The sequence below is a fragment of the Emydura macquarii genome, unplaced genomic scaffold (genome assembly GCF_026122565.2).
Source record: "Emydura macquarii macquarii isolate MOO-44397 ecotype Brisbane River unplaced genomic scaffold, CSIRO-AGI_Emac_v2 contig_1253, whole genome shotgun sequence".
Lineage (NCBI taxonomy): Eukaryota > Metazoa > Chordata > Testudines > Chelidae > Emydura > Emydura macquarii.
The window spans coordinates 63,378,357-63,616,102 of record NW_027131390.1 but is presented as its reverse complement, the minus strand read 5'-3'; the positions used below and the strand labels follow the sequence as shown (position 1 = coordinate 63,616,102).

Sequence of the window (237,746 nt, the reverse complement as noted above, 5' to 3'; positions counted from 1 at the left end):
AAGTGTAGACCAAGCCTAAGACTTAATAGACTACAACCCTTATCTAAAGCAGTTTCTCATCCTCAAAGTCTTTCTGCAGCAATTATTGGTTTTCAATCAATTCAAGATCCGTTCTTTCCATGAATCACCCTTCTCCACCATGGGTGTTCCTTAGTGAAGTGGATAATGGATTGTTTTCTTTGCACCCCGTTATAGCCCAGTAGACCTTTGAAATGCATTCCTGTTGTTTGTTCTGCCGTGTGCTGGCACCATGTTGAGTTCCCATTCCCTCCCACATCAACCTATTTTTCCTGTTGATTTTCCATGCAAATGTAGCTCCCATTGTTCTTGGCTCTCATCGCTTAATCAACATGTGACAGAGTCCTTCTGGTCTGGAAGAAACCTGTTTCTCCTTTCGTTTGGTTGCAGACTTTAAAGCCTAATATTAGTAGGTATACGTAATTCCTTATATAGTGTTAATACGTGCACATCACAATGACGATAATAACCAGCGTGCCACCAACTTTCAGTTGATACCATACCTGATGTTCTTTATAGATAAATACTGACAGCAATGTGTTAGGTGTAGCGAGTTTCTCAGGCCTCATAAGAGTTGCTGATGGAACAGTGAACCCTTTTGCTACCTGCCACTGGTGAATTCTTAGGTTCACATTGTGTGCAAAAGTGGCTGAAGGACCATACTCAGAGTAGTTTATCAATGGTTGGCTATCAACTGGGGAGACTTATCTAGTAGTGTCCCATAAGGATCTATCCGGGGTCCAGTACTATTCAATATTTTCATTAATAACTTGGATAATGGAGAGGAGAGTACACTTATAAAATTTGCAGAGGACATATAGGTGGAAGGGATTGCAAGCATTTTGGGGGAGAGGAGTAGAATTCAAAACAAGTTTGACAAATTGGAGAATCAGTCTGATGTAATAAAAAAAGTGAAATTCAATAAAGACAAGTGCAAAGCCTACACTTGAGGAAAAATCAAATGCATAACTACAAAATGGGGAACCACTGGCTAGGCAGCAGTACTGCTGAAAATGATCTGGGGTGACAGTGGATCATAAATTGCATATGTGTCAACAATGTATTGCAGCTGTGAAAGAGGCTAATATAATTCTGGGATGTACTAACAGGCGTGCTGTGTGTAAAACATGGGAGTTAACTGTCCTGCTCTACTCAGCATTTGTGAGGCTTCAGCTGGAGTTCTGTGTTCTGTTCTGAGCATCACACTTTAAGGAGGCTGTGGACAAATTTGGAGAAAGTCAATACATCAGCAACAAAAATGAAAAAGGTTTAGAAAACCTGACCTATGAGGAAAGGCTAAAAAAACTGTGTGTGTGTAGTCTTGAGAAAAGAAGACTGAGGAGGGATCTTACATGTTAAGGGCTATTAAAAAGAGGACTGTGATCAATTATTCTCCATGTCCACTGAAGGTAGGACAAGAAGTAATCTATGGAATCTGCTGCAAGGGAGATTTGGGTTAGATATTAGGAAAAAATTTGAACTGTAAGGATGAATAGGCTTCCAAGGGAGGCTGTATAACCCCACCACCGGCAGTTTTAAATAACAGATTAAACCAACATGTCAGGGATCATCTAGCTATGGTTCTGCCTTAGTGCAGGTGGCTGGACTAGATGACCTTCTGAGGGCCCTTCCAACCCTACATTTCTATGATCATCTTCTGTTGCTATTTCTAAAAAGCCATCTTATATCATGCTTTTCATGACAGTGATCTAGAGTTCTGTGTGTTTGTGGTTTTTATTTAAAATGTTTCGTTCTTAAGATTTTACATGCAAGCCATCATATCCTTGCTGGTGTTCTTGCTATACTTCTGATGGTCCATTGTGAAATATACCTCTTGTAGTATATCCATGACTTTGTGGAAACCCTTTTGCGCTCAGTAATAGAAGAGCAAGTAGTAATGGCCTGAAGAGAAGTATGTAATCTGGGGTAAGGTACTCAGACTGGGAAGGAAGTCACTACTGCTTTGTGCTATGTGAATCTGAAACCTGAAATTTTATTAATTGTATTGTTACTGACTTGTACATTTACACTGTATTTTTACAAACTCAGAGGAACTTGCATTCTCTGCTCTCAAGAGCTTAGGCTCCAAAATAAGACAAACACAGGAAAACACTCAGAGAAAGAAGAGGTCAGGGGGATTTTTAATGCTGAAAGGAAAGGAAGAATGGATTTTTAAAGTGAATTTTAAGAGATTAGATGAGGCAGGAAGACAGTTCCAAGCATAAGGAATAGAGGAAGGGCACAAAGCTGATAGTGGAAGGAGATAAGGGGAGGAGTAAGGTGAGAGGATAGGGAAGAGCATTAGTAGTAGTAGGAAGACTAAGGGGGACATGAAAGCTGAGATGTATGTGGGGGAAAGATTATGTGCAAGACCATATAATGTAAATGAGGTGAGAATACATTTATCTTTGGCATAACTGTATATGGCATGTTTCCTTCCCACGATCTTCAGACTTTAGAATTTGAATAGAAACCAGAGTATTCAGAGGAATGATTAAATGTTTCTGGGAGAACTTATTGTAAACCATTATATGTTGCACCATCTTTCTTTCTTTTTTTAACACATATGTAAAAGAAGTGATGATTTAGCCAACTCTTTCAACCTTGTCTGCTGTGCAGCAGCTGGTTTGCAAAACGGTGCAGCTGCCACAAAGAGACATCACCTTGGCAATAGAAATCAACAGGGAATTTTGTCAGTGTCTATAGGACCATACACACATTTAGTGATCAAATGCACATACTGGAAATGTTACCCATGACTGTGACCTTAAAGTGGGAGAGCCTGTGGATAGAATGCAAAAGGATATAATGCCCCTCTTTCTGAGATCTTGCCTATAGTTAGAATGGTTTAAACAATGGAAACATTTTTGATGCTGCTTTAAGGAGCAGAATAACAGTGGACAGGAGAAGTCTGTAGCAGTTGAAGTGACGGTTGATTTGGGAGAAGATAAAGAGAAGAATGAGGCCATGGTCAGGAGCTTGAGCTGTTGCGGAGGAGTGATAGAGAAGTTTAAGTAAACTTAGAATGTTCAAACTTTTCAGCATAGAAAAGTGTAAAAGAAAAAAGGACAATATCCCAGAAGAAGTGATGGCCTGTGAGCAGGTCCAAGGCTGAAGGTTGGATTCTGGTCTGTTATGACAGAGAAAATCCAGAGCTGCTCCACTGAAGCCATTCACAGCCCTCTGGATTTACACTGATGTAACCAAAATCTGGCTCTGGCTGCCCTGGCCTAATGAAACTGCAACAGCCCTGGATTTTGCCAGATACTGAAGAATTTATCCTTGGGAATGTGGAGAAACTTCAGGATTAGAAAAAGTGAAAATTCAGCTTAAAGAATGTAGTGAATTCCAGGCAAAGTAGCATTAAAACTAATACAATCAATGTTTGGGACACTGAAACTGTTTCTTGCCTATCAAACATCACAGACACTGGGAATCAAGAATTGGTTGGGTAATTTAATTTATAAAAACTTAAAACTGATACTGTTTTGAATTGTTTTACATAAACTAATCTTAGGGCTAGATCATACACCTCAGGTGATATTTTAAGTGTCTCTGTATAGTAATGGGACCATTTTATAGGTGTGGTTTATTAGGCTAAAACAAGTTTAAATTTGCTTCCAAAAAACTGTTATGATGTCCTTTTATTTGCAGAGGAACTGCTGTTGATATCAGTGTAAGCAATGAGCAAATATTCTGTTATTTTGTTTGCTTTGATCATCTAAAATTTGAGGCACATACACAATTTACAAAAATTGCCCTTTTTGTGTGATGTTGTTATATTGGTGCACTTTGCTATAACAAGGCAAGTAAAACTTTCATTTGAAAGGGGAAAAATGAAATCTTATCATTAAGGAATTTCTAAGAAATCTTCCTAAAAAGATCGCCTTAACCAAGAACTAAACCCTTCTCCCACTTTTCAAAGAGATAAAAGGTAGTAAAAATTAAAACCTGAGTAAATAGTGAATGAAAATGTTTAACATTAGTTATAGTAGGCTGGAGCTCCAAAATGATGTGTACCTTGAGCTCAAAACTCTGTGATCCACAGAGAGGCAAAGTCAATAGTGATGTAAATAGTGGTTTCATTGCATGTTGGTGTAAGTGGCAAAGTAAGGTAGTGTGTATCTTATAATGTAGTAAACTATACCCACTGAATGCTATTAATGTAGGATTATATTCTTCAGGGACCAAGTTTAGCATCCAGCATAAGTGAGTGCAACTTCTGTTGAAGTAGTAAATAGTCTACTTCCACCATTCTTGAATTTGGCCGTAGAGTGTTGGGGATTATGTATTATAAACTAAGTGTGTGGAGGTGGGGAAAGAGGGCGTACTTCATGCTTACACACTGTTTATTTAGTACTTTTTTTGCTGCACACCTTCTTTTAGCCCAATTAGTGTTTATCTTATTCTACTTTGCCACTTCCGAAACTATGTAATTTACATCTCCATATATGTCACTTCTGAATTTTGCCCAGAAACTTCCAATGAAGGTTCTGTTGTGTTAATTTTGATAAAATAAATGGGCCCAGAGAGTCAAAGCTGTTAACATGATCATGTCACTGTACAACAGTTTAAGTATGGTTCACGGTTTTGAGTACTGAGATCTCCACTAACCACACTAATAAAAGTCTAAAAAAAGATTTTTACAGATATAGAAAAAGGAAAACAGTGAAGGCATTTAAAATATTAAGTAAGGCTTTTGTTTTAAGAACGTCCCTTACTCCTTCTCCTGCTAGCAGTAAAGAGTTTGATAAGGAAAACTGCCTGGTTGGCAATCATTTATATGGTATTAAGGAGGGTATTAATTGTCTTCTCTTTTCCCTAAAAAAGAAGTTAGGCTTGAGCTGTTATTTGTCCAATCATATTATCTTCAAGACAAACACACACAAAAAGAATAGCAAACATAGCAAAAACGGCAACTGTTTCTGGAGCTGACTACTTGCAGCCTCACTGCAAAAGAGAAACAGGCATAGCACATGGTCTGATCAGCCACTCCAAGACCTGGCAAACTTGTACAAGCATTGGGCTGTTTAGGCCACTGCTTTTAGCTGCCTCTCTGGTCACAGCTCATAGCCCTCTTGGAAAACATGTAGTTGTGGGTAGCTAAACCAGAAGGTGAAAGGAGAAAGATAAAAAGTAAGGTAGGGAAGGGAAAGTACAGACTAGAGACAGAGAGGGGTGACAGTAGGCACACAATTCTTACATTCCAGGTGTTGTGCAGTACTTAGCTGAAGCCTAGTGGAGGTGGTGATGTCATCTGTTCCCTGTTCCTGTCTTGGACTCGTCAGGACATATTTCAGGATCAGGACAATGAAGACCTACTGTTATCATGGTGGATCTCTGTGTCCCAGGAGGTGGTGGCATGGCAGCTATGATGGGTTTATTGGGATTCTTTAAATCCACATCCTCTGATGTTTTGATTCTTTCCCAAAGTCTTTTTGGAAGACCCCAAAAGAGGGTGATAAGTGAAACAGTCCATCCCCTCATTATTTTGCCTAGTGATTAGGCCTAATTTCTGACACATCAATTTTGGTCCATTAATTTCCTATTACATTCTCCTTTTGTTTCATGATATCAACATAGTCCTTGTGATATCAGTTGCCCTTTTTGTTAGCTCTAATTCACTACCATCTCCCTTTTGCACCATTTTCTAAACAATTCTACATAATAGTCTGAGCTGGACTTTTCATACCATGGACAACTGAAGAGTATACGTCTCTGCACTCACTAATTCCACATTGCTTTGGCCTGAATTTGGTTTGAAATCTCCAAAATCAGCAAACAGACACTAGGAAATTTTATTCTTTTTTAAAAGTCAGTGGTTTCTGAAAAGAATACATGTACACTAGTAGCTGAATACAATGCTGTTCATAAAGGCATCTGTGTTTAAAAAAAAAACCCTGAAAATGGCTGACAATTAAAAAAAATTGGATGGTAAAATAGCAAATCCTAGCGATGATTGAACATGGTTCTGTTTGGAACATACCCTCTACCATGCTTGTAGTTGTTTCCATCGCTTCATGTTGACTCTACAGATGTAAAAGGCTTTAAAGTGCCATCGCAAGTGTAATCCTTCTGCCAGACCGCGTCGGCAGCAGCAAGGGCCGGGTTCTATATCTAGGGGTCCCTCTCAATGATACAACACCAAACTGGCTCGAGCCCCTACCTAGTCACCTGGGAAATTACACACTATTCCCTGGGCGCCCCCAAAAGGCAATACTTCCCCTCTCGCAAGAACAGAGTCTGAGTGTAGAAAGAAACCTTTTAATAGCAAAAGAGAAGTAACACAGCACTGGTTTGGGGAACAGTGCAAACAGAGTTCATGAACTCAATGAACCAAACCCCTCCCAGAGTACAGGGCGTGTCCTTTGCCTCTCCCTTCCTTCTTCCCCCTGTACTGACCGGTGTGGTTGCAATGTCCACCTCTTGGGGGTGGCTCCACCCCCTATGCCGCTCCTGTCCGACACGGGCTTGACCAGGCCCCCTCTGCTGCTGTCTCCTACCGCCTTCGGGCCTCGCTGAGTCCCCGACCGCTGGCAGCGACCACGCCTGTTTCCCACCGACCGCTGGCTCTGACCGCACCTGGCTCCCGCTGACTGCACCGGGCTGGCACCGACTGTGCCGACCCCTCTGCCAATCGCTGACCCGGCTGGCACCAACTGTGCCAGCCTCTCCGCCGACCCTGACCACCCCAGGCTGGCACCAACTATGCCAGCCTCTTCACGACCGCACCGGCATCAGGCTGGCACTGGCAACTGTGCCAGCCTCTCACCAGAGTTGCCTGGTGCTCACTCAGCTCTGTTAGTTGTCAGGCAAGGTTTCCCAGATCCTCTACTGGTTCAGCTCTTAGTGATCTCAGCTCATCATGGGTAAACCTTCTACTGACATACAGGCAATGTCCCTGCTTTCAAGAAACAAAAGACTCCAAGATGAGTCATTAGTTCTATCTTTTAACATTGGGGAGAGAGAATCACTCCATGCCTGGGGGCAGCCCTTTACCAGGGCCAGTGTGATCCCAATAGGAAACTGCTCCACCTCTTCCCCCCCATGTTTCCAGGCTGAAACATCTGTCTGCCACCCTTGTGGAGCTCTGTTTAGTTTGGGGTGCAGATTCTATCATAACAGACTAAGCACAGTTTTGCTGACATCTGTTCAGACAATTGAAGGACACATTTCATTACCCCAGCAGTTAACACAAAAGTGGTTTGTAGCCCAAAACCAGCCCTGCTAACCATTTCCCATTATGCTCAGCACCTAGGTAAGTTATGCTAAATACTTAATTGTACTCATGCAGATACAAAACCCATGCAGATAAAGTGCCCCCCTTTCAGCTGCTGAGCAGGGAGAGTGTCACTGAGACACTCAGACCTGGCTCACACAAGTAACAATCCTAGACTTATTTCATAGATTCTGTTTTTCAATATAGGCAAAACAGTTAAGTACAGAATCTACATGTTATTTTTGTATTGTGATTTACTAACATTTCCACCATGCACAGCCTGGTATCTTTAGATGTGGATTTATAAACACACTAGGTGACTTCTGTGTAATTCCAACTGCTTGTACCAGGTCTGAATTTGGATTTTTATGTCCATAAACTTAGAAAAAGTATAACTCCTATTATAACCCATTTACTATTATAAATGAATTATGAATTGGTTTTGCAGAGTAAAAGCTTTTCTTCCACTAGAATAGTTTTTTTTTTTTTTTTTTTTTTTTTTTTAGGATGACAGAACATAGTTCTCTAGAGAAACAAACTCCTCTAACACTGACTCTCTAGCTGATTTAACTGGATTACTAATCACTGCTGGTACTTACTACTGTTTTCATTTTAATCACTTAATATTTTCATAGAAATTCCTTTATGTAAATGACTGATCCCAGTAACTATCTAGGAAAAGGGTTACTGAAAAGCATGGAAACCTAACTGAATAATTAAATTAGGCAATTAATAAAAAGTTGCTCCACAGGTAATCAATATGGTCTTTTGGTACCAAGGCAAGTCTCTAATGGCATTTTGCCAACTATTTTGGTTTCTCTCCCACACTAGGGGACAGTATAGTTGATACTTTCTGGATATCACTAGTAAGTAAAGTATCTTGGTAACTTCCATGTGACATTATGCAAGTCCCTCCATTCTAGTTCTAGCACGGAAGCTTCTCAGTCTTGACTAAGATCCATTTAAAAGAAACAGGAATAGAAATTGCTGCCCTCCAATGTTGCTATAAAGTCAGTAACCCTTTTTATTTCTTCTTTGGTTGAAAATGGAAACTTTCCAAGGGCCAGATCAGCGTGAGAGAGACAGGAGCATGGGAGAAAGCTCTTTTAATTCCTAGTTTTCACTGAAAAAAGCTTTCATCATGCTGCTACTCTCGTTCAGCTGCCTGGAGGCCAGCTCTGACCCTTCAGGAACAGTTTCCAGGGCAGCTCTGGCACCGGATTTTTAAAAGTTAATATAATGGGGATAAAGGCGGGGAGGCCCGGCCCGGCCACGTGCCACTTCTAACCTTCAGCTGTTTTGGAAGTAAGTGGATGCCCAGGCCCCAGAACCGTCTCTCGCCAGCCCTCAGGCCTACCCCGCTCGCTCGCTCGGAGTGGGCAGGGGCGCTGACTGGACTGAGGAGTGATCTGTGGCAGGGGCCTGAGACCCTAAAGAACAGAAGCGGCTGGACTCAGCGTGACCACCGTGCTCCTTGCCACGTGGCACTACTTGTCCCGGGCACGGGGCCGAGACCCTCGCCGCAGATCCCCTCTTCCAGCGCCGCTAGTCGCCCCTTCGCTGCTGGTGCTGCCCTGGCCCTGGCCCTGACCCTGACCCCTGCCCGGCAGCCCCGCCCCGGGCTGGCTCCCCCCGCGCTAAGTGGTCACTGGTGACACTCCACCGCCTACCCCAGTAGTGCCGCGTGCCGCCGCCTCATCCCTTCCCCCGCCCTGGGGCTGGCCGGGCCGTTGAGTGCAACGAAGCAGCCTTAGACGCCAAGTGCGCCACAGCTTCGGGTTTGGTCTCTGCGGCGGGGCGGGTCAACTTGTGAGTGGCGTCTCCTGCGGCCAATGGGCTGGCAAAGTGCCTGACAGCTAGTCGGCGGTAGCCAATCGGGTAGAGCCGGGCGGGGCGAGGCGGGGCCGCCCGAGCTGGCTCGCCGGCTGCTGTGGTGGCTGGGACTGACTGACTCACGCGTTCCCTCACACAGCAGCAGCACTCGGCGGAGGGAAGCGGCGCGGCAGGATGCGGCTGTGCGGCTCCTCGCTGCTCAGGGAGCTGCTGCGGCTCAGCCAGCCCGGTGGGGCCGCGCTCAGGCGGCTCCCGGCCCCGCTCGCTGCGGCCGCCTTGGCCGCCGGTTCGCTCTCAGGCCCCCGCCCGGGGCCGCTGCCGCTTGCCACCCGCCGCCTCTGCACTCGCTCGGAGGGGGCCCTGCAGGAGCCGGGCAAGGGGCCGCCGTCCGCCAGGGCGCCGCCCGCCGACAACAACAACAACCACAACGGTGGCCAGGAGCTGGCCGGAGGCGGGGGGGACAAGTGAGTCTCCGGGGGCCGGGGCAGCGGGAGGCTGAGGCTGGCGGCCCCGGGCGGGGCGCTCACCGGGCGGGGAGATGCCGCCGGCGGCGGGGCCTGCCCGCGCCGTGTGCGCGGCTCCTCCCTGCTCGCGGAGTTGAGCGGAGCCGGGTCCCCCCCTCGCGGGCCCTCCCCGCAGCGGGAAGGCGAGGGCTCGTGTGTGTGGGCGCTCTGGGGCTGGGGATCTGCCTGCAGGGGTGAGGCGAGGCGAGGCGAGGCCCGCCGGAGAGGGCTGGGCTGGGCGAGGCCGCTGTGCGCTGTTGCTGAGGCAGGTCGGGCACGCTTGGGGGATGTACCTACCTCTCCTGCATGAGACTCTAGAGCCGGAAGAGCGGCTCCCAGTCCGGCCTTATCAGGACCGCTGCGGGGGGCGGGAGTCGGTGATGATCGCCGGGCAGACCTGGCGTGTCGCTGTCCGGAGGGACAGGGTGAGCTCCTCGGAGGCAGGGAAATCTCCGACTCAGACTCTGCCTCGTCTTTCCTTCCCCACCTTCGGTGCCCGCTCTTCCGCAAAGTAAAAAGTACACGTCGCAGAGAGTAGAAGTATTTAAATACATTTTGTTTTATGATCTCCTTTGTGTATTGCGTATCTCTCTCGCTGCGTCAGGGTGGCAGCAGATAAATGCTGCAGATCTATTGCGGTGTATAGCAACGTCAAGTCAAAAATCTCCAAATTGTTCCCGTGCAGGCTTTATATTCTGAATGATGCAAATTTCTTTAATTCTAAATATTAAAAATAAGGGTCTAATGGGTCTTTCTATATTGAAGTGCAGTACATTGCATCTGCAAATTTCAGCAGGATTCAGTAGATTATGAACATGCAATTTTTTTATGGCCTGTAAACTATGCTGCAATCCAAATAGGGAGTAGGAGGGACGTCACTATATCAATACACAGCCTGGGGAAATAGTTGCTGCTATATACTGGAGACCGTTGTACAGTGATAGTCTTGACTGTACTGACTGCTTGACTTGGAGATACTTGCATATCTGTCTGTAAAAAGAACTATAGTGCTGTTGAGCTGAAAATACAAATTTCAGTTCAGATCAGACGATATGTATTAGTGTTTTTTTTCCATTAGAATGGTATTTTGTGTGAATAGATGTGTTAGATGTAAAGTTATATACTTCTTGTACTAATTATTAAAGGTAACCTCTGTAGTCTAGTCCTGTATTGGCAGTCCTACAGTGGTGTCCTAAATTACACTGCTACATCTGGTGGGTTAACCATTAGATTTTCTGGTGTCCAACCTGTAATTAGTGAAGGTAGAATTAATGAGAATGTGCCTTACACATATTTACAGTGACTTCCATGGCGTGTGCCCATGGGACTAGGGAGGTGGATGGATCCTGATTTATTTCTTGATCTCATGGTTGTATGAGGATGGAGAAGTGATAACGACAGACAGCAGCCAAAAGCAGATTTCATTAAGCTCCTTTTAATGTTTGACGGCTTAAAATTTATCACTCTCTGGGCTAAACTTTCTAGGTAGAAAAGGATGCAAAACACACAGGAGTGGGATTTCTAATATTAAGGTCTAGGGAACAACACATTCATTAAAAAACTTGTGCACATCATAACTGCCCGGGTTGCTGGGAAGGGAGAAGATACATGTCTCTCTGAAGGGCTCCATCTTTCATATCAGACTTTAGCTAGTATTGGTCTTGCAAATGTGAAGTTCCACCCCTTCAACCTGCTGAAAGAGATTTTTCTCTGCTTTCCCCTTCTGCTCTTCAGAGCTTTCTGTGTGTTACCTCTCTTTCTCTCTGGTCTTTGGCTTGTGTGAGGGCAAGTCATCCCCAAAGCTGGGCACATGACATTTCTTTATAATTCATATATGCACAGTGTGTATGCATGGTACATTTTGTGCATATAGTTTAATGAATGATTAAATATAAATTAATGTAACATTTATTTCCATTAAGGTTCTTAATAAATGTAGTTCATAGAATTGTTGAACTTTAATGTCAATATATTTCATATTTCAATTAGAAACCCATGCTTTATGGTTACAAATGCAGAAGGGGCAGCATCCAACTCTCTAACTTGAATTCTTCATTTTTGTCTGTAGATTATTTCCAGAGTAGTTATATTATTTTACAACTTCACTTTGTAACCTGTACCAATGCACTGCGATTTACTAGCAAAAATTGTAAATAATAAAATTTCTAATTACTAATTGATGACACATAGAGCAAAAAAATCACAAGCCCTATTTTAAAAATCATTCATTTGTTTTTTTCAAAGCATGAATGTACCTAATACTTGGTCAGTAAATACTTGATCTTCAAGCTTTAGTGCTTAATATGCAGAGAGTAGTTTCTTAGAATGACCAAAACTCAGACATTATGCACTGGGTTATAAATAAATAACCAGTTGGCAAATACCTTTTTTCCAGTTGAGCAGGCAGTGTTGGAATTCACACAACTTTTCGGCCGAACTGCTCAGTGCTGGATGCTTCCAGTTGGGAATTCCTTAATGTATGATTTCAAAAGATTGATCTTTTCAACAAGCATCCCAAGCATACTGAACTTGGCTTGAAATATTTCTATATAATTCAATAAGCAAAGAACATTGACGCTTCATGCTCCTTTGGGCAGGAGTGGAATCTTTAGCATTCATTATCACTCAGCTGCTCTTCTTTTGCAAAGTTATGAGCAGCAGCTGTGTCACCGGACTTGTCCGGAGACTCAAGAAAACCACTGCATTATTTTACACTCTTCACATTCAAAGGGTCATTTCATTCATTGCAACTGAAAGTATAGAAAGTTAATTTCTTTTAAGTGGAAGCTTAAATTATGCAAAAAATCATACATTGTTGGCTTCTTACTATATTTCAGTGTTAGTGCATTTTCAAGCTCTGAATAGCATGCTGTAATTAAGGATATAACTTTTACAGTCCCTGTGTTGACCTCCTGCCCCTCACCCACACATACCACCCTGTCTGTGTTCCACCTGAAATTTGTCATGTATGTTTTATTAGAGGAGAATTTTTTTGTTTATTTCTCTAGTTAACCTCAATCTTGAGTGGTTAATTTTAGAGTTAGCAGTTTTCAAAGTTTGTAAGGGCTCAGTGAAATTTACAAACTTTAATTAAACTTGTATGTGTCAGTGTTTAATCAAAACTTTTTCTATAAAAGTAAGCCTTGGAAATAGAAATCCATTGGTGCTATTGAATGTCAGTGGGTTCTCCGTGCTTACCACCAGTTTGTTTATGGTGCTTCTCTCCTTTCCTTTTGGGTTAAAAAATCAACAAAGCTTCTATCTCAAATTTATGTTCTGGTCCACAGTTTTTATCCTTACCTTGCCCTTCCTAGGAGGGACAGGCAATAGTGGAACCTTACTCATTTTGTTTATATTATTTGGATTCTGCCCTTGACGATTACTATTAGTGCCTGAGACACAGCTGCCTCCTTCCCAGTCCTCGTTGGGGTAGGTAGAAGTGCCATTAGTCTTACTCTCCATTTCCTCTTCACGTTCAGGGATGGCATCATGTGGATCCAGAGCTCTTCCAACTCCTGGGTGGTGGGGAGAGCTGCAATTCTTTACATCCATCCCTGAATCTATTTGTGCATTCCCTCTTTAGCTGACAAGAGCAGAAGACTGTTATTCTGAAGTTTTTATTCATTATGTAGCTCAAGTGGGAGCAGTTGGTTGTGCAGGGCTGAAGGTTTAGAATGAGTGTGTGTGAAGACTGCTTAGGAAATTACATATTAAAACAATTCCGTTAAAAGAAAGTTATTTAGGCCAAGCACTTGAAATTTAGAAAATGCCAAATTTATGGTGCCTGTTCAACCTTAATTTGCCCCTTTTATGCATATATACACTATATGATACTCTGATTACTTAATCACATTATTTTTTTTCCACAAGATCGTTGCCTCATTCATTCACAGGACAGATGCACAAGGGGCCAAAATTAAGGTTGACCAACTGTAAATTTGGCATTTTGTAACTGGAGTATTGACTTTGTAATCTTAACTTTCTGAAATATAGTTTTTTGTATATCATATATAATTTTCAATCTTTGTACTCTAGAAACAGAGAACTTCTTTCAGAAATAGATGGATAAGTTCTTTCATGTTAGAAACATACATAGTTTCTCTGCTTGTTAATTTGTAATCTTTTCCTGTGGTAGACTGGGCAATACTTTCTTTTAGGTTTTTGTATAAGTTCCTATTTGTAAAACTAGGAAAAAAACATTTTATTTGTGGCAGAAGTGTACATTTGAGACAACTGGGCTGTATGTGAAGCAGCTGTAAAAAATTTTTGATGTACTGATATTTTTATGGTACAAGAATCTGCAGAAATTGCAGTGACTGTTTTAGTCATTCAGACTACAGCCAAAAACAGTATTTCCAAGACTTGTGCGCTTCAGCCTGAATGTTCTGAGGTACCGTTTTCTTGAATTCTGTTTTCAGCATAATAGTACATGATTCTTCCTACCTCTTGTATTGTAGAAAGAAAGTGGAAAGAAAATGAAATATTGACATAATTTATGCATAAAGTGGTCTTTCCTACGTTTATTTTAAAAATACCAAAACACCCGAAGCAGAGCTGACTTAAAGATGTAGGTAGTTCACAATAGCCCGACCCAGGACACTGGTTTATGATTCTGAAATGCAATAAAATAGTTTCTTAGGCTCTGTACTAAAGTGCTTTTATAATTTTCAAGGCTGGTGTACTGGTGATGATGGTTTTAAAGGTGGGATTAGACTCTGAGACTGTAGTGTATCCTTAATTAATTGATTTATTTTTCAAGTCCAGTCCAGGTTACATAGAAAGTGCCATACAGGTACAGACCAGTGGTTCATTTGATCCGGTATCTGAGAGTGGTCAGTACTGAAGGTGCAAAAAACAGTTATGGTTGGTAGGTGTAAAGGGAACCCCCATCAGTTAGAAACTGGCTCATGCCCTCAAATAGCAAGTTTTGAACCCTTCCAAAACTCTTGATTTTTGGTGTGGGGTTTGTTTAAAATGTCTTTACTACTACATCTCTCTGAATGCATAAACATATTTAGTCCTCTTTTGAATCCTGCTAAATTCTAACAATATATAATATCATGAGGCTTACAAGTTTCATATGCTGCTAACTATACTTTTCGTGGAAGAGGTATTTTATCAAATTAAAATTTACAACCTTTCAATTGCTGTGACCTCCTTGTTCTTGAATTATGCACAGGTGACTGGAAGAGACCAATTCATACCAGTTCATTTACATTATTCATTATTTTATAAACCTTTATCATGCCCCTCTCTTATCCACTTCCTCTTCAAAGTAAACAGTACCAATCTTTTCATAAGGAAGTTCCCTCATGGCTATGGTCATTGTTTGTCTGATTGCTAGTGGTAATGACAAGAAAGTTAAACACCATTTGATGGTGAGTGGAGCATCCAATGTGAAATGAATCGATAGTCTCAGTCAGTTTCCTAGTAGGTAGGTGTCTATGGCTATGTCTTCACTACACTTAAAAACCCTGCGCTTGGGCTGTGCCTGCTGACTCAAGCTTGGGCTATGGGGCTGTTTAATTTTAATGTAAATTCTCGGCGTGGAGCCTGGGCTGTAGGACTCTGTGAGGTGGGAGAGTCCCAGAGCTCAGGCTGCAGCCCAATCCTAAATATCAGCATCACAGTTAAACAGCTCCTTAGCCCCAGCCCCTTAGCCCGAGTGCGCTGGCATAGGCCAGCCACAGTTGTGTAATTGCAGTGTAGGCATACCTTCTAGGACAAAAATCATTTACATTTGATACCTTAGTTTTCTACTTAAAAACATAATCTATTAATTTAGTGTGAAATTTACTCTTGTGAACAGCTTTGTGGGTTTGTAGGTGAGCTGTGTACTGGAGCAGAGGGGAACATAAGGGGAAGCTTGAGGTATGGGTGGCTAAATCCTTGCTCACATGGTTCTTGTGTCCTAGAACCTTTACATTAAGTGGCAATGTGCGGCAACCTCCATTATTCCAGCCCATAGAACAGTATTTGTGAAATCTTGTTTACTCTTTCTTGCCTCAAATTAATTTACTCCTACACTTTTCCTTGTTTTTCAGAATACGGTATAAACCATAAAGCAGAGAATAAATTGGCATTTCCACTTTAAGCTAACTATGGCAATAGCACGTTCCCTTCACTTCAGTATCTTAGCTTTATGCAACATATGCTGAATAACACTTTTTTGCTAAGTGTGTTACAGTGTTAAAACATTGCTTTTAGGTTAAGCAAATGTTATGTACTAACGATATTGACCTGATAAATAGGGCAAAAGCTTATCCTGCAGTTTTAACTGATAAACTTTATTGAAAGGTAGTCCATTTGACAAAGCATTTTCTGTAAATGTAGAATAGGCAGCCTCATTTGCTTTGGCAGCTGGTGCAAATATATTGTTAAATATTGAGTCAGTAAGCTTGATTTAACAGCAACAGATGTGAAAGATATGATGGGAAATTTTTTAAACCTTCTTTTGTGAAATGCATACATTGATTTAAGAAAATACAAGTATAAATGATATGAATGAGGGGTGAGAATTTATGTCAAGTATTTTCAACATTTAAGGGCATAAATCTGCACTGATATAAATAGAACAGGTGCAGTTTCCTGGGGCATAATTATAAAGCTTGTGATAGAGCAGATTCATAGGTTTCAGCTCTTTTCTAACACTTTAACATTTTTGTGAGTGTATACATTAACCAAGTGATAGCAAACATTCAAATCTGAATTTCAAATTTCCAGAAATCAACATTTTTTTGTGCCAACAGAAACATTGTATATAATTCAGAAAGTTCATGGGGAAGTTCACTGAAACTTTGTAAGAGGGGCAAAAGTTGATGGTGACTGTAGACATTCGAATATGCATAGCATTGTAACTTCTAAAATATATGAAATAGAAATTGAGTTCTTTGGGTTATTGAAATGCAGAATTATATAATTTTAACAGTGTATAATATTTTGAAGTCTGGAAATAGTCTTTTCAGAAGCTAAGTGAATGGGATTTATGAAGATGCAAAGTGTGCCAGGGAAGACATCGAAGAACATTCTGTAACTTTCCTGGTATAGTTGCAAGTATTGGTTTTCATTGAGTTGCCAGCCTGTCTGGACACTAGCTAGCATTGCATCATTTTAAAATAATGTTCATTTTCTGAAGTGAAAAGAAACAGTAATAGCTCTGTTAGTTTACAAGTCATCGTCTGTTCTTAGTGTATGAGTAAGTACAGTGTTTTAAATAAATCAGAGAGATAGGAAATCTTATTTGTACTGCTGATTAGGGTAGTGGGGAGGAAAATGTAATATGAAGCCCATCATTAAAATTAAGGGTAGGATTAAATATATTTAGGTTATTGATTCTCTATTAATTTTTAATGAGTAAGCTGACCTTCCATTGAAATAGTTTCTGCTGATATTGAATTTCTTTAAGTTTGGATCTGTATAGTTTTACTTGTTTACGTGACTATTTGCAACACTTATTATTGCAGTCTTAGGGCTGGATCCTGCAAGTCATCTTTCCATATAACTCAGAGAATTCTTGATAGTCTTGTGAAAGAGCTTTCATGACTAGGCAATAATTTATCAGTTTTGCTTGTTTATATGAAGGTTTTCATTTTCAGGAAAGAATTTGACTTGCATAGATGACAATATAGTAACTAATTTAAAGACTGTTTTCAAATTACAAATTTATGCACTTGTTGTTTTTAATGAGTAAGTTAAAACAGTAAGACAACTGCCACTTGCAGAATGGTAAGTAATCTTTATTAGAAGCTGTCAGTAGTAATGCTCTGTTATTTTGTACTAAATTTGTCAAACACAGAAAGCACTGATTTTAAGTTAAAAATAAGTCTAAAAGAAAACTAAAGCATATACGAGACGATCTAATGGGGAAAAAGAAAAATGATCTGAAGCCCATTGTAACTTTGTTCCTAACATTACTGAGATGTAGGTTTGTCAGGTAGAGCATCAGCAATCTATTACAGTGCCAGTCCAGAGAGCAGAATATGAAAAGCTGACTCTAAACCTGAAATTCCTGGCATACTATTGGAGGTGACATTGTGAAGCTTCAAGAAAGACTTACTGTTCTGGTATTTAACCTTCATCATAGAATTTGGGGAGTTGCTGGGAGGGAAACAAACTTCATTGTGCTACTTACTTCCTCTTTCAGAACTGATCCTGTAGCATTGCATTGAGGGTGAAACAACAGAGAAATATCAGTTTAGAAAGGCAAGGAGACAGGGTAAGAGGTGTGCAAAATGAGTAGTTTAGCGAAGGTAAATCTGGCTCTCCTATTTATCCCCTCTCATAATACAAGAATAAGAGAAAATTGAATAAAGTTTAAAACCCACAGATATAAAACTGATAAAGCATTGTGTTTTTAAAAAAAATTTCTTCTCTTTAATTAACTTGTCATAACATGTAATTGATGGCAAGAGCTGATTAGGATTCAAAAACCATTTAGACGTGTAGGAATAATGAAAGCATTCATAGCAGCATTAGGATATTATACCTAGGAGGTAGAATTAAAAAATAAAATAAAAGGGATATAAATTTGTGCTTACAGGCATGAGCCAACTGCTATTTGATGGGGTAGGGAACGAACTTCCACAGAGACCAGTTACTTCATAATTCTCCTACCATGGGATTTTTGCGCCTTCCTCTGAAACATCTGGCACTGGCCACTGTTGAAGACAGGTTACTGGGTTAGATCATTGGTCTGATCCAGTATGGTAATTTCTGTGGTTGTAAGAATTTTCTAGCAGTTACTTTTTGTTATGTTAATTTCTCTTGGAGTTTAAATATTTGAAAGATTTTTAAGATTCATCCTGATGTATGTGTTCAGGGACAGTGTGAGATGAGAAAAAGAATGAAGGCTATGAAACTGTGCACATATTTGTTCTTACAGTGAAAACCAATATCTTATTTACATTTAGGTAAGCAGGTCTTTATGATCTTGAGGCAAATTCTGCCCTTCTGCATGTGTAATTCCCCCTGAAGATAGTGAGCAGCCTGCTTGTGATTTCAAGGGTGGAAGTAAGCCTTGTGAACAAAACAAAATTTGTGCCTCTTGTTTCCCTTTGTCCCCCTAATATTAGGCTTTAACTTGATCTTCTTGTAAATACAAGTGATGCAAGATTTTTGTCCATGTGCATTCTCATGCTACAGAACCTCATGAACAGGAAGATGTAATGTAGCAGTTTCACAAAGTGACATTGAATGAATATTTGTATCTCTTTCTTCATTTCTGAATTTATTGCCATATACAAAACTGATTATAATACCATTAATGCAAACTGTTGAACATCTTAACTACAGTAAAAAGAAAACCAAATATGCTGCTACTTTAACATATCAATTATTTTTGGTGAAAGCTGAATTAAATTTTGAAATGACTGTTCTGTAAATGTTCCCAAGTTCTCTAGTAGCAGAATTGGTCTACACTGCTTTTTTAAGGGTGAATAAATTGTAAATAATGCATGTGCACTAACTTTTCTGTGACTTTCTTTTTATTCTTAGTAAGATGAAGCAAGGTCTCTTGCCTAGCTTGGAAGATTTGCTGTTCTATACTATTGCAGAAGGGCAAGAAAAAATTCCAGTTCATAAGTTCATTACTGTAAGTTTCAGAGTGGATAAAAATCTAACACACACAAACCCCAGATTTTTCAAATTGGAATTAATTTTTCTTTTAAAAATTAAACCTATGTAATTAGATTTGTAATTATGACAGCCTGTGTTAAGGCCAAAACTTATTTATAGTGAAATAATTTAAATTAAAAAAAAATCAAGTAGTACAAGTATGCTGACGTTCTAAAGACAGTGAAACCATTGAACTGGTGGAAGTCACTGGCTAAGCACCTGAAGCCAGAGGACGTGGAAGTCCTTTTGACAACAGGTAGCCTTTTCTGCAGGTGTAAAGAATATCTTTTTGTTTCTGTTTATTCATTTTCATTTTATTCAACTATTAATTCAAAGTTGAGAAACAGATTGGGACTTGAAAAATAGTAAAGTTTGTTTTCCTGTTCCAATCTATAAATAAAAATGAGGTGTGACACAATGAGATCTACTAGTTCTAAAATCCTGAAAGGACATGATGAACAGAAACAGTCCAATTCACTAACTGCAGTTAATATTTCATTTTTTCAGTAAATCAGTTTTCAGTGTAAAAACATGTTTTGATAAACTTTTTTCTAATGCATCCAGCACATTTAAGGTAGTGTTATTTAATGAACAAAAACAATTTTACAGTGCTATCTTTGTGCATTTTTTCAGTGAATTCCAAATTTGAATGCAACTTCATACAAATAAGTTTTAAAAAAACATTTATGAAAATGGTGACTGATGCATTTAGTAACATAATAAAAATGTGAAAATTAAGAATCTGAATAAATCTTAAACTATATAATTATTTACATAAATGTGTATAGATTTGCTGTATCCTTTTGGTTAATAAGTACCAAATGATACCAACCAAGGAGAGGCAACCTTTCTTTAGGAAAATTACTTAAAATTCTGAATGCGCAAAACAAGATTAAAATTGATTAAATCAAGATTTTCTACATGCTGATTTAAAACATGAGTGGTGAGTTTTCTACTTCCCAAGTTCTGTATAAAAGCTAGTTGGTATTATAATAATAAATGTTATGCTTTAGCAAGCACCAGTCAGGAATATGAAATTAACTTCTGTTATATGTTGGGCTATAACTTTTAGTGTGACATTCCTTGCTTTTCCAGACTTATCACAGTGATCTACTGAAGGGACTACGAACAGGGTGAGGCTTTTCATAGTCATTAGACTGCACGCAACTTGAAAGGGTTCAGTTGGAGGGTTTTTTGTGTCTATCATTTAAGGATAAACACTATATTCTTGGGAGTAGTCCTTTTGTACACCCACATAAATTCCCCAACAATGTGGTATCTCCTCTTCAAGTTATGGCCCATCTGATCCATTCACTGATGTTAAAACTGTGGAAGTCTTTTGATGCCAGTTGTAAGGATAACATGGCAAGAGACTGCGGTTTTGAGCCCATCTATAATTTGATGAAATTTTGGTAGGCTGATTTGTGTTTCTGTTGGAAGAGGAGAACAAATAGGGCTAAGCACTAGAGATTTTTATATTTGAATTTTCAGTAAAGGCATTTTTCATATTTGTAGTAATTCTGACTTCTTTTTATTGTAATAGGCACTTAAATCTACAGGATTGCGTACGTCTGATCCACGGTTGAAAGAATGCATGGATATGTTAAGACTAACTCTTCAAACGACCTCAGATGGCGTCATGCTGGACAAAGATCTTTTTAAAAAGTAAAATATTTATATACTTGTGATGTGGCTGTTACATTATACAGATCATATGCGTTATTTAAGTTACATGCTGTCATGGAATATTTCTACTGTGCATAAATCTAATATGTACTTAAGATGGAAAATGAGTGAGACCCCCATATTTAATTTATATTTAAACTAGTATTTGAGAATGTTTCACTATCCCATGAAATATAGCAGGCTAGGCTCATGTTGATACTCAAGGAATAAAATCATTCATCTCTGTCTTAAGTAATTGCTTACAAAACGAAAAAGGCCATTCTTCTTAAAATCATCAGCTACTTTCTGTGCACTAATTAGTGATGCAGAAACTAAATTTCTTTTTGAGAAAAGGAACACATGAAACAATCTTGCTGCACATTTAACATTACTATAATGTAAGATGCAGCAGAGAATTAAGTTTGAATCTATATTTATAAATGAAATTTGGGTGCCTGTTTCTGAACAACGTGGTAAAAACTAACCTCTGTCATTCATTGGATAGGTTTTTTATATCATTTTTATAGTATAGGGCCTGCTAAATGATTTGGTTCAGTCAAGTGTACATGCATATTTTCTAGATTTAGTTATGGAAAAGCTTGATACAGGACTACGCAGTGTAAGAGTTGTAAAATGTCTGCAGCAAATTAGCTAAACAATGTACTATTTATGAATTCAGTTCATGCCAACCTCTCTCCTTTTCCCTATTTTCAGTTTATTCTGGATGTTAAAAAGGAATGTAAACTTGTTGCTATTTAGTTTTTCAGTCTTGGGAATTCTTAAATCTTGAAATGAGATTCTAGGCTTGTGTTAACAGTAGAGTGTAACTTCTTTTCATTTTTTTTTCTGTACTATTTTGACTCTGCAGGCAAAACTAGATTTGATCTAGAAGTTTTAAAAATATTTACCAAAAAACTTTAAATTCAACTATTCTGTTGGTGTTACATACTTCCTGCTTCTCTTTGTGCTGGGTCGATCACTCTTTGCATTTGTGAAATGTCATTGGGGTCTATTACAGAGCAGGTTGGGGAACAATAATGTTATTAGCAGCAGTAATTCCTCCTCCTCCCTTTCCTCCCAACTTTGCTCAGTTAAAATAAGTGAAATGTTAACATAGATGGGTTTTTCTGGAGCATGGGAAGAATTGGGGAAATAAGTGATTTGGTTAGGCAGAATAACAAAGCATTTCACTTCTGGATCACTTTCTTGAATGTGGCATGAATCATTAGGCAGTTAAAACCTACTATGTGGACTGATCAGAAAAATCAGTAGCTTGGTCTAGTTACTAATGAGTGGATGTTCAAAACCAGGTGTCCACTTGAAACTTTGCAGGTATAGAAATATCCTATATTAGGTAAGGGTATGAGATTTTTTTATTTAATTTCTCTACTGGCAGAAGCCATCGTGTAGGGCAGTTATACTTGATAAAAATGCTTTTGCTGATGTAGCTTATTTCTGGGAACTGGTATAAGATGAAACTGACAAAAAACAAAAAAAACAAAAAAAAACCTCTTGCCAAGATAAGATGCTTCTACATGAGAAGGGTTTGTCTACATAGCTAGCCCTCCCCCACTGCAACTTGAGACCATTGCTCCTTGTTCTGTCATCTACCACCACTGAGAACAGCCTAGCTCCATCCTCCCTGGCCCCCTTTCAGGTAGTTAAAGGCTGCTATCAAATCCCCCCTCATTCTTCTCTTCTGCAGACTAAACAAGCCTAATTCCCTCAGCCTCTCCTCATAAGTCTTGTGCTCCAGCCCCATAATCATTTTTGTTGCCCTCTGCTGGACTCTCTCCAACTTCTCCACATCCTTTTTGTAGTGGTGGGCCCAAAATTGGACACAGTACTCCAAATGCGGCCTCACCAATGCCGAATAGAGGGGAATAATCACTTCGCACGATCTGCTGGCAATGCTCCTACTGATGCAGCCCAATATGCTATTAGCCTTCTTGGCAACCAGGGCACACTGCTGACTCATATCCAGCTTCTTATCCACTGTTACCACCAGGTCCTTTTCTGCAGAACTGCTGCCTAGCTCGTTGGTCCCCAGTCTGTAGCTGTGCATGGGATTCTTCCTTCCTAAGTGCAGGACTCTGCACTTGTCCTTGTTGAACCTCATCAGATTTCTTTTGGCCCAATCCTCCAGTTTGTTTAGGTCCTTCTGAATCCTATCCCTACCTTCCAGGGTATCTACCACTCCCCCCAGCTTAGTGTCTTCTGTAAACTTGCTGAGGGTGCAATCTACCCCATCCTCCAGATCATTAATGAAGATGTTGAACAAAATGGGTGAACACACAACCTGTTGTATAAACCAATGGTGCTCAACCTTATTACACAGAAGGGTCCCATAAACTTAAGCACAACCTTGTGTGGGCCAAACAGATTCTACATACCTTAAGAAGATTTCAGCTGACAGCAGGAGTCTTGCCACTCAGGGCTTATGAAACACTCTGGTGGGTCATGTACAGCCTGTGGGCCATAGTTTGGGCACCCTGGTATAAATCACACTTACAAACTTTCCTATGCCAAAGACAGAAACACCATGTGGAATACAGAGCTCCATGTTATCTGCATGCTGCCTTGTGATTGTTTGTTCAGACGCACCTTGAATCCTTGGGAGGCTTCTCACCATCGTGATAGTGCAAACCAGCCACAGCGCATCTGAGGATTGAAACCATTGAGGGTGTATATCTTTTTTCTGAGTGCCCAGATGCTTTAACTGCTCTTACTTAATTGCTTCCAAAGGTCGGGGACCCCCTTCGAATAGGTAACAGCCTCTGATGGTTACTGGTCATAGACCTGGCCTACACTGGCAATAGAGGTTGACGTAACGCCGCTTACGTCGACCCCCTAAAGTATGCATCTACTGGCACGTAAGTTCTGCCAATCTAAATTGCGATAAAAGTCAACCTAATAAAACCACCTCTGCAAGTGGTGTAGCGCTGAAGTCGAATTCCATGGGTCGCATTTGTGTCAGTGTAGGCAGAGCGCAACGTAAATCAACGCCATTGGCCTCCAGGAGGTATCCCATAATACTCTGTTGTGACCGCGCTGGACATTTGCACTCTACTGCAACGTGGCCACGTAAACAGGAAATTTTGGATGACCATTTCCGGTTTGGACAGCATGGAGAGAGCTCTGTAGCTCAACTGCTCATGGTGACTGTATGGCCCGAACATGCTCCAGCATGGAGTCAACCAGAGGTTTTGTATCTCATCAGTCTGTGGGGCAAAGATCAGCACAGGAGCTGGTATGCAACAGGAGATGTTGCATATTATGAGGGATCAGTCCGACATGCTGAGGCATCTGACAGAGCTCCAGGAAGGACAGCAGCAGGACAGACTCCCTCTGCAGCACCTCCAAAACCCTCCACACCAACTTTATCAGTCCCCACCCCCAAATGCTCTAGGAGGAGGCAGAGCAGGGTGCAGTATGTGCTGTAGTCCACACTGGTAGAGACAAGCAAGAAAAACATGACAGCCCCTTTAAGAACTGCATGCAACCACAGTTGCTTGCACAGTGACACTTTACAATGTTAACCTATCCTCCTTTCTCCCTATTGAAATGGGTCATAAATAAAACTTTGCAGCTTTAAAAAAAATCTGTCTTTATTCATTCATAGCTTGGGTAGGGAAAGAAAGGGAGGGGGATGCTGGTGCAAAGGTAGGGGATGGGAAAGAGAGAGGCACAGACATACATTACTGCGGTTCATTGCAAAACCGATTTTTCAATGCTTCCTGTAGGCGAAACGCTCCATGGTTGGCTCTGAGCGTAGCGCTGGAATCTGGCTACTAAAAATTTGCAACCAGCCTATCAGCCTCCACAGCCCAACCCTGGGAAAACTTGTTACGCTTTGTTTCACACAAATTATGGAGCACACAGTATGCAGATATAAGTGATAGGATGTTCTTTTCACTGATGTCAAGCCTAGTGAGTAGACATCTCCATCTGGCCTTTAAATGCCCAACTGCACATTCCACCACCATTCTGCACTTCCAGAGCCTGTTATTGAAATGCTGCTCCTCACTGTCCAGGTGCCCGGTGTAGGGGTTCATTAGCCAAGGGAGCAAGGGGTAGGCAGGATCCCCTAGGATCACTACTGGCATTTCAACATCCCCAATATTTATTTTTTTCGGTTAGGGAAGGAAGTGGCCTCCTGCATCTTACTGAACAGGTCAGAGTTCCTAAAGATGCACGCGTCATGCACCTTTCCTGACCACCCCACACTGATGTCAGTGAAACGTCCTTTGTGATCCCCAAGGGCCTGCAACACCATTGAAAAGTATCCCTTCTGGTTTATGTACTCTGTGGCAAGGTGGTCAGGTGTTAGGATAGAGATATGCATGCCATCTATTGCCCCCCACGGTTTGGGAACCCCATAGTGGAAAACCCATCCATTATATCCTGCACGTTTCCCAAAGTCACTATCCTTTGTAGCAGAAGTCTGTTGATGGCCCTGCACACTTGCATCACAGCGAGAGTCCTGTGGCACCTTAAAGCCTAACAAATTTATGTAGGCATAAACTTTCGTGGGCAGAAACCCACTTCGTTGGATGCATCATAGCAGTTGGTGGATTTACCAACTCCGAATTGATTCCCAACTAACTGGTAGCAGTCTGGGGTTGCCAGCTTCCGCAGAGCAATGGCCACTCGCTTCTTCACTGTCAGAGCTGGTCTCAAGCAAGTATTCATGCTCTTCAGGGCTGGGAACAGCTCCGTGCAAAATTTAAAGAAAGTGGCCTTTCGCATACGAAAGTTCTGCAGCCACTGCTCATCATCCATATCTTCATAACAGTGTGATCCCACCAGTCTGTGCTTCTTTCCTGGGACCAGAACCAGCACTCCGCAGACTGAAGATGATGCATGACAGCCTGCAGCAAACGGGAATTGTTTTGCTCTATGGCTTGTAGCAGGGCAGCCTCCATAACATCGCTATTTTCCATGCTGCGGCTCCTGTCTCGCCTTTGAAAATACTGCAGGATAAGCCGTGAGGTATTTGTGATGCTCACAATGATAGGGCAGAACTGAGCAGGCTCCATGCCTCTCCGGCAATGGCATTCGCGTGGCATAGAAAAATGGCACGAAAAAGCATTTGCAGTTTGGGACAAAAAGGGAGATGGAGAAAACATGTTGCATCATGGGAGGATGACAAGCTTCCCAAAGGCCTCTACAGCTAATTGCACTGTGGGATAGCTACCCATGGTGCACTGCTTTGAATGTTGACCCACGCGTGGTGAGTAGAGATGCAAAAGCCCGACACAAGGAGCGTGGTCTGATCACGCGACTTCTACAATTTGGTGGGTGAAAAAGTCGATTTAAAGTAAATTGACTACACTTAGTAGTGTAGACATACCCATAGAGATGAAATAGATCTCTGAAAACTACATGAGTATCTACCAAAAAGGGATAGATAGTCTGACATAGTTTGTAATGAAGTATATGCAAATTGATTATTAACATAGGCTAACAAAGTAGGTCTCTTATACAAATTTGGCAGGTTGACAACCAGTAAAAACCACTCTTTTTGGAGTCCTTCAGAGAGACTCTCTAGTCTTTCTCCTTCACTGTTGGAGAGAGGTACCCTCTACTATTTGAAGCAATCTTGTCAGTTGAATTTAGGGTGAATTTCACGAAGTGTGAAGATTCAACAAACTGGGACTTCACAGAAAGAGAACGTGCCCCGGATGTAAGGGGACAATAGATTTATTCAGTAACTTTGTTGCGTACAACTTTATTTTGAACTGTTAGTGATGCTGTAGTACAGAATATTTTGGAAGTAGATTTTATTTATTTTTTCAGTGTTTGGATTTAAATGACCTGTTTCTGGAAGTATTACCACTTAACATGTTAGAATTTTGAACCATTATTTAGTCTTAATTTTTCTGAAGAAATCCCCCTAGGTGATATCAACTGTAGGAAGAATGCAATCTCTTTTTGAGCAGAAGTCTTGCAACTCTTAACCTCATTTTTAGTGTGTGCACTCCAGTTTTAGAAGCTTAAACAGACTCATAGAAAGTGTGTTGATTCTATGAAAATGTCACAATAGTTTGCAACCTTTTTTGTGTTGGACCCACTCCCCTCATTGGACTAGAGCTGTTCTTGCCCCATTCCTCCATATGTCTTCTCAGGCTAGGTCTGACATAGTTACTATGTTTCACTTGTCTGTTCTCTTTCTTTTTTCTTGTCTATCTATTTACATGCTGTTGCATGTTTTTTCTTCCCTGCAGCATTTCTCAAAGTTCTTTTTTTCTCTAGTCAGTGTTTTTTCCCTTTCTCCCACCTCTTCTCATCCTTCCTCCCAGTTTTGCTCTCTTGCTCACTTTACTCTTCTTGCCCCTAGTCACCACAACTTCCCTTGCCCCACTCCTTCCTGGCCCTCAGATTTACCACAGGGAGTGTTGCTGGGGGATGAGTGGGGAAGGACCCATTGGTGCCTGTGAGAACAAGGGAGTAGAGAGGTGTACTTTGGACTGGGTTGGTGGCAGCTTGAAGGAAGATGTGTAGGTGGCTTTAAAAGAGCATTTACACAGTGTGGGCTAGAGTATGGCCACTTCCTCACTCTAACTGCTTCTCTCATCCTCCTTCCTGACACTTTTTGCTGCTCCATCAACAAACTTGTAATGAGGATCCATTAGAACTGGGGCTGAGGGAAGGAGCCAGCCCTACGGAGCACGGTGACTCCTAGTGTGCGGCAGGCTGAATACAACTGGTGGACACATACAAGTAAAGGAAATACATTGCATTCTGGTAGCTGAAACTTTAAATAAGAGCCTAAAATAATTAAAGAATAAAATGGACTAGAATTCAACTGCTGTAAATAATTAATTAAAAATTTCCCTATACCTTTGTGGAATGGAAGCTGCTTTCTAATAAAGAATATTTTATGCCTGTAAGAAGAATTAAGGGCCCAATCATCCAGCCCTTACTCATGCACATAATGCCGTTTACTTCAGTGGGATTACTCATAAGCAAGGGCTGCAGGTTTGGCCCTTTGATAGTCCTCTGAGAGAAATAAGTCAGTGGAAATATTTACTTAACATGACAATTTTCTTACATTCCACAGGTGTGTACAAAGCAATATTGTGTTGCTTACTCAGGCCTTCAGGCGAAAGTTCGTCATTCCAGATTTTATGTCATTTACTTCACACATTGATGAGCTGTATGAAAGCGCTAAAAAACAGTCTGGAGGACAGGTAATTTCTTTGTAAGGGTGGTGTTTCATTTTTCTGTTTTCCCTTCAAACACCTGCCCAGCCTAAAAGAGAGAGCCACGGTTTGTTGAAGTGGAGCCAATTATTTATTTTATATATTTATATTATATGGTATATTTATATATAAAGAAGATTGTTTTAGGGCTGGGAGGAGACTAGAATCCATTGCAGAGGTTTTTTGAGCTCTTGCAACCTAGTATTTTTTTTTTTTTTTGGTTTAAATTAACCCAATCGGCATTATATGTAGTATAGTCTCATGGTTTGATGTGCTTTCAACATCTGAAAGCATCACCAAGCTTTTAATGATTTTTTGGAAATTAACCAAACTCTGGGTTTTCTTCTAATTAGAGAGATTTCTTAATAAAGTCATGTAAATACTGGTTTGCTGCTCAAGGGTTCTGAGCTAACTCATGTCTGTGAACATATAAACATAATTATATAATATATATTTAAAAGATTTTAATTTGGTGAGGTAGTAGGTGTGGGTTAGTACGCTGGCCTTTTTATGTCTTGTGAACTGAGTTTAAATTCTGACTTGGACCAGCAAGTGAAAAATTAGTGGTGGTGTTTCCTCATTCTTTGTATAAATTACAAAACTGCCACATGATTTGGCACATTAGACTTACCTGCAAGAGACCTCTAGGTCTTGGATAATAAATCATTTAGGGACACCTTGTGAGAGACCCTGGCATAGCTGTGGGGAGGAAATTGTATATTTATCAATACCTACTGCAGTTAATCCATTGCTTTCACTCATTTTGTTTACATGATTTTTTGAAAACAACTGTTTGTTTCAAATTAATTATGCTTATAATTCGAAGACTCTGAGTGCATGTAAGTTTGGATGTGAATTCCTACTAGACCAAGCTTGAAGGTTGTTGTAGGTCACTGGAAAATACTTTTCTGTAAATTTCCAGTAAGGTTTTGGATTTGATCTGTGACTGCGGGCACAGTAATTTAGTCACTCAGCATATCTCACATGCAGTATGCTCCTGTTTATTGGAAACCCTATTATCCAAACTTCTGCATTATTTGAATCCCTTCCCTGTCCCCTCCTAAAACAAAGCATGCTTGCAATCTTCGGTGCAACCCTCTGTCCAGCTGCTGGTAATGCATAACCCATTCCACTGCCCCCTTGACTCCTCCTGATACCTCCCCTGTGGAGTTGCTCTTCACCTGGCTGTTGTCATAGCTCTGGCCCTGGATGATGCAGCACCAAGGTGCCCCTCTCCTTCTTCAGTGCAGCCTCCATTCTGCTTCTCAGGTGACCTGCAGGAGCTAGTGCTGGGTCTTGCGTGCACTGAGCAGCCACAGCAGAATCCTAGGTACTAGGGAGTCTGCTGCCTTGTTGTCACTACATGTGTGCAATAAGAACAGTAAAGTTTATTCCCTGTACAGCGATTTCTGACTGTAAGGGAGACTGCTGGTGGGATTGGCATGTGAGGCTGCCTTCTTGTTTATCTGAACTCCCGATTATCTGAATAAAATCTGTACCTTACAAGCAATTCAGAGAAATGAAATATGCTATATTCCACAGCATAATATCCACAGACATTTATGCCTGTTATGGTATATTTCTTAATAATGAAAATAAACATTTTAACAATATATTGAACTGTATAATTTCATTTCATATTTTCGTTAGGTTGCTGATTATATTCCACAACTGGCCAAGTTCAGCCCTGATTTGTGGGGAGTGTCACTTTGCACAGTGGATGGACAGAGGTATATTTTTTAGCATGTTTAAGATTTTCACTATTGGTATAACTTAAACTACGGCAACAGGAACAGAGCTCTCTAATTGTGATGTTTTATGGCTCAGTGAAGTTTTATTGGTATTGGCCATATAGTAGAAACCACTTCATTTTACTTGGTGGCAATAGCCAACAGAGCTTGTCTTTCGATGTTTGACAATACATCATCCCTGACAGTAGCATTCGGGTATGGTCATATGAATGAATTTCAGTAATAGCTAAATGAGTTTTCAGCTGCGATAGTTGGACATAGATGACTGCTGCTCTTAATAGCTAGCAATGAAGATTGCATCCCAAATATGTCCGCTTTACAGCCAATCTTTGATAGTAGCTATCTTTTGAGAAACCCCCTCCACTTCTGAAATTGGACTATATTAATTATGACAAAGGACTAACCTTCCCATGGGTTAGCATGACAGTTTTGGTAAGGTTCAACACCATATTACACCATAAGTTAGTAATCTACTGAAAATAGTTCCAGAAAGTCCTTCGTTTCCTCTCTCACCCATGCCAATCAAGTAGTTGGAAATTCACAATTGATCCTTACTGGAGGATATGAGGATGGGGGTTGACACCACTTAACCAGTGTTAAGCTGAAAAACACGTGAGGCTTATTTTAAGGGTACTCTGGCTTCAAAACTGTTGAAACTCCTTCTATAACTAGTGTTTGTTGTATACTCTAAGGCTCTTGTTAGGCTTCACTTGCATTTAAAACTTATACTAGCGTAGCTATATCCATTAGGGGTGTGAAGAAAACTCATTTCCGAGAGACATAGCTATGCTGACAAAACTAGTGTAGAAGAGTGGTTCTGCTGGCATAACTAACATCATTCAGGGAGGTGATGTACCTATATCGGGAGAAAAACTTTTTTGTCAGTGTACTCTGTAGTCTACACTAATGGGCTATGCCAGAATTGGCTCTGTAGTGCTGGTATAATGTTAGTCTTTTTTAGGCATTCCCCTCACCTTTCCCCCCATATTGTATAGCTTTAAGTTTGTGCTGATGGAAGCCATGGAGATCTTTCATATCTGTCTTTTAAAAGGAAATGAATATGCAGATACTGACATAAATTAACGAGATCTATGTTTCATATTTATGAAATGAAAATTTCTCTCATAGGAGTATACGCTGGTCTGGATATAACTGTTGTCTGCATGATCGCCAGTGATTTGAACTGTCCTTTTCTCTAATAACAAAAAGGGTTCAATACCACTATTTAGGGATGCTTGAATGTCCCAAGGGAACAGGATAGTTGACTGTAGCATCATTAGAGATATGCCTCATGGCAGCTTGCCAAGAGCATTGGTTTAGGGTCATTTCACTATCACCTTAGATATTTTTATAATTTTAAAATACTTTACATATACTATGAAGGGGAAAAAAAATAAAGCTGGAAAGCTCTTGAGCCCTTTAAGTCTAGTTCTTCTTCTTCAAGTGCTTGCTCATGTCAGTTCCATTTAGGTGTGCCCACGCCTCATGCATGGTTGCCAGAAGGTTCCCCCCCCCCCGTAGTACCTTTAGGGTTGCCTCCATAGCACTCCATATAAAGCCCTGCTGATCCTCCGCCTCCTCAGTTCTTTCTTACCTCCTATGATGGTTGGCTGGAATCCATCACCTCTTGCTTAGCAAGAGTTTCTTTTCTCCTAGTGCTTCAACTTCGTACCTGTAAATAGTTCAATTAGCGTTAATAGTAGGCAGTTAAGAACTGTTAGTAGTTAGGTAGGTAGTTTAGGCAGATCCCCTTAAGGGATCAGTCTGTTTATCCAGGGACTGAGGCATGCCTTGGTCCCCTGGATTCAAACCCTGTGAGGAGTGAAAGAACCCCATGCCAAGGAGTGACCCGCACTCCACATGCCTTAAGTTATATTGGGGAAAGACCAGTGCAAAATTTGCAGGGGATTTCATCCTTGTACCCAGAAGGAGAGGAGCCAGAGGTTAAAGTTCCTCCTGATGGAGGCAACTCTTCGACCATTTCCAAGCCTGCTGAAGCAGGCACCCAGTGCTTTGGCATCAGTTAGAAGCGCCCCAGCCTCTGTCCATGACCTGGTGCCGAGGAAGGACTCAAGTACTCGAGACCCTCGGCACTGTAAGGAGTCGCTGGCACCGAGAATGGAGAGTACTCGGCACTGCTCCCATTCCCCAGTCCCGAGGAAGAGGCACAAGAAGTTGGACAGGAGTCGCTCGCCCACTGTGAAATCATCGGGGCATAAGGGAGATAGTGTAGTGAGCCCCGCGTCGGGTAACTTGAGCATTACTCCTAGAACTGTGGCACCGTTGATTCCAGCCCTGGAGAGGGGTACGTCGAGTCCAGTGCCAACTATTCCCCCCTCCAGGGAGCTGGATGAGGAGGTGGAGGACATTCGGTTACTCTCCACCCGGAGACATTTGAAGCAGCCAGGGAGCTCATCGAGAACACTGTGCTGCAGCAACCGCAGTCCTGGGGAAGACCACCAGAGGCGGTCGTACTGGTGCCTCATAAGTCGGTACCTTCCAAGGGGAAGCCCGCTCTGATGTCCCGACAACCATTGCCCCGGCACTGGTCACTGGCACCAAAGGGCACCACGCCACCATGGTCTCCGGGAAGTGGCTCTGGATCAGAGTCCGAGGCGGAATCCCTCACCTCGCAAAGGAGTTGTCGCCGGAACAGGAGTCAGCATTGAGGCCAAGAGATGTCTCAGCTTTTTGCAGTGCCGTGGCTCCATCAGTGGCAAAGCCCATCCCAATGGCCCTTCTGGGCCCCGTGGGCTTTCCACCAGGCACAGGGACCCCAATCCGGTTGGTCCTTGTCCTTAGCATCAGGGAGCAGGCTCTACCAGATTAGATCGGAGACCATCTCCCGACCCGATGCTGACACCAGTACCGAGCAAGACCTTGATCCTGGACACGGCACCAATTATGGAGGCACCTATGCCGGTAGTGCATCTGACGCCCCCAGCACTGTGGAAGAGACGGATTGCTCGGTACCTCAGGACCCTCTGGGTGCCGAGGGTCAAGAGACTGGCCCATTAAAGGAGTCATCCTCCTCCTTACAGGAAGAGGCAGTGGTGGGTGCCACTCCGGCACTGGCAATTGTGGACAATAGGGCGCACCAAGACCACCTTTGCCGTGTTGCACAGAACCTAGGAATTCAGGTCAAGGAGGTTGCTGAGTGGGAAATGGACTGTGTGGACTGAATGGACCAGTGACTGAAACATTGTCCCCATCGGGACTGTCGAGGGTGGCCTTGCCATTAATAAAAACTATTGACAAAAATATAAAGTCAATTTGTCAAAACCCATCCTCAATCCCCCCAGCTGCAAAAAGGGTCGAGCGCAACTACTTCATCTCATCTAAGTGTTGCAAGTATCTATATACCCATCCCTATACTACCCCATCCCCCAAGCTCCCTGGTCATTGCGGCTGCAAATGAGAGGGAAATGCAGAGGAGCCAAGGCCCTGCCTCTAAAGCCAAGGAGGCCAAGAAAATGGACCTATTCTGCAGGAAGGTGTATTCCACTGGGGGCTTACAGCTCTGGGGGATAAATCAACAGGCGGTTCTGCACAGAAACTCCTATGACACCTGTGGGTCTATCCAAAAGTTTGTGGAGTCTATCCCTGCTGACTCCAGGAAAGAGTTTGTGGCCCTCGTGGAGGAGGGAAAGATGACAGTAAAAGCTTAATTACAAGGGGCTTTAGATGCAGCGGATGCCTGGACTATGGCCTCGGAGGTATCTGTGCATTGCAGCTCTTGGTTGCAAGCATCAGGCCTCCCCCAAAAAAACTGTGCAGCAACAAACTGTTTGAGGTCCAACAAACTGTGCAAGACCTACCCTTTGAGGGCCAGTCGCTGTTCTCCGACCAGACTGATGCAACATTGCACAGTTTAAAGGACTCTAGGGCAACCCTTAAGTCTTTGGAGCAGCGCACACTGGCACTGCAGGGGAGACAGTTCAGACCGTAGCCTCTTCCCCAGTTTTTCCAGCCCCATCAGAGGCAGGATTCTAATCGTAGGAGGGGCAGAAACAATAGAACAAAAGAAGAAAGCTCTATCAGTTCTCATCTGGTTGAAATGAGGGCCCCGCGAATCAGCCTCCAGGCCCAAAACAAAATTGTTGAGGGTGCGCTCGAGGATGGCCTAGCAGCACAGCACTCTGATCCTCCACCCCTATTTTTAAACCGTTTATCCCATTTCTACCGTGCATGGACCCAGATTACTTCAGACAAGGGGGTCCTACGCACAGTGGAACTGGGATATGCTATCCAGTTCCACTCCCTCCCACCTTTATGCCGTGCCCTCCTCCCCCATTCCCTGTCCTCCTTCAGAGACCCATCTCATGAGCAACTTCTAATTCAAGAAGTTCAGTGGCTCTTGGAGGTGGGAGCAGTGGAAGAGGTTCCTATGTAGTTAAGGGGAAAGGGTTTTTATTCATGGTATTTCTTAATTCCGAAAGCCAAGGATGGCCTCAGGCCAATCCTGGACCTAAGGAACCTCAACAAGTTCATAAAGAAGCTGAGGTTTCATGTGGTCTCCCTGGTGTCAGTCATCCTGTCCCTGGATCCAGGAGATTGGTATGTCACTCTCAACCTCAAGGCTGCGTATTTCCATGTGTCGATTGTCCCAAGACACAGGCAATTCCTCAGATTCGTGGTCACCAGTCACCACTACTAATTTACCGTGCTTCAGTTTGGCCTCTGGACCACTCCCAGAGTCTTCACAAAATGCATGGTGGTGGTGTCGCCTTCCTCAGGAAGCAGGCACTACAGGTCTTCCTGTGTCTAGATGACTGGCTGATCAAAGAGAAGTCCAGACAACAGGTAGAATTCATAAAGCTAACATTCACCTGTCTGGACCTCTTGGTCAATACACAGAAGTCTGTCCTCAACCCCCACGCAAAGGATAGAATTCATAGGGGCGGTTTTGGATTCAAACAAGTCCAGGGCCTTCCTGCCAGACTCTCATTTTCACAACATTCTCTCTATCATAGAGGACTGGAACTGCCACCCTATGGTCACAGTCAGAAGCTGTCTGAGACTGCTGGGACACCTGGCAGCCTGCACTCGATCCCAACACCAGTGTTAATTTCGCTCAGATGGTGGCCAGATCAGGGAGTGGTCTGTGCAAGAGTCCCCTTCTCAAGCCCACAGCCCACCATGACACTGGTAACCGATTCCTCGGATTCAGGTTGGGGGGGCCCATCTAGGTCAGATGAGAACTCAAGGTCAGTGGTCAATGTGAGAGAGTTGAGAGTGGTACGGTTAGCATGTCAAGCCTTCATCTGGTGGGAAAATGCATTGCAGTAAAAATAGACAACACTACAGTGATGTTTTATATAAACAAATGGGGGTTCTCGCTCCTCTCCCCTGTGTCAGGAAGCTCTCAACTTCTGGCACTTCTGTATAACTCACAAAATCCATATAGAAGCATCTTATCTCCTGGGATCCCAGAATGTGCTAGAGGACTTCCTCAGCAGGCCAGTAGCTGCCCATGAGTAGTCTCTATGCCCAGATTGGTGAACAACATCTTCCAGAGGTGGGGAATTCCCAAGTAGACCTGTTCATGACGAGGTTCAACAGAAAATGCAGGAGGTTTTGTTCTTTCCAAGGACACAGTCAGGGCTCGATAGCAGATGCTTTTCTCATTCCCTGGTCACCTGTTTTATGCTTTTCCACCAACCATGTTGATACACAAAGTCCTTCTGAAAGTGAAAAGAGACAAGTTGGTGATAATCCTGATTGCCCCAGCATGGCTGTGCCAGCATTGGTTCACCATGCTGCTCGAGCTCACTGTAGAGACTCCTTTCAGTCTTCCATTGCTCCCAGACCGGATTACATAGGATCGGAGTCGCCTTTGTCACCCGAACCTGCAGTCTCTTCATCTCACGAGTTGGAAGCTCCATGGGTGAACCCACAGGAGTTGCAATGCTCAGAGCAGGTTAGAGAGATCCTAATGGGTAGTAGAAAGCCTTCCACAAGGCTACCTATGGGGCAAAGTGGAAGAGATTCTCCCCCTGGTCTCAGCAAAAGAGTTTCCATCTATACCACTTATCCTGGACTATCTCTTGCACCATAAGCATCAAGGGCTATCAGTATCATCACTGAAGATCCAAATGGCATCAATCTCGGTGTTCCATCCGTGGGTGGAGGAGCGTTCAATCTTCTCGAAGCACATAGTGAGCCATTTTCCCAATGGCCTCGATGGAATGTTCCCTCAAACTCGTCAGCCAGTTCCTCAATGGGACCTTAATTTGGTGCTGTCTACACTGATGAGACCACCATTTGAACCATTGGCAACATGTTCTCTCTTGTACTTGTCATGGAAGATGGCCTTCCTAGTAGCCATTATGTTTGCTAGGAGGGTGTTGGAACTGAAAGCTTTGACATCGGAACTGGTGTTTTTCAAGGACAAGGTTTGTCTGTGAACACACCCGGCATTCCTCCCAAAGGTGGTCTCTCAGTTTCACTTTAATCAGGACATTTTTCTCCCGGTCTTCTACTCCAAGCCGCACGCTAGTGACTGTGAGTGGAGTCTTCATTTGCTAGATGTTTAGGAGGGCTTTGGCCTTCTACATCGAGAGAACAAAGCCTTTTAGGAAGACCCTTCCCCAGCTCTTTGTGGCGATGGCAGAAGAATGAAAGGCCTTCCTGTCTCCTTTCAGACAATATCATCATGGATTATGTTGTGTATTAGGGCCTGTTACGAACTAGCAAAAGTGTCGGCCCCTGTTTTGGCAGCCCAGTCAACAAGAGCCCAGGCAACTCACTGGCCTTCATAGCCCAGGTCCCAATCCAGGACACTTGCAGGGCAGCAACATGGTCTTCAGTTCATACTTTTACAGCACACTGCGCCATCACCCAACAGGCCAGAGAGGATGCAGCAGTGGGCAGAGCGGACCTGCAGTCAGCTCTACATTTAACCTGTCCTGGTGCATCCCCGGTTGGCCACTCTGTCCCTCCCAGGCTTCGGGCAGGTTCTCGGCTCTTTCACTCTGTGAGGGCCTGTTTGCTGTAGCCCTGGTGTCTGCAGCTCCAGACACACACACTGTGTCACTCTCTCTTTCTCTGCTCTGTCCCCCACCTTCAAAAACAGCACTTCATCTTCCTGGATCAATCAGCATTCCCCCCCTCAGGACAAATATTTAAAGAGGTCATGCGCACTAAACCCTGAAGGGTTTACATATATATTTCCTAAAGGGGCCAAAATGTGTTATGACTTAATTGCAGCAAATGAGAAAAATGTAATGCATGTCTAAGTTCCCCATCCAGCCAACTGTTCCTTGCATCCCCTGGAGAGTGGACCCTCTAGAAGTGTGTTGAGCCACACCACAGAGCAGCTGCACTGGCGTGCTTTTGTGGCTAGAGAATTTCAGGATCCACTTCAGTCAAACTGGCAAGCATTGAAATGAAAATACTACACACTTTTTGGGTAGAAGTGATATATACTGATATTCCAGTTTGGAACCTTGCTAAACTGGTACTTGAATCATATTTTGTTTGCTCTTTGCAATTGTAGACTTGAGATCTATTCCTGTTCCTCTGGCTACTTAGGTTAGGATTTTGCTTTGTTAGGAATGTTACAAAATATGTTAATGAAAGGCAATATATTATCAATGCCATCAAAGGGGTTCTGTGAGCTCCATTAAAGGCCTCTTAAAATAATCCTTTTTGGAAATATAACAAAAAATTGTACTCTTAAAACTCAGCTGATAGACAAGGACTCAGCAGGTTGGAGACCCACATTCTAGGCAGATTAAGACCACTAGCGCTAATCCATCCTTGCTTTTACAAACATTCTGAATTAGTTGTTAAAAGATACTGAACAATCGGTTTTATCAAATTTTGTCTTCTCATTACAGGGCAGATATTTGCTCTGAGACCTTTTTGAAATGTAAATCCACATGCTTGAACCTAGGCCTGGAAGCTCAAATCCAAATTGTATTGCTTTAATTATCTAGACACAAACAGATGTATCCTGTCTGGGTGCCTGTTGTAGCTTAGTGATCTGAGCACAGGACTGGGAATCAGGAGTTCCTGAATTAGAGTTTTAGCTCCGATACAGACTCCTCTCTGTAGACTTTAGCAGCTCACTTACTTCCATTTCCTTAATTATATGGTGATTCGCAGTGCTTGACTCACTGTTGCCTTTACGCATATTGAAAAACAAAACATGTAGAATTGATCAGAGACTTCTGTTCTTTTAAAATCTAATTTAACAATATTGGTAGTACAAAAAGCAATCAATAATAGTCTGAAGAACTGCTGCAGCATTTAATCTTGGCACAGTGGTCAGAAAGGGGGGAAAAGGCAGCCTTTTAAATATTTTTATATGTTTCTTTGCTAGGCATTCTGTTGGAGATACCAAAGTTCCGTTTTGTCTTCAGTCCTGTGTAAAGCCTTTGAAATATGCTGTTGCTGTTAATGACCTTGGCACAGAGTATGTGCACAGATATGTTGGTAAAGAGCCTAGTGGATTAAGATTCAACAAACTCTTCCTGAATGAAGATGGTAAGAATTATATTATATTTAATAATGAGAATCTTCTGCTTCCTGTCATAAAGGAAGATATGTTTTTGTTCATACTTTTTTTATTCAGTACATCAGATATATATCCTCTTGCCAATTATTAGGGTCAGTGCCCCAAAATGTTTTGCCCATGGAATTTTCACCCTTTGCTTATTATAGGTACCAGTTTTATCTCACTTCCAGACTTGGCATAACATACTTTGCTGGGTTTTTAATTGCCTATATCCAATTTTGTAAATAGTAGTTATGGAGATTATTGTAAAGTAATTTTCATACTGTACTTCTTTGAAAAATACCATGGAATTGAACTCTTTATTTCTTTGAGTGAGTGAAGCTGGGTGGCTAGTCTTGCCTTCTGCAAAAAGGTTACAGAATGAGATGTTAAATTGATTGAAGGAAATGTGATTGAGTCACCCTCTCCATTCTCACTGAGAAGCTGGTGCTAGTGCCCAGATTCAAATACTAGTTGGCTTTCAGATAGTAGAAGTGGAAGCTGGGAATGTCTCCCCACAGATTATCTAACATTGAAAAAATGTTCTGCTTCTGATTCAAAACAAATGTTGTTTGAAAATGTTGTTTTTTTTGTTTCACAAGTGTGTTTCATCTGTACAATATTTTATCTAGGTTGCTTCTACTGTATGTTGTAGTAATCCATGATCATAAAAGTTCTGTTTTTAAAAACAGAGTGCTAAAATGTTAGAAGGATGACTCGTTTAGCTTTGGCGGAAACCCTGGATTTTTGTCTCTAAAACAAATATTTCTAGTGGATCTTGCTCAGTAAGAGATCAGACAACATTTCTGTTGCCATGATACTGCAATTAATACTTAATTAATAGAATTTGATTGTGAAAGATGTAACACTTTAAGAACATTGTCTTTATTGAGGAATATATTTCATGCTCACATTTGTCATACCAAAATATGAACATGAGTTTTCTGTTACTGAGACATGGAAACTAGCATTTTGTTCCATTGTGTACAGTCTTTTTGTTTTGTTTTTGTTGTTTGATAGTGTCCAGAAATACTGAGGTGCTGTACAAACACTGAGGAGGAAGAGCAGTCTTTGCCTTGAAAACCTCCCAATCTAAAAAGATGGGATGTTACTGAAAATCAGCCAGTTTTACATTGTATCCATCAATTTAGCACAGTTCCTTTCAATATAATGAGGAGAGGCATAAAAGTTATTTTTTCTCATTTTAATACAGGGTTTAGAGCAAAAAAATTCCAGTTAAATAATAAAGTAAATTACTAGTCAATTCTTTTTTTTTATATTGACATAAATAGTTTAAGCAAAGAAGAGCAAAAGAATTACCATACAATAAGAGAATCTGGTTTGTTTAGAAATACTCTACTGTATTGCATCAAATTAACTGAAAACGTGTCATGTATATTACAATGTTGTTTTTCTGCTGGCTGACATAAAGCTAAGGACAAAGCAAAATAACAGTAAATTATAGAAGTCTGCCTGGCATAATTGAAATGCAAATCCATAAAACAGAAGTGGAAAATCAGGAGCTAGGCGGACAGTGTAGTTGCATAGAGAGAGGGAATATTATTTTTCATATATAATGTTGAGGTATAAATTAATCCATATGTATTGTCTGGATGCCACAGAGCACCTGGCACACATTTGATCTTTCATGAACACATTTACCCATCCTAAATGAGCAGGTTTGTAAACAGAAATTACACATTGTGTCCTTTAGGACTGGGGTTTTTTGTATTTCTCCATCTGTAATGCTAGTATTGAGAGTCCAGCTGGAAAGAGGGAGAGGGAAAATTGTAAGTAAAACTGTAAAACACCCCCTGAAAATGACCTCAACTAATTTTTCTAGGCATAACAATGTCGTCATTAAAAGTTAAGTATCTTAGAAATTTCTGAGGGGTGGCCGTGTTAGTCTGTATACAACAAAAACAATGAGAGTCCTGTAGCACTTTAAAGACTAACCAATTTAATTTCTGCAGGCATAAGCTTTGGGTTACAGCCTACAAAAGCTTATGCCTGCAGAAATTAAATTTGTTAGTCTTTAAAGTGCTACAGGACTTTTCTTTAAAAAAAAAAAAAAAAAAAAAAAAAAAAAAATGTCAAGGGCTATAGGTTGGCGTACATCTCTTTTGGAAAACTGGCAATCAGCTTTTTCCAGAAATATAAAACTTGTTTTTAGCTAAGTAGCATTGTGAAATATCCCACAAGCCTTCTCCTACACCATAGGAGCCAGTCCAGAACTGACTGTCCATCTTGGACCAGCATAGGTTTTTTCGGGGAAAACATTTCCATCACACACAAGGGTGTGTGTGTGTGTGTGTGTGTGTGTGTATTTTTAAACAAACAATCTGCTTGCTTGAAGCAGGTCAGGAATTTCAAATATTAGAATAAGTTTCTGGACTATGTATTAGCGGGCTGACTGGAGGTGAGATGTTTTTAAGGGAGTATTGAACAACTCTGCAATTTTCTCATAGTTGTCACCAAGCATATGGGTTTCTGTGATATGTACCTGGATAGGGAAAACTCCCAGCAAATTTCAGTCTTTATATATATATCCTTTGCCAATATAAAAGTGACTAATTCTTGGTAGACTTTTGTGTGATTTGCACATACATAATAATGTGCCTTAACTGTGCAAGAGAATGGCAAGAACTGATTATTTTTACACTGGCAAAAGGGATACCCTTAGCTTAATGTTGAATTGTGTTGGATACCTTGACATCCTGTATTAATCATTATAGCGTTACTCATATACTATAAGGTCAGAAGAGACCATCATAATCATCTAGTCTAACTTACTACACATTGCAGTCCACAGAACTTCACCTACCCACTGCTGTAATAGACCCCCAACTTCTGATTGAGTTATTAAAGTCCTCAAATCATGATTTAAAAACTTAAAGTTAGAGATAATTCACCATTTACGCTAGGGGCTGGTCTATACTAGAGAGTTTTGTCGACACAAGTCAGCTTTTGTCGACAAAATAGTGGAGGTATATGCAGTGAAAGGCACCTCCCACTGATGTAACTCCCCTGCTATGCCGACTTAATAAAACCACCTCAATGAGAGGTGTAGGACTTATGTCAGTATAGATAGGGTGACACAGTGTCAATGTAGACGCTGCATCCCCTTTACATGGGTAGGGAGGGGAGAAGCTGAGGATGGCTGGACTCTGGCTCCCAGCTGGGAAGGGAGCAGCTGAACTCTGGGTCCCGTCAGGAAGGGGAGAAGCCCTGGGTGGATTCTCCACCACTAGCTGCTGGGAGCCTGGCAGCCTTGTCAATTTCATGGCTGAGCTGTGAAATTGAAAAGTCTGACCAACTGGCTCCTGGTGGGGAGCAGGCAGGTGGTGGGGTGAGAAGCGGGGGCAGCTGGAGCACACTCCTTCTGGGAATTGGGTGAGGGGAAGCCCCTGGCAGCTTTCTCCAGCTCCTGGTAGGGAATGGGGATGGGTGAAGCCTAGAGATGGCTCCGGTTAGGGAATGGAGGGGGGTAGACCACTGGGAGCCAGCCTGTGGGGCTCCCGGCAGGGAACTGAGAGACCTGTCTCTGAGCTCCCCTCACTGCCCCTCTTAGATCAATGTAAGTTCATAGACTCAGACTATAAAGTCAGAAGGGACCAATATGATCGTCTAGTCTGACCTGCACAACACAGGCCACAGAACTTCACCCATCCACTCCTGTAATAGACCCCTGACCTAAAACTGAGTTATTGAAGTCCTCAAATAATGATTTAAAGATTTCAAGGTACAGAAAATCCACCAGCAAGTGACCTATACACCACACTACAGAGGAAAGCAAACACCCCCCCCCCCACACACACACCCCCGCCCCCAAGTTTTCCTGGTGAGGATGCACTCCACCAACCCAAGGGAGGTAGCGTGGATGTCAGGCACTGCAGTAATTACTGTGGTGGCTGTAAGTCGACATATGTTATGTCGACTTATATTTTGTGTGTAGACAAGGTCTAGTTTAAATCTGCAAGTGATGCATGTACTGTGCTGCAGAAGAAGGCAAAAAAACCCCAGGGTCTCTGCCAGTTTGACTCTGGAGAAAATTCCTTCCCAACCCCCCAAATATGGTGATCAGTTAGATCCTGAGCATGTGGGCAAGACTCACCAGCCAAACAGCTGGGAAAGAATTATCTATAGCAACTTAGAGCCTTCCCATCTAGTGTCCCGTCACCTGCCATTGGAAATTTTTGTTGCTAGCAGTTGTAGATCAGCTATATGCCATTGTGGGCGTGTACATCATCATAACATCCTCTCCATAAAGTTATCAAGCTCGGTCTTGAAGCCAATTAGGTTTTTTGCCCCCACTGCCCCACTTGGAAGGCTGTTCCAGAACTTCACTTCTCTGATGGTTAGAAATCTTTGCGTCATTTCAAACCTAAAGTTGTTGATGGCCAGTTTATATCCATTTGTTCTTTTGTCCATATTGGCGCTTAACTTAAATGACTCTCCTCCCTCCCTAGTATTTCTTTCTTTGATGTATTTATAGAGAGCGATTATATCTCCACTCAGTATTTGTTTGGTTCAGCTAAACAAGCCAAGCTCTTTGGGTCTCCTCTCATAAAGTAGGTTTTCCATTCCTCTTACCATCCTAGTAGCTCTTCTCTGCATCTGTCCTAGTTTAAATTCATCTTAAACATGGGAGACCAGGATTGCCCACAGCATTCCAGATGAGGTCTCCCTAGTGCCTTGTATAATGGTACTAACCCTTGCCTGTCTGTACTGGAAATACCTGATCCATCCTAGGACTGCATTAGCCTTTTTCTCAGCCTCATCACATCAATGACTCATAAACATCCTGAGATCAACCAATATACACAGGTCTTTCTCCTCCTCTGTCACTTCCAACTGCTATGCCCCCAATTTATAGCAAAAATTCTTATTGTTAGTCCTGAAGTGCATGACTTTGCACTGTTACATTTCATCGCATTTCTATTACTCCAGTTTACAAGGTTGTCCAGATCATCTTGTAAGATATTCCAGTCCTCCTCTGTATTGGCAATACCTCCCAACTTTGTGTCATCCACAGATTTTATTAGCACACTCTCATTTTTTGTGCCAAGGTCAGTAATAATGTTAAATAAGATTGGTCCCAACAGTGATCCCTGAGGAACTCCGCTAGCAACCCCTCTCCAGCCTGTCAGTTCACCTTTCAGTCTGACGTGTTGTTGTCTCTCCTTTAAGGAGTTCCTTACCCATCTTTCAGTTCTCATATTAATCCCCATCTTCTCCAATTTAATTAATAATTTCCCATGTGGAACTGTATCAAATGTCTTACTGAAATCCAGGTAGATTAGAACTACAGCATTTCCTTTGTGTAAAAAAATCAGTTGTCTTCTCAAAGATGGAGATCTGGTTGGTCTGGCACTGTATACTTTTTGTAAAACCATGTTGCATTTTATCCCAGTTACCATTCACCTCTGTGTCCTTACCTACTTTCTCTTTCAAAATGTGTTCAAAAAAGACCTTGCATACAATTGAGCTCAAACAAACAGGGCCTGTAGATTCCTGGATCACTTTTTTCCCCCTTCCTTGAAAATAGGAATTACTGTATATTAGCAATTTTCCAGTAATAGGGTACAACTACTGAGTTTACAGATGTGTTAAAAATCCTTGTTATTGGGGTTGCAATTTCATGTGCCATTTTCTTTAATGTTCTTGGATGGAGGGTAGAGGGTCACCCCAACTTATTCCCTTTAAGATGTTTGAGTTTGACTTCCACCTCAGATGTGATAATTTCTACATCCATATCTTGTTCCCATTGCCACCCTGCAACTACTTCTAAGATCTTCATTACCCTTACTAAAAACTGAGACAAAGTATTTGTTTAGGTGTTGGGCCACGCCTAGATTATCTTTAATCTCTACCCCAGCCTCAGTGTTTAGCAGTCCCAATTCTCTTTCTTTGTTTTCTTTTTATTTATATGGCTGTAGAATCTTTTACTGTTGGTTTTAATTCCCTTTGCAAGGTCCAGCTCTGCTTGACTTTTGGCAGTTCTGACTTTATTCCTACATGTTCTGACCTTCAAGAAGTAGCTTTCTGTGCTGATCCATCCCATCCTCCATTCCTTGGAGGCGTTTTGTTTTCTCTTAATAACCTGTTTGGGATGCTTGCTCATCCTGGTTAGTCTGCAACCCTTCCCTGTGAATTTTTTCCCTTTGCTTGGGATGCAGGTTTCAGATAGTTTCTGCAACTTTGATTTAAAGTAATTCCAAGTTTCCTCCACATTCAGATCCTTGCATTCTTCGCTCCAATCCACTTCCCTGACTAATTCCATGAATTTTTTTAAAGTTAACCCTTTTGAATTCAAGGACCCTAGTTGCAAATCTATTTTTGTTTATCCTTCCATTTAGTTTAAACTGAATTAGCTCATGATCACTCAAACCAGGATTGTCCTATACAACCAGTTCTCACTATTCACCAATACCAAATCTAAAATGGTATCACTTCTTGTAGATTCAGCAACTGTTTGAAGAAATGTATCATTTATCACATCCAGGAAAATCTGGGCCCTACTATTATTAGGAGCACTTGTCCTGCAATCTACATCTGTGAAGTTAGTCTCCCATAATCACAGTATTCCCAATAGTATTTATTTAATTAAAAACATTAAGGAGGTCTCTCTTCATATCCAGATCTGATCCTGGGGGTCTATAACATACTCCAAGCATTAGCTCAAGGGAACCTCTAGTAGCTTTCTTCCCCAAATTGATTTTGGCCCAAACAGACTCTGTTTATCCATTCCATCACTTTCTTGTTTCTTTACAGTGTATCTAATCATTAATGTACAATGCTACTTTCCTCTTCGAGTGATGTCCCTGTGGGTGCTCCACTTCAGGTGTCGGTGCGTCCTGGCACCGTTGATTGGAGATTTGTGCAGCAGTGCCTATATGGTCCACGCATGCATGGAGAGTGCCTCACGGCGCTGTTGGTGCCCTCACTGCCACTCACAGGGCCCGATCCCTTCAGTTCCTTCTCAACCATCCCTGGCCTGAGACGGAGTTCTGCAGCACTTCTTTCCCGGTAAGATAAAAGATAAGAATTAGTGAGTTTAGGCATAGTTTAGTCATAGGACGTGTTAGTTGAGATAGATAAGTTACATAGTTTAAAAAATAATTTTTTTTCTTTCGCTTTTGCATGTATCACCTTCCCTAAAATTCTGAAATGCCAGGATCACCAGGATTTAAGAGGTGAGAATCCTGCAGAGAAGCAGTCTCAATTTCGATCATTACACATACTCTCTGTGTAAGATGCTTAGGAGAGGGCCATATCTCGGCCAAACATACTCACTGCTCTAAGCTTAAGGCGTGAAGTCGATGAGATAGAGATCTCCTCCTCAAACTTATTCTCATGGAGGAGTCCCTACAGCCTATCTCTGAGTCGGAGACCGGAGAAAGGAGCAACACTACAGCTCAAACTTCCAATATGAAAAGGAAGAGAGCCACGACGCGCCAAAATTAAAGCTGTCTCCAGCCAAATCCTTACATCCTGTACCATCTACTTCCAGGGAGAGTTCAACTACGGTGCCTACTTCTGCAGGCACTGTAGGGACCAAGGCCCCATCGGCACCGAGCCGAAAAACGGCACTGGCTATGGCACCGTCGACACCAGCCAAATTGGTGCCAAAAGCTGCACAGGCACTCATGCCACTGTCCTCAGCACCATCATCGGCACCGACAAGGGAGAAAATAAAACACATGGTACTGACAATCATGCCGATAGAGCAGTCAGCCTCGGTGCCATCGGTAGCAGCAAAACAATTTCAGCACTCTACACAGAAAGACATGCCTCCTTCTCATTCCCCTCTCTATGGCACCGACAGATGGCCTTATATTCAGGCATCACAATCATCTATATCACCTATTCCCATTCCATTATCTGGCGACGACGAAGAAGGCTCACATGAGGGAGTCTTCTCTCGATATCAGTCTTCCCTGGACAGAAGAGAATCTATGGCCTCACTGAAATCACTGGCTCAGATCAAGAGGAGTATGAAAGAATGGATTGAACACATGAAAATTCTTTCTCAGAGATCTTCCCAGTCACATGGCACATGGATCCGGGCACATCCCATAGCACTCAACAACACATGCCTTCAACATCAACCACAGCCTTAGAAAAGTCTGTTCCACCATCACCTACCCAGGATGAGGTCCTGGAGGAATCAGATGACGGGATGCAGGAGGAGAATTCCCCTGCCCACAACTCATCTTCATTGCCAGACGAAGAGGTAATACCTCTTCCACTGACTACGGCAGATGATTTCAAACAATTTCAAGAACTATTCAAATGTGTAGTAATATCTCAAGACATACATTTACAGGAGGTTGAAGAGACCCAACATAAATTACTCCAAATATTACATACTTCAGCCCATATTAAGATAGCTCTACCAGTCAACGATGCCATAATGCAACCTGCTGATACCATCTGTCAAACACCAGCATCAATCCCTACAATCTGTAAGACTGTAATACTATATTCACCCACTCTCCTCACAACTGCCTGGTGGTGGATGCAGTGATTCACAGAAGCAAACAATCCCAGCTTAAATCCATTCCAGGTGATAAAGACAGTAAATGTTTGGACCTATTGGGACGCAAGGTATACTTCTCAACAAAAAACTCCTTGCAATTTAGAGTGGCCAACTATAATGCCTTACTGGCCAAATATAATCATGATAACTATGGGAAAATTAATGAGCTAAAACAGTATTTACATAAAGAGAAGCAGACAGTTGAAATCCCTAGTAGATGAGAGACAACTGATCACATGAACGGCTCTGCAGGCAGCTCTGGATGTAGCTGATACAGTAGCTCGCACAACAGTCACGGCCATTGCTATGCACCACGCCGCCTGGCTCCAATCATTCGGCATTCTGAGAGGTCTACAAACAAAAGTTGAAGACTTACTCTTTGAAAAAGACAAGTTATTCTCAAAGAAGACAGATGAGATGTTACACTCCATGAAAGACTCCAGAACAGCTCTCGGAACTTTAGGTGTATATACACCATGCTTCAAACACAGAAGGTACCAACCCTACCAATGGAAAGACTTCTCCAGTCGCCAACAAAGGCCTTACGATAATTATAGGCAAAAACAACGGTCACAGAGGAAAAGGCAAATGTCGAACAACTCCGCCTCTTCTCAACCGCCTCAGCACAAGCAATCATTTTGAGGGTTCGGTCGAGGGTCTGAGACACACCTCGCATGCAGCAACACCGACCATTTTTGGACACTGATTGCGCCCCTCTTTCACCAGGTGGGCAGCAATCACCACAGACAGATGGGCCCTAGAAATCATCCACACAGGCTACTCCATCCCCTTCAAATCCACTCTACCCACTCACCCTCCCTGTCCCTCTTCAGGGACCCCTCCCACGAGCACCTGCTGCAGCAGGAAGTGCTACACTTACTACAGCTGGGAGCAATAGAGATGATTCCACTTCAATACAGGGGCCTGGTATTCTATTACCAATATTTCCTTACACAGAAGAAAAATGGGGGGCGGAGACCAATTCTAGATTTCAGCTTGCTCAACAAGTACATATGTGTTCAAAAGTTCAAAATGGTCACTTTAGCAACTATCATCCCTGCATTAGAATGAGGAGATTGGTTCTCAGCCTTCGACCTAAAGGGCGCTTACTTTTGTATTTCCATACACCCATCTCATCGACGATTACTTGGGTTTACAGCCGGTATGGATCATTACCAATATGTGTTTTTTTCCCTTTGGCCTATCCACCGCACCACGAGTCTTTTCCAAAGTACTCTCAGTGGTTGCGGCACATCTACGATGCTTAAACATAATAATTTTTCCTTAACTGGATGACTGCCTTCTCCGAAGTCCAACGTACATGGAGGCAGAATACAATACACAGAGAATGATACATATTTTCCAAGAACTAGGCTTACAGATAAACTTTCAGAAATCAGTCATGGTACCGATGCAAACCCTAGAATTTATAGGAGCACAACTCGACTCATTCACGGCAACAGCGACTCTTAACAGCTCAAAGATTTCAGTCAATATTGAACCTTATCCAGGACATAAAAGCCTGTCCTTATGTTACAGCCCACACATGTCTCCAACTGTTGGGCCATATGGCAGCCACCACCTTTGTGGTACAACACGCCAGACTATACATGAGAGGTCTCCAAAGATGGCTGTGTTCAGTCTTCACTCTGAGCAGGCACAGAATGAACAAACAACTAACAGTACCTTTGATAATCAAGGACTCCCTGGACTGGTGGATGAACACAGACAATGTATACAGAGGCATACCATTCCAAAAGTCGATACCATCAATCATAATTACTACGGATGCCTCATTGATAGGCTGGGTCGTACACATGCAAGACGGCACTGTCCAGGGTCAGTGGACTCGGTAAGAAGCAGTTACACATCAATCTACTTGAACTGAGAGTGTTACGCAAAGCATATGCCCATTTCTTGCCACAGATAAAACACAAATCAGTCCAAATAATGACAGACAATATGGCATGAATGTTTTACATAAACAGGCAAGGCGGCGCCCACTCTTACTCACTCTGCACCGAGACCATAAAACTTTGAAATTGGTGCATAACCACGGTATAGACGTATCCACTTCATACCTCCCAGGATGCACGAACACAACAGCAGACATGCTGAGCAGGAGATTCAGGCTGGAGCATGCATAGGAGATAAGTGACACAACCTATGCAGTATTTTTCAAAGATGGGGCACACTATCAATAGACCTGTTCACGACAAGAAGTAATCACAGGTGCAATCAGTTATGCTCCAGAGCAGGTCATGATTATCAATCTCTAGGAGATGCCCTCCTAATCGAGTGGAAAGGTGCACTACTATATGTATTCCCACCATTCCCTTTGCTAGCATTGGGTAATAAACAAGATAAAACGGGCCCATTCCTCGATCATTCTTATAGCTCTAGCATGGCACAGACAACCGTAATGCCCATACCTAATAAAAATGTCCATCTGCATCCCAATGAGACTTCCGACGGAAAGATACCTCTTATCACAAAATGATGGCAGGACTGCTCACCCCAATCTGAACATGCTCCATCTGACAGCCTGGAGGCTCCTTGGTTTCAACCAATACAGAAAATGTGCTCAAAGCAGGTCTGAAATTGTACTGCTTAACAGACTGTCCACTCGCATGACATATCTGCAAAAATGGAAGAGATTTACAGTATAGTGCCACACCAAAACCACAACAGCGATATCTGCACTCCTACCACTGATTACCTATTAGAATGAAAGACAACAGGATTATCACTGAGCTCCATCAAAATACGCCTGGCGGCCATTAACACATTCCATCAAAGCAGGCAAGTCTCGCCTATTTTCTCACACCCGATCATGAAACCCTTCTTGACAGGACTCCCAAATTTATACCCAGAAATACGCAAGCCTACACCTGCCTGGGATCTAAGTGTGGTATTAAGGAGACTCGCACATGCCCCTTTTGAGCCCCTGGCCTCCTGTTCTTTCCTCCATCTGTTGATGAAAGTGGCGTTCCTAGTTGCCATTTGCTCAGTGAGAAGAGTAGATGAGTTAGGGGCACTTATGGCGCACCCCCCCCAATGCTGTTTTTCACAAGAACAGTCTCACTCTGAGACCACACCCAAAATTCTTACTGATGATATCATCCTCTTTCCATATTAACCAGGCCATATACCTGCCAACATTTTACCCCAAGCCACACAAAAATTAATCAGAGGCTAATTGGCATACATAGGACATCCACAGAGCACTATTATTCTACCTTAGCAGAACTAAACAGTTTAATAAATCAGTGAGACTGTTCACTTTGTTTCCATAACAGAATGCTCAAAAGGTAACACGATATCCACTCAAAGACTATCTAGATGGATATCAGGATGTATTCATCTATGTTACGAACAGTCAGAGTCAAAATCTCCATTCTGTGTTAAAACTCACTCTACTAGAGCAATGATGACCTCTTGCCTTCCTCAGCAACGTCCCTATATTTAAATATGTAGGGCAGCTACATGGGCTTCTGAGCACACATTTATAAACCACTATGCTATTATGAATAACACTAATATGGACACTCAACTTGGATCCATAGTACTATCATTGGTTACCGAGACTGCTCCGAAGTTCCCCTGCCAATAGTGGGACACTGCTGTACAGTCACCTGAAGTGGAGCACCCACAGGGACATCACTCAAAGAAGAAGAGAAAGTTGCTCCCCTCATGCAGTAACCAAGGTTCTTTGAGATATGTCCATATGTGGGTGCTCCATTACCTCCCTCTACTTCGGAGTATTTATATTCTCCATGGTAGAGAAGGAACTGAGGGGGTCAGGCCATGTGAGCTTCGGCTAGGGCACCAACAGCGTCGTGAGACACCCTCCACACATGTGCGGTCTGTACAGGCACTGCTGCACAAATCTCAGATAAATGGCGCCTGGACACACTGACACCTGAAGTGGAGCACCCACAGGGACATACATCTTGAAAAACCTCGGTTACTGCATGAGGTGAGTAACTTTCTTTTATCATCTTTGCCTTTATTTCTGTCTTTCCTGAACAGCATATACCCTTCAATACCTATATTCCAGTCATGACTACTATTCCACCATTCCTGCTCAGCATGTCTGCTGTTGTGTTCGTGCATCCTGGGAGGTATGAAGTGGATATGTCTATACCCTGGTTATGCACCAATAATTACTATTATATCTGGTTTCACTTCCTGCACCAGTAGTTGTAGTTCCTCCATTTTACCCAGGCTCCTTGCATTGGTATACAAACATCTTAGTTGTTTCTGCTTGGCTTTGCCCACACTCCTAGTTCAGTTGAGTACAGTCATTCTACTGCCAGTATTTACCTACCTGACTCTCTTTCCTCTTAATATCCATTCTCCATTGCTATTCCTTTCTTACTTGATTTTCCTCACTCTCAATGTTAAAGTCAGGCATGAAGATTACATGAGCATCTCCCAGCCATCTCCCGAGAGTTCCTAGTTTAAAGCTTTTTTTAATCAGTTGTGCTAGCCTCTATCCTAGAAGTCTATTTTCTTCCCTACTCAGGTGGAATCCATCCCACAAGAACAGTCCTCTGTCCATGAATGTCTTCCTGTGGTCAAACATACCAAAGCCCTTCTTAGAGCACTATTGCCTAAGCCATCTGTTGATGATTGTAATCTTGTCTTGCCTTCGTTCTTCTCCTTAAGGATCAGGTGGAATCCCACTGAAGATCACCTGAGCCTTTTGTTTCCTTAAGTGTCTTTCCCAGCCTGGCATAGTCTCCCTTGATATATTCCAGTGAGAATCTAGCTGTCATTTTTTCCCACACGAAGGACAATCAGCAGATTCCTTCCTGCTCCCATTAGGATCCTTTTCAGCCTCAGGTCCACTTACCATGTCTTAGTTTCCAGCAGACAGCACACCCTTCTGTACTCTGGATCAGCTCTGGTGACCGGCTCGATCTCAATCACATAGACCTGCCTCTTCCTAGTGATGGTGTGATTCTCCAGCCTTCCTCCTGCTCTTTCTGGCTGCAAGTCCTCTTGTCTTTTATTTTCCCTTGCAATCTTCTGCAAGTCATTCTATATCCCTCTGGGGCTCTGAACTCTGGGTTACTCCATTGATGCTTCCTCCATTCTTACAGGACTAGCTACTCTTTTCTTCTTCCTTATCTTCCACTTTCAGTTACTGTCTGCTGTGCGCTTTTTTCATTTTTCACTCAGCAAACCTGTTCCTGACCTGTATTTCTCCTTCATTAGCCAGTCTTTTCTTCTGCCTGGTTCTTATAGTCACATGCTTTCACTGGCCACTTTCCTTACCCAATAATCGCCCCTCCGAGATCTTCAGTCCAGCAGGCATCTTTGAGTCTTGACTTTTCCATTCAGCCTCCTCTTGCCTTCCCTCCATCATCTGCTCAAATCCGCTTCAAAACTCAACCATAGTTTCCATCTCTATATCTCAGATCTTCTCTTCCATCAGCTCTATCAGGTGGCACTTCCTACAAACAAAGCTCTTTTCAGGTACCTGTTCCAGGATCATGTACATCCTGCAGCTTCCACATCCGGTAATTTTCATTTTCTCTTCCATTGCTTGGGTCACTACTACATCTGTCTCTGTCATAGCCTTCCCACCTAAAGTTCACTGGCCCCTAAGCACCAAGGGCTTGCCTCCCTTCTCCAGCAGCCTCCCCTTCTCCCTCTCAAACTCCCCTGTTTACAGCTCTGTTTGCTTACTCCTGTGGATTGCCATATTAGTGTTCTCTAAACTAGGGTTTTTTTTGTCTGTAAGCTCTTCTGCTCTTGTAGCACTTTTTTACATGGTTTTGCTTGAGTGCAGAAATTTCACTGAAATATCATGTGCTAATTTTAGATGTAACAGAGCTCATTTTTCCCTTGGTTGGGAAATATTAAAGTGACCTCTTAAGACAGAGGTTTGCTAGTTAGATGTGATCCATAGTTTTATATATAATAGCCTTATATTTTTCTCTGCTAACTTAGGGTGCAGCCTTGCAGTCTTTAATTTATGCATGTGCATAAGATTACTCGCGTATAGTGTTTGTAGGGTTTTGCCTGAAATTTCAGAATTAAGATTGCTTTATCGTGTTTACTCATCTCATTACTACATAAGAACTAGTATAATGTCATATCCTTGGGATAGTTTCAAGTATGTAAGTGTCTGTAGGCTGAGCCAAAGGCAAAATGATTCAGCTGTTAAGTCTAAAAATTACAGTAGCATACCAGGTCTATATTTATATGGTACAGTATGCATATACTTTTAATAGCCCTATCATAGTGAAAATTCTACACTAATGAAGTACCATGTAAAGTGTTATGGGAGTGGAAATTTGTATAAAACGAGCTGGGATGTTTAATGCTAATTTGACAATCATAAGTAATCTGTGAACATAGTAACATAGTGAAAAATCACTATGCTTTTTCTTTAAATATAATACTTTGTATTGATCTGACAGTGGCAGTGATGAAGTAGACAGAGCTAGTGATCCACACAATTGTGAAGGTAGCTGAATTTTCAGTAGTTCAGTATATATTTCTCTCAGTTTTTTTGTCATTTATATCATGACTGTTGTTAGTGGTATTTTATGTGAAACCACTTTTTAAAAAATCCTATCTATAATAATGTGAAAAGATTCATCTAAGAAATTACATAAGTAGCACTCTAGATTTAAGGTTTTTTTTTTTTTTAATTGTTAAAAAAAAATCTGTGGAAATGGAAATATGTTTTTCATTTCTTCTCCAAACAATGGCAATTAGATGGTTTCCTTGGGCTTCCTATTCACACAGTTTGCTTCTTTAGAAAGATTTTAGTGTGTCCTGCTAATAATTCTTTGCGCTAATAGAGCACCTTTCATCTAGGTATCTTAAGTTGCTTTACAAAAGTGTGTATTATGCCTAATTTACAAATGAGCAAATTATTGTACAGGGAGGATGTGAGCTTTTTCCAAGGTATTATAAATCATTGTGTGAGTTGGGATTAGAGTTTGGGTTTCTTAATGCTCTGGTACTATGTACGTTCATGTTGGAATGTATATTTATAACTTACGTAACAGAAGCTATGCTTATCTGTCAATTACATCTGTTTGTACTTGGATAAACACACATTATGGACACTATAGAAAGCTTCTTTTGGAGGCTGAAAGTAAAGGCCGGGCTTGACCCTTGAGAGTATAGCACTAAATGCTGGTGTGGGTCCTCTTGCTTCCTGAGTGAAAAGACTGTGTGTGTGAACAGTCCTTGTGTAGGGGTTCCTTGCAGTCTTCTGTCTCTTCCCTTCTGCATTTTCCCAAGGGCTTAGCATGCCTTATATGTTTTGAGAAGTGTCACATAATGTATGTGACATGAACCATGATATTTTATGTATGTACGTATGTATGTATGTATGTATGTATGTATGGAGAGGGGGTGTGGGAGGGGGAGAGAGAGCACGCACGCGTAAGTGTTGACCTTTTCTTTTTGTACTTGGAGTTTGCAAGCCAAATAGCTAGGGAGTCAACACAAAAAGGGCATACGGTCAACAGAGAAAAGCAACCAAGAAAACTGGCAGAGAAGAGAGAGTGTAATTTGAGTTTACTAGGAGAAAGGTCTAAATTGCATATGAAATAATTGTCTGGGGTGTAGCCTAGATCAGTTACTGCAGCAATGAGGCAGTAATGAACTATTAGAATAGTAACTTGATTGTTGTACGATGTGGTTCTTACTGAGGCTCCATTGGAAATACATATTCCTCCAATAAATAAATGACCTTTCTCCTATGGGCTACTTATTTTCCCTTTGGGATGGAGAAATTTGATGTGTATGACCATGTTCTTTTTTGAGTAGCGTCCCTATGAGTGCTCTACTGTAGGTGTGCTTGCATCCCTGTGCTGCTGATCTGAGAACTTTGGTAGCGGTGTCTGTTGGGTCCACACATGCGCTGTCTTTCCTCGTGGTGCCCCACAAGGCTAGTCAGCACGCACAGGCCAACTCCCCTCCAGTTCCTTCTCCCTTCACCCTTTAGCTAGAGACCGAGCCATTAGCAGTCCCCTAAGTCACCCCAAAGATAGCTGCAAGCAATCGCCATCTCACTCGGTATCTTTGGCACCACTGGCACCAAGATCATTTCAGTCCAGCACCCATGCCTCTCGACAGCTGAGAGTACTGCTGACAGGCTCACAAACCCTATGGGCACAGACACCAAGTCTTTGGTACCGAGGGCCAAGAGTAAGTACTCTAAAAAGATGTTCCCGGTACGCAAATCAACTGTAGTACCACTAGCGACAGTTAGTCCAGTACCAGAGAGTCCGGTACAGACAAGGTCTCCGTCCTCCCTGGTATCGACACTACCAACAAGGCCCAAGAATATACACTCAGATGGCTCCATCACTGCCACCATCTTGTATGGGCACCTCCTGCAGGCCCTATGCCACCACAGTGGCCTCATTGGGGCCCTTGGGCAGAGCATTGACAGCTTGCTGCTCAAGCTTCTAGCCTCATTCGAGAACTGTCCAGGCACATCCCCTGGCTGCAGTGTCCAGGGCCTCGGAACTGCCTCAGGAGATGGAGGAAAAGGAGACTGGCATCGAGGAGGAAATAATATCAAAGACCATATTCTCCTCTTCTCCAGATAAAGCTGTCATGCCTTTCCTACCATCTATGTCAGACGACTTCTGTCTTTTCCAGGAGCTAGTGAAAGGATGGTGGACACCCTCAGCGTACCACAAGAGTAAATCAGGGATGCCGATCATCAGCTTCTTGATATTCTCCACTTTTTGTCATCCTCAAAGATTGCCCTCCCAATCAATGAAGCCATTTTAGACCCGGCAGAGACTGTGTGGCAAGCCCCAGCATTAGTGACACCAATTTGCAAGCGAGCGGACAAAAAATACTGTGTGTCTCTACTAAGGAATTAGAATTCCTGTTTTCCCACTTGCCACCCAACTCCCTTGTGGGGGACACTATCAATTTCCATGGTTGACAACATCAGTTCAGAGCTACACTGTACGATAGGGACTGGAAGTGTCTTGGTCTTTTTGGTAGAAAGGCATATTCCTTGGCCACCTTACAGTTCCATATCGCCAACTATCAGGTGCTCAAGGCTAAATGTGTTTACATAAATTACAATAAACTTAATGATTTTACTGAAAAGTTGCCAGAAGTACATCAGGACTCCTTCAAGCCCATTATCCAGGGAGGACAATTAGTAGCAAAAACATTGCTGCAATCAGCCTTTGACGCTGCTGACATGGCAGCTAGGTCCATCTCCATGGCGGTAGTAATGCAGTGGATATCATGGCTCCACTTGTCAGGATTCTCGAAAGAGGCGCAGTTCATGGTGGAGGATCGTCCCTTTGAGGGCACAAAGCTCTTCACTGAGAACACTGACTGACTTTGTATCCTGAAGGATTCCACAGCTACCCTCTGGTCACTAGATATCTATACAGTGGTGCAAAAGAGATGATTTAATCCCCAATTCCAGCATAGACTGTGTGCAGCTCATTACCAACCTCGGTGCCTTTACAAACTGCAAAGAATGGAAGGAAAATTTCCAAAATGTACATCTTCTGGCCCACACCTCTCATCCCAACATCTAAGCACCACTTTTGATGGGCAGGTCTAGTTGCCAATAGACCACTCCCCCTGACTGACGCAATCTACCATCATTGCACACTCATTTAGCCACCGATTGGCAACATTCTGCAGTGGCTGGGAATGCATAACATCTGACTGCTGATGGGTCTTAGAGATCGTCCGATCCAGGTGCTACATCCATTTCATCTCCCTACTCCCTCCACAACACCCTTCCTTGTCCTCCTTCAGGCACCCTTCTCATGAGAGATTACTATGACGGGATAGATTTCCTCCAGTTAGGAGCCATAGAACCAATACCTCAGCAAGGGGTGCTACTATCATTATTGCCTAATATGCAAAAGAAAGGGAGATTAGAGACCCCTATGAGACTTCAGAGCTCTCAACAAGTTTGTCAAGGCTCAAAAGTTCAAGATCGTCACTTTACTGACGATCATTCCAGTGTTGGAACAGGGAGTCTGATTTTTGGCCCTTGACCTCCAGGATGCCTACTTTCACAATTTGATCCTACTGGCTCATAGGCGATTTCTCAGGTTTGCTGTGGGATACGACCATTACCAATACAGAGTCTTCCCCTTTGGGCTTTCATTGGCCCCAAGAGTATTTTTAAAAAATTCTCTGTGGTAACCGCTTATTTACACTTTCAGGGGATAATGATTTACTTATACCTGGAAGATGGTCACCTCAGAGCCCGATCTTTCTGGGAGGCTCATCAAGTCATTGGCACTTCAGTACACTTGTTTACACAATGGGTTTACAGATTAGCACCCAGAAGTGAACCTTCACTTCAGTGCAATGCCTGGAATTCATATGGGCTGACCTCAACGTGTTACAGGCCAAAGCCTTCCTACCTCAACACAGGTTCCTGTCCCTGGTTTCACTTATAGACACCCTTCAATGCAGCCCACAAATACTGGCCAGGCTCTGCTTCCAACCCTTGGGGCATATGGCAGCAGGCAAGGCGGTGATACTACATGCCAGGCTTCACATGTGGTGCCTCCAACTATTGGTTCAGTTCGATTTACAGATCAAATGGGGACAGGTTGGACAAGCCCCTGTCACTACCACCAGAATCAAAAGCACTTTAGACTAGTATAAGGACACAGCCAATGTATGTAAAGGGATCTCTTTCTTCCAGACATCACCGTCGTCGCTTCTTACCGCTGACACATCGCTTAGAGGGTGGGGCACACATTTAAACGGTCTCATGACACACGGTAAGGTCACCTGCATAGATAATTCTTTCACATCAATCTCCTGGAGTTGAGAGCAGTCAGGAATTTCTGCCCCCATTTCCTTCTGCTGGTCACAGGATCACACACAAAGACCCTAACAGACAACATAGCCTGTATGTGCTACATCAGCCAACAGGGGCAAGGGGACAGGTTGCCCTCCCTATGCACAGAGGCAATGAGATTATGGAACCGGTGCCTCTCCCACTGTTACTGTATCTGTGGCTTACCTTCCAGGCATGCAGAACTTGGTAGTGGACAGTCTCAGTTGCAAATTCCCACACGATGACAAGTGGGAGATACACCCTTCAGCACTCCCCGACCTATTCACATGATGGAGAACACCATCCACAGACCTGTTTGCCACTTATCAGAACAAGAAATGCCTACTCCAGGGTGGGACAGCACTCTGGGAGATGCTCTTCTTCTTCCATGGGACGAAAACTTTCTTTACACCTTTCCTCCGTTTCCTCTACTGCTGAAGGTCCTGCTAAAAATAAAAAGGGATGGTGCTCACATCATTCTGATTGCTCCCACTTGACTAAGAAAGAGCTGGTACCCTTACCTGGCACAGCTTGCAACATGCCCGCTGATCTCCATCCCAGCTCTTCCGCACCTCCTTTCACAGGACAGAGGGCATGCCCTGCATTCCAGTAGGGGAGTCTCAGCCTCAAAAGATGGTTCCTGATTGATTCCAACATGTAGAAAACTCCCATTCAAGGGAAGTACAAGAGATTCTATTGCACAATAGAAAGTTCTCCATGTGATGTACTTACCTGCAAAAATGTTTCAGGTTTGGTGTACATCCCAACAAATCTCCCCAACATTTGCGACTCTTGCACACATCCTAGACTATGTTCTGACTCTTAAAAAAAATCAGGATTATTCCTAAACTCCCTTAGGATACATCTAGCAGCTATAACAGTCTTTCACCAACCTGTAGAGGGATACTCAGTGCTCTCACACCCAACCACTAAAAGGTTCCCCAAGGGTATAATAAACCTCTTCCTTCAACCTCGACTTCCTACCCCCATGTGGGATCTAAACCTGGTACTGGAAGGGGTGAATAGGCCTTTCTTTGAACCCATGGCCACATGTTTGCTGAAATCCCTATAGATGAAAATGGCCTTCCTGATAGCAATTACCTCAGCCAGGAGAATAGAAGAAATAGCAGTTCTGATGACACATTCTTCCTTCCCACCCAACCAGAAACACACACACACTGTTTTTTTTTTTTTACCAAACAAGGTTACGGTCAGGCCGCATCTGAAGTATTCCTCAAGTAACCTCTTGTTTCACATGAATCAATCGAGTCACCTTCTAATCTTCTACCACAAGCCTCACCAAGACAACAGCTAGGCTATACCCACCATACCCTGGATGTTAGGAGAACTCTGGCTTTTCTACCTTGACAGGACAAGAGCCTTCAGGAAGTCCCGTAGACTTTTCCTCTCCATTGCGGAAAGATCCCAGGGGCTCAGTATCAGCCCAAAGGCTCTCTAAGTGGGTCTCGTATTACATCAGACAGTGTTACCAAATCCACAATATGAACCTGTCAGACTCAATTTGTACACACTCCACAAGGTCATTCTCCTCATCCGTCGCCTTCTTGAAGAATGTCACTAACTCAGAGATCTGTAGAGTGGTGATATGGGCCATCAGTCCACACTTTCACTGAACATTATGCGATCACTGGGGACTCCATCTCCAATGCCATCTTTGATTCCACAGTACTCTCATCTGTAGTTGACCCGACTCTGAAGTCCCAACCCTCCAGAAGGGGTACTGCTCAGGAGTCACCCACACTGGCGCACCCATAGGGACACTACTGCACAAGGTGAATAACTTCTTCTTTAAGTAATGATGGTTCTTCGAGATGTGTGTCCTTATGGATGCTCCACAGCCCACCCTCCTTGTCTGTACTTTGGAATTCTTATCTATGACTCTGCAGTAGATAAAGAACTGAAGGGATTGGCCTGCGCACACTGACTAGCCTCGTGGCACAGCAAAAGGAGAGACAGTGCATGTGTGGGCCCAATGGACACTGCTACTGAAGTTCTCCAATCAGCATTGCAGGAGGACACAAGTGCATCTACAGTGGAGCATCCATAGGGGGACATATCTCGAAGAACCATCATTACTGCACTAGGGGAGTAATTCCTTCTTAGAGAGAAGAGAATCCAGGATGGGATGAGGGAAAGAAACATGCTCCTTATGTGCTGACCAGGCCTATATCAATATTAATATTTCTACCACATTTAAATTTGGCAGCTCTACACTGATTAGTGTATTGGGGACAAGTCTCAATGCTGGGCACAAAGAGGGCAAACCAGCTAATGGGGAAGGGATATCAGGATTTGTACTTTGGAGTATTGTGTTTTTGGGTATGAGGACATCTTTGGTATATCTGGGGATGTAAATGTATCCATAGGTAACTTAAGGCTGCATTAATAACGGAGGAGACTGCAGGGACTTAAGTAGACCAGGTAAGTTTTCTTTCATGCTCAATTAAACTTTAAATAAAAGTGTAGCCAATGACTTTCAATGTTTGACTGTATGGCATATATTTATATGCTTTAGTGGCATTTGGCAATCAAACAGCTCCCTAAACTGAGCAGTATATGGAGGAATAGTAATAATTTTGAGAGACAAAGTGGGTCAGGTAATACCTTTTATTAGACCAACTTCTGTGGTAAGAGAGACAAGCTTTTGAGCCACACACAGCTTTTCTTCAGGTCTGGGAAATGTGTTTTGAGCATCACAGCTCAGTGCAATGTGGAACAGATTGTTTAGCATAAGTAATTAGCACGTATTCTAAGGGACCATTGAAGATATAGTGGCCCATTAACACCTCTTTAGTAATAGGGCAAAAAAGGGGGATTAGTGGGTTACAAATTACTGTATAAGCCATAAATGCAGTGTCTATTCAGTCCGTGAATTTTAGTGTCTAGCAGAGTTTTGAATTGAAACTCCCAGGCTTATCTTTTGAAAGTATAGTGCAGGTTTTCTTTGTGGATGAGGACTGAGAGGTCAGATATAGAGTGATCGCTTTGTGAAAAGTGTTCACTTACAGGTGATAGGGTGTGTTTGTCTTTTATCATTTTCCTTTGTGAGTCATTCAAGAGTGTAGTGATTGTCTGGTTTCGTCCACATAGTTGTTATTGGGGCATGTAGTGCATTGGATGGAGGCATACTACATGTTGTGATAGGTGTGTATAGGATCCATAGATCTTGAAAGTTGTGTTGTGTGTGGTTGGGGGGTGTGGGGCATTGATCATTGTAGCAGTGGAGATACGTCTGCAGGTTTTGCATTTGTTGTTCTGGTAGGGTCTGGTGCAGCTTTGAGTTGGTGTGTCCTGGTCTGTGGGGAGCTTGCTTCTGATGATGATCTTGGAGAGGCTGCGGGGGTTCAGGAAAGATTTCTTTCAAGATGAGGTCTCTATCAAGTATGGGTTATAGTTGTTTGATGATACCCTGTATGGATTCCAATGTGGGATGGGAGCTGACAACTACGGGTGTGCAGTTGGAGTGGGTTTTATTTCTGTATTGAAGGAAGTTCTTTTGGTGTATTTGGGTGGCCCGTTCCATGATGCGATGTACTTCTCTGGTTTAGTGTCCTTGTCCGGTTAAGGCAGTTTTAAGTGTGTTAAAGTGTATGTTCCAGACTTTCTCCCAGGAGCATATTCTGTGATATTTGAGTGCTTGAATGTAGATAACAGATTTCTTGGTGTGTTTGGGGCAGTTCCTGAATCTGTGAAGGTAGGTGTGGTAATCCATGGATTTCTTGTATATGATTGTCTATAGGTTTCATTGTTGAAGCTGATTGTATAATAAGTTAGCTTTTAGTTCTTTTTCCTTCCCTAAGTGCACATATTCCAAAGGAAAGTGTACTTATTCATAGGATTTGAAAAAGTTCTTCGCCCATGGTTAGGAATCTTTGTATAGGGTTATTAGCCTGACATTAATCCCAGGCAGATTGATGGAATGGTTGATGTGTGACACAATCCTTTAGGAATTAAAGGATGATAGCATAATTTAATGCCAATCAACATGTTTTTATGGTAAATAAGTCTTGTCAAACAAACTTTGTTTTTGATGAGATTACACGTTTGGATGATAAATAGCATTGGACCAAGAACAGATCACTGAGGGGACCCCTCTAAAAACATCCCTTTAGGTTGATGATTTCCCATTTACAGTTACTTTTTGAGATATTAATCATCTTTTAATACATTTAATATGGTCTACAGTTGTTTTGTTTAGTGCTAATTTATCACAGTGTCATGGAGGACTGAGTCAAATGTCTATTACAATTCCCAGTAGTATTTATTTAATTAAAAACATTAATATTTATGTAATACAAGTCAGAAGCCTCAGTATGTTATGTCAGCTTAGTCTGCATGACAGTAGGATTTAAAAATAAAAAAATGGGCTTTAGTTCTGTCCTTGGTATTAATATACTCCCTTTTGAAGCTAGTATCAGTAGTACATAACTGCTGTCATGAAATGTGCTAGCTAGAATAAATATATGTGCGCTTCCCTGTATGGTTAGAGAGTATATAAATAATTAGGGAGCTAACAGTATCTGCCTGTTAGCTGTAAAAGAAGTAAAATCATTAACTCAGGGATTCACTAGTAAAATCTGCCATCCATGTACGCCATCTGGGTTTGACACTTTGCTTAGGGTTCATACATCAGTTAATGTGGTGTTCATCCACATGGTGTTTCCTAATATAATAGTTAAAGTATGGGTAATAGATTCATCATTCAATTAATACTATAAATATAAGTCAGGACAAGTTAGGAATAATCTTTTCACATAACTGTTTCAGAGCACTGTATATAGTAGACTAGTAACAAATGAAATGTATATATTCAGAATGTAGAGTCCGTGGTATTGTTGACATACCTCTTAGTAAAGTGAAAAGGCATGTCACACAAGATTTTTGGCTGTGTAAAAGTCAGCTTGTGATGTGTCTCACTTCATGGAGAGAAGTATTTTATAAGTTCTAGAGTGGTGCACTTGTAACTGCAAAAAAGTGCATTACACATTGCTCAGGTGTATAATGTTGGATTACAGTATTGTAATTTATGATTACCATAAAATAAAAGTCATAGCTTCAAGAAAGATGTGTATATAATTGTTTTACTCAAATATGTGTTGGCTGACTTTGATTTTTTTTTTTTTTTTTTTTTTTAAATTTTGTTTAAAACAACTGTGGACTTCAGCCCTAAGTATGTATATATAATTTAATTTTTTTGTTTCACAGACAGGCCACACAATCCTATGGTGAATGCTGGAGCAATTGTCATCACTTCCTTAATCAAGGTAAAACGTTCATACTTAGTTTTATTCTGAGTATTGCATTAGAATGTGGAAAATTAATGTGTGTGTATAGATAAGAAGTCTAATTGGAATTTACTATCTAGCACACAGAAGCATGCAAGCAAGCTGTATGACTTGCAAAGTAAACTCTTCAAAACAAGGGTGTAGCACTAAAACTTTCATTAATGATTTCTGAAAGAGAGAGATCATGAGCTGTGACCCAGAGTAATGTGGATGAAACACTGTTTACCTCCTCTTCTCTTCACAACTTTATTTTTACTATTTTACCCATCCAGTTAGCATCTTGTATGCTGGGCAAAGCAGATAAATGGATAAGATTAGGTACTTTCCCACTGACAGATCATTTAGTGCAATTTTGTTATGAGAAATGTCTTCTACTCATAATTAGAGGCTATGAGTACATCCTCAGAAATGCACTAAATTTTCTCTCGCCTAATGACTGAGTCACAAGTGTGCTTCTGAACTTTGATTCTTCTGTCTTGCATAAAATTACAATAGGATTTTTTTTTTTCCTTCTGTGGTAAAATTAGAGTGTTTTACAGTTTAGCTCTCGTTTGTAGAAGCTGCACAACTAAATTCCGTGCATGTATGTTAAACTTGCCCACAATTAACCACCTGTATAGTTAAATCACCCTTTTAACATCTGTGTTTAGTATTATTTTGGACATAAAATGTCCACTTTCTCAAATAAGTGTATTTGGAAACTAACATCTATGCATGTTTCGATGAGTTAACATTAGATTACATAGCAAATATAGCCCTGTTAGGCCATGTTCCTGCATAAATGCATGTTTACGTTTTGGAAGGGAGGATTTTGCCCTTAGTTATGGGTGTGCAGGTGTATTGTTAGATTTGTAAATGATGTGGATTTTATGGTGATTTGCTCAGTGTAAATCATACCCTTGCTGCAATTCTTGGAATGAAAATCTATTTTTGTAGTGGTGAATCACTGTCTAGAATTTACTGACTTTTAGTGAATATTTCAATCCTCCATAGTTTTGATGTGGAAAATTTAAAACTAGGTTACTTAATATTTCCAAGCATGACTTTTTAGTTTCTATTTACATTGTGTTTATTAAATCTGGAAACTCATTTAGCCTATGGTGTATTTCCTAGCTCCTGCCTGCGAAGTATTAGTTATGAAAGGTTCTTTCTTCTTCTGTCATGATTTTCTGCTATTTTATATTAAATAAGTTGTACAAATTCCTGCTTAAAGACATTTATCTTTAATAGCTATAGGTGAAAGAAAATGACCTTAAATATGACAGGTAAATGTATTCATGATTAGTTTTTGTAAAGGATAGCTGAGCATTGAAATTCACTTTGGTAATAGTGAGTGTTAAAATTTATATTAGTCTCCCATTTGTCTGAGCTATCAAAATGTCACTCCTACTATAGTGTGCCTTACTGGTCATTGCTCTCTGACAAAAGCACAGGGTGTAACTATTGTGGAAGACACCAATGTAGAGTTCTTGATAAATGATGTAGTTAAATGGATACAACAAATATTAGTTGTATTACATGTAACTGATATTTGTTTTAAAAAATTACTGTAATATTTTTATAAACTGAATTGCATTGCATTGACATTTGTCTGTCGTATCTGTACATCTGATAGACACATATCATACTATCACTTCATTATTTGTTTTCAGAGTGACAATATATAGATAATTTCATGTACTGCTTCCGCTAAGATGCTAGTTAACATTTAAATAACTAATAATAAAAATGTTACTTTGGGAATATTATATTCAGGATCAACAGGTACAACAAAACTTTAACTGGTTATATTTTGTGCAGATAACCTATCGTCTGCAATTTAGCTGTCTTGCATGTGAATTGTGAAGAAAATTTGGATAGACCACTGACAAACTTCAGTTTGGATATAATGGTTATATAAAGATTTATCAATATTTTCTTAAACACATTGCTAAATTAAAACCATATGCTGCACTCCTTTCACATGCATTCACTATCATTGGGATCCATGGGAATTGCTCATACTTATTGAGGACCATGCATGGCCCTTGGAATCCACCAATTAAATGTTTATCTTATCTTAAATGTGATCAAATATATGGAACTTACAATGTAATTTTATCTAATGCCAGAATGTCAAGAAGTATGGAGAGACTATTGCTCTACTACTAGCTTTTACCTTTTTGGTGAAACTATTACTTCACTTAAGGGCTCCTTTATTTCATCTGCTAATTTTCTAAAAGTATTCTAAATATAAATAGAATACAATGCTCTGGATGTATCAATTTAAAAAAAAAAAAAGTTGGCTTTGCCTCATCATTCTTGTACATAATTATCGTTAGTACTTATGATATAATGGGTACTCATGGAGTGGAGAATTTATCTCAAGGTTTGTCTCAATTTATCTCAATTTTTCACTATGCATGAGTTGTATTGACATAAGTATCTTAACACTTTAAGGGAAAAATTCTGCCCTTAGGATCACACCCACAACTCTGATTACAGTTGGAGTTATACACATCTTGGAAAAGAATATAGACCTAATATGTAATTGGGTTTTTTGTAATTAATTTAATATCACTTATGTTCTGTTAATTTTCATATTTGTTTGGCTTACTAAGCATAACTACATCATGTGGTTTTAAAAGCTTACATGACAGCCCAGCTGTAGTACAACAGTATAATTACTATTATTCACTATTAATTATTATTTAAAATTTGGTGTCTTAACTCCAGGCTCTGCTAGTTGTACTTAAACTTCACATAACTATTTCAGAATTTAAACCATGTAAAAGTGCTTTTGTTTTGGGGTTCTGAATCTCTCTCTTGCTGCTGACTGAATCTTAATAAAAAGGATTATATTGTCCCACTTTTTTATGATTGGGTAGCCACTTCCACTTACATGCACAATCACATAACGTAGTGGTAATTACAGCAATTGCTCACTTGGAAAGATAATATTAGGAAAGTATTTATCATTTTAGCTGTCTTCAGTGACATAAAACACTTTAAAACATGGAGATGCAGCACCACGTAACCAGCAAGTTTTCTGCAGACTATCAATGTTCCATTGTTTGGAAGATGTATATTTATCTAGTATAGTTGATCCTGTTAATTATTTGATCTGCTGTTGCCATCTGAGGCCTTGACCCTGATTGTCAAAGCTCCTACTATGTGAGCTTTCAGCCCTACCAGTGACTGCATCTCCTTTCATAACCTACCAAGATAGCTGCACTTCTTTTGGAAAATACAACGCATAGAACCCAGGACAAACCTCAAGAGCGCTTGAGAGGAAGTATGAACGAGGGTGGAGGTAAGGGAGGTAGGATGGATGTGGAAGGAATTGCCAGAGGAGAAGATATTGATTCAGAATCTGACCCCACAGGGCATGTTGCAAGACCCCCTCTGTATTAATAAATCCTTTCCATCATAACAGGAAGCACCTAAATGCACAAAATGTAAAAAACAAAAAAACCCACCCTTTTTCAAATAGAACCTTCTACATTTAGGGAGACAAGAAGAATTGGATGCTATGTGCAGATCCAATTAAAATGGGAAACGTTTAGATACTACAGTGATGGGTGCTATCAAAAGTAACTGGAAAAATTTCCAAAGGATTATTAGCATGGGGTAAAATTGGAAGAAGATTGGGATAGAAGTAGTGCATATACATCCTCAGCTAAACTTAAGTAACCTTGCAGAAAAATAAGATGTGCAATTAAGCTGCTACAGACACTTCTTGAAACTAAGCATATAAATTAGTGTCATCCAAGAATATTACATACATCATAGTATTCTGACATTATCTTAGCAATAAAGTGCTGTGAATCACAAAATAGATGAGACTGTGAGTAAAGAGAGACGTGGTGACAGTGTCACGGTCTTGCCGAGTGCCACTACACAACCTTTAGGTTCATAGAAGTTTAAAGATGTTTTCCATACTGCATCTTCATACCACTTGATAAAAGTCCCTTCATTTCATCCAGTATATCTAATAGTATAATTACATAAGCACATGCTATCTTTTTTCTTAATTCATCTATGCTGTCTACTCCAGTTATCTCTTCTGGTTGTCTGATGTTTAAATAGGTGTATGCGTATGGATTTGAAAACATGTACCAACGTGATCATAGACATGCCCAAGACTTTTGTTTCCTCTTCTACTTGGGTGTTGGTTCATGTTGTTGAACAACAGAAGAGAGGTATAAACTTGTAGGTTTTTTCTTGTTTCTCAGTTCTTTATAATATCTGATGCAGTGACTTGTAAATATTCACATTCTTTTGTCTTTGCTTTTTATTATGACACATTAATTGAAATTTACTTTAGTTGTAAATGTTACATTAGTTGGCATAGAATCTGTTCTGTAGTGCACAGTGTCCCAAATTATGTAAATAATTTATAATCACACATAGTATTCAATGCTTATATTAAGGACACAAGAAAAATAGTTTGTGTGTGTATATATACTCATATATAATTTAAGAATGACAATATTGTTTTTGGTGGATCAAATACTGTCTATGACATTGTGCTCCCAAGTATTTCAGAGGTGAAAATGTTACGCTAAGCAGCCAAGACACCAGTTTTCACAGAACATGCACAGATTAAGCAAAAAAAAAAAAAAAAGTGTGTAAGTACAGAAATCTAGAATAAATTCATTAAGAGGTAATTTGAGGTAAAATACTCAAATGTAAATATTTTGCTGCTGTCCTTATAATAGTATCAGTATTTGTGTTTTCTGGGGGGGGGTTTATAACTTAATCCTAGCATTGTGCTATGTTGAAATTTGGCATATAAAGTCATCACTGTAGAGTACATTTTATTAAGATCTAACTAAAATTGCTAGGTATGTTTAAGCATCATGCATTACTGTGTTGGGTTGCTTTCAAATTAACAAATTAAGTGATTGGATTAATAAAAAAGGTAATTTGGCAAAGACATTATGTTACATTATGGTCTAATTAACTAGAACTCCAATGTTAATGAAAAGCGACTTTTCAAATATGTTTTACGTGGGTTTATTATTGCATTCCTTGACAAGTATTTACAACTCCCTATTTTGCCATATCAAATACATAGGCACTTGTATTCATATGCCCTACACATTACAGAAACAAAATGCTACCATCTTATTCAATTAGTATTTATCTAGTAGAATGTTTATCTTAAAATAAGAACAAACTTCCACATTATATATTTTTTTTCTTTCTAAAAGTAATTAAATTAATAAACAAACCTCCCCCCCCCCCCCCCATGAAAAACCCCAACCTGTTTAGAAACTACTAAAGTACTAACCCAAAATGTCAAGCAAAGAAATTCAGAGTTAGGCTTGACAGCTATAACTCTTTCATTATGCTTTAGTGTGTTAAAAAAATGCATGAGTTTTAAGAGCTGTGTGTCACAACTTTGAATTTCCTGCCTATCACCAGATTGTTTCAGTCTTAACATTTTAAACTGTTTTGTATACATTTATAAACATTTATTCATGTGTGTGTGTGTGTGTGTGTGTGTGTGTGTGTGTGTGTGTGTGTGTGTGTATATATAAATATATATATATATACAAATGTATATACAAAAATATACACACAAGCATGTATACAATAAGTGTGTATATGTATATATATTTTAATATATGTAATATTAATGTTCCTGAAGATATTGCATGGATCATTTCCTTTCATTAGCATTTTAGATAGATGGATTACTTCTGAAGCTTTGAAAAATATAAATTAATTAAAATCACAAACTGGAACACCAAACTAAAGTTAAGACAAGTAATACTTTAAAGAGGGCAAAAGCTGCCCGGTCTTTCATTCTTTAAATTGTTATGGAAATATCTTCAGAATTTCCATAGAAAGTCAAATTAAGTTTTAGTATCTATATTTGAACTTCAATCAGAAAACCTGTATTGTGTCTCAGTGTCTGTTCGGTTGATTTAGAAGTCGGTGGAAGGGAAACGGTGGTGGTGATCTCTATGGTTGCCAACACAACGGAAATAAAACTTTTTGTTCTTTTTCTGAATTATATTGAGTACAAGTAAGGCTCCGATCATGCAGTTACCTGTGCATGTGTGTTAAGCATATGAGTAGCCTCATTGACTTCAGTGTGGCTACTTGCGTACTTAAAGTTAAGTACACGTGTGTACAGGATCAGGACCTAAGTGTACATCATCTGGTCAACATGCTCATTAGTGTATAGAAGATGCAGTGTACAAGTATTTTCTTCTCTAAGTGTGGACTCAGATGGTGCTTATAAAAGATAAAGAAAACATTGAATTTTTTAAATGCTGAAATGAAAATAGCACTGATATATTAATCATACATCTGACTTTTGCCCATCATGTTTATATTTTGTTAGTAAAATCAGTTTATTCAAGTGTAAAGGATTTTTTCAATTGAACAAAAAAGAACCAAAATATTATGTATTTGTATTTTTGCTCAAAGCATGATCTTTCTCCTTCTCCCTTTTTTAACAAAAGCATAACTTATTTCAGTTTATTTTAAATGTCTAACCCTATGATTATTGATGCAGCATCCCATAACTAATGCTGACTCAGTTTCCCAAAAAAGATGTTCATTGTGATTTAAAAGGTTGAAAAGGTTTTTGTGGTTTAAATGTTGTTACGTATTTTACAGCATTATGATCTATGGAATATTTTGACAACTGCAACAGTTCAATGAAGTTGGTAATTTCTTCTTTTAATTATTTTTCATTGAACAGATTTGGCATTACATTTTTTAAGGCTTGTATTCTGGTATATTATTCAAGACATTTTGATGAAATGTATTGTGACATTTTTTTAGCATATTATCTAGTTAGAAATTATTAGCTCTAATAGTAAGATTATTGATTCTTTTATTTTATAAGTGTAAGGGACCATTGGCACATAATTTTGACACAGCAGGGTGGTATTCCTTTCGGCTAGCGATCATATGTGTGTGACTGCACATCCTCTTGTAGATGAGCTGTTGTATAGGGCTTCACAGATTATGTGCAACACCTTAATCCTCTTGTAGAGTGGGCAATGAAACTGGCTTTATGCATTTCATTAAGTAAAATGCTGGTACATACAAAGCTGCTTTTTTTTGTCTATCCTAAACATAGTGTGAGTAATGTTTCTTGGATTGCTTGAGGTAATAAATCTTTTTGGCTAGCATATCTAAATAGACTATTTTTAATATTAAAGTGCTTTATAAAACACAAAACCTCATATGTACTGTTTCTATCAGTGTATATGATGCCAATTGATATGATTTCAGATTTTTAATCCATTGTTTTATAAACTTTTTTTAAATTAAAATTAAACAGCTTGGCTGTTTCAAAACAAAGTAAAATGCATGAGGTTTGTTTCTTTGTTTTTGTTTTTTGCCCCTATAGGAATTTATGGCAGGTCAGTTATCAGAAATAGAGATAAAGAAGCAATACATCTTTCATTGGCATTTACTAAATTTAAGAAAACATCCTTAAAAAATCCCCTAAGAACTAATTTTAACAAATATTATATTTCAATAAGATTTGACTTTTTTCTTACGTTACTAGCAAAATGTTGATGTAGTTTTAGTGTCTTGTCATTTAAAGTTTTAAGATTCTAAAATTGTAATTTTTGAATAATACCCATATTTTGCTAACCCAAATAATCAGTTCCTTTATATAGATAGGACATTTACCTTCACTCTTAAATTAAGTACAATTATTTTTATAGTAAAGGTAACACTTTATTTTAAGTCTCATCTGAATTAAATTCTTGTTATGAACACTAACCATAAGAAACACTTTTAGCCTGGAGTCCGAATTTTCTGTGCTCAGCACTAATATAAAATAAGACAAGATCTTTAACCTTTTATACTTGTAATCCAGTGTTACGTTCGTTGTAGGAACATTGCTTACAATGAATTTGTGTGTGTGTCATGTATATTACTATGCACTATTCTTTGTCAGTATGTTGTGTTAAATAGAGAGCACTTAAAATAAAGCATGCCTTTCTTACTGTTTAAATCCATCCCTTTATATACAGGTATTTGATAAAAACATCTTGTAGGATTCTTTGTGTAAATTTTATCTAAACTGTTTACTCTCCTAACTTTTTAATTAGGTTTTTCTTGTATTTATATTAATGAACAAAATGATTGTAGTAATTTAGATTTAAGAAGCTTTATATGTTTACTCCTTTATTTAATATATACAAGTAAAAAAACCCTAATCCATATTAAGTGAACTTCTAAATATTGTTTTTTGTATGTTAACAATTCTTGTAAAAATTTTTCTTTCCTTGCAGCAAGGAGCAAATAATGCAGAAAAATTTGACTATGTAAGTGAATATTATAAAATTCTGGTACTGTTTATCATATTTAGCTTTGGTGATACTGGAATTCACATTGGCCTCAGGGTTTTTTTTGCCTTCGAATGGCAAGTGAAACTTGAGCTATTTAAACAGCTACCTGATTTGTTGGTGCAATTTGGTATTTGGACATCCTAATGGCTTTGACTCTATGCCCCAAACAGTCTCAGTTAAGGCTAGGTTGAAAATTTGGTTTGAGTTATGATGTTATCAGATCTAAAGATTTTGTGATGCTTTTTTTTTTTTTTTGTTTGTTTTAATAGATGATGCAGTTTATGAATAATATGGCTGGTAACGAGTATGTTGGGTTCAGTAATGCCACGTAAGTATTTTTAGCTTGGTGGTAAAGTGTCTATGGTCCACCCAGATCCTCCCTATCCCTGCACCCTGTTCAGACACTCAAACCATCAATCAGTGACCTGCACCACTTGGCAGCTGTCTACCTGTTGACTTGAGCCTCAACCTGATTCCCTGTTTTTAACTCACAAATCCCTCTTGATTGTACTCACATACATCATAAGGAGGTGTATGTTCATTACATTTCACTGTCATATGTCCTTTCTTTTCCTTCTTCTCTTACTGCCTTCCCTCTTTCTCTTAAGAAAAGGGTTTTTTGCTTTTGTCTCAAAAATGACTGGCCTACTTATAGTCAATTTACATATACTATGTATATTTTATTGGTAGCCACTAAAAGTAGATATTGTTCAACTGTTAAAGTTCAGTTCTGCACCTTATTACGTTAGATCTTGAGCTGATAAAAGCTTAATTAATTATTCTTCTACCAGAGAGAAAGTATTGTTGAATTAGATTACATTTTAGAAGGAGTTTAAACTTTAAAATCCATTCACACTATACTGTCAATTTCTGCAGAATTTAATCTTATATTTTAAAAAATGACATTTCAAGTTCTGTGGTTTCTGGGCTAACCTCCATGTGTGAACCAAGTATAAAATAATGCAGCATCTTTCAAAGTCTGCAGAGAGAAGGTGCCTGTGCTGTTGCTTATAGTTTTGTTAAACAGTAGTAGAGTGAAACAAACAATGTTGGTCACTTTTACTGTTGATAATCAAAACTCTGTGGGCAATAGTGAAACAGTCAAGTGTTAGTTTCCTGCTGATGGAGGAAATAATGAGCAGCACAGGAGGCAGGCTCTGGAATTACTCATGCAGATTGAGTATCCAAATGGTGGTAACTGAGAAAGAGTAGAGTTGTGAAGGTCTCTCTGCCTTCTCCTCACAGCTGCCAGAAAGCTGTACAGGGGACAGGAGGAGAAAAGACATACACGTTTCTTGCTTCATTGGCTATCGGTATGGAGTTTCAAGCTTATTAAATGCCCTTTAGTAAAAGGATCTATATGAAAGATGATTCCTCCAAGCATGGTGCAGCATTCTATAGAATTTGTTCCCTTCCCTTTCGAGCGATTGTCCAGATGCACATTGCATTAAGGACATGTTTGTGCTCCATGCACTACAGTTAATTGTGGGTGGGACAGCAGTCTGGTAACTTTTTTATGCCTCAGTGAAGGCATAAAAGGGCAGAGTGCACCAACTGCCATCTGTTCCTCTAACCCCTCTCCAAGCATTGAGACAGTGCTTGCTATCCATACCTGTGTAATCCAGCCTCTGCCTTTGGTAGTCATAATTAGTTATTTTGGTTGGTTAGTATTTGTGATTTGTCTGTGGGCAAATTAAACAACAGTAACAAAAAAAGCTTTCCCAGGATGGCCTCCTTCAGGCCCTAGGGTTAAAGTACTGCCATTTCTGTGAGGGAGCCATGTCTGCCAGTGACACACATGTAAGGTGCCTCCACTGTCTTGAGGAAATGCACGGTATGTAAATCATTTACATCCCAGTCCTGCAAAAAGAGAGGCCAGACTGGAGACCTTTCTGCTTAACCAGTCTATGGGCCTGTCATCGGACTCGGATCAATCAGATCCCTTTCTCTTCCCCATATATAACACCCTGCTCTGAAGAGTGAACTAATTTTTTTTATGGGTTGTGGATTACAGCAACGTGTAAAGTGGCTAAAATAGAGAGAAGGCACTCAGCAGACAAACTTAGAGAGCAGGCAGTGTTAAGAGCAGATGTCTGAGCAAGAGCACCTAAAAAAAGTCCTTCCCTCAGACTGCTTCTCTGAGACTTTGGAGGCTTGTGTCACTTCCACAGAAGCTTGTTTGGTTTGTGGCACTGAGCACTTGGCACTGTCTCAAGGGCCTGATGACTGTCCTAAGTCAGCACCTTTGAAGTCTCCAGCACAGCACCAATGGCTTTTTGCTTGGCACCGTCCAGCTCATGAATGGTACTGATACAGCCGGCACTGCAAGTCTGGGACCACTGACTATAGTGCCATTATTGTAACCAGCACAAGGGCAGCACTGCATCTAGGGGAAACAGCGGCATTGTGCAGGCCAGCCACCTCACAATGCCTAACAGCAGTGAGGTTCAGAGGACCAAGGGACCTGTTAATATTACAGGAACTTGACTCACCACTCCTCTCAACCTCTTCATGGTGCTACCATGACTTTTGGATATGGCACAGAGTATCTCCGTTTTTAGTCTTCTTCAGAAGTTCCTGAGACCGGGAACCTCATCATTCCCAGACTCCTCCCTGGTTTCCTACACTGTGGCCACCTGCATCATATCCCTCAATGCCCATTTGGCCTTTTTGGGGTCCCTGGTCATCTCAAGACAGGCCTATCTGGACAGAGATCCTCTGTTCCCAAGGTGCCCCAGGCCGCTCTAGAGCCTTTACCTGCCTATGTCTGTCCTGTCCTTGAGTAGGAACAAGAGGGGAGAGCAGCTTCTACCCCTCTTGCCCTAGCAGGCTTGCTCAGCTGTCATCCTCCTCCCTTGGTGGTGGTTGTTGTTGTTGTTAATAATAATAGATTGTATTACCACAGGGCCTAGTACACCTCACCACGGACCAGCGCTTCTGAAGGTGAAGGCTGCCCGCCTCCACAGTCCAACTATCCCACCCTTTTATATCTACTTCTGGCTAGTAGCTGTCTGGTGATTTTTTTCAAGTCTTGACTTTATGAAACTTCTCACTTTCCTTTGGACTTGTGTTCATAAAATTATTCATAAAAACTATGGTCTGAAATCAGAAATGTGCTTATCATAGTGCAGTGCAGTGTCGTATTGGCTGCATTTAGCAAGCAGCCTTTTTATTGGATCCTCTTGTATCCAAAAATGCCACCGAAAGGTTTACAGAATTATAATCAAAACTTGGTGTCAGCAAAGATAAACTCATTAATTGCATAAGGGTCGCAAACCAAACAATTGTCTGTCATTACAGAACGTCTGTCCATCAAAAATCAGCATGATTCCCCCTCAGTTGTGTTGTCTGAAAGAAAGTTCTCTTAGGCTGCATTGTGCTTTAATCTGTTTACCATGCTTAGTGACAGGAAGTGACTCCCTACTCAATTACATAAAACATATTGATGGGATTTTATTAAAGTAAATTTGGATAGGTGGAATGTTTTTAGCTTTTCATCAAAGTTGTACAGGTATAGGACAGAAATACTGTGATGGTGGGAAGTAAATGAGGAGACTCCGTTAAAATAATAGATTAACACCAATTTTTTATCAGTATTCTAGACTAATAAATTGTTCGTGTAATTTTGAAAATAACATATGTCTTTGTTATTTCTCAAATGATCATAATCTTTTAAACTAGTACTGCATAATTATAGGTTAGTTCAGCAGTATTATTTAGTGATTAAAAGCAGAAATGCATTCTAAATGGCAAATTCCAAAAAGGTGGAAAAATCGACCATACCCTCTGCCATTTTGATCCAACATGAAAAATTCCATCAAGATTTCAAAACGGGCAATTGTTTAGACTCACAGTATTGTAAAAACACCGCTCCTACACTACAGCTAAGGTGAGGGAGCTAGCAGGAGTAAGACGCTTTTTAAAAACCAGGGAGAGTCTACGTGAGAGGTGCCCCCATTCTCGGCACCTGGCTACATCCCCTATTGAGTCTGTTCAAGGTCTCTCCCCCTGCACGACTGCCTGGCTGAGTGTGAGGAGGGGGGACATTGTTTGTAATAAGTTATTAGTCCCCAGGACTTGTTATCTGAGCTTTCCTGTTCCTAGTCAGGATTGAGGTCCTGTTGTCTAATGTGCTGTATAAACATAAAACACACTTCTTGCCCTGAAGATCATACAGTCTAATTTTAAGAAGAGACTTGACTTAAATGGATTTAATGAATTCTGCATTCTTGAATTCATTAGGAATTTTATCATTGGATTCAGTGGTGGCAAGTTTAGACCCATAGGACAGAGGACAAGGGTAACAATGACTAGATAGTGCACAGTTTGAGTCCAGTATTCCTATACCTATTTTTTTTTTTTGCTTGATTTTTAACAAAGAAAAAATTGATGTCTGCCTTTGTGGCTTTTGCTGCTTTTGCCCATAATTTTTTTTTTTTATATATAAAAGCCTCTTACCATTATAAGAGTTCTTCTCTACATTCTTAAGTATTTGAAAACTATTTTTTTCTTTTAGGTTCCAGTCTGAAAGAGAGAGTGGAGATCGAAATTTTGCAATTGGTTATTACCTGAAAGAAAAGAAGGTTTATCCATCTTTTGTTTGCTGGTTTCATAAGACTTTTAGTGTTGTTCATAATATTGGCCTCTGAAATTTGACATTTTATTGTATAACCTGGTTTTTATTTACATGGTTTAGAATACTGTGTGTGTTTTGTACAGTAGCTTGCAAGTATGTTTCATACGTTTTGGAGAGAATGTAGACACACACTTGGGCTTAACAGAACAGCCAAAATCTCATTTCTGCATATTAGATTATTGATTCTAAAGTCAGGTCCTGTAACTCTTTCATCAAAGATTCAGTACAAGTGACTCTTTAAAAAATGTCATTTGGTGTTTTTAGGTGTTTCCATACATAGTTAAATATTCTGTACTTCAAATCTTACATAAAGGTGTTTTAGCAAATAGAGATTGGTATTCATGTGTTCAAGAATCACATCTTTTTAAACAGAAGGTCATTTAATTTTCCTAAACATTAAAGTTTTCTCTTTAAACATTTGTATAATTGTTAGTTTTAATTTTACAATCTAGCAAACATTTTGAACGCTGGTAGCAATTTATTTGATTAAATCTCTTTATTTTTTAATCTCTTTAATTTTAAAGTTGATTTACTGTCTTGATATAATCAACATGTTTAAAATATTACTTTTACTATTTTCCCCAGTGTTTTCCAGAAGGCACGGACATGGTTGCTGTATTAGACTTCTACTTCCAGGTGATTGACTCTATTTAATCTTGAATGCTTATAATGGAATTGGAATAGTTTTGAAAGTGTAAGCAGCATACACTGTATTTTCCATAGATGTAAAGGGGCCTGTTAATACCTAAATATTTGGAATGAACAAAGAACATTTGATATATTTAACTAATCTGAGTGTCCATTGTTTGTGTGAATTAGCAAGCTTCTGTTGTGAGATAATATATGGGTGCCTGCATTATTCATGTTTGGCTTTGGCAGAATATTTTGGCTTCTCTGTGTTGTTCATTATTTCACAGAAGAAGGCATTAAACTTTATAGTGTAAATAGAATAATGTGTATACATATTTTTAATTTCAAGTTTGAGGGTAGTATTCAGAATGAGGCAATGCTTTTGCACTCCTCGTCTATTGTTTATCAGATTGAGTCTTATGACTAAAACATAAAAACTACATTTTGTAAATAGTTAAAAAGCCCATTTTTTGCTTTGCTTTCACCCAAAATAGTTGCACTAGTTGTGACACAAAAACTTGGCAAGCAGGAGTTTTCCCCAGATATCCACTGATAAGTTACGCATGCTGTTGTAAACAATGTTCACAGGATGACTAGATTTTGCCTTTCTGTCACTTCATCCCATGCAAATTGAAGCACTGACAAGTCAAGAACCTTGTTTTGAAAGCGGCACATTTCTGATTTATGTTACTCCCTCTTCTCTGCTTAACTCCTGAGCAGCATATTTCTAAACACTAGCTTTATCTGAACATTCATGGATGGGGAATAGGCCCCTGTAGACTCTCGACCTATTGACTATTTCATTTATGATAAGCTGTGAGGCTAATTTAGTGTCTGCCTTTATTACCTCAGTTAGACAAGGCCAAACTAATATTCAGATCAAAGAACCTTTTGTTAGTAAAAGTGAGTGCAGAATTGTATTGTGTTCTGGATTGCACTAGCATTTAAGAGCTGTAGTATTTGTAATGCATTTTGATATGGTCTAATAATATGATCACATACAGTTTTTTTTCCTACAGGACCTAAGCCTCATTCAGTGCATATGATGGACTGTCCTCACTTAGTGAACAGCTAATTCCATATTTGGAATTATTATTATTATTTTCTCATTGTTCAGTGTATCGTCCCATGCTGTGTTTACTGCCCTCTATTCAAAACCTGCTCTGAACATAAAATTACTGATTTTCCTCATGGCCTTTTCTGTGGTGCTCATCATAGTATCTGAGTCCTTCACAGACATTAATGAATTTATTTCATAACATCCATATGAGTTGAGGTATTGTCTCATTTTACAAATGGGGAACCAAGGCACAAAGAGATTAAGGTAAAAAATGTCCACTAATTTTAGGTGCCCTATTTGAAAAATCAGGTCCTAGGCATCTAAAAGTGTACATAGCATTCTATAGCAATTTATATATTGAAGTACAGCTCCCATTGTGACTTCTGTTGCAACTTTGAGTGTTCAGCACTCTGCAAATCAGACCTTGTGGTTTCAGTTTAGGCCCCCAGAGAATGAGGAACACACACTTAGTGACCACCTGTGAAAAGTTTGGTGTGACTTGCCCAGCATCATGTAAGAACTCTGTGGCAGACGTAGGGATAGGATCCAGTTTTCTACTACAGCATTCAACTGTATTAGCCAGGAGGACTGTCCTTCCTCTTCTTGCAAACCACATGCCTTATTGACTACACTCTCTTCCAACTTGTGCAGTAAATTTGGCGTCTTGCAGACAACGGTGTCTTTCACTATACAACCCTGCTTCGTCCTCAGGGTAGGTCCATCCTATGCACTGAATAAATCAGGGGTCCTGTGCAGAAAAATAGCAAGCTATCAAGTAATTAAAGACTAATATCATGCATAAAAGAGGGACAAATTAAGTTTACACAGGCAAGCTTCATCTTGTCAGTTCCTGTCTATTTTGAAAGCTTGGGGTTTTTTTAAATCTTAATATTCTTTTAACATGGTTTTCAGTGTAATTTCCTAGCTTTTTTAAGAAAGCAAACTGAAATAACAAATTCCATCATGTGAGCTTACATCCGCACAGTTCATAAGTAAGGTTGAAACCTTTAGATCTACTGTTCTCTCTGTCGTTTGAGCTAACTGAGTAACACAGTAATACTAGTTTATCATCGTCTGTGGACTAGCTGTAGAGCCGGGTATGGGACACTTTTGCAAGTTGGTTTCACAGATACTTGCTGATAGCAAAAGAATGGTGAGACTCAGGAATCTTGCATTACATTCCAAGCTTTAGAGGCAGTGTGTTTTAAAGGACACAGACACTTTTTCCTCATTTCCCCCCAAGTGTGACTCCTTCTGCTCTGTCCCTTTTGACCTGTCCTACTTTCCTTCCTGTTTCTATCTCACTATTGGCTCCTTGTCTCAGTCCTACTGTTGTCAGCTAGCTGATTAGTTTCCACTCCTCATGCTTCTCATCCCAGTCTCTTTGCCTGTCAAGTCCCAGTCCCCTCCATTCCCCTCTGCTCATCTGATCTGTCCCCTCCTTCTAGCCTCCTTTCACACCCCACATTCCCCAACCCCAGTGGTTCCTAATCTCTGTAGTTTCTCATCTAGTCTTAGTATTTATCTATTCCCCACTCCAACTCCTTTTCTTAATCTCTTTGTCCAGCCAGTCTCAGTTCTCCTCCTGCACCCCAACTCCTTGCCACAGGTATCCTCCCTTTCTCCTCACCTCCTTCTTATCATCCCATTGGTTCTGTCTCTTTGCTGAGCCTGTCCTAGTTGTTCTCTCCCCGCACCACCTTCTCATCCAATCTGTCATGTCATTGTGGTGTCGTCTTCTCCCCTCCTTAAGCGCTTATTTCAGTCTGTTCTCCCTCCCCTGCCATCCCAAATACACATAGATTTAAGGTTCTTACCCCCTCTGCATTTGAATCAAGCAGTGTCCTCTTCAGTGCTGCCTGGGCTTGGCGGTTGGTCATTGGGAGCACAGGAGAGACAGGTTCCCTGCTTTCCGCTTAGGTGCCCTGACCCAGATCTGCAGTTTCAGGGGAAGTCAGGTTCAGCCGCCAGCTTCAGGCATAGTTGACACAGATAGAATTTTCTTGGAATTATGCTGCTAAAATCTTAAGAAGTTTCTACTGAGCATGTACAAAGGGCAGTTTTTCAAAGGCTTATAAATTGGCCAAATGTGGACAGATTTTCATGGGGATGGCAAAAGACGCATCCCTGATGACGACAAAAAAAAAAAAAAAAAAAAAAAAAAAAGGCAGGGGGACACCGCCTGCCAAATTTCAAATCCCTACCGCAAAGTTTGAGGATGCTAGAGCTTTACAAAGAAAAATCACCAGAATTTTTTTTAAATGGGCAAAACCAGCATTTCCCCCCAATCTTGTTCTCAGGAAATGGCCCAACTGTTTTGGCTGAGACAAAAAATAATAATTATTATTCAGTGATATAAGTCGCTCATTTAGTGCCACTAGTATGCAGACCTCCGATTGTTAACCTTTTAGCATACTGTATGTACATAGAGATTATACATACAAATAAGAATTGTTTTCCCTTCCACAAGCTGTGTTCTATTGAAGTGACCTGTGAATCGGCTAGTGTGATGGCAGCAACTCTGGCTAATGGTGGCTTTTGCCCAATTACTGGTGAAAGAGTACTGAGCCCTGAAGCAGTTCGGAATACCCTGAGTTTAATGCATTCCTGTGGCATGTATGACTTCTCAGGACAGTTTGCCTTCCATGTGAGTAACTGCTGGATGCTAATTTGTATCTGGCAAGGGAAACTAATCTATACTGGGTTTTAAACAAATGTTATAGAATTGATCTTTTTGTACTTAAGCTGTTATGTGAATTCCTCAGAAGTTGAATACAACATTTTAAAGCATCATGAAATTAATCACTTCAAGGTATTTCAGACAAGTACTGTTTTCTGACATTTTAAACTCAGGCTTCATTTTCGGCCTAAAAACATACGATTAGGTTTCAAAGATATAACTCATCTCCTTTCAAGAGCAATATTTACATTGCTTATTCAGTTTAGTTTTAATTCAAACAGATGTTGTAACTGGTCAAATCCTAAATTAGGTAGTAAAACACTGCATGCATGCAAGCACATTCAAGTCATGTTAAGCTGTCAGGGTTAAACAAAAGGGATCTTTGCATTAAAACAGTTTTGTAGCACCGTTGTTGCAAATTATCAATGATGTGTTAGATATTGATGTGTGTGTTTCACTTCTCTGCTGTAATTACCTGGCCTGGGTTATAGTCCTTGCTGAACCACTGAGATGCTGTCTGACCTTAGGTGAGCAACTTAAATGCTGCTCTGTGTGTCTAGTCGCCTTATCTGTCAAGTGAGGATAATAATGCTTACCCAACTTATAAAATACTGTGAGATCAATCCATTAAAAGTGCTATATATAATACATTTTTATGTGCTAAGTGTTATAAATATCACAACACACTAGAATGTTAACATAGTATATTAAGTCTTTAACTTCTTCTAGGTTGGTCTTCCTGCAAAATCTGGAGTTGCTGGTGGCATTCTTTTGGTTGTTCCTAATGTTATGGGTCTGATGTGCTGGTCACCTCCTTTGGACAAAATGGGCAACAGCGTTAAAGGAATTCACTTCTGTCATGTAAGGAAGGCTTCCTCTAACTTTGAATATTTTTTCTTTTGCAACCAACATTTACCTAATCAGTTAGCATGGCTAACAGAACTTAAGTGGAATCCTTAAATTTGTTCTTGTATGTAATTCCAGTCTGACCTGATCTGAGTTTGAAAAGCAGGCTTATTTTCTGACTTCTGTGGCTATAATTCAAATTAAATGTATTATTGGACTGTGCAAACATTTAGAAAACATGATGAAACCAATCTTGGGAAAAAAAGTTAATGAAAAAATGTTAAGGAATAAAATGTCTTGTGAGATGAGACTGGCATTGATTTTTTTGATGATATATGAATACGAGATCTCTTCCACTTTAAAAAGGCTTTACAGAGTCCAAATATTCCTAACACTGGCATCAAACAGGGCCTTCAGTCTTTCAAAGATCAAGTCTGTCGCAAAAGACAAAGCTAAAGATGGCTTGTCTGACAGTTGTCTTCTGAATTAAGAGACATTTTGTATGTATTATTCACAGAAAGACACTCTTAACAAACTCCACTTAGCTCCGATATGTTAGTACAACAATAATTTCATTGAATTAGCACTGCTTACTGGGGACTTTGGTGGCTAATAATAAAATGGGAACGGTGTTGCTTATCTCTTGGCCAATATCATACGTCTATGTCTGGGAAGAAGATGGGTTGAAAGTCTCCACAGAGACAACTGTCAGACAAGCATCATTAGCTTTGTCTTTTGCTGGAGACATGACCTTTAAAAAATTGAAGGGACTTGTTTGATGCCAGTGTTAAGAATATTTGGACTCTGGCCAAAGATGGTAGAGATCTTGTACAATACTTCATTTGCACAGTAATAATGAATGATGACACATCACTGGCCTTCCAAACATAGAGAGGAACACTGCAGGGATGCCTTCTGCCTCTTTCTCGTCTCCTTACAACCAGTGGCAGTGATAATTAGGCAGTGTTCAAAAAAATCAAAGACCTCAACAAAGAAAGGATGTGTGTGTGTTGGTAGTCCATCTCTGATGATGACGATATTATCAGAATTCTCATCTATGGCTACGCATATGACTCTGAAGTCCGAACCCTGATGCACACAGTCGGCCACACTGAGGGCATGGGAAGTCCATATCTATGATGTTTGATGCAGCTCTGTTGAGTCTTTCACATGCAGCCTGGAGATGATTTCACTGATCCCACTGAAACCTGTTACATGCTGATTTTATCAGAGACTGCCAGAATCCTGTTCTGAGCCACTTGCTTAAGTTCTTTGAGATGAATGCCAGTCCACTGAAGACTACTCCTCAGGTTATCTTTGAAGTGTTTATATGGACAACCCTTCTTTCTTTTGCTCTGCCTCAACTCCCCATACAAGATCTGTTTTGGGAGATGGTGGTCTTCCATTCTGATGACATGTCCAGTCCACCTAAGTTGTGCTCTCAATAACATTTCCTCAGTGCTGGTTATGTTTGCTCTGTCAAGGACCTTAATAATGGTCACTCTGTCCTGCCAGCGAATACTCATTATTGAATGGAGGAAGCACATGTGAAATTGCTCAAACTGTTTAATGTGCTATCTATAAAGAGTCCATGTCTCAGATCCACACAGGAGAGATGTTAGAACCACTGCACTGTAGATCTCCAATTTGGTGGAGAGACAAATGTGTTGGTTATGGAATTTGTTCAGTGTCAGCCAAGGGCCTGGCTAGCTTTACCGATTCTGGAGGCAATTTCCTTATCCAGGGAATCGCCATTCGAGATGGTGCTGCTCAAATAGTTGAACCGATCCACATTTTTCAGCTGTTTGCCTTGGATGAAGATGTCTGGTGCTGGGGCATTGGAATGAGGTGCTGGTTGGAACAAGACCTCTGTTTTACCAAGACTGTTGGTGAGGCCAAAAAGCTGGGATGCGTCAGAAAACCTGTCAACAATGACCTGAAAGTCGTCATGTCTATGTGTCATCAAGGTGCAGCCATCTGCAAAAAGTGCCTCAACTAGAAGTCTCTCCAGCATCTTGGTCTTAGCATTGGGTCTTTGAAGATCAAAGAGGGAGCCATCAATCAGTAGTGGATGTATATCCCCTGAGCCAAGTCCCTTGTGGCATGTCTGAAGACCGCATGGGCAAAGAACAAATTAAACAGTACTGGAGCAGGTATGAAGCCTTGCTTCACTCTCTTTGAGATTTTGAATGTGTCAGAAGAGTCACCACTGGAGAGGACTTGCACTGTCATGTAGTCATGGAACAGACAGATGATTTGTATGAATCCTTTTGGACAGCTCAGTTTATGTAGAATAGCCCATAGACCCTATCTGTTGACCGTATCGGAAGCTTTTGTCAAGTCGATGACTGCATTCTGATCCACGTACTGCTCTAAACAAAAGGATACTCCAATATTGAGAGCATTGTGCAATGTTTAGAGTACTATATTCACCTGACTTCTAGATCGGTTGCATACAACCCATTCAGGGATGTGTGGCAATATATTACGTTTATTTTTATTTTTCAGTCTAGATGTGTTTGCTTTCCAGTTAAAATCAAACTGTTTTTAAAAACAACTGTTATTAATAAAGAAAGACCTAATAACGAATATACTGGCAACCTTCGCATTGCTGCAAAATAAATAGATAAAGATAAAAATTTGTTCTTCACACTGCAACAGCATGGAAAAGCGACATGCTGTAGTACCTCTGAATGTCTTTTCCTGCAGTGATTCTAATTTAATGAAGATCAACTGTCGCATTGAATCTTCATAGTTCAGTTCTCTAGCACAGGTCTTATATGTTACTGTGATACAGCACCCTGCAAGTCTTTGTGAAGCATACATTATAGAATCAAATGCTATAATATATGTGCAGTGAAATATTGGAATGTTAGCTTTCTTTCAAAATACCACCAGTAATTCAGTTATGAAAAAAAACTTAACTGTTATAATCTGATAAAAATATGTCTGTCTTACTAATGTATGGAACAGCAGTTTATGAGAGTAACAAGAGGCTTCTCATATAAGTCAGGAACTTAGCCAAGTAAGTCGTGGTTGTTGTGAAGCATAAATATTTGAAGTGTTGGTATTAATAACCTCAGGTGAGCGAAACCATAAAGTATGCAAACAGTGATGTAGGTTCTTTTTTATTGTTTTCAGGATCTGGTTTCTTTGTGCAATTTCCATAATTATGATAACTTGAGGCACTTTGCAAAGAAGCTTGATCCTCGTAGAGAAGGTGGCGATCAGCGGGTAAGCTAAAGATGTTCTTTTTATGACTAATTTGTATAGTCATCAGCTGAAAAATGTAAGGTTCATCTGTAAACATAAAACTGGTCAATGACATGTATTGCATCAAAACTTAAAGATAAGCTTATCAGTTTAGTTTCACCAGAGCACAATTTATTTCTAACCAAGTCTGTAATATGTGTGATGGGGTTAAACAATTACAAGATTTTGTGTAAGATTCATAGTTGCTAAAGACTTAAGCATTTCCTTTTCCCAGCTAGAGTGGGTGTATGGTATTTCAATAGTATTCAGGATGAATTTTACTATTCTGCTTGCTTTTTAATAAAAATTTGGCCAACGGGTGGCTTAGTCTTTCTGTTCTGTACTGCTGTGCATGAGATCTGGGGTCATTATTTTTCACATTGATGTCACTGAAATCAGAGGACTCAGGGTATGCCTACTCTTGAGTTGGAAGATGTAAAATCCAGCTCGAGAAGACATACCTGCGCTAGCTCTCATTGAGCTAATGTACTAAAAATGGAAGCATAGCCACAGTGGTGAGAAGAGCTAGCTTCCCAATTACGTGCCTGGTGTCTCAGATGGGGTTGTATTCCGGGCAGCTAGTCCCTCCTGCTGCTCATGCTGCCACAGCTGCTCTCCATTTTCAGTGCACTAACTCAGTTAGCTAGTGTGGGTATGTCTGCTGTAGCTGCCATTACATCTCCAGCTCAAAGTGCAGACATACTGCAAAGAGTTATAGTGGCAGTGCACTCAGTACTTATGTGTGGCTGGGAAGATGGCCTCATTTTACTCTAGATTAGTGCCCCTTACTAAGGAGTACTGTTTTAAGGCTCTGAAGAGAGTCACTCCATTTCTTTTGTACTAAAGGATAATAGATGTGTTATGGGTGCTTGAGGGTAGGAGGTGAATAGTGAAAGGTTTTCCTTAAGGATTTTACAGGTATTATGAAAGTCTCCCAAAGGGAAGATAACAGTAGCATGAAAGATTTTTTTTAATGTTTTCATTTGCATGTACATTTCTCTTTGATAACTATCTGATATGGAATTTGAACTCTGTGTATAGCTGGAACATAGATCATAACTATTTGTAATAAAATGTCAAGAAGTGGAGACGGGTGGAAGTTGACGGTTTATTGACATTAATTGCAAAATATCAGTAACACTCAGATTGTTTCTACACGTACACTAATAAATAATGTATGTTGCTTGAACAACTAGCATTCCTTTGGACCATTGGACTATGAAAGTCTCCAGCAAGAACTTGCTTTGAAAAGCACAATCTGGAAAAAAGTGTCACCTGAGTCAAACGAGGACATCTCCAGAACCGTAGTATATAGAATGGAAGGTCGGGGAGAGCAAAACTAAAGGAATGGGTTTCTAGTTTCATAAAGTTCTTCATTTTAGAAGCCCTCAAGCATTTCTAGATTAAACAACTTCAGTTGTTTTGTTTCCTTGATATTTTTGGTTATATATCAACTCTTTTTCTTTTAGTATGTGTAAATACTGTATATGCTATACCAAAAATAGAATATTGACATTTTAAAAAAACCTGTCAATCAGCTTTCATAGTTCCTGTTTTAAAAGATACCTACTTTGATATATTTGAGAATTTATAAATTAATTAAAGGTGGACTTTATAGGGCTGTGGGAAGATTTTGTAATGTCCTCTGAAACGGAGAAATGCAAGTAGTATATCTAGAACATAAAGTAAAACAATACACCGAAATACAGTCAGATGATGAATCCCCAAGTAGGTATACCTGAAACAGAAACAAATTGTGAGTATTGACATTAGCATCTGTATCTTTTCTTTCAGAGTAACTTACAAAATGTATTAGATCCCTTTGGTACCATGTTAGCCAAAGAAAGCAAAGTAAATTACCAAATTGTATTCTTTTTTAGCCAAATCATTTTAAATTTTTGATTACTAGAAGAGCAAGTAGCTTTCTATCTTGCAAAGCTGCTCTAATTGCATAATTAGCTAAGTTAGGAAAAGGAGGATTTCTTACTGAAGTATTTTGAGTGGTCTACTAGGAGCTGTCCTCCCACCTATGACTCATAAGGCTACCTTTCTAATAATACTACACTCCACTTTTATGTTAGTGAATGTAAGCAATCTTAGTTTTAGAGAGAGAGATGAAGAGAAAATATATTCAGAGTAACAGAAATTGGTAAGGATTATTAAAACTGTGTTTACAAAGTAAGTCTTACTGAATGCAAACAGTACTTCAGTGTTGTTCTAGCCTTGTTGGTCCTAGGATATTAGACATCTAAGATGGTGAATTAATATATTTGATTGGACCAACTTCTGTTGGTGGAAGGAAAAAGCTTTGAGCTCCACAGAGCCGTTTCTTCCTCCAGATCTGCAGAAGAGCTCTGTGACGCTTGAAAGTTTGTCCTTTCCACCAACAGATGTTGGTCCAGTAAAAGATATTACCTCATCCACCTTGTCTTGCTCTGAATTAACTATATATACTAAGGCTACGTCTATACTGCACACCACTCTCGGCGACATATAGCACACGTGCCCACATAGGTCCCCTGGAATGGGTATAAATAACTGTCACCGGTGAGGCACGGCGTACACTAGTAGGGGAAAGACCGACCTGAAGGGCAGTAGGTGAGTACATACTCTACTTGGTCTCTACTTGCCCAAGGTGTGCCTTCCTGTCCACACTGATATTTTTAGTAGTGTAGTGTCCTACTTTCTTGTTGCCAAAGCCTTTACCCTCTGCAGAAAAAGACTCCCTCAGTGGGGGGGCTCTGCCAGTGGCTGGCTGCTGGAGCTTTCTCCTGCCACAAGGAAAGACTCTGGTGGAGGAAGAGCTAAGCCTTTTCCAGCTTACCAGAGCATTTCCTCTCCACAGTGAAAGGCTCCAGCTGCGAGGAACTGCTGAAACTTTAGCTGTCTCCCTTCTGTCTGAGCCTGTCACTGAGACGTAGCTACACACCACAGTATGAACACAGCCTATTTTTCACTGTGGTATGTAGCTGCAGATGCCCTACAAACTGCTGAAAGTGGTGTGTAGTGTAGATTTAGTCAGAATCATTACAAAGAAGAAATAGACTGTAAAACTACTTGGGTACTTATAAAACAAGAAAATACATAAAGCAAGATGTATAGCCTATTGTGATGAAGAAGTCTGTCTTGATTAAGGATTTATTATAGCTTAAAAGTACAACTCTCACATAAATGTGAAAGTACAGTTTAAGATGTTAGATAAATAAGTACTTTTGCAAGTGAGTCCAAATTATCTTTTTGTAGAAATACATTACACTTTTTTCCTAGTAAGGTTATTGGGGCTATTTGCCTTTGAAGTCTATGATTATAGAATTGCTTAGGCAAACCTCTTCAGAAGATTAACATACAGTGGTCTTTGAAATCCTAGTAGAATAATGCAGGAGATACTATTAAGTGCACTTCAGAAAAATGGCATAAAATACTGAATGAAAACTCAGCATATAATTTTATCCCAGATGTTTTGCTTACATTTGTCAAGGCTTACAGTGAGGTAAGAGCAAGGGATGGATAATTAAGGATCATTTAAATCTCCTGGAAATCAACAATTTTACAGGAATAAGAAAGTTAAGGTAAAACAGTGGTTACAGAGATACTGCAAGCAAAACTCTGCATAGGCGCACCTCAAATGTGCTGAAATGTGTTAACTTGTATTGAACATTCAGAAGGATTATAGTATGGAGCCTACAGTGTCTGCGCTGTAGTGAAAAGAACTCATGTTGAATGTATTTTAAAATGAAGGTGTACCTGTATAGGGTAGGGTTTACCTACCTCTAAATGCATTCTTTGCTGATTTCACATTATTTGGAACTAATTTTAAAACTAAGCTCAAGCTGGAGCAATTGTTTATGCTGGATTCAGATCTTAAAATAGTAACCCACAAAGCTTTAAGTATTTAGGTATGTAAATTACACATGGAGTTTTGGGAAGAGGAGGCAAGTCATACATAGTAAATGTGACAGGAATCAAAATATACTAGATTCAAAAAGTGATTAGACATTTATATGGATAACAAGAATGTCCAGAGTTGTTTTGGGGTTTTCTAGTGTGTTTTGTTTTTTAAGTTTTGGAAGGGATGTAAATCCTCGTACGTCAGGCCTTAAGCCAACCTTTAACTATTGGGGATAAATTGGAAACTTTCTTTTGGGCCAGTTTATCTCATAACTTGCCCATTCCAGAGTTTCTTGCTTCTCCTCAGATGCTTCTGGTACTGGCTGCTATTGATGACAGGTTACGAAATTAGTTGGACCATGGCCTGATCCAATATGTTGATTCCTGTACACTTGTATGTTTTGTGAGCAGGGTCCTAAAGAATGTGGTGGTAGGGGTTAATCATTAAATGTTTTGATTGAAGATATTTCTGAGCACATAAAGGATTTAGTATTCATATGTGTCATGGCTTTACCAGTTCTTGATATTCAAGCATTTGAGCTGTTTGTTTTTTCTTTTGTCAGATCATTAACATTTCATTGGAAATGTAAAGGCTTTTTTAAACTTCATTTTTGCATTTGTGTTATATCTTTTGGCTCAGTTCTTTAAGTTACTTGTCTTGTTTTCCATTATTCATTTGCATTGTATGTTGTTTATGTATCTTGTTGTCCAGCAGGCTTATTTTTGTATTGTGTAATAAATTTATTTTAATCAGATTTGATTGTATTTTTTTCTATCAGTGAAGGACAACTTCCATTCAAACACATTTTTTGAGACCAAGATAAGATAGTGAACATATTCCAGAAACTTGATCTTGGTTTAAAATAGATATGGTGGATGATATGAGTTAGTTAAAACAGTAATTGAAAACACTTTAAAGAATCTCTCAACTACATTTTATGAAATTGTTCTTATTTTTTCTTTTTGTTAGAAATACCATCTTAGAAGCTTGAAAATAATAAAAAATATTTGTCATGGTTCTCTTCAATTTCCCACATATTTTCTAAAAAGCAGAAGCTAATATGATTGTGTTTTTACTTTGCCTATACAACGGCATCATTGCTTTCATTCTGGAACTACATGGCTCTGAGGATAGAATTTAAGTTCAGTATTTGTGGCCTGGCAAAGTAGTTGGGAAAGCAAGCGTATTGGTTTTGGTCAAACTAATACATTGTAGCTATCAATAATCATTTTTTAAAATTAGCAAAGAATAATTTGTGTTAAACCTTACTTATAATCTAGAAAATATTCCACACTGCATCTTAACATCTTAAAGGTAGGTTGATTTGGGGTTTAAATAGGTTGGTAGTGATACTTGCAGCATTTTGAGGCAATAGTTGACTTTTGAATGAGCACTATGGTTCTTTTGGTATATTCTACACGCTTTGTAACAAAATTATTGTTGATGCCAATGGAATTGCACTCAGAGACTGAGTGCAGGATATTAAATGGAGATCCATAATGTGAATGGTTCTGAGACAGGATTTTGTCCTTTGAAAATAAGCATGAAATATGGAGTGGATGAGTGGATTTGAGAGAGAGAATAATTAATATAGTTTTACTCCAAATTAATTTATAAGCTGTAGTTACTTACAACATGCTTTTTAAAATTATTTTTTTATAACACAGTGAATAGAACTGTGCTGGACTTTTTCCAAATGTAAATAAAACAAATCCATGATCAGAAGATTTTAGTCTTCTTCAATCAACAAGATGAGGAAAGTTAAAGAGGGGTATAGCTCTGGGGCAGGAGGAAGAGGTTACAAATACACTAACTTTAAAGGGTCTATGTGTTCCTTTTATTCTGTTTTTTTTTTTTTTTAATATGTGCCTTTTTATCTACTAAAATAATTTTTGTTGTGGGGGAGGGGTGTTGTGTATTGTGAAGTGGAAGCTGGAAAAAAGGGAATGGTGAAAAAGCCAGTAGAAGAATGAAAAACATTAAATCACCCAAATATTTACTCATCTACACTGTAAAATATTATTGCTCTCATTACTTCAGGTCTTGATACATACATGTCATTGATTAGTAATGCACAGTACTTCAAGTATGATCTTTATCATTTAAATAGTAATGTTCTGTCTGTTTCTAACTAATACCTAGAATGCTATAGTCTTCTTGGTTTTGTTTTGTTTTTTAATTTGGTTTACATTGGGCAAAACAGTGCAAAGTTTTGTCTTTTTTATTTAAAAAGTTGAATCCATGATTTAAAAACGTTAATGTTCATCAGTGAAACCTGAACTGTTTTTTATAATTATATTTGAGTTTATTAGAACCATTTAACATGCATAGTCAATTGTATCTTCAGTGCATGTTTTGTCCTGTTGTTTTGTTTAGGAATCCAGATATCACATAGGACATTCCACATCTGGGCTACTTGTTGGAATGGCAAAAGGCTGTAGAACTCCTTAGGCCTAGCAGTAGTAATTATGAAGTGCCTAAAACTTGCTAGATACTTTACAAAACAAAAAAGACATCTCTGCCCCAAACGTCTTGCAATAAAAGATGAAATAACTTACCTTCAGAAGTGTTGATGAAGCTGAAAATCTGGTGGAAATCTGGTAAATTACAGCCACCTTACAGTAATGGTAGCTCTTTGAAATGTGCTGTCTAGACATATTTTACATTTGGTGCATATGTGCATGAGATTTGGGGCCATGCCTGTGCCCCTCACACCATCTCGGTTCCCATAGCAGAGGAGCAGGGAGGCAGCAGCTCATGCTCGATTCCTTCACCAATAAGAATCCTGAGAGTAGGATTCCAGTTAATGGGAACAGAAGGCTGAATGTAGAATCTTTGTGCACAGCATATCTTGAACTATGATTATTGTAAAGGAACCATAATTTCTTTGAGTGATTGTCCACTCAGATTCCACTGTTGCAAGCTAGGAGGTGGGTGAGCAAAGGTCTACTTGAGTGCTTGTAGGGACCACACTGCTGAAGCTTGCATCTGACCTATAGGCTTGCACCGGGGAATAATGGGATACAATGGTGTGGTCTGAAAGCCATTTTGAAGTTCTGAATATTTCTGAAATGGGGACATTTGCAAGGCAGGCCAAGGAAGCCACCTGGGCATGCATAGAGTTAGCCCTAACCTGTCAAAATGGGTCTTTGTTGAGTTGGTTGTAATATGTTGTGACAGTTCTCAGGGTCCCCAGGACTGAGAGTCATCTTGTTCCCCCCTGCCTTTAGTGAGAAGGAGTCTTACCTGTGGTGGCTGGGTATTAATTTAGCTCCCTAACACTGCGAGCCTTTCAGCCACTCAAGCACTCTTCTGGTTTATGTCAATCCTGTTTTCACCTAACAGGTTAACAAGGGGGTGCATCTCTGTGCCCAAGTCCCTTTGAATTGTTCCCCTGTGATATCCATCCCCTGATACTGGCTACTCACAGAAATCCCAGATCCACTGCTCCCAAAGGAACAGTGTATCCCAGTTTACCAGTTTTACCTTAAATCATTACTCCTGTAAAATGCACAACACTTGAGAGTACTTACAGTAAAACAAAATAAAGTTTATTTAAGAAAGAGTAGAGGTTCCACTGAAAAGGAGAGAGTGATGGAAACAAATGTTTACCATAAAACAAAATAATAAAACATAAACTCAGACCTACACTTGTTAGTTTTTCCTATCTAATGAAATAGGTTCCCCTCAACAGAGTTGTCTGTTGCAGAGCTGGCTGGCTTCTCAGGAACTAGGATTCAATCTTTCATGAAACATCCTAGCTCAACAAGATGTCTCCTCAGTAATGGTGCAGAATGTCTTTCTTCATCTTGTCATATACCGAATCAGTCTTTCATCCTAATTCACAGACAGAGCAATCCCCTGTCTGTTTCAATATTCCCTTTTTACCTCCAAGAGGTTTCAATGATTATACTTTGTCTTTGATGGTTGTCCATTGACTTTTCTGTGGTGTTGCAGCAGTAGACAGTTAAGCAATACATTACATAATTGGCTAGCCAGAGAAAGGTAACCACTCCCTCCTACTTGAATGGGCCATCACTGAGACATGATTTCCTAGTTACCCACTTTCACTCCAAGACCTTAAGGGCATAATTTTCAATATATTTTCTTTTGTCCATAAATATTACACACATCTCACAGTGATTATCAATAAGTTTCAAGCTTTCAGTAGAGACCTCATATGCTAACCTTCATGGATAAATACCATGAAGGTGGTATATTGAGGTAGTGAGTTTGTCATGTCTAAGATGAGTTGCTGGTAAAGGATAGTAAAACCTTTGTCGGCACCAGTGGGCCTCATTTATCAAGCATGCCTTAATCTAGACGAAGATGCAGTCTCAGTAATATCAAGTGTTTCTTAACCCTCTCAGAAAACACCATGAGGAGGCTGGGCATACATCTGAACAGATTAGTTTTGTCTAAATAAAAATACAAATGCTCTAATAGTGTGTGAAGTTTCTCTTCACTTGGGGAGGAGTGAGGTTTCAGGAAAAAAAACCACCAAGAGGCGAATGGATTGATTGATGTGAAAGTTGGACATCACCTTAAGCAGAAACTTCAAGTGAGGCCTGAGGATGACTCTGTCCTTGTGGAAAATTGTATGTGGCAGGCCTTCGGCAGGAGGGCATGAATTTCCCCTATCCTTCTAGGTGATATGATGGTTATGAAGAAAGCAACCTTAATTGATTGGTCCCCTGTCTGAACCTCTTTACCATCTGTCAGTTCCATTAGTACCAAATTGACTTCCCATGATGTGGGTAGTTCCTGTCCGGTGGAAAGACACAAATGTGAGCGTCTTGAGAAATTGAAATTCCATAGGGCATGAGAAAATGGAAAGATGTTGAATTGGGAATGACTAGTGGATATCTCCACTTGTTGTGCCCATATCAAGTTATGGGGATAGTCCAGAGTGTGTCAAACAAAACAGTCGTGTATGACAGATATAAGGAAGAGCTGGCACCATGTTGCCCAGATATAGAGCCAAGTGGAAGAGGTTCTCTGTCAGCCTGGTCGAGGATTTCCTGCTGTGAAGGAGAATGTCTTTTTGTGCACCAAGGAGTAGCTTCTTTCCATAGCAGTCATTCAGGTGGTCAGGTGCAATATCATCAAGTCTGGATGAAGGACCCATCTGTGAGACTAAATCTGACAGGACTGGTGGGGTAATGATCAGTTCAATGAACACCAGATCCAAAACTGTCTATCCCTCATTGATGCTGTCAAGATGATGTGACCTGCATCTTGCCTTAATTTCCTCAGCAGCCTTAGTATCATGGGGATAGAAGGAAAAGCACACAGACTGAGTCCAGGGGAATAAAAAGGCATCAGACTGTGAACCTGGGCTCATGCCTTGTCTGAAACAGAACTGTTTGCACTTGCTGTTCTGGCTCATCATGAACAGATCCACTTGTGGGACCCCTGTTTTTAGAAGACTTCCAGAAGGACCTTGATGCACTAATGGGGTTTGGAATCCTGGGAGATGAAGAGCCATGAGTGTAACACAATGCTCAATACCAGTATCAGAGGCCTGTAGCTTCCTGATAAAGGGGAAGTATCTGGCTTCCCTTTGCCAATTGGCATAATGCATTGCTGTGGTATTGTCCATGAGTACTTGTATTTTCAGAACCCTGATCAGGGTTAGAAAGCTTTGCAAGCCAGTCTGATATCACTGAATTTAAGAACGTGTGTAGAGTGGTCCCAGAAGGACCCTGAATCTTCAGTTGGTCTGTGTGTGCTACCAGCCCTTGGATGGCGTCTCTGGTGACCTGGATGGAGTCACTTTGGTGACACCTGTGAAAAGGGTATTCTGTTACATATTTTAGTGAGATCTGTCCACCAGTCTAAAGGAGAGAGAACTTCCAGGGAACCCAATAAATGTGATACTGTCCAAAGTAACAATCATATTTGGCAAGACACGCTAAGTAAGTGGTTACTTGCCTCTGCAGGCTAGCCAACAAGTAGCCCTTCCTTTCAAAGAGATCTAGTCTCTTAGCATCTCTCTCAGAGGGAGTTGCACTTTGTCCTTTAGTTGCTTGGACTTCCTGTGGGCAACTTGGACCATGAGTGTACCAGGCGTGAGGCATAGGTAAAGTACTCCGATCCCTTGACAGGGTCTTGGTACCTCCTGTCCACCCTTTTTGATGTAACTGGGATGGATGCTGGGGTGTGCAAAATGGTTCTTGAAGGCTCAAGGACTGTGCCATTGATTGACATAGCCATTTGTCCTGATGACATCTGCAGTCTGTGTTGCTTTTCCTGGACCACTTCCAAAAGGATGCGTAATGTTTCCACTAAGCAATTAAGTAGATCTTGGAAGACGGTCAGTTCATCTGCAGATGCAGAAGAGTTTTAGCTGACTGCCTCATCTCGTGAGGAGGGTGATATGGTGTGTTGGTCAGGTCCTGTTTGGGATCTGTTGTCCCATCTAAACTCTTCCTCTCCCTCTTACCAATCGGGATCAATTAGAGAGAGACCTGGCTCTGGATGCTGTGAACAGGGCTGGTTGCCTTCAGTATGGATCTACCTGCCAGGGGGACCAATATGGCCATGGCTGGTATGAATAGTGTGAAGGGCACCTTAGTGGGTATTAGGAGGGCAGTTCTCTGTGTGAGGGAGACCTCCTAAGGGAGTCTTGTCCATTGATCCCTGTCATAATCTTGACCACCCATGGAGGTGAGGAGTGGAGCCCAGGTGAGGAGGCTCTGCTATGGGCCTTTTGGAGGGGGAGTGGAGAGTAATTTTCTTCCAACTCCAAAGCCCCTCTCTCTGGTGTGCTCTACCTTAAATTCAGCACCAAAGAGAACCTTATGATGACTATCCAGAGCCCAGTCATAGGTGTGATCATGTACCAATCTGGCAAGAGTCTGTCAATGTCGTATGGGGGGCCAGTGCCAAAGATCTGACTGGTGCTGAGGGTCATGGTACAGTAGTACACAGGAGCATCCTGGCTGACGCTGAGGTGCTTGGCACTGATGTAGGCAGTACCAGTGTGTCAATGGCAGTGTGCTCCTTGCAGCTGCATGTGATTATTGGTCCCAATTGTGACTTTGTTACTGAAGCTTTGGTATGGGACGCCATTTTAAGACTTCACAAAGTCTTAAGAGATGCTTTCCATCCCCATTCCTTCACCGGTGTGGCTGTGGGGGGGTTATGTGAGGCACTCAGACTGGTGTCGAGGCTAGTCAAAGCACTGGAAGGGCCTGGTACTGGTTTCTCAGAGGGTCTGCCTGGGACAGAAGCTCTCTGCATTGATCTCCCAAAGAGAAATAGAAGAAAGGAGAAAGCTTTGCCTCCCTGCTTTTCGGTCCTTTTACAGAAAGATTTACAAATAGAGCAGCATGCCGGCATATGGTTCTGACCCTGGCATAATAAGCATCAGGTATGTCTGTCACTCACTGGCATGGCTGCATCACAGTATGGGTGGATTAGGAAACCTGGTGACTTAGGCTCTGCCATCTTGGATTGCATACAGGGGGTTGTGTACCTGGGAGGGAGTGTGATCAGGAAAGGATTACAGGAAGAGAAGAAATGCTCTTACTATACTAAAATAAGAAAAAGGGTGTTTCAAATGCACTCCAAGAGTGGAATTTATGGACAGTCTCTTGGAGAACTAAAATTTTAGTATCTGTGACAAAGCTTTTCCTCGGTGGGTCCAGCACTTCCTTCTAGTGGTAGGCCAGGGAACTACTTCACCCTTTAGTGTTCTTCCACTCTCTAGTGGAGGGGGTGGTTAATACAGCCTCTCTAAGATGACCGCTCCCTGCTGGCTCCCGGTCCTGTCTCTGGTTCTCACCAGCCCTTGCCTCTTTGCTGGGGCTCTTGCCCCTTCAGTGAATGGCCGGTGGGGTGCGGGGGGCCAGTCCCATCCTCGACTCCAGACCCCAACCCAGGGACCCTATAAGTAGCAGCCTCGCTCTGTGGCTTCAGGATAGCTGCTAGCTTCCCTGGGTTACTTCCCTGTACCCCTTGACCATCCATACGCTGTCCATGTACCCTGGATGTCCGTACCCTGCCCAGACGGGTCCTTCTTGGCATCCTTGCCAGGGAAGATTCTTGACCCTTGACAGCTCCACTGGGCATGGTAGTGCCCAAACCAAATGTCCAGTTCAATCTTTCCCTTCTGGCAGGGTCTCTTCCGTTAGGCCTCCAGACCTGGGAGAAGTCCTTTGTTCTCTTCGGGCAGGGTTTCCCTCCCCCAGTCTTTGTACCTGCAGGGTTCTCTTCTGCCAGTGTTCTGCTCCTCCTAAACCCTCCTGGCTCTTGACAGCATCTTGCCTGCTTACACACTCTGGTAGGTCACCTCATTCCCACAACTCCAGCCACACCCTTTCTCTGGAGGGGTCCTAGGGTGGGCCTTAATTTGCTCCAGGTGTGTTAATTAACCTGGAGTAACCCCTGCTCAGCTACCATTGGAAAAGGGACTTGCTGAGCCTGGGGCTGATATATTGGCCTTCTGACACTTTCCAGTAGCCATCTAATCTTACCATGTCACATATCGTATTGGGGGAATGGAATGCTATCTAGTCTCATACTAAAGATACTGTCCCTGATTAATAGCTGTTAGCAGTGGAAAGGAGGGGGGAAGAGAAGGAACTTTTTTTTCTTAGTTCTTAAAACTAAGTTCTTTTTTTTTTTTTTTTCCACTTCAAAATTTTCAAAATCTACTTAACATAATTTTTTCTATCTAGAACTAGCAACGAACTGTCATCCCCATCAATCACAATTGTAGGTAATTATGAAGAAGTTGCTTTGTAGGATAGTATAAAAACTATTGGCTAGCTGTATTAGATGTGTCATGGGTTAGCGTTTCTGGTTTGAGCCAACTTTGAGGATTGAGTGAGTGTGCTGCTGGAGATACTAAATTAGAAGTTCAGTTTGGTGGTATCCTGCTGACAGTCCTATCTTATGCTTGCTTTGCAGTTACCTTTATAAAAAAGAAGAGAGGGTCAAGCCATTGACATGAATGTGAGCATTTGGGCCCTCTGTATAATTAACAGCTAGTCTTTTTATTGTTAGCTTTGAAATTATTGCTTTTTATGCAGGCACAGAAAAACAAGTCAGTTCTATGGTGGTAATGTCTGCTTTTTAAATGTCTTTTTCTTTTCTTACCTGTTCTTGAACTAGGTGGCACAAAGTATTCAAGAATATACTGCCTGTATCTTCATTACTTTGAATCTTTGTTCTGTGGTACTACTTGCACATATTCTCTCCAATCTTCTTCTAATCCCTTTCTCTGATCATCTAAGCAGGTCTTCTCAAACTCTAAACAGTGCCACCAGTAAATGATTGGCTGGTTTTTAGCAATACTTCCTGTGAAGACCAGGTTATATTAACTTGATTATCTGATTTTCTCACTCTACGAAGGTAAATTATCCCTAAACGTAAATGTTAAGATACCACCATTCAGTCTCTATTAAGTGAATTGAACTGTATTAAAGTTTACCAGTTTTTGACACACTGCATACTACTGAGATAGTTTCAGACTGAGATCTGAATTTCCTGCATTTTTGTTAGTCTTTTTGGCTCCTAGAGTTCAGTAGAGTCACTCGAAATTGATACAGTCTTACATTTGTTAGTGTTTTCATGGAGTGGTGGAAGTGACCTTGTAAGTCATCTAGGTCTTTCTCTGCATATTTAAATCTCTATATTTACTAGCGTATAAGAATTGACAAGAACTGGCTTTATTTTTCTCTTCTTGGATGTGGATTTATAGTTATAAGTCTTTAACAGTTAACATAGTTTACCTGGGGTACCATTAATAATGTGCACTTCGTTTGCAAGCATCCACCTGGCTTTCCATCTTGATACAATATTCTATCTTAGTTCAGGTAAGTCAATCTGTTAAGCAGCATGTTCCCATACTTTGCCTTGCCAGGCACCACAGCGTCACACCTTATTTGCATTAAATATAGCAGTCTGGAAACATGGCACATGGCCAAGCATATGGAACTCCAGCAGTTTGGCCTTTTGGTTCAAGATGGAGTACTGCATACTGAGGTCTGTTGCCCCTGAATGATGCACTTCTGGGTTGAGGGTTGCCTTTCGCCACCATTGCACTAAAGCACGATCGCTTTCCTGAAAATAATTTGTTGTATTTCCATTTGACCCTAAATCAGATTTCTGAAAATTTTGGGAGAAATGTTACTGCGAATAAAATTACATGATCATTTTTTTAAAGAAGTTACATTCTATTAAAATATATGCATGGTGAATGAAAATAAGTATCACCTGGAAATGTATGTGCCTCTGATCTGGAAATACATTACTTGAAAAGGGAAAGGTTAGATCAAGAACCACTTAGAAGCCCTTGTGATTTGAGTAATTATTAACAAAACTATGTGAACTAAGAACAAGGTGCTAAGCAATTTGAAGAGGTAATCTTCCTTGCTTCCTGTTGATGTGATTCACTAGTCAAAAATTTTTCCTTGACATAGACAGCTTTTGTTTTGTACAAGACTTACTCAGCATCAAAACTATTTTTGGTCTTACAGCACTCATAGACCTTATTTTTCAAAAGACTAGAACTTGCCTAACCAAACTTGTAAGTGTTTTAAAGATGACTTTTAGTATTCTCTGAGTGAGATAAATTATTTAACTTAAAATCAATAGATTTCATATTCCTAAATATGGTAGAGAAGGGCAAAACCAATTTTTGTTACTAGTTTCATGTGTAGTATATATGCTTCGAGACTTAAACAAACAAAAAAACTTAAGCTCTTGTTTGAGTGCTTGTCTGTTTTCCACTCTTTGTGCTCATGTGCCCAAATTCATATTCTTAGCAGTGTTAGTCTCTTTCTCTCTCTCTCTCTCTCTCTCTCTCTCTGTGTGATTAATCCTTTTGTAGTGTGAGAAATTGTTTTTATTCCCCCTTTAAAAAAAAAATAGCAAACCCAAACCCTTATTTTTTTCTTATTTCCCTGGTATGACTTCTGAGGCACTGGGTCCATCCCTTACGGCAGAGCTGAATTCTCTTGGATTTAAGAGCTGCTTACAAGGAACCTGTTGCGCCTTGGTGAGGGGTATATTACTGACAGATATGCCACTTATGGGTCGTTTTCTCAGAGAGTTTTAATTCTTCATTTTTTTGTTAGGGATATCTATTTGCCCCTCTTAAGATCCTGGAGTGTTTGAGGCTGAAAAGGCTGAGTAAATCTCTTCAAAAAGTGTTTCTGTGAATTCGGAATCAACTCACAGCTCTGGCACTTAAGTCTAGAAGAGACCGTCCTCCAAGACCAGTAAAACATTGCAGTCCAGGGAAGGAAGGAGCACTTCTCCAGTAAGGGGCACAGATCTCTGCCTCCTCGCTGGGTCCTAACAGAAAAAAAAAAAAGGGGGGGGGGCAGAACTCCCTGTGGTTGGTTTTTTTTTTTTTTAAGGGTAGCTCAAGGTCAAAGATGTCTCCAACTGGCACCCTGTCAGGCACTGGTCCCTGTGCCTCTGTATGAACTGACTCTGATCTCCAAGTATTGCCTGGCGTACCAGTCTTTCAGCACCGAGGTTCTTGATACCAGCAACACTGGTACCCACCGTGTCAACAACTTCTATCTGCCTGTCTGCCATGCTGCCTTTTTCAGTGATGACAGCTTTTAAGTAGCGATCTTGCTGTCTCAGTGCTACGTGATCGCCACTGCTTTCAACTTACGGTGACGATAACGTCTTCAGTACTTGTTAGAACCCCCATTTTCACCTCGGACTCCAATTAAGACAGCTGCACCTCTGGAAGAGGAATAGTCTTTCTCCTCTTCAGCCTTGGAGCGTAGCAAGGAGGCATCCTCAACACACTTTAAGTCCTGACCATTTTGATTCTTTGTGACTCAGGAAATCTAGGACACACTATGTTACCTTAGATGTAGGAGTTCCAAAAGAGAAAACTCCCCTGGGCCTCTATGGGTTAGAGGCCTACCATCAACCTTGTCCCTGTTGGGCATCATGGGGCTTGCAGCCAGCCAGGGTGCCAGCTTTTGCAGCCCCCACCTAGAGTTATGACTCCTCCCTCAAGACACAGGGAGCAATTACTTCTGATGAACAGTCTGCAGGAACAGACTGTGCAGAAGTGGATCTGTGGGCTCGTGAACAGATCATTCCAGCATCCGCTTCCTCTTCTTCACCTGTTGAGACGGTGGTGGTATCCTTGTCAGCAAGCACAAAGCCTGATTATAAAACATTTCAAGATTTATTATGCCTTGTATTAGACACACTCAAAATTCCTGGGGAAGTTGCCCAGGAGAAATCTCATAAACTCCTGGGCAACTTATATCTTTGCATGGATTGCGATGCCAGTAAACAAGGGCCTTATGGAGCAAGCCAAACTCTTCAAGTAGATGCAGGCTAATCAGTGATATCAGGTCTCCATATTAAGATTTAAACAGTTCTACACGCACCCTGTTCCAGGTTGCTAGTTGGGGCTGTGGTCCATAAAATGACCAGACAACTGGGATCACCAAAATTCATGTTCAGAGAAGCAACCTAAGAGACTTGACCTTATTTGTCTGCAAAAATTATTCTTCAGCTAGTCTACAGGTGAGAAATTCTAAGTTATCAGGCTGCATTGGAAAAATGTTCTAAATTGGGACAGTGTACCTAAATTCATGGACAAACTCCCTCATGACAACAGGGAGGAATATAATGCTCTTGTCTGAGGCACAACTTATGATGCACACTTCTTTCTAGGCTGCTCTCAATACTTCAGATACAGCAGTAAGATACCAGGCCACCTCTATTGCCTTGAGGAGGTCCTCTTGACTTCAACCATCTTGAAAATCAAAGAAGAACAAACAATGAGAGAGGAACTGCCGTTTGAGGGATGCATTTTGTTTAGTAGTAAAACTGATGAAGGCCTGCACTCACTAAAAGTGTCTAGGGGGACACCGAGGCCACTAGGATGTTTATACACCTGCATTGAGAAAAAATCAAGTCAGACCACAAACCTATTCAAAAACAAAGTTATTATGCTTAGTAGAGGCCATCTAAATCTCCTAAAAGGAGAGAGGTACCAGAGGAAGAGACCATCTGCCTCCACTTATTGACTGTTCAATACAGCATTGTAATCAAGGCAGCAAATTTTAGTCCTTGGTTTTCTGAATGATTTTTCCTATTATTTCCCTGTTTGACGTAACCATATGTTTTTTATTTTTGTGGGTCCTGGAACCTCATCACTAGAGACCATTGGGACCTAGAGATCATAGAGATGAAATATTTCATATAATTTTAGATTAGAACTAGGTGAAATTATTTGGATGAATCATTTGTTTGCCCAAACATGTGGCTCTGAAGTGATCAAAACTATTAGTGAATTTCTTTCAAGTTGGCTGATTTATTTAGATGGAACTGAAAAAGTCCAAACATTTTGGTAGTGTTGAAACAAAATTTCATTTTGACATGAAATATTTCATTTCTACTTTCAGGCATTTTAACAGAAGCAAGCAAAGGATTCACAAAACGGGGGATGGGGTGGGATGGGTGGTTGTGGTGCCTCCCTTATAAACGTTAGTCCAGTGGTTAGAGTACTTAACGAGGATGGGAGAGACCCAGTTCAATTCCGCCCTCTGCCTGATGCGGAGAAGGGATTCAATCTTGTCTCCCCCATTGCAGGAGAGTGCACTAGTTCCTGGTCTGTGGGATATTGTGGTATGGGACTTTCTCAGTCTCTCTTGTTGAAGCTTTTCCATCTTTATAAATAATCAGTCATTGGAGCAGGGACTTGAACTTGGGTCTTCTACATCACATCCTAGGTGAGAGCCCTAACTACCAGGCTATAGAGTCTTTCTCAGTCTTTCCCTGGCCTTGTGACTATGAATTGCCGCTATGAATGGACAATGGATAGTCAGTGGGCCAGGGAAGGAAACTGAAAATTACTCTAGAGCCTAGTATGCATTGAATTAGCTAACTTAGACCCACTTTTGAGGGTGACAGTCTGTTCCATCAAGGCTCAAGTATCTACTGCAGCTTCTTTGAGAAGTGTTCCAATCTTAAAAATCTGTAGGGCAACAACATAGGTTTAGATACACTTTTACACAACATTACTCCTTAGTAGAGGCATCAAGATCTGATGGCTACTTTGGCAGAATTGTCCTTTCACTATTCTGATAGACTGAGTAACCACCTTCTGAGTTATAGGTTACTTACTTCTTGTGTGTCACACAGAGTGGAATACTTATGGATAAACACTTGAAGAAGAAATGGTTACTTACAGTAAATGTTTCTTTGAAATGTATCCATACGTATTCCACTATTGGCCCTTCTTACCTTCGGCTACGGATCCCTTTAACACCTGAATTCTGTATTGTGGAAAGAACTGAGGGACAGTTGGAGTTGCCCTACCCTTTATTCAGATGGGTGGGAGGCATGAAGATACATAGAGTGCAGGTGTGGCCTCAATGGACACTGCTGGCCAAAAGAATCCAGATTGAAGCACGTGGGGCGCATGTGTTCCAACAATGGAATACATATTGACAACCCAACTCAAAGAACTACAATTACTGTAAGGTAAGTAACCATTTCTTCTCCTTTAGTCTATGTGGATTAGACTCTTTTAAATATTTTTATTTTTAAAATAACTGTTTTATTAATGCTTGAACATATAGCCCCTATTCTGAAATTGTGTTCCTTTAGAACTGATTTAGATACCTAAATCCAGCATTAACGTCCATCATAAGTCACTACAAATTCACTCCATTACCACCATTCTCTAATAGAACCTCATGTTAGTAATCTCCGCCGTCACAGAATACCACTTCAGTACTAGTTCAGTCATAGCATCAGTATCCTTTCAGCTATCTTTGAAGCACCATGCCAGGACCTAAAAATGAAGTACCAAACAGCAGACTTTTTTTTTTATACTGGCTGTGGGTTCACAGGAGAACTTGGACAAATCAGCTTAATAAACGGCACATAGCCCTTTAATATATAGATCATAAAATGCTTTACATCAGACTGAGAGCCTCAGTCCCCATGTACAGGCTGGAAAGATGTCTTTCAGTCACTTAGCCAAGCAGTGATTCAGTGGCTGAACTGGGACTGGAACCGACCTCTTTTGACTCTGAATCCTGTCCTTGAGCCACAGCTAATTTGTCTACCCTCTGAAGCTGTTTCAGAACATGGCAGAAACTGTAGATGAGGCATTTTGATGTTCAACCACATCACACTGATCACTGTCCCCAGCCTGGAGTGGAAATGCCTGGGGACAAATTTAGAGTTGAAGCTGATCAAAGGTGGGGAAGAACAGAACACAGTAACAGCATGTGCAAGAAAAGCTGCATGATCCCAGGCTGACCTAATTTACCTAACTCAGTCTTGGTAATTGTGAAATCTTCACGTGGAATGTACATCTGTGAATGAATGTGTAACTCCTACTGTCTGAGAGACCATGTTTGGAGGGAAAATGTCCTTGGAATGTTTCCTTTCTGTAGATGCCTGCAACAGCTAGGTGAGGCTTCTTAAAAAGAAAGAAACAACTCCTCACCCTTGCCCAACAATAGTGCCATGAGAGGTGCCAGAAGACTTCAGCCATTTGCTTTCAGTTCTGTTTATTCACAGAACAGGTAAAGTATAGGCTACAAAAGGGCAAACCTTGTGTATGTCACCCTTGCTAGTGTGCCTCAACCCGGACCGGGGAGGGAAGCATCTTTAGGGTTGAAGGGTAGCTCAGTCTCCATGCAGTGCCAATCCTCACCTCTTTGGAGACTAGTTATCAGCCTGTATCAAATGATTTTAAGATATGGGCGTTTGTCTATTCTGAACCAGCCTGAGACAATTGACTGATTTCACATAGCACTTTTGCCAGCCAGGGGAAGGTAATTATCAGCATCCTACTCTGGATTAAAATCAGTAATTTAGTATGCATAAAACTATTGTGCTTGGCACCATTAGAAATGTATATTTTGATGGCATTTACATAATTTAATAGAATATATTACTCCCAGATTAGCAACAAATTCTGTGTACTTCTAGCTAGCTAGGTAGTTACCTAAATCATCCAAATCCCAAGGTCTGCATAAGGATGGAGAGAGGATTGAACTCAGAATCTCATAGTTTGGCAGTTTTACACACACAATTAAAGTATTCTCATGAATGAGCATGATTAAGGAGTAAGATAGTGATTATTGTCATAAAGATTTTCCAAGTTATCAGGTTACCCCATATAGCTCTACATGTGCAAATAAATGGTAGACAAGCAACTGTCCAGTTAATTCCACAACTGGGGCTCCAAAAATAAACTCCATGGTAGTGGGTTTGAAAGTTGATGCTGAAGCCTTCTCTTCAAAAGCAAATGCTGCACAAACAGCTCTTTAAAGTTAATGACTGAGTTGGCATGAAGGTTGGGTGGAATTTTCTGTAGCAAGCTATAAACCTAACCAAGAAGAAAAAATTTTGAACTTGCAGCACTTAGAGGAAAAGACAATATACTTGGTACATTATGAAAATAAAATTAAATAGTAAAGCTAAATACACAGAATCCTGATGACACTACAAGGTGCTTTTTCCTTATCTGTGTATAATAAACTTTATGTTCATACAAATATAAATTAATCCATGCTTCCTTGTAAATATTGTCAAAACCTATTGTAGAGGAGACTTTAAGTAGTGCTAACCCTTTATTATGCTAAATAGTATTCAGTGTTGTCACATTACAATCTGCTGTCTGGAAAAAATAAGATTTGAGAACAAGAAAATATAATAAAATGTCTGATTGAGGCATTAAAATTGATTGCTTTAATTAATGGAGAGCTGCACCTCTTGTTCAGCACACTGTTCATGAAGCTCACTTAGAAATACAACTGCATTTGATTATTGGTATTTAAAAGGAGAATTGTGAAGGATTTCTTGGTTGCCACAAATTGCCCAAAGTGACCTCTTCTATGAGAGGTGGCTTGTTCAAGCACAGGCTAATAAGCTTGGGTTCTGTTTCTGATGGTGCTACTTGGATTGCTATGTGGCTATGGGTAAATTGTGACGATGGGTAAGTCATTTCACTTCTCTGTGGCTCATTTTGCCATATGTAAAGTGGGGTTGCAATTTATTCATCTTGTGAGAGACTTGAATGAAACATGCTGTAGATGTACAAATTATTATGACCGTGTGTGAGCCCATACGGCATATTAAGTTAGTTTCATCCTTCTGTTTTTACCTATACTGTTTTTACAGTGATAACTCTTTTTGCATAATACTGAAACAATTGTCTGTTTTCTTCAAACTCCCATTAACTTCAAGGGGAGCAGAGCCTCTGAAAATCCCATCCTTGGGCTATAATTTGTTTTAAACATACATTATAATACAAACCCAGCTAGAATAAGTTTCTACTTCTAGCTAATGAAAGAGATTTTTATATAGAGTTTTGGTGAAAGCACAGTACGTGCATCCAACAGCCAGTAGACTGATTTTCAGGGAGAAGATTTCTCTCCAAAATTAATTTAATATTAATTTTCAAAGAAAAGTGTGATTAGGCTGTGTATGCATCAGAAACATCCAACATACACAGACAGTGGTTCCCCATGCTAATATATTTAGTGGGCTGGAGAAGGACATTTCAATGTTACATAGAGGATGTAAACCAACATCCATTTCTAAAATAACTTGCTACTATCCTGTGTTGGAGGCTGAATGTTCTGTAGACTTTATTCCTCTTTCTGATGGCATTTCTGATATTTTTGTCCTTTTCTGCCTATTTTATTAATCCGGATTTCTAGATCTAAGTCCAAAAAAAAAAAAATCTGACTACTTGTAAATTCAAAAATGTTTTCTGTACTCTGATGCTGAAACTTTATGCACTGGAAACATTTAACAGATGGATTATATTCTGATTTTTATAATGATCAGAAGCTTAGGCCTAAACTTCAAAATAAGACGCTAACGTTAGGCTCCTAAATCCATATTCAGTTTTGGGCTGAGACTCCAGTTCAATTTTTTCTGCTTCATTGTAGATCACTGCAGCTGTTCTAGATCCCAGCTGCTATGGGATTTAGAATGTGAGTGCTTCTAAAGTAACAGTTTTAAACATGGTTGTTCATTTTTATTTTATTTTATTTTATCTTATTTTGTTTTTCAAAATGGTAACATGATTGTTAACTTGGGTGATTCTTTTTTCTGCATGTTAATTAAATGTAGTCTCTTCATTGGGATACATTTTTATTTTTAAAATAAAAATAGCAAAGCAGTGTGATTTAGATATTGCTACATTTGGAATTTTTGATACTTTGTACCTTTGTATTGAGACAGTCCCCACTTCAGGGCTGAGTTGAACTTTCTTCAGCAGCAGTTTGACCATTCCCATAAACCATCTATTAAACAAATCCCACTGAGAGCCAAGAAGATAGGCAGACCTTGTAGTAGTAAACCTCTCCCCTCAGCGTGAAACATTAATCCAGATTCAGTAGAAACACTCACCTTCGACAGCTCAGGAGTTATTTTTTGAATTTCGGAGTTAATCCAACTGAGAGCTGGATTAATGATGGCATATCCTGTTAACAATAGGTGCAAAAGCTCAGAAAGTCCAACAGCTGTTACAACATTTCTCTTGGAGACTTGACCTTAATACAAAATATTGATGCACGCAGAAGGTCATTTGGCAGCCAGTGCACTTGTCTGTTTGTTTAATATGTCAATCTGATTATGGCACAGTTGCCAACCAAAAATGACTTTCAGCAGGCCAGAGCATGAGTCAAGAGTTGGAGCACAAAAGAGAAATCACCTAATGCTTTCTAAAGCTTGTTAGCAGTTTAGCAACAGTTTCTTATATCAAAACTCTAGATCTTGTGGCATCTGATAGAGGGTCTTTTGTGTGTTAGTTATGTGTATCAGGCTTTTGGCTTGAGTTAGTTTGGCTAAACTATTGTTTTACGGGTGTGAGACCTGTATTACTGCTTTAATCCATACTGTACCTTATTTAACATATGCCCAAGTATCTATAGCAACATAGCTGGCTACAAGTCCATTTCCTCCCCCTCCCCCCCACATGGGGTGATTGCCAATGAATCCCCATTACACAACTATTTAGTCTTACAATATCTCCATATGGAGGTTTAGGAACTTGATATACTGTTACTGTCTGTTGTGGATGAATAGATACATAGGAATGTTCAGGTATTTGGTATATTGCTGCTGGTTGCATGGACACATAATGTGTCCTCAGATTGAGATACTTGAGGTTAATTGGTCACCACCTGAGAGGTAATAAAATTCTGAATGGAGATAACAGGGGGTTGGCTTCCCACAGAAGGTGTTTGTGGAATGTTTGATCTCCTTATCTTAGACCCCTGATTTTACAGTGCATACAACACAACAAAGATTATTTTGATTGCAATACTTTGCACCATTGTACTTCCCTTTAGTCCAGTCTCCATTCAGCCAGCCACCTCATCACCTCTGTCCATTAACCTTTTGAGCATTTGCCTCACCCTTGTTCCTTGTTACTTCATTACTACTTTTTATTAAGTATGAATACTTACTCTCCATTCATTACTTCAGTTTTAAATCTAGTGCGGGTTATGAAAATGGAATGTTGGTGTGCTTTGCTGGACTGGTATTCTGGATTAGCGGTGATAACTTTCATTTTCAAAAACAGATACGGAGGAAATTGCTACCTGCCTAATTAATATATGCACCTTTGGATCAAAACAAAAAAATTTAGCCATGACCTTGCACTCTGATTGACCATGATGATACTTTTGATGGTTGATTACTACACAGTATTGGCCATCTCCACCATAGGTCACCCTTTCTGTGGGAAGTTGCCACTTGGCCATCTTAATACAGTATGGTAATTATGACAATTGGTTCATAGTTGGTACCCTTATTCCTGGGCCACACAACGGTGTGTCTACCTCAAGCACATTATGTCTGCAGATCTACTAATACCCTTTTTCAGAGCAGCAAGCAATATGTGGAACTTACCAGGTTTGGGTGTCTTGGTAATAGACCACCAGAGGAGGGCATTTATTTGTACCTTGTAGATGTTGCCTTCTAAGTGGCCTAGTGAGAGGATAGCTACTAATTGGCTAAAAACAGCCTTACGTGGATTGAACATAGGATTGAACAGTGATTAAGTGAACAAGACATACAAGGATTTTGCCATGATACAATGTTTGTTAAGGAACTCAAATCATGATCAGGGTGCGGTATCCGTAAATCCACTAACAGTAAGCCAGGGCAGAGGGGCTGTCATGTTGGAAAGTATTAAAGCTTAATATTTAATGAAAAATGTGTAAAGAGGCTGTAGTGCTTTCCAAAGAGCATGAGACAAATCAGAACACACAGTAATAGATTATAATCTGAATTCAGTGACCCTGCTCAACCAAGAGTTTCTGATGGAGTTAATCCATCTTTGAGCTAAATTAATTTTTTCCAAGCAGTTTTTTCTTCTTCGAGTGCTTGCTCATGTCCATTCCATTGTAGGTGTATGCGTGCCTTCGTACACAGTTACCAGAACTTTTCTCCCTTTAGCAGTATCCATAGAGCTATCTTTGGTGCCTCATGAAACTCCATGCACATGCCATGGTATATGAGGCTCTGCCGGCCCTACGGCCCCTCAGTTCCTTCTTTCCGCCTGTGACGGTTGCTAGAACTGCTTTAGCTTGCATCACAAATGCTCAGTTCCTTTTGTTCTCCCTTAATTGTTGTTTGTCTTAGTTAGGTAGATTAGTGTTGTTAATAGTGGTAGTTAGTCACTTAGGATAGTCCCAGCTTGGGCTTTGCCGGGAGTGTGGCATGCCCTGGTCACTGGGTTTCAAACTATGTGCCTCCTGTGGGAAAGCCTTTCCGCTCAGCAACCCCCATGATAGTTGCCTAAAGTGCCTGGGGGAAGCTCATGGTAAGGACAAATGCAAAATTTGTAAAGCTTTCAGACCTCGGACCCAAAAGGACAGGGAGATTCACTTGAAAGCCTTACTAATGGAGGCAGCACTCAGACTGGCCTCTGAACCAACCCGTTCTGCTTCAGTACTGAGTCCTGCCTCAGCACCGTACTTCTTCCTCTCTGTCAAGGAAGAAGCAGTGAGAGCAATGCACAGAGCGGGCATTCCCCTGCACCATCTGAGAAAGTGGGGTGGAGCATGAGGCCACATCAAAGCCAGACAGTGGAGACTCGCTTGCCACCATGGGAGCCTGTCTTCAACCAGAGAGCCACCCCCGATTCCTGGGAGTGGGAGAGTGTCTCTGCACCTGCTGGCGCCGTTGACACCGGAGGCATTTCAGGCAGCATGGACCTTGTTGGCCTTGCCCACGCTGTCCCCATCCCGGCCTCTGCCCAGAGAAGGCGCCGCTCCCCCAGAAGTAGCTCCAGGTCACGGTCGTCGTAGCACCCCACATTGGCAGGGCACGGAGTGAGGTCACCCTCCTGGCACCAGTCACAGTCCCCGGCACTGGGCAAAGTTTGCTCCAGGAGGCGGCGCCTGTTTGGGTTGCCTGCAGGAGGCCGCTCCCCAGCGGGAAGTTGGCACTGCTCCTGCTCCCCAGCATCGAGGAGTTCGCCCGCACTAGTGTGGCATAGAACCCGGTCACCGGAGGCTGACTTGGCACTGAGAGGGAAGCGGCACCATAAGTCATCGGTGCCCAGGCACTACTCTGGGCACTCCAGTTCGCAGTTGGAGCATGATTCCCTGTGGCAGCACCTGCATCGGGCCTTGTTGTCATCATGATTGACAATGCCAAGAGGCCATTCTCCAGAGTGCCAGAGCACCCACAGATCAGGTCATCGCTCCCCTGCCACTTGGCACCGTACAGCACGAGCCTCCAAGGCAGCCCCACCGTGGTTGTCTGACAGTGAGTCAGTGTCCTCTTGAGAGGACAGCCACTGGGTGAGTCGTCACCACCAGCAAAATTTGCCGGAGCACCCTTTGGCTCAGGAAGCCCTGACATGGCCTCAAGGGCAGTGACCACCCCAATGGCCGTATTGGGGACTCTGGGGGTTTTTGGTCGGGCCAGGTCTGCGGTTGCTTAAGTCTGTCTGGGATTTAGTTCGCACCACGGGCGTTGGAGAAGGGCCGTCATTCGGCCTCCAATGACAATTCAGCCCCCAGGACGGGACCTCTGTTGGGGCCCCTCATCAGCGGGAAGGGATGCCACCATCCACCACGCCCCTCCAGTCTTTCTCATCTTCCCCAGATGAGGTGGTCACCCAGGAACACTTGGCGCACCTGGGAGATTTCAGGACGCATCGAGACTTCTCAAGAGTGTAGCTTCCAACTTGGGGTTGAAGGTGGAGGAGCTGAAGGAGGCGTCAGACAGTCTCTTTAATGTTCTGGCAGCTGCCACCCCAGCCCGGGTTGCCCTCCCCATGCATGAGGGGGTATTGAAGATAGTGAAGACCTTGTGGCAGACCCCTTCATCAGTGGTCCCAAACTCTAAGGGGGCGGAGAAAAAATATTATGTCCCAGCTAAAGGATTCAATAACTTTTCACCACCTCTCTCCCAGTACCCTGGTGGTATATGTGGCCAACCAGCAGGATAGGCAGGGAGAGCCCAGTTCCACGCCAAAAAACAAAGATAACAAGAAATTGGACCCTTCTCAGCCTGAGGGCCGGACATTAGGGGAAAGAGGTTTTACTCGAGGTACTTCCTCATCTCCAAAGCGAAAGGGGGCCTAACACCTATACTAGACCTGCATCGTCTCAACAAATATCTCAAGAGGCTGAAATTTCACATGGTTTCCCTTGCCTCCATCATCCCCTCCCTGGATCCGTGAAACTGGTATGCCGCCCTTGACCTAAAGGACACTTACTTCCACATTTCTATCTTCCCCAACCACAGGCGTTTCCTCAGTTTCGTGGTAGCTGGCTCCCACTACCAATTTGCAGTGTTTCCCTTTGGCCTTTCCTCGGCCCAGAGGGTGTTTACAAAATGTGTGGTGGGGTGGTGGAGCACCTGAGATGCAAAGGGTTCCAAATTGTCCCCTACCTGGACAAATGGCTGATCAGGAGCAGGTCCAGCACCCAGGTCCAGAGCAGTGTAGATCTGACATGCACCACCTACTGCCAGCTGGGCCTGCTAATAAACTAATAGAAGTCTACATTAACCCCGGTGCGGAGGATAGAGTTCATCAGGGCGGTCCTGAATGCTTCCCAAGCCAGAGCTTTCCTACCCCAGCCATGCTTTGAGGCGATGTCTGCTGTCATTGCTCGCCTGTTCCTCTGCCCGATGACAACAGCCAGGCACAGTCTGCAGTTAGGCCACATGACAGCCTGCATTTATGTGGTGAGGCTCGCTCGCCTAAGACTCAGACCACTTCAATCGTGGCTGGCCTCAGTTTATTCCCCAAGCAGATATTCCCTGGACCGGGTGGTCACAGTCTCTCTTGCCCCTCTCCTCCTGTGTTTTCTCCCTGTGTTTTTTCCCAGACTGCATGGTTCAGAGAAGAAGAAGAGGTGGCACACGCTAGCTGTTAGATGGGTGTTAGTATTCTACATCGAGCGCACAAGACCATTCCAGAGTTCTACACAACTCTTCATCGTGGTGGCTGTTTGGATGAAAGGCTTACCTGTTTCTGCCTAGCGCATCTCATCATGGATAACTTCCTGCATCAAGTTCTGCTATGAGGAGGTGAAGGTGCCACTTCCGGGGATAATTACAGCTCGCTCAAGCTTTATCCACAGCCTTCTTAGCGAGAGTGCCTATGCAAGACATCTGCAGGGCTGCCACCTGGTCGTCAGTGCACACCTTCACATCCCATTATGCCATCATCCAGCAGGTACGGGACAACGCAGGCTTCGGATGAGTGGTGCTGCAGGCAGCTCATCCATAACTCAGGCCCACCTCCAAGGTATTGCTTCTGAGTCACCTACAATGGAATGGATATGAGCAAGCACTCGAAGAAGAAAAGACGGTTACTTACCTTGTAACTGTTGTTCTTAGAGATGTGTTGCTCATGTCCATTCCATGACCTATCCCCACTGTTGGAGTTGGCGGCAAGAAGGAACTGAGGCGGCGTAAAGCTAGCAGCGCCTCATATGCCGCAGCGTGTCCGCGGGGCTCCAGGGGGTGCCGAAGTCAGCCCTACAGGTACTGCTAAAGGGAAAAAAGTTCCGGTAACCGTACACAAAGGTGCACACATCTACAATGGAATGGACATGAACAACACATCTCAAAGAACAACAGTTACAAGATAACTGTTTTGTTCCCCTGTATGCACAGCAGTTAAATTTCTTTCTCCTGTATCAGGTGGAGAGAACTGTTCAGGGGTTGAAGAGAGTCACTTAAATTAAGCAAATACCCTTATTCCCCCGGCCAACACTTCCACAAGCCAGAAATAATTGATTGGGCAACCCAGACAATTTCTTGCTGAATTGAACATGATCCATGACCTGGCAGGACCTATGTCTTTTCTAATGAATAGAGTTCTGCTGCGTGTGACTCGGGAAAGAAGTGATCTTGAATGGTGATCACCACAGGTATGTCTGATCATGTGCAATAGAATTATTTATATAAACATTTGTTTTAACTGATGGCAAATGATTCTTCCCATCATCTCATTTGTATGCAGATACATTTGTTTGGTTTGAGATATCAATCTAATGAAACTCTGAGGTCCTGTTTACACTGTAAAAACAACAAAACCAGCTACCTTGATAATACCAAGAAGTCCCCCTTACTCCAAACATGGTTGCAACACGTTTGTTCTAGCAGTGTACGTAGGATCATACATTGTTAGCTGTTTCCAACCCATGCTAAAGTCTTTGACTTGGGGTTGGAAACCCAGCTAAAACATGGTCTTAGGTTTTTGTTATGCAGTTTAGATGGGATGTTTTAACAGTGCTGAACTAGAAAGGTGAAGGGAGCTCTCCCATAATGGTAGCTTTTCCAGTGTAGACTGTATCTATTTCTAATCTCCTGCCTTTGAGCTACAGGCTATTTTTGCCAGGTTCCTCATTGGAAAAAATCTGTGCATCTTCCTTGCAAAGTTTTACACTATTGAAAAATCTTTATATTGTGGGAGGCTTGAAGTTTTGTTTTTAAATCTAGAAAGGGGATTCTTTAATAACCCTTGCTAAAGTAGCAGTTGTCTTTATTTAAATGCCAGTGACAATGTATCATACAAAGTTTTTGTTGTGCCACATAGTGCAGTGGAGAGAGGAGGAAGTAGAGAAGAAGAGATGCTTTTTATAACTACTAGCTTTGCAGTCTTGTATACATTTACCCGTATGAGCTTAGTGCTTATCAGTAGGGCTAGACTGATAACAGGGGGGAAAAAAAGGGGGGGGGGGGAAACAAACCCACTTAGTGTGTCAGAATACAAAAATAAAAACTAAGTTGATGCAAACCTGAGTAGGCAGCAGCAGCAGCTTAATAAATAGTATTTTATTTATTTCCAGCACTCTAGAAGGAAGTAGACGCAAGCAGTAGGAGCTAGTTTACTTTACATTTCCCATCAGTACTGAGTGCCAGAATTCATGTTAGAATGTTAGGATATGACACTTGGTAGTGTTGTTGTAGGCGGGCTGGTGCCAGGATTTGAGAAAGACAAGGCGGGTGAGATAATGATATCTTTTATTGGACTAACTTTTTTCTGTTTTTCACCAACATTAATTGGTCTACTCTAAGATATAACAGTTCCATTTTGGATTCTGCACTAGAGCTGTGTGCTCCTATATGGTGGTATTTAACCCAGTACACACATTTAAAGATAACTCCCTCGTACCTGTCCTTCAACTGCTTAAATCTCTTTGGATACAGAGTATGTAGTAGGGGCGTGATCAAAAGCCTGCTGCAGTCGGTGAAAAGATTCCCCTAGACATCAGTAGGCTTTGATCAGGCATAAGGTGAATTTTCTTTTCTTGTTTTTGAAAATGAAGAGAAAAATGTTTCTACCAATTTGAGTAGCATGAACAGTCACGTTCTGAGTATCAGACATGCATTCCTAACCATTTGTGTGGCCAGAGGTGTGGTGAATGCTTCTGATCAGACACTAACTGGTGTCACTGACATAAAATGTGTCCCTAAACAGTTGATTGTCAGTTTATGAACCCACTCTACTTATCTCCGGCAACATGCCAGAGTTTTTGCCCTCTTGTTTATTTTGTGCTGCCCTACTTAATCTTATTCCTCATATTCTCTAGCCTACTCCCAAGAACAACATAAAATATTTGGCTACCTTCTATATCAAAGTTTTAACTTTTGCAGTAGATGCCATTGGTTCAGGCCAATGATTTCAGAATTTTGAGAGTGGAAGCTGTTCATTTTTAGTTTTTAAAATTAAATATTGCTTTGATCTCTTCATAGTTAACTTCTGTAAATACAAATCCTCCAGCATCTGGCTCTTTTTAGTTACTTTTCACATGATACATTTTTGCTGAATTTAATGCATTTATCAGTATGATACATGGTGTGTTAACACCAGTTAGATTATTAAAATATTTGGATGTAACCAGAATTCACAAAAACAGTTCCTTTCTGGAAACTTCTAAAAGGGCTATGAAAAGTCTTGTGTGGAGTTCAAGCAATGTCTGGTATTTAGGATTTTCGGTATTCCTTGAGGTTTAGTAGTTGGATCAGTTTATATGCCCATCGGTGTGGTTTTTAATTGCTATTTTTTGAATCATTCCAGTGGAAAAATCCTCTTCCTTACTCTTGTTTTGTGAGTCACTCATTTATGGTGAGAATTAGGACTGAGTGATGCTGACAAGCACTCAGAAAAGGAAGAAGCCTTTCTCTCCTCCAGAGCCCAGAAGTTCCAGACAGAAGGGCAATGAATCTCTTCTGCAAAAGTTTGCAGTAGGAAGCCAACTGTCTACTTCCCACCAACACTGTGTATAGTATAGAGGACTAGCATAGATTTTGTTGAGTGACGTGACTGGTGATTTATTGAAGGCTGAATTCAGTAAAAAGACTTGTGAGCATGAGACCAGTGTCATGTGTCTGAATCTTGGACTTCTCATTGCTTTGTCTTAAGAACAGAACATTTTCTCCTAAACTGAGAGCTAATACTTTTGATCCAAGACTTTTAGAAGACGTAGAGTCAAAATTATCTTTTGCTCACAGAAGTGTGGGGAAATAAATAACTTCTGAATAAGAAGTTTTTAACTGGATTTATAGCCACTAGCAATCCTTGGCCTCATCTCTGCTTAGAAAATGACATTTTGTATTTTCCAGTTTAATAAAAAAAAAATGGGAGGGGAAAAAACTCTTTAAAGATGACTTTTGGAAAAAATGCTTCTGAGAAATGCAAATAAACCTAGCTCAAATCAAGAGTTTAATTTTTGCCACACCTGTATTATGAGGTGCAAAATGCCCTCAACTCATGCTGAATTAATTAGGAATTGAGAGTGCTTAGTAGCTCAAAGTTTTGAGCCCATAGTTCTTAAATTTCATACTGTCAGCAACCTAATGAGTATATGGGGGAGGGGTGTTTCCTTGCAAGCAGTGTAGCAGTTTTCATTGATCTCTGTGGAGAGCCACCTCCTCAACTGGTTTCTGATAAAATGAAAAAGCCATTAAACTAATATCCATTTGGTGCCTGTATTTCTAAACACAGACTGCAGACAGATACTTGGGAAAGGGAGAACTTTAATCAACTGTTCTTAAAGGGGTTGGTAATGGGATTTAGAAGTGTACAATGCCAGCTCCTATCAATAGTGACCAAGTTACCATCTGGTGGCTTTTCAGTAGCTTATTTGAAATGAGTTTGGTGATCTCAGTCTAGTACCCAGAGCATGTGTCCACATCACAAAGCTATAACTACCACACTGATTGGCACTTTCATTGGTAGTCTCAATAAAGAGGTCAGGAACTGAGTGGTCATGGAAATTGAACTACATTTCATTCCTGGGAGCGACCCCTCCGATAACAAGGCCTGGACACAGTAGCAGAGTAGTATGAAGAAGTTGCTGCTGTTCTGATAAATAGATGACTTCAATCTACCTGTCTTAGGTACGCATATCTCCATAGTATTTGGGCACCCCACGATCTTTAAGGTATTTATCCTCAACACCCCTGTGAGGCAGGGCAGTGCTATTATCCCCATTTTACAGCTGGGGAACTGAGGCATAGTGACTTGCCCCATGTCAAACAGGAAGTCTCTAGCAGAGCAAGGAATTGAACCCAGATCTCCCAAATCTTAGGCTAGTACCCTAACTACTGGAGAATCTTTATCTCGGTCTGGCATTGGTCATGAGTGTGCTAAAAGGAAAAAAATCCAACAGTGCATTGACTAGAAAATGGATATGATACATTGCAATGAGGCAGTTGATTAATTACAAAACCTTTTCTGTAAGCTGTATGTAATAAACAGTAGATTTCAAAGCAGGAGTAACTTGACAGCATATACAGCCTTTTCCCTCTATTTGGTTGATCTCTTGGAGAGAAAAGGGGGACTTTAAAACTCCTGGAGTGACAGTGTGACATTTTTTATCATGGTAGACAAGAAAATGTAAATAACAGGCTTGGGCTCTTGTCATGCTTTGCCCTGCCTGCCTGTGTTAATGATACAGGTCTATCTGTGCGTCACAGTTGCAGTCAAGCACACCACGAGAACAATAAGACATAGCAAGTGATTTGGCTTATAGCAGAGAGCATGAAAAGAATGATGACAAGCATTGAAGGGGGAGTTCTCGGGTCCCTGCCCTGCAAAGGGGCAAGTGAAGTCATTGGGGGTCACAGGCTCCCAGCACCTCCCAGGTCTAGCCCTAAATTAATAGAGTTTGGATTTCATCATTTTCTCTGCAGAAGAGCAACAGGTGACTTAATCAATGAGCCTGTGTTTCTAGAGTAACCCAAGGAAACTGGCGGAGTGCTAAAGCCCAGAGAGCTTGCATCAGTGTCAACAGAAGGAGCCAATGCAGGAGTACAATAGGCCAGTGAGTTTGTGTTAATGTTGATTCAAGCTAACCCCAGTAGTAGTCCTACTGCTGGATTAAAGACAGTGACTGTGCCTGCCTTAGTCTTTTTGTTTTGGGTTTTGAGGTCACAGTGTATGCTGTAAAGATGTGATTTGTTTATGTCCTTCTCTTTTTCCATATAGGATATTGTGCTGCTTTATAACAAATACTGTTATCTAAAATATCTTAGTAAGAAAATGAATGTGAAACTATGTGAAATGATTCTGGCTTATGAAAGGCACAGACATGCTCTCAGTGCCCCATGAACATATTTGTGCTGTTCAGGGAAAGATGGAGAGGCCGGGTGTGCGTGCGTGTGTAGAGAATTCCTTCCTTCCTTTCTAGTGCACCAAGAACTGTGATTCTGTATTTGTCTGTTACAATGATAGTCTATAACTGAGGCATAGTTCAAACCAAGTTGAGTAGGCGAGGTTAAGCTTGGGAACCTTGGTGATGGAGGACAGCACTGTGAAATGTTACAAATCTCATTGTAAAGGGTAAGACCTTATATCTTTAGCTGGCCATAAATCCTTATGAAATTAACTGTGTGAAATGGTGTATTCAGTCCTCATTATCTAGAGCAGCCTTTTTGAAATGTACCTTTTCTGCCTTGCTTATGCTTATTAGAATTTTTTATTATTTAATATTGTGAAGTATTCTGGAATGTAATTTGTAGAAAGCTGCTGCACTATATGAGATAAAACAGTGAAAAGTACAAGCAACAACAGTGTCTTGATATAGGTGCTGTATGCAAAATTCCTCAGATACCTTTTTCTTGGCACCCTTGGTGCTAACTTTAACATCCCCTACTCCTCATGTCCTGGGTCTCTGTTCATCATAAGATATCTGTAATGATGAATTATGCAAATGATGCAGTGGATTAGCAATTCAGTAGTATATGGTGTTATGTTTAAAAGAGAAATACAGTGTGGCCAACAAAGAAAAACTTTTCTAATTTTTTGTCCTAGTAAAATACAAATTGGTGGTGTTCTGCTTTCTAGTATTCCTATAAATTCAGACTTGGACCAGTGAGCATTAAATTACCTGTGGTGAGCAGTTTGGAATTTAACAACATTTTAATATTGTACTGCAAATATACCTAGGGAAATTGTTACATAATTGACATGTTTTCCAACAGTGACCCTACTATATCTTAGCTTTCTTTCCCAAAGTCACTTCAAGAAAAGAAAAATAAATGAACTTTTTTCCTTTCCACTTCACAGGTTAAGTCTGTGATAAATCTCCTGTTTGCTGCCTACACTGGGGACGTCTCTGCGCTCAGAAGGTAAAGGCAGTATGGTGTTGCACTTTATTTCTGAACATATGACCATGTTAGGAGACATTGTAGCTACTTTAATACTTTGTGGTAGCTGGGCCATTTAAACACACAAGGCATTAAAAGAATGAGCTCTATTGCATCTAGCACTGCTTTTAACATCTAGTCTTCAGATTCCTGACAGAGCAAGGAGTTATGAGCTCATTACACAATCAGTCCTTTGATCTTCAGAGCCAAACTTCATATGAATAATATGAAAAATAATTTGTACATATAGTTATAGTCAGAAGTGTAACCATATAAAAATGGCACCACTCTGTTTTGACATAAACTGATTTTTCCCTTTGTGTCAAGTCATGTTATGTGATCTTCCTTGCAGATTTTTACAGCAGAGGAAGAGCAAGCTAGATTCTAGTCTGACTTGTGAATCACTGCCAGAACTATGAGCAAAGCTCAAATGGAGGAACGCTTATTGCTAATGATGTAGGAGCCAGATGGAGCCCAGCTTGATTTTGAGATCCCAAGTATAGTTTGGTTGTTTTTTTGTTTTTTAGGGCTGGCAGTATTTAAAAACCCTTTGAATTGAACACTGAGCAGATTTCATGCAGTCATTGAGAGACCAGATAAACATGGAATTCTCCACTGTATCTTTGCAAAGCTGTGGCAAAGCTAGCAATGGAGTTGCTCTAGTAGCTTTATACTGGTTAGAGATTCTTCCTACACAGGGAGAATTCTCCACGAAGTTTCACTGGCTGATGTAAATTCCCTTTGCACTATGCATCTTCTCTGCCTGGAATGATAGTGTTTTGGCGGGAAGTACGTACACACATCAGTATGCTCCATGGTGGCATTTTAAGAGTGATTTTTAAGATTTAAGAATGATTTTTCTGACTGGAACCACAGATGAAGATGCCAGAAAGGAAGCAAATCCCTAGTGTACTGTTAATGCTAGGTCATTTTGGTGCCTCTTTTATTAAAGCTCAAATGAAAATATAATGTACTTTTGATACCACTTAAATCCTGTCATAGAGGACATTTCATTGGTTTTACAGTAGAAGTATTATTACTTCTGTATTATTTTTGTAATTATTTCTGTGATTGTCTTTCTGAATTTGACTTTTCAGATTTGCTTTGTCGGGTATGGATATGGAGCAAAGAGATTACGATTCACGGACAGCATTGCATGTAGCAGCTGCAGAAGGTAATGACTCTTGATAAATAAGACAAACTATTGATTTAGTGTGCTTAGTTTAAAAAGTATATTAAATCCTTCTTTTATTTTATAGGTCATGTGGAAGTAGTTAAATTTTTGCTGGAAGCCTGCAAGGTGAATCCTTTCCCCAAAGACAGGTGAGCAATTGCACTGTTAGCATGAAGGAGAGGAGCTCCAGTAAATAATTAGATTGGTGAATCCAGCAGTCAATCAACCAGTGTCCTTGTTTTCTTTGAAATCGCATGGATTGCTGAAGGTAGTGACAGCTTGGACCATCTGATCTACCCAGCTAATTTGCAGCTGGTGCATTTCTGCCCATTTGATCCAGCAACACTAATTCCCTCCTTAAAGAAGCAGGAATTCCAGACATCAATAGGGAAGATTGAGAAAATAAATCAATGTCTGGAGAATTTTCTCCCAAAAACATATCAAGGCAAGAAAATGAAATGTGTGTGTGTGTGTGTGTGTGTGTGTATATATATATATATATATATATATATATATATATATATATATATATATATATATATATATATATATATATATATATATACACACAGATGTGGAGTGTAATAGGTGTCTGTGTGTTCCTGTCCAGTATAACTAAAACTATTCACAAATTTCAGTGTGAACTTGACTCCATTGGAATATCTGTTTTACTGTTCTGGTGTCCTGAGAGAAGTGCACTCATGCGCTCCACATGGTTTGCTCTATATAATCATTTATTTTATTTTTAATGTCACCTTCACTTTTATTACTGTAATTTAGACAGTATGGCATTGGAAACCAGAAAAAAAATAGGTCAGTCCAAAGTCCCTCACCTATAAAAAAAAAACAAACAAGGTGTGACACCAGTAATGAAACCACCCTGGTCCACTCTGTACCTGATTTCACCAAGTAAACTTGTGTCTTTGTCTCTGCTTCCTTCAGTTTGCTTGTGCCTTTCACTTCTCCTCTCCTACTGTTGCTTATCACAGTGATTTCGGTATTTAGCAGTAAAGCATTTGGAGACAGAGTTAGCTTTAATTTGATCGTTTATTTCATGCCAGGCTGTGCAGACCAATATACATTTGCTGGTATAGTAAATTAATAAATTCTATTTATATTATATGCCCATGATGTCCTTCTTACAGTGCTTCTGGGGGTATCAGAAAGCAGAGCATTTTCAGTCATTTATCATTACCTGTGATTTTTGAAGCTTTTCTGTTAGCTGAATAGAAGTTGATTTTTATTTTGCCCAATAGAAAGGTCAGATTTTTACCTTCGATACTGTTCTTTCCATAAGTGCTACAGAATCCTTATGCCAAGATGAAGATGTAACCAGGATTGGTGGGAAGTCTGCATGGTATCTGTACCTGCTCTAACTATCAGCTTTTCCATTAAAACCCCTTTGGGGAAGAGTTCGTGCTGTGCCGAAAGGATGTCAAAGATCAACCTTAGGAAAAACACTGTAGTAGAAATTATCTGAGGCACGTTTCTAGGGTTGATTTTACTAGGTGTAAGGAAGGCAAAAAATGTACACTTTACACTTGCTTCATTGGTATACTATACTTAGATACCTTACTCTGCTGTTTTAAAGGAGGAAATATACAGTTGTATGCAATAGCCTTTGCATACTGTTGTGTTACATTTGGGAGGGTTTAGTATGGATGATATATAAATAGCATCAGTTGCACGCGTGTGTGTGTTTGTGTGTGTGTGTTTGTGTTTAGATGCTTATTGTGTTTACTGTTTTGTCTAGTCTGATGACATTGTCCATTAAAATACAGTCTGCTCTGAAAAAGTGGCTGAAAAAATCATTCAATTTTTATCATCTTTTAGCAATTTCCATCTCAAATGTGTTCAGTTTTCACATTTTCAGGTAAAAAGGTTTTGTTTCCAGGGACTAACAGTGCAGACTCTCTCAGCTTGTGGGCTGAAGATCAAATTGGGGTTCGTTCGATCTTACATATTACTGATGGTCATGGTGGATTCTACTTCACCGACAATTTTGAAATCAAGATTGGATGTTTTTCTAAAAGCTGTGCTCTAGGAATTATTCCAGGGAAGTTCTATGGCCTGTGTTATACAGGAGGTCAGATAAGATCATCACAGTGGTCCTTTCTGATCTTGGACTCTGAATCCTTGGTAGTAAAAGTTCTTCATGCCAGATTTTGTCCTTGGTGACACCTGTGATACCACATTGAAGACAGTGATGTTGCACAGATGTGTGACTGGTTGGCCTGTAATTCACTAAACAATTATAGTGAAGCACAAGAAGGAATGGAATCCCACTCATTCTCCATTAGTAGTAGTGAAAACATCTGTTGTCAAAAAAGGTTGGGAGCCACTATCCAGTTCACTGAAGGTACCTACATAGTTGCTGAATGTAGTACATACTGTACAGGCAGTAGTCGTCTCACACATCAAAATATACCATAATTCATAGTGTTGGGTTAACAGTTCTTTAAAATCACTGCTTGCTTACTGATTTTGGAAATATCATGCTCACTGTTACAGATGGAATAACACTCCTATGGATGAAGCATTACATTTTGGACACCATGATGTATTTAAAATTCTTCAAGAATTCCAGATCCAATACACACCTCCAGAGGATTCCAGCAATGGAAAGGAAAATCAAACAGTTCATAAAAATCTAGATGGCTTGCTATAACCATCTTCAGCTAGATCCCAAGAAGCAAATCACTTATCTATGTAATTGTGGAAGATGAATATGAAGAGCGTGTGTATTTCTGTCTGATGGTGTATATTTTATAGAATATTTCAGTGTTACAGGAGTTTTCTTCGTGATACGCACTGGACAAACCCAATCGCTCCAAAAAAACCAAACAAAAAACCCCTGAGAATCTCCTTCCATAATGTGAGCAATATTACCTCGTGTTGCGTATAATTGATGTAAAAGAAGTATTAGCTGTTGATGGCTTTATTGTGCACTACTTAATTTATTTTTGTGTTCTATGTGTACCTTCAATCTGTGGTCAGGAATTTTTCTGTTGAATTTGCATTTCTAAACAAATCTCCGTACAGTGTGGCCAAGTGGAACCAGGCTGCTGCCATGTGCAAGTGTCACCATGGTTTTGCTAGATTTCAGGAGTTGAGGATGCTGGTGTAGATTTAGTCGGTGTTGTTGAACAAAGATCTGCACTTAGCTCCCCCCCCCAAAAAAAATTTTTTTTTGTTTATACACCTTGTTTATATAGTGTACATCTCAAAATAATATATTGGTGGCATTTGTACATGGTCTAGACTAATTGTTCTTAGATCAGGGAATCTCTTTTAAGGTTGGTTTGATGACCAAATGGCATAGAGGAATATAACTTGTTTGACATTTTTTTGAGCTGTTTCTTTCAAATCCCCTTTGTCTAGACTCTCTCTTTCTCCATATTCAGCTGTTAAAGTGCTTTTCCTTTAGTTGGAGAAAGCAGGTGCTTCCACAGAACGCAGTTGTTCCTGACAGGCACATGTGCATCAGGGAGGAAGGGAGGTTGGTAGGCTGCAAAATAATTCATCTCAGTCTTATGTTTTGTCCTTAGCTGCAGATGCACCAAAAACCATTTACGGGAATGTAATTATGTGAAAGGCAAAAACACTAAACCAAATGTTACAAATGAGTTAGGCTCACAATAAGAAACACTGATGAAGTAAAATATCTTAAAGGGGCATAAAGCTAATCAAAGCATGAGCAAGACTGGATATGCCAAACTATGTGGTCTAACTCTCTTATGCTAGCGTAAATCCTTGAATAGTTTTGTTGAAGCTTCTGACATCACACTGGTATAAAACAGGTAAGAGATCAGAAACAGGGCCACAAATCAAGCAGTTTATTTGTGTGTGAACTGTTGCATTTACCCTCTTCACACTGTAGTCTGTGCCCTATGTCATGAGAAATATAAATTTGTTCTATTTTTGGGACCATCACATGAGCTTCTCACCCAATGCAACAATACCTCTGATTACAGAAACTACAATCTGAAACTTCAGAGTGAGGTCACTTTTAAAAAATCTGTTTAGGTAGGAGAGGTTTCCCCAGTTCACATTTGTTGGAGGTAGGTGATTGTCTCATTTCCCACACACTGCCTGATCTTTGACAATTTGTGGGAATTGCACACATTTCAAAGATATAGCAGTAATAATAATTCATCCAAAGATCACATTTTTACAGATGGGGAAATGAGGCATGGAGAAGGGAAAGTGACTTGCCCAAGATCACCCCAGCAAGTCAGTGGCAAAGTATGGAACCTGTGTCTCACTCCAGTGTTCTAGCCACTATGCACATTGCCTCCCCCAAGGAGAAATCGAATGGAGGCACTTGATAAGCACAAACAGTGGGCTAGCTCATGATAAAGATGCTGTCTTGTAGAAGTTGGAAAGACTAAACCCCTGAAATCTGATTGGTAAAAATGCTTGCCTGGCATCAGTCACATTTTTTCTGACTCTGGTATTAGTGCTCTCAAGATGCTATTTTGCCTCAAGTCAATTATTCACCTTACCTTAAGAACTCCTGCTTTTGTAACCCTCACCTTTCATGCCTTGTGTTGCAGCCACCTTCCTCCTAACCAAGAACTGGATGGGATTCCCTTTGAACTCTTATTAGCCAGAGGGGTCACTGTTGAGAGATCAAGGCCCTGTCTCTGCTGCACTCCTTCGAGAGGATAAAACCAGGCAAATTAAATCCCCATGTTTTCCTCTATAAAATTCTTAGACCTACCAAATTTATCCTATGGGAGTAAAATTTCTCAGGTGAGGCTCTGGGGGGTATTGATTAGGTCTCAAGCTATGAGACACATTGTTTGTTAACTAATCATTTTTCTGTGCATATCTCTGGTTTGCTAAGGAAACGTAACCTCTGCTGTCTCAGAAAAGATTCAGTGATTTTATTTTGATGTAATTGAAATCAATCAAATTTTCTTTGCTCAAACAATAACATTTCCAAGAGGTAGGAATATGTATTGAGAAGATAAAGACATTTTCATTAAATAGCATAGAGCTTGTCTGTCCCTGAACTTAATGTTTTCCTCCACCATATTAAGAGCTTTTAGCTAGAATTTTAGCACCAATGCATTTTCACCAGGATAGTTTTAGTATTTTCGCATAGTAACATGAGATATTATTTTGCAAAGATTTGTGCCCAGTGGAAGCAGTGCATTTATTTATATATGCAATTATTTATAAATATATGTTGTTCACTGGTTTGGCTGCTCAACATTGCTGGCACTGACGTAGATTTTAATTTAAATGGCTTTTGGTTGTCTTATCAAATGCTGACATTCTTAAGCAAGCTCCAAAGAGTTTTCTGTGTTGTCATGTCATATACGTGCTTCTTATGTATCACAGCAACTAGAAATGGTGAAGCTAACTTAATGCTTTGTACACAAAAATATTGTGTTGGTCTTAATTATCCCATCTTTTTGTGAAAAATGTGATGTACTAGAATGATATCCTTTTATCTGCAGAGCTGGACTGTCAATGTTTTTATTGATGCTGTACTATCAGCAATTGTGACTGCCTGGTGTGATATTTTAGATTCCTTATTGTCGGGAATAGACAGTGATGAATGTATTTGCTTTCAGCAATTTCCCGTAAGTGAATCTAAATTTAAAAATACTTGAGCTGTACTGGTTCTGAAAATGAAAGATATTTATTTTAATGAATAAAATCTAGGTAATGTTGCTTTTTACAGTGCAATTAAACAGGAATACCAAAAAATAGAGATGTTTGAAGGGTTTTTTTTATTGGTTAGCTCCATCATTTACTCACCTCTAATACCATCCCAATGAAGTAGCTAAAGAGAACGGCGTTTGTGGAGCCCTCCATCTTATGCTGCTTCTATACCCTCCAATATTGAAGCTACGTTTGCATTGGGAAGGCCTTGTGACAAGCTTTAATTGTAGCACCAAATCATCAGAAGGCTCCATCACATGGTTCTTAGTCACTAGTGAATACTGCACAATTTTAAATCTAAAAGCCTGATATAGCAAAACAGGAGCTCACTGGCTTTCCCTCACCCCATGCAGATGTCCAGCTAGTGTTGAAGAAATGATGCTGAAAAGGAGTAACTAACCTGCTGTGGACATACTAGGGTCAATATCGTGGTAGTATCTGTATATTTCGAAGAGCTGGAGGAGGTCCCCAGTTGTCTGTCCTTTAAGAATAGAGGCTGTTGCTTTGCTGTGGAAGTAAAGGTCCCTGAATCTGGTGAGTCAGCAATTAGGTGGGGTGGTCTGGCTACTGAAATATCTAACAACAACAAAGAGCAAGATAGGGGTATATATGTATCATTTTGCTCCTGAAGGTTCCTCACAAAGTCCAGCCTCATGCCACAGCAGAAAATTGTGAAAGCAATCAAGGGATTCTACTGAAAAGGAACATCACCTAGCTCTACTAAGTAGGTCTCATATTGCAGCCAGGAGTGGAGACACATCGTGTTGCTGATTTCATGGTTTCAACATAGAGAGAGAGATGGCCTTACGGAGCAAAGCGACCTTTTTGCAATCAAACTATCTGATACAGAATTCTCTGACAAAAGAACAAAGCTTGAGACCTTTGAATTTCATGCAGTGATAGCAGAAGTGCTGCATCCTCAACTGTAAGTTAGAAATTATTAGCGATAATAAAAAGCCTACTTTCAGAGAATGTATCCTGACTACTTAACTGCACTACAAAGTGGGCGCCACTAGGCATCAGACTAGCTATGCCTATGAAGTGCCATTCTAGATGACTATTAAAACCACTGATTTGCAAACCTATGACCTAGTTGCCATACAGTGAAAAATTAATGTGTGCTGAAATGGAGGCCTCCAACATCAGTGGAGAGAAAAATTGTGTTTTCCTGGTTCCAACATGTTGGGGAATTTTTAAAGATTATGTGGGCCCCTCTTTAAGTGATTTCTGAATATTGTGTTAGTGAAACCAGGGAAGTTAACAGGTCAGTGGACACAATGAAGGTTTTATATACTTCCCCTCCTTTGAAGTATCTAGGATGTGGGTCTTGCTCTTTTCACAAGTGTGCATACTGAAAGGAAAGACATTTACAATACTTTAAAGGCTTTTTCTACCTCCTTATACATAGAAGGCCTTGAGTCTGTCTGCAAGGCCAGTATATTTTACCTATTCATGCCCCTCCTGCAAAGCCTAGAACAAATTAGAAGTAAGAATGAATTTATTTTTATTTCAAAATGTATTAAAATACTTGACCATGCACCATGTACAACCATGACACCCTGCTGGGGTATCCACATTCTTAAAGGATTGCCTTGGTCTTTTCCACACCTGCAGTGTTGTCGCCCCCTCCCCCTGCCTCTGTTTTTTTCTTTCCCTGGTTGTATCAAGTCTACAACAAGCTTGTAAGTAACTTGGGCCAAGGACTGTGTTACTTATTCTGTACTGGAAGAAACATAGCACACTATTGGGCACTATAAAATAATCAGTAATAAATAATGACTTGACTAATCAGACCACCACTTCTATGGATTACTTATTTGACCAGAGCCTGGAAGAGCATACGGCAAATTCTGTAGCCATAGAAACAACTGTGACAACTATATAGAGAGGTAACTGAATGTAAGAGACCTTTGTTATGTCAAAGACTCAATTAAATCTCACAAGGCCACTGATACAATAGTCTAGAGAAACATGCATCTCATTTATTAATACCCATAAAATAATTGCTGAGTGATACTCCAGTATTTTGTAACATGGAAAAGAATTTTTTAACATAAAACTTTTCATAATGATCATCCGTACAACAATTATGTGAAGCCATGTACTGTAAATCCTTTGGACTCATGAGAAAATGTGACTATCAGCTATAGTTTGAATTCAGACACGAAGGTATTGTAAACACCACATACAGATCAAACCATCACAATTCTTAGAAACATCCACTTCATTGCACTCGATAGCTATTAAATATATATGTACATTTAGCTACTGTAATACAAGAAAGAACCATAATAAAATTAACCTGGTGCTATATTTTGCACTTACGGTCATTGATTTTTTTGCTAGCAATAAAATACCAAAATAAGGCAAACTGGCACTATTTTGCCATCTAACCAAATGCTACGCCTCCCATATCAGAGCCTTTCAACATCTTTCATGGTATGCATTCCTTGCAGGCAACATGCTAGTCTTTGCAGGTACAATTTCCTAAATGGCTCTACCATTTCCTTTTTAGGAAACAGGCTCAAACAGCTGATGAATGCTCTTTAATCTATTGCAATCGTGGCAATATAGTTCTCCATCCCTTATAAACTAACTAGCAAAATGTTAAAGTCTCGAGCTGCTGGAGTGCAGTAGCAGCCAAAGCACTGCAGCTCTTGGGACTTCGAGGAGAGAAAATTAGTATTTTTCAGTTTCATGAGAGTTCATAAACTTGAAACTCAGTGACATCTGTGCAAGCAGCACCTTAATTAGCCTCCAATGTACTGAACGATTCTGCTCCTCTAGTGAAGACTGCATCCTTCCTTAAAATAGCAAGCAAGCACTTGTACACGCATTAACACACATTCAATTGTAATTCAGCTTTCTTTATTCGACAGCTAGTAATGAAGGGGCAGAGACTAGGCTGTCTTTCAGATAAGCAACATTAATAATGTGTTCTAGTTGATAAAATGGCATGCACATCCAGGCAAAGCAGCCCCCCCGAAAGAGCTTACAGGCACAATTAGACTGTGCGGTCAGTACGAACACGTAAAGCAGCAGGGACCTCAGCTGGTGAAAATCAGCACAGCTCCATTGACCAGCACTGCCCACCTGCCAACTAGCTTTGCAAACTGACTGCAATGATTTTCTCCCTAGCAGCAATTTGCTCTTGCAGCACAGGCACCAGAGACTAGCCCTTGCCGGCAGCTACAGGTGGAGTGAAAGTGCTTTGACAGTCAAGCCCCTTAGGGTATGTCTATGCTACAATTAAAAACGTGCAGCTGGCCTGGGCTAAAGGGCTGTTTAATTGCAGTGTGGATGCTCTGGCTCAGGCTGGAGCCTGGGCTTTTGGACCCTGCAACGTGGGAGGTCCCAGAGTTCAGGCTGCTGCACCCTCCCTGAGCCAGAACATCTAACTGCAAGTATACAGCCCCATAGCCCAGGCCCCCATGAGTCAGTGTCAGCTGGCACAAGACAGCTGCAGGGTTCTACCTGCAGAGTAGATACATCCTTAGAGGTGTAAGACAAGGCTGTTTTATTGTTCCATGAAGGTAACAGTGCTTTACACGCTAGGACTGCTTTTGTTTGCTGTTACAAAGAGGAAGCAAGACATATTTATGCTCTGTACAGGCGGATCCGACATCCAATCAAGTCAACAGGAAAACGCCCATAGACTTCAATGGTGCAAGATCAAGCCCTCAGTGGCCAACGTGCACCTCTTGTTTTCAAGTTTCAGGCTAAACTCTGAATTATAAAAATATCTGCACTCTGACAGGCCTGTTGCTGGCCATCTGTCAGTTTGACAAGTTTGCGTGCTGGAGGATTTTTTAATCCTCAACCTACTTTTCAGGCTTAATCCCCCTGCCAGAAACAGGATTAGAATATTTTCTCTTTGTTAGGATGGCAGGTATGTTAAAATGAAGGAGCCCCACTCTTAATTTATTTTAGTTCTGGTTAATTAAAATTAGACTTCTATGTGCTTTGCCAATACTTAGTGGATACATGTATTTTCGTATCAGACAATGGTTAATAATTCTGAAAATGTCACAGCACTTTCACTCCACATGTAACTAGCCACAGAGGCTACTCTCTGGTGTCTGTGATGCTATGGAGAAAATCACTGCCGTCAGCTTGCAATGATGGTTGGCAAGAGGGCAGTGCTTGTATTAAGGATCTTCTGAGGAACCATTTCTCTGCTGCCTCACAGAGATTTTTATTGAACTGTACTTCAGTAAGGTACTGTGTGTAATTTTACAATGGCTGGCTTTCAAGTCCTTTGTGCTATAGCAGAAGGGAAAACATGTTGTGTGTACTTGAACATGGTTTGGGGGTGATGTAATACCTTTGGGAATTTCCTACATGAAAAAGATTTTGAGTGACATCCTAATCAATGGGCTTTTCTTTTCTTAATGAGCAGCACTGTAACCATTTTGGATTCCACTCTTACCATTTTTTTTTTTACAAGGAAGAATATGCCACTGATTCAGCAGAGTAGAAACACATACTGCAATTTGTGGCTATGCCCCTTGAGGAAGTATCTAAACTTTAATTTAAAAGAAAATATTCCAGCCCTCCTCCTTGCAGAAGAAAGCTTTCCGCATGTGAGCCAAGTGTAAACTGATGCCATATTGTCTGCCTGAGTGTGCAAGCAGGCTGAAGCCAATCTCAGAGGTGTGAGTAACCCTTACTTTAAAACCTAAAGACAACATTGTACTTGTCAACATTACCTATTTCATTTATGATTAAATTTAGTAGAACGTGCTTCTCCCCTAATCTCATGCTGCCTGCCCCTCCTCCAAAAGCCCCACTGTCCCCAACCCTGCTGTTAAGACTTCCAGCTTTTACCCCTCCACCTTCTGTGCTGGAGTTGCACCTTGGCGACAGAAAATTCTCTAGCTCATTGAAAATTACAAGCATAAAATACAATGAATGGAATATCACAATAAGTAACTTAGAGGCTACTCTGGATATTAGTATGACAATGAATTAATTAATTAAGAACCTCAATTACTTAATTAAACTGAAGCTCCCATCTGATACCACACAATCCAGAGCCTTGATGCATACCTCTGCTGGCTATGGAACAGGGCAGCAGATATATGCATGCTACTGAGGAAGGACACGTGCAAACGGTATAGCAGAGACCCCAATAACACTTAAGATGGATAGGCAGAACACATCTGTAAAGAGAGAGCACAGATTGATTAAAACTTTTTAAAAATCTATCCTAAACCAAACGCTAGCAAAAAATTATACTAAAAAATTCCTTTACACTTACAATGCACTGTAAAACATAACAAATGCTGTGTAGTATTATTTTTCATGATGTTACACAGTAAGGGTATTGAGGTTGATATTCTGCTATATATTAATGGGGACCTGAACTCTGACAGCAGAATTAAGTAGTACTCAAAAAGATGGATCAAGATCAGACTTCAAAATAAACAGCCATATTTGCTAAACCAACCAAGAATGTATCTTCGCAGATTGCCATGGGTACATTCAGATCGCTCACAGTTCAACTTACTCTGAGAACAAGAAAATTGTACTTTTCCCACTTCGTTCATCTCTTAAGCCAGATAACATGACAGGCTAGATGAATCACCTTACTGATGTTTGTATGGTAACTCTTATTCTATTTCCCCCATAGTCTTACCTAGCCTTCCACCAGAACATAGCACATAAAGTCACAGTCTGGGAACCCAAAGAGGGGAAAAATGGGTTGAAATTGAGCAAAGTAAATGCATTTGCATTTCCCACTAATTTGAAGTGGGAACTTGTTCTGGAAGGCCAATTTGTGTTCAAATCAGAGTATTTTGAAATATTGTATGGCAGAATAAAAAAAGAGCCTTTTAAAAGCAAATTACCTACCAACTCCCCCACCACATTCCCCCTGCTCCCTGCCAAAAAAAAAAAACACAAAAAACATACCACAGTATCAATTTCTGCCGGGCTCACCATTCGAGACACCTCATCAAAATCTTCAGGAGACATGGGTAAGAGGTTTTCTGTGCTCTGGAGTCTGGAAGGGTGGCTGACGTGGGGAGAAGAGAAAGGGACACCCCTTCAGTGTATTAACATTAATTCTAATGAACAAGCAGCACCCATAAAGTTTCATTTCCCATTTCAAACTCCTTTCATTTTACTTAATTGATTTTTTAATAGCATGTCCCCTCACCATGGCATCTGGGTGCCTCTCATTCCATTTAAAAGGCAACAAGTAGGTAGGTGTCACTGAGATGGGTGACTCAGTAAAGTTACATATAACTTATTTTGCAGTGATGGTAATTACAAAATCTGAATGAATGTGAGCTGTTGGGAAGATACCACCTTTCAGCAAGAGAATCCATTACTGGGGGTTCCTAGTCTCCATGCATAGTACCACTGAAGTTTTGGGATGGGTGCAGACCCTATGCCCATGGGTCCTATTACTACTACACCTACACAGGAATAAAAAACCTGTGGCTGGCCTATGTCAGCTGACTCGGGCTGCGGGACTGAAAAATTGCTGTGTAGACATTCAGGCTTGGGTTGGAGCCAAACTCTGCGACCCTGTGAGGATGCAGGGTCCAAGAGCCCAGGCTCCAGCCCAAGCTCCACTGTCTACACAGCAATGTTTAGCCCTGCAAGCCCAAGTCAGCTGACCTGGGCCAGCCACAGCCATACAATGAGTCCTTTATTCCTGTGTAGCTGTATCCTGCAAGATCATCAGGTCTGACTCTCACAGACCACCACCGGAAAAGGTGCCACAAGCGAGCATGTTCTACTTAGAAAGCCCAGCCAGTTCTTAACTGCACTGCTGTGACACTGTGTTTCACACTCTGCAGTGCAAGTGTGGTTTTAACACAGCTAAAAATCAGATCTGTGTGTGGCTGGGGATACACACTGATCTACCAAAATCAGATCAAGATAGGTCATGTTAGGTCCGTCTCCCCGCTCCCCCCCCCCCCCCAAAAAAAAAAAAAAAACAACTTAGGTAGGCTAATTTTTATGAAAAATCAAGTATGGGAAACAGCTGTAAATTGTCCAAAGATTTCTACATTTTAATATAATAGCTTTCTTCTACTCTATGAAGTGTATCGTGGTGTCCTACCCAATGGGCTTGGCAAAGTAGGGGAGAGATCTAATGGCAAATCATGTACATCTTTAACATTCCTAAAATATACAAAATTATTTGTAGTTTCAAATACTACCCAATTTCTAGAAATCCAACTTATCTGTGCAAACTTACACTTCAGATACGGAGATTAATTCAGTCTTGATGTATCCATTGCCTTTGGGGCCATCTAAATCCATAGGCTCAGAGGCTAAAAAAAACACAAACAAAACAAAATATACATACCCTTAGCAAATTTTCACTTTATGAAAAATCTATTCTATAAATTAAAGAAGCAGTATCAAAAATTAAGTTTTTTTCCTGAAAATATTTTACCAGCTACTGTTACAAGTAAGACTGCCATAATTGAAAAATTAGAGATATTCTTTATATTTCCAGCTGATTTCCATTGTACGTTAAAGAAGACTTTAATTCAGGTCCCCCTGTTTGTGTGAGGTTTTCCCACATACCAAAAGGGAGGAGAAAAAACCAAAGGAAAACAAGCCCTGATCCATGCAGGCAGCAGCTTCTACTCACTGAAGTCAGTACAGCTCCTCACAAGTGCCAGGGTCCATCTACATGGATCTAATTGCTGGTGGAGGCATATGATTGTAAAACCACAAAATATGGCAGGCAGACTCGGGGAGCTGTACGGCCCGAAACTACCATGTACACATTTTTCAGTGTGACTAGATTTCCCATTGACAGTTCCCGTAAAACCACACTTTTTTTCCACCTGTTGAACAATTAAGAAACAACTTCTCACATTTTAGATGGGAAGAATTCAGCAGGTACGGTTTAAAAACACTGGCCATTCTGGTTCAACTACCTCATTTAATGGTACAGCACAGATATTACTTGGTATTCCAACATTTCAGTGACAAACACACACCACAAAACATTTCTGCAAATGAAACACTGATATAACTTACTCTCCTTGGGTCTGGAGTAGTATTTCCCAAAAGCATTGTCTTTGGGAATATTTGGGTACAGATATATCAGTGGATTTTCAGGAATATTTTCAGCCGCCATCACTTTGTAGTTGCGAATGATATCAGGGAAAGTAACAGCTGAGAGCTCCTTCTTGGTATAAGGTTCTACCGAATGGAACTGAGGTTCTAGTGAATAAAGAGAGATGTGAATCCTACAGATGCTGCCAAAAGCATGATTAAAAGTAAACAGAAAAACACAGCTGAGCTTAGGTATTCAGAGAGGGTCAAGTGAAGGGACAGTCTTAGAGAGGGACAGCCAAATCTAATTGCACTGTTACTATTTTTATTTCCAAAGTAAGTACAGCTCCAGGCAGAGGAAAGTATGATAGAATATGTAACGACTGTTTTTTTCACACATTTTACTCAGAGTGACTGGGGTGATGTATGTTGACCTCTGGAAATGGGCTGTAATCATATATTTAAATTAAACTGTGCTGAAATTTACAAGACTGGCCCTTTTCAGCCTTTTCTGATAAAATTCAATTTCCATCACATCACCTGCTACCTGATTTGACCCAAACAACCATGGAGGCAAGCAGGGCATGGACCCCCCCTGCAAGCTGGAAGTTTGGGGAGGGGATAACAAAGGATGACTGGCAAAGGAGGGAGGGGGAAGGTCGCAGAGAAGGAGAAACGATGGATGAGGCAGCTGCTTTCAGCAGCAGAAGTCAGCAGGGTCTCCCAGGCTGGTTAGCAGCTGGGCTTCAGCAGCACAGTGGCAGCCTCCTCCCAGCAGAGGGTGGTCTGTCTCCCACAGCAAAGGCAGGAGGAGGCAGGGAGCCTCTCCCTTTGCAGTCAGGGCAATCCCTGCCACGCCCAGGCCTCTCCCAGCCATCTTGGGTCTGAGTAGAGGACAGCAGGGAAGGAAGGAGCTTAGCCAGGCAAGGAGTGGAGCTGGCTGCAGAGGAGTCCTAGCTGCCCATTCCCCCCGGCATCTTCTTTTCCCCTCTCTGGAGACAGGTGCTGGGGAGCGGGGCTAATGGCAGCCTGGGAAGAGGGGAGGATGGGGGAGGAGGAATCTTGGGCAGATACAGGGGAGATCTGGGAGCCGGCAGGGGGCACCCACCTTGATGTGGGGATGGGAGGGATATGTACAGGGGCATCTCTGGAAGGAGGGAACCTGGGTGGGGGAAATAGTCCAGGGGACATCGGGGATTTGTCCTGCACAACTTCGTGGGCCAAACTGACTCGCCAGAAAAGCTCCGGTACCCACTGAAGCAATGAAAACAGACTGTTCATTGAATACACTAGCGGTGGCACTTATCGGATAGGATTGTTAATTTCACGTACTGCCACAGTCTGGGTAAGGGAGACAGAGGGCTCCAAGGATTTTTAACTGTGGTTTTAAAATGTATGTCAAACCCCAAGTTGGTCTCTAGGGTTACTTACCATTTTGAGATCCCTCTACCCAGGTAAAAGTGATGGCTCCTTCTCGGCTACTTTCACTAAATCTCAGTAAAAATGTTCCTGGCATCTGGTCCTTTAACAAAGCTCGTTCTCTCTCCTTACTGATAAAGCCCATGATACAGCTGTAATGTTGAAAAGAAAAATTGTACATGGTTTACCTGTAAGCACATGCAAAGCATATCGAGCTACCTCATGTAAATAAAAGCAGAATTTTCCAATTGGTTTATAACATCCTATGCAGCTATAATACCACCATCAATGCACAAATTAAAATGCACTCTCACTCCTGTAAAAATTGGAAAAGCTGGTTTGACTGCTGCATGCTGGGTGCACTGTAATCTTTGAGCAGCCGCTAGCCAGAGTAGCAACATTCAGCTCTTTCTCTCTTGCTATGTCTAATGTGCTGTAAAACATTGTTGTCTCAAGACTCTTTAAAATCAGAAATTGTTTTGTTATCCAAAATAACCAGTGTCTGAGTTCAGGCGAGTAATATAAAGTTAGTCAACTTACTCGTGTGTGTTTGCAAGACCAGGGCCTAGCTGGCAGTTTTAACTTAGGGGGACTATTAAGCGGGCATTAAAGAAAACTGTTACTGCTTTCCTTTTCGACATCCTGTGTTTGCTTTAGTATCCAGTGCTCCTGTCTGAACCACAGACAATTGTTTGGGTTTCTCAGTATTCTTTGGTTTTGCGCTCTCTTTCCAGACAGTATGTGCACCTCTGCCAGATCAGATATTAAGTCTAGGTTATTTCAACCCCAGTATTTCATTGGGTGTTAAACCATGTTCTCTTACATGCGGAAACAATCTGGTAGCAGCTCACTTTAACTTTCTCTCCCTCTGTGTGCCATAGCTACCAGACATAGGATACTATGGTGCTTGGTCCATCTGGAAAGGTTTAATCTGTTGTCAGAGGACGCTTCAGAGGGATCTCGGATGACTTTTATGGTCTTGAAGGGAAGCGGCTGTAAGGAGAGCATGTGTTGTCTGTATTTACCTGTGTGGTGCAGCGTAGGCCAGTGTGTAATCAGAGAGTAACCTCTATTATACTATCAAGATGGTGAAGACCTTAAAAGGTGGATGATGTCTGAACAGAAATACTCATCACAACAAAAGGGTCTCAAAGAGGTCACTAAGGAACAGAGTACCCTCAAAACAATGACCTCTATCCATTAGATAGATTTGTGTTTCATGCTTCTGGATGAGGTAGCTCTGATGCATTCAGCCAGCAATATTGTCCAGGTTTTTTCCAGTAGATCAGAGTTTGTGGGAAAGGCAAGACATTTTTAGCTTCAAAATAGTGTTTAAAAAGCCAGTTTTATTTATATAGGAGTCCTAGATAATGGTTCAAAAGTCCTCTGAACCAGTGCTCTTTCCTCATGCAAACAATCATTTATGTAATTAAACCACAATTACTCTAGGTAAATATGTATCTTGGCAAGCCCAGTAAATGAGGAAATACACCATCTACCCAAAAGATAACAGTTGACATCTACAAGGTAAAATATATAGTTAGAGATATTTAAAAGAAGAACATTTCAGATGTTGTAGGTAACAGCTACAAAAGATCCCTTAAAGATTATATATCCCAACCCTTTGTTTGGCATTCTTCAGCTTGATATATGAAAAAGGCAATTTGGGGGCAATTATGATTCCTATTAGATCAATGCTGATGCCATGTATATGCAACAGGTGTTCATATTGCACAAAAACAGTAAAAATGTTTGGCAGTCTTTCTGACTCAGGGGGGTTTACCCCCTCTTAATTTACTTTCAGCTATTTGGCTTTCCTAGAAAAAACAATAAATGTTTTAAAGTCAGTGGCTAACGTAACAAACCTATTTATCTTTGTTTCTAAAGAGCTTTTTATTGTGTTACCTGCCTGCAAATCCTCTATTCAGTTGAGAATAAAGGTTTTTTTGTACCTTGCTTAATTTGAAGCACATGAGAAATTCTCTTACTCACATGTGTAAGTACCTTGTTCAATCAAAGTCTATATCCATAATTTTTCTGGTCTATATTTATTAGCCCTGGATAGGAGTATTATCTTGCCAGCAGAAACACCCTAAAATTGTCATTAAAACTGTAAGAAAGTTGGTCATTGTTATCATTAGTTATTGATTGCCAATCTTGATGCATAGCCATTTTTGCAGTAAGTCACTCAAGGTTCACAGGATCAGAAGCACCTCTCAGCATATGAGCTGTGAACAGGATTGTAAAATAAGGTCAAATCTGAACTGACAACTAAAAAGCAGGATTAAAACCTCATTGTGAGCCTACTTGTGGCAGCAGCTGGAGCCCATTATTAAAGGTACTATGTTGGTGACGTCAGCAACACTGAAACCCAAGGTTTCCAAATCATTATTAAATGAGAAAGGAACTGATTTTCAATCTGGAAAAAAGCTTTACTATGAACATTTTAATCTTTTCACATTTAATCAGTGAAGATGAGTTGCTGTAGCTGGACTCCATCACTGGTATCAAAAGAATCAGTCAATCCAGCTGTTGCCAACAGGAGGCTCACAAATGCCCCTTTTTAAATAAGGGTGAACGTTGTATCCCCCACAGCACCTCAGTCTTCACCTGCTAAACTCCTGCTCTTGCCAGCAAATTCAGTTCTGCTTTGGGATGTGCTGAAAGCTCACTGCAGTGCAGGCTGAGAGCTGGTCATTCATCTCACTTAACCTGAAACTAATCTGAACGCTGACCTTTGGCATTAAAAGGCAGTGCAAAGGGTTTGTTTATTAAACACCTGTCCTTTTACCACTGCTTCAGCTAACATGCAGAGGATCTGTCTGGCTCCTTCCAATGAACACCCAGAACAAACCTCATTTACCCTATTTCGTACTCACATTTTTATTCTGATCACAACTGTCATTTTAACAGCGCTAAAGGCTTGAGCCATCAGCCAGTCATCTTCATTAGCAACATACAAGATTCTTACCCATCATTCCAGAGGCATAAGAGGTGTTTTTTAATGAGTTCAAGGATGCCCTCAATCCACAGCCAAAAGGGAAAATTTTTATCATTTATATTTTCCTGAAATTACAGTACACGGGGAAGAAAACACAAATAATTGTTACAAAAAGAAATCTGAGTACAATGGAATTTACTTATAGCAGTGTCCTGAAACAGCTGTGGTGTCTCCCTTCCTCTCTTCTCCACCCCTATATTTCTTTGCATTTTTCCTCTTTCTTTCTTGTTCCTTTTTGCTGCTCTTTTTATTTGATTTATTTTTGCTGTCTCCTCTCTTCCCTCCTCTCTGATCACTCTAGTTCCTCCACTCGCTATGAGGAAAGATACTGTGTATAGATGAGGTGCATCCATTGGTACCATCCTAAGCTGGTCTGTGTGGCACAGATGCAAGGAAGAGAAGCTTGGGCTGGCAAGGTGATACCTTGGCCTGCAGCACCTTGCATGTGACCTGCTGCCACCGCAGGCATCTATATTGGGGTATGACTTCACTGCAGAGTTAACTTGAGCTCTTCCTTGGGTGTTGCCCCTAACCTAACTCCTGTCCACTGGAGACTACCCTTTTTATTTAAGAGCAATTAAAGCTCCCTCATTTGATGATTAACAGGTGAAATAAGAGTGCTGGAATAAAAGCCAGGAACAGTAGATGGTTGTATCTATGATTTATGAATTTCAATATAACATAATGTAAAATGCTGTAGGTGCCTTCTACAGAAATTTAAGATCCAGCCCCTGAAAAAATGCACACAACTCAGCAGTCTAAACTCACCCCCCATACATGAACCAACCATAACTGAACAAAAGTATTCACCCCCCACTTGCCTTCCCAAAAGCCTAGTGAAAAAAAGTATAAAGAGCTGTATTTAATACAATACCCAGGTAGAAAAACGCCACGCTAGAAAATCCTCAAACAAGAAGAGTCAAAGATTTGTCTTCACTATCTAAATTGCTAAATAGACTCTTCCTACCTTGCAGAATCTTGTCCAGGGAATTAGGCCATCAAGAGATCCTCCACCTGTTAAACCTAAACAACAAACAATAGACTGGTTTCAAACAACATGTTTATTTAAAATATCAGTTAGGTTCAAAATTTAATGAAGGTGAAACCAATCTGTATTTACGTATTAAATTCTAAGTATTTGTTTAGAGGAAGAGAAGCTGTTGCTTTAACTGTTTGAATAGCTGGTACAGAAATTGCAATGCAGTTTTGCAGAGTAGCCCCTCTAGAAAGTGTTCTGGAGAAGCAAATGTATGCGAATGACAAACATATGTTCTGACAGGCACTAGAAGGGCAACTGAGAGCTCTGCTACAGATTTTATATTAACAATAAAATAGAGTAGGAATTGTCTCTTTGTATTTGGATTAATCTAAAAGTGTTATATACTTAGCTATTTTCATCTTCAAAATAATTCTAGAAATTTGGTCCAATCATGCTCCATTTATTGGCAGAAGCCATCACACTGAATTTAAAAGGACTATCCATGTGAGTAAAGAGAGAAAATTGGCCCATTAACTTATTTATCATTGCAACATCCTGTGAGATCAAGTCGTATTCTCATTTCAGTGTTGGTGACTTGCCAAAGGTCACACAGGAAGTTTGCACCATGGCCAAGAATAAATCTCATATCCCCAGTCTTCCAACCCTACCCTTAACCAAAAAATCACTCTCTCTCCTATTAGAATCCAAGAGAGTGGGAGTGTGTGTGTTTGCTGTTTTGATGAAATGGCTGTAGCTTTTCCCTTAAAGGAAATTTGCCCAGTTGCCTGTGCTATGGCCTAAGAACATGCCACTGTTGCTCTCTGGACCTAAGTTCAACTACATCAGTGGCACCAACCTCTCATCATCACTAGGAAAGTAGCGTACATTTGTACTTGCGCTCACAGAAGACGAAGATGCGGTTGTTAATTGCTATCAACTATTAAGTATTCCCACTATCATTCACAACCTGACTTTCAACTATGGGTCATGAGACCCCAGAATCTCAGAGGAAACTGTACATTCTGGCTTTGTCAACTGCAAACCTTTCCAACTATGACTCCATCCAATATCCTTCTCTTCCTCCCAATATTAATCAATCAATCAGACTACAAATTCCAGGCACAGGGGAAATATTTTTTTTTCCCTGTGTCCACCTAGAATGAGAATCTCAGTTCCCAACACCATTCATAGTATCGCAGCACAGACTATGCACACCTTCATATCTGGAAGAACGGGTACGGTCAGCTGGACTCCATATCCTACTGAATTACATACAGCGCAGAAGGGAGTCTTGAATTTATTGCAGTTAAAGGGGTTTCTCCCATCAATCTTTCCAGTACTGAGATATGGTATTATAACTAAAATGTAATGTAATGATAAGATGGAAGATAACCTCCACTTAAGTTTGTAAATAGGTATCACATTTTGGGAATTTCTCAAGTTGTAAAATAGCAAACAGAGACAAATCAATGGTCAATATCTCTTTATCTAACAGCAGGAAACCTTTATTTTTTATGATGAATATATTCTGCCTTTGTTAAATATTACCAAACTTTAAAACACATAGAAAAGTGATCTAAACTAACAATGGTAAATTACATTAATGAAGGCTGACAAACTTTTTAAAGATCGGATATCTTGACACTTGCAAGAGCTAGAAAAAATGCTTTATAAAATACAGGACAACTAGGATTTCCAATTTAGTTTTTAAATGGAAATGTTTCCGGGAATTAACAATAAAAAGTTTTGCTTTTTAAATGAAATCTATCCTTCCAGATTGTTATACAAACACTACAGCATTGTATTAGTCAGTGTGTCTGAGAACTAGGCAGGAAACTGACACATCATTGCGTTGTTCAAATGGGAATACACACAAAGTGAAGGATGAATTAGGGTTTAGTTAAGGACATGGACAGAAGGGCAGGAGATTTTTAACTTGACACATCCCTTTAATGCTATCACAGGTCTCTTTGTCTAGCCGTGCTTTTTATGCACTGAGTCAAGACTGTATATAGCAGATCGTGGTCTATGGCCAAATGTAATATGAAAATTCCTGACAAAAATTACAGTTACCTGGGATAAATGACCCATTTCTTGAAGCAATATTCCAATGCAGTGTGTGTGTGTGTGTGTGTGTGAGAGTGTGTGAGAGAGAGAGAGAGAGAGAGAGAGAGAGAGTTAGTTAGTTAGTTAGTTAGTTACAGGATCTAACCCTTTAATCTATACAAACTACTCAGGTAGAGAAATGGGAAATGTCTTCAATGTCATAACACTGTGTGACCACAATACAACCATTCTCTGCGTTACAGAATTCTGAACACTAATAGTTGAAAATGGTATTGGACTACATAGTACAACTATAAAAAAAAATCCATTATAAAATAGTGTAAAATAAAAATGTCTCTGAATGTAAAGTAACAATGGTAGATAACTGCAACAAAAAAAGAGATCCAACATGGTAGAGAGCACAGCTGGTCAAAAAACATTTCAAATTTCAAAATCTGACTTTAAAAAAAAAAAAGGCAGGAGGGAGACAAGCTTTTCATGTTTTTCTATGGAAAAGTTCATTCCATTTTTGTCTAGCAATAAGTCATTTTTCCATAACAGTCAAACAGGCCATCTGCTTACTTAATATAACCAAGAAGAAGGAACATAAAAGGACTTGTAGATATAGGAAATGTTGCAATAGGATCATACCAAGAAGTTTCTCCCCCAGCATGCTCAACTGATCTGCATGAAGTCCCCTTTTAGTTACAGAAGAGAACTGCCAACTCAGCACTTCAGAAAGCTGTGACCATCTTGCACAAGGTGGATTCAGAAAGAAGGACAAGTTCTAGAGAGAAAACATCATGTCCACAATCTTAAACACATGTGAAACTTAGCATGAGCAAAAGTGAAAAAAAGCTGCAAAGAGTAATTGTGAGTTTGCTTAAGATATGGTGAAGTTTGATGATAAATGAGGACTTGGACCTAGATGGAAGGTCTCGTTAGCCATGGAGAAGCAGTAACAATACTGATGGACTCTCATTCTCCGAGAAAAAAGCAAGCTATGGCACTTCTGGCTGTGTTAAATCTTACCCAACAAACCATTCATGTTACTGAAGAGGAATGGATTTATTTACTGAATATATACAGTACACTGGGAGAAACCAAATAAACATCTGAAAATAGGTGTATAAAACATGATAAAGGAAACTACAAATAGTTAGGTTTGTTTTTAAAAAAGAAGAAACAAAACACCAAACAAACAAAAACAACAAAAAAACCAATCCTAGGTCCAATAAGAACTGAATTTCAGAATAAAGATGGAAGAATTAATTATGTCAAATATTATCAATTAACATGGAAAGACAATCCAAATCTCCCTTGTAAATTACTTAGTAGTTTTAGATACTGACTTAGATAGGACATTAAGAGTCTCTATCTTTTACTTAAACAATACAAAGAAGTAAGTATTTTGCAAATACCTTGGGTTCAGTGGTCAGCATGTTGTACCACAAAATGGAAGCCCATCCACTTGGAAGCTGGCTCACATTTGAGATCACAACAATGGGAAGAGATGTGGTCTATAAAGGAGAGAGATTTTTGGAATTATCTGGGATATAGTTATACTACTATATATACTTTATTACATCGAAATTGATTTAGGTATATGTACTATAATTTTTCATATACAATACATTATCAGTCTGTGCTGAACAGGGGTTATGTCCGTACACAATATCGCTCAGAATTCAATAGTTGAAGTGGTGTTATGAAAAACTGCTGTATTACGAGTGCCTATAGGCCCGTGAATCCACCATTGCTGACAGGGCCTGTAGCAGGTACACCTTAGACAGGGCTAATGTAAAATACTTAAGGTTAACAATGGTATTTAGACCTCAAAAGTCATGCTAAAAAATCAGCTGCATCCTTCGAAATCCTGCCATATATGGGAAACGCACAAAACATGTCAAAAACTCACTAGTGAAGGGCTGTCGTAAGTGCTGGTAGAGACTGCTCTAATTAAGCTTAATAACAGTTTCCATCATCATTCCCTATTTTCACATGATCATAACTTACCAAACCGTTTGTGTTGAAGTTTTCTAGGCTTGCATATGGAGGGGAGGGAGAGTTGGGTTTTTTGGGAGTGGTGGAGTGCTGAAATTGGTAGGCATCCCTTCAATCAAGATACTGGTTTTACATCTCATTCAAAAGTTGGCACCTCAAGCAGCAGCATGGTCTTCTAATGGTAGGCTGGGGCATTGGCTCAGTTCTGACATGAAGGGAAGAGTGCTACCCAAAGAACTGCAGGTACTACTTCTTGCGGCACCAAGCGTTCTCTGTGAGGTTTTAAAACCAGACCCAGCCTTACTTACGTGCTGAGATTTGAAAGAACCAAAATGCAAAGGTGCTGTCACTATTTGCGGTGATGCTGCTAAGTGTCATCAATGTATCTGAAAACAACACTGGAAGTGGAAAAAATGCTGAAAATTCTAATACGGTAGAACCTTAATTTTATGAATATCCCTTTTACAAACTATTTTTCTCTCTTGGGGGGAAAAAAATAAATCACAACAAAAGTGATGTTGATGAAGAAAATGTAGCTGTCTTCAGTGCACTGAAAATTCCTTTGCACTGGTTTGAAGGACAAGAAAAAAGTGATACGCTGGATCATGCTGCATCTTATGCACCATAGCTACTGTAATTCTGAGATGTTCATAAAAATTGAACTCAAAGCACCCCAATTAGTTCATAAAATAGGGGCTCTACTCTCCTTAAATTATTTAGTAGCTCTGTATGACTAAAATTACTCTGAATTAATTCCACTCCTATCTAATCTAAGTAGTAACCTTACCTCTAGATCTACTACCAGCCCTGGCTGGCACAGCTGAGTTTCAAAGCTGAGGGAATGAAGCTCTTCTGTTACAATGAGAGGACCCTTTAAAAAACAATCACAGGAAAGTAAATGATTAAGCTCAAATCCTTAAAACACTGTAAATAAGACATTTTAGGCTGTTAGGCTTGATACTGTACAGGAACCAAGTTAGTAAGGTCCCTTTTATTCCCCCAGCACTGGGTAAGCTATGAAGTTACTGTCGGTCCAAATAACACACCATGTAGCATTCACTGGTTAAGGTAAAAGCAAGCTATTTTTCGAATATTCATATTAAATGCTTCTAGGGATCAGAACAAGTTTCATTAGGCAGGGAAGGGAGCAGTTACTACGTCCATCTTCAATGGTCTCCTGGCTTAGACAGAATGAGCCTCCCCCCATTTTTTCTTTTTGTTTCTAACTTGTTTAGAAATGCAAAGAAAATGGAGCACGAGTGGCAGTTTGGGGTTTATACCACAGGATAACTCTGGGTAATATCATACAGCTTTGGACTCTATGGAAAACCAAAACGCTCACTTGTACCTTGTTATCTGAAACTTCTTTGAATCTGCTCCAATGGTCAACTGCAATTGCCAAACATTGGGTGAAGTGTCTCTGCTGCAGAGGTATATGGAGGGCACTTGCCATGGCAAACTTCACTCTGTGCAGGCAGTGGGAACCTTCACCTCACCTGTACCCTTATAGATGCTCCTTCCCTAAGACTTGGAACGGATAACAGCCAGGGCACTGGCTGTGGTACATAGCATAGTTCCCTAGAGAGCACATGGACACTTCAGCAGGAACTCCATCTGAATCCCCTCCATGGCTGCTACTGAGCAGTCCCAGGGAAATTCTGCCATTGGCAAAAATTCTTGTTAGAGCCATACTTCCCGGGGGGAAGGGAAGCACAAAGGAACAGCGTCAAGCTGGGAACGTCCATATAGGACAGCTCCTGCGTCTGTCATTCTAGGGCTTGCTTTCCATGAGATGATACATTCCTATCCTGCCCTGACCATTTTCCTCTTCAGAATTTTCCATGGGATTGGGCAGTTTGGCCCATTATGAGGCATTTAGTAGTCATATTAATATTAATCAAAAACTGAACCAAAAGGTGGGGGGGGAAGAGAAATTGGTGCTTCTTACCTCGTTAGTTCTGCTTCCTGTATTTTTTTGTTCCTTTAATTGCTGCAAACAAGAAAAACATCCCCAAAATAAATGATGGTCCTGACTGAAAAAGTGATTGCATTACAAGTAAAAGATGTGAGTATTTACATAAAGTAGCATTTGCATGGTCCCTTCTGCATAACTGACCATGAATCCGCTGCATTAGTGTCTGATCCTATTTAGCTCCCAAATGTGGGAACCAGGGGATTTGACTGTAGATACAGTGCATAACTGCTGTCCCTTTATAAAGCAGTCTATTGTGAAAACAGATGTTGCAGCCTGAATTAATACCTTTTTATCATGCTGCAATGATTGTGTATAAGAGGCCTTTCATAAAGGCACAGCAACAGTTATTGAGGAGGGTGGGATAGACTGAATGATGGATTATGATCAATGAGTGTCCACCCTAAATTGGTCCAGGAGAATTATCAGCAGACTGTACCATTGTTAGTGTCCTATATATAGGTCTAGGCACACGGGGGGAAAAGAATCCCAATATTAGAGTGTTGATTTATTCCTCTCCAGTTAGGACGGACACTGGCTACCCTTCCTAATCTAGCATGGCAATGAGATTATTTAGTCTGCTAAATTTGTGGAGCTGTTGTTGTCCAACAGCCCTCTTCCCTAGACAATTCGGTTCTAACCTTTCTTCCCTACTCCATCAGAACCTCCTGACTCATGGTCTGCTGCAGAATCTTTTCCAGTAACTCTCTCCTACTTAGCTCAGAACCTCTACTGCTGCAGGCTTCCTCCTTTCTTCTCTTCCTCACAGAAATTGATACCTTCTCTACAATTCATCAAGAAACGTTTGTTCCAGGCCACTGAACAGTAAAAACTTTCCAGTGTAGTAACAGACTCCGGCTCTCCTAGGACCCAATCTTGCTTTCACTGAAGTCAGTGGCATAACACCGTATGTCGGAGACAATTGGCTACTTGGTATCATTAGGGTAGAAAGCAGTGGCACTTTAAAGTAGCATAGGGTCAGTACTTAAAGAAATTCTTTCTGCAAACCATGATTTAAGATATATGAGAAAGTGATCTAAAAATGTCAGTAGGCGTGGGAAAGCGAGCAAAGTGTACCCACCAGGTGCCTGAACTCTGCTGCTAGACTTCCATTCGTAGATTCCTCCATGTTCATTACTTTTGTATTTGTTCCCAGAATGTTAAATTTTCTGAACCTATGCAAAGAGAGGGGGAGAGTTATAAGACTTTAATTAAAAAAAAAAAAAAAGTGGCAAAATATTGGGGAGAGTGCAGGTGCAACATACCCTTTTACTGTGTTCTTCTCATTCACGTCCCTGAAAAGGAGATTCAGATCTTTGTAAGTTCCAAAAGAAAACCCTCCACACAGAATACTTTGATTTGCAATTGACAGAGCTAGTAGAAAATTGGTAAAAATACTTGTGAAAAAAATTAATATTTGTGCAAAAAATTCAGTGACATTTTCAGAACTTTTTGATCAGCTCTAGTAATCAAAAAAGCAAAGCGTACACTAGATTAAATGTATTTCACATGACACTGGATATTTTTCCCTAAAGTTTAGATTTTTTCCAAAGTGAATTTATAATGAAAGACAGCTCTTCATTTTACTACACTGTTTATAACTTTGCTATTCTATTGCAAAAGCTAAGAGTTGATAAGCTACTTTCATTCTAACCCTCCTATTTTCAAGCACAAAGAGCTACCCTTTAACTTGAACCAGTGTTGCCAGTGTTCATGATTTTATCATGAATCTTGTGATATTTGGTGTTAAGCCCCAGATCCTGGAGTCAACTGATTATACGAGAATCTCAGTTGGTTTTGTTTTTTTAAAGTACGTTTCTAATCCTTGTAGTGTTTGTGGAGAAAAGCCTGACTGCAGATTAAAGAACAGACGGTAAATAAAAAGAACCCATAATTTATTATTTTTAAAATATCATGATTTTTAAGCCAACCATGATTTCTGGAGGCCTGATTTTGGATGCGTGGGGTTGGCAATAGTGTTGAATTATCTCAAGGATATTGTTGGCTGATAGCTCATTTTTGCTTAAAAAGCTTGGTAACGGTCTATTTGGAGTTTTCTGACTGGAGTATGAATTAGCAGAGTTGGGGTTTTTTGTGGTTTTTTTTTTGTTTTTGTTTTTGTTTTTTTTCCAGTTAAGACATTTCTCAGATGCCTGTCTTAGGAGGCTCGTTCTGCATGTGGATAACTCAAAACTGGTTTTGTCTTAAAAGTTAAATCTTGTCACTTGTCTCACAGTCCCCAGCGTGGAATGCCTTCCAGATAATTAAAGCTTTCCGTGAGTGAAAACAGCATAGGGTCAAATTCTGCTCTCAGATGTGACTAATGGGGGATGCGCCCGCACACAGAATGGTGTCCATAATTCACCTGCCCAGTGAGTGACCTTGGGAAATAGGACTCCAGTCCTACAATGAGTTCTGCATGAGTGGGACCTATATGGAACTCACTGCAGGACTGAGTCTACATCCTTCCCTGTGTGCTGCAAGAGGACATCAGGAACGGTTCTCTTGCACCTAGCAAGGAAACAGAATTATAGTTAAGTAGGGGAAATGGCTCCTGTGGTAGCTGGTACAAGACGGCCCAAACCCTACTCTGGCATTACGTGTGTCTATCTCATGCTCCTTTTACTGGGGATGATTATCATAACTTTATAACAGGATATGAAAAAAGATGCAGCATACTTATCAAATAAGACTTTCACTTTTAAATTATAATTCAGTTCCTGCAGCTTCACCAGCAATCTGGAAAGAGAAATAAGTACAGATGACTGCATATGCACTGGCTTTACTGCTCTGAGAAACATGGCTCCTCTTTTATTTTGATATCCCTTTTAAAAATCAATGAGTCAGCATGAAATTTCCACCCTGCTTTCGACTTCCCCACCTGAAATTACTTTCCATTTTTTGGATCCAATAATGTCTGCATTTAAATCAACAAACATTTTGCCATAGACTTCACTGAGAGCATAACTAGTCCCTTTTGACCAACTGAATACTGCCCACTTAGAAGTCATTCTTGACATATTTATATATTCATTTTCTTTTCATTTGGAATAATAAACAGTGCGTGTCCACGGGCTCTGAGTGCCCTACCATTTATTTGCAATTACCAAACCAAATATGCAATGCAGTTAGTTCACCCCATTTTTCTGAAGCTGCAGCTCATAATTAAATGCTAACACCGCATACACTGGTCTACACTTCAATCCACCTAACCCTATTCAAAGGTAAAAGTGAAACAAGTGGTCCCTGTAGCATGCCCTGGAGAGAGAAATCCACACTATTTCAGACCAGGTATGGGGGGACAATCAATAGTCTATGGCACTTATGGAAGACACCCCACCAGCCACCCCAGTCTCTTTTATAATCAAGGGACATCTGGTGTGAGCTCCTGTGCTAATCATAACTGTAGCAGTGTCTTACAGGGAGACCAGTATTACTGAGAACTACAAAACTATGCAGAAGACAGGAATTTTGAAGGCTATGCCTGGAAGTGAACAGACTGTCACCTGTTCGGGATGGTATTTTCCTTACCACTTATATGCAAAGAATTCCAAGAAATATAAGCAAAGAAAGTTAGCTGACACCTGTGCAAAATAAGGGAGCTTCTGAAATGGTGAGGAGATATTGGCAAATCAACTACAGTTCTAGTCAAGGAACTATCATTAAATATGGTATAAAATGGCTATCGCACAAGGGAAAAGGACAGGCTTTTTTTACTTCCCAAGACACTGCATCTGAGCAATCAGAGTGTGAATACAGCCATGGGTAGTCTGCTAATGCTGGTCATCCCTCTTCACATCAAAGTGGCCTGAAGGGTTTACACTGTACTCCTTCAATTCACTTCTGGCTAGGGAGGTAGGACTGTGTCACTCAATATCAAGCCTCTGACCAAAGGAGTAAAGTCAGAGGCTTCCTAACAGAATCCTGGTCAGTTCTCCTCAGCCCGAGAATGTGGAGCCATGAGTGGGAAGAGGGATGTGTTGTGGGAGGAAGAAAAACAGGGCCCAGGTAAACCCCGGCAGAAAGAACACTTTCTCGGTCACAGAGCACTCAGTGTATCTTGTTTCTGGTCACTTAGCCAGATGTAAGGTTTTGCAACCCTTTCAGCTACAGGAAGTCAATGAAGTGGTAGGCTTACCACAAAGAAAAATTACCTCAGTTTTACTGTGAACTGCACTCCAGTCTTCAGGACCAATGGCCTCTGAGGATGAGTTGGCATGCAAGGCTGTCTTTCCACCACAAAAGAACTTCAGGGGGGACAAAATCATGGACATTTTGATCTACATCAGTACAATACTGTTAAAAACTGATGACATTTTCAGCACAAAACAGATTAAAGAGTCTAATTTATTTACTATAGTATTTTTGACAGTTATCCACAATAAATTGGTATTGTGTTCACTTTCACTACCTATTTATTCAGATACTAAATCCTTAGAATCTATTCATACTAAAGTGATTGTAACTTAGAGAGAACTCCAATAATATAAACATTTATTTCATCAGGGTTTTTTTTGTTTTGTTTTTGTTTTTAAAGAGCACAAAAAATAAAATTAACAGTTAGAAGAAAAGAAGGCTACTGCATACAGTTTTCAAAATCAAACAGCATGTAAGGACAGAACTGATACAATCATATGTGAGATGGGTCATTTCGTTACTTTACATTGTATCAGTAGCACTGTGGATTACTAAATTCTTAGTGTTCATACTGTGACAGGATGTCAGGTTTTAGGACAGTGTTCCTCATCCTACTCACACAAGCACGCTGTGCACATGACTAAGGAAAACGGTAAGATTTAGCCATTTATACCTTTATACCTTTTCCATTTGAATTGTTTCTAATGGAGCAGGAGCTGATTTCTGTGCCTTTCACCTGTGGGTTAGCTAGGGCGCTTGAATGGGATTCAGGAACTGGGGGTTCTTTCCCCAGCTCAGACAGTAACCTGCTGTACGACCCTGGACAAATCACTTCTTGGCTTCTTCTCCTTCCACCCTTCATCTGTCTTATCTGTTTAGACTATAACTACTTCAGGGCAGTAACCCTGTGTTATGTGTTTTTACGGTGGGACCCTGATCTTGGATGGGGCCTCTAATTACTACTGGAATACAAATAACTGCATGGAGCTGCAGGGCTATTCTGACTCATCCTGATTAACACACAAGAGGATAAGAGGTGGACAGTTTCCAAGGTCTCCATCTTGCATGTGTCCCTGTGTGGGTAGACCCCAGCCTGCACCCACATGAAGCAGCTTGCAGGACTAGAGCCTAAAACAAGAAATGGAGTAAAGGGCTACGGTCTGATTCTACATGCACTGAAGACAAAGGCAGAGCTCCCATTGACTTAAGGGTGTAGGATCAGGGGAAATCCTACTAGCAGCCAGCTCAGTTTATTTGTTTTGTGTGAAAAGTAAAAGAAAACATCAGGTAGGGCACTAACCCCTGTATGACATGTTGGGTGGGGAGAGTCTGCCATCCATTCACATAGGCAGACAAAAAAAATCTGCATCCTTTACCTCTGAATGAGTTGTTTGAAAAGATTGCATGTCCGGTCCTGCAGGACTTGTTTGTTTTTTGTGATGGGATCTGGGTCATATGTAAATTTCTGCTCCAGTTCCTCAAGCTTTTTAAGCTGCTGACGAACTTGCTGAAGACTCTCGGCAACAACAGTGAACCTGCAATGACACGTCAATTTATTACTACCACCAAATACTGGTATTATAGTAGTGCCTAGACGCTAACCAAGTCTCCCATTAGTGTGTGTCTAAGATTCACAGTCCACAGGAACTTATGAGCTTGTCTCAATGGAAAAAAAGGCATGATGATGATGTAGGTTTGGCAAGGATGTTTTGTTAGTGCAGGTAAATATTTAAATCTCCAGAATCTGCTCTCTTCACCTCTCCTTCCCATGTAAGTACTGTGACGTATTTAAAATAATAAGGCATAGAAGCATTTCTTCAAGTTACTGGCATCTGTTTCTTGGAAGACATGTTTCGTATATTGGAGACAATGCATTCAATAAGGTTGCTTAAATAAATTGCTGTACTGCATTTGGTTCCATAATGGAGATTTCTATCCTCTCTACAGTGCATTAGCTCTGCAGCACAGGAAACAATATTTAAGCAATCTTAATGGTAACATGACATATGAGGCTGTTTATATAATATTTAATAAAGAAAACTATATTTCCCCCAAACTAGAGCCCTCATTCCCTATTCTAGAGAGCATTCTGATGGTGGCAAATTCAATGGAACTTGCATCATCTTACACCAGAAATTACAGTAGAATCCCGTTTATCCGACCCTCCATTATCTGTAGAGCCCTGCGCAAATACAAGAATGTGGATCTGCACCTGATCTGCATCCACCAGAATCAATTGATATCTGACCCACCATCTGCAGTCTGTGTCTTCTAGGTCAGCCACACCCACAGGCACCTACAGCTGATGGGTGGCCCCCACCCCCGGATCTCAAAGGCAAGGAAGCAGCATTAAAGGCTATGAGCTGCAGACAGCTGCTTCCCCGCCTTTGAGATCCACGTAGGATCCACCATCTGCAAACAATGGTCCATGGATATAAAGTGGATTTGCAGGGCTCGAATTATCTGGCTCTCCATATCAACTGAACAACCAGCATGCACAGGTTCAGAAGTGGGCGATCTCTCCTGTGGCCACTAGATAGTGCTGCAGCCTTGCACTTTCCCATTCACTGGATTATCTGAATTTTTGATAATTGTGACCAGGGCCAGATCGGATAAACGGGGTTCTGCAGTAATGTGTTCTTGGTGGGGAAATGAAGTGTCAATTTACTACATTTACTGGAACAAATACTTCCCAGAGGACTTCAACATTAACATCATGACTCAATTCGGCCTATGGGACTTAAAGGCAAACTGTATTTCATGTACAGAAAGCTTTACAAGAAAGGCAGTCAATGTTTTCTTCAGACTTCCTTGGAAAGAATGATTCCAACACAATATTATATAACTTTCAGGAGCACAGTAAAATATGCTTGTTGGTTCTCTTATGGATAAAAAAATTACAATTTTAATAACAGTAAATAGAATATTTTGGCTCATTGTCAATCTCTGTAAGCATGACCATTTTCAAATACATCTGCTTATCAGACTTCCCTTTGTGGCATGTTTCAATTCCCTTGCGGTCAGTTCAGCTGTGATATAGAGACTTACCAGTTTTGTAGTTGGTCAAGGCAGGCATTGGGTGGACCACCAATACAAGCGATTTGTTGTCTATGCTTCCACTCAACAAGCTCTTCGTTAATCAAAGCACTTTGTGTGTGCTCTGATATATTCAACAGATTTATTATTTTGGCCACCACTTCCTAAAGGGAATATCAGATTCCTCTGTTTAATTGTTATATGTTAAGTACATTTAATTATTAGCTTTATCAATTAATGCTGCATCTCACAAAACTTTGCAAGGAACTCTGAATAATAGAAAATCTACACTAACATGAACTAGGAAAGCTGCTCTTTTTTCCTCAACCAGCAGAGTATTTGCTTCAGAAAGAAAAGAGACAAAGCTCTACTAACCCCACTGACTTCTCCCAAGCAACTAACCTTGGGTCTCCAATTCTGCAATGACAGCTATGCAAATGGACTCCGGTGCCCACACAGCACTCCTTGCAGAATTGGGGCTCTCAGTATTACAAGACATATAGGACTATTTAAGAAGGGTTTAAATGAACAAAAACAAAGCAACCATTTCAAGGATGACTAATGAGATATGACACATTTCCTTTCCTGTTATTGCACCAGCTTTAGCTGTTTAAATAAGTGTTCAAAATGAAAAGGCTGTTTTAGTAAGAAAAATCCCAAAATATCAGCAATGCTACTGCTTTAAAAGGTTTGGACTTTTAATAACGATGCAAAGAGCAAAATAATATTTAGACTGGTGTTAACAATCAAGCTGCTTCTTTGTTTAAAACTATGGTTTATTTTATGTCCTATGATAAGCCAAGCCAAAGAGACCAAATGTATATATTTTCAAATTGAAATATTTTGGAGCATCACCTTTCGCTTAAGGTCAAGTGTTAGAAACATCTTCTGAAGGACCAGCTGTTCTTTCTTGTATTCATCCTGTGCCACTCCATTGGGCTCATTTTCTGTAAAATAAAGTCAAACAATAGAAGGAGAAATACTTGGGGGGGGGGGGAATGGTTTTTACTTTCACTTAGACATTCAGAAATCTGCAGAAGCTGATAGCAGCACAGTCCATACAAAGTGCTAGGGAGCCTAGCAGCTGGAGGGAAAAGCCTGGCATTATCTTTTCTCGTTTGGCTTCTTGGGAATTGCTCACAGATTTCAAGAAGGGGAAAACCACATCCTTTCTTCTGCTCAAAAAGATTAATTTAAAAGCACTATTGTTCTTAATTATCTTCACACCCAGGTTTCATGGGGGATTTAAACAAGGGCATCACCAAAATGACTCAGCTGGCCCGTGTCCAGATTACACTGTGCTGTTTAATACTTAGAAATGTTCCCCCTGCTCTACTTTTGAACAAGCCTGGTCCTACATCCCTTACTCATGCCAGTACAACCAGTCAAGTCACATAATGCAATGGTTCTCAACCAGGGGTACATGCAGAGGTCTTCCAGGGGGTACTCATCTAGATATTTGCCTAGTTCTACAACAGGCTACATAAAAAGCATAGCAAAGTCAGTACAAACTAAAATTTCATACAGACAATGACCTGTTTATACTGCTTTATATAGAATACACTAAAATGTAAGTACATTTATATTCCAATTGATTTATTTTATAATTATATGATAAAAATGGGAAAGTAAGCAATTTTTCAGCAATAGTGTGCTTTGACACGTCTGTATTTTTATATCTGATTTTGTAAGCATGTAGTTTTTAAGTGAGATGAAACCTGGGGTACACAGACAAATTAGACTCCTGATAGGGGTACAGTAGTCTGGAAAGGTTGAGCCACTGACATAATGAAGCATTTCACCCTCTTTGATATTGAAAGTTAATTAAAAGAGATAGCAGCATGCAATTCTTTCTGGATGGCTCTCATCTTCAGTTCAACACTCTTTGTATTTGCTAACACTAAATAAGTTACATTGTATCATTTTGCTAAACTGTAACTTTGTTGTTTAGAAGCCAACTGTTTCCAAAACTTGCAAAACGACAGCTCCTCATTAAGGGCTAGTCACTTTCCAAATTTGGTTTTGAAAATGAAGCCTTTTTAGAATGCTTCAAGAACGGAACCAAAAAACTTTAATCACTCTGGTCCCAATCCTACTGACCTGAAGTTAATGGCAAAATTCCTATTAACTTAAGTGGTACAGGATCAGGGCCTTTTGCGTGGGGGAGACAGGGAGAAAAGAAAGTGCTCCTCTAACTCAAAAATGGAAATCCATACTTTCTCCAAAGTTTAAGAAGTTAGGGAGAAACTCCTTAGCAGAAACCAGATAAGTCAAGTTTCAGCCAATAAAGAATTTTTATCTCAAATCTAGTAAGTGTCTGAAAACAGGGATCTATATAATGAATACACAATCTCAATTTAAGTGATTCTATGTATATTAGAGGTGTATCTACATTTCAGATAATAAGGTAATTTTGTAATAAAAATACTTATGTATGTAGCGAATACACAATAGCAGGGAGACCCAAGCTCCAAAGGTTTGTTCTAGAGCTGAACTGTCTCAAAATTCATGGAGCTTTGGAGTCAGTATGTCTAGTAACAATGCAAAAGGCAAAAGAACATTTAGGCTGGTATTAACAAATAGGCTTTCCAACTTTACATAATTGGACACTGTGAAATGAAATATTTTCATGAGTTCGGAATGAATTTTCAAAACATAAGAAGGCAGAACAAGTAAAATTACACAATCATTTGCATCATCTCTGAATTTGGCTCTGTCTCTAAATCCTGATTTCTGGTACAATCTAATGGAATTTTTTTTTCTGTATTGTACTTAAGATTTGCTATGGATGAATCTTACCTCTGTTCTGTAAGGTTTTGCATTTAAAGTCATATTCATCTTGAACATCCTCTAGAATCTTGATGTCTTGTTCTACTTCCTACAAAGCATCAACATTGTCAGACACAGTTACTCAAACAGACAGTCAACTGAGATTTTTACTGATTATCTGGTACAACATGATTGCCACTTAGAGATAGCAAAAAAAAGGTATCAAGGAAAATCCCTAAACTAATCTGTCTTCTCTGACAACGGAAAGTGCACTTGAAACAAAATGGGACTAAATTCTGACCTTGGATAGTCCACACTTCAGTGAGATAAGGAGAACTCATGCACTATCTGAAGGCAGAATTTGGCCAGTGGATGGCATTTAAGGAGAACTCTCAGTGAAGTCAGAGTAAGGGCTACAGGATTTGTCCTACAGAAGATTAACAATCAAGATTAAGAAGTTATTTTTATAAAAAAGGAAAATGCTGGGGGGAAAGTCCCAGAGCCAAGTGTGATTTGTATCAGCCGAAAATCCGGCTTCTACTAGTTTTTATTAGTGAACTATATGATTTCTCGAATACTTCCTTTCTTCTACAGTGTTGGTTAAGATTTTCAGCTATATATATATATTCATCCCATTTTAAAACTTTCTCCTGCTGTGTTTGAAATCTGAAATCTTATCTAGTATAGCCAAGACTAAACTAAAAATCTGATTCCAGCCACTGTGACACGCATACTGGACATCCTGCATCTCAACACTGTTGAATAGTGATTAGATAAAGCTTTTAAAAGCATTTACTGGTGGTAAAAAGCCGAAAAACAAACACTGTTGAATTCATGATTGCCCTCTACAATTTAGACACTGAAAATGTTTTCCAGTTATTAGAAAAAATAAATGTAGATCACTGAGCAAAGCCTAGACTTTGACTTACCACAACATTGTTCTTCACACTCTTGACTTTCATATCAAGCTCCTTCTGTTTGTCCAGCATTACAGTATTCTGTATATTCCCCACCTGCATCTGCAGTAGAGAGAAGAACAAACAGAAAAAAAATGTGGGTTTTATTTATTTTGATAACGTAAGTTACAGTGTATTTGGTGCCACAATGAAGCCTCTAGCAGAGCACACTTTGTTCTGATAGTTCATGACCAATTTTTATATACATTATATCCAAAAAGGAATTAGGTTTAAATAACTGGAAACAGATGAAGGCTGTCAATAAGGAAAGGGATGGGTGTGAAAATATATAAACTTTGCCTTTTGGGTGACATGTTGTACTTGATATCATTTCTTTATAAATTATACATTTTGTGATTTGTTTTTGGCAAGCAATGATTTCATTTTATCATCTTTTGTGTGTTTTTCTGACATAATATAAAGAAAACGTAACATCGGAGAAAGATGGATTTTTTTTTTTTTTTAAAATAAAGAGTTGGTACCTATGAAGGACTTGCAACAGGTGCATATACAGTGAATAGCAAGAATGGGGCAGGCATTTGTACATGCAAACTGGGTAAATTTATGTACAGTTGAGTTTTTGTATATTTAAAATATGACGCTGGATATCTTAGGTGTATGTAATCGTTTTAAACTTAACTCAAAATATCACTTAATTAGTTAATCCTATGACAAAAGCCAGGACACTTAAAGGACAGGTTGCTCCTCCATCCAGTAGTACACTATCACTGTACTAGGTATAGCAAGGCACTTCAGACCCTAGGTGACTTTTCATAACATGTGCTGTAAGAACTACTGTTTTATGCAATTATTAACTCAGTACTTAACAGTTTTTTCCATCAAGTATATGATTCCACAAATTCATTTGTCAAAAAGTCCATTTAAGTCAGCTAATTAAAGTTACCTGCATAATGTTTCTGTGATTTGAGATAGGGTAAGGGAATTTCCTGTGTGCTTGGAATGTTTACAGTTTAGCTTAATGACATGAGAGCTCTTTGTGTGTTACCACAATGACTTCTTATCTCTGTATAACTTACGGTTCAAGACTGGCCCATCCCCAGTACTTTGTAACACCAAAGTACTTACCTGTGATGAATCAGCAATCTATTACTATAGAATACCTGCAGTGCTACATTTTGCAGTATGCACGTTTTCTGCGCTAAATGCATCAGTGTGGGGTTTTTTAATCTTTATTGCCAAAAAAACATGACTGGTCCCAGAAAAAAAGACAGAAAGCAAAGAGATCCAGTGAAGAAGAGAACACACAGGCTCCTTTAATTTTTTTACCTAATAATTTAGTAGGCAGAAAGAGGCTCCATTGAAAATACAAAGTGGTAAGGAAGTATTTAAAGTGCAGATGAAAAAAATAGAGACTGTTGCATCGAGATCAGAGAGAGAGAAGCTAAAGAAAAGTAGGAAGGATCTGGTGGTCACCACAAGGCAGGTAAAGGGGTACACTACAGAAAGGAAGAAGGCTAGAACCCCACCCAAGATGGAAGCACTGTGTAGGGCAAAGAGAAGTCTTACAGCTGAGTCATAATAAAACCTGATATGGTTGTTTTAACATTCTTTTTACCACAGCAGTGGTATAACTGTGTTTTATTCTTATATTTAACCTAATCAAAGCTAAATATAAGATGGCTTGGCCACTTTGAGTCTATTATCAAAAGTAAAACACCACAATAAAATCCAGTTTAGAAATATCAATGTACTGCCTTCTTTTCACTGGTCTCCTCCAGTTCTGGAGTACAAATGTAGCTGAGGCCTTGAATACCCTCACAGGGAGAAAGTTGACTTTCTTTTTCTTTAAATTATGCCTAGACAAGCAAACAGTTTAAAAAACCACATCTTGTGCAGTAGATGTTTGTGATATAGCAGATCAAAGTTCCTCTTTTAAAACAGAAGATGAAGGGCAAGAGGAGAGAGTGCATATGGTTCTGCTTTCAATCTGTCACTCTGTGTGTACTGGTGGCTATAACTGCAGCAGCTAGAGAGAGAGAAGGAATTACCTGATCTGACAACTGGGCGCTGCTCAGTATTTTTCTTTCTTCCTTCAGACAGTTGAATATTGTCATTGCCATTTGTATTGGGTCCTCTTGAAAATGATCCTGGTTGCACAGCATTAAAACAATCCATTATTAGCCTACACCAAACACTCCAGTTCTCACATATTTGACCAAACTGACAGGCAAAAAGCTTAGCATGTGGCAGTTTGTCAGCCAAGACATGGTGTGGAGATGCACTGCCTCAGCAAGAGCTATCATGTCAGGCACAGTGTCCCCTAGAACTACAGGAAGCATGACTGCTGTCACTCTTTTAAGACTGCAGAATCCAACTCTCTCTAGCCCACCCCAAGGGCCACTCCACACCTGCTTTGGAGAAGACTAGTACTGCTATAGGTGCTGGTTTTGCAGGGCTGTTGCACCTACTGTGTCCTGCTCTGCTCAGGGGCACAAGGGGGAAGGCTCTTTGCTACACGTGAACCCAGTCAGTGGTTGGCACAAATCTAACCCTACCATTTTAGATATGTACAAAGTGCTTGTCCAGGGACAATTATGAGATAACAAGACAGAAGAGTAACTGCACTGTCCAAGTTTGGCTGAAGAGAACAGAGGAGGTCAGGCTATCAGTAGGACTCCCTATCCTCTTTGCACTGGGGAGCACTGTTCTGCAGTAGTGGCAGGCTTGTGAAAGAAACTGCTTGGGATGGGAAGGCAGGACAAGGGGCAGGACTGTGCCCAGTGAATCCATCAGATCCACATTCTGCAGTGTCCTACAGTATATTAATCCCCAGTTGCTTTATTCCCTTGTCTCTTTAGTTCAGTATCACGTTTCTCTCCCGACAGTATGTCACTGTCATTAGCACTGTGATTTTCATTCTTTATAACTGTTATTGTCAACCGAATTACTGAAATTGCTCCTGTCTCTGCTGACTTTACTGGAGACTAACATGTTATCTGATCCTTGACATAACATAAATCACTTTAATTTCTTTGGTATAATCCTACAGAGCCTGGGCTGCACAACATGTGCAGGTAACACTTACTCTTTTCACTACTTTCTTCATTAGGCTCTGTTCCTTGGTACAGATTCTTCAATGTTATTTCATAGGCAAACTTTCCTGCCTCTGGAGAGTTTTCAGACTACTTCATTTTTAATAGGTATGAGAAAAGTGTATCCTAGTTTAAAAAGAATCTGGAAAACACCTATTACCACCTTCCCTGTTTTCTTAAAGTACAAGTGGATTTAATTTATTATTGAAATCAAGTCACTTTGGAAGAAATGGGTTAAAAGAAATTTCACCCATCCAAGTCCCTCTGCTCATTTTTGTGGTTCTATGACTTCATAAGAAGAATGTTTCTTTCCCTGGTTGCTGCATGATAACCCCTTCCCCCCACCATATGCCAGGAAAAAGAAACAAAAGAGCTACTAAATAAATATAGTAAACCAACTGGGGCGAGGGGAATATTTCTCTAATCTGTCATAGTACTCAGGAGTTGTTAAGTTTAAAAAAACCAAAAACAACTTAGACAGGGTGTAACCTTTAACTTGATAGTATTTAAGATAGAAGAATATTCTCTTGAATAAAATAAGACCCTAATAAAGTGAGAGGAGTCTGCCTGTGTGAATCCAAACAAGCCACACACTTACCTGAAGATTACGTTTGCTTTTCCTTATGTTGTGTTGCAACAAAAAGTTGTTTTCTATTAAAAAACGACTGAACTGATCATCCAGCTGTCCCAGGAGGTCATGGAACAGTACCGTAGCAAATGAAACGTTGTTGGCAGCATGCTCCCTAGGATATTAAAGACATATTTAATATTAAATGCAACTGTTAAACTGATATTTTACAAAGATAAGTGAATGCATTTTTTTCAGATTCTAGTCTGTTTTTAAAGCATTTAACAGGTACCTGTATACTTTACATAATTCCACTCTCTATAACCCTTGTATTCCTTCATTCTCATCTAAAATGAATAATACTTTCTTTGCTCTTTTCCTAGGATTACTGTGTTTGTACACGTATTTTCCCTTAATCTCCACTCTCCTGAGGAGTTGGAAGTTAGAAGAGAGATTCTCTAGAGATTTTAGTAATACTTCAGTTTGCTAATGGAGATTAAGCTAAACACCTGTACCCTATATGACCATCCATCTCTCCCTGGTGGACAAACCAAACAGGGATACAGCTGTGTATCCCTGAGCAGCCAACCCATGCACTACTCAACAGGCCCAGACCAAATTGATAAATTCTGGAAGAGAACCCCTGGGGAACAGTGATTAGCAGCCATCTAGGAAACTACTAATGTCTGTTCCCACCAGCCAATGGTCACTCTCACAAAGATTTACCGAACAGTTTGCTGCCCTAGTATTTAGCTCCCCTAAGTGGCTGCTTGCTCTCCCTGTACAGCAGAGGTAACCTTGTTCTTAGATTTGCATGCATGGTAGCAATGAGAGCCATATGCACATAAGGCCAGAAACTGGCACCATATCTTTCAAAGGCATCTCTGTCAAGTAATTTAATGGCAAATTCCTATACATATTACAGAACTTTGTGCTCACCAGTCTTGGTTTTCCAGCCATTGTGCCAGATACTGTCTGATTTCCATGGGAAAGCTGTCATCATACAGCTGGTGTACTTGCTCCAAGAATTTGGAATCAAGTTGCTGCAACTGATACCACTGAGTCATCCTGTGGAATCAAGATGCATAGAGTTTAATAAAATTACACACATCTTATTCACACCAACATCCCAATACTAGGTATTTAAGAGTAGAGCTGAAAATTTCCCCTCAACACATTTTTTATGGGAAAATGGCTTTTCAACTAAGCCAAATTTTTTGGGTAAACTCCATTTTCATAGAAAGTTTTTCTGGTTTTTGACAAAAACCTGAGTGTTTGGTTCTGAGGTTTTCTGAAATTACAAAAAAATTCAAAGAAATGTTGACAATTTAATTTGCCATGGAAATAAACATCCTTTCTCAGCCAACTCTGATTAAGAATCTGATGCAAAGAAGAATATGTAAAATTTCACATCACATTATTTAATGGAGAATCAACTTAAAAAAGATGTCACACTTCTCTTTGAAAACTTTTACCTATTTTTGTTAAAAAACAAGGTTACTTACCAGTAACTGATGTTCTTCGCAATGTGTTGCTCATGTCCATTCCAATATAGGTGAGTGCAGGTCACCATGCACGGTTCCCGGAACCTTTTTCTCCTTAGCAGATCCCGTAGGGCTGGCTCTGATACCCCCTGCAGTCCCACGCGCATGCTGCAGTATATGAGGCACTGCCAGCCCTACACCCCCTCAGTCCCTTCTTTCTGCCAATTCCGGCAGCGGGGATGGGGGGTGGGCTGTGGAATGGACATGAGCAACACATCTCAAAGAACATCAGTTACTGGTAAGTAACCTTGTTTTCTTCTTCGAGTGATTGCTCATGTCCATTCCAATATAGGTGATTAAAAAGCAATACCTCGGAGGTGGGTAGGAGTTACCGGTGAGCTGTCCTCAGAACGGCTCTGCCGAATCCCGCGTCCTTTTTCGCCTACTGGACGATGGCGTATTGGGACGTGAAGGTATGCACCGATGACCAGGTGGCAGCTTGCAGATGTCCCGCAGGGGCACTCTCTGCAGGAAGGCTGTAGATGAGGCTTGAGCTCTGGTTGAGTGCACTGTGATGGTTCCCGGAAGCGTCACCCTCGTCTGCTCATAGCAGAACTTGATGCACGATGTAATCCACGAGGAGATGCGCTGGGCGGAGACCAGTGGGCCTTTCATCCGGTCTGCCAGTGCAACGAAGAGCTGCTCGATTTACAGAACGGCCTTGTACGCCCGATGTAGAAGGCCAGGGCTCGTCTCACGGGCAGCAAATGCCATCTCTTCTCCTCCTCCAAACCATGCTATTTGGGAAAAGCACGGGGAGAAAAATATCTTGGTTACCATGAAACTGGGAACCACCTTGGGCAGGAAGGCTGGGTGTGGCCTCAACTGCACCTTATTCCTTATAGAACACTGTATAAGGGGGCTCCGAGGTCGAGGCCCTAATTTCGGAGACCCTCCTAGCTGAGGTAATGGTCCCCAGGAAGGCTACCTTCCATAAAAACATGAGCAGAGGCATGAAGCCATGGGTTCAAAGGGGGCCCTGTGAGTCTTGAGAGGACCAGGTTGAGATCCCAGGGAGGCACTGGGTCACAGACCTGCAGACACAGCCTCTCTACCCTATTGAGGAACCTGACCGACAAGGGATGGGAGAACAGGGATCTCCCCTCTAGCGGCTGATGGAAGGCTGAAATGGTCACCAAGTGACCTTCAATGAGGTCAGCGCCAGACCCTGGAGCTTTAGCTGGAGCAGGTACTCCAGGATCGCCTGCAGAGGCGAGAGGCTGGGCGGAATGCCCCAGGACTCCACCCAAGAGGTAAACAGTCTCCACTTAGCCCAATACACAACCTTTGTAGGTTTCCTGCTGCCCAGCAGGACTTGCTGGACCTGCGCTGAGCAGTCTCACTCTCCCTCCATCAACCACAGAGTTTCCAAGCCATAAGGTGCAGGGAGTCCAGGTCCGGGTGCAACAGGCGACCATGGTCCTGGGAGAGAAGGTTGTGCCACCTAGGGAGCTCCATAGGCAGGGCGATGGAGAAGTCCAGCAGCATGCTGAACCAGTGCTGTCTCGGCTAGGCCGGAGCGATGAGTATGACATCCGCCCTGTCCCTCTCTATTTTCAGCAGGACCTTGGGCAGGAGCGGAATGGGCAGGAACGCGTACATGAGGGTCCCCATCCAGTCAATGAGAAATGTGTCGGAAATTGACCCAGTCTCGTGACCCCAGAGCGAGCAGAACCTTGGGCCCTTCGCGTTCCAGGTCAACACAAATAGGTCCAGTTGGGGAGAACCCCGCTTTTGGATGATCGTAGTTATTACCTCCGGATGCAGCGATCAGTTGTGGCGGGGTAGAAACGACCTGCTGAAGCGATCCACCTCGTCGTTCCTCACTCCTGGGAGGTGAGAGGCAGTCAAGTGGAAGTTGTGTCTCATGGCTAAGTCCCACAGACGGGTAGCTTCCTTGAATAGAGCTGAGGAGCATACCCCTCCCTGACTGTTTATATAAAACATAGCTGCGGTGTTGGCCATCGGCACCTGCACCACTTTGCCTGTCAGGAATCTGAGGAACACCCTGCGTGCTAGGTGAATAGCCCTCAGCTCCTTCGCGTTGATGTGCAGGCTCCTCTCCTCCCCCGACCAGAGCCCCTGATTGCTCAGGTTGGCGCTGATGTGGGCTCCCCCATCCCACATCTGAGGCGTCGGAGATTACGGTGACCAACGGGACCAGTTCCCTGAACGGAACACGCCTCAACACTGCCCTGGGAGACCTCCACCGGTCTAGGGAGACTAGGACCGGTGGGGGGGAACTGTGACCACCCACTTCAGTGGGTGTCTGCTCGGCACGTACACCAAGGTCACCCACGCCTGAAGCAGCCTGAGCCTCAGGCGAGCTAGTCTCACTCTGTACGTGCAGGCCGGCATGTGGCCTAACAGCTCTAGGCCGTGCCTGGCTGTTGTCGTGGGGCATCTCTGTAGCTGGGAGATGATAGAAACCATCGCCTCGAAATATGGCTGAGGCAGGAAGGCTCTGGCCTGGGAAGCATCCAGGGTGGCCCCAATGAATTCCATTGGACTTCTGCTTGTTTATGAGCGGTCTCTGCCTGCTGCACGTGGAGTGAGGGTCACGCTCTCCTGCACTTGGAACCTAGACCTGCCTCTGATCCACCAATTGTCCAGGTAAGGGAAGATTTGCCCACCCTTTCGTCTCAGGTGGACCGTCACTACCGCCATGCATTTGATGAACACCCTTGGAGCCCAAGATAGGCCAAGGACAGGGCTGTAAATTGGTAGTGGGAGCCAGCCACTGTGAAGCGGAAAAAGCGCCTGTGGCTGGGGAGGATGGACACATGAAAGTATGCGTGCTTGAGGTCGAAGGCTGCATACCAGTCTCCTGGATCCCAGGAAGGGATAATGGAGGCTAGGGAGACCATGCGAAACCTGAGTCGTTTGACGTATTTGTTTAGACGATGCAGGTCTAATATGGGTCTCAGACCCCCCTCTGCCCTGGGGATAAGGAAGTACCTCGGATAGAACCCCTTTCCCCTTCTGCCTTGAGGAACCATAACCACCTCCTATGTTGAGGAGGGTGTCCACCTCCTGCAAGAGGAGTTGCTCATGAGAGGGGTCCCTGAAGAGGGTCGAAGAGGGGGGTTGTTGGGGGGGGTAGAGGTAAACTGTATGGCGTAGCCCCCAGAGACTATCCCGAGGACCCAACGGTCCAACGTAATCTTTGCCCTATCCTGTTCAGGAGAGGGCGGGGCGGGTCTAGGAGAGCAGTAGGGGTGCCACCCTCAGGTGCACCATCAAACTGTCTGCTAGGATTGCCCAACCCCCTGGGGGGCCTCAGCTGGGGGGCTGATTCCATCTTCTAATTCCCTATTTCTGTAGGGTTGAAAGGGCCTAGGCGGAAGCCTTGGATGCTGCTGTGCCTGGGGCCGTGACTGCCTCCTGGAAGCCTGGGGCGTGTATAGGCCCAGGGAGCGAAGCATGGCCCTGGAGTCCTTCAGACTGTGTAGCTTCACATCGGTCTGATTGGTGGAGAGGGCCGACCCATCGAAGGGGGAGGTCCTAGATTGATTGCTGCACCTCCTGGGACAGGCCTGAGGATTGCAGCCACGAGCACCTCCTCATGGGAATGGTAGAGGCTATGGCCGTATCCGCCGAGTCAGCAGCGTCACTGGATGTTTGGATGAAGTCTGCGGCTTGGCCCTGGGGCAGGGCCTCAGCAACCACCTGAGGGAGTCTCACAATTTAAAATTCTCTCTCCCCAGGAGGGCCTGATGATTGGCCATCCTAAACTGCAGGGCAGCTGTGGAATAAATTTTCCTCCCAAACAGAACCACAATCTTTTGTTGTCTTTGTTCTTGGGAATGGAACCAGGCTGACCTTGCCTGTCCCACTGATTGGCTGCATCCACCACCAGGGTTTCCGGGGCCGTGTGAGTGAACAGATACTCAAACCCTTCAGCTGGACATAATACCTTTTGTCAGCCACCTCTGACGTAAGGGTGACCGAGGAAGGGGTTCGCCACAGGGCTTTAACAATTTGAGAACCCTATCGTGGACTGGTAAGGCCACTCTCACTGGGGCAGCCGCCATCAGCACATTGAAGAGGGTAACATCGGCTTCCACTAATTCCTTGACCTCCAGCCCCAAGTTAGAGGTCTTGAGCAGCTCCTGGTGCGCCCTGAAATCCTCCAGTGGCGCCATGTGGTCCCTCGAGACTGCCTCGTCCGGGGAGGAGGAAGAGGACTGCTGAGGCACGTCCTGCAGGTGCTCCCCTGCCCGCTGAAGGGATGCACTCATATAGGGTCCCTCCATGGGGTCCGACGCCTCGTCCAAGGAGCGGTGTCTATGGGCCTTCTCCTGCACTGGGGGCACGGACAGCACCCTTGCTGACCGGGTGGATTGGGGCCCTGGTCCCATCTGGATGCCTCATGGGGCCCCCTAAGGCCATTGTTGCAACTATTGTCCCGGGGGCCAAACGGGCTGACTATGCCACCTGCTGTGACACCTTGTGGGGGCGCCGACTGTCCCAATGACTGACCCCCTGTGGGACCCCGAGCCACTAGACCAGCGGTGCCGAGGCCGTCCTTGGTCCCGGGTGCTGTGCCAGGGACCAGCTTCTCGATGCCTCTGACGTGGAGGATGATGAGGACCACCTCCGTCGCCATGAGCGATGGAGGCGAGCTCCGAAGAGTTCTCGGTACTGAGGACTTGCAGCGCCACTTACCTCTTGGTGATCGGGACCGGTGCCACTCCGAACTTCGCGGTGCTGAGCCTGACTCCGGCGACCAGGTTCCACGTCGGGGACTGCGTGGTGCAGGGTCCTCGTAAGGCTACCGGGTTCTGCACAACCTGTGTGTGGGCGAACCCCTCGGTGCCTAGTCCTTCGGTGGTAACCGGGTTCTGCGCTGCCTCGGTGTGGGTGAACTCCTTGGTGCCGGGGCTCTGGAACAGCTGTCCGAGTGTCACCTGGCGCACCTCGACCAGTGCCGCCTCCTGGTCTGTGCTGCCTCCGGTGCCGGGGACCGACATCGGCGCCGAGAGGGAGACTCCACATCCTGAGGCAAAGCAGGCCGGCTCAACGACACTGACCTGGAGCGACTGCTGGGGGAGCGTCCTCGCTCTACCCCCAGTGGCTGTCTGGTAGATCTTCCTCCCCGTACCGGGGATCTCCACCGCCCTTCGGGGGGACCCAACGCAGGCTTGCCCTGGGACACCGACCCTGTCTCCCTCGGCGGGGAGGGCGGCAGAGGTGGTGTAGGCAGGCTAACAAGGCTCTTGCTGCCTGAAGCCTCCGGGGTCGACGGCATCGGGAGGGGCACTCTCCCACTTCCACAAGTCAGGGGAGGCTCCCTGCACGAAGATGTAGGCACCAGAGAAGACTCGATGGGCCATGGCCAGTGCATCTCTGCACTCGACCCTGCCCGTACCAATGGCACAGGGGAGTGTCTGCGCTCTGCGAGCTCTCTCCTTTTTCGGCACCGGGAATGTTACTCAGTGCCGAGTAGAGCCCAGTACCAGCAGTGCACTCTGCACTGAGGTGATGCTCGGCGCCAGGTGGAGCGGGACGGTTCGGATGCTGGGCAGAGCGTTGCCTCCATAAGTAGGGCTTTTAACTGGATCTCTTGATTTAAAAGCCCTGCAGATCCTACATTTATCTTTCCTGCGCTCTTCCCCCAGGCACGTAAGGCACCGATCGTGGGGGTCGCTGAGCGGGAAAGCCTTCTGAAATCCATGAGACCGGGGCGTGGCCTGGCCGCTCTAAGTCCCTCAGGGATTTCTTATCTAACTACACTTAACACTACTTAATAACTACTTATAACTAACTAAACTACTTCGAATAACAAAGAGTTCAAAGAAGGGGAATAGTACTTGCAGAGAGCAAGGCTAGGTCCAGCAACCATCATGGGCGGAAAGAAGGAACTGAGGGGCGTGGGGCCGGCAGTGCCTCATATACTGCGGCACAGGACTCCAGGGGCACTAGAGCCGGCCCTACGGGATCTGCTAAGGGGAAAAAAGTTCCGGGAACTGTGCACGGTGGCATGCACTCACCTATATTGGAATGGACATGAGCAATCACTCAAAGAAGAATTAACATTTGATTGCTATAACACAGTGATCAGTGATCCCTGGCTGTTCAATTTGTTAATTTTGTGCATTTGACAGCACTTTGCAAAGAGACATTTTCACTGTCTTCCCTGGACAATCCTAGACCCTCCAATAGGGCTTTGTGCAGGAGCAGGCTGCCTGCGCGTTGTACATTACAGGACTGAGGTCTCACATTCAACTTCCCCTTCTGCATGTATGAATTTTTAATCCATCAACAGGAGAATGAAGAACATAAGAGACCTAAAAGTGTGATTGCAAATCCATTAAAATGATCAGGAAACTCAAAGGCAGGTGTAGTACCTGAAACTACTTTTATCTAAATAAAAACTGGATAGGATCTCTTTAAATGGAGAAACACAAAGAAACACTCTGCCCTGTTCCACCCCCTTCATCATGACTACTAAGGCTATATCATCACTGCAGTTAATCTGAGTTACCTAGATTTGAGCTAACTTCTCAGTTTAGCCTACCTTGACTGAGAGTGGTCACAGTACGAAATAACATGTGAGCCACAGAGCAATTGCTTTACTATACAGTGACTTGGTTAGCAGTAGAGCTGGTCAGGAATTTTTTGATAAATTTTTTTTTTTGTCAGAAAATGCCATCTGGTCGTAGCCAAGCTTTTTGCAGTAAAGTGTTAGTTTTGACAAGAAAGCTTCTTGAGTCCAGAATGGTATTGGTGGCAAAAGAGAGGAAAAAAGACAGATCTACCACAGAACAGCCAGTAGCCCAATGGTTAGGGCTTAAAGTCCTTGCGCTGCCTGGTCTAGAGCAAGGACTGGACCCTGGGTCTCGCACATCCCAGGTAAGTGCTCTAACCAGCAGGTCACAGAGCCAGTCTTTTTCGGACTCAATGAACATTTAATTAATTTATACCAAGTGGAACAGCTCCAGTAAGAGAGACAGTGACTAACTCTGTAGCCTAGTTTAGGGCACTCACCTGGAATGTGGCAGACCCAAAGCACCAGGCTATTGGCTGTTCTGAAGTGGGTCAGTCTCCCTCTGTCTCTGGTGGATCTCTCCCACTAGTTTTTCATGGAAAATTTTCAAAAGATCTGTTTCATCCCAATGCAGAAAGGGAAAAGTTTTTAAATTTCAAATTTTTGTGGGATAAGAGAGTTGCCCTCCCAGCTCTAATTAGCAGCACAGAGTTGTGTTAGTAGACCTGATGCGTTGTGCTAACTTGAACAGTAGCCTACTGGTTACAGGATTTCATGTGTAGAAGGGACTAAGAGTTAGGGCAATGCTTGACTTATAACTCAAGTTACCTTTGCAGCAAACACAATCCCTAAAATAGAGAAGCAGAAAGTGAAGACCTATATTGTTGGGGGAATGGGGGCAATGGGGAGATTACATTAGAATACATAAAAATAATGGCTGGATTGTTCAGATGCTGGGTAACTATTTCAAAGGCACCTAAGTCCATTTTTGGAAGAGTCAGAAAAGGACTGAAGGGTCGTGGTGGATAACCAACTGAACTTGAACTTGCAGCCTGAAGCAATGGCTAAAGCAGCAAATGTGATCCTGGGATGCATATGAAGGGGGTTCTTGCGAAGTAATAGGAAAGTGGTATTGCCTCTGTCCAGGAAATTAGTGAGACTATTGGAGTACTATATCAAGTTCTCATGCCCGGAATTTAAAAAGCTGTTGACAAATTGGAAAAGGTTCAGAAAAGTGCTATAAGAATGATCTGATGTCTGAAAAACCTGCCCCAGTGAGAAACTAAAGAAGCTCAATCTGTTTATCTTATCCAAGATCACCTCTGTAAGTACTTACATGGGGAAAAGATTTCTTATATTACAAGGCTTTAATTTATCAGACAAAGGTATAACAAGGTCTGGAAGGTGAAGTGAGATGAATTCAGGCTATGAATAAGGTGCAAATTTTTAACAGTGTGAGTAATTAACCACTGGAAGAAGTTACCTACAGATGTAGTGGATTCCCCATAACTCTTTTAAAGAGATGCTCTAGCTCAGTGAGACTCAGACTTCAGTGGTTCAGGATAGAAATGAACGATCAACATTACCCAAAAGCGCCACAGTAGTGTGAATTCATTGTTTCATTTACTCTAGTATTATATATTCATATTTAAACAGTATGATATGAGAAAATATTTAGTTTATATATATAAAATTATTTTCACAGCAAAATGACTGTCCAAGTATTATTTTATCTACTACAATTGGTTAATAGAATTATAGGACTGGAAAGGACCTCGAGAAGTCTTCTAGTCCAGTTCCCTGCACTCAGGGCAGGGCTAAGTATTCTCTAGACCAGCGTTTCTCAATTAAATTTCCACGCGGAACCCTTTAGGCTCCATGGGGAAATTACACTCATACTCGATACCCTCTGCCGAAAAATCCGGGACATCTTCCCTTTTTCGGCGGCACGGAGAACAGCTGCTCTCGGTGGCGCGATGTCACTTTCTCGCGGAACCCTAACAGTGTTCCCGCGGTTCCGCGGAACACCAATTGAGAAACACTGCTCTAGACCATCCCTGACAGGTGCTTTGTCTAACCTGCTATGTTTAATAACACAGTAAAAGCATCCTGATTAGTTAATAACTTAGATTCATTAATAATTAAATCACACAGTGTTCTAATATGTGCTGCAAAGAGCCGCAGGAGACACATTCAAGAGCCACTTTTGGTTCACAAACCTCAGTGTGACTTATCACTGCTCTCGTTCAACCAGAAATTATGGGCTCATGGCAAGAATCATTTAGCAAAACAGTGGCCTATGTTATGCAGGTCAGATGATCATAATGGTCCCTTCTGACTTTAAAATCTAAGTCACTTAGGCTCCTAAGTCCCATTAAAAGTGATTTCTCGAATTGTGCATGTTATTTCTGAAATGGTATGCAAATATCCAAGATCTTTCCATTTCATTTTTCATACTGTGTCCTTAAGCCAATGCTCCTTCATTATGTCACTGCTAAAATCTTGGGACCAAGTTGTATCTCTCTGTGTGTATTTATAGGGATATAGTCCAAAAAAAACCTCAGAAGGGGTCTCAGAGGAAGCAGCTGATGCAGGTTCCCAACCCTATATATCTGGGGAATCTAAAGAGATGAGAAGGTCCAGTTCTGTAAAGCAGTGGTTCTCAAACTGGGGGGCCAGCCCCCCTAAGGGGGTGCAGAGTGTATTCTGAGGGGGGCATGAGAAGCTTTAGGGGAAAAAACTTACTGTGCACATTTTACCCACCACCATGAACAACTAGCCAAGTTGATCCCTCCAGAGAGATCAGGTCCTCAGCTGGCGCTGTGCACTGGACTCGAGATGGTGCTGTGCATTTGGATGGATTTCTGTTGAGCTTACATAGCATTATACAAAGTCGTTGCCAGCTGTACTTTAACCCATTTGCTATGATGTGGTGTGCACATTTAATTGCAAGCATCAATCACCAGGGTAGTTTTGCTTTTGCTCTTATTACAATGGATTGTGGGCTCTGTTTCAATCAATGCCTTGCTGCTTTTCATAGTTAGTGAGAGTTGCATGTTGTTTTTTCTTTATTGGTATATGTAAGTGTGTGGCAGAGGAGGGGGCGTAAACTATTCTGGACACAAAGAAGCAGGGGTGGAGTGGGGGGGAGATCAAATAAGTTTGAGAAGCTCTGCTGTAAAGGAGTGGCTTTTTTGTGCTATCTTGTGGCCCTCTGTCAAGGCAGCATCATTGCTGCAGGAATCTATGCTGCCATTTACACGTCACCTTGTCCGACATAAGTTTCACCAACAAAAACGCCAGTGTGGACAGCACTATGTCAGTGGGAGAAGCTCACCCGCTGACATAGCTACTGCCGCTCATTGGGGATAATTTAATTATGTTGGTGGCAGTGCTCTCCCATCACCATACAGCGGCTACACGGGAGACCTTGCAGCCATACAGATGTGCTGCTGTAAGGTCTGTGGTTGTAGATATAGCCTTACACTCCCTCTTTTTTACATATGAAAAACAACAAAGCTTTATTGTTCTGGGTCATTGGGGAAGTGAGTTTTGTTGTTTGCCCCATACTGGAGAGAGAATTTTGCTGCTCTTTGCACAGTCATGTTTGTGTGGGATGTGTTTGTTTTGCTGTTTAACTTCAGTCCTTGTGTGGTCAGATCTATGCAGTAGGTAAGACTTTCAAGAGTTTAAAGCCTGTTCATTTCAAAACGGGGAATTAAAAGTAATTTCAGTCACTGAAACGTCCCCTGTTTCTTTTTGGTTCTACTCTCCCTTTTCCTTTTTTGTTATAAATATTTTCCTGTTGCCTCTGGGGCTGTCGCCCCCCACACACTCGGGGGCACTCGTTTTCCATACCTGTGAGCCCGCGCTGACCAAGAGCTAGCGTGGGCCTAACCGGCAGCAGCCCAGGGGAGGGAGGGGAGCATCGTTCATCACCTTTACGGGCTCGGCCACGAGCTCACACAGGAGAGAACCTTGTGGCAAACCCAGGCACAATGACCGGGGCCCCGCGGCTCGCTGCAACCCCACCACCGTCACCACACATGCCTCTTTGCTCCCTGGGCTCGTCTTAGGCCACTTCTGTCCCCGGGCGTCCATGCACCGCTGGCAGTCGGGCTGAGCTTGGAGCCCGCTGGCGCCCTTAGCCAGGTGCGTAGGGCCCCCTCTGGGCGTGCGAACGGCCTGTCGGCGCCTCCGTGCCCGGCAGCCTGTGCAGACCCCCGCACGGGGTGCAGGGCCGGACAGCCGGGCCTGGGCATCGCTCGGAAATCGGCCTGGGGCTGCTGCGCGGGGACACTCACCCGACCGCCGAGACTCCAGCTATGACCGCCGCTGCACGGTGCACACAAAGGGCGCGCTCCGCTCGTCGCCGCTGCGCCTGCAAAACGAAACCAAGCAACCCGAGCAATAGCAACAAAACCACCGGCACGCGGCCACCGCCCGCCCCAATCCTGAGCCGCGGGGCGGGCCTGCCTGGAGCCACAACCAATCCGCGCCGTGGTCCGCTAACGTTCTCCGCCAGGCCAGGCCAGCCCCACCCCCCGCGGCATCCAGTCAGGCTGTTCCTGAAAGTGTTCTACATCCCCGGCCGTGTCCACTGCCGGCCCGGCGTCACACAGGGCTAACCGCCACCCCACACAGCCCCCCTCCCCCGCCCGCTCCACAGGGCTAACCGCCACCCCACACAGCCCCCCTCCCCCGCCCCGCTCCACAGGGCTAACCGCCACCCCACACAGCCCCCTCCCCCGCCCCGCTCCACAGGGCCACCCCCCAATCCCTCCCCACGGCCCCATTCAATAGGGCTAACCCCCACCCCACAGAGCCCCCCGCCCCGCTCCACAGAGCTAACCCCCACCCCACACAGCCCCCCGCCCCGCTCCACAGGGCTAACCGCCTCCCTAGACAGCCCCCGCTCCCCACTGCCCACTCCGCAGGGCTGACCCCCACCCCACACAGCCCCGCTCTCCTGCCCCGCTCCCAGTGGCTAAAACATGGTTTGCGGCGCTGGTGTGGCTTTGCGCAGCGCATTGGAGACACGATCGTGTCACGAGCTCAGATCGTGTCTCGGGCCACCTCGGGTCGGTGACGAGCTCTCCAATCCCCCCGAGCTCTCCCGCGGGCCCTTTTCCCCGCTGACGGGTCTGCTGCAGGACGGCCCCGGAGGCTCCAAAACTCAGCCTTTAACTCAGAGCATGTCACGGGCTGAAGCCTCCGGCAATACCCCCAGCCCCAGCCGGCACCTGCTCGGCTCTGGGAGCCCTGGCCCGGCAGCAGGCTTGGCAAACGGCTGCGGGGCTGCGGCCACGTTACTTGGCGGGCACGGAGTGAGGAAGAAACGAAACCGGTGAGTGGCCGGGTGACCCCGCATCACCGTCACCGGGCAGGGCCCAGCGAGGCAGGAGGGGGAGCGACACCGGGAACAGCAGCCCCGCCACGTGGTTTCCGAGAAAGAAGGCCGGGAACGAGAAGGAGGGTTTTGAGAGGAAAGCGAAAGTTAAAGCAGCTGGAGGAGGGGAAGGCGGGGGGGGACCTGGGCAGCTGCGGCGCGATCCTTTCACAACCGCACTGCCTGAGAGGCCGCTGCGCTGCTCTGCCTTGTGCCGTGTGCGATGCAACGTTAGCCAGTTGGTTGGGCCTCAGACCTTTCCTATCATTTGGGCGCTTGGCTTTTCAGCCGGCTGCTGGTCCTTCAACGTGTGCTGTAACAATCCAGAGGCTTCGCCGGCTGTCCATGCTGCAGGGAAGGTGTCTGGCAGAATATAGCCTCCTCGGGGTGTATACATGCAGCACAGAGCCCTTTCAGCCCAAAGGATTCCAAAGCCCATGGAGTGGCCTCAGTTTTTAAGCAGAACCACCCCAGTGATTCCTTAAACGGGTGGCATGGTACGGCATGCACATTGCACGCATCACCGAATTGCAGCTGCCTCTGGGGTGGAAGATGGGTGCCAGCTAGTTGTCCGCACGTTTCACAATAGTGGTGGGAGAGAAGTAACGTAGTTTTTGTTTGCAGACCATACTTGCCGCCGAGACCCTGTGTGATTAAAAGGGCAGAGAAACAAGGAACACTATTTTGAAAATAGCAAAAGCCCATTTTTGGTCATCATAAAAATATAACCCTAATGATGCAACGTGATTTTGCGATTCTTCTGTTGGTATTAAAACTAGAGGAGTTATATATGTGTTAATAGCAAATTGGAGTGGAAATGAGCTATTGTTAAGTTTATTAAGGACTGACAATATGCTGTACTAGACAATACAGCTAGTCACTCCAAATCTAGACAAGATGGATTCAAAGCCCACAGGATGCACTGGGAACTACAGAGAAGGAAATCACAATAGTGGGCTTGGGGGGGTTGTGTGTGTGATGATTTATTGACTCATTTCTTCTGGAAATTTGTGGAAGAAGCAGAGGTCTCAATTATAGAAACACTGGTTGCCACTCTCTGGTTAAATTTGCAACTATACTTTCTTTCCAAATCTTATAATACCATTATTTCCCCTAATTTTTAGTAGGGAATGAGCTATTGCTCTGAATATTTTGGGGACTTCCTCACACATAGTTTTGGGGTTTTTTAGAATTTAAAAACTCTAGGATAAAAAGCTGTCAAATACCAAGCTCTCAAAAATGACCCACTTCTCACATTTGGAATAAAACATCTCATGATTTTTCACCCACCCTGTTAAAGATCTGCAATGCTGGCATTTGTTGGTATGCACATTGTGGAAGCCAGACATAATTTGATTCTGAACTAGATTGTTTAAAATTCATTAAAGGTTAACTGTATGTGGATGGAGGCAAACTTCACCAGTTTCTATATTATACAGTTGGAAGATATGACACAAAAGGTTAAAAACAGGACATACCAATTCAGTTGACATTATAAATAAGATTTCCATGTGATACAGTAGTTTTTGACTGATGAGCAACTACTGCCAGAAAGCAAAAAAAATGTTCCTTATTATCTTCCCTGACATTTAGTGTTGTTCACCTACTGGATTTTCTGATAATTTCTTTTTGTGTTTCATGTTTTCTTTTCTTGATGATTTTCTTTGAACAATTATATTAACTGATATTCATAGAAATAGAGGCATATCTTGTTCCCCTTGAACAGGCATAAAAACAATGGAAGAATGAAAGTTTGGGCTTTGGACCACGACCCCAGAATGTACACCTCCTTTCCTGTTTTATTTTGGGATCTGCCTATATATGTTGTACAATGAAACAATTTTTAAAATGTCAAAGTGCATATTGTAAACCTTGTGAATTGTAATCCTGCTAAGGTCTGGTTATAGGTATGGTCTTTTTAAATAAAAGAAAGAGCCAGGTGACAACTGAAATTTCCATATTTCTGTTTAATTTGTTGCATTGTGTTGATGTGGCAAAACTCTAAGATCAGCATATTTGTCTTCCTGTGATCTTTTGACTTTATACTTGACTTTGCAGCTGCAAAATGCAATGAAAGTGAAAGCGCAGTTATCAGCTGCGGTGTACTTTTTGAAGCAACTATTCCATGGAAGTAGCATAATATATATCTTTTTAAAGATGCATGTGTTTAGTGAAAAGTGCTATAGTGCACAGCAATTTATTTTTAATTCTTCTGCTTCTTTTTGTGATAGTATGCATTTTGAATGATCTTTTAGCCAACTTAATTTTACAGTTTCATATCTCTGTGACAAAAAAAGGTGAACATTTACATAGTGAGAGAAAAAATGTGTATTGGGCAGAAGTTAATGAATACTAATGAAACAGAAATTATTAAACAAGTCAAGAAAGTGTATTATGCAATATTAAACCAAAACTGTCCCATAGAAGTAACCCATAGGTTTTGTTTAACTAATCAAGCACTGTTTAAAAATATTTCGCATATTTTATTTTAAAAGCGCTTTGCAACCATTCACTAATGAATCTTCACAAACCCCCTGAGAAGTACAGCATGGATTTATTATCTCCATTTTACAGTTGGGGAAATTGAGGCATTGGAGTTGAATGTCTAGCCCAAAGCTACAGACTGAATCAGTGTTAGAACAAGCAAGATCAGAACAAAAGAGTTCCTGCTTCTCAGACCTGTGTATGGTCATAATATATTTACTAAAGCAGAGAAAAAAACTATTAGTAACCTTTCATAACTGTTGTCCTTCGAGATCTGTTGCCCACGTCCATTCCATGTTAGGTATGTGCACGCCACATGCACTAGTGTCAGAGATTTTTCCCTCAGTGGTATCAGTAGGACCGGCTCTAGTGCCACCTGGGGTTGCATGCATATGCGCCAATATAAGGGCCATCACTGGTTCCCTGCCTGCTCAGGTCCTTCTTGCCGGAAATTCTGACAGAGGAGTAGAAGGGTGGATCATGGAATGGACATGAGCAACAAATCTCGAACAGTTACAAAAGGTTAGTAACTGTTTTTTCTTCTTTAAGTGCTTGCACATGTCCATTTGGTGTTAGATGACTCACAAGCAGTGCCCCTGGAGGTAGGTTAGGAGTTCTTGGACATGCTGATTGCAACACAGCTCTCCCAAAACTGATGTCACAGGCCTGTTGAGTGATAGAGTAGTGGGACGCAAAGGTATGGATCGATGACCAAGTCGCGGCCCTGCAGATGTCCTGGATTGGTATCTGCGCTAAGAACGCTGCTGATGATGCCTGTGCTCTTGTTGAATGAGCTGTCACGATAGCCAGAGGTGGGACCTTTGCTTGATTGTATCAAGTTCGGATGCAGGCAGTAATCCAATCCCTCCAACCCCAGGTTTGTGCCGACCCGTGTAAGGAGCTCTTGGTGAACCCTAAAGTCCTCCATTGGCAGCAGTTAGCTGGACCCACATCTGCCTCATCCAGGGAGGATGAGGAGGCTAGCACTGGGGGAGGGGCAAGCTCCCACTGGGGCAACTGCCGGAGTATCGACACCAGGGTCGGAGCTTGAATCAGGGTCTGGTGCCAGCTGGGATGACGCTACGGCCCGCTTCTCTGACACCATCAAAGAATGACCGGTAGGAAGCGCTGGTGGCTGATCCTGCACCAAAGTCTCATGCATAGGCCGGGTATCAATGCCCCCTTGACAGGGGGATGGATTCCCCTTCGGATCCAATGAGGATTCCTCCCTTGTGGACCATAGTGGGGCTGTTCCCATGTCTGCCTTACATCTGTTTTGAGGGGACTGACGCCGGGGATCTGAAGATCAGTCCTGCAAGGCCGGGGACCGGTGGGGGGGTCTCATGGCCAGTTTCTCTCTGGACAGCACCGCACCTGCCAACACTATGGAAGGGGCCAATAGTCCTTGTGCTCCCTTCCCCAGTAACCCTAGTTGTTATGGGGTCTCAGGGCATAGGTGGCGTCGGGTCGTTAGCTGCCTGGAACGCCTCCAGTATCAAGGGAACTCTCAGGTGCCAGGTGTCCCAACCGCTCTCGGGAGTCGGTGGTAGGTCCTAGGCTGGGCTCAGAGTCCTGAGAGGCTATGCTGCCGCCAACTGCAGTTACAGAGAAGTGGCTCACCATAGGTCTCGCCTCATTCCCTCTCCCAGTGTGTTGTTTTTGTGCAGTATAAAGCCCCTGCAGATTTTACACTTGTCTTTGATGTGAGCTTCACCCAAGGCACTTTAGGCAGCTTGAATGGGGGTCACTCATGAGCCTGGGCTTATTGCAGGTCACGCATGGCTTGAAGCCCAGGGATCGGGGTATGTCCCATCCCTGGGACAATATCCCTGGTTGGGACCTCTATCTACAATCACTACTAACTCTAAAACGACAACTACGTATAACTAACAAACTAGATACACTGGAAAATAATGAAAACCGCTGAAGAAGACTTGCAAGTGCAAGAAAGTCGTTCCAGCAACCCTCACTGGCGGTAAGAAGGAACTGAGAGGATAGGGGCTGGCAGCTCCCCTTATACTGGCACACAACCCCAGAAGGCACTAGAGCCAGCCCTATGGGTACCACTGAGGGAAAAATCTCTGGTACCGGTTCACGTGGCACACATACACCTAACATGGAATGGACATGAGCAAGCACTTGAAGAACAAGAAAAAATTATAACATTTTGCCATCTGATTTATCCTGTATAAATATTGGTGAAACTAATTCAAACTTCTCTATCTGACTGCAGGTGCAAAATATTTAAATACAAAGGGTTACAAAAATAAGCCTACTGTACCTACTATGTAATTCTCAAGATATGTAGAATTGAACTGGTAGCTGCTAATTATTTACCACAACAATGCTGTAACAAATACTATAACTACAGTGCAGTTAACTTGCAGTGGCTGAAGGACACTTACATTCAAGTATATGTAAAAAGTCTCAAAGGGCCACTATGATATTAAGTTTGACCTCAAATTTAAAGTGTTGGGGATAGGAGGAAGTATTTTTAAGCCCAACAGACATGTTCCCATTAATATTTTTTTATAAATTCTAATAGAAATTTTAACAAATAAGCATTCACAGTAGTTTTGCAATGCTTGGATTGCAAGCCTTTGTTAATGGATGGGAACCTGATAGTGAAACTGAATAGAAACTGATTAAAAGCAAAAGTAACATGGGAATCTATTCGTGTTCAGGCTGAGAGAAATGCAAATCATAAATAAAATAGCACAAGGAGTAAAAAATAACTTTATTTTCCCATATTTATAAGCTAAAGTGTTTGTAACAGGCAAAGACATTTTAAAAAAATAATTTTTACCATGAGTGCGCCCCTTTAAACAAATTCATTTCACTTCACCCCAATCAAGTCCTGATTCTGCTTCCATAGAAATAAACACAAAATTCTCACTAAGTTAAAGTGGAGGAGATTCAAGACCTAGAAGTACAAAATGAGTTGTGTTCTTTCAAAACAGTATTCAGTATAGCCAGTAAACTAAGCTCTACTTTATTACAGTGAGTGTTTCAATCAAAATCTAAAGCTTGGTCATTTATGGAATTTGTTTAAAGGGAACTGTCAAACTTGACAAATGCCATATATGATTCCTATCCCCACACAAAGAACTGTAAAATATTCACTTTATGTCTCGTTAGTATAAATGACTGAATCAACCTGGGGAGGGGGGAATAATAATCTGTGTTCCAAGAAGGTCTTATTCTTTCAAATCTGTTTTTTCTGACCATTATTAGCCTTTTGTTTCCAATTAGCCAGAGCTGAGTTAAGATATGGGACACCACTGAGGTTAACACAGTCTTCTAGGCAGTTTACATGGTCAAGTATGTCCTGTATGTAGAGGGTTTTTTGTTTGTTTTAGAAGCATTATAATAGATTTAAAAATTGTGTGGTAGCCGATGCTGGATGAATTTGGTGTTTGCCTCTTTAAATGTCTCAGTTCACACTGGTGGTTCAGACTCAGGAACAAAGGAGGAAACTGAGTGTCTCCATTTTAATCCTATCCTTAAAAATCCCACAAGCCTAAGAATCCAACAGCAGAACAAAACCTATTTTTATTTATATCAGCCATGTATAAATTACAGAGATTATGAAACTATGTACACTGTTTAATATCAGATCTGTGCCATTATGTTTCTGAAGAATTACTTATGATAATTGGTTTTTCAATGTTTGACTACATCCCCCTGACTAACTATAAGTCATGCAGATTAGACAGCTAAAAATGAATTCATTTATTTTAAACATACTCTATTTATGCAGCAAGGAGATGCCATGTGAATTAGATCATTGGGACACTCCCTCCACTTGCTTTCATAACAATTTACAATTGAGGGCAATACTAATGGGGAACATCTGGACTCCCTACAACATTGTGCACCACCAGTTTGCCCCACTTATTTTCTTTCTAACCGTCTATTCCTATCTTACATCTCTGTCTCAGTGGTTTCCTATAATGCTAGTTGGAGGTGTTCATAGAGGCTGTGCGCACTGACCTTCACTCCTCTGGAGTCTGTCTTTGTGATATCCTGACTCTCCCAGGGGAGCAGGAATCCTAAGATTTTTCTGGAACACTCCTTTTCAATTTAATGTTATAGCACTATGAGCTATTAGCCAAGCTATTAGGCTAAGTGCTAAAACAGGTCCATCTAAATTAGGACGTTGGTATCATTTTACTTTCAGGTTCCAGCTACATTATCTACTTAAATGTTAGAGTTGCCAGGGATGTCCCACAAAAGGCCTCAGTAAGATACATTAGGCTCCTCCAAACAAACAAACAAAATGTATGGTAAATGTTGAGGGTCATTTGTTTGGGGGGAAGGGAGGGAGTAGGTGTGAAATCCTGGCCCCGCTGAATTCAATAATGAATCTCTCATTGTCTTCAGTGGGGCCATGATTTCATCTCAGGTGCCTAAGGACTTTTCTACACTTAAAATACTCCAGTGGCACAGCTGTGTTGTTGTAACGCTTCACTGTAGATGCTACCTATACAGATGAGATGGGTTCTCCAGTTGGCATAGGTAATAAACCTCCCCAAGAGGCAGTAGTTAGGTTGACAGAAGAATTCTTCCATTGACATAGCACTGTCTACACGAGGACTTAGATCAGCTTAACACCACCACTCACAGTGTGGATTTTTCATACCCATGACCGACATAGTTAAGCTGACCTAATTTTTTAGTATAGGCCAGGCCAAAGTTGTACCAATAAAATAAGTGCCTGCTGTGCAAAAGCACAAGCATGCTTTTTTATTTTTTTTTTTAAATATTCACATATACTAAAAACCACTACCTTGTCCAAACGCATATTTTGCTTGCATACTTAAGTGTGCTGAGGATTGCATACTTCACAGACAGAACTTGGATACCTATTTTTTGTAAATTGTCAGCGTTTAAGTTATTTTAATAAACAATTTGTCATGGGTAATTCTGAGAAAAGACAGACTATCATGACTAATACTAACACTGCTGCTTTAAAAAGGCAAATTACCTTTTATTTTAAGAACCGGTTACTCTGCTTATTTACATCTGTATCTGAGGTCATTTGGCTCTTTGTAACTTTGCAGTGTAACTAGGCATATGTTGGACAGTACTCAGCAAACGAAGCAGTTCTTTGGTCTTCTTTTTATCATTCAGAATGTGTCCCTAAGGCCTCGATTATGGCACACCAACTAACCCTGCATTGAATAAGGGCTGTTTTCTTTCTTTATCGGCTTTTCTGTACTACTCATCATAGTGCCTCACAACCATGAATACATTTACATTCACAACTGTCCTGCAAGCCAGGGAGATTTTATTAACCCTGCTTTACAGACGTGGAATGGAGGCACAGAGATTTAGTGATCTTTGAGGTTTAGTGCCTCTGGAGTTTCTAGAGCAGTGGTTCTCAATCTTTCCAGACTAATGTACCCCTTTCAGGAGGCTGATTTATCTTTTGTAGCTCAAGTTTCACCTCATTTGAACTATCTGCTTACAAAATCAGACATAAAAATACAAAAGTGTCACAGCACACGATAACTGAAAAATTGCTTACTTTCTCATTTACCATATAATTATAAAATAAATCAATTGGTATATCAACATTGTACCAACATTTCAGTGTATAGTATACAGAGCAGTATAAATAATTGTCTGTATGATATTTTAGTTTGTACAGATTTCGCTAGTGCTATTTGTGTACCCTGTTGTGAAACTAGACAAATATCTAGATGAACTGATGTACCTCCTAGAAGGCCTCTAAGAACTTCTAGGGGTACACATGCCCCTGATTGAGAACCACTGTTCTAGAGAACTCTTCTATTCCCATTATCCCCTTCTCTCCCCTCTTCTCTTCCATGGATTTTACGGTAGAGAGATAAAATCTGTCCCTTTGTGCTGAAATCAGTTCATGACAGGAAAAGCTGACTCCTGGCACCTACAGGGTTAATCAGTGTAATGAAAGGATGGATGAGAACCTTTGATTTAAAATAAAAGCCAAAGAAATAGACATTATAAAAACAGAACACGATATGTACAGCATAAATCCTGATTTTCTGAACACATCTTAAATTGCTTTAGTTATTCTAAAGGTTTGCTTTCAAAATGTTTCATGAGCAGAACATCTCCATCCTACAGTAAGTCCTATTTACAGCGACCCTGAAGTCCTTATTCCCATAAGCAGCGTAACTCCACTGAAGTCAATGGCGTTGCAAACCACGGAAGGATTGGGCCCACTGAGTTCAGAGGTAATACTCCCTTGAGGGAGGACTTCAGTGCCAGGCCCCAAGTGATGCCTCTGGTACTTGTGACTCTGTGGACTTCACTGGGGAGACTCCTGATTTACATGCATTTGAAAATACAGTTAGGCCAAGAAGAACATCGTTCTGGCTTCCAGGAAACTTATTTACAAAGCTGCAGAAACAACTTCTTTTTTTAAACTTTCATTTTATAAAGTGTATTTTGGCTTCTTTGTTGTTGTTCATGATGTCTGAATTTCAGTCAGCTGAATATGGAGAACTCAACTGGAAGAGAGCAATGAAAAGATCAGCTTTAAGGCAATTATTGCTGTACATTTAAAAAAAAAAAACCCAAACAAGTCACAGTTTGCTCAAATTATTTCCAGTGCCAAATACATAATCACAGTGCAAACTAAGAAAGTCCTGATTTACACAATGGCTTCCCATCCTAGCCTCTTAAAGAGACCCTGTCTGGTAGCTTAGGTCCAGACCCAGACTATGCACACCCACACCCACTCTGGAGAAACTAGGGGCTTGTCTACATAGTGACTTAGTGTGTGGCAAGCCGAGGTGTCAATCTACAGCACACTAGCTTGCTGTGCACTAACTTGCCACATGGACTCTAGTAGTGCACACTAAAAATTCCATAGTGCACTGTGATGTAAGTAACCTGAGCTTGCCACATGCCGAGCTGTCACAACTGCAGCTGTGCTGCTGTAGCTCTTTAGTGAAGCTGCTACTATGCTGATGGGAGAGCTTCAAATTACACCAGCTCAGGTTCTGTCCCCAAATATTTACACCAGGGTAAGAAATATAAGAACCTGTCCTGCTCTGGGTGCAATTTATGAGATTGAGCTGCCTGCAGTTTTTTCTTAGCAGGCTAGTAAAAGGGAAAATGAGTTTAAAATAATCAAATGAATATGTAATGTAACTTTTAATTCTAGTCATGGACTTCTAATGAATGTTTTGTGTTTGGTTAGTTAAGACATTTCAGTTCACCTTTAATATCTCTGAGACAGACCCACCTACACCATGCGGCTGGGATGGTCATTTTCATTAGTGCAAAGTATCTGTAAATCAGAAATGGCAACTACACAAAATGCATGGCATGGGATGAATCAAACCTTTTGTGTTATCTGTAAAATTGGATAATACTTACATACAGTTATGGGTGTTGAAGATTAATTTAATGTGTGTATAGAATTTGGAGATCCTTGCATTGCAATGTTCTAAGATACAAAGTTTATAGCACAGTGGCAACCATGAAAAAAACAACATTTCCTGCCATACTGCAGAATTCTACTGCATTTAGAACAGGAAAGAACTGACTATCTCCCAGATCACGGTATGGTAACTGAAGGCAAGTGCTGACTTTTTAATGGCTACAGCTGTACTCTCACCTTTTTGCACTACACAAGAAGCCTTTCTCTCCATTGGTAACTCTTTATTCTCTACATAATAGATCCCCATTTGCTTAGTAGTAAATTATGAATAAAAAAACTTGCAACATACAGCAGTTTCAATTACTGTGGGACTCAGGTGTTCTCTCAGCACAGCATAAACACTTGGAGACATGGGAAGAAGATCTGATGGAGAATGTGGATCTGTGGAATCATATAGGCTAAAAGAAACACAAACAAAAATAAATAACTAAGATAATTCGGAAATAATGGGAAGAAATCCCTTTGCAACTTAATGCATCAATGAGGGATGCAGCATGGAAATAATCATTCCACGACAGGCCTGTATTTGGGTAACATTGATTTAGCAGAAAGTAGCCTGTAAAGGAGCCAACTGCATGCTAATGTCCTATTAGCCAACAAAATCAATGAGCATATCTGTAAAAGGTATAGCTGCAGGCACACACACAAAAACATATTGGATACTTTGTGCTACTTTAGGAGCACAAAGGTGCCATAAACCTATTAAATGTTAATTCTGCCTGAATAGGAGGACTTTCCTATGATCTAGAACTGCATAGCTGCTCCTACACCAACTTCTGGCCACTCAAAGCAAGAGCTGTAATCAGATAAAGAGTGAAACCCAGCTGCCATAAGAGTTTCTGGAGGACATTAAAAGCCGGTATACATTAGAGGAGCCTAAAGGCTGCTCTAATTTATTCTGCATACCCTCCTGACGTCTAGACAGCATCAGGATTGGGGGAGCAAAACGTGGTTTAAAGCCCTCTTTACTTATTCCCCAGCCTTACACTGAGCTGTCCTTTGCCAGACCACAGAATTGGGGCCCATATCTTTGTGTTGCTATCACCAGGTATTTCCACAGAAAAAAATCAGAATCAAAGAAACTGTGAGGAGGAGGAGGGAGGTACACAGACTTAATGAATAACATCCAAAGTGTAAAACAGCTCTTAGATTACTCACATTTTGGAGATTGGGATAAATACAGCAGGGACATAACCTTTGACCCCTCCTTCTGTAGGTCTTGAGACTAAAAAGAATCAACATTAGGGAAATAAAAAATGTGCCCTACAGTTTCTACGCTTATTATTTACTGAGATTTAACACAAATATTTTAAAAGTTGCAGAGCATAATGTATTGAAAAAGAAACATAACTCTTTATTGAATCATAAATGAGCAACAAGAACATGGGCAACAAGACAGGGCTTGAATCTGCACGGACTTTCACACATAACTGAACTCACATAAGACGTTCCTTTGAAGTCACAAGGATTACTTAAATACATATAGTTATGAGCTCAAGTCTTTGGAGGTCTGAGCCCTTAGAACCCAATCCTGCAAACATTTGCATTTAACTGAAACCTTTAACTGCCTTTAATTGAAACCTTTTCTGAGGGGACAAAATAGGACTGTGTTCATTCATTATTAATCCTGACTACACTGGCAATTTTAGTCAATATATATATTGCATAGGAACTGCTGCTTGTCTGCCTCTGGAAGTATAAATTATTTTCATCACCTGTTTGGACAATATTACGTCCCCTGTCTTTCAAGTGAGAGGTTTTTGGAATTGCAGAAACAGCAAGTGACACTGCTACATAATTATGGAAGAAGACAAGTGGTCTTGTAAATAGACATAAAGAACTGAAACATGGGCAAAGAAATGTAATTTGAAAGGAAATATGTTTTTGTGAATAATAAATTGCATAACTTCGTATTATATGACTGCTTTCACAGAGATGTTTCTTAGCTTCTGTATATCTAAGTGTCATTGTTATTTATTATTTGTATTGCTGTAGCACCTACATATCATAGAGTAGGGTACAACTATGCTTGGTACCACACAATCACACAACAAAAAGACAGCTCTTGCTCCAAAGATCTTACAATCTAAGTATATGACAAGAGACAACAGGTGGAAACAATAGGCACATGGGGTGCACCAGGAAACAAGTACAGTTCTTATAAAGGCATTCTATAAAATGAGGTATGTTTTTACAAGTAAACATTTGTTTTCCTAAGAAAAAAAATTGTTTGATTGTCATCTGAATTTAATGTTACTTTTCAGAAAGGATAAGTATAGATTATAGAGCCCAACCTTCATTTGGCTGACAGCTGTAGTATTTGCTAAAGGCTTTATCTTTGGGAATGTCTGGATACAGATATTTCAGTGGGTTTTCAGGAACATTGTCTGCCAAAATAACTTTATAATCCCGCAAAATGTCAGCAAATGGCAGTGCAGTTAAACGACCTTTATTATAGGGTTCCACTGAATGGAACCTTACTTCTCCTGTAAAAACACAAAGGCAAATAGATCAATAGTCATAATCAGCTACACATTTCACCTGTCATTAGTGGTTTAGGGTGCCTAGAATTTTACACTTTTAAACTGCACTTACCAGTTTCTGACTGGTCCACCCAGGTAAAGGTGATTCCTCCCAGGTTGCTTTCACTAAACCTTAATAAAAATGTTCCAGGCATTTTGTCCTTGAGCAAAATTCGTTCTTTCTCCTTGCTCACAAATCCCATTATATACCTGCAAGTTTAACCGAAAATCATGTTTTACTTACAGGGTAACTACAGCATCCATTCTGTGGCATTCATTTGTCCAACTTTTATATAGAAGTGCCAATCAAGGTAAAAGGTTGGTTTTATAGGGCCCACTGCTATAGACTTCACAAAGGCTCCACATAAAGTTAGTGGGAGTTTTATTTGCACAGGAACACAGCCCTGGGCCCACCATAGTGTGGAGCATGACAAAATTTATCATATTACTTGCCTGTAAACTAACTGAGTCCATAAAGGAGAAATCTAAAATCCACTTTGAATAGTTTCAATAGATTTTTCTTCATGCTACAAATAATTGCAAAAAATATGGCAAACTTGGAGATTTTTAAGCCTTTGGAAATTCTTTTCTGTAATGCTGAATGTAGACTTAATAAAGAAAATGGACAAATGAGATAAGCATGTTAAATTAATCAACAGTTGACAGTATATTGCTCACCCATCAATCCAAAGAGGAAGAATGTGTTTTTTAATTAGGTCCAGTATTGCTTCGAGCCATACCCAAAAGGTAAATGACTTTCCGGGTAAATGTTCCTATTGGTAAAATGAACAAACAATAAAAAGATAATTTCAACTGGATCTTTAACACAATATCAATGCTGCATGTACCTGTCAGTTTCAAAGGAATAGTTCAAGTTTCTATTTATGTCAAAATGGTAGAGAAATGTATTCAAATCAGCAATTCAAATCTTACATTCTTGTGTAAAAACAAACTAGCTATCTAGATGATTTGCTTTTCAAGATTTTTAGAGAAAGTGCTTCACTTTATGCTCTTTCTTTAGAATAATTCACGTCTATATCATTTCTTCATCACTATGAAACTACAGTTTGAGAGCACAGCACACAGCTATTTCCTTCCAAGAATCTTCAGATATTACAAATATATTTTAAATAATGCATCTTTAATATAAATGTATTGGATTTACTTTCCATACTCAGTATTTTTGTCAGATTCTGCCTAAAGTATTTAGATATATTGACTTCCAGTAAATCAGTTCTTAAAGTATCTTTCTTTTAGTTCACAAATGAACATTTGGAATAATTTAACTTTTAAAAAAACATTTAGGGTATGGCTCCCATAAGTGATTATGTTTTCTTAAGTCAGTTGTAAGCTACTTAGAATGGTCAAAGAACATTCAGACAAAACTACTGACTAATGGTCAAGCCATTAATGTTCTGGAAATGACCTGAATGTGCCAACTTAAACTGCATCACCATTAAAATGTCTTTTATTTAAAAAAAAAAAAGTTTAGTTTCAACAACTTCAGGACAGGTCATTTTGTGGAGTAAATGTTGACCAACTGTGGTTTAGGGCATGAATGCCTCCCAGCCAGATTTAACCATTAGGGTCCTTGTTAGTTCTTTCCATTAAGTAGAATTTTAGAATTAATTTAAGTGTGCTAGGCCTGGAAATCTTGACACAGGGCAGCTCAGGATGGGGCCAGTCCTGATCTCATAAATGACAAGTGGGAGGATTGTCAGTGATGTCAATGGGGCAGAATTAGGCCCACATGCAGGCACTCAAAGGAAAAAGAACATTCTAATTTTTTTTCACAATCATACCTTGCAGAACTTTGCCCAGGACAGTTGATAATCATTGTAACTAACTTGTTGCCCTAAAATTTAAAAAGAAATATGAGTCCATTTGTCTGAAGTGCCTGAAATAAGTTAATCTGTGATATTTTAATATAAAAGCATTTACATTGTCATGACATTTAACAGAATAACATCTCTACAATTAGAGTTTCTCTACAGGTGGACCTGCAATTTAAACATTACATCAATGCTTTGTAGCAATTTGGAACTTTTGTTCTCTATCACTTTACACACAGTTTCACTTTTTATCTGAGTTTGCTGCTCAGGGGCTTTGCTCTAACTGGAACTTTTCTGTTCAAAGTTCTAATAAGAAAAATCTTTTATGATACATACATTCCTACCTGTAAATGCTGGTAGAAAATAAATACCTAGCACCTGTAGAGTAACATCACTTCACATGTAGTTATAGTCATATAAAACATATTGTTTTAAATCTTTCATGTCTAAATAAGGAGTGCTGATTCTCCTGTGAAATAAAACCAACCTCATCCTAACTTTTTTTTTCTTCTAGTTACCCAGATGACTGAGGAGGGAGATCTTGTCTAGACAAAGAATGGCACCAGAAAATTGCACCAAGTACCAGACATTCATCCAGTTACTAGCTAGATCACTTGAAAGGTTTGGGGTGGAGGTTAGAGCTGGGAGGGGAAATCTTTTAGTCTGCCAATCTTGCAGTAGGAGGACCTAGGTATAGGCACAACCATGGGGGGGGGGGGGGAGGGAGGAATGCAAACATGTCCTTCCCTCAGTTGTTTTCTATTGTACTCATGATTCCCCTTGTTGTGGCAGCAGGTCTTTTGCATTCTAACGCTTGGTCTCACCCCCCAAATTTTATTAATTTGGTTGCAGCTCTGGAATCCAGCCCTGGAAGAGGCTGACTACATGCACATTGGGTATGCACAACTACACCGCTCTTCAGCCTGCACCACCATCATGCTCTAGTCTGGAAGTCCCCTCCTCCTCTACAGCAAGCCACCAAGCAAAGTGGTTTCATTCCTCTAGGAAAATTACCCTCCCCTCCCCTCCCAATCCTTCTGAGAAGTAGCTTTCCCCAAATCATTAGCAGCTACCTTAATCCTCTTTTGCTGCACCCCAGAAGTATCCTCCCCACTTCAGCCTGCCCCAAAACTAAAATCCAGCTATAGGAACCCCCTGTGGTCTGTCAACATCTTTTCTGCCCTCCCTTCATCAAAAAGTGAAATCACTCCAATCAATACTTCCTGACTGACATTAGAAAGAACAGCCTTTCCACCTCTTAACCACAGATAACTCTCTGTTGAGGCCTTCTCAAAAGCCTGAAAGCCCCTTCTAAAGGACAGGTGGGTTGAAATCATCCTGCTGCTGGAAGCTTATTATGACTTAACTATATACACCCACTTCCTGTCCATACAGGAGCTCCCTTCTCCATCATCAGCTGAGCAGGAGTGATTCCTCTTTGCCTTCAGGAAATATAACCCAGAAGAAAAAAGGTATTTTTTTTAAAAGACCAAGACTGCCCTTTCATTTCATAATAGGTTCTTTAATAAAGCTTACCAGTTTGTTGCAACAATGATACCCTTTTGCTTACAGTCTGAAAGTTCACAAGCTGAGACAGCTTTTGTCATGAGTAAGGTGAAACATAGCTTTTTACTTCAAAATATTAACAGACAATTGGCATTGCTGCGCTGAGTGCTGGAGGTGGTTGTGTTACTGAAAAGTGGCATCACCAGCACGAGAGCACAAAGGGAAAGAATGCAAACTCTGTGTTTACAAATTGATTTAGAACTACTGAACAATGTGGGAGCAGGTTTGGAGGTAGAAAAGGAGGATATTTTAGACACAAATTCTGACCTCTAACCTGCAAGTGGGAAGAGTTTGGCCTGTCATGTTTAATATTTAGAAGTAAATGGAAATTGAATAACTTTCATAGTTTTATGGTTCTTACCAACAAGTTTCTCTGCCAACATATTGAGCTGCTCAGAATTGAGTCCACGACCAACATAAGATGAAAACTGCCAGCTCAATACTTCCAAGAGCTGACTCACTGAGATAGCAGGAGGATTGCTAAAGAAAGCCAGGTTCTGCAATAGAATTAATGCTTTGTTTATGCATTGCGAGCCATACTTAAAAACATTAGAAGCACCACACTGCAAAAAGGAAGTCAGATGCACCTTAGCAGCATTTTCTTCTGAGACTATCAATAACTATTGAAAGCTGACCAATAAGAGCAGGTGTTCTCAGAAGGCAATTTCCATCTGGAGTAAACAACTACAGTGTGCCAACTCTATTAACTAAACCATTAGACACCCTGTATAGCAAGATGTTGTTAAATTCTTTTTATGGACTGGTTAATGTCAGGGTTTTTTTTAATTTGAATCCTTTAATCTAGAACAGACTAATGACCATACTCAAAAGACTTATGTTAAGAGTTTTGCTTGGGTTAAAATGGATAGCTAGGTGGATTGTCACTTGGCCTGTTAATTCTTCTTGGCATTTTGACACTTGCTTTCTTGCATTCTCTCTCCTCACAACATCTACAGGCAACTGCTAATCCCTAACTGAAAAACTAGAGGAGTTTCTCATTTAGAACTACTATTAGGGCTATTCCACAATCTAGAAGAAGTCACACTGGCAGAGGTAATTGATGTGACTAAATTAGCAATCTGTACTGAACCTCTCCCAGACTGTGAAGTAATAATCCTTCCCCTGAAGTTGGGGTTACTAGCAGGTGGTACCAGTCCACTTACTAATGTTCTAACTTAATAAAAGCACTAACTCCTGTGAAATAAGTGTGGAAAACTGTATTTAATACAGTACAGAAACATGTATCCAATTTAACAGACTATGTTGAAGATGAGTTATGTATTACAATGAATTATTAATCTGAATAATGGTATATCTTTTACATATAACATGTAAATATACATTAATCACAGCCATGGATAATTTTATAAGTGAAGTTGATACTTGTGAATGGTATAGGTTGACAGGATTTAGTACAATGCAATCATCTAAAGTGTTTCATATACTCGCAAATTAGGAACAGAGCAAGAAGCAGGAGTACAAGACTTCCAAGTACAGCCATTCAATTTGCCCCAGTCCTGTTGCAGAGAAACCCTGTCAAGAGAGGGAACGGGCTTGTAGATTTAATTACCCTTTCAATCATTGGTCTCTCTCCCAGGACTACCAACAAGGTGCTCATGTTTAATGTCAGTTGAGAACGTTGGCTCTGTGATGTTGAGATGTGTCTACTAAGAACTATGTACAGTGCCTACCACAGTGGGGTCCTGCTCCATGCTTGGGGCTATGATAATACAAATAAATAATAAATAGATCTGAAGCTGCCCATTAGTCATTTCACATAGGCCAAAACCCAGCAGTCAAATGGTAACAGTTTTCATTTAATACAGACCTATCTGACATTTGAACTAACAATCTGGAGGTAAAAAAGGCACCATATCCCTATTCAATCCTCTACATAAATGTAATCATATTATTATAAATGTGATTACAGCTAATTTGTAGTATATAATGTGTATGCAGACAAAAAGGCCAGTTTTACTAGAAGTATCAGATCTGGGAAAAAATCTTTCTGTTTTGACACATTTGTTTTGACAAATGGATAAATGGGAACTTGAAATATAAATAAATTAATATTTGGGATTGGAAGACCTACCTGAGGATCCTTTGACAACAAGTTGTACCAAATAATAGAAGCCCAAGCATTAGGTAATTGACTGACATTGGAAATCATCACTACAGGCAACGAGCTAGTCTGGTGAAAAAGATTTGAATGTTAGAATGTTGCACAGGAGGCAAACATTGGGGAATGCGTTTGTCTTCTAGCACAGTTTAAAAAATATTAGCATCCTAGTTTTGTAGTATTAGAAACTGCAGCAGTCTCAATATCACCTCCTCTACTGGCATATTTCTGGAGGCAGAGATCTGCTGGGGTCCTGTTGCTGGTTAACTGTTGCTGGTTGGTCTGTATCCCAGGGGATGGGCCCCCAAAGCGAATGTTCAGGATTTCAGGTGCTGACTCTCAAGGCTCAGCTATCTGTGCTGGACTCCACACTGACCCATGTGGCTGGCTATGGCTTAGGGGCTGCCTTAGTAGCTGTATGAAAGAGCTGCACAAAAAGCGCAGCTGTCAACAGCCAGACATCTGTCTGGCAGGAAGGGGATCTATGGTATCCCTAGCACTGCTGGAAACCTTTAGGGTTCATGTCAGCCACACTAGGATTTCCACAAGTGGTGAATCTGCAGTCATGTATATCCTGGGCCCCTAAAACTTTCTCTTGCCATATCACATCATTCTCAAAACAGCATGCTGTGCTGCTCCTCAGAGCATCCCAATCTTGCTTTTATTGAACTCGATGGGAATTTTGTCACTGAATTCATTGGAGGCAGGACTGGGTACTAAATACTTTGTTTAGCAAAACATCGAGTGAAGTGTGCGTAGCCAATTAGAGTTAAAAACAGAATAAGTGTTTCTTAACAGGAGGACTCAAAAGTTACTGTAAAACTATGTACATCTTCTATCCAAGAATTCTCAAACCCTTGTTATTAACAGATTTTAATTTGGTTTGAGGACAAATAATTTCTTACTCTCCCCACACAAAAACAGTGAAAACACTCACTTCCAAATCTATAGTCAGGCCATACAGGGAGACCTGTGTTTCAAAGCTGATGGAGTGCAGCTCTTCAGTTACTATCTGAGGGCCCTGAGGGAGCAAACAGGATAGAAAACTGTGAACAAAGCTGGCATTTAAAACTGTTTTTGGCAGCTTGACTATAACCAAACCTTGCAGAGAACGTAACATTGAAAGAAAATATGCCCATTGGCGATATAAGCAGAGCCACTGGAAAATCGTGGATGTTAATAAATAAATAAAAAAGCAGAGCCCCTGACCTTAAACTCTGTCCAAAACTGAAGAAGCTAAGAAAATATTGTTAAAAGAACCTTTTAAATGTATTATTGCCTTTTTAAAGATGAATTATAAAAGGAACAAAAGGAACTGTGCTTTTTGCATGATAAAGGTGGCCTCAAACATTTTTAAAAAAAAACTTCTTTTGTGATTGACAATTTTAATGTAAAACAGATTCTTATTTCCCAGAGGACTCTGTCCATCTTTAGAGAACTGGGAACACAACATCCCAGGAGGGATTAACTTGCGCAGCAGCACAATTAGCTTTCCTGCTGCCCAACAAGTCCTCCATGTGTAGGGCTAGATTGTGCAAATTGCCAAAGACCTGCATGGGGGCCCTCCTGCATCAGTAGCAGCACAGGAAGAGATAGTGTTTCAGACATAAACTCTCCCATGGCTGCTCAATGCACATGGGTTATGTGTGCATGCATTGCTCTATACTATCCATAGGGATGGTGTATCTTGCTTTCTAGTGTGCTGGACCTGCTCTGTTGGGGGAAGGAGAGCTGGGCCAGAAACCTGCCTCCTTTTCAATCCTTTCCAGTTGATTTGTTCTCTGGAGAGGTTAAGGTCAAGTCCCTGCTTATAGAGAGTATTTATAATTATCTTGGCACAGACCACGTGAGGAAAGTCTCTTTCCATGCCTTTGCTTTCCCTTGCACATGCCTGCAAGAGCAGATCACAATCTAGCACAGTTGGGAGCTGCAGCTCAGGTTTTCACCTCCTATCAGGTCAAAGTTCCCCTCCTGAAACTACCAAATCCTGCCATTCCTAATATAATGCTCAATAATAAAAGGACCATTTTTTTACAACCAAAAGTGAGACAAAATGCCAAATGTATGATATCAACTTTATGCATCATCAAAAGCCATGAAAGGCACAAGTTTATTGGTTTTGCAGTTCACCTTCTAAGTTAAGCTTTGATTAAAAAGTGACTTCCTGCCAGTGTGCCATAAACCATAGTTTCTCAACCTGTGGTATGCGTACCCCTGGGGGTACATGAGACACAGACAGGGGGTACGCAGCGAAAAACCCAGTGAAGAGAGGCGGGCGGCAGCCACCGGCTTCTGCGGAAGGCGGGTGGCAGCTGCCGGCTTCCTGCCCGGTCCCACCTCTTAGCTGGGAGGTAGACGGCAGCCACCTCAGTCCTGGGAAGCTGGGCGGCAACCACTGGCTTCTTGGGACACCAGGTGGCAGCCGCCAGCTTGGGTGGTAGCCGCCTATGTCCCGCCTGGTCCCAGCTCCCAGGTGGGAGCCCAGCAGCAGCCTCCTGCACCCTGTGAGCTGGGCTTACAGATAGGTGGCTGCCGCCCATGCCCTGGCTCTGAGCCGAGACAGCCTCCCATGCCCTGGCTTGAAGATGGGCAGCAGCTGCCTGCCGCCTGCCCACATCCCCGGGTCCCAGCCTGCACGGAAGCCTCCTCCGTCCTAGCTCAGAGCAGGTGGCAGTTGCCCATCTCCTGGGCTGGCAGCCAGGCAGCAGCTGCCTGCAACTTGCCCAGGTGGCAGCTCCCCTCTCCGGCTCAAAGCCCGGTGCCCAGAAAGCCAGATGCAGAACCCAGCGGTTTGCCCGGTCCTGCAGCTGGGCTCTACCTGCAGGCTTACTTGTCAATCGACAGCTATGACAGCCACAGATTTTACCAGTATAAAACTCTTAAGAGGAGTCTACACTGTGATTTGCCCCAGGCCTGCAGCCTCCTAGGGACGGCCATGAGGAGTGTTTCTATCCACTCTGGTGGGCCGCTAGTGCCTGCTCATACCTCACAAATTCCCACCTGTGTGAGGAGAACACCACGTGACCCCGCCATCAGACCATAGTGATTGGCTGGCATTGACCTTTGCTCCTATATGGAGGAAGGGGAAAAGGAAGGAGGGGAAAACAGCAGGGAGTTTTGTGATCTGCCACAGCCACACAGCACTGCAGAACTCAGAACTCTCCTGCTTTACGAGAAATACAGTCGTCCAGCAGTAAAGGGGAAAAAGATTGTATTTCTCAGAGTGGAAAATTGAGTGTTGGGGTACTTATTAAAATTTTCAGAAATTAGGGGGTACTTGCTACTTAAAAGGTTGAGAAATGCTGGCATTAACCACAGCTGCAGAGCCTTCTGATCAATAGGCTTTCATGGACACTTAACTGGAATGGAAGTTTTGCCTAGTAAAGTAAAAAACTGTCTCTGTCCTGGACCAGATTTTTAAGGTATTCAGGCACCTAAAGATGCAAATAGCTGCCTAGTGGGATTTTCAAAAGCAACTGACTTCTCTACTTTACCCCAAAGAGATTTTATTTGCCCATTCTAGCTACTACACACCTATTCCTTCTCATTTCCTCAGAACCTGGAGCCGGCAGCAGTGTGGCACAAACAACAAAGCTATAACAACCAAGCACGATACCTATGCTATCTCATTTCAGAATGAGAAGGATTAATCCTGCTCCTTTATAGAGCCTTGGCATATTTTTTCAATTGCAGTTGCAGCCTGGAACATGACAGCTGTCTCCATCTGTTAACTAAACATGATTAATTCCCAGTACAGGGCTAGAACACTGACCCTGTATGTTTTGAAGTGTAGCTCTGAAAACTGCAACCACAGACATACTTGGAGAGCGATTTCTGTGCTTGTAAAAAAGCAGAAGTTGGTAGAAGTTTGACATCTGTCACTGCATGCAGGGATCCACCGACATTTTTGCTTAAACACTCCAAACTAGCTACATAGCTCCAATAATTCTACTGAAAGTCAGAGTCTCCCCCTGCCTGCAGTGATGGGGAGTATCAAGCAGAAAAGAATTGAAGATCTGGAGGTTGCCACCAATATGCTTGTACTATCCCCTCAGAACGTGGGGGGCAGTAGCAATACAGAGAAAGCTGGTAAATTTTGTGGCATGGCCAGAAAAGCCACACAGAGGAGTCAGAACAAAAGTAGCAGACAGGCCAAATCACATGTAGCATCACTCTGTCTCTGTGCTGTTTCTTGTCCTCCGGGAGCACAAGAAGCTCTTGCTACCACTGGCTTCCCCATATGCTGGCAGCGACTCCTTCAGATGGTGGAAAAGGATGATCTGAGGGTATGAAGCTGTTCAGAGCAGCTGTAACTGCATTTGGGGTATTATACCATTTACCAAACAGACTGCTACACAAAGACAGCCTTTTTCCAGCCCCTATCTTCCATCCAGCCCATACCCCTCAGATGCTCACAATTTTATTGTGAATCTAGTAGTATTTGGTGTTTCTGTTTTGCTTATAGTCGCCGTTCCTGATCATGTCAGACTCTCCTCTTACTTTTTTTTTTTTTTTTTTTTGGGTGGTGGTTATGAATGTTGCGAATCTTCCTGCATATAGAGGATTTGGAAAATATAAACCTAAAAGGCTAACAAACCAGAAAGCAAGTAAAAAACCCCCAGACATTATTTAAAAAATAATTAGATTTTTAAAAATCTCATATCATTCTTTGGGGCCTGATTCATGAATTTTGGACACTGGGGGGTCTTCCAACAGTGGCCAATGCCAGGTGTTTCAGAGGGAATGAACAGAACAGGTAATCATCAAGTGATCCAGCCCCTGTCGCCCATTCCCAGCTTCTGGCAAACAGAGGCTAGACACTTCAGAGCATAGTTTTGCATCCCTCCCTATCCTGACTAATAGCCATCGATGGACCTATACTTCATGAATGTATCTACTTCTTTTTTGAACCCTGTTATAATGTTGGCCTCCATAACATCCTCTGCCAAAGAGTTTCACAGGTTAACTGAGCGTTGTGTGAAGAAATACTTCATTTTGTTCGTTTTAAACCTGCTGCCTATTAATTTCATTTGATGACCCTTAGGTCTTGTGTAACGGCTAATTTAGAACCCAGCGTTTTATATGTATATTTGGGATTATGTTTTCCAATGTGCATTACTTTGCATTTGTCAACACTGAATTTCATCTGCCATTTTGTTGCCCAATCACCCAGTTTTGTGAGATCACTTTATAACTCCTCACAGTCAGCTTTGGACTTAACTATCTTGAGTATCTGATCTGGAAATTTTGCCACCTTACTATTTACCCCTTTTCCCAGATCATTTATTAATATTTGAATTGTACTAATCCCAGTACAGAGGCATACAGCATCTATTACTAAATCCAAACTTAACAAGATGTGCACAGACTGAGGGCACAGCAGGGCAGTAGCATTTTACACCCACTTTGCACTCATTTACCCTGGTGGAAATTCACTTCACGATGTGCAGCGCAACAGAGAATCAGGCCCTGAGTTTCAGTTTTGCTCATCAACTTGTGAATTGTTCCAGTCAAGAATACAGGGCTAGCCATGCAAAAACGTGTCCTGCTTGGTTTTGTGCTGCAGTGCATTGTTTGTTTTTAAACCATCCATGCTGACCATTTCTTATTTTGCACATGGACTCTATTTCTAAGGCCTGGTCTACATGCAGTTTTTGTACTCGAGTAACTTTGTCTTTTAGGGATGTGATTATTTTTTTTAATTGAAACACACACATACTGGTATAACCCCAATGTGGATGCCATTAAATTGGTCTAACGGTGCTGTAGACCAGAATAGCTTTTCTTCTTCCTGGACAGAAATACTCCACACCATTTTTTTTACTGGTATAGCTGCATTCACATTAAAGGGTTATACCGCTTTAACTATACTGGCACAGTTAAAGCCATACAAATATTCATGTGTAGATTTCTGATTCAAACTGATACTTAAAAACAAAAACCTGAGGATAAATAGCAAACTTACTTGAAATACTAATTCATACTGATGTCCCTACACCAGAATTAATGGTATCTGTTCGAAAGTGTGTTTTTTAAAGAGCAAGAAAGGTGCATATTTTGAGATTATGTTAATTTTTCTTTGGGGTGTATGGGAGGAGCGTATCTTTAGACTCTTCTAGGAGGCAGTCACTCATAACATCTGTTCACTTTACAAACCTGAAGTGTATACATACGTCTCCCAAATGTCAGAGGGCATGCATACTCCACAGTGTTAGTTTGTAAATCTGAAGTGACATAATATTATCTAACCATGAGAGGGTGCACTAAAACCAGTTTCTGATAAATTCTACCAAAGCAGGACCAAATTCAATCCTGATTGAAAAAGGCACAACTCCATTGACTTAAGTATAATTATTATACCCTTATTCCAGTTGTGAATTTGGCCCTCACAGTTCATTTGCTTAATGAATTGTTCTTACTGGATTTTAAAAAAAGTTTGTGGAAATATTTCTCTTGTTCTGGGCTACTTAAAAGGTTATTTTTACAAAATGTAAACCATGGGCCCAATTTAAAGAGTATTCCTTTAAGGAGAAACCCACACATTCAAATACATATTTCCTGCTTTCTAACACAATTGTTTTTGTTGTATAAAACTGAGGGTTTTTAATTCAAACTTCTATGAAATGTATTTCTGAAAAGTTCTCATGTATTTTATTATATTACAACTGTCTATCTTCAGTTTATCATGACTGTTTATTTCAAAAGCTAACATGACTACAAATGAGATTAGCTGAAATCACTTCCAAAATATTTATTTGAAAGTCCTGAAAAAACACAATACAAAAAATAAAAAACTTTATACCTCATTTCCTTTGCTGCCAGCACTTGATTTCATTTCTTTGGGTTGCTGTAAAACAGAAATTAAGATTTATATTCAGGAAGTTTATAGCAGAAATATTTAGCAGCCGTATTTTCTTACAGTGGTTTTACTACTATAGTTGTATAGTGATAGTTTCTGAAGGATGCACAATACAAATAGACCAATATGTGATTTCTTCAGGGATCTCAAAATAGTAAGTAATAGTCCTGTGACACTAAATGGCTGGTGGAATCAGAATTTGCCTTTACATAAATTAATGGCAGAGGGTAATCCTGTGATAAGTACACCATTTACATTGAACACCTGTTGTTAAGGATCTGATGGTGTTCCTTGATACATCTATTCAGTGAGTGATTTTTTATTTTAAAGTAAAGTTTTTTAAATACACAATTAGCTTTACTGAAACATTGAGTTAAGTTCATAATAAAAAAATAACTAAACAGGAATGCAAAAAGTAAAAACTTGCATTCTAATTGCAGACTCCATTCCTGCAGGACTTCTATGCTGCGTCACAGTGATTAAGCCACAGAAAGACACCATAGCACATCTCTGGAGATGTAGTCCAGTCAGGGAGTAGGACCCATTGGGGGAATGGGGTCTGAGTGACCCATAATTAGTGTTGATTTTGACAAAAGTCAATTTTTTGGACGGGAAAACTTTTCATTCAAATGTTTCAGGTCCCTTTTCCTTTATTTCATCTTCAATTTGGTCAGTTCATTTGTTCATTGAAGAAAATTTCCAAAATAATTATCAGCAGCAAATATGGAAACTCAAAAGCTACAAATCATATGAAGTCAGATTAAAAATCTAGAGCCACTGGACACCGAGGGAATGGGAGGGAGACTGGTTTGTAGAGCAGAAAGTACATACCTACACTTAGATATCAATAGAAATGAATATATATTTTGATCCAAATGTAGATTGTCGTCCATTTAGTTTTCAGACAGTTCGACAACAAAGCAAGTACTTTGACTATAAACAAGAACTTACATTGTTGTTCGCTTTTCTTTTTATTGTCTGCTTAGACAATGTCAGGATCTTGTAATGTCTAGGAGTAGTGTTGCACCTTTATACACTGGGTTGCATTTTGTTCTTTCATGTATGTCTACAAGCACACTGAAGCTAAAAAGAGGTTGCAAAGATGTAACAGAGCAGAATTTTGGTCCACTGACTTTATATCCCTTCAATGAAAAGGAAGAACTCTAAAATGTGTCTGTGGTACCTAATCTTGTGTAAAGTATTAATAGTGAGCATTGTATAGCATTTATTTGATAAAGAGTAAAGCAAGTATTATGAGGCTATGTGTGCTTTTCTTTAAAACGCCAGCAAAAGTGGGGTATGATGGGGCTGTGAAAGGTTCTAGGTAAGAGCTCTGCAGTGAAGCAGAGAGACAGACAGCTGTAGGAATGATAGTTTTCCTTGTTCTAATGAAGTTCCTTGTTTAGGATTAAAAAAAAAAATCTGTGATGGCTTTACCAATATCACATGACAAGAATGGTACTGGCAAACTTACCAAATGTCGAAATTCTACAGACAGACTCCCATTTGCAGATTCATCCATATTCATAGCTTTGACATGAGTGCCACATAGAACAAATCTGCGATTACTAGAAAACACATTACAACAATGTACACAGTGGCAGATAAAATAATGTGGGATAAATTAAGAAGTCTCATATTTTTATATTCTTACCTTACAGTTGACACATTCCTTAAAAAAAAGAAAAATAAAACATATCTTGTAACTGTGTGTGTGTGGGGGGGGTGTACACATATATATATTTTATATATATATATATATATATATATATATATATATATATATAGTATGCACTCAAACTAAATAGTGTCTTTTTAAGAAGAGCAGATTAAATTATGCCTTGGGCCCTGAGGGTCCATCCATATTACAAATAGAGCTGTGAGTTTTGTTCTGTAATCAGTCAAAGACACATGGCTAGTTACAAATAATATGCTTCACTTTGTGCCCACACAGCTTTTTTTCTGCCATCAGAACCATATGTGCATATCCAAAGCTATCGCTCTGCCTAACTGTGTTTTATATCAGAGCGTTCTGAGAAAATACAGGAATCTGTACAGCAGGGCACAGAATGGCTGGAGGACACGCACAAAGCATCAGCACATGGAACAATGCACTCTGAGATGTCCCTCTGCACATACAACTGGGAGGAAGGAAGACTAGCCAGTTTCCTGTTCACACGTAAAAAGGAGGGGTGGGGGAAAAGAGTGCTGAACCACTTACAGGAAGACCGCCATGAGCCAACCTCAGCCTCTGGCAGAGGTGGAACACTCTAAGCTTCCCTAGTTATTAACTACAGCACCAGTCCTCCAAGAACATGCTTAACTTTACTACCCTGAGTAATCCCATTGAAATCAATGTGACTATTCACAGAAGGGAAGCTGGTATGTAAATGTTAGCAGGATCTGGGCTGGTGTGGTGTTTTGACATAAACCAACAATGTTATTAACTAGTTACAAGTTAGAACCATTCAGTTAGAAGTTGAAATGTGGATAGGGCCTAAGGCTCTGCTGAGAACAGCTAGTGAGAAACCTGAAACTCCCATTAGGACCTTAGTCGTTATTTGTTTTGTGATTGCACATTCATGATTTCTTCAAGAGGCTAGGGGCATTGCAAAACAGATGTGAATGGAAGCCAAACCTCAACTCAGGTTCACTTGGGTATGAGAACCTACTCGTGAACCTGGGCTAACTTACGGTTTCTTCCAGAATGAGGCAAAACTGGTTGATATTCCCTTTGAGTTTTTGGTCTGTATAAATGCAGAACTCAAGGGGCACAATCCCACATGATCCAAAAGCTGAAAAAGGTTTGCATGAATATACTACTGTCAGCCAAGACCATTGTGTTTCACACAGCTCTTGTTATAAGTCTTCATTGGAATTGCTACCTCAAATTTTAAAATATCAAATAAAAATGTAAATTTTTTAAACATAAAAGAAAATCTTTCACCAGTTAATGACTCTAATAAACCTCCTTAACATTAAAATAGGTCTTGTATTTTAAAAACACATCAACTTTCAAACCATACGGAGTAGCAACACAGACTTTGAGCCCTGGCTATAAGATTGGGTATCTGTATAATATGGCCACTTACTTGTCAATAGTTGCTTTCACTCTGATCTGGTAGTTCAGCTCTGGCAATTTAATTAGCAGCCTGCAAAATAAAAAGTATAAATCTGAACAATCAGAACTAGGACTAATCCCTCTTTATATAGTAAAGTTACTTGTCACCAGAGAATAAAGACCGGTAGTTCCCTAATGAAAGGTCTCCAAAATCCTATTTTAAAGAACACCAGACCAAGTATCCAGAGCTGCATCTTGATGTGCAGGGTCCCAAGCTTAAGTACAGGGAATGAGGGAGATAAAGTGGCAAGTGCCTCACTCTTCATCATAAATGACAATATGTGACAAAAGTTAGGATAGAACAAAGTGTGAATTCATAAGACCTGCAGCTGCATAGTGAGAGACCTCAAGAGGATAGTAAATATGAGGGTTCATGTACCCCTTGTCCCCTCACAAGAATGTTCCTGTTCCCTCCATTCTGACTGCCAGTAGATGGGATTGAACTTTGAGTTCCACTATCATCTCGTCCTAATGCCAAAGGAGGGAAGGAGTTGGTGGAGAGCAAATTGAGGATCTGATTTGTTAAAGACACAGGAGCCTCAAAAATGCAGTTATTGGCCTTGCTTATGTGCACGACTAGCCTTGAAACTACCGCAGAGCTGGCTTGTGTGATGTGGGATATATTATTATTCTTATTCACTTTGTTTTTTGTGCTTTATTTTGTTTGCAATGTCATTGAAGCAAGAATCCAATATAGGATTTTTTAAAAAATGTGACCTGGCAAACTCCTGTGATCCTTACAGTGAGAAGCTGCCACCTTAACTCCCGTTGAGTAGTATCTTACTCCATGTGTAGTTGTAAGTGGCAGAATTTGGGCCACAGTATTTGTATGTCCTTACTCAAAAAATGTAATATGGAAATAAAGGAATTAACACTAGTCTTCCCTTGCTTACCTTAGTTTAACGGAGAACTGTATTAAGGTTTTAAGTACCATTGGCCTCTGGGGGTGGGTTGGCATGCAGGGCTGCCTTTCAATCACAAATGAACTAGTTTGAAAAGAAATAGCTTGATTAAAAGCATGCATACATGTACAGACCTAGTCAAAAGGGTTTCATCTCATGGAAGGTGACGTTTCTGTGCATATTGCAGGGGCAAGTATATGTCCCAGTCCAACACCTCACTTTCTATTTACTTCCTGTGAGTTATTCCCATAGGAAATGAACTAGTTGAGTACGTAGAACACATCATAGCACAGAGAGATCCTATTCCATTAAAAGACACACAAAAAAGTGTCACCACCACAAAAGTGGCAGGAAAATATGTTACAAAACTGGTTCCAATAAAATGTATAAAACATGAAATACAACAATCATTTCATATTTCTGTCTTTTAAAGACAAATTTTGCTCTCAGACAGAGCCAGTCCTGCTAAAAGTGCTGTCACGTGTGGGGCATTCAGGACCACAGCCTAGGCAAAACACCAGGGCTGGAATAGGGACAAAGTATATTTGACTTAAAAGGAAGAAACTAAATGGGATGGGTGAATGTGGAACCCATGGTGGGGGTGGAGGGGCATGGAAGAAACTACCATCCCCTAGTCCTGCACCAGGCATTGTTCACAGAGGCACGTGGATGATTCCTATTTAAATCAGTGGGAGTCATGCATGTTTCTCCAAAGGTGGAACTTGACCATTAAACTTTAAGACCTGGATCATAGGTGCCAACTCCAGGGGTGCTGAGGGGCTGAGGCACCCATGGAAAAAAAATGCAGCCCTGCTGCTGCTCATCTGGGGACACACACTGGGCCACCCCACACGTGGGCGGACGGCATGTGTGGCTGCAGCCTGCAGCTCCCCTCCCGGCACCCTCCCAGGCTCCTTGCCGGGCTCCAGGCAGCAGGTAAGTCCCAGCAGGGGGAACCTGGCTACTAGGCTAGGGCTAGGAGGGTAAGTGTGCAGTGGTGGCCAATGTGGGGCCACTGGAAAATTAGGCACCAGCTGGCACCCCCAACAGCAGACATCCAGGGATTGGGGGGGGAGGGGGGGAGGAGACTTAGCCCCACTCTCTAGAGACTCCCAGCAGAAGCCAGGAATGTGGGGGGGGGGAGCCCCACTGGCTACCACTGCCTGAGGAAGCCACAGGGGGAGCTGAACACAACCCCCTGGCCCCAGCAGAAGCCAGAAGGGGGGCAACTAAGCCCCTAGCAGAAGCAAGGTGGGCAGGGGAAAAGCCCCGTGGGGAAGCCACATGGGCGGGAGCCAGACCTGATCACTGGCCCCAAGACCCACCAGCAAAACCAAAAGTCACTTGCAAAACTCCTATTCCAAAGCTCCTATCAACTTCTGTTAGAGTTGCATGTGCTCATCACCTTTAAATACCAGGCTCTAAAATCATCGCAGACAACATTCCGTTTTTTTCTTTTCAACAATAAACTCGCTTCTAGATTCTCATGTTTCTAGATTCTAGAAACTCGTGTTCTAGATTCCTGCATCTTAAATGACACGAAATGTATAAGAGCTGATGTACCTTCGGAAAAGATTGTAGAGCAAGACGTTAACTCTTTCCAGCAGGTGAGGCCTTTGAAGTAGAATAGGATCTCCATCATAAGTCAGTTTAGTCAACAGCTCATCCAATTTTTCCAGTTGCCTTCTTACTTGAAAAAGGCTCTCTGCCAGCAGTGTAAAACTATTGCGGAACAAATGATTGTTACATTCTCTTACAAAAATTGCTTATTAGAACATAAAAGTTATTGAAGTTTTTGTCAGAAAAATCATAGAATTAGAATCGATTGATATCTATTAGCCTTATACAAGCTAACATCAGCTAGTTAAATGAATATATGTAAACTATTTGCCAAATTACTCATATATTGTTTCAGAGATGAGCCATTTCCCAAAATACCTCATTCACACTGACTTGAAGCTGCTTGTGACTTGCTAAGGAGAAATATATGCGCATCCATGACAGGACAGTAATACCACAGCTCAGTAATATTTTTGAAAAACATACTCTTTAAGAGAATAACATTTATATCGCAGAGAAGTGAGAGGATGACTGTGAAAATCCAACCCAAGCACACTTGGCTAACAGTTTACTTTAATGGGATTCATGTGGCTAAAATCCCATATGAGATTTTGAAAAAAGTCTCCCTTCCCATAACTGTGTAAGAAATGGATAAAAACTGAGCAGAGACTTCGAGATTTGTCCTGTTGTCATATCTTCGTCACAAATTCATATAGCTCCCTACAAAAAGATCAGGTAGTACTGGTTGAAAATTTTTCACAGAAAAAAAATGTTTTGATACCGAAATAAAAGCTTTTCAACCAAAATACAAATTTTTATTTTGCTGGACAACTTTTGATGAAAAACTGTTTTCAACAGATATAAAAATTGTTGTTTTTTTGTTGTTTTCCACTACCGTTCTTTCTCTTTTTCCTTGCTGACCTTCACCACACCTATCCCAGTGGGGAAAAAAGCTTCAAGGGACATAAATAATTGTTAGGAAGGCAATGAACGCAGCAAGAATATTCTCTGGCTCCATTATAATTGTGAAATTTAATTACGTTTATGTTCCTATTTGGACCTTTGAATCTAGATATGACAACCTCATTTTGAGCCTTGTGGTATTTTCAAATACTGGGTATTATCTCTCATTAAATTCCTATTTGTTGCAATGATCTACTGTTTCAAACCTGGAGAAATGATGCACTAAGTGAGTCAAATCACTAAGTCTTTACCTACTTCTTCCCCGGATAAAACTCCCTCTGTCCTCAGGCGACGAGTTGAGTGCACTCAGTGTGCCACTCTAGACAAAGACGTCAGATTCCATAAGATGAATGTTGTGTTTCTCTGTGGCTTTTTGACTAGAACTGTACATTTATGCATGGTTTTAACCAAACTATTTATTTCTTTTTAGAAAAACTCCCTTGAGGAAGTGTATGTGATATGTGGGAGGCTTGTCGTTGTTTTGTTTGACCATCTGCAAGTGCTCAGTCTCTGTGTAGCTTGTTGTTTTGTACTCATTCTAACTGCAGATTATACTTATCAAAGCCAACTGCATTTCAGTTACTTATTTCCTTAATGGCTACCATAACAGCAGCAAACTCAAATAATTCATATGTATGAAAGCAGCTCTGATGAGACTTTATTTTTTGACATGTGCTGGGCTACTGTGAAGCGGCAGACTTCCTGTGGTTTTCACTGAAAACTTAAAGTAAAGGCAAGTTTACCAGTTCTGGAGCTGATCAAGCCCACTATGTAGAGGACCTCCAATGCAGACAATTTGCTGTCTCCTCTTCCAGTCTAGTAGCTCTTCAAGCAGCATGTTGCTCATCAAGACATCACTTTCATTTATTATTTGTGCCATTTTACTAAGTACTTCCTGCAAGGAATAGGAAAAGTGTCACAAACTGACCACAGGGAACGCCAATAAAGCTTACAAATGAAGCCAATTATAATGCTGGCCATAAATTTTAACTTCTTAGTTAGGAAAAACGTGTGATACATTAATGTGCTATAAAGTGTTTTGGGTTCACCTTGTTTTTAAGCATCCATCTCTGAAACACCATATTCAAATTACTTAAGGATTTATATATGTAATATTCTAATGCTTATAGATTAATTTTTATTTCTGAGAAAGTGACAGTACTTGTACCCCTACTTCTTGGGCTCAGGTGACTGGATTCTCCATCCACTGTACTAAAAATAGTCCTGGATATTAATGAATTATTTTTACATATAACTTTTTTAGTGAATTCATTGTAGCATAACACCTCCAGAACCTTGACATATAGAAGCAGTGTTAAGGTCACAAGCTCCTTTCTGGGATCTTGGATTATATTCCACATAGACTTTTCTTTAACGATAAAAAGAATACGTGGAAATATATGGAAGTTGTTATGATATTCCAAGGTGGACACAAAAAAAGCCATAGAAGAAATGCTTTTTCCACCACCGAAGAAGCAGGTTGATCACAATCGTCAGTTGGCGTTCAACTGCACTAAGTAGTGTGATGTTTGTTTTTGTGGTTAGGGGCTTACATTGATCTGGAGTATTTTTTTCCTGACTTTAAATACAATAACTTGCAAACAAAGGAATGAATCCATCATGAGCTGATGAGTACTCTCACCCTTCCACTGATGTCCACAGGTTCCAGGAATTGCCAGTTGTTTAACTGCTAGTAAACTCCCCAACATCCCTTCTGGTATTTGTAACGCACAATTATGTTTACCTGCTCTTTTTGATGGGAGAGTTTGTGCAAGTGCCTCCTTAAATGTGATTATTTAGTGTGGGAGCAAGGGGAGAAAGCAAACAAACCACAAATGACAAAACGTGTTACCAACCTTTCTTTTGTAGTCTAAGGTATTGAGCATTTCCTGCAACGTCAACATTTCCTGTTTCATTAGGACGCTGTTTTTGTCACTCTGTTCTATGGAAGGGGGGGAGGAGAAAAGAAAAATCATCTGGTAACCTCAGTGTAAATGTATGTGTTTATAATGGGTGCGGGGAGCCCTAAACAGATTATATCCTGGTAGCTACTAAAGAAATCCACTAATGTTTGTAATTAAAGTTTATATAATATAAGTTCAATTGAATGGACTAACTCCAATATGAATTTAAGAATTATTATAGGAGCTGGGTATTTTGATTCTTTTTTTTTGTGTGTGGAACAGGAGGCATATAGGAAAGTAACACAGAAATTATTAGATTCTTATATGTCTGTGTATACACTTATTTCATTACATAACTCTGGATTCAAGTACTGAATTGCTTTGAGCCATCATGAAATTGTGTCCCATGCTGTCAGTAATTATACTAAAGTTCTTTGGAATCTTAGTATGAACCATGTGTCTGGTTGAGGAAATATTTGCAGGTGTTGGACGGGTGCAAGAAGGTTTGGCACTTGGGATGGAGGATTTTATGGTGCTCATCACATGATGATTTTGGAAGTTGTGATTTCTGGTCATGGAATGTTGTCGCCTTGATGTGACCTTTCCTCCTACTTATTGTCCTCTGGCTTCAGATCTTTCTGGCCTGACCCACTCACTTTTCTCCTGCAGCTATACCCCTCACTTTCTCTACATCTTCAACTACTTTCAAAGAAGAACTTGATGCCATCTGTGTCTATGCTGGGCCCTGGCATGTGCCTTCCTTTGAAATTTGTGCTCTGACACATTAAATCTCAATCTCACATGATTGACATGCTGAAGGAACTTGGGGCACCTATGGTCCCAGATTTCTTTACATGTTCAAAGGGAGGTAGGTGCCATTAAGGTTTCAGTGTTGACACAGCTGGGCCCCAATTTCATTTCTGAAGGAGGATCATGCAGAAGTTGTTGCAGTGTGACAGGCTGCAGATCCCAGAACCATTGCAGGCTGCTCAAGCTTGCATTTGAAATGCTTACCAGTTGGTTATCACTGCTCTGGTCAAAAAAAATCAGAAGGTCAAGTTAGTGGTTAATAAATTGATTTTAGAAAACACCACTATGGGAAAAAGAATGGAGTCCTTTACGTTCCACTCTGTAAGAGGAAAGGTCATGTTAAATAGGAAGAAATTGTTTTGGAAAAAAGTTTCCTCTACACTATGGAGACCATAATACCCAAGACTTGATCACACAACTTCATAGCTCATGTACAAAAAATAACTGCATCTGGACACTGAGAATGTCTTGATTTTTTTTAATTCCAGAAGTATTCATTATGACACAGATTGCAGTTTTACATACACGTCATGCCTATATCTCAAAATATCAGCTTCTGTGCTTATGTATGCTTGGAAGATAAATACACAAAACTCATCTGAGACTGTAATCTAGTCCTATAATCAACATTTTCTCACAGAATCTTAAAATAATTATTAAAAAGCTTACCTAGGCTCTGTATTGTTTTATACCTGAAGTCAAATTCCTCTTGCAAATCTTCTAAGTATTTGACATCTTGTTCTGTCATCTTTTTATAAAATTAAAAAAAAAAAAGATTCAGTATAGCACTGACAATTCACCACATCTGACAGTTTCTAATTTATATTACTTTAATTTTTTTACCTTGTTTATAGTTGACTTCTTTAATATTTCCCTTCTCTGTCATTTGAGAATCATTAAGACTTGACAGAACTGTTTATCTATCAATCACTAATCTCACCAAAAAGATGATGATTATGTGTGCAGCTTCTGACCATAATATTCTACAAGAAGAGAAGGATTCCTTTCATTTCCATTCCAGTACGGTCAGATGATGTCCTCTTTCACACACTGATACTCTTATTGATACAATCAGCCCAGTCATGAACTCTGCTATGGCAAAACTACATTGCTCCAGGTTTTGCCAGTATAATAAAGCCTTGTATGTATCTGGGCACATAATTTATTTTCACCTAAACTAGACTCTCTAACTAATCATTCAAATCCTTAGCAGTTTACTGATTTGTTTGAAAGAAGAAATGACTAAAATTAGTTCAGACTGCTTATCAACAATATAAACCTAACTAAACCACATTTACGTCAACTATTGGAGTAATCCCCATTTGACACTTAAATAAATCAAGGATGCCCTTCCCCCACCCTCTTGTTAAAAATCTTGTTGTTTGGCACTGTAAACTGTCATTCTTTGAAGAATGGTTGATTATTCACACTAACAATTTAATTAATAATTTTCATAATGCTTGTGGATTTGCGCACACAGCTACTCAAGGTATTGCTTAGGGGTTTTAGTGTGGATAGCTAAGAAAAGAATTTATCTTTAAAAGTATAAACCTAAGAACAAATTTAAAAAAAAACCTAAACAAAATATTTCTGCCATCTTGGTGTGCACAAAAATAGCATCTGTGCGCAGAATATTGCCACAGGATCATTTCCCTTTTTTAACGGAGAGCTCCAATTTTTCATTTCTTTTATAATTCTTTGTTTGACCCTTTTGGAGATTTAAAGTTATTCTCCGCTGTCCTGAGGTGAAACAAGCTGAGTCATACTTTCTGCAAAACACCCTCTCCCGTGACACCTGAGTATCTCAGAATAGGATCATACTACTCTAAATGCCTGATCCCACACCATTTAAGTCAACTAAATACTTTGCTTTAACAGCCCTGGGAGCTGGATCAGGGTCTACAAGGATATTTCGGAGCAGAGATTTCCAGAAAAAGTTCTTGCCAGACAGAATGATTCTGCAGTTCTGTAGCCACAGACTTTATTTTTAGAGAAAGAAACCCTCATGAACTTCATGCATAGCAATCAAACTGAATTACTGCTTTGGACTTTTTCAGGGTTTCACTTTCATGCTTTAATATTGAAAAGGATTTCGAAGACTTCTCCAAATCACATCATAAAAGATGATCCATGCACAGACTTATCAGAAGAAGGAATATGGAGTAGGCTGTGACAAATCTTATTTTTCATAAAAGTCCTTCTCTGTGTCATTGGAGTTCCTGATCCTGCAAACAGCTGCTCATCAATAGGTGCTTTGAGTTCAATGGAACTATTCATGAGTAAATGTTTAGAGGACTATAAAAACCCAGTCTCTAAATCTAGATGTGTGCATAGACAGCCACATCCGTTATCTGGTTTTGTTTTTTTTTGTTTGTTTGTTTTTTTTTTCTATTTTGGGGACTAAACTTTGGAAATGCAAGTGAAAGGTATGCAGTCGCATGCACAGTTGGCTGTTTTCCATGCACAACTCAAGTATATTTTATAAAATATGTAGCTCCTAACAATTATTCTTATTTACCCTTTCCTTTCAATGAAATTCACCCTCCTTACAAAAAGTCCCAGACACTGATTCTATGCAGCAGTCTGCTGAAGAGGATCAATGTCACGAACATACGGGCAGGCTGCTGGGCCTCAGCCTCCAGCTGCTTCTCCGCTCAGCTGCTTCTCTCTTCTGGACCCTATATAAATGTATGTGTATGTATACAAGTGCTGATCCAGTGGCCTCTTCCCTGGGCTAGAGACCCAAACTGTCCCCTTTTCTGGGTTTTTCCTTTGTTCTTATACAAAAAACAACAAAATAAAACCTCAGGCCAAGCATCTTCTTGAGCTAAGTTGTCTCTAGTGTTACCCCTGCTGGACCTTTCTTTCTCTGTCCTCAGTTCACTCTACTACAGAGAGATATTTCTGGGATGAAGTATCAGGCCCCAATTGAACAGGCTGTGTGACTGAATCTGCAACAATAAGGCTATGTCTACACTGACAGCGGCAAAGTCGCTGCCGTCAGATTGACTTATCTGGAACGACTGAGCAGTCAGTGTAGACCCGCTCAATCAATCAGGAAGCTGATGTTAATAAACCACCTCCTCAAGTGGCGTAGCGCTGCCTCAACGGGAACAAGTTCCCGTCGGCACAGTGCACTGAAGACACGGTGCAGAACAGAAGTACAGCAGTCGATGGGAGTTATGCAAGCTACTCCGTGTAGCTTGCGTAACTCCCGTTGACTGCCGCCGAATTGCCGGGTAAGTGTAGACCAGGCCTGAATCTGTACCTCTGTGCAGAGTCTTAGAACCTGACACCCTGTCCCAGACAGTAACAGACACAACATACCTGGGCACTGTTCTTAATTGCTGACACTTTGTGCTCCACATTTCTTTGTCTTTCTGAAACTACAGTATTCTGCAATTGTTTTTCCAGTGGTCCCTAGAACAAATTAAATATGTAGTGTGTAGATTATCTATGATATCTTAAGCAGCAATGCTATTTCCCCTTGCATAAAACATTCCATGCATATAACTCCACTGCAAGGTCCCACAGAGATGGGATATAGGGCTAGATCTTCAGCTGGTATAAAGCAGCATAGTTCCACAGACTGATAAACAACACCCACTAGATCTTGAGATAGGAAAGGACACGGTTAGTGTTGCAAACATTTTAAAATTTAATATATGTTTTAAGAAACAAAAATCCAGAATGAAAATATATTGTAGGAAGATTGTTGCATTCTAGAAAAAATATTTTAATATCCCAATAAGCACATACATTCCATGCACAAGTTATTACTTTATTAACAGAACTTAAATCACTTCTGTCTGAATTTTTTCATGAATATAATAGTTTTCACAAAATGTATATTGTATAGTTTTGGGTTTTCTTGTGTTTTTTAAAAAAATATAAGAACTTTTTATAACTAGCATAACAAGTATTACATAATAAATACAAGATAAAACTTAACAATTAACCTGTCTTTTATATAACATGAGTTAAAAACGTCTCCATGCTTCAGCCTTCTCTCACAATGCATTCCTATAGTTTCTTAAGATTAGCAGTAATATACTGAAGTTACTTAAATTAATGTTAAAGGTCCTGATTCTGCAAACACAGATGTGCACATGCCGTTTAAATGATTGGAAACAGAGATCCAGATCCCGCCTTTACTGTTCCTGTTCATTTCATCATAAGAGGACAGAATTTGGTCCTCAGTACATGTGATCAGCATGGCCAAAGTAGATTAATAAAATGTAATACATTACCTGTACAGGCATGCTGGCTGCAGCCAATATCCTTCTCTCTTCTCTTAAGCAGTTTGAAATAATAACTGCTATGTGCATAGGATTACCATGATATTTTCCCTGAAAACATAAGTAAATAGTAATGTCAAAATCTAAAAGAAATCTAGGGTCTTCCCTACACTGTCTGAGGCCTTGTATAGATTTAGGAGATTTTGCTAATATTTTCCACCTTTGCTAACACTGATTCAGCTATGAATTGCTGTTAACCACAAGGGGAGCCCTTATGTAGATAGCCTGTCTGCTAGTGATACCATTTTCAGCCCCATGTTCTTTAGACTGGTTCTGAGCTGGATTAGACACAGTGCTGGCACACAGCGAGCCATGTGCATGAGGGCTCCCAAAGATGCTAATGCTGACAGAGCTGACAAAGTGTTAACAATGGTTGGAGTTTTTTGAAAATTTGTATAGTGTAGACTAAGCTGACTTGATGCAACTGCATGACTTCTTAAAAGACATGTTCTGCATACATTCATATGGTATTTATTATTATTTAGTCACGTGTATATATGGCTATACATCCCCACATCCCATAAGAGTCTCCTTATGTCATGCTCTGTGTATTTGTATAACACTTAGCATAGTCCCTGCTCCAAAGAGCTTACAGTCTCTCAAAAAGACAAGTCACACAAGTAAATTTTAATGAGGAGTAGGAGCAAATGCGGTGGGAGGACAATGATTACTGTAAAAATCAAAAGGCTTCTTAAGTAACTTATTTGTATCTCTAGATAATATGGAGGCTTCTATAGTAGTAGTTCCAGAGGGGTAGCCATGTTAGTCTGTTTTCAGCAAAACAATGAGAGTTCTGTGACACCTTAAAGACTAACAAATTTATTTGGGCATAAACTTTCGTGTGCAGAAACCCAGTTCGTCAGATGCAAGGCAAGATGCATATAGTAGTAGTGGATTTTTTCCCCTTCTTTAAAAACAAATCATGCCTGCAACGATCACAATAATCCCATAAAACCTATTACTATATGTGGATTTACCCTGCAACACCGCATTAATTAGTTCCATTATTGTAAATATATTACCATAAAGCTTATTAAATTATAGCCCCGAGTTGTATATAGCAATGGAACAATTTGACCTTCAAATGAAAACGTATTGTCAGCACATTTTTGATGTATTTTTATCATGTTTTCCATTTTCAATTCAGCGTGTAGCATGCATTTTAGCAAGAACACCATATACCACATATCAGCATTGTAACTGTGTAAGCAGAAAAGCTTTCCTCTGTATACAAGAACAGATTTAAATCTGTTCTCATTTTAGCCAACCTCTGAACAATTTTCCTTCCAATAACACATCCAAAACAATAGAAGCAGCTTTCAACCCAAGATGAGCCCAATTTTCCTCTCATTCACACTAATGTAAATCAGGGGCAGAATCACTAACCTCAATGGACTTATACAAGTTTAGAACTGTTGTGAGATGAGAATCAGGCCAAAGGAGACCAAATATTAATAAAGGTTTGTGCTTTTTTTGGTAAACTGGAAAACCTGCACCCCCTCCCTGAAGCAGTGCCTTTCACAGTAATGTTATTTTGTGCTTTTTCCTCTTTTTTGTAATATTTGTTTACCTTAGTGTTTTTTCATACTTTTATTATCATTCATACAGTACATTTCTCACACTTTTCCTAAATCAAATACTTAGACCCTGTTTACACTTATCTTCGAGATTCGGCAGCAGCCGACAGGAGTTACACAAGCTACACAAAAAACTTGCGTAACACCCATCGACTGCTGTATTTCCCCTCTGCGCGGCGTCTTCACTGCACTGCACCCGATGCAGTGCTACTCCACTTGTGAAGGCGATCTTAGTACATTGATTTCTAGATCGACTGAGCGGGTCTTCATGACCGCTCAATCGATCCAGAGGAATCGATCTGACGGTGGCAACTTTGCTGCCGTCAATGTAGCCATAGCCTTAGTCTTTTTTCGACTCTTTCCATTCCTCCATCTTTCTGATTTAGTTTTCACTTTTGTCCTGCTTTGTTTCTATTGAAATTTTTTTTATTCTTGCTTTTTCTTTGCCTGGCATGATCAGCTTCACAGTTCTTAAAACATCTCATTATTTCTTAAACCAGTTGTTCCACTGACTGTCAACAGAGGAGGATGTGTGATGGAAAAGTGCATAGATTCATATCTTTTCACATCAGTGTGATCGCACAGTTGAATTCTTAGCAGCACAAAATGAAAAAAAAAAAAAAAAAGTAGAAAAAAAATCCCTTGGTGTTTTTGGATGAAGCATGGATTGCCGGAGGGTGTTATTCATTGCATATGGTATCTGCAGTTACAAGGCAGCAGAGTATGAGAGAAAGATGGACCTTCAAGAGAAATACAAATAATTTTAATCACTGGGACTGGCTGCTTGATATTAAACATTGCACTGCCCCTAGTATTATGCTGCCAGACAGAAATTGGACTGATGTGAAAGGCACTGGACTTTTGCAGCCAGTGGAGTGGGGAGTGAAGGGTTACTTACCCTTCCCAGAGCAGCTTTGGCTTTCATCACACTGTTAATGTTGAAACAAGGCTTCAGAGCTAACCAGTAATGCTCAGTAATGTACCGGCTATACGGGTTAAAATAATTTTCCCACAGCTGCCCCATGTGCTGTATTTCCTAATGTCCCTTTGAAGTGTGCTGAAAAGAATGTGACAAGTTCAAGGAATTGTGCTTACATTCAGCAGTGAAGGCTTTAACATCACTGTGGACCCAAATTCGCTGCGTACATAAACCTAACAAGAAAAACGGTTCCACTACAGCATTGATCTGTATCATTTGCTTTGGGGAATAAAGGGCAAGGGCTAGATAGTGATTTTAGACACTGGCCTGAGCAAGGGGGTGGCGAATAAACAGCACTATTCCAGGAGGCACTGCACCTCAGACACCTCTCTACAGCACAACGCAACTCCCTGCCTCCTACTTGCTGTGGGGTGAAGCTAAGGGGAAGGTGGGTGGGCAAGGTGGTTGTTGGTAATTTGCTGATCTATAGAATTCCTCCTTGCACCAGCTCAGCTGTGCTGGCCAGTGTGTTACAGGAGCAGAGTCAAAGCTCAGCCCGTTTCCCCAGATCTCCCTGTTCGCCTCCCACCCATTTGCTCTGTGCGGATGATGGAAAATAAAACAGGTACACAGTGCTTGCTTATCACTGCTCCTGTGGACACAAGGATGTAGTCCATGCAGTGGTAAAGGGAGGCTTCTTACTCTCCTGAATGGGCATGTTGTCAATCTAGCCCTCAGTAATTTCTGAACAAAACTTTGCTCCCACCTTCAACATACATGAAGAGAGATGAGAGGAACATGGAACATAGAATCATAGAGTTGGAAGTGACCTCAGGAAGTCATCTAGTCCAACCCCCTGCTCAGAGCAGGACTAACCTCAGCAAAATAATCCCAGCGAGGGTTTTGTCAAGCCGCAGCTTAAAAACCTCTAAAGATGGAGATTCCACCACCTCCCTAGGTAACCCATTCCAGTGCTTCACCACCCTCCTAGTGAAAAACTTTTTCCTAATGTCCAACCTAGACCTCCCCCACTGCAACTTGAACATGATCAGGTCTAGGATTTTAAGATATTCCTGCAGAGGATTGAAGCCTCATCCTGTTTGACTGGAGTAGTGCTTCATGAGGAAAGGGATAAGATTAAAGGAAATATTGTCCTCTCATAAAGTGTTGGCCAAATCCTCAAATCCTGAAATCAATGGCTAATTTATACCAGTTGAGGCACCACCTCTGATGATTAATGTTTGTAGATTGCTTTGGTAGTTCTTTCTAATTCTTATCGTTATTGTTGCTGATATTCTTTACTGCCCCAGCTCCTACATTTGAATGTTCTATCACTCAGTGGAGATGGCTGGCTTGAACGAGTCCTTGCATGGCATATCTCCACAAGCAATCTGCAGGTGGACAGCCTGAGGAGTGGGTAGTCAGGGTTAGTCACTGCCCAGCAACAGAATTTCACCAGCCTGTAACATAGTCTTAGGGTTTAGACAACATGTTTAATACACCACTGACTTGATCCTGCAGTCAGATCATCATGGGTAGACCCTTCTGCCCATAAAAAGCCCCAGTCGCAAGGGTCTGCACACATGGATTGCAGAATGGGATCAGAACACGCAGGGACAAACCCATCTCAAAGACCTCTCATTCAATTTAAGCTGAGCCTTTGAACCCATGTTAAGGCTTAGACTAGGGGGACAGGGACAAGCTGAGCTCAGTGGGTCAGCATCAAGCTGGCTGAGGAGTGGCCATCCCAAAGCACCAAAAGAAGGCAAAAACTGAACCCCTCAGCCGCTGTAGTCTTTTGTCATTGCCAAGTGAAAGAGAGAGGATTCAAGCAAAAACTATTTAACAAAGTCAACAAAAAATGAAATTCTGTGTTGAAGTCAGGAAATGTATTTACATAGAAAAGGCGTTTAAAAAAAAAAAAAGCTCATCAGTGGGATGATTTAAAATCCCCCGCCATATGAACAGGTAACAGGGACTTTCCCAGCATTTCTACAGATACCATTTGTACACAAAGTTCTTTTCTTTTCTCTCTTTTTTTTCATAATGAAAAAAATTAATGACTGAGCTGTTTAACAGACCAAAATGATAAAGGGAGAATTAATTCCCTTTCTGCTCAGTCCCACAAAGCTCAAATAAATAAGTTTTATGTGTAAGGAGCTACACACTGACTGGTGACGGGGAGAGAATTCTCACACTCCTAGCATACCAGAAGAGTGCAAGTCACCTTTGCAACCGGAGTAAGGCAGGGGCTGTGATTGCTTGGACCTGCTACACAGGTGTTTGTGGCCACAGGGGCAGAGTAAGCCCAGTCCTCCTTTGCTACACACCCAAAAAAACCTTGTTTTGGACTATGGGGAGCTGACATGGAGCCCAACTCCATGGCTTGCAGGGAGTGGAAAGTCTTTCGTGTCCCGCTCCGACATCACTGAGCAGGAGAACCAAACATGGTTCTGCTGCACTGGGAGCTTGTTTAGTACTAACACCAGTGGGTGAATTTCATCCAAATTGAACGTAGATATTGACTTAAAAATAACAAGATTGATGAAGCTCATTTATAAGCTATATTACCTTACCTACCTCATCTCTGCTATATAGAATAACATATTTAAAGAATTAACACTTAATGTCCAAGCCCCTTTTATACAACTCTCAATGATCACTGTATTTGCTGTTGAAAAAGGAGAGTGCAGACGCCACAATTAGGCAGTACTGTATTTATCAGTTTATATCATCAAATGTCTTGATAAATGTAACAGTGGGAAATCTTTGCTTCCTTTAGTTATTTCCCATAACCTGATTTCAGGGCTCTGGGTTTTCCTTGTACGCATTGATACCTAAATAGTGTAAAGGAGTGCCAGCAGAGAAGAGCAGAACAGACAGCTGGGGGTAACTTTTCATCTGAAAGTTTTGTTTTTATCTTTTACATTTACTAAAATGTTCTCTTTGTCAGAAATACTTTCCTGCTCCTTTGCTTTGTTTCCTAAATATAAAAATATGTCCTTTCCTAACAAAAACATTTATGTAGTGAAATACAATAAATAATTTATATTTGGACAGGTTTTTTTTCATTAACTACCAGGACACCGTTAACTGAAGAAAACAGTTAGTGGGAAATGCTTTCATTCTGAACAGGTGAAAATATTCTCTGAATGCTGATGGCATTTACTAAGAAAAACCCCCTTACGTTTCCCACAGAGCATATAGATTCTGCACTCCATATAAGAAAACTTACGAGGTAAAAATATCTTACTAGATCATGAAGAAAAAGAGAAAACGATTACTGCTAAAACAGTTAATTCACAATAACCTTTTGGGATAGATATTTTTGGCCACATTTTTAAACAGCTTGTAAAAGTATGTCCAAAATTAATAAACACAAAATCTTGCATGTGCAGGCTAACTGGAGGACTGAATCTTTAACTCCTTTTAGCCTGCAATCCTTATTTGGTGCCTAAAAACTCTTCCGCATGTGCAAATGTGGGGTTTTGCCCAGGTAAACCCAGAATTCTCCTTCACTCCCTCAGTCTCCTGTACTTCTTCAGCTCCCCTTCCCTACAGTCTTGTCATCTTACAATTTCCTGCCCAGACCCCTAATCACAGAACCCATCTTCCCAGTCAAGCTTCAGTCTGATTGAAAATGGTGAGAGTAGGCAGCCATCTTTACTAGAGGCAGCTTCACTTCAAGATACAAAGACTGCAGGGAAACTTTGGCCATCTTAACTGAAGACAGCTTGCTTCATCCCCATGAAAAGTACTCAGATGATGGCCATTTTGAATATGGGAAAATTCATGAGTTTGTTGCCAACAGTCGTGAGATCCTGGAAAACTTTAAAAAACGTTGAGACTTGCTATAATAAGACTTGCTATAACAATAATACCTAGCTCTGATATAGTGCTTTTCAACAGTATATCTCAAACTGCTTCACAAAGGGGGTCAGTATCATTTGTGATTTTATGCTAGAGTTAGCAATCATCTAGACCAGAGAGTTCTCAACATTTTTTATAGTGTGGACCACAACTTAATAGACAGACTGTCTTGTGGACATCTCCTCTCTCATCTGTGACCGTGTGGACCATTCCGAATCAGAGTTTCCCTGATCACCTCTCTTTCACACAGTTTGTCCTCAAATTCTGATCCCATAAAACTCCTATAACAACTCAGCAATTACTTGTATGGTAAATTAATATAAGTATTTAATTAATTCTTAGCTTTGCTTAAGATGATACCGCAGCTGAAAACAAAGAGGAACAACCAGTACCATGTACTTAAAACTGTACTAACACCTGATAAGATTCTCACACGCTTCCTTCAGCTTTACTCAGACCATGAGTACATGCTCTGCAAGTCACTAATAGTCAATATACTTCAATGGAAGTGACACTGCTATGCACCATCTGAGAATCTGGACCATTGTGTGCCTAGTTTGGGGGTATTTTTCTCTGCTTTTTTTAAAAAATGGACATATTAGGGATGTCAGTTCTGGTCTTCTCAGGTTTTGCTAGAGAGCCTACTGGATGGCTCAGAGATGTTGGTTGTGTGCTTCCACACCTTAATTGGAGGGGTGTTGCTGCTGAATCTTTAACAAAGTTTTTCATTCCCCAAAACGTTGATTATTTATTGAAGTTAAACGGATTTAAAAGAGAGGATTTTGTCAAACTGTTTAAACACACTTTCTCTTCCCAACTGCTCATTTTTCACTCTCCTAACTCTTGTAATGTCATCACTTTACTAGCTCTCCAGAGTCTTTCTGGCTATACAGATCTTGAATTGCCAAAAAAAATTTTTTTTTTTAAACCCCAAACCCTGTTTTTTTTTAATTTTTAGGGAAAAAAAATCCAGACCTCCTTTATACATCATAAAAAAGAAGAACAAAAAGTACAACCCAGCCTTGTTTTCCTTTTGCATTCTTTTTCATTTCACCTTAAAAAGGATAGCAAACTCTTCAAAGGGAGCAGGATTCTCTCCTGACACTGTCTGCCTCAGTTTACCCATCCATTAAGTAGGTACGATGATAACAGGTGTTATGATTCTTTGTTTATAAAGTACTTCAGAATTCTCTAAAAGCAACTTTTCAAGTGTGGAGTATTATTATTAAAAAGCCATTGAGACAGCCAATATGTTTCTGTTTTATCTAGGTCAAAGAGGAAGTACCTGTGTCAGTATCTATTTACTGTACTTATCTTAGACTTATATTTTTAGAATCCCCTCCCCCAGCCTCAGGATGCATGAAAGAGAACTTAAAGGCATCCTCCTTCTTTTAGGCAATTCTCATGATACGGGGAAGTCCTAGAATGCACATATACAATTCTGTATTTCCCGTCTTCATCAATGCCCGCATACTGTAAACTGTGTCATTTCCAGGATCTTGTTAAATTCCTTAGGATGCACAGAACTAAACTCTAATCATTTGTGGGCTGATAAACAGCAGAGTTTAATTAGTGCAAGCCAGGTCACCATTTCCCACAAAGAAACCCAGAGCTGTGGGAGGAGGGACCCAGAAAACGTAATACAGTCAAGTGTGCAGAATTTCCTACTAAGCATCCCCATGCAGGAGAAGAGATCTGGGGCCCAATGGAGTTTGTAGTAGATGAACATTCCCTTCCACTCTGATCCTGAGATTCTAGGGAAGGGACCTCTTAGTTACACATAGAAGGCTGCTGCTCCACTGATTTTCTCCCCTCTCCTTCTCTCTGATAGTGGGGATGAGCAGAAGCCATGCTGCCATTGGCTGAATCCTCTCTCTCCTCACCACTAACCTGGCTGCTCAGTAGCAGCTGTGGAGGGGAGCCAGAAGAAGTTAGAACACCTTCAGACTATACCAAGACCTAACCAGATTTTTGCAGCAGGTGTGCAATGGGCAATGCTGTGACAGTGTGTGGTCCCCTCCTCTGCTCCCACCTATCGCCAAACTCTGCAGGTCTCCTTCTATCAGGTCCTGAAGAGAATGAGAAATGATAAAGGCAGCACTCCTCCCTACTGAGCAGGCCAGGTATGATTCAATCACAGATAAGATATTCTGGCCCTAGGTTTTCTTGTCACCTGATTGCATATCTGTGCTGCTGGGGGAGATGAGTGACCTAGTGATTTTCAGTCTCTACTCAGATGAGGCATATTCCAAAAGTAAAAACCCATAGTCTCCTTGAGATGGGGGTGAGATGGTGGCAAAGGAAGAGGATTGACTGATTTATTTTTCTCTTACAGCCACTCTCAGCTAGAGCATTAGTAACAACCCCGCAGAAAATATTTGCTTCAGAACTTCACAATCAGGCCCCGGTAGATGGAGACTGAGCACAGACTATCTAAGTTTCTCTCTCCCATCTATGAACCAATTTACATTTGTAAGTCCTATAAACACCAATGCAAATTTACACAAACTGTTAGAGTTGAGTTAAACAAGTAATAATTAGGAATTGGACTGCCAACAGAATATGCATTTCCACTCTAATAGCACGCAACTTCCACTCATATCTTGTCTGAATTAGAAGAATTTTCTTTAAAAATTCCCCACCACCAGAGAGCTCCATAGTTTCACCCAACCAGCTGTATCCTGTTAGTATTTCCTGGCCCCAACCACCCTCCTTAATTTAGATTGCGTGAACCAGGTGGGGAACTGAGACAAGCTGGTCTAGGCCTGCCCATAACTAAAGGCCCGCCCCCTCAATTAAGGGTAAGGAACCTCTAAGACCAGAATACAGCTGATTACTGGGAACAACAAATTAAAAAAAAAGGAATGGAAATGAGGTCAAAAGTTGAAAATCAGGGATCCAGAAGAGTGCACCAAGCAGAGACCCTGACTGTGCCCACTGCTCCTCAAAGGTCTAGGGAGTCAGTGGATACTGCTCAGAGGAATTCTGCCTGGAAAAGTATTGGATAATGCACTGGAAATAGGCACCCCAGTCACAAAGCACCCGCCCCATCCAGCTTACTTCTCCTGGTGGAGCAAAGATTTCCATGTATTCTTGAACCTTAGCCATGGTGGGAGCACCTTGCAAAACATTAAAAACTACTATTGATCTAAGACTAAGGCTGATCCAACAGAAAATTATATTTTGTTCACATTAGTCCTAGCATAGGTTACAGTGCATAGGCCTTCCCAAAACAGATTGCTTCGGGTGATGTAGGTGTCCCAGAGCCACACTGGTTTACATGCATTGGGACTGTCCCAGAATACAATCCTTTTGGCTAGAAGAAGGCAGGAGGATTAATATAATGGTTACCTCCTTAAAAATTCATTCTCAAAAGTGTGTTTTGGGATATATCCCACCATCTTGGAAACTCTCCAACTCATGGAAAGCTTTGTTGTCTAAAGCAATGCTTGTAGCTAACTCACACATATTGTTTAGATGGAAAAGCGGACTGTCTCCAGGGACAGAAGCTTAGTACTGGGCTGTCCTGGCAGCTAAAGGGCAGATAACATGTCGGAGAACAGGGACCTTAAATAAACTTGAAAAGCTTTAGTATGACTTTTTGGAATCTTTGATTAATTCCTAGGGAACAGAAACATAAGTCGATCTCCTTTCTCCTCTCTGACCCCTTTCCTTCCCCTCCCTTTCCAATCCATTACCTTTTTGCTCTTCTGCCTTTTTTTCTGTTCTTGCTTATTATTTGGGGTGGGGGGAATCAATAAAATATAAACAAAAAATTCCCCACCATAGCTAATGTACTGATGGCAGGCTGGCTAGCTCAGTTGGCTAGAATGATCTATAATGCCATGATCATGGGTTTGTGCCTTTTACGGGCCAAGATTTTTAGAGAGGAGTTCTAGTGGTTAGAATAGATTACAAATTGGAGCAGGATGTTACTAATGAAAACCAATAGTTAATTAGCCTTATAAAGCACAATGTGTTAAATATACTTTTCCTATTAGTTGTTGTTTACCCATTCAGACTTAATGCATTATTGTAGACCAAGTTCTGATACAAGGGATTGAAGGAGACAGAAAAAGGAGGATAGAAGGCCCAAGGGGGACTAGGTAATGAGATCTAGAACTTATCCTTCCTAAGTCACAGGTCTTATTCAAATCTAGCCCAGGTCAGTAGTAACCAAAAGTTGTTAGCAGCTAATGGCTTCTTTGGTCTCTGTTCACTTTACTGAGATAAGAGTCCCCATTGGTATTAATTTACAACACTGGTGTCAATATCAGTATTGAGTTACAATCATGGGGCAGTAAGGGGAAGTTTTCACACTTGCACCTTGAGCGTCATCTGGCTTGTGGATAAATAGTGGACTTTAGTCTGCTGGGTTGTTAATCTGGGCATTGTTTATGAGCACTAAATCTACACGAAATTCTGCTCTTGTGCACCAAAAGTAAAATTTCGATACTGAGCATTAAAATAAATATATTGTATAAAAGGAGTGATATTTCAAGTGAGGCAACACTCTATCCTGTTCTAAGTGTTTCTTTATTTGTTCCATTCTCACCCTTTTATAGTCTTTAACAGGAAACTGCAGCTCACACTTCAATGGCTATTGTTTCCATCCTCTGTAGCTGCTTCTCAGTACAGGGTTTATTAGAAATATTTGTTAAATGCCAGTTGGAATATCCTATTTCACATCATATGCTATTTTTGTTGCTTTTCTTCGTTGCTGTGAAGCAAAACAATTTTAGGAAATATCTGTCAGACACTTTTTCTTGCTGGAGAAGTGAGTTGGGTAACCAAGTTGAAATAAGAAATTTATTTTCTCTCTCTCACACTTGCACACACACACACACACCTGTTGGTGAAAGGGTGGTTATTTACAGGTAAGGACTGGTATTGTGTCATATTCATGAAATACAATAGCCTTGACAAATTGTTGAATTACTGTTGCTGTGCATGTAAAGCATGGCCATTATTATTTGAATTTCCTAAGTGCTACTATAATATAATCTGATCACCACTACTATTGCTATCATCCACTACTATTGCTATCATTCTCACAGTTACTATCTGATCAAAAACAATTCATATGTAAAAAAGCAAAGTGTACAAAAAAATAGTTTAGCCATACAAAGATGGGACATTCTTAGGAACAACCATATTAGCAAAGGCCTAGACATTTAACTAGAACACTTGCCCTGCTCGTAGGAGTTATGTTTGTGGTGAAAGGTGGGATGTTGGCTGTTCATTACATGAGTCACCCTGCCTCAGCAGAGTCCAAAATGGGCAGCTACAAAGGAGAAATGTAAAACTTAGCATACCGCAGACGAACAATCTGCACTAACCAGTTTGGCAGCGGAGAAGGGTATAGACCATGTTCCTTTGAGAGACTGTGCTCCCTTGGGATTAGGCACTGCTGGTGCATTAGACCTTCTCCTTCCCTATTCATCTCTAGAGCATAGAGTTAGATTCCTTCCCAGCTGCCGAAGGGATTAGTGGGTGGAGAAGAGACTTCCTAAATTCTCTTCTCCTTCTAGTGCAACTGGCAATGAAAGGCAGGATTTGGCCCACATTTAGGTTTAACTTAGCTCACATCATAAACCCATCTATGAGAGCTCTGCACTGTGGTGGTGGAGAAGTTACAGTGCCTCTATATCAAGCCTTTCCACTTTAAGAATAATACTCGCAACACTGACACCTGCTTCTTTCCCTAACCCCTACCATCCAAAAATAAATAAATAAAATAAAATGTAAAAATCTTGCACACCACACACAAAAATCTACCCTCAATAGAGATTTGACCCCTCCATGAAGTCTCTGGCACTTTTCTCTTTTGAAGTAAAGATACTACAGGCCCTCAGACACTACAATGATGGGTAGCTAAATAGAACCCCGAGATAGATGCATATAAATAAGACTCAGTTCATTGTGTGCTTCATCCACAACAACAAAAAGAAAGCAAACAGAGCTGGTTGGAAATTTCTGTCAAAAGCATTTTCAGTGTAAAAATTACTATTTAATCAAAACAGAATTTTCCACCAAAAAGTCAGTTTTTGATGAAATTTTCATAGAGACACCATTTTTTTTATCCAGTTTTCATCGGCAATAATTTTGATTTTTGGCTACTGAAAAGTAACAGTTAGGTCAGGCTGGTAGATAAAAAATTTCAAATGTACTCAACATTTTTTATCTGACTGCTTGCATTTTTTGGTTTAGGTGAAAACCTGGGGGAAAAAATCACAAAGTTCAGATGAAGACAAAAAAAAAAAAAAAGATTTGTTTTTGTCAAAAATTTTCATAAAGTACAAGATGCTTTTCAACCACTTCTAAAGAACAACACAAATTTCCCTGTAGTTTAGCTATACCGTTCAAGTCTGTACCGTTCAAGTTCTGTGGCCAGATTTAAGGCGAATAAGACCTTTCATAAGTAAACTTGCTGTAATATCTTCCACCCAAGATCACAGCACTGATAACCCATCTTCATCTCTATAGCTTTTACTTTCTTGAATCTAATTTATCGAATACAGAAATACAAAAAAAAACCCAAAAACCAATGTCCAGAGTTTTAGCCTAAAACTTTGATGTACATAGTGTCAGTCATCCAGAGAGATCCTCAAGCAATTATAGACTGATTTACATCAGATTAATACCTAGAAATGGTATTTCAGCAAAGCCAAGTAGTGGATAGAGGAGTAAATGATAGATACATGTATTACAAAAGGAGCTGGCAGCAACTTTTAAGGTTGACCAACACTTTCCATTATCACACCCTCCTTTTCAGTGGCTTATAACTCGACCAAATTTTAACCATTCAGGCTTAAGTTTTCCATGCTTGCTCTCTGCCTCAAGCTGAATTTTTTTTAAATTTTAATACTTTCTGCTAAATTGGCCATTTCTGAGAATAAAGTTAATTAAAAATAGGTAGTTTTGCTAATGTTACAAGATTAGGGTGCCTAGAGCCTTGTATATGCATTGTTCTGTCTGCACTGCGCTTGCTGTCCTGCCATCTGCACTGAGCATACTCAAAATCTGAGGTGCAGATGGGATGCAGCCGCAGCATAGCTTTGGCAAGGAAAGGAGTGCTGGGCTGGAAGAAGGGCATGAGTTCTAGGGTCAACTCTTCTACTAACTGATTTTAATAATTCAGTGCATTTCACAACTTTATTATTGAGCAAGGTCTCATACTTCTAGCTTAAGGGGCAGGCATCTCCCATATTTTACTGAAGGGGGAACTGAGAGGTTGCACAGAGACACTTCAGGAAGAGCTGTGAATAGACCCCTGCTTCGAGGATGTCAGACACAGTCTCATTGCTAGCCACACTGCCTTTGAGACTGAATGTGCCAAATCTATGTGTTTGGCTGAGATGTCTGTAACCATTAGACCCAACTCCCCTCCAGAGCCAGGAACATAACCAAACAATCCTGACTCCCATCATTCGATTACCACCTAGAAAGGCACTGGCAATGTGTGTGTTGTGTCCCTTTGTAAAGGCTGATCAATCCTAAGAACATTATAACTTGTGATACTTAAAGATATCAAAATGTGTTTTAAGTGTCATTGGAAAATAGCACCTCTAATAAAAAGGGCTCTCCAACACCAGACTGGTAAATTCAGTAGATTACTCTCTTCCCTCTGAGTCTCTGTGAACAGTTGCCTGTGTGGTCCTGGGAGTTGCGGGGTGTCCTTCACAGCTGTGTTTTGTCATTTGTTGATAGAAGGCAGTAGTGCATACTGAAATGTGCATAAGACTACTACTTGCTGAATGATCAGAGAATGAGTTTAGTAAATTTCAATAGCATATTGCTCATTGCAAAAAACAGAACAGATGAATGTGTTGGTATACAGGTGAGATGCATACTTGCATGATGGACATCCACTACATATGGTCAAGAAGAATCAGTGAGCAAAGTCTGCTGTAGACATCATTCAGGAGCAGATATAGTAAGAGGAAAAAGGAGGGGGAAAATCCATAAATTTTTTTGTTTTTCATTGCAACTTCAGTACCACTGATTTTTTCCAAGTAGCTTTACTCAGAATCATAGCAGTCAATACTAAAGACAGACTGCTGCAGCCTTTGTACTTGAAGACAAATTATAGCTTCCAGATCTGTCAAGCTTGACAAAGCATTCTTTAAAATTATAACGGAACTGTGCTTAAAATAATAAATAAATAAGCTACTTTCAGATCGTGTGTTGAGGTTAGGTAGCTTCTTGTTTGTGTGTGTGTGTGGTGTAGTGGGGAAGGAAGAGAAGTGAACTGAGAAATTTCAAAGAAATATTGCACTAGAGAGAGCCAAGAGTAAACCAGGTGGGCTATTAGTAATTAACCTTCAGAGACAAATTGACCAATACTGTTCACACAGACACCAGAAAGAAGAAGACTGATTACAAATATATTTTTTCTCTCTCATTAAGAGTCCAATCCATCTTCCATTTAAGTCAATGGAAAGTCTCCCTAATTCTACACCCCACCCTCACAATCTCCTGTTTTTCCCTGGCACAGGTGGTGTGCTGGGACTGGTGGTAGCATAGCCAGTGTGTACTGCACTCCAGCAATCCTTAGGGGGCTGTTGCAAGTTGGTACAAGTCCGAGGGATGCTGTGTCTGTTCTTTCTCGTGGCAAGGTTCAGGAAAGTGCCCCTGCCAACCTTCTTCAGGTGTGCTAAGCACAGGTCTGGTGCACGCAAGGATCTCATACACTCATAGATGTATAGACTTTAAAGGTCAGAAGAGACCATTATGATCATCTAGTCTGACCTCCTGCACAACGCAGGCCACAGAACCTCACCATCCCACTCCTGTAATAGACCCTTAACCTATGACTGAGTTACTGAATCCTCAGATAATGGTTTAAAGACTTCAAGGTACAGACAATCCACCAGAGAATCCACCAGCAAGTGACCCATGCCCCATGCTGCAAAGGAAGGCGAACCCCCCCCTCAGGGTCTCTGCCAATCTGCCCTGGGGGAAAATTCCTTCCCAACCCCAAATATGGCAATCAGCTAAATCCTGAACATGTGGGCAAGACTCACCCGCCAGATACCTGGGAAAGAATTCTCTTTTGTAACTCAGAACTCATCCCATCTAACATCCCATCATACGCCACTGGGCATAGTTACCACTAGTAGTCAAAGTTCAGTTAATTGCCAAATTAGGCTGTTCCATCATATCATCCCCTCCATAAACTTATCAAACTGAGTCTTGAAGCCAGCTAGGTTTTTGCTCCCACTGCTCCCCTTGGAAGGCTGGTCCAGAACTTCACTCCTCTGATGGTTAGAAACCTTCATCTAATTTCATGTCTAAACTTCCTGATGGCCAGTTTATATCCATTTGTTCCTGTGTCCACACTGGTGCTGAATTTAAATAACTCCTCTCCCTCACTGGTACTTCTCCCTCTGAGGTATTTATACAGAGCAATCATATCTCCCCTCAGCCTTGTTTTGGCTAGGCTAAACAAGCCAAGCTCTTTAAGTCTCCTCTCATAAGGCAGATTTTCCATTCCTCGGATCATCCTAGGAGCCCTTCTCTGCACCCGTTCCAGTTTTAATTCATCTTTCTTAAACATGGGAGACCAGAACTGCACACAGTATTCAAGGTGACGTCTCACCAGTGCCTTGTATAACGGTACTAACACCTCCCTATCTCTACTGGAAATACCTTGCCTAATGCATCCTAGGACCCCATTAACTTTTTTCACGGCCACATCACATTGGTTGCTCATACTCATCCTGTGATCAACCAATACACCCAGGTCCTCCTCCCCCGCTGTCACTGCCAAATGATGCGTCCCCAGCTTATGGCAAAAATTCTTGTTGTTAGTCCCTAAATGCATGACCTTGCACTTTCCACTATTATATTTCATCCTATTTCTATTACTCCAATTTACAAGGTCATCCAGATCTTCTTGTATGATATTCCAGTCTTTCTCTGTATTAGCAATACCTCCCAATTTTGTGTCATCCGCAACCTTTATTAGCATACTCCCACTTTCTCAAAAATAAGAAATAAGTTAGCAATTCTCCAGTCATACGGTACAACCCCTGAGTTTACAGATTCACTAAAAATCCTTACTAATGGGTTTGCAATTTCATGTGCCAGTTTCTTTAGTATTCTGTGAGGGAGGCCCCCCAATTTATCCAGGCCCCCCAATTTAGTCCCATTAAGCTGTTTGAGTTTGGCTTCTACCTTGGATGTGGTCATTTCTACCTCCATATCCTCGTTCCCATTAGCCACCCTACCACTACTTCTAAACTCTTCATTAGCCTCATCAAAAATTGAGGCAAAGTATTTGTTTAGGTGTTGGGCCATGCCTAGATTATCTTTAATCTCTACCCCATCCTCAGTGTTTAGCAGTCCCAATTCTCTTTCTTTGTTTTCTTTTACTGTTGGTTTTAATTCCCTTTGCAATGTCCAACTCTGCTTGACTTTTGGCAGTTCTGACTTTATCCATACATGTTCTGACCTCCAAGAGATAACTTTCCATGCTGATCCCTCCCATCTTCCACTCCTTGTAGGCTTTTTGCTTTCTTTTATTAACCTGTCTGAGATGCTTGCTCGCCCAGCTTGGTCTACAACTCTTGCCTATGAACTTTTTTCCCCTTCCTTGGAATGCTGTCTTCAGATAGTTTCTGCAACTTTGACTTGAAGTAATTCCAAGCCTCCTCCACCTTTAGATCCATGAGTTCTTCAGTCCAGTCCACTTCCCTAACTATTTCCCTTAATTCTTTAAAGCTAGCCCTTTTGAAATCAAAGACCCTAGTCACAGCTCTATTTTTGTTTATCCTTCCATTTAGTTTGAACTGAATTAGCTCATGGCCGCTCAAACCAAGATTGTCCCCAACAACCAGTTCTTCTATGAGGTCCTCACTACTCACCAATACCAAATCTAAAATAGCATCCCCTCTTGTTGGTTCAGCAACTATTTTGCAAAGGAATCTGTCAGCTATCACATCCAGGAAAATCTGGGCCCTATTATTATTACTAGCACTTGTCCTCCAGTCTATATTTGGGAACTTAAAGTCTCCAATAATCATACAGTTCCAGTAGTATTTACTTCATTAATAGCCTTAAGGAGGTCTCTATCCATATCCAAATCGGATCACGGTGGTCTGTACCACCCCTCAAGCACTATCCCTGGGGAAGCTCTAGTAGCTTTCTTCCCCAATGTCATTTTTACCCAGACAGACTCTATCTTATCCATTCCCTCACTTCTAATTTTTTTATAGCCTACCTCATCATTGATATACAATGCTACTCTATCACCTTTGCCTTTATTTATCTTTCCTAAACAGCACATACCCTTCAATACCTGTACTCCAGTCATGACTATTATTCCACCATGTTTCTGTTATCCCTATAATATCTGGTTTCACTTCCTGCACCAGTAGCTCTAGTTCTTCCATTTTGTTACCCAGGCTTTTTGCATTAGTGTACAAACATCTTAATTTTTGCAGTTTGTCTTCCTTACCCGATTTGGCACAGTCATTCTACCGCCAGTATTGCCTATTAGGCTGGTACTACACTACCCTTCCTCTTAATGTCCATCTTCCTACCCACTGCTGTATCCTTCCTTACTTCATTTTCCTCCCTCTCAATGTTAAAATCAGGCGTAGAGATTACTCAGGCATCTCCCATCCCCAATTCCTAGTTTAAAGCTCTCTTAATCAGTTGTGCTAACCTCCATCCTAGAAGTCTACTTCCCTCCCTACTAAGGTGAACTCCATCCCAAAAGAACAGTCCTCTGTCCATGAATGCCTCCCAGTGGCCATACATCCCAAAGCCCTCCATATAGCACCACTGCCTGAGCCATCTGTTGATTATCATAATCTTGTCACACCTTTATTGTTCTCCTCTAGGGACAAACAGAATCCCACTGAAGATCACCTAAGACTTGATTTCCTTCAGAATCTTCCCCAGCCTGGCATAGTCTCACTTGATTCATTCCAGTGAGAATCTAGGTGTATCATTTGTTCCCACATGAAGGACAATCAGTGGATTCTTTCCCTCTCCCGTTAGGATCCTCTTCAGCCTCAGGCCCACATCCCGTATCTTGGCACCAGGCAAACAGCACACCTTTCTGTTCTGCGGATCAGCTCTGGTTACAGGCTTGTCTGTTCTTCTCAGTAGGGAGTCCCCAATCATGTAGACCTGCCTTTTCCTGGTGATGGTGCAATTCTCTGGTCTATTCCCTGTTCTTTCTGACTGCAAGTCCTCTCGTCTTGTTTTCTCCCTTGCAATCCTCTGCAATCCATCCTGTATCCTCCTGGGGCTCTTATTTGGTGGTATCTCCATAGGCTCATCCACTGTTTGTATAAGACTAGATGCTCTTCTCTTCTTCCTTGTCCTCCCACCTTCAGTTACTGCCTGCTGTGCCACTTCGTCATTTTCCAACTCCACAAACCTGCTCCTGAGCTCTATTTCTCCTTCACTAGTCTGTCTTTTCCTCTGCCTTGTCTTCAACTGGCCACTTTCCTCACCCAGCATTCTCCCATCAGAGTTCTTTGGTCCTGCTTCCATCTGCAATTCTGACTTTTCCCTTCAGCCTCCTCATGCCTTTGCTCCATCATCTGCTTGAATCCCCTTCTAAACTTAACCAAAGTTTCCACCTTCATCTCCAAGCCTCGGATCTTCTCTTCCATCAGCTCTATCAGGCGGCACTTCATACAAACGAAGCTCTTTTGAAGTACCACCTCCAAGATCATATACATCATTTAGGCCCTACAGCACAAATAGGTATGAGAAAAAATGCCAAATTTGCTCTTCCACATGCAATTTGTATACTCCAGTATCTTTGGATCAGGGATTATCTTGTATTATGTGTCCTGTATAGCTGTCAGTACATTTTCAGTGCTTAACAAAATGAATATAACAAGGGTGCCGGTTGGTGACAGCCATAGTAGTAGTTTTTCTGATATGGTCACCTGCCCAACAGAACTAAGCTGAGTGGGCTTAGTTTTGGTAGCTGAAGATCCATGGTCTGTATCAATAACTCCAGACTTTTGGAATGCTGTCCTGTAGCACATATTTAGGTTAAAGATGTAAGCAAAAATTGGAATATACAAATTTCAAAGCCAGACAGGTAATACTTCAAACAAAAATCTTATGGCACAAAAATGTGTTTGTTACATCTTGTTTTTTTCCTTAAAGAAAGCACTACACAAGCTATTTGCTTTATCTATAGTACGGAACATTTCAAGAAATCGGCTCTGCCCCTGCTAGTAGAAGTTATTGTGGAAATCAGGCTAGACTGCGGGTTTTACTATTTAAGGTCATAAAAGAAAAATCAGGAAAAAGATCTAATAGTGAAAGTGCTATCTGATGTCTGGTGGTTGACATTTCTATGCTGAAACTATACCAGTAGCTTGTTATCTAAAAAAATCAATTCTTTGCTGTCATGATATAACTGAGAAAGGCCAACATTGTTACTAATAGAGAGAAGCATTGCTCTTTTTCTCAAATGGAAATATTTTACCACAAAGGTCAAGACTGAGATCACTTTTAATAAGCAGTAACAGTGTCTCGTCAAGAAAATCCATAATTCTTTAGACCTCAACCTTGCAAGTTTCTGAAGTCAATGGAGCTCTATGCAAGGACCTTTCTGCCTGGAGCAGATTGCAGGACTGGGATCTTAATATCCAATCCTGCATAGGGATACAGAGAACTATTCAGTGTATATCCCCACTTTTGCAGCATTTCTTTTGCGAAAGCCAGCTATTGAGTGAAACAATTCGCATACTGCAAAATGTTGAGCAGTGGTTGCCAACCCTCTATGCAGTCTCTATCTGCCCATGGTTGTGGGGAGGAAAAGGCAGAATCTGGGGTCAATTCTGCCTCCTGCTCTGGCCACTATATGCTGTTCCAGTAGCATAAAGGGGTTGCAGTGGAGCCACAAAGGACTGGGGGAGAATACAACCCAGAACAGGAGCAAAAGGCTCCTGAAGTTGTTCTAATTTATTGAGGGCACCACTTCAGACCCTGGCCAGCTCAGAATCCAGGTACACAAAAGCCACCTCTGCCTCCACCTACTAGTATGCATCTTCTGAATTGCAGCTCCCAAGAGGCACAGCACAATATCTGTCCCAGCATGTGTGTCAGGACCTAAGGACATTTGTTCTTCATTCTACACATACACAAAAGACTATTATCTAAACATACACATACATGTGTACAAAAGTACATTGAGGACCTGAGTGCTTGTCCCAATCTGTCCTGTATCCTAGAATGCACATATATCTAGAATGCACATTTGTTTAGAGCTGGTTGCCTTTCTAGAATTTGGTAACACTCTTTTTATCAAATACAAGCAAGAGGGAAGAGGGGAACATTTAGAGATAAACTAAATAACAAAATAAAGTCTGAATAAACATACAGACAAATCCCTATACTGAAGCACCTGGTGCTGGTGACTATGTAAAATGAGTTTCTGCTCTGTCTGCAAAATATGGTCAGTAGAGTCCTGTGTGGATAGAAAAATGTGGATCTGCATCCAAGCCACAAAAATAAACGTATATCTGATCTGTGACCCACAATCCATCTCTTACGTGTATCTGCAACCGCAGCCACAGCGGCAGCAGTGGTGCCTCTCATCGATCAGCTGTTTGGCCCAGCGCTGATGAATAGCTGATCGGCGGCCAACTCCAGGGCCCAAACAGCTGATTGGTGGTCCAGCCTGATCAGCCTTTTGGTGGCGGCTCAGGCTGACAGTTGCTCCAGCCCTGCTCCAGAAGTTGCAGAGGTCCTGGAATCCGTGACCTCCATGACCATCTGCATCCGAGCCTCGATCTGCAAAAATGGTCTGCGGATATCCGCAGATCTGCGGGGCTCTAAGGGTCAAGACTGTTCATCAGTGCCATTGGAGGCATTCTTCCTGTAGGCATGCTCCTGTAGAGAGAATGCCTCTAGAAGAGTGATGCAGCTCTACTTTGACCACGCTATGGCTGTGTGTCCTAGGACCAAGACAAAAATAATATGGTGGACCTCTCTGCTTGTCCTGCAGAAACAGTTAACCAAACTCATTGTTTTAATTGTTTTGAAATTATGGATGACGTTGATACACAAATGAGGAAGGAAACAAAAAGTTACCTTAGTTTCGAGCAGCATGAAAATCATATGAGAAAAATGATACTTGAACATGAGGAAAAATTGGTAGGACTGGAAATATTGTCAAGTTTCTAAGAGGCCATCACCAATAATGAATAAAGGGAACAAAGTGATTGGCAGTGTCATGTTAAGATTTTCCACTGCAGTACATACAATAAAGATAAACCTTTGCAAGAACTATAACAGTCATTGCAGTCCCTGTAGGAAACATGCCACCATCAAAGAAGGGAAAGAAACCCTTCATAAAACTCAGATATGTATCTGTTTTGTGTAGAAGGCGCAGTGATAACAGGAAGTAAATAATTAACTAAATGCTAGCTTTTTCACAATATTCTCCCATAAACAAACATTTATTAGACTATGTTTTACTAACTTCAACCAATAAAAGGAAATATCTCCATGTGCAAAAGCTTGATGAAAAAACCTTTAAGCTTGTCAAAAGACAGAATCTCAATTAAACATCAAACTGATGACATATATGCTATGAACTAGAGCCTCATATCCAGTGCTGGCTGCAGTTTTTCACCTGTAAATAACTGTGCCCGCATTCTTGTGTCTGCAGTGAATTGTATACACAACTATTCATAGTTAAATATCTACATTTGTGCACACAAATCAGGAAATTAGCCATTTTACTAATATTTACACCTATAATTAATCACGGTTGCAATACTTCACTTGCAAAAACTGAGATCTGTCTGCATATCAAGCCTCCTGGGTCCCAGTTTCTGCTATCATACCTGTGCAATCTCCACTGAAATCATAAGTGTTACTCCATAAGTGTAACTGAGAGCAGAATTTAACCATCAGTATCAATTTACACTTGCCTGGAGATATTAGGGTCTAATCTTCCCATAATTGCTTAGATACTACAGTGATGAGCACAGTTTAAGAACATAAACAGTACTGAATTGACTTCAAAGGTAGTTGGATTTTGCCTTACAAACCAGTAAGAAGGTACATATTTATCTATGAGCAATCTGAGATGATAATCTGACCTGAAGAAGTTTCCTGATTCTTTTCAGGTTGTGTATCAACAGGAGGTTCTTTTCTTGTGAAACACGGTCTAACTGTTCATCCAGTTGTATTAACAAGTTCTGTAAGAGGATTGTTGCCATTGGTTCATTGTTGGAAGCAGCCTCCCTATGCAACACAAAATTATTAACATGAAACATGCATGTGAATAAACAAAAATGTCATGATAAACGTCAAGCTATTTGCTAAGAAATTTATAATCTGCATCTTGGTGAAAAATTCAGAATTAAAGGAAACTAGTAAAGATTTTTTCAAAAGTTAGTTTGCTTCTTGGGTGCAGTTTGGAGCAAAAAGTAGATGGAACAGTTTCACACCGCGAAATACAAACAAACAAAAAACCAACCTAAACCTAACTGTCCACATTTTTTTCATGCAAAAAAACTGTCAGACTGTTAGTATGCTAAAAACAAATGTAATATTTTGTAGAGTTGAACCCAAAACAAAAATCTCTTATTCAAACACAGCAGAAATTTGGGATTGAAAGAGAGAGTAATTTGAGCTCTAAAAGATGGATGACAGCTCACAGGATTTCTCAAACTTTTTTTGCTGGGACCCCCCTTTGAAAATATTTCAGGCTGTGACAACCCCCCATGCCATGCCACCCATACTTCTGCGCTGCTGCTGGGGGGCGCTGCCTTCAGAGCTCGCGGCCAGCAGACGCTGCTCTCCAGCCATGCAGCTCTGAAGGGCTCTGTCTGTCAGCCATGCATGGGACTGATAGCTGCAGCCATGGCATGCGTGGGGACTGACAGCTCTTGACCCCTTGAGGGGTCCCGACCCTCCGTTTGAGAACCCCTGAGCTAGAATGACTATGTATTACCTGATTACATTAAACTTTAATTTTGTTTCTCTTTGTTAAAAGCCATAAAATGCCATATTTCAATAAATGTGCGTTAAAGAAAATAATTGTATTTCAAGAGATATGTGATATTTGATTTATTAAACAAATCGAAGCAGGAAAGAGATCCCTATACACTGATTTGTGTTTTTATTATTAATCTGCCCATGACAAATAAAATATATGTGATGGAAATTTGTGATGAGTAAATTAAAGTAGTGAAAACACTGGCATTATCAATGCTTCACTCATTCTGAATCTCTTGGATAAATAAAGGGCATCATGCTATGTGAATAAGATGGGCTTTAATAGATAACTAAAGGTACACTTTCCTTGGAAAGCATGTTCCTGCACTGTTCACAAGCAAATACACTAGAAATCTGCCTATATAAAGCATTAAGTTTCCACAAATCAAACCTTAGGAGACAGAAGAACATTTAATCTTACCAATCTTGGCTTTCTATCCACTGTGCTAGTAGATGTCGGACTTCCATGGGAAAATTATCATCGTAGAACTGGTCTATCTGCTCCAAAAACTTTATTTCCAACTGCTGGACTTGACTCCACTGAGACATACTACAAAAGAAATGGCGAAACTGGTTTAATATTTAATCTTTGATACTACGCAGTATGTATATCACTTGTTTTTGGCATATGTTCGTCCTTTGTCATATAATTTCATAGTCCCTGCACCCATTATTTTTCCACTTTCAAAGGGACACTGTCAACTTGAAATAATGAATTATTCAGTAAAAAACAGAAAAAGAGTAAACAGTAGTTTCAGGTGTTATACCTGTCTGGGTACCCTGAGGATTTCTGTGGTTTCACAACCACATTTTCCTATTTTGTAAATGATTTCTCTCCATGGCTGCTGTGTGAAAGACTCATAAAAGTAGATCATAAAAATACCAGGCAGAAGAGTTATTTTTTCTTTTAACAGTATTTCCCTTTTTAGGAAAGTAGTTTACAAAGCCAGATATCATCACTTACGAGAAGGCTAGTAAGCTGGTAGGAAGGAACCCTTGGTTTGATTAATTCACACCAGTCTGATTTTATATTACACTTGTCATTGTATTTCATCTACATAAGCTGGTTCTTGAACTCCATCATGTTCTCTAGTGAGGGTGCTATACCCTTCCCTAGTACATTGAGTTATTGCTTTAGTATATCTTTAACTGCTATGAACCCGTGTGCACACTGGGTTCAAACTCATGAATGGGAAGGTGATAAAAGAAATAAAAGAAATGAAGACATAGGCAAGATCAGGGCATCTAATGCCCTGCTCTGAAATTCATATCTAGACTAAGAAGGACCTCAGTCTGTGGCGGATTGTACATTGGGGTTGCACCAGACTGTAGTTGTATGTTTTTGGTAAACTTAGTACTGGAAAAATAGTCAATACAAAGAGTAGGCCACCATGTGATGAGCATGCATGGGGATGAGTGACAGACATTAGTCCTAAAACTTCATTCCATTCTCAGGAAAAACTAACATCACAATCCTGCACTCAAGTACTGAAGTCAATCTTTCAAGGTTATTAATATTGGGCCAGATTCTCATGCTGCATTCAACTTCCGCTGGGCAGACTAGTGTGTGTATGTTGGGGAGAGGGGGGTGGCCATCAGGAAGCTGGTTATACCTCCCTGATTCTCTGCCTCAACCCTGGGCACACATTAGAATGGCTTTTGCACCAGTTAGCATCATGCTCCTGGCTACCCCTCTCCATTCCTTCCCACCTATGCTGGGGGCTGCAGAGAGGGAGAGGCAAAGTAACCAGCTATGTCAGCTCAGTATCCCTAGCATGGCCTCAATGGTACAAAAAGAGGTACAGTGAACCTGAGAAATTAGACCATTATATTTATTTTTTTAATTTACATTTTTATGTTGTAAAAAGTCACTAGCAATCAATGTTGCAGGTATTTTGCATATTTCAGAGTAAAACAGAGAAGGGGAAAAAAAGCCAAACAACAAAAACATTGATATAATGATCTTTTGTGCCTTTATTATTATTACAAAGATCCTTTATTATTATTATTATATATTATTATTCAACAATGACAGTACCTAAAAGCCCCAATCTCTGCTTGGTGCTTGGAACAGGGTGGATTGCACCTTTTAGGGCCAGGAGGCCTGGGGCAGCCAACTCTGTTTAATCAGCCCACCTGTGCTGTAATTAACCCCATTTTAGCCAGAAGAGATAGGGCTAATTGAGGTCAGTGGCAGACCTGAACACCTGGGCCTCATAAAAGGCCTGAGAGAGAAAACTCACTTTGGAAAATGAATCACATGGAGTCCTTGTAGAAGGCCTGACATAGGGGGTAGAAGACAGAATAATACTTAGTCCTGCCATAAGTGTATTAGACTGAACTAGATGACTTTGTGAGGTCCCTTCCAGTTCTGATTGTAGGAAAGGTGCCTGGGAGTCAAGGTTCTATTGAAGAGCCAAAGAAATTAAAGGTTTATAAATTAGAAATAATAGCAACCCCAGAAGGGGCTGTACTGAGTGGACAATGGATTGAAGAGATGCTCAAGTAGTGTGAAAAACCCTTTTGTGAGTTGCTGTTTTGGGCTTTCCTTACCCTAGAAGTAGTTCTGGAGTAGATGTGTCTTTTTAGCTGGAGGGCTACCCCGTGGACAAACACAGGGCCAAAGAGGTAATCAGCAGAGGGGGTTCCTGTGGTGAAGATCCTTTCAATGCCACATTCTGATGCCAACGGGTGCTATTGCGGTAAGTGGAACTGCTTATAGGGCCCCACTGTGCTAGGTGCTGCACAAAAATTACAGCTGGTTGAAATGCTTTGAGTGAAACTGACTATGGAATGCTCACATTTTTTGAGAAAAATGTAAATTAACAGTTTTTCAATGTGAATTAAAAATGAAGCATTTTGTTTTGAATAATTTCATATCAAACATAATTTAATGACTGTAAAATGACAATTTTAAAATAACTCTGCAAGACACTTAAAAACATGGTCTTAATAAAGACACTGGATTTATGGCTTATCACAACAATCAGTAACCCACTACCTCCTTCCCCCTTTTTGTTCTATGACTACAGTGGTGTTAATGGGTCACTTCACCTTGAATGGCCCTTTAGTTTAACATAAGTAGTTAGCACATATTTTATCTGCTAGACTTTGTATTTAGCTGTTACTCTGGGTTTGTCTACACTGCCATTAGAAACCCAGGGCTGGGCTGTGCCAGCTGGGCTGACTCGGCTTTAGGTGGAAGTCCAAACATCTACACTGAAATTAAACAGCCCCTTAGCCAGAACCCTGTTAACCCAAGTTGACTGGCATGACCCAGCTAGGGGTGTCTAACTGCAGTGTAGACATACTCTGATTACCTCTGTGTAGCTCAAAAGCTTGTCTCACTAACAGATTACAGGATTAGCCAGGTCCAATACAAGATCTCACCC

The 237,746-nt window shown here is 41.0% G+C and overlaps 3 protein-coding genes across 10 annotated transcripts; 1 reads left to right on the top strand and 2 right to left on the bottom strand.

Moving 5' to 3' along the window:
* Window positions 1-9,180: 9,180 nt before the first annotated feature.
* GLS (glutaminase) lies at window positions 9,181-125,277 on the top strand. 6 transcript variants are annotated; one of them, XM_067549007.1, is made up of 18 exons: window positions 9,181-9,534; window positions 19,066-19,162; window positions 20,729-20,850; window positions 27,914-28,043; window positions 29,706-29,785; window positions 38,133-38,296; window positions 62,897-62,955; window positions 71,232-71,264; window positions 71,558-71,616; window positions 75,805-75,871; window positions 76,510-76,560; window positions 80,085-80,261; window positions 81,024-81,155; window positions 84,282-84,374; window positions 118,301-118,362; window positions 119,478-119,554; window positions 119,640-119,703; window positions 122,066-125,277. In XM_067549007.1, exons 1-18 carry the CDS (start codon window positions 9,245-9,247, stop codon window positions 122,220-122,222), a joined length of 1,914 nt encoding a protein of 637 aa, XP_067405108.1. In that variant the 5' UTR covers window positions 9,181-9,244; the 3' UTR covers window positions 122,223-125,277. The 6 variants fall into 6 exon arrangements, with proteins under 6 accessions (XP_067405108.1, XP_067405109.1, XP_067405110.1 ...); XM_067549010.1 differs by lacking the exon at window positions 9,181-9,534 and adding an exon at window positions 20,281-20,318; XM_067549008.1 differs by lacking the exon at window positions 80,085-80,261.
* A 1,915-nt stretch (window positions 125,278-127,192) lies between these two features.
* STAT1 (signal transducer and activator of transcription 1) lies at window positions 127,193-171,850 on the bottom strand. 3 transcript variants are annotated; one of them, XM_067549004.1, is made up of 24 exons: window positions 171,537-171,850; window positions 160,138-160,266; window positions 159,229-159,373; window positions 157,587-157,685; window positions 155,551-155,640; window positions 154,652-154,730; window positions 152,708-152,799; window positions 151,865-152,016; window positions 150,193-150,351; window positions 148,834-148,926; window positions 147,359-147,418; window positions 145,945-145,974; window positions 145,761-145,854; window positions 144,656-144,697; window positions 143,495-143,578; window positions 142,125-142,223; window positions 141,355-141,490; window positions 138,646-138,701; window positions 137,649-137,743; window positions 134,690-134,829; window positions 133,241-133,426; window positions 132,444-132,519; window positions 131,144-131,246; window positions 127,193-130,392 (listed from the first exon to the last, which is right to left on the bottom strand). In XM_067549004.1, the coding sequence occupies exons 2-24, from the start codon at window positions 160,263-160,265 to the stop codon at window positions 130,369-130,371; spliced, it is 2,262 nt and encodes a 753-aa protein (XP_067405105.1). In that variant the 5' UTR covers window position 160,266; window positions 171,537-171,850; the 3' UTR covers window positions 127,193-130,368. The 3 variants fall into 3 exon arrangements, with proteins under 3 accessions (XP_067405105.1, XP_067405106.1, XP_067405107.1); XM_067549005.1 differs by having other exon boundaries at window positions 131,171-131,246; XM_067549006.1 differs by lacking the exons at window positions 159,229-159,373; window positions 160,138-160,266; window positions 171,537-171,850 and adding an exon at window positions 158,624-159,204.
* Window positions 171,851-181,505: 9,655 nt separating this feature from the next.
* STAT4 (signal transducer and activator of transcription 4) lies at window positions 181,506-234,903 on the bottom strand. The gene is made up of 23 exons (XM_067549002.1): window positions 234,776-234,903; window positions 233,454-233,598; window positions 210,949-211,047; window positions 210,026-210,118; window positions 207,368-207,446; window positions 205,841-205,926; window positions 204,728-204,879; window positions 203,025-203,183; window positions 201,453-201,545; window positions 200,531-200,590; window positions 199,093-199,110; window positions 198,913-199,006; window positions 197,382-197,426; window positions 191,517-191,600; window positions 190,553-190,651; window positions 188,822-188,957; window positions 186,865-186,908; window positions 185,741-185,835; window positions 185,136-185,272; window positions 184,835-185,026; window positions 183,699-183,765; window positions 182,830-182,938; window positions 181,506-181,602 (listed from the first exon to the last, which is right to left on the bottom strand). Exons 1-23 carry the CDS (start codon window positions 234,901-234,903, stop codon window positions 181,576-181,578), a joined length of 2,241 nt encoding a protein of 746 aa, XP_067405103.1. The 3' UTR covers window positions 181,506-181,575.
* Between the last annotated feature and the right edge of the window lie 2,843 nt (window positions 234,904-237,746).

Excerpts from the sequence above, each read along its gene's own strand:
- STAT1 (XM_067549004.1), bottom strand. The coding sequence starts at position 160,265 with ATGACTCAGTGGTATCAGTTGCAGCAACTTGATTCCAAATTCTTGGAG. Across the intron at positions 154,731-155,550 it reads GTGTGAAGAACAATGTTGTG|GAAGTAGAACAAGACATCAA; the intron begins GTAAGTCAAAGT and ends GATGCTTTGTAG. Across the intron at positions 143,579-144,655 it reads CAGGAAGCAGAACTAACGAG|GGTCCTCTCATTGTAACAGA; the intron begins GTAAGAAGCACC and ends TGTTTTTTAAAG.
- STAT4 (XM_067549002.1), bottom strand. The coding sequence starts at position 234,903 with ATGTCTCAGTGGAGTCAAGTCCAGCAGTTGGAAATAAAGTTTTTGGAG. Across the intron at positions 233,599-234,775 it reads TGGATAGAAAGCCAAGATTG|GGAGGCTGCTTCCAACAATG; the intron begins GTAAGATTAAAT and ends TGTGTTGCATAG. Across the intron at positions 185,273-185,740 it reads CTTCCTCTTTGGATTGATGG|GTATATAATGGGATTTGTGA; the intron begins GTGAGCAATATA and ends TTAAACTTGCAG.
- GLS (XM_067549007.1), top strand. The coding sequence starts at position 9,245 with ATGCGGCTGTGCGGCTCCTCGCTGCTCAGGGAGCTGCTGCGGCTCAGC. Across the intron at positions 29,786-38,132 it reads TGCACAGTGGATGGACAGAG|GCATTCTGTTGGAGATACCA; the intron begins GTATATTTTTTA and ends TTTCTTTGCTAG. Across the intron at positions 81,156-84,281 it reads AAGGAATTCACTTCTGTCAT|GATCTGGTTTCTTTGTGCAA; the intron begins GTAAGGAAGGCT and ends TATTGTTTTCAG.